The 263,246-nt window shown below is 38.2% G+C and overlaps 50 protein-coding genes, 1 long non-coding RNA gene, 1 other non-coding gene and 2 pseudogenes across 83 annotated transcripts; 28 read left to right on the top strand and 26 right to left on the bottom strand.

The window, feature by feature from the left end:
* The first annotated feature begins 1,236 nt into the window (after positions 1-1,236).
* On the top strand, positions 1,237-9,242 carry LOC140800980 (uncharacterized). Of its 4 annotated transcripts, none has more exons than XM_073155944.1 (7): positions 1,237-1,388; positions 2,856-2,981; positions 3,096-3,139; positions 3,853-7,015; positions 7,897-8,001; positions 8,128-8,302; positions 8,793-9,242. In XM_073155944.1, the coding sequence occupies exons 4-7, from the start codon at positions 4,005-4,007 to the stop codon at positions 9,003-9,005; spliced, it is 3,504 nt and encodes a 1,167-aa protein (XP_073012045.1). In that variant the 5' UTR covers positions 1,237-1,388; positions 2,856-2,981; positions 3,096-3,139; positions 3,853-4,004; the 3' UTR covers positions 9,006-9,242. The 4 variants fall into 4 exon arrangements, with proteins under 4 accessions (XP_073012045.1, XP_073012043.1, XP_073012046.1 ...); XM_073155942.1 differs by having other exon boundaries at positions 3,890-7,015; XM_073155945.1 differs by lacking the exon at positions 1,237-1,388 and having other exon boundaries at positions 2,897-2,981; positions 3,966-7,015.
* A 1,480-nt stretch (positions 9,243-10,722) lies between these two features.
* Positions 10,723-14,268, top strand: LOC140801105 (endoglucanase 13-like). Its single transcript, XM_073156106.1, has 8 exons — positions 10,723-10,932; positions 11,116-11,328; positions 11,427-11,627; positions 11,775-11,864; positions 11,945-12,109; positions 12,201-12,324; positions 12,407-12,570; positions 12,669-14,268. The coding sequence occupies exons 1-8, from the start codon at positions 10,723-10,725 to the stop codon at positions 13,044-13,046; spliced, it is 1,545 nt and encodes a 514-aa protein (XP_073012207.1). The 3' UTR covers positions 13,047-14,268.
* On the bottom strand, positions 14,093-17,793 carry LOC140801002 (probable metal-nicotianamine transporter YSL8). Its single transcript, XM_073155981.1, has 7 exons — positions 17,356-17,793; positions 16,672-16,835; positions 16,222-16,319; positions 15,976-16,110; positions 15,668-15,857; positions 14,833-15,510; positions 14,093-14,753 (listed from the first exon to the last, which is right to left on the bottom strand). The coding sequence occupies exons 1-7, from the start codon at positions 17,705-17,707 to the stop codon at positions 14,322-14,324; spliced, it is 2,049 nt and encodes a 682-aa protein (XP_073012082.1). The 5' UTR covers positions 17,708-17,793; the 3' UTR covers positions 14,093-14,321.
* Positions 17,794-18,095: 302 nt separating this feature from the next.
* On the bottom strand, positions 18,096-20,559 carry LOC140801003 (2-methylpropanoate--CoA ligase CCL4-like). Its single transcript, XM_073155982.1, has 3 exons — positions 20,289-20,559; positions 18,782-19,850; positions 18,096-18,680 (listed from the first exon to the last, which is right to left on the bottom strand). Exons 1-3 carry the CDS (start codon positions 20,484-20,486, stop codon positions 18,286-18,288), a joined length of 1,662 nt encoding a protein of 553 aa, XP_073012083.1. The 5' UTR covers positions 20,487-20,559; the 3' UTR covers positions 18,096-18,285.
* Positions 20,560-23,868: 3,309 nt separating this feature from the next.
* Positions 23,869-24,820, bottom strand: LOC140800848 (gibberellin-regulated protein 11-like). The gene is made up of 3 exons (XM_073155742.1): positions 24,559-24,820; positions 24,454-24,481; positions 23,869-24,197 (listed from the first exon to the last, which is right to left on the bottom strand). The coding sequence occupies exons 1-3, from the start codon at positions 24,658-24,660 to the stop codon at positions 24,016-24,018; spliced, it is 312 nt and encodes a 103-aa protein (XP_073011843.1). The 5' UTR covers positions 24,661-24,820; the 3' UTR covers positions 23,869-24,015.
* A 2,206-nt stretch (positions 24,821-27,026) lies between these two features.
* LOC140801447 (probable metal-nicotianamine transporter YSL10) lies at positions 27,027-30,073 on the top strand. The gene is made up of 6 exons (XM_073156571.1): positions 27,027-27,628; positions 27,732-27,895; positions 27,992-28,089; positions 28,164-28,298; positions 28,470-28,659; positions 28,735-30,073. Exons 1-6 carry the CDS (start codon positions 27,142-27,144, stop codon positions 29,842-29,844), a joined length of 2,184 nt encoding a protein of 727 aa, XP_073012672.1. The 5' UTR covers positions 27,027-27,141; the 3' UTR covers positions 29,845-30,073.
* A 333-nt stretch (positions 30,074-30,406) lies between these two features.
* Positions 30,407-31,514, bottom strand: LOC140801448 (uncharacterized). Its single transcript, XR_012111457.1, has 2 exons — positions 30,791-31,514; positions 30,407-30,653 (listed from the first exon to the last, which is right to left on the bottom strand). It is a non-coding gene; the product is annotated as an uncharacterized lncRNA (long non-coding RNA).
* A 2,244-nt stretch (positions 31,515-33,758) lies between these two features.
* Positions 33,759-35,481, bottom strand: LOC140800712 (UDP-glycosyltransferase 73D1-like). The gene has a single exon (XM_073155506.1). The coding sequence runs from the start codon at positions 35,404-35,406 to the stop codon at positions 33,916-33,918; it is 1,491 nt and encodes a 496-aa protein (XP_073011607.1). The 5' UTR covers positions 35,407-35,481; the 3' UTR covers positions 33,759-33,915.
* A 483-nt stretch (positions 35,482-35,964) lies between these two features.
* On the bottom strand, positions 35,965-37,653 carry LOC140801131 (UDP-glycosyltransferase 73C3-like; annotated as a pseudogene).
* A 2,329-nt stretch (positions 37,654-39,982) lies between these two features.
* Positions 39,983-41,790, bottom strand: LOC140801196 (UDP-glycosyltransferase 73C3-like). Its single transcript, XM_073156195.1, has one exon. It carries the CDS (start codon positions 41,726-41,728, stop codon positions 40,238-40,240), a length of 1,491 nt encoding a protein of 496 aa, XP_073012296.1. The 5' UTR covers positions 41,729-41,790; the 3' UTR covers positions 39,983-40,237.
* A 1,979-nt stretch (positions 41,791-43,769) lies between these two features.
* LOC140801308 (protein S-acyltransferase 11) lies at positions 43,770-47,517 on the bottom strand. 3 transcript variants are annotated; one of them, XM_073156338.1, is made up of 6 exons: positions 47,359-47,517; positions 46,643-46,877; positions 46,197-46,495; positions 45,146-45,371; positions 44,884-45,032; positions 43,770-44,052 (listed from the first exon to the last, which is right to left on the bottom strand). In XM_073156338.1, the coding sequence occupies exons 1-6, from the start codon at positions 47,377-47,379 to the stop codon at positions 44,020-44,022; spliced, it is 963 nt and encodes a 320-aa protein (XP_073012439.1). In that variant the 5' UTR covers positions 47,380-47,517; the 3' UTR covers positions 43,770-44,019. The 3 variants fall into 3 exon arrangements, 2 of the variants coding, with proteins under 2 accessions (XP_073012439.1, XP_073012438.1); XR_012111408.1 differs by having other exon boundaries at positions 44,832-45,371; XM_073156337.1 differs by having other exon boundaries at positions 44,884-45,371.
* Positions 47,518-48,503: 986 nt separating this feature from the next.
* LOC140800960 (protein COFACTOR ASSEMBLY OF COMPLEX C SUBUNIT B CCB3, chloroplastic) lies at positions 48,504-50,397 on the top strand. The gene is made up of 3 exons (XM_073155905.1): positions 48,504-48,635; positions 48,780-48,817; positions 49,758-50,397. The coding sequence occupies exons 1-3, from the start codon at positions 48,551-48,553 to the stop codon at positions 50,265-50,267; spliced, it is 633 nt and encodes a 210-aa protein (XP_073012006.1). The 5' UTR covers positions 48,504-48,550; the 3' UTR covers positions 50,268-50,397.
* Positions 50,368-53,030, bottom strand: LOC140800958 (anamorsin homolog). The gene is made up of 8 exons (XM_073155904.1): positions 52,493-53,030; positions 52,260-52,397; positions 51,659-51,822; positions 51,468-51,572; positions 51,233-51,392; positions 51,005-51,141; positions 50,808-50,882; positions 50,368-50,699 (listed from the first exon to the last, which is right to left on the bottom strand). Exons 2-8 carry the CDS (start codon positions 52,381-52,383, stop codon positions 50,661-50,663), a joined length of 804 nt encoding a protein of 267 aa, XP_073012005.1. The 5' UTR covers positions 52,384-52,397; positions 52,493-53,030; the 3' UTR covers positions 50,368-50,660.
* Positions 53,031-53,306: 276 nt separating this feature from the next.
* LOC140801251 (delta(24)-sterol reductase-like) lies at positions 53,307-58,143 on the bottom strand. Of its 2 annotated transcripts, none has more exons than XM_073156267.1 (3): positions 58,004-58,143; positions 54,314-55,561; positions 53,307-53,971 (listed from the first exon to the last, which is right to left on the bottom strand). In XM_073156267.1, exons 2-3 carry the CDS (start codon positions 55,550-55,552, stop codon positions 53,528-53,530), a joined length of 1,683 nt encoding a protein of 560 aa, XP_073012368.1. In that variant the 5' UTR covers positions 55,553-55,561; positions 58,004-58,143; the 3' UTR covers positions 53,307-53,527. The 2 variants fall into 2 exon arrangements, with proteins under 2 accessions (XP_073012368.1, XP_073012369.1); XM_073156268.1 differs by having other exon boundaries at positions 57,722-58,075.
* A 2,271-nt stretch (positions 58,144-60,414) lies between these two features.
* Positions 60,415-65,130, bottom strand: LOC140801020 (tricalbin-3-like). Its single transcript, XM_073155999.1, has 8 exons — positions 64,014-65,130; positions 63,238-63,479; positions 63,082-63,100; positions 62,440-62,645; positions 62,100-62,209; positions 61,875-61,973; positions 61,216-61,669; positions 60,415-61,112 (listed from the first exon to the last, which is right to left on the bottom strand). Exons 1-8 carry the CDS (start codon positions 64,778-64,780, stop codon positions 61,024-61,026), a joined length of 1,986 nt encoding a protein of 661 aa, XP_073012100.1. The 5' UTR covers positions 64,781-65,130; the 3' UTR covers positions 60,415-61,023.
* Positions 65,131-66,660: 1,530 nt separating this feature from the next.
* LOC140801106 (pentatricopeptide repeat-containing protein At2g18520, mitochondrial-like) lies at positions 66,661-67,881 on the top strand. The gene has a single exon (XM_073156107.1). It carries the CDS (start codon positions 66,661-66,663, stop codon positions 67,879-67,881), a length of 1,221 nt encoding a protein of 406 aa, XP_073012208.1.
* A 381-nt stretch (positions 67,882-68,262) lies between these two features.
* On the bottom strand, positions 68,263-70,987 carry LOC140801411 (BTB/POZ domain-containing protein At3g19850-like). The gene is made up of 3 exons (XM_073156518.1): positions 70,837-70,987; positions 69,643-70,737; positions 68,263-68,893 (listed from the first exon to the last, which is right to left on the bottom strand). Exons 1-3 carry the CDS (start codon positions 70,897-70,899, stop codon positions 68,462-68,464), a joined length of 1,590 nt encoding a protein of 529 aa, XP_073012619.1. The 5' UTR covers positions 70,900-70,987; the 3' UTR covers positions 68,263-68,461.
* Positions 70,988-72,166: 1,179 nt separating this feature from the next.
* LOC140801271 (uncharacterized) lies at positions 72,167-80,135 on the top strand. 2 transcript variants are annotated; one of them, XM_073156294.1, is made up of 9 exons: positions 72,167-72,288; positions 73,488-73,818; positions 75,331-75,456; positions 75,667-75,712; positions 75,807-75,889; positions 76,627-76,704; positions 76,802-76,855; positions 77,638-77,772; positions 77,861-80,135. In XM_073156294.1, the coding sequence occupies exons 2-9, from the start codon at positions 73,531-73,533 to the stop codon at positions 79,661-79,663; spliced, it is 2,613 nt and encodes an 870-aa protein (XP_073012395.1). In that variant the 5' UTR covers positions 72,167-72,288; positions 73,488-73,530; the 3' UTR covers positions 79,664-80,135. The 2 variants fall into 2 exon arrangements, with proteins under 2 accessions (XP_073012395.1, XP_073012397.1); XM_073156296.1 differs by having other exon boundaries at positions 72,228-72,288; positions 73,477-73,818.
* Positions 80,136-81,161: 1,026 nt separating this feature from the next.
* On the top strand, positions 81,162-89,419 carry LOC140800943 (vacuolar protein sorting-associated protein 41 homolog). The gene is made up of 19 exons (XM_073155880.1): positions 81,162-81,539; positions 82,068-82,337; positions 82,443-82,622; positions 82,722-82,982; positions 83,795-83,927; positions 84,047-84,137; positions 84,638-84,740; positions 85,161-85,264; positions 85,337-85,430; positions 85,537-85,692; positions 85,767-85,829; positions 85,973-86,038; positions 86,717-86,917; positions 87,610-87,687; positions 87,763-87,882; positions 88,037-88,117; positions 88,220-88,305; positions 88,576-88,657; positions 88,731-89,419. The coding sequence occupies exons 1-19, from the start codon at positions 81,279-81,281 to the stop codon at positions 89,133-89,135; spliced, it is 2,835 nt and encodes a 944-aa protein (XP_073011981.1). The 5' UTR covers positions 81,162-81,278; the 3' UTR covers positions 89,136-89,419.
* Positions 89,420-90,211: 792 nt separating this feature from the next.
* LOC140800899 (ubiquinone biosynthesis protein COQ4 homolog, mitochondrial) lies at positions 90,212-95,445 on the bottom strand. Of its 4 annotated transcripts, none has more exons than XM_073155815.1 (4): positions 95,244-95,433; positions 94,743-94,849; positions 91,051-91,251; positions 90,212-90,821 (listed from the first exon to the last, which is right to left on the bottom strand). In XM_073155815.1, the coding sequence occupies exons 3-4, from the start codon at positions 91,228-91,230 to the stop codon at positions 90,318-90,320; spliced, it is 684 nt and encodes a 227-aa protein (XP_073011916.1). In that variant the 5' UTR covers positions 91,231-91,251; positions 94,743-94,849; positions 95,244-95,433; the 3' UTR covers positions 90,212-90,317. The 4 variants fall into 4 exon arrangements, with proteins under 4 accessions (XP_073011916.1, XP_073011914.1, XP_073011918.1 ...); XM_073155813.1 differs by lacking the exon at positions 94,743-94,849 and adding an exon at positions 92,434-92,636 and having other exon boundaries at positions 95,244-95,422; XM_073155817.1 differs by lacking the exon at positions 94,743-94,849 and adding an exon at positions 93,605-93,701 and having other exon boundaries at positions 95,244-95,422.
* Positions 95,446-95,632: 187 nt separating this feature from the next.
* Positions 95,633-98,034, top strand: LOC140800898 (uncharacterized). 2 transcript variants are annotated; one of them, XM_073155811.1, is made up of 5 exons: positions 95,633-96,119; positions 96,207-96,256; positions 96,352-96,448; positions 97,482-97,598; positions 97,735-98,034. In XM_073155811.1, exons 1-5 carry the CDS (start codon positions 95,655-95,657, stop codon positions 97,789-97,791), a joined length of 786 nt encoding a protein of 261 aa, XP_073011912.1. In that variant the 5' UTR covers positions 95,633-95,654; the 3' UTR covers positions 97,792-98,034. The 2 variants fall into 2 exon arrangements, with proteins under 2 accessions (XP_073011912.1, XP_073011913.1); XM_073155812.1 differs by having other exon boundaries at positions 96,361-96,448.
* A 1,847-nt stretch (positions 98,035-99,881) lies between these two features.
* LOC140800695 (pentatricopeptide repeat-containing protein At1g50270-like) lies at positions 99,882-103,043 on the top strand. 3 transcript variants are annotated; one of them, XR_012111291.1, is made up of 2 exons: positions 99,882-101,841; positions 102,589-103,043. XR_012111291.1 is itself a non-coding variant. In XM_073155474.1 (2 exons), the coding sequence occupies exon 1, from the start codon at positions 100,018-100,020 to the stop codon at positions 101,707-101,709; it is 1,692 nt and encodes a 563-aa protein (XP_073011575.1). In that variant the 5' UTR covers positions 99,882-100,017; the 3' UTR covers positions 102,589-103,043. The 3 variants fall into 3 exon arrangements, 1 of the variants encoding a protein (XP_073011575.1); XR_012111292.1 differs by having other exon boundaries at positions 99,882-101,806; XM_073155474.1 differs by having other exon boundaries at positions 99,882-101,709.
* Positions 103,044-104,329: 1,286 nt separating this feature from the next.
* LOC140801379 (UPF0496 protein 4-like) lies at positions 104,330-105,528 on the top strand. Its single transcript, XM_073156467.1, has one exon. It carries the CDS (start codon positions 104,469-104,471, stop codon positions 105,384-105,386), a length of 918 nt encoding a protein of 305 aa, XP_073012568.1. The 5' UTR covers positions 104,330-104,468; the 3' UTR covers positions 105,387-105,528.
* A 1,489-nt stretch (positions 105,529-107,017) lies between these two features.
* Positions 107,018-109,631, bottom strand: LOC140800646 (uncharacterized). The gene is made up of 4 exons (XM_073155409.1): positions 109,493-109,631; positions 108,605-108,908; positions 107,916-108,149; positions 107,018-107,422 (listed from the first exon to the last, which is right to left on the bottom strand). Exons 2-4 carry the CDS (start codon positions 108,875-108,877, stop codon positions 107,165-107,167), a joined length of 765 nt encoding a protein of 254 aa, XP_073011510.1. The 5' UTR covers positions 108,878-108,908; positions 109,493-109,631; the 3' UTR covers positions 107,018-107,164.
* A 2,925-nt stretch (positions 109,632-112,556) lies between these two features.
* Positions 112,557-116,747, top strand: LOC140801407 (dehydrogenase/reductase SDR family member FEY-like). Its single transcript, XM_073156512.1, has 8 exons — positions 112,557-112,955; positions 113,416-113,536; positions 114,039-114,156; positions 114,406-114,542; positions 115,249-115,350; positions 115,496-115,588; positions 115,996-116,068; positions 116,185-116,747. Exons 1-8 carry the CDS (start codon positions 112,732-112,734, stop codon positions 116,466-116,468), a joined length of 1,152 nt encoding a protein of 383 aa, XP_073012613.1. The 5' UTR covers positions 112,557-112,731; the 3' UTR covers positions 116,469-116,747.
* A 750-nt stretch (positions 116,748-117,497) lies between these two features.
* Positions 117,498-120,059, bottom strand: LOC140801281 (transcription factor ILR3-like). Its single transcript, XM_073156312.1, has 5 exons — positions 119,749-120,059; positions 119,553-119,615; positions 118,681-118,758; positions 118,421-118,583; positions 117,498-118,111 (listed from the first exon to the last, which is right to left on the bottom strand). The coding sequence occupies exons 1-5, from the start codon at positions 119,856-119,858 to the stop codon at positions 117,827-117,829; spliced, it is 699 nt and encodes a 232-aa protein (XP_073012413.1). The 5' UTR covers positions 119,859-120,059; the 3' UTR covers positions 117,498-117,826.
* A 1,960-nt stretch (positions 120,060-122,019) lies between these two features.
* On the top strand, positions 122,020-122,654 carry LOC140801107 (early nodulin-like protein 21). Its single transcript, XM_073156108.1, has 2 exons — positions 122,020-122,206; positions 122,290-122,654. The coding sequence occupies exons 1-2, from the start codon at positions 122,020-122,022 to the stop codon at positions 122,652-122,654; spliced, it is 552 nt and encodes a 183-aa protein (XP_073012209.1).
* A 279-nt stretch (positions 122,655-122,933) lies between these two features.
* On the bottom strand, positions 122,934-124,731 carry LOC140800796 (protein BRICK 1). The gene is made up of 2 exons (XM_073155652.1): positions 124,497-124,731; positions 122,934-123,136 (listed from the first exon to the last, which is right to left on the bottom strand). Exons 1-2 carry the CDS (start codon positions 124,627-124,629, stop codon positions 123,015-123,017), a joined length of 255 nt encoding a protein of 84 aa, XP_073011753.1. The 5' UTR covers positions 124,630-124,731; the 3' UTR covers positions 122,934-123,014.
* Positions 124,732-125,315: 584 nt separating this feature from the next.
* LOC140800793 (uracil-DNA glycosylase, mitochondrial) lies at positions 125,316-128,921 on the top strand. Of its 2 annotated transcripts, none has more exons than XM_073155650.1 (7): positions 125,316-125,626; positions 125,697-125,917; positions 126,854-127,012; positions 127,203-127,233; positions 127,470-127,605; positions 127,956-128,039; positions 128,684-128,921. In XM_073155650.1, the coding sequence occupies exons 1-7, from the start codon at positions 125,365-125,367 to the stop codon at positions 128,694-128,696; spliced, it is 906 nt and encodes a 301-aa protein (XP_073011751.1). In that variant the 5' UTR covers positions 125,316-125,364; the 3' UTR covers positions 128,697-128,921. The 2 variants fall into 2 exon arrangements, with proteins under 2 accessions (XP_073011751.1, XP_073011750.1); XM_073155649.1 differs by lacking the exon at positions 128,684-128,921 and adding an exon at positions 128,233-128,626.
* LOC140800794 (ATP-dependent Clp protease adapter protein CLPS2, chloroplastic-like) lies at positions 128,860-130,377 on the bottom strand. Its single transcript, XM_073155651.1, has 4 exons — positions 129,948-130,377; positions 129,668-129,766; positions 129,313-129,422; positions 128,860-129,151 (listed from the first exon to the last, which is right to left on the bottom strand). Exons 1-4 carry the CDS (start codon positions 130,360-130,362, stop codon positions 129,071-129,073), a joined length of 705 nt encoding a protein of 234 aa, XP_073011752.1. The 5' UTR covers positions 130,363-130,377; the 3' UTR covers positions 128,860-129,070.
* A 658-nt stretch (positions 130,378-131,035) lies between these two features.
* LOC140800792 (coatomer subunit delta-2-like) lies at positions 131,036-137,934 on the bottom strand. 2 transcript variants are annotated; one of them, XM_073155647.1, is made up of 13 exons: positions 137,800-137,926; positions 137,414-137,473; positions 136,727-136,766; positions 136,254-136,477; positions 135,332-135,574; positions 134,290-134,455; positions 133,649-133,950; positions 133,104-133,290; positions 132,875-133,028; positions 132,346-132,408; positions 132,145-132,241; positions 131,900-131,946; positions 131,036-131,492 (listed from the first exon to the last, which is right to left on the bottom strand). In XM_073155647.1, exons 2-13 carry the CDS (start codon positions 137,414-137,416, stop codon positions 131,429-131,431), a joined length of 1,590 nt encoding a protein of 529 aa, XP_073011748.1. In that variant the 5' UTR covers positions 137,417-137,473; positions 137,800-137,926; the 3' UTR covers positions 131,036-131,428. The 2 variants fall into 2 exon arrangements, with proteins under 2 accessions (XP_073011748.1, XP_073011749.1); XM_073155648.1 differs by lacking the exon at positions 131,900-131,946 and having other exon boundaries at positions 137,800-137,934.
* Positions 137,935-138,903: 969 nt separating this feature from the next.
* Positions 138,904-139,985, bottom strand: LOC140800853 (two-component response regulator ORR6-like). The gene is made up of 4 exons (XM_073155747.1): positions 139,656-139,985; positions 139,513-139,559; positions 139,340-139,417; positions 138,904-139,251 (listed from the first exon to the last, which is right to left on the bottom strand). The coding sequence occupies exons 1-4, from the start codon at positions 139,783-139,785 to the stop codon at positions 139,093-139,095; spliced, it is 414 nt and encodes a 137-aa protein (XP_073011848.1). The 5' UTR covers positions 139,786-139,985; the 3' UTR covers positions 138,904-139,092.
* Positions 139,986-143,625: 3,640 nt separating this feature from the next.
* LOC140800851 (uncharacterized protein At2g24330-like) lies at positions 143,626-146,809 on the bottom strand. Its single transcript, XM_073155745.1, has 5 exons — positions 146,243-146,809; positions 145,586-145,730; positions 144,929-145,038; positions 144,354-144,771; positions 143,626-144,271 (listed from the first exon to the last, which is right to left on the bottom strand). Exons 1-5 carry the CDS (start codon positions 146,531-146,533, stop codon positions 143,994-143,996), a joined length of 1,242 nt encoding a protein of 413 aa, XP_073011846.1. The 5' UTR covers positions 146,534-146,809; the 3' UTR covers positions 143,626-143,993.
* A 266-nt stretch (positions 146,810-147,075) lies between these two features.
* On the bottom strand, positions 147,076-150,838 carry LOC140800852 (peroxisome biogenesis protein 22-like). The gene is made up of 8 exons (XM_073155746.1): positions 150,482-150,838; positions 150,194-150,397; positions 150,054-150,101; positions 149,550-149,606; positions 149,371-149,472; positions 148,594-148,659; positions 147,430-147,531; positions 147,076-147,340 (listed from the first exon to the last, which is right to left on the bottom strand). Exons 1-8 carry the CDS (start codon positions 150,584-150,586, stop codon positions 147,242-147,244), a joined length of 783 nt encoding a protein of 260 aa, XP_073011847.1. The 5' UTR covers positions 150,587-150,838; the 3' UTR covers positions 147,076-147,241.
* Positions 150,839-152,012: 1,174 nt separating this feature from the next.
* On the top strand, positions 152,013-154,722 carry LOC140801030 (pentatricopeptide repeat-containing protein At3g50420). Its single transcript, XM_073156016.1, has one exon. It carries the CDS (start codon positions 152,153-152,155, stop codon positions 154,310-154,312), a length of 2,160 nt encoding a protein of 719 aa, XP_073012117.1. The 5' UTR covers positions 152,013-152,152; the 3' UTR covers positions 154,313-154,722.
* A 381-nt stretch (positions 154,723-155,103) lies between these two features.
* LOC140800957 (eukaryotic initiation factor 4A-III homolog A-like) lies at positions 155,104-159,421 on the bottom strand. The gene is made up of 8 exons (XM_073155903.1): positions 158,992-159,421; positions 158,171-158,411; positions 158,004-158,084; positions 157,602-157,709; positions 157,402-157,521; positions 156,343-156,510; positions 156,011-156,097; positions 155,104-155,570 (listed from the first exon to the last, which is right to left on the bottom strand). Exons 1-8 carry the CDS (start codon positions 159,318-159,320, stop codon positions 155,457-155,459), a joined length of 1,248 nt encoding a protein of 415 aa, XP_073012004.1. The 5' UTR covers positions 159,321-159,421; the 3' UTR covers positions 155,104-155,456.
* A 2,048-nt stretch (positions 159,422-161,469) lies between these two features.
* On the top strand, positions 161,470-164,787 carry LOC140801439 (receptor-like protein EIX1). Its single transcript, XM_073156559.1, is given in 2 exon segments — positions 161,470-162,791; positions 162,793-164,787. Coding segments are annotated over 2 exon segments (3,102 nt in total). The 5' UTR covers positions 161,470-161,519; the 3' UTR covers positions 164,623-164,787.
* Positions 164,788-169,603: 4,816 nt separating this feature from the next.
* Positions 169,604-172,806, top strand: LOC140800572 (receptor-like protein EIX2). Its single transcript, XM_073155313.1, has one exon. It carries the CDS (start codon positions 169,679-169,681, stop codon positions 172,622-172,624), a length of 2,946 nt encoding a protein of 981 aa, XP_073011414.1. The 5' UTR covers positions 169,604-169,678; the 3' UTR covers positions 172,625-172,806.
* A 1,026-nt stretch (positions 172,807-173,832) lies between these two features.
* On the top strand, positions 173,833-176,995 carry LOC140800573 (uncharacterized; annotated as a pseudogene).
* A 990-nt stretch (positions 176,996-177,985) lies between these two features.
* LOC140800578 (receptor-like protein EIX2) lies at positions 177,986-181,080 on the top strand. Its single transcript, XM_073155325.1, is given in 2 exon segments — positions 177,986-178,940; positions 178,943-181,080. Coding segments are annotated over 2 exon segments (2,904 nt in total). The 5' UTR covers positions 177,986-177,999; the 3' UTR covers positions 180,906-181,080.
* Positions 181,081-181,168: 88 nt separating this feature from the next.
* LOC140800576 (inactive leucine-rich repeat receptor-like serine/threonine-protein kinase At1g60630) lies at positions 181,169-184,206 on the bottom strand. The gene is made up of 2 exons (XM_073155315.1): positions 182,580-184,206; positions 181,169-181,944 (listed from the first exon to the last, which is right to left on the bottom strand). Exons 1-2 carry the CDS (start codon positions 183,940-183,942, stop codon positions 181,319-181,321), a joined length of 1,989 nt encoding a protein of 662 aa, XP_073011416.1. The 5' UTR covers positions 183,943-184,206; the 3' UTR covers positions 181,169-181,318.
* Positions 184,207-187,293: 3,087 nt separating this feature from the next.
* On the top strand, positions 187,294-191,973 carry LOC140800577 (uncharacterized). Of its 8 annotated transcripts, none has more exons than XM_073155320.1 (7): positions 187,294-187,552; positions 188,211-188,306; positions 188,720-188,788; positions 189,447-189,548; positions 189,645-189,738; positions 190,327-190,504; positions 191,420-191,973. In XM_073155320.1, exons 3-7 carry the CDS (start codon positions 188,768-188,770, stop codon positions 191,484-191,486), a joined length of 462 nt encoding a protein of 153 aa, XP_073011421.1. In that variant the 5' UTR covers positions 187,294-187,552; positions 188,211-188,306; positions 188,720-188,767; the 3' UTR covers positions 191,487-191,973. The 8 variants fall into 8 exon arrangements, with proteins under 8 accessions (XP_073011421.1, XP_073011417.1, XP_073011424.1 ...); XM_073155316.1 differs by having other exon boundaries at positions 187,339-187,552; positions 188,720-188,806; XM_073155323.1 differs by having other exon boundaries at positions 187,358-187,552; positions 189,628-189,738.
* Positions 191,974-197,476: 5,503 nt separating this feature from the next.
* LOC140800575 (phytosulfokine receptor 1-like) lies at positions 197,477-201,388 on the top strand. Its single transcript, XM_073155314.1, has one exon. The coding sequence runs from the start codon at positions 197,893-197,895 to the stop codon at positions 201,028-201,030; it is 3,138 nt and encodes a 1,045-aa protein (XP_073011415.1). The 5' UTR covers positions 197,477-197,892; the 3' UTR covers positions 201,031-201,388.
* Positions 201,389-202,810: 1,422 nt separating this feature from the next.
* LOC140800666 (uncharacterized) lies at positions 202,811-206,789 on the top strand. Of its 2 annotated transcripts, none has more exons than XM_073155436.1 (6): positions 202,811-202,978; positions 203,142-203,265; positions 203,344-203,850; positions 204,358-204,867; positions 204,990-205,071; positions 206,457-206,789. In XM_073155436.1, the coding sequence occupies exons 1-6, from the start codon at positions 202,943-202,945 to the stop codon at positions 206,473-206,475; spliced, it is 1,278 nt and encodes a 425-aa protein (XP_073011537.1). In that variant the 5' UTR covers positions 202,811-202,942; the 3' UTR covers positions 206,476-206,789. The 2 variants fall into 2 exon arrangements, with proteins under 2 accessions (XP_073011537.1, XP_073011536.1); XM_073155435.1 differs by having other exon boundaries at positions 204,358-204,841.
* Positions 206,790-212,303: 5,514 nt separating this feature from the next.
* On the top strand, positions 212,304-220,412 carry LOC140800718 (auxin response factor 12-like). Of its 3 annotated transcripts, XM_073155520.1 has the most exons (16): positions 212,304-212,472; positions 212,600-212,767; positions 212,847-212,956; positions 213,036-213,134; positions 213,216-213,272; positions 213,356-213,511; positions 213,606-213,690; positions 214,502-214,592; positions 214,674-214,838; positions 214,916-215,038; positions 215,301-215,376; positions 215,686-215,833; positions 217,416-218,386; positions 218,478-218,668; positions 218,778-218,891; positions 220,004-220,412. In XM_073155520.1, the coding sequence occupies exons 2-15, from the start codon at positions 212,725-212,727 to the stop codon at positions 218,863-218,865; spliced, it is 2,403 nt and encodes an 800-aa protein (XP_073011621.1). In that variant the 5' UTR covers positions 212,304-212,472; positions 212,600-212,724; the 3' UTR covers positions 218,866-218,891; positions 220,004-220,412. The 3 variants fall into 3 exon arrangements, with proteins under 3 accessions (XP_073011621.1, XP_073011620.1, XP_073011622.1); XM_073155519.1 differs by lacking the exon at positions 212,304-212,472 and having other exon boundaries at positions 212,578-212,767; XM_073155521.1 differs by lacking the exons at positions 212,304-212,472; positions 212,600-212,767; positions 212,847-212,956 and having other exon boundaries at positions 213,051-213,134; positions 213,220-213,272.
* Positions 220,376-225,446, top strand: LOC140800719 (zinc finger CCCH domain-containing protein 32-like). Of its 3 annotated transcripts, none has more exons than XM_073155524.1 (4): positions 220,376-220,510; positions 220,597-220,683; positions 222,757-222,867; positions 223,035-225,446. In XM_073155524.1, the coding sequence occupies exons 1-4, from the start codon at positions 220,490-220,492 to the stop codon at positions 225,090-225,092; spliced, it is 2,277 nt and encodes a 758-aa protein (XP_073011625.1). In that variant the 5' UTR covers positions 220,376-220,489; the 3' UTR covers positions 225,093-225,446. The 3 variants fall into 3 exon arrangements, with proteins under 3 accessions (XP_073011625.1, XP_073011626.1, XP_073011624.1); XM_073155525.1 differs by having other exon boundaries at positions 220,597-220,674; XM_073155523.1 differs by lacking the exons at positions 220,376-220,510; positions 220,597-220,683 and adding an exon at positions 221,316-221,756.
* Positions 225,447-225,707: 261 nt separating this feature from the next.
* LOC140801044 (protein OXIDATIVE STRESS 3-like) lies at positions 225,708-228,551 on the bottom strand. Of its 2 annotated transcripts, XM_073156036.1 has the most exons (3): positions 228,168-228,551; positions 226,296-226,496; positions 225,708-226,212 (listed from the first exon to the last, which is right to left on the bottom strand). In XM_073156036.1, exons 2-3 carry the CDS (start codon positions 226,490-226,492, stop codon positions 225,879-225,881), a joined length of 531 nt encoding a protein of 176 aa, XP_073012137.1. In that variant the 5' UTR covers positions 226,493-226,496; positions 228,168-228,551; the 3' UTR covers positions 225,708-225,878. The 2 variants fall into 2 exon arrangements, with proteins under 2 accessions (XP_073012137.1, XP_073012136.1); XM_073156035.1 differs by lacking the exon at positions 228,168-228,551 and having other exon boundaries at positions 226,296-226,629.
* A 1,504-nt stretch (positions 228,552-230,055) lies between these two features.
* Positions 230,056-234,371, top strand: LOC140801489 (polyamine oxidase 5-like). Of its 2 annotated transcripts, none has more exons than XM_073156647.1 (10): positions 230,056-230,375; positions 231,056-231,171; positions 231,313-231,401; positions 231,500-231,613; positions 232,500-232,587; positions 232,678-232,763; positions 232,865-232,967; positions 233,149-233,246; positions 233,431-233,860; positions 234,012-234,371. In XM_073156647.1, exons 1-10 carry the CDS (start codon positions 230,348-230,350, stop codon positions 234,204-234,206), a joined length of 1,347 nt encoding a protein of 448 aa, XP_073012748.1. In that variant the 5' UTR covers positions 230,056-230,347; the 3' UTR covers positions 234,207-234,371. The 2 variants fall into 2 exon arrangements, with proteins under 2 accessions (XP_073012748.1, XP_073012746.1); XM_073156645.1 differs by having other exon boundaries at positions 230,057-230,375; positions 233,945-234,371.
* Positions 234,372-235,039: 668 nt separating this feature from the next.
* Positions 235,040-238,492, top strand: LOC140801490 (adenylate kinase 1, chloroplastic-like). Of its 2 annotated transcripts, XR_012111459.1 has the most exons (5): positions 235,192-235,783; positions 236,286-236,426; positions 237,357-237,629; positions 237,859-238,128; positions 238,296-238,492. XR_012111459.1 is itself a non-coding variant. In XM_073156648.1 (4 exons), the coding sequence occupies exons 1-4, from the start codon at positions 235,472-235,474 to the stop codon at positions 238,000-238,002; spliced, it is 870 nt and encodes a 289-aa protein (XP_073012749.1). In that variant the 5' UTR covers positions 235,040-235,471; the 3' UTR covers positions 238,003-238,226. The 2 variants fall into 2 exon arrangements, 1 of the variants encoding a protein (XP_073012749.1); XM_073156648.1 differs by lacking the exon at positions 238,296-238,492 and having other exon boundaries at positions 235,040-235,783; positions 237,859-238,226.
* A 270-nt stretch (positions 238,493-238,762) lies between these two features.
* On the bottom strand, positions 238,763-242,148 carry LOC140801491 (ras-related protein RHN1). 2 transcript variants are annotated; one of them, XM_073156649.1, is made up of 8 exons: positions 241,914-242,148; positions 241,761-241,838; positions 241,496-241,663; positions 241,355-241,403; positions 241,172-241,245; positions 240,053-240,146; positions 239,545-239,645; positions 238,763-239,081 (listed from the first exon to the last, which is right to left on the bottom strand). In XM_073156649.1, the coding sequence occupies exons 1-7, from the start codon at positions 241,950-241,952 to the stop codon at positions 239,545-239,547; spliced, it is 603 nt and encodes a 200-aa protein (XP_073012750.1). In that variant the 5' UTR covers positions 241,953-242,148; the 3' UTR covers positions 238,763-239,081. The 2 variants fall into 2 exon arrangements, with proteins under 2 accessions (XP_073012750.1, XP_073012751.1); XM_073156650.1 differs by having other exon boundaries at positions 239,530-239,645; positions 241,914-242,075.
* A 13-nt stretch (positions 242,149-242,161) lies between these two features.
* TRNAA-CGC (transfer RNA alanine (anticodon CGC)) lies at positions 242,162-242,234 on the top strand. The gene has a single exon. It is a non-coding gene; the product is annotated as a tRNA-Ala (tRNA).
* A 756-nt stretch (positions 242,235-242,990) lies between these two features.
* On the top strand, positions 242,991-245,092 carry LOC140800613 (uncharacterized). The gene is made up of 2 exons (XM_073155374.1): positions 242,991-243,844; positions 244,443-245,092. The coding sequence occupies exons 1-2, from the start codon at positions 243,160-243,162 to the stop codon at positions 244,760-244,762; spliced, it is 1,005 nt and encodes a 334-aa protein (XP_073011475.1). The 5' UTR covers positions 242,991-243,159; the 3' UTR covers positions 244,763-245,092.
* A 4,050-nt stretch (positions 245,093-249,142) lies between these two features.
* Positions 249,143-255,009, bottom strand: LOC140801397 (plant UBX domain-containing protein 7). The gene is made up of 10 exons (XM_073156502.1): positions 254,685-255,009; positions 254,463-254,569; positions 254,228-254,338; positions 252,826-252,997; positions 252,300-252,377; positions 252,134-252,202; positions 251,736-251,879; positions 251,473-251,575; positions 249,642-249,913; positions 249,143-249,564 (listed from the first exon to the last, which is right to left on the bottom strand). The coding sequence occupies exons 1-10, from the start codon at positions 254,784-254,786 to the stop codon at positions 249,400-249,402; spliced, it is 1,323 nt and encodes a 440-aa protein (XP_073012603.1). The 5' UTR covers positions 254,787-255,009; the 3' UTR covers positions 249,143-249,399.
* A 5,322-nt stretch (positions 255,010-260,331) lies between these two features.
* Positions 260,332-262,495, top strand: LOC140800686 (trans-cinnamate:CoA ligase, peroxisomal-like). Its single transcript, XM_073155459.1, has 2 exons — positions 260,332-260,663; positions 260,820-262,495. The coding sequence occupies exons 1-2, from the start codon at positions 260,466-260,468 to the stop codon at positions 262,311-262,313; spliced, it is 1,692 nt and encodes a 563-aa protein (XP_073011560.1). The 5' UTR covers positions 260,332-260,465; the 3' UTR covers positions 262,314-262,495.
* The last annotated feature ends 751 nt before the right edge of the window (positions 262,496-263,246 follow it).

Below are 263,246 nucleotides of genomic sequence, written 5' to 3' on the forward strand. Positions count from 1 at the left end.
ATTACTTGTCACCTATATACACTATGTACAAAATATGGACTTCAAATCAAACTAGTTTATTATAATAGTTTATTTTTCAACGCTAATGGCTTACCTTTTTACTAGTAGTCCTGATTTTAAATCCTAACAGTACTATTTTAATTGGGACTATTTTGTTGAGTAAATTACCATCCATATCTATTAGATGTTAATGCCGACAATATAATATATGATTAATCCTTATAAGATATAATTTATATGACATACATGAGCTTTTATCATATGCTACTTGCCTATTCATCACTATCATATTATAAATCCAACATGTTATTGTAAGAATGGAATGAACTCAAGGCAAGTCTTAAAAGAAGAGAAGAGAAAGAAGAGAAGTCTGAAGAGAAAAATAACCTCTACCTACCAATTTTTTTTCTCTCCAAGTAGAAACAAAGATAGAGAATGGAGGAGAAAAGAAAACATAAATCAATTTTATAATTTAATATTCTAAATATGCATATATTCTATTATATTATTTACTTAATTTTTTGGGTAAATTTTCTAAAAGGGAATCAAACACAAGTCATGAGATACTATTAACAACTCATGATCTTTTTATATTTTAACATTTCAAATATGCTCCTATTCTATTATATCATTTACTTACTTGATCCTTTAGGATTGTCATACTGAGAAATGTAAGAAATTCTTACAACAAATAATGTTTAATATTTAAAATATTAAATAACATCTATTTATATAACTTTAATTTATTAATATTATGGATATTAAATCAAACAAAATAAATTTATTTTTATTTAAATAAGACAGAGAGAAAGTTATTTTCTGTCATTTTCTCACTCATCTCTATCCAAAGAGTATTAAATAATGGCGATAAGAAATTTTCTAAGAATAAAAGAAGAAAGTACATTAAAATTTCCTTGTATACATGAACGAAAAGAACCAGCGCAGACCATCCCGCATAAAATAATTATGCGGAGCGTCCGCACCAGAATCGAACCCCAATAACTTCCCCAGCACACTACACCAGGGGTATTTCGCAGCTCCAGCAATGGCATCGCAGATTCACAGTTTCTATTTATTCTCGCCTCCATCGTTATCCGTCTTTCTTACTTTATTATCCGACTCGCTTTATTCCCATTCCCCAATGCCACCCACCAACCCGTTCCCAAATAGTCCTTTTTCCCCAGTGTTCGCGAATAGCCATCGTATAAATATCCAACCTCCCCGACTATTCAGTCTATTCTCCATCACTCCCTTGCGCTCTCTCTATCTCTCTCTCGGTTTTCCCGACTATTCGCCCGATCGCCGATAAGAATAATAAACTGGGATAAGATTATCCGGGAAGAGAATAGCGCAGTTTTCGGAGGGCCGCTCCTTCCTTTCGCTTCCAGGTCGCCTCCCTTTCTTCCCCCCCGGTAGATATATCTATCTATCTATATATTCGTGGGTTTATCCGAGACATCCGCGATCCAGAGCGGCCGCTATTCTTAGTGTGGGTTTTTGTTTGGCTTCCATCGGGTGGACTCCTCTCGTCTTCCAAGCTAACGAGTTCCGATCGATCATCGCTGCCGTTTTTAGTAAAATTCCTGGCCCCAATTAGGGGCGGTGTTTGTGTGGTTTTCTTCCGATTGGAATCGAAGCGTCTTTTGCTTGATTAGTATTTTTGTTCTAATTCTTAGTATATTTTGTTTCGCGTTAGAAGAGTTTGACTTGATTTCTATTAGTTAAAGAGAATTATGAGGTACGATCTTTAATTTGTTTTAGAAAAAAATTCCGCTGAATTGCTGTTCGGTCTGGTTCTTATTTTAATTTTTAAGACGATGGGGCTTCATCCGGTCAAAGGTCTGGTTAGAAAAATAGGCTTTAGACCGCATTTTTGATGTTATCTTGAATGCATGATGTGAATTTCAATCCGAGGAATAGTGCCTATCGACTTTTTTTCTTAATAGGTTGAATATTTCCTCTTGGGTTGTTTTATTTTATTTTATTTTTATCATCATCTAATCGATTCAAGTTATTCAAATTGTGGATGATGAATCTTACGATATTGCGGGTCTAGAAGTTGCTCGAATCTTGATTTGGTATGATGCCATGCCACTTTTGGAGTTTCCTGTTCTTATCGGGATTTCCTTATTATTAGTGGTTGATAGTTGCCAAAATGCTAAGAGATTCTGGAATTATGGTGTGTTTCTCATGTTACAATTTTTTCGCAGTCACGGTTGATGAGATCGTGTTGATAGAAAATTTCTTCATGATCCTCATATGTTACAAGATCATAAATTTGTCCTGTCGTGCAAAATCATCTTTTATAAAACAACTTTACCGGAAAAAGAAAAAGTGATGGACAATAATTCTTCTGTTCTTAACCATTATGAATTAGCAAAATGCAATTACATTACCATTTTAGGACACATTCCCATGCTGCCAGAATCAAAACTCTTAATATCGCAACTAGCGCATAAGCTATAACTTGCCTTGTGGAATGGGAAAATTAGTACTTGCAACAGTAAGAGTTTGTCAAGATGATGCTTCAGTACTTCTATAGTTTTACTTTTGGTATTTACTTTTAGAATTCCTAGAAAATCTCAAGTTATCCAATGAAGAAATATGCCCATGATGAAGGACAGTTAACTGTGGAGAAAATGAGGGATCTAAATGCAGCATTTTGAATAATCAGTTCCTTTTGGCACTTCGCTTCCTTGGAGTGAAGCAGGATGTCACACTTTGCTCTTTAGTGCTGATACTGCATAGAGATAAATAGAATAGCGTCCTGTTAATGTTAACTATTATAGCAACATCTTTAACATCCCTTTTCCCTCATCAATTTGTAAACATACTAATTGGCTTATTCTTAACAGGCTGTACATAAGATGCCGTGTGACCATGGAAGGACCGGTAGCAATGTTGAGATGGTTGCAGATAGGAGAAAGCGCTTAATGCTTAAAAGATCATTATATCAGAACAATAAACAATTCTTATCAAAGGTAATAGTTTTATATTTACTAGCCTCTTCTTTTCTTGCGTATTGGTGAATAATGGCCTTTCTGTTCTCCTTTTGCAAAAGTTACTAACTTTGTATGTATTTTTTTTTTAATCAGGGTAATCAAATACGTGAAATTGGCTCAAGGAATTCTGAACAGAGGTACTTCTGTTATAGGTTATTAGTTGCATTTTTCCTTAGACCTTTTCATTTTTTTTTTGGACAAAAGGCTATTGCCATGTTTCATTGAAACAATTACCATAATCACCATACTGGCGATTATAAAGCAACCAATGTACCAATCAAAACAAAGACATTCACAGCAACCCCAACTAAACCAAAAACACTTACTACCTACAGAATATTATCATATTAGGGGTTAAATCTATATCGGACACAAACAACTAGTAGCAGTTTAGAACTTAAGGTCTCGTTTGTTTTGAGTTAAGAGACCCTCAATGAATTGGTTCAGGGACTTCTAAACTGGTTCAGTAACTAATTTTTTTTTATTTATCATTTTCATATCTAATTAAGTTTACTCTCTAAAAAATCAAGACTAAGAAATGAGATAAACTAATCGAGTTCGGGGTTTAGCCTCGAACCAAACAAGGCCTAACATCTTTTCCTCGGACCATTAAATTGGTCTAGATGAGCAATTGTACTGCTTCTTATTCCATGCAGAAAATAGCCTATTATATATATGTGTTCCTTTCAGCTAATGCAATGCAACTGTGCTAAAGCTTTTTTCTTTGAGTAAATCAGATAGCATCTGCATATTGTCAGATTATTATGATTCTTTCTGCATGTAGCCCATTAGTGCAGGAGCCCATGTCTATGTTATTTTCCCTGCATGCATTTATTATTTCCTTCTTTAGGGAACCAGTCCATCAAAGATACCTACTTGTATGTCAGGTGTGTTATTTTCACATTCTTTGCCCTTGATCCTGATGCACGCTGGAAAGTGGTTCCCTTTTTACCACCACTGCAGGGGGCTAATGCAAGAAACTGTCTGACATCAGGAGGGGACATGGATGGTCTCGAGTCATTATCTCCACAATCAACTATCATTTTTCATTTTGATCTGCCTGATGAACAGAAAGCTACTCTATCCCAAAATACAGAGCCCGCCAAAATGTTTTTGAACTGCTGTTCTTTTGGAGGCGGGATAGGGCAATCTCAAGAAAGTAAAAACTGGACCAAACCTGTTAAGAGCTCCTCAAGTACGTCCATTTCTAGTTTCTTGGTAACAGACAATTCTTCAGCAGTTTGTGATAATTCGACTGCAGTTGGTTCAGATTTCCTAGTTAACAGTGTCCCCAAGGCAGGCAAGACTGTGAAACGGAGCCCAAGAAAGAAAGGGAAGAAGAAAGGGAAACAATACAGGAGAACTGCATTCAGAAAAGATTCTGCTGGACTAGAGACTCAATGTGAAGAGAGCACTGATGGTACTTCTACTTTTGAGATCTCTGACAGCAGTCATTTGACGTGTTCACCTGAGCATGCTATTAATAAATTCTCCGAGGAGGAATCTTCTCCTAGACCTTTAGTAAAAGATAGTTCTGTAGAAAAAGCTGATTGCCAAAATATTGGTGAACAAACTGATTCAAATATATTCTTCTCATGCACATCTTACAGTGATGAGATGGATGAGTCTGAACCAACTACTTCATCTCAGGGTGAACAATCCAGCTGTAACAATGCCCATTACTTGGATAATGCACTGCCTGCTATTCAAGCTCCAGAAATGGTTCTATCCACAGTCATTGACAATCTTGGAAACAACCGTTCAAGACGAAAAGATAGTCATGACAATTTGTCCAGCATCTCCTTAGATAATTGTAATGTAGATGATTGGAAAAGTGTCATCAGTGGAAGCTGTAGTGATGATACTGAGACACAGTTACTTGTCAGGAGTGATTCTGGAGATAATCCTTTAGAATGTGGGATGGTCACAGACTCGAAGAATTATCATACTCCAACCGTTAATATACATGATAGTCACACTGATGAGTCAAGTGACTGCTTTGTGGGCAGTACTCATTTGTCAAAGGATGTGTCCAACACCTATGATGGTCCTGAAAGAGCACAATGCAGCAATGAGGCTTGTAGCAGCAATGACTTCCATCCTGTTATTTCTGGAAAGAGAGGTAGACGAAATAGAAGAACATCAGGTAGTGGGAGTTCAAATGGATCAAATAGATTTAGTAGTGGAAGTATACATGGTCATACTGAAAAAGATAATGGCCATTCGTATTGGCAAAAGGTTCAAAAGGATGACGTTGAGGAGTGCATTCATAAGTCAAGGAATGTCAATGTTACATCTCCTCAGGATGATAATGCACTAAAAGAATCCAAAGCAAGAGTGAGATCCAATCCATCAGTAAGGTTGAAACAAAGTCAGAGTGGAAAAACATGCAAAATTTCCTCTTCAGATGAAGTGGTTAATTCAAGGAATGCAGCAAATAGTAAATTTGATTCATATGAAATTCCACCCAAATCCATTACTAGATGCCAAATAAATGATGTCAAAACGAAATCAAGTTCAGCTTCTAAGCAGGCTGCTCATCAGTCCAGAAAGGGATCTTATACTGCTAAAAACAACACAGCAAGAGCTTCCAAGAATCATGTTCTGCAAAAAGAAGCTTTGCAAATTTTGCCACCTGTGAGTCATACTAGATACCCCAGCAATGAATTGTTGTCACCTAGTTCTCAAAATTTTTTGTTCAAACCAACTAACAATGCTGACAATAATCAATCAGAGGTAAAGCACAAAGCACAAAATGACAGTCAGAAGACAGCAGATGATTTTTATGGTGTGGGATATGATTTAAGTACACATTCAGCATGCTATGAGCCAGGCAGATTGACAGCTGAACAGGATTCTTATGGTCATACAGATGTCAGAACAAAGTCTGCTTGCAGTAATTCTGAGGATGCAAATTATGGGCAGGGAGATATTTTCCTTACAGAAATTGAAGATAACCAATGCATGAAGTTGGAAACGAAAGCTCTTACAGAATGTAGTAGATTGGACTCTAGTGCTGGACCTAAAATGAAGAGATGGATCCCTGTAGGAAAGAAAGATTCATTAGTTTCTGATATGGGTCATTTTGATAGCTTGCAGTCTTCGATAGATCATTCTTTTCATGATAACCTTATTCCAAATAATGAGGAGTTGGAAGGTTTGGGATCGAACACTCCATATGTTTTTCCTTCTACTGGTAGTGGGTTGCTAATCTCAGGCCTTAGTTCTGAATTTGTACATATGTCACTTCCTGCAGATGCGGAATCAGACATTAATGTGAAAACACAAACTTTTCCAGCTAAACTGTTTGGTAGTGTGCCTGCTGTGTCCGAGAGCAGGACTGCTACTGTGAAAGATTATGACTCTATTGGATCTGAGACTGATTTAAATAAGATAACAGAAGCTGTTAATGATGCTTACAAAGTGCAAATCGAAGTAGAATGTATTAAGCTAGTCACTGGCTGTTGGATTGCTGACTTTGAGAGATTTCTTTATTCTGCATCTCCAGTTATTGGTCATTCTCTTTGCACTAAAAGTTGCAACATCTGCTTACCAGATGAACTAATTGGCGACTCACTATGTTCGCATCAGATTCCTAATATCTCCCTTAAGAGCATCTGGCAGTGGTATGAAGAACCTGGTTGCTACGGTTTGGAAGTAAAGGCACAGGATTACAGTAATCAGAAAAGGATGCAGAATAGGCGTTCTGAGTTCACTTCATATTTTGTACCTTATCTATCGGCAGTCCAATTATTTGGGCAATCCAAAAGTACAAGCTGTAACATCATCAATGGAGAGGTGGGGGTGGACAAGGCATCAAATTCTTCTCCTTTGCCTTCTCTTCCTATCTTGTCAATCCTACTGCCCAAGCCTTTCAAACAGAAAGATGCAAACTTGTTAGAACTCTCTTCCTCTGTAAGGGATGATAAATTGGTCAGAAGAGGTGATGGCGAACTCATTTTTGAGTATTTTGAAACTGAGCAACCTCCTTGGCGACGTCCACTATATGAAAAGTTAGTCCTTCTATTTATTTGTTGTTTTGGTTTCTTTGTTTTCTTTTGTTTTCTTGATATTTGTGAGCCTCTTTGGAGAACTTTGTTTTATGGTATTCTCTCCCAAGGATAATTTTTCTTTGCTTCTGGTTACCCTTCAGGAGACAGAATAGATACTCGACTACTTTTCTTTATGTGAGTTGCCCAGTATAATCTTTTCAAGTTATTAAGGTTGACAACATTCACCTAGCATACATGTTTAGCTAAAGTGGTCTGAAGGTGAACAAATAGTATTCGAAGTACATTTCACTTGGCATTTTTTAAGTGTGAACCGCTAGTGGTTCCTGGATGAGAGGTCTCCAGTTTATGTGTGCATCCAGTAAGTACAATATTATGTTCAAACCATTTTAGTGGTAAATAGAACAACTAGGAAGGAAAAGCTCAGCGTGAAAAGAATATACGGGATTCATTTCTGTACTATTTTCTTGCATTGTGCTCTTAAAACATGCTTAATGTTTTATAATTCCATTACATTTAGCCAAATGATTCTTAGATAACATTATTAGTTTCTACACCCTTTGAAAACCTTCTGTTAGCTATCTTACTGTCTGGTATGTTACAAGAATGCTGTAAAAACCTGTAAGGGATAACCAGTTAATTGATAATTTAATGGTTTATGAAAAGCGTCTTGCTTGACAAAGATAAGTAGGGGCCCTGTATGCTTTTCATTTGTTGCTTAAACATCTTTTTGTTCTGGTTGCCTGGCAGTTTTCTAGTAACGGATAATGCATGGAGTTCTCTTTTACTTAAACTTCTATCTGGGGACTAGTAGCACAATTTTCTTGATAAGATTACTTCTGATAACTTTTGCCTTATCATAATGTTTCTGTTATCTATCATAGGATAAAACAGCTGGTTAGCTGTGTGAAATCGTCTAACAGCCAAATATTTGGAGACCCGAACAACTTGGAAGCCAAGAACTTGCATGATCTTCATCCTGCTTCCTGGTTTGTTTGTATTCTATGAGTATTTGCTTTATTATCACCCCACACCTTTACACTTTTTATCTCCAAATTTTTGCTAGATGATTTTAGTTTGGTCATATGTAATGTATCATTTCTGCTTAATTCCAGGTTTTCTGTTGCATGGTATCCTATTTGTCGTATACCTGATGGCAATTTTCGTGCTGCATTTTTGACCTATCATTCTCTTGGCAATTTGGTTCATCGAGGTGGCTCGTCGGATATGGCTGGTGGGCTGGCTCCTATAGTTTCACCAGTTATAGGTCTACAGAGTTACAATGACAAGGTACTAGGATTTGCAGTTTTGTCAGAATGAATTCAACATAGCTTATTTTTTTGGACCATATAGTCATCACCTTTGTGCTTATATGAACAAACACAAGAATAATATGTCGCAACTGGTTAGTTCGGTCACTTTCTGCACTGGAGTTATGACTATATGTTGTAACCAGCTGCCAGCAGCATTCACATAGGTAGGTGTGTCTTTCTGTCTTCCAGTGTCAATCATCATGGACTTCATGCTTTGCTAAATTTACGGCAAAGAAAATTATTGCTAGATTGGAAACCAGCAAGGTGCAGTTAAGATTCCCATCTTTTCTCTTCCCAATTTTCTTGCATTGGTACATAATTTTTCTCACATAGAATAGACTATATTTTGTCTTCCAAGCTTTTTATTTCGAGTGAGGTTTCTTGGTAAAGTAATCTATATTTTGTCGTAATATCTTCTTGACAAATTGTTTTCTAGTACTAATTCCCAGATATGATCCTTTTTACAGGGAGAGTGGTGGTTTCACTTGAAGGACTCGTATTTTAAGTCAGTTCCATCAGAAGACACCCCATATTGCAATCCCTCTAAAATTCTTAAAGAGAGGTTGAGGACACTTCAGCGAACTGCATCGGTGATGTCTAGGGCTGTAATCTCCAAAGGCAATCAGAGGTCTGTGAACCAGCATGGAGATTATGAGTTCTTCCTTTCTCGAAGTCGCTAGAGGGTCTATTTCTGCACTTCAAATTTCCAGCAGGTGTTAGTTTTGGTAGCAACTCTAGAGTGAGAATAGACTAACCCAAGTTCCTAAGTTTTACCCTATTGAGAAAAAGAATTTAACCTGCATCAGGAAGTTTAAGTTCTTGACTTGCTTTCTTTGTTTGTATATTATCTGTACATGGATTATCTTCGTACATATCCGTCTTAATCTCTAATAACTGATGTGCAGGCTATTTGCATAGTTTATTGAGTAATTGTAAACCTCTACTTCTTGTTTTTGCTCCGCGTTCACTGACACAGGATAAGGATGATCACCCTCTTGGTATAAGCATTGCATTCATATATATTCTTAGTTGCAAAATAGTATTGAAGTTTCTCTTAGCCGTTCAAGTTCTAGGTGTCACCATGATCTCTGCGGTGAAGAAATAGGAACCAGGAGAGGAAGTTAGAGTAGAACTTAACTCATCATTCGATTTTTGATTGTAATACCTTGACCTAGTCGACGATCCCAGCTGAATAGACCTTTTCACCTTGTTTGAACCCCAAATCTGTGGAATTCGTTTCGTTTGGAATCATTTGGTTTGCGGGATTTTAATTAATTTGGGGTGAATTTGGATGGATTTCAATGAATGTAATAAAACTTTGAGGTCAGATTTGAGCTATTTGTACTAAATTTTTTTTAAAATTTTTGGTAATAATAAAATTAGGCTCTTAAAAGTTGAGGGGTTATTGGAGTTAATCTTACGACCCTTATCATAAAACACTAACTTTATAAGATTTACTTAACTTGAAATGAACAGCTGAACAGTTCAGCATTTATTTATTCAAACTTATGGCAGTAGCAACTTAGCAATCGAGCTTGCCAAAACAGGCTCTCCTACAGTAATAATTCCAATGGATACAACATAATGACAAATAATTTTTTAATGAGACTCATTTTGGTCAAAGACTCAATCAATAGCAGCTGAATGCTTAGATGTTACGCTTGGGCAATAATAACAATTACTTAAATTTGTTTTAAAGTAAAAAATCGTGTTAATTTTAAAGGAAATAAAGGTAAATTTATGGATTAATCACTACAGTTACTAAAAGCTCAGAGAATGAAAACCTGCACAACTCCCCTCTCTATGAGATAATCCTTATACACCTGAGAATCCTTTGCCTACCCGCATTAGTCAGCAATTTATAGTATAATTAGTTTCTCCATAAGCATGTGAGATTTTATATATTTTTGATTTTTATTAATGATTTTACTGATACATGGTACATTTGTTAGAGTACTATTTTTATAAATAATTTCTACGCTCAAAAGTTATACGGCAAATTACAATTGATTCCCTTGCTCGATTTTAAGTCTACCTCTTTGTATTTTAAATTTAAGTATTTAATCTTTAATATAGTCTAAATGTAACGGTTAGAAAATTACTACTAAAATAAAGCAAATTAAAGCCCCAGGTCGGTCGTTGACATATGTGATGCCCACCAACCATTAAAATTCGTGCATTCCTGATACTATATAAACATTCTATTAGATCATCCTACATATTCTTCTTATCCCCTTCTTTAATCCTCTCGACGTGCATGGCTCTAAATTTAACGACTACGAACGTGCCCGCCATCTTCCTCGTCTCTCTACACCTCATCGATCCCAGCTCTTATAAAAGACATCGGCCAAGCTTAGTTTCAGCATCGGATTCGGAGAAGCAAGTAAAGGTAGAGCCATGGCGAGGTCAACCAAGTCAGCCACCTTAGCAGCCGCACTGCTTCTCGTGCTCATCGGCTCGGCCATCGAGGCCGGCGCGTTCGACTACAAGGACGCCTTGGAGAAGAGTCTTCTGTTCTTTGAGGCCCAGAGATCCGGGAAGCTTCCCGACGATCAGCGCGTCAAATGGCGCGGCGATTCCGCTCTCACCGATGGTTTCGAGCAAAGGGTAAGGGTCTTTATCTTTCATGTACACCCTTCTTAAATCTATTATTTATGTATTTACCCCTCAAAAGTTACTAAGGGTATTCATATATATCTTTTTGTGTACCAAATTACTAAGGTTTAAATGTATACAAGTTAAAAGAGTAATCTGAAGGATATCAGCGGCATTAAAAATCTTCTCCTGCAGGTGAACTTGGTAGGAGGCTACTACGACGCCGGTGATCATGTCAAGTTCGGATTGCCGATGGCCTTCGCCGTGACGATGCTCTCATGGAGCGTAATCGAATTCGAGACGGAGCTTTCCACTTCCAACCAGCTCAAGTACACCTTGGACGCAATCCGCTGGGGAACTGACTACTTCATCAGAGCTCACAGAGAACCTAATGTCCTCTGGGTGCAGGTAATTATATAATCGAATTCATCAATGTTTTTTTCAATACTTTTCTTCTCCTATCTATCACCTCTTAGTTTGATACTTCTCATGGTCTTTGTTAAAAGGTTGGAGATGGGGATAGTGATCACCTATGCTGGGAGAGGGCAGAAGACATGACAACGCCGAGGACCGCCTTCAAGATTAGCCCCGACCAACCCGGCTCGGATGTCGCCGGAGAGACAGCTGCTGCTCTTGCTGCAGCTTCGAGAGCTTTTGGGCCTTATGATTCTTTCTACTCCAAGTTGCTCCTCTTGCACGCAAAACAGGTTAAGATTTTCATAACCTTAAGTTATACTAATAGTTGTAGATGTTGTTAGAACGGATTAAACTTTTAAGAGTAATCGGTGAGCTAACAGTAGCATTCACATATTGATATATGCATGCAAAGAGACTAAATTTAATGTTTGTTATAGTTGTTCACCTTCGCTGACACATTCCGGGGTCGGTACGACGAATCGCTGCATTGTGTTAAGAAGTTCTACCCTTCTGCAAGTGGCTATAATGTAAGAGAACTCAGACTGAGATTTCTTCGTCTTTTATAGCTTGATTTGTTGCACTTTTGTGATGAAATTTTTGTTTGTAGGATGAGTTGTTATGGGCTGCTGCTTGGTTGTTTCAAGCAACCAATGACCAGTACTACTTGAACTATGTAACTGAGAATGCTGCGTCCTTTGGTGGAACTGGGTGGGCTGTCACAGAGTTCTCCTGGGACAACAAATATGCAGGCTTGCAAGTCCTCCTCACAAAGGTAGTACATGTGAATTGCATAAATTAGTCCTTGAGTTTGTATTCCCTTTGCAACTTGATGACAGTTCTGAATTGGCACTGCTTGCCTTCAGGTACTTCTTCAGGGCGGAAGCGAATCCTACTCCGCGATTCTCAAGCAGTATCAGGCGAAAGCCGAGTTCTTCCTCTGCGCATGTCTTCAGAAGAACAGTGGCAACAACGTCAAGATGACTCCAGGTTACCAAATCTATGTCAAGCTTGCCTTTCTGTTTCCAAAACTTAAATTTGAAAGTTGATACTAATGCATGGTCGATCACAGGGGGTCTTTTGTATTTTGATGATTGGAACAACATGCAGTATGTGACCTCTGCTGCATTCCTTATGTCTGTCTACTCTGATTATTTAGCCCCATTAAATGGTCAGCTCAATTGCCCAGATGGCCAAGTTCAACCTTCAGATATCCTAAAATTCGCACAATCTCAGGTGTGCTACTTCAACAATTCAAAGTCCTCTGAATTCACATTGCATGAATGCTATTTACTTACTGGTTGTCTTTATAATTCTGAAAAAAAATAAATCAGGCTGACTACATTCTTGGCAACAATCCTAAGTCCATGAGCTACTTGGTTGGTTATGGAGGCAGCTTTCCTACTCGTGTACACCACAGAGGTGCTTCAATTCCATCCATTTCTAGCCTCCCTTCCAAGGTCGGATGCATCGAAGGATTCGAGAAGTGGTACGACAGTCCGAACGCCGACCCGAACGTCATCCTTGGAGCCCTCGTCGGAGGCCCAGACGCAAACGATGTGTTCGTCGACGACCGCCGGAACTATCAGCACACCGAGCCGACTCTGGTTGGGAATGCTCCTCTTGTGGGACTTTTCGCAAGATTGGGCTGCCTTGCAGAAGGTTCAGGTGAAGGATTTTTTCTGCATAACAGTCGGCGTTTTGTGTTCTAATTCAATCTTGTAATTGCTCAATAGAGTGTTAAAATTCTCTGCAGGCAATTCTCCTCCTCCCTCTTATCAGTCAACAAAATCTTCACCACCAAGTGGTGAGTGATGTCAAACTTGATCAAAGTCGTCTTTGATATATATATATATATATATATATATATGTCTATATAGTTATGCAACTGTTCTTTTCTGAAATACTTTTCAGATGAAGCTGTTGAATTCATCCACTCGATAAGCGACACGTGGAAGGCCAACGGCACGGAGTACTACCGCCACGTGGTGACCGGCAAGAACATCTGCGGCAAGCCAATTACATACCTTAAATTGAAAATTAAAGAGCTCTCAGGACCTCTATGGGGCCTTACTGCAGTAGAGAAGTATATGTATGTGTTCCCTCCATGGCTCAAAGTCTTGAATCCAGGCTCGCAGTTCACCTTTGTCTATATCCAGGGTGGACCTCAAGCTAAGGTTTCAGTTGTTACCTACCACTGAGTCAGTGAGCAACGGTGGAGATTGGATGTTTAAATATTGGAGATTTATTTCCTTCTCTTTTTTGATTTGTTATGAGAGCTTCCATATCAAGAGAGATTCTGTTTCACTTGGTATATTGGAACATATTTCCCTTGTATTCTGTAAGAAATATGATTTGGTTAAGTATCATCTTTTGAGTCTTTTTGAGTTTTGAGTTCTTGTGTGTTTGACTGTAATTTTATGAGTTAAATTTCTTCTTAAAGAAGAACTCATGGGTTAAAAGAGACTTTCTGTATATTATACAGACATTTTAAATTTGCACTCTATTTTATGTATTTATTTCAGTTTACATTATATTTTTTTTTTCTTTCTTTTTAGTTAAACCGTAAAATCACCTTGGTTGGGAATTAGGATGGCTTTTAAAAATCCAGTGATGACAATGGTACAGAGTATATCTCTCGGTGTTTATAGAAAATATAAGGGTTAAATTAAAAATAGTTAATTAATAATTGAGTATGTAGCCATGTAGTAGAATTATAAAGAGCAAATTATTATTTACTCTTTGAACATTTAAGAGAAAATTGTAACCGTATAAATTCGCAAAAAATAATTAAGTTTTTTTTTACAGTTCAATTAATAATTGATTAACAGTTACAATTTGGTAAGTGACAAAATATTTACATTATGATTTCTTTCCTTCAAAAACAAATCATCAAATCAATTATACATATATATATATATATATATATATATACTCCCATTGCAGCCACCCAGGTACTCCAGCAAAACCTAAACAGCCACGCTACTTCAGCCCCTCGAGTACGTGTCCAAATTAGCATCGTTAAGCCGGGGCAAGAACTTCATACAAATGGGCGGTTGCACCTTCCCCAACGCCAGCAGCGACGACGGTAGCGACCAGATGCCGTCCCCGCATATCATCCCCGACGCCACCGCCGGCGCGTAAAGGTCGGCTTGCCGCTTGTTCACCTTCTCCCACGCAAACAACACCAAGCTCCCCACGCACATATCGATGGCGAAGTAGGAGCCCGAGTAGAAGGGCACCGCCAAGCCCATTGCGCTCGGCACGTAGTTCTGAATCTGCCAGTCCTTGTACTTCGCTACCTCTCTCAGCGCACAGATGCTGAAGGCGGAGAGGAAGAAGACGAGGCAGAAGCTGAGGCAGTGCTTCGGGAGAGATGCGAAGCCTTCGACTCCTAGTAGCGCAATCCCTCGGTAGACCTGAAATATGGTATGCATTGTTAGTTAAATTATTTCAACTGTTAGTTAACGTTAAATATTTATAACGGGTGGATTTAACCTTGGCGTAGGGAGCGGGATACTCGGAATCGGCATCTCCGACGGGATACGCCTTGTAGAAGATCCAGAACACGACGGGGCTGATCACGCAACCCATGGCGGTGCCGATGATCTGGCTGACGAACATGGACCTCGGGGAGGCTAGGGTGAGGTACCCCGTCTTGAAGTCCTGCATAAGGTCCGACGCCGTCGACACGATGCCCATGGTGACCCCGCACGCGGCGAGTCCGGCGACGACGCCGCCACTGCCGATGCCGGCCCATGCGCCGAAGATGAAGATGGCGAGCTTGGCGTAGCTGCTGGCCAGGGACCAGTCGGTGAGGCCGCAGCCGTAGGAGTTGCAGAAGGCGAGGATAGGGGCGATGAGGTAGGCCACGACGATGTGGTAGAACCTGAGCTGGGGGAAGAAGAAGGGGACGACGATGATGGAGATGACGGCGAGAAGGATGTAACCGATGAAGGCTATCGAGTTCGGGATCTGATCCTTGAGGAAGACATTGGTGCGGCGGCGGTCGTCGAAGCTGATGGCGGGGTGGTCGGGAAAGCATTGTTCGGAGGAGAACGGCACGACAGTTTCACGCTGGCGACGCTTGTTGTACATGTCATAGGTGCTTCGGAAGAGGACTTCCAGGAAGTGGAAGAGGCCGTCGCCGAGGATCATCGATATGGATATGAACACCTGTTTCACATAAAAAATTATTATTAACAGATACATCTATTAGGACACAAACCGATGATCTCTTACTCTTATCTCACTAACTACCATCAAAACTTAATGGTAGCCTTATTTTTAGTGTTTTATTCTGAAAACAGTGAAGAATTAATGGGCAGGTTACCTTGTATCCTGTGAGGCCATGCAAGCTGCTGTCAGAGAGAGCAGCATCATACCAAACTCCTTTCTTGCTATTGATGTAAGGCCAGAGGATCCCCCAAGAGATGAGAGAACCAAGTAGCAGAGAAATGTTTATCATGTAAGGGCAGATCATTCCCATACCCACATATGTTGCTGAGAAATCGAAATAAAATCTGCAGGATATATTTTGGGTGGAAATCAATCAAAGATAATTTAGCAGAATGGATCTTTATTATTATATAAATTTCAAAAGTTACTTATATGGTGATGCATTGGTGCTCAAGCCCTTACTTGTTCTCATATGCATTGAGGCCAAAAGTGGGGAAGGCAGTGAACCCACAGTCCTTTCCTGCAGTGTAGAACCATTGGAAGAAAGACCATAGAAAGCTAGCAGTAAAGGATTTGAAAAGAAGAGAGACCTGTTGTCTAGAATTAACCACAGATAAAGAAAAGAAAAAAGGAAATTGTAGTTAAAAATCACAACTCTAAAATACTATTCAAAATTAACTACAAGAACAAAGTAAAAAGTCTTCTTGCTTTGCAAGGATGGCTCCCTGAGGAGTATGGAAGCTGTTGATCAGGTGAGCTGTAGCCGTCCCACTTGGATACGTTAACTTGTACCCAATGATCATGATCTAAGAAACAAAATAATCAGAATTGTTTCAGAATTCAGCAATCTAGCAGCCGGCAGGCTAAAATATAACAAAATGCACACAGATTTCACACGGTTCGACAAATTGGCTGTGTCCAGAAGAACCACGATACAATGTGCAAAATTGTGTTTCTACTTCTAAAACCCTACTCAGATGCATTGCAAAACTCTTGCAGAAAAATAGGCTCTTGGGTTCCCTAAACAGAATATTACTCATGATATTAAAACATATATAACCAAAAAGATACGGCGAAGACTAGGCCCATAGGAATTGGTATTTTGTAATTCTGGAACAGAGCAATGATACATAAAGTGAATTGATGATGTAAGTTTACCTTCCTCAAAGGCACAACAGAGCACAAGCCAAGAAAGCTGACTAGGAAAAGGAAAGCAATCATCCAACCTAGAGATGGCTCTTTGACATTAACTACATCATTGGCTTGGTCAAAATCAATGGCTACTTTCTTGCTCATCCCAAGTAGATAACTCCCAAAGCCACCTGATCATATAAGAATTCTGAGAAAAATTGAACTAAATATTTTCTTTTACAAGAAAAAGGTAAACTTAAATTTTGTTTACATGATATTATTAACTCCCTGACAACTATAAAAGTTTAAGTTTTAGAGCAATTGATGATTTGCCATGGTATCAGAATAGATATCCTCACTTCAAATTTTGCCAGAACCTATTTGCCGTTTAAAAGTACTATATTTTAACCTATCTAAGTCAAGTTCATATCAAAATATCTCTAAGCCCAAAAATGAGTGTTAGATATAAAACATAAAACTAAAATTCTCTAACAACTTAAGTTAAGCTTTAAAAACACATAAGTCGGTGAGTTATCAGATACCTCAATTCTCAATCAATGATATGGAATAAAAAAAATTCAATTTAACATGCAAATTTGAGCAAATTAGGCAACGTATATAAAAATTTAAAATTACCCGTTTGCTATTTAGTTCCGATTCATTAAACCCTACTTTAAATCTATAGCCAACCAAAAAGTATCAAAATTTTACCACTGAAAGCGATGCCGGAGCAGGCGACGACGCAGGTCTGGATGACGGTATTCTCCTGGCGTGTGAAGGGTTGCTTAAGCATCCCGGTCTTCTCCAGAACCTTCGTGTAGGTCTTGACCAAGAAGAAGCCGAGGAGGCCCGCGGAGACGTTGAGGGAGGGGATGATACCGGTGGTGAGATTAAGCTTCATGGCGATGAAGGTCAAGAAGAACCCGAGCGCGAGGCTGACGACGAATGACCGGACGGTGAGCTGCTCTCTCCATTTGGGCACCTCCTTGCTCTCGAAAAGCTGCTCCAAGGATGGCTCGTCGAGGCCCCGCTTCCTCCCCTCTCGTTCACCGGTGCTGTCCATACCCACCACCTCTCCCAACGGAGGCCAAGGAGGCAATGAGGCGATTCCTTTATTCAAATGGAGAGGGATAGAGAGAAAGAGACAGATGGGTCGGTTTACTTCGTTACAAGAGGAGGTTTTATTTAGTAGAGCTATGTTTTTGACGTGGGAGATTCATGTGATAGACGGTGATCCGTGATGCAGGGGTTGACTTGGTCTTCGGTCTTTGTTTTGTTTAATATTAGGGATTATATTTGTTGTTTATTTATTTATTTATGGAGGGTTTATCTCTGAATTTACTGTTGAAATGGGGGAAATTCTATAAAAGGTTCGTTTTGTAACTAATAATTAGTTAACGGAGAAGATGGTCGCCAGTGCCAGCCGAGATGCTATTTTCTCCAGACTCGTATAGAGATTGCCAAATGATGGTATTTCTTTCAAGTAGTAAAAAGAAAAAAAGAAACTAATATTACACCAGTTAAAACAAAGTTACCTCAGACGACAACTTTATTGAATATTAAAATCAACAAACGATGATGTGGCACTCCAACTCAAAAGAGGCACTTATGAACACATACATGCGCACGTGTTGCAATCCTTCACATCCGGCTCTTCATGGCCGGACCCATGTTCTTGGCCAAGTTCCGGAGCACGTACTTTTGTATCTTCCCCGTCGACGTCTTCGGCAATTCCGGCTTGAACACCACCGTCTTCGGCACCATGTAGTGCGGCATCCGCTCGCGGCACCACCCGATCACCTCCGCCTCCGTCGGCGCCTCCGCCACCCCTTCCTTTAAGCTCGCGAACGCGCACGGCGTCTCGCCCCAGTACTCGTCCGGCCGCGCCACCACCGCAGCCTCGTTCACCAACGGGTGCCCGTAGAGCACCGCCTCGACTTCCACGCTGCTGATGTTCTCGCCGCCGCTTATGATCACGTCCTTCGACCGGTCTCTGATCTCCAGGTACCCGTCAGGGTGCATCACTCCCACATCGCCTGTAAATGATTTACACCATATTCTCTATCAGTTTAAGAATTTTATCTAGATATGATACCACAGCGAGCTAAAAAATAGTCTTTTAATTTATTATTATTACCTGTGTAGAACCAGCCGTCGTCCCTGATCGCCGCCTTCGTCCCCTTCTCGTCATTAAGATAACCTAACATGATCGGCGCCCCACGGAGAACGATCTCCCCCATGGTGACACCATCCCTCTTAACTCCCTTCCCCGTTTCGCCGTCGACCACATCGATCTCCGTCATCAGCGGCGTCCGCACCCCCTGCCTCGCCTTAAGCCGGGCGCGCTCCGTCGCCGGCAACCGGTCCCACTCTCCCTTCCACGCGCAAGACGTCGATATTCCGCCGGTCTCCGTCAGCCCATACCCATGACTGACATCAAACCCGATCGCCTCGGTGCGGAAGAGCACCGCCGCAGGCGGCGGGGCGCCGGCGGTGAGAATACTCACCCGTCCCGGGAGAGGCTTCCTCACCGACTCCGGCGCGTTGGCGAGCATGTTGAGCACCACCGGCGCGCCGCACATGTGCGTGACCTTGTGTTGACTGATCGCCTCGAAAACGATGCCGGCGTCGATGCGGCGGAGGCAAACGTTGGTGCCGCCTACGGCGGCGACGCCCCAAGGGAAGCTCCAGCCGTTGGTATGGAACATGGGGAGCGTCCATAGATACACTGGCTTCTTCGGCATTGGCCAGTCGATGAGGGAGTCGACGGTGACGACGAATATGCCACGGTGGCAATGAACGACACCCTTGGGGGCTGACGTGGTGCCCGAGGTGTAGTTTAACACGATGGGGTCCCACTCGCTGATGGGTCGGATCCAGGTGAACGCCGGGTCGCCCGTTTGGAGGAGGTTCTCGTAAGTGAGGGAGGAGGAGGGGAGGGAGAGGTTGGGATTATCTAAAGAGGGGTCTTCGATGGGGATGACTCGGGGATGGGGGTGGGAGGCGGGGAGGAGGCGGAGGGCTTCTCGGAAGAGGGGGAGGAGTTGGACATCGACGAAGACGAGCTTGGAGCCGCCGTGGCGGAGGATGACGGAGACGGTGCGGGCGTCGAGGCGGGTGTTGATGGTGTTGAGGACGGCGCCGCTCATCGGCACGCCGAAGTGCATCTCGTACAGGGCCGGGACGTTCGGGGCCATCACTGACACCTGTATATTTTAACGTATTAGACCGTGGTTTGTTTTGCAAAATAATCACCCCCAAATCTTGATCTGCATATTTACAAATTAGCTCCTCCTCTTTCAGGTGTATTTATTTACATGTCACTATCTCTCATCAGCACTAGGCTACTAGCGTATAATCATTCTTTCAAACATATTCTATTATTCTCTATTATGTTTACTGTTAAAATTTTAAAAATTTTAGTTTTAATAGTAAACTATTTCCGTACTCAAATTCTTTTTATATATTTTAGTTAAAAAGGTCGGAGCGTGTTTAGAAAAAGCGAGAAGTAGAGTTCGAACTGTAAAAACCCCATAATATAGGGGTAGTTTTGCAAAAACAAATAATATCTAAAGTAGCTTTGTGCAATATGTCTAAAATGCAGATGGTCATCGACAAAATTGCGTTATGCATATATTAATTACCACATCGCGGCGGGAAATGCCGAGGGAGACAAGGGCCGATGCGAGGCGAAGGCAACGGCGGTAGGTTTCCGACCAGGTGAAGACGGTGCGGTTGTAGACTACCGAGGGACAGTCACCGTAGACGGCGGCGGTGCGCTCGAGGAAGGCGAGAGGAGTAAGAGGGCTGCTGTTGGCCGGGTTAGCTCCTAGCATATCCATAGTTTTCTCTTCTTCTTCTTCTTCTTCTTCTTCTTCTTCCCCCTCCCCTTTAATTCTCTTTGTTATTTGTGTACTCCTGGAGAAGAAAGAGGAGGATTGCATGGGCTTTATATAAGAGTTAGTACGTCGGACTTTGAACTTAGAAAGATAATCACCGGTAAAAGAGTTGGGAAAATAGTAATTAATCTGAGAACGAAGCTTCTCTCAAACGTGGTTTGCATATTAGTTTATTGCTATCTGTAGACATTTGGTCTCCAATGAGACCGTCGTTATGACGCCGGTGGTCTTCAACTACTATATTTAACTATATATGTAGACATTTTTTTAATCTTTATTGTCGTTGATATCCTATCAATAAATATTATTATTTAATCCATGCATTTTAATTTTAATTTAATTTTAGCTAATGGTGTTAAGATTATTGTGCACCTGTAGTTAATTTAATTTATTAACAGTTGGTTAAAAAAATTAACCTCTAGATTTAAATCTACATAGGATGTAAAAAATAGGTGGTCCTTTAGAATAGAAACTAATTTTGTTTTCTCGTAATTAACCCAAGATAAATTTATAATTGATTAAGAACGATATTTTTCAAGAGAAATCGTGATCCAGGTAGGCTCCTCCTCATCGATAAGGTTGATCAGAGATGTAATTATACTCCATTTTATATACTTTTCAACGCATGCGTTTCGACGTAAGACGACTTGGAAAAGAAACGTTAATTCTAATCGTATTATTAAGAGTTTACGATCAAACTAGCTCTGACTTTCTTTTTGTGTATGGAAATTGATCGATTCTATGCCTAATATTAAAGAGGTCTGTGTTTACTGTACCTATTAATAAAATTAATATTTTATTTTTATATAAAAAATACTAATAAGTTCAACGATTATATTCATAAGTTAATAAAATAAATTTTTTTAGATAAAATATTGATAGATTGTTAATGAGATCAATATTTTATGTATAAGAAGAAAATACTTAACTTGTTAGCATTTGAAACAGATAATGTTTAGCAATATATTCTAATTAATTTAGTTTAAAAAAATCTAATTATTAATTAATCATTAATAATAATAAAAATTGCAGTCACGACCAGACAAGTAAACAACGTAGGAAAGTCTCCAACAACAACCAGTATGCATACTTAGAAAAATAAGAATAAAAATAATGATAATAAATTCCATAGTTTCCGATAAAGAAATATTGGTCATTTTCTCCGATCAGCTGAGTTGGATTCAAAGGCATTTATACTCAAACCGGAAAACATGACAACATCTAGAGCACTGATACGATTGGATAAATAGATTAAATAGAAATTTATAAATTTTAAAAAGCATCTTATATTTTGCATTTATTATCTTTCATACTCTATAGACGATTTATTATTTAATACTTATATATTATTTTGAATAACCAAACAATTAATATTATTTTCTAAATAGGCAATTGCTATATAAATAAGTTAAACCTTTGAATAAATATTTTACGATTAAAGTGACCTAATTTTAAAGTTAAATGAGATGTATTTTACTCGGAAGGAATTTATTTTTATTTTATCAGCTGATGCTAGGTTAAAGTTATAGACGATTAAAATTTATAGTAAAAAAGAGAGAATAAATTACAAATAGCTTATTAGGGACGAGGTGCGAATAATAAAATTACTAATTTATAGGATGTCATTTAAAAATTTTATGAAATATAAATAGTCAAATGAGATCAACAATATATCATCATCAGTCAAAGAAAAGAAAACGAAAACGAAAGAATATCCATTGCTTTAAACGTGGCTATTGAAAGAGTGGAGCATTTTTCTTGCAATTGAGTCCCATTCTTTCGTCGTTGGTGGGCTTTTACCATGACTTATTCAAAAATCTCCAGTAAGAGGTAGTATAGATTTGCAAATAGATCCAAAGACACGAGTCTTTGCAACGAAAAGTAGTACATTTATGACTTGGGAAACTTAAGTTGTCTATCTCTAGTTACTCAGATTTGAGACTTTTCTTGCAAACTTTTAGTCACCTTTCTTGAATGGTCAACATCTCAATCTCAGTCTGGCTGTCTACTATGCTTAAGAGGTAATATTGTAGCACTTGTGCTTTTTGGTGCAATTGAAATGAGGAGTTGTCTAATTAGATAATATGGATAATTACATCTCATAACCTACTAACCATTATTCACACATTTTGAGGCCTTTTTCTTGGACCTTATTGTTTGGAAAAACACTGCAAACTAACTGGTACCAAAAGATAAATATTAGTCGAACTTGTTTTTAATTTAAAAATTAGCATCTTGTCTTCTATTTGTATTTTTTATTATTACACATATATAGTCTATTATTATATTTTTTTTATGAACACTTAGAACTTATGACCTATTATGAATTGAAACATTTTCTATCATTGCATTATAGTGTCGGTTATAATAGTGTCGGGTATAGTGCGGGTGCAATCAAGCCAAGCTTTGACAAGACTTAGTTCGAACTAAATGAGTCAATTACCTAATAATTTTTAGCCTAAATTGAGTCTGTTCAAGCTAAATGAAGTTTAAATCAAGTCTGGAATTAGGCTTTAGGTTCTAATTTTTAACTCCAAACCTTAGGAGCATTTAGATCTTAATCTAAAAGTACATATTAATCACAAGTTATATAATATTAATTATTTAGTTTTGAGTTTTATCGAGCCTGCTTAAGATGAAACTAAGTTTAAAATTAGTTACAAACTTATTCCTGTCTGCATAGTCTAGACATATGCGTCAGAACGTGCGCCAAGGTATTAATTTTGTACATCTAATTGTCTTAATTGCATTATTAATTTTGTAAATATAATTATCTTAATTGCATTATTAATTTTGTACATATAATTGTCTTAATTGCATTATAGTGTAATCAATTGACTGACACACGTCCAACATCACGGTGGGACATACTCTATTTCCATCTTTTTTTGGCCTAATTATGGGGAAAATATAGAGATAAGAGAGCTTGTTTAAATTCAACTATATATATATATATATATATATATATAAATATATACATATATTGCAATTCTAACATTATATTCACTTGTTCACGCACAAAGTTATCAACGGACACCAGTCTGGTGCTCGTTGCTTCCCTTACAAATCTGGCTTGATTGCTAAAGCCATTGCAATTAAGGAAGGATTGAGTAGCATTGCATGTCTGGATTAAAAGTAATTGTTTTGTGTTGGTTATTACCATCATTGAAGATATTAAAAATCTAATTAACAATTTTAAAAATTATAAAATTACTTAAATTTTTAGGTAAGCGAATGGAGCTGCAGATTGACTTAAGTGTAAAATAAGAGCTTAGACTTGGGATGTACTTCGTAACGAGAGTTACCCTTCTGCACTGCAATTCAATTCAGCTCTTAATATAGTCTTTTATTTTAAAAGAAAAACATACACGTGCATAACTTAGCACAGATCGTTCGTACTAAAGTAGTAGTAACAAGGCAAAGCAAAGCAAATATACACATGAACCTCTTTCTCAAAGTCTCTTTTTAAGTCTCAAGGGCATTTCCTTTGTCCTCCTCGTGTAGTAATGGCAGCATAGCAAGGGCACATCTCGTAGTTCCCATACGTGCCAGGTGGCACGCAGCTGCACTTTTTGCAGCAAGACCCACAAGCCCTCTTGCAAAGATTGGGCCTCGACGACAGCTTGCATCTTTCCGCGCAGGACCCTCCGCAATCTGATAATGACACAAACTTAGTTTGCCCTTTTTGCAATTCAACCCCTTAAACTTCCAAAAAATAGGAAAACACGTACAAAACAACCATTTATTTTAGTTATTACTATTATTATTAACACCCTACATTTTTATTTATTATCTATAGAACACACTAAGTTATATTAAATCTAACAACTGCTATTGGGTATTACGGTCATTACGATAATGTATTAATGATAATAATAATAAAAAACTAGGGTGAAGTGATCACGCTTACCCATATTGGCGGATCCTCCATCCATTAACTGCAAGTAATAAACTCCATTAGTTAGATCCTAAGAACAGAAACAAAGATTTTATAGCAAAGTGTTTGGCTAATTACCATTTGGGTATTGAACATCACTCGGCGAGATTCTACGAGGGAAATGGCGAGGAGGAGGAAGAGGAGGAGAGAAGTAAGAAGAACTCGAGAAGAAGAAGCCATGATTCTATCTATAGAGGAAGAAGGTGTGTGCGTTCTCTGTATATATAACGAAGAAGAAGGATCGATACTACTCGTGACTAGCTCGTGAGTAGAGCATTCAAGAAGAGGTAACGTTTTACGTTTTTATATACAACTCAAAAGGATCATGTAGATAAGCTTCATAGCTTTATTTTATATATATACATATATATAATCATCGCCATTGGAATGGGTTACAGCTAAGGACATAGCTGGTGGACTCACGAAGCTTCTTGCTTTGGAGTTGGGGCCTTGGGGGCTAGTAGAATAGTGCACACCTTTTGTATTGGTTGTGATATAAAGTTAGAAGTGGCACTTCTTTGGGTTTATAACTTTAGTCATGTTCAACTTTAGTAATAAATTTTTTTTTTAAATTTTAAAATACTATTCTTTATTCTAGAATAATAAGTAAATACCATAATAATTTTCTTATAAAATATAATTTTTTTAATCAAAATTATATGTAATATTATATACTAACTCAATGACTAATTTATCTTTAAAATCTATCTCATCAACCTATTTTATATCTAAGTATTTCTAATAATTTTATAAAAAATAAAGTATTTTCATCTTTTAATTTACTTTATATCATATTAAATATAATTATTATACCCTCATTTTAGAATATAAGTGAATATAAAAATAATTATTTTTAAAATAAATAACTTATTTTAATAATAATAAAGAAGAATATCTCTTTTATAATTAACCTTATTTCTAGAGTAGACTAAGCCTTATATAAAAATATGGGATGAACTTTATGCTCAACTCTAAACTAACCATTATATGGGGTTATGGGTATAAAACTATAAACTAATCCAACCAAAATCTGGGCCATTGTTAAAAACACTTAGGAATGGGTCTGGGCCCATATGTCATGGGCCAAGTGTATTAATGGACAATGTACTTGCAATAGGGACAAGCAATCAATTGAATAAAATGGCTCTCTTTCTTTTGAAAATGAAAGAGCTCTATACTTCACTCCTTTCAAATATTTCTCATTTCTAAAGTATGAAGATTTTAAACAACTACCTATCCTTCCAAACCTCTCTTGATCTAAGCATGTTGGGAAAACCTTTACCTTATTCATGTGTCTTCCAAAGATTAAAGTATATATTTTTCCTCTCTTGCCTGAGCATTGGGTAGTCTCTCCTCTGCCTGAATTGCAACATTTTTCCTGAACCGATCTCTCACCTGTTCTACCAATGCAATTAAAGCCTTGTTAGCGATAATTCACAGACAGATCTGAAATAATATCTTAAATCCATCCCATAAGCTATGGAAAATATCATTTAATTTAATTAAAAAATACTTTAGCTCTTAACCCGAGACCAATATGAATGCTAGGCTCTAGTAGACGAAATCTTGTTAACTCGGAATGACCTCCGAGTCATATTCAAATTTTTTTAATTTTTTTTTTAATTTTTAAATCTTCTAACTAACATCCTTCCTTGAAAGGCTCACTCTCTTGGGGTTCCAACGTTCCGCACCCCAATTTAACCGGAGTAATCGGACCCTCCAATACCTATTTTATAAGCACCCGGTATTTTTGACCCACATAAGAAGAGCACGAGTGGGACCCGGACGTCAAAGGGTTTCTTAGTACACACGTGGAGGAACTTCAAAAAATTTCTCTCTGTTTCTTTTATGTAGCAATCATTGTTATATTCTCACGTTGAATATAACGCCCCCTGATCATCCGTTTGGAAGAATATCTCTGCTGGTCTTGATAGAGGTACTTTTCAAAGTCCCCAAATAACTTATTAGCTCTGGAAATTAGTGTTATTGTAGTAGCACTTGGAATTATAAATGTATTTTAAATATTTTTTTTTTTGATAGTTTGTTAGTTAGTAAAATTAATATTTTCATAAAATTGATCTGTTAGGTCCCATTAGATTTCATCAATTTAATACCAATAAGACGATCATATTTTATTATAAAAATAGTTGTTATTTTTTTATTATACATTGTTCACAAAGTTTTAACAAAGTGATTTATTTATCTATTAGCGATTAAATTTTTTTATAGATATTTAAGAACAGTGTGATATATACACGAATAAGCTATAATCCATGAAAGATAGTCGATATAATTTATTTTGCTATATTCTGATTGATAAAAAAAAAATTGTACATATTCGAAGACCGTTGTATTAGTAGATGCAGGAAATATGAAAAATGGAGAAGAAAAGTAAAATGTGTATAGATTGAGTGGATTTCATAAATATATGACAAAGGGGACATTGTAGGGTGCCCAAGACTTTATTCTACAATCCATCCTATTTTATCCTACCCACGTAAATAGATATCGAGATTCCCAAGAAAGACCAGCCGATAGCTGTTGAGATTCCCGAGGATAGAGGAATAAGCAACCCCCCGCTTCCCCACTCTTCTCTCAACCTCCCCTTATTCCACCCCTCTTATTCTATCCCTACTTTCCCGGATAACATCATCACTCGCAATGGAGGACACCACCGAGAAGAAGGCAGCCGACGAGCAGGGCCGCCTCGTCCCCGACGACGAGAATCACAAGGCGGTCCCATTGGCGGAGGACCGCGGCGCCGATCTGCGGCGGAGATCGCCGAAGGACCGGGTACCGGACGGCGGAGATGGGCCGAGCGAGGAAAGGGGCGGCGAGGAGGCGCTTTCGATCGAGAGGGCGTTCGACGGGGAGAAGGTGCCGACGTGGAGGGAGCAGTTGACGATGCGGGCCTTTGCGGTGAGCTTACTCCTGGGGGCGATGTTTAGCGTCATCGTGATGAAGCTTAACCTCACCACCGGTATCATCCCCTCCCTCAACGTCTCTGCGGGCCTCCTCGGCTTCTTCTTCGTGCGCACCTGGACGAAGGTTCTCGAGAAGTGCGGTGCGCTTAAGCAACCTTTCACCCGCCAGGAGAACACCGTCATTCAGACCTGCGTCGTCGCCTGCTCCGGCATCGCCTTCAGCGGTAACCTCACTTCCTTCCTCTACATAATAACCTCTCCTTTTTAAATTTTTTTTTTCAAAAGAGCCCCTCGGGAAGCTAAATTTCCAACAACGATCTTCTTCAGGGGGTTTTGGAAGTTACCTTTTCGCCATGAGTGAGACCATTGCGAAGCAATCGACAGAAGCTAACGATGCACAAGACATCAAGGATCCAAAGTTAGGATGGATGATTGGTTTCCTCTTTGTTGTTAGTTTTCTTGGGTTGTTCTCCCTTGTACCCCTGAGAAAGGTATACAGATTTCCTACCAAGATACAATTGTTCATATATAGTAGTAATCTACAATGAGCTTATTTGATTTTTCTTTTTCTTTTTTGTTTTCTTCAGATCATGATCATTGACTACAAGTTAATATATCCCAGTGGCACTGCTACAGCTCACCTGATTAATAGCTTCCACACTCCCCAGGGTGCTAAATTAGCCAAGTAACATCAAATATTCTTAAAAGTCACAATTTTATTTGTTCGTTTACATTATATCTGATGCATTGTTATCTCAGGAAGCAAGTGAAAACATTGGGCAAGTTTTTCCTGCTAAGCTTTTTCTGGGGATTTTTCCAGTGGTTTTATACCGGCGGCGATGACTGTGGATTTCTAGCCTTTCCTTCATTAGGACTTGAAGCTTATCGAAACAAGTAATTACTACAAACCCCTCAATTTTATTGTGACTACCTTCTAATGCTATGTACAAGTAATTTCCTCTATGCAATTCCAATTGTATAGCAATTTATTTCTTAAATAGAAACGTAAGTATGTAACACTAAAGAATGAAACTTGAATTGCTGATCTGACTCACTTTGATGCAGGTTCTATTTTGATTTTTCAGCAACTTATGTAGGTGTTGGAATGATTTGTCCATACCTTGTTAACATCTCTGTTCTTTTGGGAGGCATAATCTCATGGGGAATCATGTGGCCTCTGATAGATGCAAAGAAAGGTCACTGGTACTCGGCAGATCTGCCTTCCACCAGTCTTCATGGTTTGCAAGGCTATCGGGTAATATGCAAAAAATATTGCATTTCTAGACTAAATTATGTTTTCTAAGCCATAGAATTTATTTGCTGAATTCAGGTCTTCATAGCCATTGCCTTGATCCTTGGTGATGGCCTCTACAACTTCTTCAAGGTCTTAGGCCGCACAATCTCTGCATTCATGTCCCATGTACGAGGCAAAGGCAGAGCAACTGTACCATTCTCAGAAGAAGGTAGCCTCATCAATGTCTCAATGTCATTCGATGACCGCCGTCGTACTGCGCTCTTTCTCAAGGATCAGATCCCAAATCCAGTTGCATTTGGGGGCTATGTCGCCATTGCTGCTGTCTCCATTATAACTCTCCCTCACATCTTCCCTCAACTGAAATGGTACTATGTCCTGATCACATACATCATTGCGCCAGTTCTAGCCTTCTGCAATGCATATGGTTGTGGTCTTACAGACTGGTCCCTTGCCTCAACTTATGGTAAGCTTGCGATCTTCACCATCGGTGCATGGGCTGGAGCTGCCCATGGTGGTGTTCTCGCTGGTCTAGCGGCATGCGGTGTCATGATGAGTATTGTGTCTACTGCTTCAGATCTTACTCAGGACTTCAAGACAGGGTATATGACATTGGCATCTCCAAAGTCTATGTTCATTAGCCAGGTGATTGGCACTGCCATGGGCTGTGTCATCGCCCCTTCAGTCTTCTGGTTATTCTTCAAGGCCTTCAAAGATATCGGCATTCCTGGAACAGAGTACCCATCACCGAACGCGCTTGTTTATCGTAACATGGCAATACTTGGAGTTGAAGGATTCTCCTCGTTGCCAAGGCACTGTCTTACACTTTGTTACATTTTCTTTGCTGCTGCTGTTCTCATTAACTTGATAAGAGATGCTGTGGGGAAGAAAGTGGCGAGGTTTATCCCTTTACCGATGGCGATGGCAATACCGTTCTATTTGGGAACTTATTTCGCAATTGATATGTGTATAGGAAGCTTAATCTTGTTCGTGTGGGAATGTGTGGACAAGGTGAATGCTGCTGCATTTGCACCTCCTGTGGCTTCTGGATTGATATGTGGTGATGGAATATGGACTTTGCCACAGTCAGTGCTTGCCCTTGCAAAGGTAAATCCACCGATTTGTATGAAGTTTTTGTCAAGGAGGATGAATAGCAAAGTCGATGATTTCCTCCAAACTTTGAATTAGCAGTTGAGCTGAAGAATAAATTGATATAGTTTGAATTAGCTATATCTTGATTTAGTGTTTAGAAGAATAAGCATAGAGTGAACCGTTCAAGTGGGAATTATTGTTCCTTGTATGCTGAATTTGTATTTAATCTTCCTGATGAATATTTTGTAATGAAATAGTTTTTTTCCTCTACCTACCAGAGATTCTACTTTCATTTGTCCAATCAAATGTTGGCGTTTGAACTGAATTGTTTAGAAGGATGAATTGCTATCTTAACCTTTCATTTTTCTCCCAAAATTTTAATTAACGAGCGTGCTATAAAATAAATTAAGAAAGTTATAAATTAGTATGCAGAAATCTTTGCGAGATTGTAACTAATTAGTAGGTAACAACTTAATGGCAATTGCAATTAAAAAAATATCTTCACAATTTTATTTCTGTTTTGTGGGAGGAAAAGGAAAGAGGGTATAATAAGCAAATTATTTAATAAAATCATTAGTTTTAATCTTACCAACTGTCCCTTCCTGTAACAAATTATATGAGGTATAATTTATACTTCCCAAATTCCTCTCAAGATCAATTAACGCAAAAAAAGCATTTTTCATATTTACAATATTCCAATTACAAGTGGAGCCACCAAAATTTAGCTCTCTCCTCATGCATAAATATAAATTTATTGAAACAAATATCCTTATACTTCTCGCATTTGATCACAAGATCTGTTCATGCTTTCCATGATCTTTTTTTTAATAACCAACAACAACAAGGCATGATTTTAAATTGACATGGAGGATTTTTAAGACTGTCCGAATCCATCTCAACGAGATCTGAAAGCAATCAATGATGCAGGTTGAAAGAAATCAGTTTTTTTTATAATTGAAAAGGTTACAATTAGAACTGGAGCCATTAAAATTCAGCTTTTAAATCTATCAAAATATCAAAAGAGAAAGGCAAACAAACATACCTATATTTCTTGAAATTGATAGCACGATCTGGCCATGTTTTCCATAGACTTTCTCAAACAATCAACAATAAGGCAATACTTCTTTCACCTCATCTTCCTTGAGATTTATCCAAGAAGGTTACAGTAAAAGAAGCAAAAACCATATAAGTTCACTGTTCAAGAAAGCCTGTGGAAAGCATATCCATAATCTTGTTCTTCTCCGCAACCAAAGTAGAGTGCGAAGATCTAAAACCTACCACTAAAAAAATAAAGGAAAGTAGAGAGAGATAGAAGAGGAGAGAGAAGGATAAAGTTTTAGTGTGAGGGTGAGAAGCAAGAGTTGGGCCGACCCCTCTTTAAATAGAGGAAGGGGGAAAAATAACCAACTGCACGAAACTGACGGTAACTGACCACTTTACCGGGGGTCGCGTACCCTAACTTCCCACACGTGTGGGCAGCCAATGACGAGACGCCGTGTTTCAATGTACCGGTTCGTACGTGATGAGACGCCCCATGGGAGGAGAAGTTTCGTGCAGCCGTGATTGGAGGCGGTTGTAAGAATGTGAGATTGGATTTGGTCAGGATTGGTTACCGGGTCCGAACCCGTTTGGCTAATTGCTGCATGTGCCAATTAGTAGTCCTCGGTTAAATTCTTTGTCCAGTTATTATACTCATTAGAAAATTACTATCTACTATTTTACATAAGATTTTGTATCATAAATACTTATTTAAAGTGTCGTACTTAATTGCTTTAAAATATGCTAATTTAAACTGGCTAATCAGTAGTTAAAACTCATCTGTCCATGACAGAGGTTTCATAAATTTTCCATAACAACGCTATATACTATTTGAGCTTGTTGGATTCATTTCTTAGAAGAATCATCCTAATTATCTAATCTATCCAAAAAAAAAAAGCGTACCATTTTTCTACTTGAGTCATAGTTTAGGGATCATAAAAAAAATAAAAATGTTCTAATGTCAATTTAAAGTAGATTTGATGAGCATCACACACACACACACACACACACACACACACATATATATATATATAACTAAATAAATAAAATAGGCCAAGGAGATGAAGATCTCAGTTATTTGTCGCAATTTGAGAAAGGCTTTCTTGTGGTCCTTTTGGCTTTCTTTCGCTCTCAACCCATGTGTTGGTTAAACTATCTCTAATCGATTCACTTTATTTTGTGCCTTTCCTACCTCTTTTCCAGCTCTTCTTGTCGGGCCATGCATGTGTTAGTTGCCCTAAACTCATCTACCATTATTCCATATTGTATATATTTTCTACGTTGAATAAATATTGCAACTTTAAGCTTAATTAGTGCTATACTAACTTTAAACTTTATTCTTATTCATACATATATTTGGCCGCAGTACTAGAATAGAGGAATAACAATCGGCGTTAAGTTAATAAAAAAAGATGCGGTAAACTTTCGTATTACAAGATGAGGTAACTGGGGATAGATGGATTAGTGGGCATCAATTAGTGTGGCAAAGAAGACAAAAAATAATTAAAAAAAATTCCTAGCATGGACCATTTGATTGTTCTTGAGCTGTAAAGGTGTCTCATTCCCTCTGTGAAAGATTCACATGAGCTTTCTCTGTCCTTTCTTCACATTCTCTCAGTTGTATCTTTCTAGTATCCCTGGCAACATTGCTCTTGCCGGTGCCATTGGAGGCAGCTAAAAGGAGCTCACATGCCCATTCCCCAAAAGAAACTATTCTTTTTCTTCCCCTCCCTTCGCCTTAATTTTATTGCAAAATTTAATCATCTACACTTGTAAATTAACAATCTTCTCTAGACTAAAGTAATTAACATGAGCATTAATGAGAATAAAGACTGTATATATATATATATATCTCCAAACCTTATTGCTTTGGTAGCTCTTGTTGAAGAAGATCTGTGATGTTTTCCAAGGACTTTCTTGAACTATCAACAGTCATGCACGTACAGAGTCCACAGTTCAAGAAAGCCTGTGGAGAACATGGCCATGATCTTGACATATTGGATAACTCAATCATAGGAGGAAGAACGAGAACAAGGAGAATAATAATAAGAAAAAGAATCACAAGGAATAGGAGGAGTTTGTCGCTATTTATATAGGGAGATGGGAGACGAGGCTAATTAACTACGAGGAGGAGGAGGAGGAAGAGGAGGAGGTGGGCGGTTCGGATACCGCTCGCCGTACATGCTCGACGGGAGTCTCCGAATGGGCGCGGGGCGCGTGTCCTTTCGTTTCCCATGAATTCGGGGAAGGGCGCTCGCGAGCACGTGACAGAGCGGTGGATCGGGTGGGCAGGGAGTTATGGTGGTGGGGGAGTTAGTGGACTGACGTCCAACGAAGTTCCCAGGGATGCCACCCAAGTAGTATTTAATGGCAACAGATAGAGAGAGAGAGAGAGAGAGAGAGGGGGGGGTACTACAATCGATCATAAATTATCAAACATGGTAGATTTAGGATTGGTTTAGAAACCAAATCCTAAATCTATAGTGATTACTCCTTTGGGCATTGAAAGATTATTATCCATATAATTATCAACCATCTTTACTAATCCATAGAATGAAGAAAACGTTTAAAAGGAAACTACAAAGACTAATTATACGATGAAAACGAGGACGAGTGTGAGAAAGATGTCAGGGATAAGGTTGGAGAGAGCCGAGCGAGGAGTCCGTAAGACGATTGATTCGTCGACACGTGTCGACCGTAGGATCGTATATATCGCCTGTGTGAGAACGGTTCGTTTGCTTTCCCGAAACCGCCGAGCTCCGGTCTCAGCCCTCCTCCATCACCGATTGGAATGACGGCCGCGATGTTCGCGGAAACGTCTCCGCGTAGCAAAAGCCGCTCTCCGGCTTTTCCGCGAACTTATTTCGTCGCCAAGGTTGCTGCGCGACGGTGGGACCCATTTCTTTCTCTCTTTTTTTCTTCCAAGTGGGCTCACTATACTGTGCGATAATTACAATTACATACTTTGAATATTTTTAATTTTGTTTCCTATATTTCATGGATTGCTTTTATTCAATAACAAATAAAAAAGATATATAAAATTGGTTACAAAGTAAAGAACATAACATCAATAATGATCAAATCCAACAACTTAAAACCAATAAAAAGTGTCAACCTTGTAATCCGCATCTAAGCATTTGTTCCAGCTTTGTAATTATCCACGAACTGCATCAAGTGTTTCATTTTCAAATAAGAAGAGCCACCCTTCTCAATAGCCGTCTTTGCTTTCTTTCTCAACTCCTCAGCTCTCTTCCTTCTCTCCTCTCCCTCCTCTCCTCCGTCCATCAGACTCTCCAAAGCTTTAGTCACATCCTCCCTCCACACCGCCACACTGTCATTCGCCAGACCCAACCATTCCACCGCCGTGTCGACGTCCCCGACCCGAACTCCGATGCGGAGGATGTCTAAAATTAACTTCTGATTCATGAATTGTTCCGCGAACAACGGCCAGGTCACCATTGGCACACCGGCTGCCACACTCTCCAGGGTGGAGTTCCACCCGCAGTGCGTCAGAAATCCGCCGACCGCCCGGTGCGACAAGATCATCACCTGCGGCCCCCATCCCCTTATCAGAAGGCACTTGCCGTCGGCCCGCGCCTCGAAATTCTCGTGCAGCCACCCCTCAAAGTCCGGCGAGAATAATTCACCATCCTTGACGACCCAAATGAACGACCACTTGCAAGCTAAGAGGCCCAGGCCCAATTCCGTCAGCTGCTTGGGTTGGAAGACGTCCGTGGTACTACCAAAGCTAACGTAGATCACGGAACGAGGTTTCTTGGAGTCGAGCCAAGTGATGCACTCGTTCGTGTCAACGGACGCCTTGTCGCCTCTCTCCTCTAAGTCCGATTTCGACGTGTTACAGAGAGAAACGGGTCCAACGGACCAAACCAACTTCCCGGACGCAATCCTCAACAATTCGGCGCAGCCTGGCTCGAGCTCTTCGAAGCTGTTAACTACCACTCCATCAGCAGCCAATTCGGCCTTTCTTTGCTCTTCCACAAGGTATGAAAATTGTGACAATTGGAACTGAGCTGGCAGCTGCTTCCTTGCAATCTTGAACTCAAAAGGTAAGTCTGGGATCACGAAGGGCTCAGTTGGGGAGGATGCAGCGTCGTGAACCTTGGAAGTGTAAAGATTATGGCAACACAAGAGTGAGAACGAGCAAAATCCCTGGAAGAAGAAGCAAGGGACTCCGAACTCGCGAGCGAGTTCGGGGGCCCAAGAATGGACCGTGCCACTAATGATGCAACTGGGCCTAGGCGCAATATCGCGAAGATATTGCGCCATGGGCCCACGAAGGAGCTTAGCTGCGTTGAGGAAATTGGAGAGTAGGGCCCTATTAGGGATGCTGTCCATGTTCTCGCAGCCGGCCGGCAAGCCAGCCTCGACGGCCGGGAAGCGGAGGGGGACGAATTTTATTGGGATGTTGTCGGCGGAGAGGCGGTCGATGGTCGGCTTGATACGGGCGGCGTTCACCGGTGTGGTGAAGAGGGTGACGGCAGCGCCATGGCTGGCGAGCACTCGACTGATATCGATCATCGGAATCATGTGGCCCGGGGCGAGCCATGGGATTAGAATGAAGTGAAGGTTGTGATGGTTGGGGCTGTTTGTGATCTCCATTTTCGTTTGGTTTGGACTTTGGAGTGTAGTTGAGCAAAGATTTGCACTAATTAACTAGTGATCAGGAGATCGAAAGATTAGTAGTTGGATACTTATATATATATGGAGAGAGAGATCCAGCTAAATGACAATTTCTTGGATTCTTCTTGCAAGGTTAATAAATTATGGATTTAATTAATGGGTTTGAGGACACTGTGGGAGAAACAGTGACGTACTGTTTACTATCTCTAGCTAGAATTACTCTTCAAATTAATCATATAATTTTAAGCTAAGCCTAAGGGCTTTCATCATCCAATTTAGACTAGACAATAAACCAAAATTTCTAAGAAATGAAATTGATACCGTATAAAATAATTAATCAAATCCTATTCGTTACACATCTGTACGTCATCGGTAGATATTAGATAACAACTATAATTTTAGAAGAGACTCACTCATGCATAGGATTAGAGTTATGATAACAACCTCGCATCTACCATAGCAGTACGACGACACTTGACAGTTCAGCCATTACTTGATGACTAATATATATTATAATATAATTTATCTGTTGGAAACTTGAAATAAGCACCATCGTTTTCAACTAATTTACGCATAAACTTTTGTATAAGTTACAAATGTTAAAATTTAAGACGATGTTATGCCTCTTATCTTAGAAAGTGTCAACCTTGTAGTCCACATCTAAGCATTTGCTCCAGCTTTGTAATTATCCACGAACTGCATCAAGAGTGTAATGTTCAAATAAGAAGAGCCACCCTTGTCAATAGCCGCCTTGGCTTTCATTCCCAACTCCCCAGCTCTCCTCCTCCTCTCCTCCCCCTCCTCTCCTCCGTCCATCAGACTCTCCAAAGCTTTAGTCACATCCTCCTTCCTCACCGCCACGCCGTCGCTCGTTGGCTCCAACAAGTCAATCGCAGTGTCGACGTCCCCGACCCCGACCGGAACTCCGATTCGGAGAACGTCTAAAATTAACCTCTGATTCATGAATTGCTCCCCGAACAACGGCCAGGTCACCATCGGCACGCCGGCTGCCACGCTCTCCAGCGTCGAGTTCCACCCGCAGTGCGTCAGAAACCCACCGACCGCCCGGTGCGATAAGATCATCACCTGCGGCGCCCATCCTCGTATCAAGAGGCACTTGCCGTCGGCCCGCGCCTCGAAATTCTCGCGCAGCCACGACTCAAAGGCCGGCGAGAATAATTCACCATCCTTGACGACCCAAATGAACGACCACTTGCAAGCTAAGAGGCCCAGGCCCAATTCCATCAGTTGCATGGGTTGCAAGACGTCGGTGATACTACCAAAGCTAACGTAGATCACGGAACGAGGTTTCTTGGAGTCGAGCCAAGTGATGCACTCGTTTATATCAACCGACGCCTTGTCGCCTCTCTCCTCTACGTCCGATTTCGACGTGTTACAGAGAGAAACGGGTCCAATGGGCCAAACCAACTTCCCGGACCAATCCTCAACAATTCGGCGAAGCCTGGCTCGAGCTCTTCGAAGCTGTTTACTACCACTCCATCAGCAGCCAGTTCCCTCTCTCTTTGCTCTTCCACCAGATATGCAAATTGTGACGATTGGAAGTGAATTGGCATCTGCTTCCTTGCAATCCTGAACTCAAAAGGCAAGTCTGGGATCGCGAAGGGCTCAGCTGGGGAGGATGCAGCCTCGTGAGCCTGGGAAGTATAAAGATTATGACAACATAACAGTGAGAACGAGCAATATCCCTGGAAGAAGAAGCAAGGGACTGCGAACTCACGAGCGAGTTCGGGGGCCCAAGAATGGGTCAGGCCACTAATGATGCAACTGGGCCGCAGCGCAATATCGCGAAGATATTGCGCCATCGGCCCACGAAGAAGCTTAGCTGCGTGGAGGAAGTTGGAGAGTAGGGCCCTATTAGGGACCATGTCCATGTTCTCGCAGCCGTCCGGCAAGCCGGTCTCGACGGCCGGGAAGCGGAGGGGAACGAATGTTATTTGGATGTCGTCGGCGGAGAGGCGGTCGATGGTCTGCTTCGTACGGGCGGCGTTCACCGGGGTGGTGAAGAGGGTGACGGCCGCCCCATGGCTGGCGAGCATCCGGCCGATGTCGATCATCGGAATCATGTGGCCCGGGCCGAGCCATGGGATTAGAATGAAGTGGAGGTTGTGATGGTTGGGGCTGTTTGTGATCTCCATTTTCGTTTGGTTTGGACTTTGGAGTGTAACTGAGAAAAGATTTGCACTAATTAAATAGTGATCAGGAGATTGGAAGATTATTAGTTGGATACTTATCTGTTCTCATATATATATATATATATATATATATATAGAGAGAGCTTCTTGGGTTCTTCTTGCAAGGTTAATAAATTATGCATCTAATTAATGGATATGAGGACATCTTGAAACAGTGAATTACTTTTGACTAATCTCTAGCCAGAATTACGTGTTCAAATGAATCATATAATATTATAACTATAAGAGCTACCGTAAGGGCTTTCGTCATCCAATTACTTAGCAAGTGTTACAGTTTAAATAAAAGACAAATAATTTAATAGTAATACTTAATGCTAGCCACCAGGATTTAATAAGAAGGTGAACTGACCTAGTATATTTTTTAGCATTAAAAAAATACTTTATGTTGACAAAAATGTTTTTTTTTTATCTTCTTGTTTTTGTCTTATCCTCTCCATTCCTCCTACCATTTTTTTTAACCCTTTCGATTATTTGTTATATTATCTCTTATCTTTATTAAGATACTAAATTTTTTATAAAGAAATTAGATAATTTTACTTTAAGTTTAGAGCTTCCGAGAAGTTATTATAAAGAAGAAAGAAACGGATGAGAGGAGGAATAAGAGAAAATGAAGTGAGAGAAAGATTCTAGAAATATGAATTTATTCAAATTTTTTAAGGAAATGAAAGTGATATCTAAGTAATAGTTGAGAGGATTAAGAAATTTCAACTATGTTTTTATACACATCTGTATATACTCATAGATATTAGATAACAACCTCGCACCTACCATAGCAGTATGATGCCACTTGACAATTGGCCACTAGTAGATGACTGATTTTATAAATATCATTGAAAATTTGAAATAAACAACCATATACTTTTAAGAAAATATAATCCCCCTAAGTAGGTACAATAAATATTACAAATTGCACCATGTGTGTTTAAGTTTCTAATTTTTAGACGAGTCGGGCAGACATCTTATCGATATAAAGTTTAGCATAATTGGTAAAGAAACAAATCCCTTTTCACTTCGGAACTACCATCATTTTTTACAATGACTCCTCAAAATATTTTGTAGTACACAATCCTTTGAACTATAAAAAATATTTTACTCCTTCAACAAAAATTTCTTTATTTGAGTTGCACATAATTTACACATGCATATGAGGGGTAAATATATCATATTTATATCATGTGACTATCACATGGTGACTTATAAATAAAAATAATTAATAAAAACTTATCGGAAGAGATGATGTAAGCTATTTTTGATAGTTTAGAGAATTATTATGTATTAAAAAAAATAGTTTAGGAGATCATTATAAAATAAAGGTGATAGCTCTGTCGGTGAAAAAAGAATTATCCTATTCGTAAATTAGCATAGTACCATAATAGAATTCTTAGTTTGCACTTCTTATCCCGTGCCTTTTAAGTGTTGCCTATTGACTCCCCGTGGTCCGTTTCGAAGATGTATATGATCTCTAGTATAGTTTCTATTATGATATATGATTAATGTAATAGTACTGTATACAGCACAAAGATGGTCACCACCAAAATCTTAACATCGATTCATGCATGGATGCTGCAAAGAAGCTCTTTCTTAATCTATTGATTATTACCAATTCCAGATTAGATGCATCAACTTTTGAGAAATATGAAAGTTGAAAGACATAGTGAGAGTAACTACAACGTAAGAGACAAAGTCAATCTAAGTCTTGGTTGACTTAGATTTAGTCATAATTTAGCTGTAGGTATCATAATGTCCTCATAATTTCACATTCTTAATGCCCGTAAGGAGACTCTTAATAATCTCTTGCAAGAATTATGACTACAAGTTAACCATAAACTCTTATATTAATCTCTTGCAAGAATTACGCGTTCAAGTTCGGAATATAAGTCAAGCTTGAGCGAGCTGGCTAGCTCCCCTCAGTTTGAGGCTGTTGGAGAGGTTCTTTTCAAGATGGGTGGTGTAGCTAATTGCATAACAGCTAGCGATGAGGGAGGAGAATGTTTACTTTAGTTTATAATTAAAAGAGTGAAATTGACTGAAGAGGTGAATCAAGAAGGTGTTTTGCTGCGATCTGAGGATGGGAATGGTGGAGTATGTCGACAAAGTAAACTCAATGACATGGTAACATACCAACCTGTTTATCCCCTGCCACAACACCATGGCTATGCTCCCATCGAGAGAGAAGTAATAATGGAAAAGCATAGGATTTTGGGGTGGCATTTCGGATCATCAACGTAAAGATGACAGTGTGACATGAACCTTTTGTCTTCATATGGTGGTGGGTCACAGGCCGTAAAAAACAATGCATTGTACTCATGGAACCACTGTACATTTTTTCAACTATCCCTTATATATATAACGGCCCAACTTTCATCATCAATCATCCAATTTAGAGGATACATGAAACCAATAGCTAAAATAGTTGTTTCTTTTGGGTCAAATACATTTTAAATTTCTATACTTCGGACATAAAGTAATTTACTCCGAAACATTTGTATGAGTTACAATTGTTAAAATTTTAGACGATGTTATGCCTCTTTTATCTTAGAAAGTGTTAAAGAGTGTTATCTTAGGAAGTGTCATTGTGTCAACCTTGAAATCCACATCTAAGCATTTGTTCCAGCTTTGTAATTATCCACGAACTGCATCAAGAGTGTCATGTTCAAATAAGAAGAGCCACCCTTCTCAATAGCCGCCTTCGCTTTCATTCCTAACTCCTCAGCTCTCCTCCTCCTCTCCTCTCCCTCCTCTCCTCCGTCCATCAGATTCTCCAAAGCTTTAGTCACATCCTCCCTCCACACCGCCACACTGTCATTCGCCGGACCCAACCATTCCACCGCCGTGTCGACGTCCCCGAGCCGAATTCCGATGCGGAGAATGTCTAAAATTAACTTCTGATTCATGAATTGCTCCGCGAACAACGGCCAGGTCACCATTGGCACGCCGGCTTCCACGCTCTCCAGGGTGGAGTTCCACCCGCAGTGCGTCAGAAATCCTCCGACCGCCCGGTGCGACAAGATCATCACCTGCGGCGCCCATCCCCGTATCAGAAGGCATTTGCCGTCGGCCCGCGCCTCGAAATTCTCGCGCAGCCACGCCTCAAAGTCCGGCGAGAATAATTCACCATCCTTGACGACCCAAATGAACGACCACTTGCAAGCTAAGAGGCCCAGGCCCAATTCCGTCAGCTGCTTGGGTTGGAAGACGTCCGTGGTACTACCAAAGCTAACGTAGATCACGGAACGAGGTTTCTTGGAGTCGAGCCAAGTGATGCACTCGTTCGTGTCAACGGACGCCTTGTCGCCTCTCTCCTCTAAGTCCGATTTCGACGTGTTACAGAGAGAAACGGGTCCAATGGACCAAACCAACTTCCCGGACGCGATCCTCAACAATTCGGCGCAGCCTGGTTCGAGCTCTTCGAAGCTGTTTACTACCACTCCATCAGCAGCCAGTTCGGCCTTTCTTTGGTCTTCCACCAGGTGTGCAAATTGTGACGATTGGAAGTGAGTTGGCAGCTGCTTCCTTGCAATCTTGAACTCAAAAGGCAAGTCTGGAATCACGAAAGGCTCAGTTGGGGAGGATGCAGCCTCGTGAGCCTTGGAAGTGCAAAGGTTATGGCAACACAAGAGTGAGAACGAGCAAAATCCCTGGAAGAAGAAGCAAGGGACTCCGAACTCGCGAGCGAGTTCGGGAGCCCAAAAATTGGCCGTGCCACTAATGATGCAACTGGGCGTAGGCGCAATATCGCGAAGATAGTGCACCATGGGCCCACGAAGGAGCTTAGCTGCGTTGATGAAGTTGGGTAGTAGGGCCCTATTAGGGACGCTGTCCATGTTCTCGCAGCCGGCCGGCAAGCCGACCTCGACGGCCGGGAAGCGGAGGGGGACGAATTTTATGGGGATGTCGGCGGCGGAGAGGCGGTCGATGGTCGGCTTGACACGGGCGGCGTTCACCGGTGTGGTGAAGAGGGTGACGGCCGCGCCATGTCTGGCGAGCATCCGGCCGATGTCGATCATCGGAATCATGTGGCCCGGGGCGAGCCATGGGATTAAAACGAAGTGGAGGCTGTGATGGTTGGGGCTGTTTGTGATCTCCATTTTCGTTTGGTTTGGACTTTGGAGTGTAGCTGAGCAAAGATTTGCACTAATTAAATAGTGATCAGGAGATCGGAAGATTAATAGTTGGATACTTATCTGTTCATATATATATATATATATAGAGAGAGAGAGAGAGAGAGAGAGAGAGAGAGAGAGAGAGGACCTCTTGGATTCTTCTGGCAAGTTGATAAATTATGCATCTAATTAATGGATATGAGGAGAAACAGCGACTAACTTTTGACTAATCTCTAGCTAGAATTACGTGTTCAAATGAATCATATCATTATAAGACAATTTAGACAGTAGACCAATTTTACATTGCCACTAGAATTTAATAAGAAGGTGCGTGCATTGACCTAGTATTTGGCGGCAGGATTGAACGAGGAAGCTTCCACTATACTCCAGAGGTAGCCATAAAAAATTAAATAATTATATTATCCTTCTTCCCTCTCTTCTTTCATACCATTTTTTCAGCCCTTCCATTATCCATTACATTATCTCCTCTTTTTTTAAGAGACAAAAGGAAAAAAAGATTTTAAAGAAATTAGAGAATGTTACTTTTAAGTTTAGAGTTTAGGAGAAATTACTAACGAAGAAAATTAAAGAAGATGCAAGGATGATGACATAAATATCATAGATTATATATCAATGCAAAAGAGGATACGACAAAAAAGATAAGAAGAAAAAAGAAGAAGAGAAAGATAATATATTTATTTTCTTTTTCTAAGAAATGAAAGTGATACTAGATAATAATTAATCAACCGTATTAATTACACATTTGTACGTACTCGTAGATATTAGATAATGACTTTAATTTTAGAGGAGACTCATGAGAATAGAGTTATGGCAACTAGCAATCTGATAACAACCTCACATCTACCGTAGCAGTAAGATGACACTTGATAGTTGGCCACTAGTAGATGACTGGTATTATAATATTATTCATATGTTCGACTCGAAATAAGCAACCATCCCTTTCTAAGAAAATATAATTCCCCTATTACAGTAAATATTACAAATTGCACCCAGTATGCTTAATGGATCAGATTTCCGAGCAAATATAAAAAGTTTAGGATAATTAGTGAATTAACATGGTATCATAGTAAAGTTCTTGATTTGCGCATCTTTATCTCCTGCTTTTCAGTGCTGTTTACTGAATTGTTGTCTATTCTTCCTCGAAAATATATATAATCTCTACTTTTATTTTTATTATGATATGTTGTTAATGTAATAGTACCATGTAACATAACACAAAGATGGTTACCACCAAAATCTTAACATATCATCTCTCTCATTAACCCCTAGGTCAACAATCTGATCACCTGGTGGCATCCCATTTTTATTCTTGTTGTAAAAATTGAAGCTCAAATGATCAGATGTGCTAAATTTGGACCAATTCTTACTGACTAATGGCCTGACAACAATCTATCTCCTTCGACAAGCCATTCGTGCAGCTATCATGGAAGAAGATGGATCAAATCTTAATACTGAAAAGAAGCTTTTGTTTTTTTAATCTTTTAATTTATTATGAATTTTAGATTAAATGCATCAACTTTTGAGGAATAGAGAAGTTGAAAAACGTCGCGGGAGTGACAACGACGTAGGAAACAAAGTCAATAGGTCTTGGTTGACTAGATTTAATCATAATTTAGCTGCTGTAGGTATCATAATGTCCTCATAATTTCACATGCTTAATGCCTTGAGGGGATTCTTACTAATCTCTTGCAAGAATTTGTCTTCAAGTTGTAAAAGCTAACGTATGGGCTTCCATCATCATCCAATCTAGAGGATACATGAAACCAGTAGCTAAGAAATAGAAATATATTTTAATTTTATATACTTTCGATAAAGACTAATTTACTCATGAACTTTTGTATAAGTTACAGGTGTTAAATTTTTCGACGATGTTATGCCTCTTTTATCTTAGAAAGTGTTACAAGTTTGAATAAAAATTACTTTACCTCAAATAAGCTTTACTTTTGTATCACAAAACCACCCTGAACTTTCTTTCCACATGCGTTTTTTTTTTTTGTCTAGCAAATTGTCTCATAAATATCACCAAATGGCATCAATGGAGAAAATAGAAACATTGCAAATTCCTTTACAAATAGTAAGATAAAACCCAGATGAACTGCAAGATTCAATGTTACAACCAAGGATCTTGGAACTGTAGGCAATAAACAGAGTTGAACAAAATCCTTCTGCATCCACTCTCCCCTTTTTTAAGTACTGCTGGCATACGGTTGTAATCTACGAGAAATTTTTTCACGTTATAGCTGAATACTGCCTGATCAGGTCAAAATTTGTGGCCGCGGCACCTTGTTCTGTCCAGTAAAATGAAAATCTGATCTCGTTAGTAAGACTAACATTTGATGATAAATATATATAACAAAAGGAGATACATCCATCACCTCGGGCGACTAATTTTATTGTGATATTAGACATGAATCAGCATTTTGTTACTGATAGGCCATGAGGCATATCCAACCCGATCAGTGTAAGAGTAACTCTGATTTTTACAGCAACCAAGCAAGCACACAATGGTTTCCAGACTTAATTCTATGAGTTAGTGCAACCACTTTATGTAAATTTAAATTTACAAAATGCCACATGCTTTATCTAAAAACAGAAAATATACAATTTACAGTGGCTTACTGTCAACCGCTTTCTGATCCTAGTGAATAACTGTATAATACAATAGTTAACATCTCATGAATATACATGCATATAGGATTATATTAGCGAGATCTGCAGAAAGTGCTGAAAAGACACATACATCATCCATGAAATAAAGATGTATAAAGTACGCCAGTCATTTACCTCGAGAACTTTATGTGCTCTAATTACTTCATGTGTTTCATTTGGAAAAAAAAAATTCAATGTAACTTTAAAAGTTTTAGAAAAGCATAAATTATCTCCATTGTAGCAAGCCATTGTAAGGTAATGAGAATTACCACAAATAAAATTATGCATCTACGATGACATAAATTACTATGGTTACAGAATAAGAAATTGAACTCACCATATATAATGAGTAAACTAAAACTTTTTGTCTACAAAGTACAACATAGTACCATATTTAATGTAAAACCAAAGAACGAACCTTGTTGGCATAGAGCTAAGAAAGGAGATTAATGCAGAAGAATTTCAGTTACCACTACAAGAGCTTGGAGCTTGAGTTTTCCTGCAACTTGCCACCATTTGCACGGCCTAGTAGTCCTCTGAGATATGAATATTGGCAGCCAAAGAATCGAAGAACATTTTGCCAGCCCCTTTCTCCATGGATCACATTTGTTGAGCTTATCTGATTAATATATGTGTTACCCTTGTAAATAAAAGAGAGTTGCTGCCACAGCAGCACACTAATACCAATTTCAACAGACAGACCCGCAAATGCCAGATATATAAGAATAAGACCTCTTGCAGACAACAAGAGTGCTGAGCTAGCAAAGGCAGCAACAATCTTCTTTAGTATTCTTATAGAACTCACAGTATTGAGGCCAGATGTTTCAAGCTGTAAAGGTGGCCATATATGAAAGCCAGAGTAAATTGCCATCAGGACAACGTAACTGCAACTAATGACTATAGAGATAAGGAAAGCAACAAAAAACCGGTGATTTGCTGCGCCAACACAGTTGCCAATCTGCAAAGAAGATAGACCAGTACGATGGATCTGTATCAGCTCCAGGTTCACCTTAACTTTCACAGATACTATTTTGCAGATTGGACGTCACTTACATTACTAGGTAGTCTTCAGAATAACAAATTTGCAGTTTAAACATTGTGTATGACTAAATCGTAGAAGCAAAGGACTGGCATATGACAATTAGCATATGTTTTCACATCACTATGTAATTCTTACCAAAATAAAGTTATAGGAACTTAGTTGCATCTTTCTCTTGTTAAAAAAAAATATGTAGCTTCTTTGTGTTATTTTTTTCATCCTGTTACAACTTCTGCTCACTTGATGTATCTAGGGAAAAGTGGAAAACCTTCCTTTCTCAAGAGAATTTTCTTTTTTGAAAGAAAAAACTTTCAGAGCTCATTTACTAAAGAATTAGAAAGATAATGCTCACAATATAATTTGCAAACAATCTGGTATATAAGATCTATTTTAGTCAATAAAGTACTTCAGCAGTTAAATTTGCCAATTTTTCACGAACAGGGAAAAGTAACTACACCTCAATTTTCATATCCACACTCCATTTATACATAACATTTTATCCTTTTTCTTTAAAAGGTCAACTCCAATTTAGGATTTTAGGTAAATCAATCCTTCTAATATTTAAATTTTCAGCCTAAATTCTCCACGTATTACTACTTGGTTATGTCATTAATAACAAATCTAAACAACACTGCTCAATCATGGTATGTTAATACACCATCCATTGTCCAAAGCATGGAATATTAAATCAATGGCTTCTAGAAAACAGAACTCAAAGAGATCATATGAATATACAAGACTTACAAATGGGCAATGATGATCCATGTCCATAATACAACTTCTACACGAACGACAGTGATGTGCTCTTGGGGGCTTTGGTTTTTCACAGTATGCACAAAATGTATAGTTTTCCAGGCCATTTTTCTCGACTATTGGATAGCTACCCCATAACGTCCTTGCTGGCATCCCAGCGGATGTAAATGCGGCCAAACAAAAACTAGAGATGGTAATTAAAGACAAAATAGCAGTGACTATGCAGTGGAAAACCCCACAAAAATAGCTTACTGAGAAAATAACTGGGTATACTGCCCACACGCCACTGCCTGTCAATAAAGAAACACTAAGTTGAAATACGACATAAAACAGTTTTTTGATGTGGTTTAATGCAGGATAATAGAGAATCTACGCGAGCCATCTACAATACAAGTATATCTACAGAAGAAAAATAGAATAAAAAATTTGCAACTTACCTATCACAAACAGCATGAAGAGGAGAACAATTGTCACAAAGAACCTATCTCGAACATTTCTCCAATGAGAAAAGCACACACTATCAGGTTTTCTTGAAGATTCATTTTGTTGTGTTATCGCTCCACACCAGCCACATTTAAAAATAGGTGAATAACCTGCGAGAAGAAGGCGCAACCCACAGCCCCAACACATAGCCTCATGATCCTCTGATATGGATGTAACACACTGCCTTACCTACATGAAATCCAAAGTTGGAAATCATGGTTAATATTAAGAGTTAAAATTAAATGACTTATGCTAAGAAATTTTATCCCAAAGATAATAAAAAAAATATTTCACGGAAACCAGCCCATGTGTAAATCAACTTTGGATAAAATTTAATGCTTTGTTCATGCCCTTAAGCTACTTCCATGTTTAATTACCATATTCAAAAGATTCATAACTCATGCATCGCTTATTCAAATTGTAGTTATCTACCCTAGTGAGATTTCCGATTCTCTAGTTGCCCCAATTACAAAAAAAAAAAAGTGACCTTTTCCTTCAAATCTCAAGCTCATTCTCGCGCCGAAGCCAAATTCAACAAACCCAACGAGGCGAAATGGACAAAGATCGCGGATTGCATCGTAAAAATTGAACCACCCACACAAGGGAAAACCCCCGGATAAAGAAAGGAAGATAAGAAGGCGAGAATAAAAGGTGGGATCGAATAAAGTACCTCGATAGCCTCTTCCTCCATGCCGTAATAATCCGTGGAAGTGCGAATAGGAGGGGCCGAGGAAGAGGAGACTCCCCCTTGGGACTTGAGAGATCTCCCCAAAGGAGCTTCCTTTCTTTCAAGGAAGAATCGAAAGACTTTTTCGAGTTTTAACTGCGACTAGAACATACAGGATGATCTTTCCTCGTGCTGCTTTTTGACCATTATACCCTAACAAAAGTATAGGAATTGGCCAAATTCGAACAGAAGAATAAGGTTATAATGGTCATTTGGACGGAAAAAGACAGGAAATTACAAAAAAATACCTTATATTTCAAGTCTATTATCATACTCCTTGACTTTTAAATAAATCACAGTACTTCCCTAACAAACTTTTGCCGCATTAAATTTTTAATGAAATTTACCAAAGAGCACCCTACATGTTAGTTTAATTATTATTCGCACCCAATAATATTCAGCATTCGGTTCTTACATCTACTTTTTAATTAGCTAAGTTAAATTAATTATAGGTGCTCATGCAAAATAACTTGGGGTTTTTAAAGGTGGTAAAAACAAGTGAAGAAATTTTCTATCTAAATCTTACAGGCTTGCAAGAAGTGGCCATCGGTTTATGTTTAAAGCTATTTTAATTGCCATCCGATTTTTATAACCTTCGTATTAAAATTGTGAAAAATTTATTAAATTATCCTACGTTTTGTCTTTATTATTATTTACCGTACCACACAGATATTTATTTATTAATCTCTAAATTTGTCTTTAAAAAATAATTTGCCTCTCTATTTCTTAACAAACAGTTACCGTCTAGAAGAATTTTATTCATTATAAATATAAAATTGAGTAAGTATGTTAACGTTAAAGTAAAAAATAAAAGAAATCAAAATTTAAAATCAACTGGAAGGTACTTTGGATTTTTTTAAAATTTTTTTTTATTTTATAAAATGACGAAATATTCTCTATTTCTTTAGATCGTGGCGTAAAGTTAAAGCGAGATACAGGCGTGGAACGACAAAATTATGGGAGGGAGTAAATGATAATTAAAAGTAAAATACATGGTGTTTTGAATAATTTCTTCTAAATCTTTTGCTAATTGGGCTTCTAAAGTATTGGGCTCAGCTCAGTGGGCCGTCTTGTGTGCGTAAAGTTCACAAGCGGATACAAGCGGAGACAAGACGAAGATAGAGATATCCACATAATGTCTCTCTCTCTCTCTATTCTTCCAACCATGGCTCTTCCATACACCTTATCCGCTCGATTTAATCCATTTCGCCTCCGATCAGGTAAAGACTATCTCCTCCCAAATCCCGATAACTATTCTTGTCGTGGTTTTGTTCCAGTTATTCCTTTATTTGTCTTCTCAGCAGTTGGTTTCTGCGCCTCTTTTTATTTGCTTATCCTAAGTGTTTGATTTGCTTTGCTCGTAGGACTCTCGCATGGAAGCATTAGGCCCATAAGAGTTTTGGTAAGTAATTCATTGATGGGTATTTTATAAAAGTAATGGAAGTATCAGTATTGTTCTTATATTTACTGTGGGAAATTAACCCACCTATGTTTTTTGGTGGGATTTGGATTTGTATTTGATGAGTTTGAGTTCCATATGCTACCTAATCATAACCCAACTCGGTCATGTTAAAGGGTCATGAGATATTCATTGTTATATGTGAAACGGCTTAAGCTTTTGGGTCTATTTTTTTAGTATCATATTGATCTTAAAGCCAATTTTCCTGGAAGTCGATCACTTTTATATTTAGTATCTATTCTGGTGCGCCGCGGCATGGTAAGCCGCTCATCTCATTATCTATCGCATGTCCACTCGTGGTATTATCAGCTACATATAAGGAGAAATGTTAAAAAGACATGATATTTATTGTTGATCTGTAACCTATCTTTGGGACAATTGGTTCTCTAACATACAGCAAGCATTAGATGCAACACAAAGTTATTCCATACGAAAACATATCAGGGTCTATGTAGTCTTCAGTAATTTCCCGTTATCTTATATTGGTTTATCTTGACGGCTTTGTGGTTCTTGTTAACTGAAGGGTTTTGTTTCGTAGGTCTTTCTTGTTCTCGGTATAGTAAGGTTGGCCAAGCACTCCAAGCACCTCTTTGTCTTCCTTGGAAGAACTAAATCTTGTCACAATTAGATGTGATCCTTTTTCACAATTAGGAAATGTATGCACAGAGTTAGAAAACGAGTTGGAATTGCATCAGACAAATGCACAAATGGATGTAGCTTTCTTCTCAAAAGCACTGGCATGAATCAGACAGATGTAGTGCAATATGAACTCTATGCTTGTCCAGATAGCTAATCTATGAATTGTCTGAGAACAGCCAAGTTTTGAGCTTTTCTTCTACATACAACAATATTTCATCAAATAGCTAACAGGAATGGCAAACAGGATATCATGAGAAGCCTCAGAAGAAGCAACCAACAGCAAGATTCACAGAAGATCAAAAGTTGCTGCTTGCTCGGAGTAGCATCAGCCTTCGCCGTTCAATCATTAGATTCTTTCACCGCCGCTGCACATGAGACATCATCGATACCACTCAAGCCACAAGAATTACATCAATCACTGCCCTACTATATGCAGAGCTTGATGATAGCAGATCTGGACCCTGCAACGGCAAAGACATTGATAGGTTTCACAGGTCCTTTCCTTTCTGCGTTCGGATTTCTGTTCATCGTAAGGATAGTTATGTCATGGTACCCCAAGCTTCCTGTTGACAAGTTCCCATACATAATTGCCTACGCACCTACTGAACCAATTCTTAGTGTAACGAGGAAGGTAATACCCCCACTTGGTGGAGTAGATGTAACACCTGTGGTCTGGTTTGGTCTGGTAAGCTTCTTGAACGAAATACTTGTTGGTCCTCAAGGGCTACTAGTACTTCTATCTCAGCAAGTTTAGCATCTGATTTCCTTGTTAAATCCTCATCATTTCGAATCCCAGAAACAAATATGAGCACTGTAAGAAAGCAGGAAAATTTTGAACATTTTGACTCATCAAATATGATAACCGCAGAAATTTCATTGCTTCAGCTGATTGCTTGTGAAACATTTTAAACTTGGAAGCAAGTTTACATCAAGAAGTTAAATCATTGGAAATGTATTTATCCTCAATGATCACACACACCCAGTCGCCAGAGTGCAGCATTACAAATAACCAGGATGTATCTCAAATGATTTTATTCACTTGAAGTCATTTGGATCTCCTTTAAAGTACTATTACAGTGCAACACTACCAATCACAATTCAATGAAAGAAAGAAAAAACCGATGTCTGATGCTGTTGTTCTTCATCATCATATGTCAGCCACAAGGAAATTGCTAGACAAGGAAACCTGTCAATATTCATCAGAAGTTTTAGATCTCTACAGCTGAGTTAATGGTAAGATAGGATAATAGAAACAAAACACCATGGGCATGGAAGCAAGTAATGCTCAGGCTACCTTTTCACCCAATTTGAATGGGGGAAGACCTCTGTAAGGGCATCCGGTGCACCGGAAAGCATCTCCAAGACCACACTGCAAGATTTATCATTTCCAGCAGAAAACAAATGTTAAGCTAATGGCTAGTAAAATGCAGGATCAACAGTTAGAAATTTATCTTTGCAGCTGGTAGCAATATATAGAGATAAATCACTTACACTACCACAAGCAGATTGAGGATTTTCTATCTGCTCTGCAGTTAGCTCAAGCTTCTCCACTTTTGCCTCCACCTCAGCCCGACCACAAGTACAGTTCTTGCAGGCCTTCCTTGCACTTCCAATTTCACAATCTCCAACTGTTGCAGTATGAACAAACTTTAAGATCAAGACGGACACCAGAAATCGGGAGAGTTACTGGATATGGTATCAGTGGTTAGGACCGCTCACCAATAGGCAAGTTTGGCTTTGCCAGATCATCTTCTGTCAGGAGACTGTCTTCATCTATCAGATCTGAATCATCATCCATCTGAATCTTGGGAACAGCCTTTATTGCTTTTTTAATAGGGAAAGATGACCCTACTGTCCAAGAAGCCTTTTTTCCCTTAATCTGAACAGCAAATTAAGCTATAATTAGGAAAGCGAACAGCAAACATATGAACTTAAAATCCAAGAATCCACTCACAGTAATGTGTTGAACATCTTCATATGTTAAGAGAGATTTTGCTTCGAGAGCTTGCACATCGACAAACCCTGACACGAGTAATTTGCGCTCTAAGGCAGAGCTTGGCTGTTCAGAAATATAACTTCCATGAATTATTAACATCTTACAATCAAGTATCAACCTTCTCTATCAAATAGGTACATGTAAACTACCTTGTCCTGCTCAATAGAAAGTAAAGAAGTCTGCAACAGGACTTTTCCCCCAGGTTTTAGAACCCTGCCAATCTCCTCGAGCCACTGATCCCCAAAATTACTGGGGTTTTTCCAAACAGCAATAACGAAGTCAACCGTTGCATTCCCAAATCCCAACTTCCCTCCTGCTTTCACAGGATTTCAAGCTTAGATTTGGAACAACATACAAATAATATTGCAACTAAGTTAATCTAAAACCTAATTATTCAATGTTTTCTTCAGATTTGACATATCTTCAATAACTAAGAATTGCATGCAATTAGAGCTAAACAGATCCAATGGAGGGTTAGCCTTGTAAAACCCAAGCCCAAATAAGAAAGTCCTTTCTCTTCCTCTTCCTCTCTCTCTCTCTCTCTCTCTCTCATTCTTGTTTCTTCGTTTTCTCCCTCCACTCCACTCCACCGCCCCCCACACCCATCTCCCTTTGGACTCGCGATGCCCTTGCCCTCCACTCTCTTAAGTTGTGCTCTCAGTATTTAAATAAACTACGCAGCTCCAAAATCACATATCGAATAGCTCTATAACATCCAAATCCCCCCCAAAAGAGAAGAGACCAGCTTACCTAACGAGCCGCATTGGGTAATCACGACAACATCATCCTCGGCGACTCCTTCGCTCCCAAGATCCCTAATCGCGCGAACTGGGAATCCAACCTCATCCGTGATAATAAGCGTGCCGCTCCCCATCACGATACGCAAATCTACAAAAACCAACAACTTCACAATAAAAATCCATAGCAATCCTTAAATCTAAGGTAAAATTCTGCAAAAATGGGCAAAGAAAAGTAGTACTCACGATTGAAACCTTAGAGGAGAACCGATGAAAACGAGAGAAGAAACCCTAGAAGGAAACCTTTCGAAACGTAATGGAGCCTTCTGTATTTATTAAAAGTCGGTGGCTTGGAACGGAATGGGGCCGACTAGCAGAGTCTTGAAACGGAGCGTACCAAGAAAAGAAGACCGCCTCCAAGGAGGAGGTCTCTTTATCTATTCTTATACTGGGATTTATCTAGCCATTTTTCTACTTATTAATGAAAAAGTATTTTAAAAACTAAATCCAACGGTGAGAAATATAGAAGTAGGTTGGCTATGATCTCATAGACGGTATGGATCCGGTTTGTCCGAAAGAGGTGAAAATTTTGAGTCGGTCGACACGTGGAAATGAGAGACACGTGTTGGACTGGCGATCTAACGTGGACTGGCGTGCCGTGACATGGGGGGAACGTGCGTGTGTTAGCCAATGGGAAGACGCCAAGTGGCACGGGATGAGGTGGATGCTACGTCATGTGAAATTTCAAAGCCCGGGTATTTTTATGTACCCAGGTGACGTGGTCAACGGTTGGTTGAGATCACATCGACCAAATTTGATTTTATTTATTATCTCAGCAATACATCTCCTTTACATTATATTTTATAATGATGAATTGGCAGGTTCAGAGAATTTCTTCTTTAACTCCTTTTTTTTTTAAATTAATAATACATCAGTAGCATTATCGAATTTATAAATATTGTGATTTGTGATAGATCTCATCCATAGGTTAATTATAGATTAAATATAAGGGAGACCTAATTATAAACTAAAGACCAATTCACAAAGCAAACAACACATCTAAATACTAACATCAGCATAACTGCATAGATAATAATAAAAATATCCGTTCAGATTCAAATACTAGAAAGAAAAAAAATACAAGGCTAATCATAATCAGCAAGTGGATAAGTCTCTCATATTACAAATCCAGCCATCAACCAAAGCAAAGGGCAAGTTCAGAGAATTCACCGGGATTGCAAAAATTCTACAGAATTTAAAGGTTAAACCATTGAAGTTGGATTAAACTTCTTCAGCATAGGCAGGTTCGAGGATAGCTGCCTCGGCTTCCTGCACCTCCTTCTCCGTCTTCCTCCCTTTCTTAGACTTGTAGTAGACACTCATGAAGGTCCCAATTGCCCCGTATTTCTTGCGGCAATGCTCGTAATGAGAGCAGTCGAACATCCTCCAGAAGTCCTTCTCGCTAAGTTCAGAGACTGCATATTGTGGTTGGAAACTCTGGTTCTGAATCAGCCACTGTTCCAAGTTGCGGACCGCTTGTGCGCCATCAAACACCTCACCCCTTAGGACAGGCCCAGGAGCGTAGTATACACCAATATCTGTGTACATTTGAGCATAGCTTGTGTCACCCTGCCTGTGGTGAAGCTCAAAACCTGGTTCTGGGTACACCATAGTCTTTACTGGAAGCTTGAAGAGACGATGGGGGCAAAGCCAAATGGGATAAATCTGAAAAGTAGAAAAAGAATAAACACCAACCTCGAGAGCAGGCCCAAAAGAATTGATGAAATATGATTGTGGTAACAGAGAAACAAAAGAAATAATAACAAAAAATTCCAGCCGAATCAAAAAGGCAATTATATCCACTATACGCACATTACTATTACAGTTGAGTTAAGAAACAGCAGCATGCTGAGTGCCAAAACTATGGTGTAAAGAGAAGTTATGCATACAGACAAACTTATAGTATCATGGTTTATCTTGATCAGTAGAAACATGTTAAGTATGAAGAATCAAGAGAAGCAATGTGTGAGAAGAAAATTACAGGACTATAATAGCATAGCAACATACCTCCATTTCTTGGTGAACAAATTCAAGAGCATCCCCAACTTTGTATAGAGGAACCAACATATCTTGGATCACATGCATTTCATGATAATAGTTTCTGATAGCTTCACCCTGGGTGGCCTTAAGTAGAGAAACCTTTGGTGGCATCAGCCACCCCAAAGTCCATCTGAACCACCATTGATCGGCAAATGGGAGGATCAGCTTCCCTTCCCAATAGAGACACCTCGTGTGCCTATGGTAATATTCTCTGGTGGGTATGTATTCCACAAATTCCCCTTTCTTTAGTGCTGTCTGTGCATGCTGATAGAACCAAGGCTTAAACCACCATCCTACACTATTGATGACATTGCCCTTCTTCTTTGCCTCCTCTGTGGAAGCGTACATCCCAGTCATCATAACACTCTCAGTTGGTGTATAAATCATTCCCTCGACAAAATCTGGGATCTTTGATGGATCCCCATCTCGAGGTGCAAAAGAATCTGCATAACCCTGTGCAATTTCCTGCAGATTTCCTTTCACTGGAGTGTATGTTAGTCTCATATATTCCTTGATGGGTATGAGTTTAATCTCTGCTGAAACCAGGAAACCCAGTGTTCCTTGAGACCATGGCATCCCATAGAAAAGGTCCGAGTACTCGTTGTCCTTAGTTGCCCTAACAACTTGCCCGTCCGCAAGGACAATTTCCATGGCAACTACTGTATCAGAGAAAAGGCCATAGATATGAGAACTTCCCTCAATGCCATAACCATTGATTAGACCTCCAACTGTGAGATCATCAAGCTCCGCAACGACTGCAAGGGCAAGATTCATAGGAACCGTTTCTCGAGTTATCTGACCCATATTAACAAGAGGCTCCACTTTTGCAATCATTCTCTCTTTGTCAATCTCAAGGATGTTCCTAAATGCAGAGAGATCAACCTCAAAATGCCTAGCACGTTTATAGTCAACATTACGCATGCCAACAGCGATGTATGGTTTCCTTGCTGTGCATACAAGACCATCTTTTTTTGGGTTTCTTTGCTTTAGGCGGTTCACTACTTTCTTGACGTTCTCATCGTGTTCCTTCTGACGACGTTTTTCTGATTTCATAGCAGATCTAACATCTCCCAGAAATAAGCTGAAGTAGATCAGGCAAGAAACAGGAAGGACAACAAAGATGACAAGTATCCATCGGAATTGGACAAAGTAGTCCACCAAAACTTTTTTCCTCTTTGGACGCAGAGGTACTTGGAGATCCGACATGTTTATAGACTGCATAAAAAAATAGAATAGTTAAGTTCACGTCAAGCACTTAAACAAATAGTGCTCGAAATATGAGATCCATAAAATATACATTTAAACTATGCTGGCTTTACTTTTTTATTTTCTTGATCTATGGATGAATCTACAACATGATAAGATGGAAAGCAATCAAAGAAAGTAGAAAGGTTCAAAAATCATGAGATGAAGCACTAGGAGAAGAAAGAAGCCCAGTCATTAATAGCAGGGCTTCTCTTTATGTTATTAGTTGTTGCAGAAGGACGATGGTTGATTGAGCTCATAGAAGACAAATAAGCACTAAAGAAGAAATCAGAGGTCAAACAACAAAGATGAATTCCTTGGAAATACCAAGCCAAATTGTAGTATTAACCAATTACACTTAGCTATCTCTCTATTGTGTATACCTGGCCACGCTACATCTGAGTTCTATATACAGATGCCCCTGTAAAAGAGATAAGCTCGATGGGTTAGCAATCAACTACAAGTGTGTACATCTGTACACAAGATCACAGGCTCCCCTTATACTTATTCCCGTCACCTTGAACGATATTCGAGTCACATTAAATAGTAGAACTAATGCAACTGATGATAGCATTATATTCACTCTCACTTATGGCACCTGCTATGAATGGTCCAATTTTTTCAGGTAAATACCTTCCTACATTAAGAAATTACCAGTTGTGAATTTTATCCCACTTTATCATCCAATAAAAGGCTATACCATAATGAAAGCAAACGAAGTAAATCAAAATACCACCAGCATAATGATCCAAGAGAGATAATTGCAACAGATGGAAGTGGTCTCACAGGTCTATGTGCATGAAAACAGCCTTGGAAAGATCCAAGGAGTCAATTCCTTATAAATGCATGAAAAAGCTTTTCTTCAAAATGTAAAACAGTCAATCTTTCATCTCCAAATTCTCATGATGATGTCTTGTAACAGATATTGAATTACTAGTGGTGCCCAACTAATGAATGAGTGACTAGAAAAGCAATGGCTGAAGATTCCAAAATTCGATTTACCTCATGGCTAGAAAAAGAAAGTATTTTCTTTATGAAAGAGAACAGAACAATCTCAGTCCAATCACTGACAAAATCTGAAAGTTTTTTCTAACAGCCTAGTCATGGTTCTATGATGATGACAATATCAAGACTATAACAGAAAGAAGGGAGGGGAACCTTTTCCTATTATAAGTTTTTAACCTTGGACAGACAGCGAAAATATTAGAGTCTACAATTTCCATGGCATAATTAATCTCTCAATACTGCACCTGGAACATTTGCAACGTCCATAGCTCAAGTCAAATAAATAACTAAAAAAGGAGAAACTGAATTCTTTCACTCAATACAAAAGCTTTTAAACATAAAAGGGAAGTGATGCCAGATGGCAGTTTTCCAAGGCAAGGAGAATTCACATTTATACATGACAATCCATTCTCCATACTTCTAAAATAATGTTCCACTCTCGTTTAGGAGCAACACTAACATAACATATTATAATCAAGTAGAGTATCTGGACAAGTCGGTCTACTCCACATCTATACTGTGGGACTTCATCAAAAGATAAGCACAGCATCAAAGAAGATATGAATCCAGCCAGAATCGGTCTATTCAAAGCAACCCAGGTAACTTGTGGAAATAATAGTTGCTTTGAAGGTATCAAAATAATAAAATCTAGAACTGAAAGGTATCAAAATCTGGAGCTTGGAAAATAGCTATTATACAGGATCTTGTACTTGGCAGCAAGTGGCAAAACTTAATGCCAAAAACTTGGAGATCTACTTAGATCTGGCAATTACTGTTTAGACGTCGTAATCAACCATAACCTAGTATAAACACTCAAGTCAATCGTCCGAAACAAAGGACTCTCAAAAGAGAAAGGACCACGGGTCTTTACCACCAATGAGAGCGGATCTCGCACTAAGACTAATCACCTAAACAAAGAGCTAGAAGAACCACAAGGGAAAGAAAAGGACAACCAAGAAGACTCCAGATAGTCAGTTAATATCAATGTGTCTAGAAAGGGAAACTTTAACCGCCCTAATCACAAGAAAGGAACACCAAAATCTAAAGTTTGGTCAATTCTGTAACGTACCACGAGACGAGAATGACAAATAGTTTGGAGGAAAATAAGGCACGAATCACGATTACCTCTCCAAATGTAGCTCAGATCCGAGCAAACAAAGCCAGAAATGGATCCGGCTACCCCTTCCCAAAGATCCTCAGAGGAAAAAGGTGGATCAGTGTGTTTATATTCACTCCGGGTTCAGATCTATAGCCCAGAGATTCCCCGGGGATCGGATCAAAGACCAGAGGAATCACATATAATGCGATTAATATAGGGTTTTACGGATGGAAACAAAATTCTAAACCTTGAAGACGCTATTACTGGAAGCAATAAAAGCACTGAGACGAGTTCGGCTTAGAGCTCACCAATGGAGAGACGGAGCTCTCGTCGCCTTCCTCCTATCCGGTGAACTCACCGTCTCCGCATTCAAAGTAGTGAGCGGACAAAGCGAAGGCGGGTTTATAAATAGCGACACCGATTTTGGGAAATATTCACTTCACACTCTACCTTTCAGTAATATTGCGATTAACACTATGAAAACTTCACCCATCTGTAAAAGTAGATTCGTAAGGTTCTAACTGTAACATCTTAAAACGAGGAGGGTGAAAATGAAAATCTTCATGTCGGGATTCAAAACAACTGCATGCAGTACATGCGCCTTTCCGAGTGGAAATTACGAGAACGCCCTCCCGCATGGGACCAGCCGTGGATTGGATCAGGCATCTCTGTCCTCCCGTGCCGGTTGGATCTCGCCCGAGACAACTGTCCGATGCGTCTTGTCTGCCACCACGTGGCGTGTGTCAGAACCATTTGCGCGCCAAAGCGTGTCGTTTCCCGTTCCTGGATCTAGAGGATTTTTATTTTGGGACGTGTGGCCGTTGGAGGGACGGAATCCAGCGGTCTTATATCCGTAACGGCCAAAAGAACAGTGGACGGTGGAAATTATATATAGATCATAACCTTAAAAAGTTTATGGCCGTCCGCAAAAATCGAATATAGTTTCATAGGTATAATTATCTTATAATATTATGAATATTACTAATAATTATATACATGGTGATATTTACTAGCGAATTTAACAAATTGGACTTTTAAAACTGAATTTATTTATTTTTATATTAAATATATATAATTTATATAAGATATGCACAGAAGAGCTCATTTTTTATTATTTTAGCTACACAGAGATATTTTTATCATTTGATTGCAGTCTGCATATTAAAAAATATGTCTAAATAGTTCGGAAATGTATATGTTAAGCTTGGCACTTGAAATGAATAAATAGTTGGGAAATTGTGATATTACTTAGGTAAGTTGTATATCTACCTTCACTTTAACATATTAAAAGTATTTTATTTTTAATTTGTAGATGTGTTCGTGCGCATATGTAGTGAGATAATAATTTAGGCAGAGAAAATATTCTGTTAAGAGGACGAATTAAGTATTATATGACTATTGGCTGTATATATTAATTTGAATTGGATGGATCACAAACAAAAGACAGGCCTGATGTAATTAATTTATCATTGTAAGAAGGCTGGATTTTGAGTAAGCATTTCTTTTCCCTCGTCAAGTTGTAGAAGAGAATTAGATCAGTTTTTAATGTGTCTAAAAATAATATCAATCAAATTTTATATTATAAAGATATGATAAATTTTATTATATATTTATCATCTGAAATATGATTAATATTTATTTTAGAAGCATCTAATTTTTTTTTTTAAAAAACTTTGTGTCTAACCACCGATTAAATTTGATGAAATAATATTAATTCTAATTTAAATATAATTATTAGAGAGTAAAGTCACACGCAAGTGAAACTGTAAGGAATTAAACATAGCGTAAAATATAATTTTCTTTCAAAAATAAACATCATCGTGACTTTAACCTAGGATAAGGTTTTCCTTGCTGTTTTATGAGCAATGTGTACTCGTGACGATTAAGCTATAATATATACTTTTTATATAAAAAAATTAAAAATAGGATTGCCCAATGTCATCTAGTGTAGCACAAGGATTAATTCTTATATCCCGTATTTTAATTTTGTTCATCTCTTGGGGGACCTATTAGAGTCACCACCACATAACTCTGGCTGTTGACGGGATTGGACCCAATTCCCCTGACCATAATAAAGAACCTACCCGACGTATTAAAGAACGACTATAAAATTGGATGGCACCTATCAAGTCCACTTGGTAAAGATGAGAGAAAAGGCACTAACAAGTGGAATGAACAATTCGATTTATTTTTGCACGTAACAAACTGTGATAAGAAATTATTTTGTTTTCATAGGCATATAGCATTCTAATAAAAAAAAAATCACTAAACATTAACTCTAATGTCTATAGGGGCTCGATAATAATCGTCAGTGACAAAAATATATTCACTAAATAATTTAAAATTTCACATTTTCCTGCAATAAGTTTTGGAAATAGACTTATTTTGCGCAATAGCCAAATTTATGCAGAGAATTTGAGAAAGAAGAGCACTGCTAGTCTGCTAAACGTCCGGCAAAATACAGTTACATCACATTGATTCACAGGGGTTAAAATGCATACTTGTACTCCTGCTGAGTTGGAATAAATAATAACAATTTAAAAGAAAGAGATAAAAGAAAAAGTAACGATACCTGGTGGCTGGTGCCTGCCTGCCTGGTCCAGACCACAGAAGAGCATCACTTGCACAAAAGTATTCATAAAAATACACAAAAACAATGTAGGTTCTTGTAGCTCATTCATGTGTCCAGTTAAAAACACACAATACATGGAACTTTGAATGACTTTGGGAAAAAAAATTCTTAATTGATTGCAGAGCTCGCAGATTATGTACGGCATGCAGAAAGTCAGATGGCAATTATACACATTTTGGGGATAAAAGAGAAAAGGGAAAGAAAAAGAAAGCCGCCACAAGCCATTTCTCTGCTAGAGTTTACATGATAATTATGAAAACCGAGTGGACCAAAAAATATGTATAGTTGACTTTTCACTTTATGTGTGGGACATTATATTGAAGAGCCCTGGCAAGAGAGAATATATCGGAAGACTGGATCTGAAAATATTGAGGGGGTTCAGGTGCATGTGGACCAGTTTGGATTGATCTAGGCACACCTCCAAGCCGCCATCTTATAGCCATGATCGTGCTTGAAATAGAATACAAAAGGCCCAATAGATTAGAGTGTGTGCAATCATAACTATTAGATTGACCACATTGATACGGTAGTGCACATTCGATAGCAAGACCGGGCAAGCCGGACAGCTCCGCTCGGTCTGAGTCCACATCTGACCTATTGGTGACTTGAGTCCACCAAAATCTCAGAAGAAAATGACAGAATTCTTGAAAATGGGTCAGGATGTAATTGGGTTGGCTTACGTCTATCTTATAGGTATCAGGGATTGAAGAAACTTGAACCGCCCATGTTCAAAGCAATAAGCACAGCTATACCTGTTAAGGCAGCAAACCACACTAACGCAAAGTCTGCAAAAGTGAGAGAAAGTATAAATAGTGAAACTTTATGAAGATGGGCAGCGGATAAAAATAAGTCATATAATGGTTAAAATCAGAAAAAGACAGATATTACCTATGGAGCCACCAGAAGCATTCTCAGAATCAAGACTTGGTGATCCAGCACCACCAGCTCGCACTTTTGACCTTGTAGATTTTGGATAATTGAAATCATCTGAGCCTTTGAAGTTTATAGTTTCAGATGCCACTATGCCTCGAAATTCCTCACTAACAAGCAATGCTGCCAGCACGTCCATAAAGGTCTCTCTTTCTTTTCCACTAGGGTAATCACTTATACTTTGCCAATCAATGCCATTTTCTTTTTCGTAGTCTAATGTTTCATCATCAGATGCATCGCTGTAGACAAATTCTGGTTCTCCACCATCATCTTCTTCATCTTCAACATATGCTTTGTATGTCAGGCGGAGTAAAATTTCCCCAGAAGATTGCCTCCTGAATAAGTTCCAACCTCCTCGTAAAGGTACAATTGTATCTCTTGGCACTGTATCTTGCAGCGAGCCTAGCTCAACCTAATGGGATATCCAGTAAGTATGATACGCAAGCAAGAGAGAGATATCAGACGTACAACATAGAAGTGAAAATAACATCAACACTAATGCATAAAGGGCCAGCAATATTGTCTTCATGGCACATAAATATCCAGCCCATGTGCAAAAACAATAAGATAGCATTATTGTGCTTTTATGCTAGTCAATGAAATAAAGAATTACAGACCTCTCCTGTGCCTACTGTGAAGTCAGTGAAACCAAAGGAGTCCTTTACTTGAATAAGTAACTTCTGCTTTCGAGGGTTTGCAACAAGCAGATGGAAATCCTGATCACATGCCAGAAATGCCCATTATTCTAAAAGTATGAAACAACCAAGCACTTGGACCAATGCATGAATGTTTAAATCCTCCTAAAGAAAGGAGCAATTGATGGTAGAACAAAGAAATCTCACTTGGTTCCAGATAGGTTCACCAGGTGGCCCAATGACAGTTGTTTGGCTATTCTTTTTGCTTCGAATTTCTTGATCATCGAGACTCAAGATAACGTATGGATCAGTCTTCGCTGTTCATGGACACATAGTTTACAAAATATTAGTACTTGTCGGACACATACTGATAAACACTCAGGACAAGACTGAAAGCCAGCGGATCCAAATTCCGAATTAAATCATAGATGATAAATCTAAAGTACCAACAAGGATTATAGTAATGAAAACACAGGAGGAAGCATTTTCTATTTGTCTAGAGTAAAACCAATAAACCGAAGCAAAAGAGAAGGTAGAGAGTGGATACCAAATATGGCATAGGAAAGTTTCCGAGCATCAACAAGGGTAACTGATAACTCCCCAACAGAGTCTTTATTTCCTTGATGAATTGCATCATCTTCAGAGTTTTCTGCAACAGGACCAAGTGCTTTCCCTTTCTGAAAATCAAGGACAATCTTTTTTGGACGCACAAAAAGTCGAGGCAGATCTTCAGTTAGAAGCTTTGTCAGGAACCTAGTACATATGAGGAAACAATTTTTCTCAGATTAGGGCAAACTAGTAAGATACCTCCTATCAAACAGTATGCATGAGAAACAATTTCAGGTCCTACCAAACAGTAAGCATGAGAAACAATTTTGGGATACAAACTAAATAAAGATCTGCAAAGAGAAGAGACCTATTATATTTGTATCATGAGAGAAAGAATAAAGTAGAAGGAATCATCAACTTGGCCAGCCTGATAGAGTATATATAATAGAATATCATATTTCTTTCTCAAATCAAAACCAAAAATGATAAATAAGATGATCACAGTACTCCCTCTAAATATAATGCTAGTTGGACATAAAAATATTATAGTAGCAAAATGTTTGTAACAGAAAGAAATGTCAGTTTTGAGTGGAAAAGCATCACAGAAATGAGAAGTTGAAATGGAAACAATTTTACTCACATTGATAGAACAGGAATTGCTGATGAAGCACAGGTGATTGCATGCAATAGACATTAAGCCACCATTAGTAAAGCATCAAAGTACACGTCTGAACGGAGTGAGACATTTTCACAAACTTTATTGAAGAAGAACCTTAACCATGGAAAAGACACGTACCCATGAGATTGAACAAACGGAATGGAGAGAGCTCAAACTTAATTTTTGGAAGCGAGACAAAAGCCCATGAAACTGCTCCCACCCAAGGTTCCGTTGGAATCAGACGCAATTTAACCCAAAGCTCCCCATCAATATCAAAATCACGGACACCAACAGGTACTACTATGGGGATAATACCAAATTTTAGTGACAGGGACAACAACATGCGAGCTCCACCTGTATAACGAAGACCAATCTGATACCTGAGATTAAAAAAATGCCACCAAATTTTAATATAAATTGTATACAAAAGTAAAATTAGCACATAAAACATTTGCTCCAATGACACAGATGCATTCATTTCAGCCATTTTATCCAAAAATACGACAATTCTTTTCCATACTGTGAGGTCCTTATAATATCGATAAGAGTTACCTAATTTTGGCAGATTAATCCAACATTGCTATTTCAGACTTGATGTAATTACCACAGCTCAGACAGATCAAAGGATGGGCCTCTAATAAGATATAACCAACCCAACATTATATCTCACAGGATAAAGGAAACCTTAAGTAATTAAATCAGCTTTTAAAACGGGTACAAAACTTAAGAGAGATTCTGCCATGAATTTCACTTCCTAGGTTGCTAAAAAGATATGTCAAAGCATTCTTTCACTATAGGAAGGATTGTTAACACTAAAATTAGCTTTTTAAGTTAAAATCAAACAAATAATGCAGGAACCAATTAAATGTTGTACCCACTCCCCCTACTGAAACAAAGCATGTTAGTAAACTTACTGCAGGTCATTAACACGACGAGAAGTTCTACGCTCAACATTCCTGACGGAAAGTGGCTCATCTCCCAAAGAGAACTGCTTGATTTCAACCCTCTGCACATAGTCAGGTTTCTTTAGGTTGTCAATAACAGGCTGAAGCAACCCAACGATCCAATTCTCGAGCCCAGACCTATAAACCTTCCATAATTTTCCCAAAACCATGTTGACCCATTCAACCGACTCTTTCCTCTGCAAGTCCTTCTCAAGAAACAAAGAGAAGCTCGTCGGCACCTGAGGCCAAGTGCCATTCTTAATCACATCCTCCGCCTTATTCCTCTTCCTCGACGTCCAAATCTTATCAAAAACAACCCCGACAAAGAAAAAGAACACAAAGAACCCAACAATATTCCGGTTGATCGGTGGCGAGGGGATCGGGTGGATCACGCCGAGCTGCGTCCGCAATTTATCCACCAAGGGATCTTCTTGGTAGTTGGTGAACTTGGACGCCAATTGCATCGTCTCTGGATCGTCGTAATCGAGCCGATCGGATAGCCGCTTGGCGATGAACACCTTCTGCGCCTTGGCGCCATTCTTCGTGGCGGCGCTCAAGAACCCAACGTCCAAGCTATCGTTCCCACCCTCACATCGCAATCTCCATCTACAACTACGGCGGCCTCTTAGAACAAATCCAAGACACAGCCTTTTACTTCTTATGCTTCCACACGGGCAAACGAGAGACGAAGCACAAGACGCCAGCCCAAATCCATCGATGGGCAGCGTCGATCGCATCGGAGCCGACTCGAATCATAGACTCCAACACCACCGGGACCAACGGCTTCCAAGCTTACAGAATCCGCAATCGGGAGAGCTTAGGGCTAGGGGCGGAGCAATCGAGCGCGACGATGGGGAAGAGCTCCATGGGGGAAAGGGTGGGAATCGGGGTTAGGGTTTGGTGGGGGTTTGGGAGAGGGAGGAGGAAAAGATATGGAGGGAGGAAGCGGGGGAGATTTGGGTGGGCGGGCGCGTGAAAGGAATGGGCGGCTGGGAGAAGCGCGATATCGTCGGGGTGGCCAATCTCGTGGCGACGTTTCGTTTCGCGTCTCTGACGCTCTCTCTGGCTTTGGAGACGCGTGTGGATCGGAGGAACTGAAACTCCACGTGGGACTGTGGGAAGGGAGTTTTCCAGGGTTCGGATCTTGTAATTGTAAAGTTGCATCCGGATCCGATTATATATATATAGTGCGATCCATTATTAGGTCAACTACATCTTAAAAATAAGAATATTATCAACAATATTGTCGAGTTAAACTCGCTCCTACTAGTGATGTGCCTAACGATAAGGTTGAAAATTCCTTGGACCATCCGGATCCTTATTGATGATATTAAAATACTAACTAATAATTTTTAAAATTATAAAATTATTTATATCCTTAAAACTTAAAAGAGGCTAATTATGCTACCGATTAACTTGCTAAATGAGGTAAAATTATAGGATATTGTTGTACTTGATTTAGGTTTTTTTTTGTCTGATCTTCTATAATTTTTGGTCTTCATGGAGTTTTTTCGTAAATCTTGAAAGTTAATAATTTTTTTATTTCTTCAAAATAAAAAAGAAAACTAGATATTGTGATCCATCTGTGATTCAATCACTATTATCAAGGTTCACCCATAATAGGGATGCGCAATGGCCTCGATATAAGTCAAAGAGACTTTCATAATTATTTATATTATAATATATATTGCCATCTAGGCTCTAGCTCATCATAACATCAATCTTCATCCCTACTTACAATTTACCCATAGTGGATACGTTCTGATTAGATGTATCGGATCCAAATCCGATAAGTAAAGGATCCGATGCCCACTCCTTTTTGGTCAGAGGTGTTGTCGGCTAACCAATTGACTAGAAAAGCGAGTTTCCGTGGTAGAAATTGGAAAATAACGTTCCGTTTTAGACGGACAGGTACTTAAAATTAATTAATTATCTAATAATTAAAACGTGTCAAATTTTGAAACTACTTGCATGCGCACTTGCGTTCACAAGTGGACGACGTAGCGTTAATTGAAGTATGGTTGAGCATAAGAGGTGGTTAACACTTAACACGGTTGTTGTTAGCTAATATTAATTATGAATCGCTTGCTCTTGGTGTACCGATAAGATTAGTCATTAATAAGAAGAAAGTGATATATGGTCCATTACAGGCTATAAACTAAATGGTCCGGATACAAAGCACTAAAATCAAATTGCATACATCAAAGTAGGCTATAAGCATTAAATTAACATGTAAAATGCCTGATTGCGTTTGAAAAATGTGATTTTAGCCATCGAATGTGAATAATTTATGTATTAATCTCTAAAAAAAATTAAGAAAAAGATTATAAAATTAGTAAGTGTTAATCGGACGCTCGATCAATTCAATCACACCAAATCTCAACTCACAAATTACCGTCTTGCCACTTGGGAGTTGGGACATATCATACGTAAGGATTTGAAGACGGCATAAGCTTCACAGCTATACTGCGGTCATGTTCCAGTACTCTAAAGTCGGCAGTCGTTTACAAAGCCGTCGCCTACTTCTGCATTCTCTTCCCAAATCCAGTGCTCACTCCACTCTCTCTCTCTAACTTGAACTAAAACCCTTCCACCCAAATCCTCTCCTCCACCTCCAATGGCGGCGTCGGTGGCACTACGTCGAAACCCTAGACTCCTCCTCCCTCGAATCCTCTCCTCCCCCTTCTTCTCCACTTCTTCCGCTAACCTTAACCCCGATCCTGTCTCCCGAACCAAATGGCTTATCCGCTCGGAGCCCGACCCGGACCACCTCACCGACCTCTTCCTCTCCGCCGTATCTTCTGCTTCTTTCCACGGGGATCGTCAGATCTACCGCCTCGCAGTCCGCCGCCTCGCCGCAGCCGGCCGCCCTGATCTCATCGAGCGCCTCCTCGAGCTTCCCAGCTCCAACTCCGATTCCTCCACTCCCTCCTCGGAAGGATTTCTTATCCGCCTCCTCACCCTCTACTCATCCGCCGGGATGCTTGACCACGCCGTTCGGGCCTTCGACCACATCGCCGCCGGTTCCCGCCCCGTATCCGACCGTTCGTTCTGTGCTCTCCTCTCCGCTTTCCACCAAAACCACCAACTTGACCGCCTTCGCGACGCCTTCGATAAAATCCCAAAAGAGCGTTGCATCTCTCCCGGAATCGCCTCCTATAACGTTTACTTAAAAGCCCTCTGTGCAAATGATGAAATTGAAACTGCTCGCGCTCTGCTCGATGAAATGCCCAGCAGAGGAGTGAAGCCCGATATTGTTTCTTACAACGAGGTCTTGAATGGGTATCTTAAGAAAGGGGAGGAAGTTGGCTTCCAAGAATTTCTAAAGGAGATTAGAAGGAAGGGTTTGAATCCGAATGTGACAACTTATAATTGTCGGATTTCGCTGCTGTGCGGGAAAGGAAGGAGTTTTGAGGCTGAGGAGTTGTTGGATGCGATGATTTCAAATGGGGTGTATCCGAATCGTGCTAGCTTCAACACTATCATTGATGGATTTTGTAAAGAAGGTGATGTAGGTTCTGCTATGAGGGTGTTCAAGAGGATGCAGGAAGTGAAGAGGCCGGATGGGACTGGGGTTTCACCGAATTTTGAGACATACATCGTGTTAACTCGCAGTTTGGTCAAGAAAGGAGAGTTCGATCCTGCACTAGATATCTGCAAGGAATGCTTGGGGAAGAAATGGGCACCGCCTTTTCAAGCTGTTAAAGGATTGGTTGATGGGTTGATCAAGAGTTCTCAGGTGGACAAAGCAAAGGAAATCTCTACAAAGGTGAGGAAAGCAGTCAGGGGTGATGCATTGGATGAATGGAAGAAAATTGAAGCTTCATTTTCTTGGTAAGGTGTCAAAGCAATGACCTTTGAGAGGGAGGGTGATGATGCAGCCCTAGTGATCTTAGGAATTTATACTTTGCCAATCAAATAAGTTTAGCTTTTGTAAGAACTGCACTTGTTGTTTTGATAATTTTGAAACTGAATAGTAACCATCAGTTGGCATTTGATCCACTGATTTCGAGTAAATGTTATGCTTGTGTGTTTATTTTGAATTCTTCAATGACAATGGGTACACCTTTGATGGAAATGGATTTCTTTGGGATCAGTGGACCCGACTACATTGAGCAAAACAAAAGTGAAACAGACACAGGAGTTTCAAAGCAGCCTTTCTGGCTTTCATCATGTGCAAAAGTTCAAAGAACAAAGCAAAATACCAGGAAAAAAAAAGTTCAGACAATTATCTATCAGTTTTGTAGTCAAAAGCTATACAAATTTTTTAACTCACTCCATTCTTGCCAATAGAACACAATACACAATTTAATCCAGTATCAAATGGCAGTTAGGCACACAAAAGAATACAAGTGAAGCAAGTAGCATCCTTCAATGTGCAGGTGAAAACAGAGGTAGTAAAACTAAACTTGGTGAGTCTAACAGAGTCTGGGCATTCCCTTACTACTGTGATGACAAGCGCTGTTGAAGGACTTAGTCTTCTCCATCTTAGACATTTTGCCCTTCATCTCCCTACATGTCTTCTCCAACTCAATCACCCTACTCTGCATTCTCTGTAGGTTGAGCCTTAGAACTTCTTTCTCATCTAACAACTCTGATGAAGCCGCCTTCTCGGATTTGGGGCTTGAACTGTGTGCTGTCCTTCCAGGCGTCTGCGCGGGATCGGGTCTATCCTTGATGTAAGTATTGACATGGTGCTTGGATTTTTGCGAGGCTAATGCTTGTACTGCAACTCCTGGTGGAATTCTTCGGTTCTTAGCGAAGTCTTTGCAGGCCTCGAGAGTGAGCTTCTCGTAGTTTAGGCATCGGCACATGCTCGTTCTATCCTCGGTCGATACTGTTGGATGTGACTGAGAGAAATTATCGCCATCCATTAGTGTTAAATGTACTCAAACACAGCGAAGGAAGCATCACACAGCAAAAGGTATATATATCTTTTTCTGCTCTGTAATATTTAGTAAATAAAGGATGAGATGTTGAGACTAGAATTTTAGCTACTCATGTTTGAGACGGAAAAAAAGGGCCCGAGAAGCAAAGAATCCTGAGCAAGAGAAAGATAGATGAATAAAGAAAACCCATCTTTCCTCCCTTGCACACAGGGTCAGCACAAAACACATGCACAATATGAAAAATTAGTTTATAGCTAAGAACTTTTCAATTTTGTTCTCCTTACAATTCAAATTTAATAAGTTTACTTAAGAAGATGAAAATTTTAAAATGAAGCAGAGGTTGAACAAAGCAATGAGAGGCTAGATGCATGAATCAACAAACATAATGGCCTACTTATAATGTTCTGATATGATGCAAGAAAAAGTGTACTTCAAATAACACACTATGCAATAAAAAGTGTACTTCAAACAACACACTATGCAATAAAAAGTGTACTTCAAATAACACACTATGCAATAAAAAGTGTACTTCAAATAACACACTATCTATATACCTACCCATCCATAATTTTGGGAAGAAGCATACGAAGGACTGCCTTTTAATTTGTCTAATGTTAAAATATTGGGATATGACCAATCTATCTGAGTTGCCAATTTGAGCATACCAATTATCAATTGAAATAATATTTGTATACTTTCAGCAATATTACCTCAAGATAGATGTCCAATGCTCTGTAGACTCCATCATAGCAGTCTCTGGCACAATCTGGTAGGCTCTCAGCCACCCAAAGGAACTTTGTGACCTTCAAACTTTGGACAGGGGAGATCTCCCCCAAGTACTTATCAATCAATTTGCCAACTTTCTTCATCCTTTGGGAGGCAATTCCACCCTTATATGAGCTTACAAAGACCCTCACCAATCTCAGCACTAGGTTCACATCATACACATCTCCATCATGCCCTGGAATTAAAAGATCATCCAACGAAGCTTGATCAAGCATCAGACCCATCAACCTCTCAAGCTTATCTCTGCATTCCTTCCTGATGCCAAGATTGGAGACTACTCTTGAGACCCAGAAGAGACCTCTGCATGAAAAAGATGCCTTTCCTATGATAACAATTCCATGAATAGCAGTGTCTGCAAGACCTCTATACTCTTCCTTATACTTAAGAACTCCATTAGCACCTAACCCTGGCTTATGGAATGCTACTTTGAGGTAATGCAGGAGGAACTTTGTGAGAATTAAGTTCTTGTTATCACTGCCATAAGCTCCAAGGGTCCTCATCATCTTTTCTATCACAGTCGGCGCGAGAACGGTTAGGTCGTCGAACCACCACTCTCTACTGAGGGATGAGGAAGACGACGAAGGCGAAGGTGCAGTTGCCACAAGTGGTGTCTCTGAATTGGCTGAGATCTTTGAGAAGAGAGCTGAGATGAGCTTCTCGAGTAGGCCCGACGACTCTGCGGTGGCGACGAAGGGCTCACAGCTTTTCAAGGCTACCAAGATGTCATTCCACGTCCAATAGAACAATCCATCCATGAAGGTCTCCGTCTGGCTCAAGAGGTTGCAAGTGTAGACCTCCTCACTCATGTCCAAGAAGATGGCAGAGCAATGGAGGAGCGAGAGGTTGGAAGGGGTGATCACTATGCTCCCATTCTTGTAGCAGAATCTTGCAACCGTCTCAAATCCATCTGAACCTCCCGGGAAATCCATGATCTTGAGCTCTAAATCCTTCACCGGTCTTCTTCTCCTCTCCTGCCTCACCATCTTCCTCAATCTCCCCGAGAACCTGCAGAGGATGCTCTGGGAATATAAAAAAAAAAAAAAAGACTCATTTTAGATTTCCTTGCACGAGCTAGTAGTTCAAGATTCAAGATGGGTTCTTGGGTCTGAAAAAAATACCTGGTGGAGGTGGAAGGTGAACTGCCCATTGACGCGCACCTTGAGATCACACAGCTCCTGCATGGTTCTTGGAGCAGAATGAATACAAAGCTAGGCAAAGAAAGTCATAATAAATGTAACAAATCTATGAAGCTGCTGCACTTCATATGTTGCTCTTCTGATCTCATTAATGAATGGATTTTGTCTGGAGCCAGTGACAGACAACTCCGGAAGTCAAGCATCCTTTTTGGTGTAATTTTTGCTTTTGTTTTTGTTTTTGTTTTCTCTTTCCTTGGAATGGATTTGGATTTACTTGAGCTGATTACATCTTACAACATGTGGGAGAAGGCGACGAGGGCTTTTAGGATCTAAAATAAATCCAAAGGCTTTTCAAAAAAAAGAAGAAGAAGGGACCATCTTTGGAAAATTATTAAGAGCACTTTACGCAAGTGAGAAAGAAACAAATAGGCAAAACAGTAGGCATGTTCTGATGCTAGAGGATGGGGTTGATACTTGATAGTAGAGTAGTGAGATGGAACAATACAAACCCCATGCAACAAGTTGAGGAGAATCCAAACATATCAACTCTTTTGGGGAAAATTTATTAAAAACATTCTACCATATAAATATTTTTCATCGGAACCGTAAATTTCACATAAACAAGTTATGTTTAACATAATAGCAATCGACGGAATAAAGATTATTCTATTACTTTTAAAAATAAAAACTAAAATACTCTTATTTGACTTTAAACTATGGTTTGGGTGTTAAGATTATTTTTGCATTTATAATTAATTTAATTATTTATATAGTAAATATCTACTAAGTAAAGCCTACGATTCAGGTAGGCTTGTCCTAAACCAAGAATATTGTGTTGGTACTTAATCCCTATAGTTAAGGCAGAATTAATTAGAGGATAAGCCTACTAATCCTTCCAAAGAAGTAGCTACTATTGGACAAATGTTTACAAGTGACATAAGATGCCTTGAGAGGTCTTCTTAATCTATATTTTGGCAACAAGATTACAATTAAAAACTACTACGTTTAGGGACAAGATGCAAGTTTGTTGGGAAAAAACCCTAATTGCCTTTGACTCTCGAACTTGGGGTCTAACAAAGGTCAAATTGACATGCAATTCTAATGCCATATACTCCTAAGAGATACTTAGCTTAATTCTAAAGGTGCAATTTGCAAAATACTGAAAATATAGGGATTGATACGCAAAGTTGCTTAAATAGTTTGCGGTTTGCAACAAGGTCCTTGTAGTTTAGAATATTTCTAGAACAACGTGAAATAATACCCGGTTAAATCCGCATCCGACCCGAGATAGGAAATTCCGATTATTACCAAGCCCGACCCGCTCGTAGCCCTAAGACCTACTCGTCCGTGCCCCCTCTCGTCTTCTCTGTTCTTCTCGCCTTGTCCCTCCTGTTCTAAGCGACTTCACTGCTCTTTTGGCGTCTTAAATCCGAGGTAAGTAAGCAGTGTTACCAATCCCTCTTATTTCTTTCCGATTTCGTCTTCTTTTTACATCGATTTGTTCCTTGTGTTGTTGCTCCACAGCCAAGAAATAGTATCGATTAGTCCGAATCATTTGTTTCTTTTATGCTTGGGATTAGCAATTTGGATGTAGCTTAAATTGTAAGACGATTGTCTCAAATGAATCAGTCTCGAGTTTTTGTTTGGTAGAGGAGATGGATCGAGAGAAATGCCTTACTTTTACGTGATGGGCACTCTCTTTTTACAAGATTGATTGAAGTTTTCTTGCTCAAGTTCAATTTTTTTGCTTGGTGGTGTAGTATATCTTGCCTACGTGGATTTTAGAGTCTAGCTACTGGGTATTAGTGGGAGTTCTAATTGCTGTCTTGCCTTGTGGAAATGAAATCTAGGATGAGAGCATTCTATAGTTTATACTTCACTGTCAGGTTGCAGTTACTCCAACTGTTGGTGGAGTTGTGTGAGATTGTTCTTGTAGATAATAGAATTTAAGAATCCTCCTTGGATAATGTTGCTTTGGGTGATGTGATCTTTTAAGGGCACTAATCCAAAATATAGGAAGGAAATATGGAAATAGGGAGAAAAGGGTGTTGGATAATGCTAAGAAAAGTATATACTCACATCACTGTTTCACTCTTTCTTTTGGTTACAACATCTTTCCTAACAAATACTAGCATCATAGTATGAGTCTTCTTCCATCATAATAACTGGAAAGGAGTGATATGAAGTTGGCGAGGCTTGGTCAGATATTCAGATTTTTATCGACTGTTAGTCTAATGTTATCATTAGGTGGTAATATGATACAATAATAAAGGCGAATTTAGACATGAGAGTTATTCTGAGGTTGCAACCACTAAGACAAATTGAGAACACCATTTCATCTTTAAAGCCATATGACACAAAAGAATCCTCGTCCCATTTCTCATTTCCAACAAAATTTGTTGTTAATTTTATTGAACGACATTAATCTACATCTTGATAAGTTAAACTCATTCAGTATATTTTAACATAATATATCAAATAACATTTCTTGTTTCTAATTTCAAGTACTTATTTCTTTTAATCTTAACGGATCTTCTTTTAAAGTCTTATTTAGTCAAATGCTATATGCGATCACAGTTGCAGGATATCTTTAATATTCTTTGAATTCTAATACTATGTCAGTGCCTTATTAGTTGTGTAGTATTAGCTACTGTAAAGGAAACCAAAAGTAAGGAGATGGAGACAAAGGCTGATCCAACACCTTCTGTTGAAAATCGCCGTCTGCAATCTACTGTTTCAGCAAGCAGCCCTAAAGTTGCCATATTTGGGGCAAAAGCTGGCTTCGTCATTCCAAAGAATAAATTGTCTGGTTCTTTAGTTCCTACCTTCCGTGGTGGTGGAAAGAAAGACACAGGGAATACTGTTAAGGAGGAGACTGCTAAGCAAGTGCAGAGGAAAACAAAGTGGGGCACTGATCTTACACAAGATGTTGCTGTGAGAAAGGGAAGGGCTTTAGCATATCAGGTATGTTATGTGGAATCTTAAGGCTTGCTTTTCTTCAAAGTACTTTATTTACATTGCTTTTTTCCAATATTACCAACATTTAGTTCTCCAGTGTTTTAATTACTGGAGTTTCACTAAATGAATGTGCATCAAGATTGAATTAACAAAATTATCATTTTTCAGAACATAATTTTCATTTGTCTCTTTATCTTATTATCTCTTTGCTCAATTTATTATAAAATCTTATGCATAATTATTTTTTGGCTTTTCCATCATTCTGTAGATAGAATCAATGTATTAAAAGACTACCATGGGTGGTGGGCGGTCACCCTATTGCCTAGCTCCTAGACAGAAGACGGGCGTCAAGACGGTCTAGTATTTTTAATATGCAAAAAATAAAAAAATAATTATAGATGATAGATAACATATATACATTTTTTTATTAGTAATTTGCAATCATAACAATAAAAAATGACAAATTAACTATATATGTGTATGTGTGTGACTGTGTGTATATATATGTAGAGTATAACAACTTATTCTACCATTTTTTTTCTCTATACTGGAAACCATAATGTTTTGAAAAGAGAAATAGTAGGTTCCCAAAGCAAAGAGAGAGAAAAGGAGAAATGAGTTCTCAAGGCAGAAAGAGATAAAAAAGGAGAAAAAGAAGAGAAGTAGAAGTGAAGAAAAAGAAGAAGAGGAGCAGGAACTTCTCTCTTGCCGTCAAAAGTATAAGGTAGGCCGCCAAACGACAAGGTAGCCCGCTAAATGACAAATGGCGGCCTATCCACCATTAGCAGGCTGCTTAGTTGCACTGCGGGGCAGCTAGCTTGCTGCCTCGCCATGGCCGCCTTTAAAAACAGTGGATAGGATGAAGAGTAAGTATTGCACCATCAGAGGAAAACATCTGTAGAGGCATAATCCTGCATTGGTGCCGTAGTGGTTATAATAATTCAATGTTCTTAAGTAGCTAATATGGTTGCTAAGTGTATACAACCTTGGTTTCATTTTCTTTGTATCCAAATTAATTATGCATGCAACAGGACATGTTTCATGTAGTGCTCAACTATAGATTTTGCCGTGCATCACATATGGTTTCATTCAATGCCACTATGATTAATGTTGCTATTCCAACTTATTTTATAACTTTCTAGTATTTTTTGCTAATTCTTATCCTCGATCTAGATTTTCCATATGTTATAATTTGGGCCACAGCCGTGTTATTACTTAGGAACACTAGAGCCATTTGCACATGTTCATTTTGTTGTTCATATGTGTGTAAGAACTCGTGCATACATATGAATATCTTCCCACATATGTGTTACAAAATCCCTCTGGCCTGCCTATTCTAGGCCTGAAACTATGTCAACAAACATAGTTGCATTTTCTTGAAGGAGGCCATCTCCTTCTTCTATGTCAGTGGGAGCTTCATTTTCCTCTGGACATGAAAATGCCTGCATTTCCTTGTGCATTCTCACATAGGAAGCTTCCATCTCCAGGTGTCATTAAGTGATATTAGTGCATGAGCAGACTCGAGTGGAGCAAATCACGAAGCAGCTGAAATCTGGAGCTCTGGAGACAGGAGATGGTCAAGGATTTCTCTCACCAAGACAGGCTTCAGATCCTTCTTCTTCTAACCACCAGATTGACAAGGAGGTATTGTTAATTTGACCAATATCTTCTACGGACATTTTCCCCTTATTTTCCCTGCCTGTAATGTTGGAGTTGATTTGGACCAATCTTTCAATAGTTAACATCTTTATAGTTCAGAGAAACAGTAAGGAAGTTCTTCTGTTGAGAAATTAAGTTCTATCCTCTTTCATATATTATGACTCCATTTATCAATCATTCGTCTTGAATTTGCAGTCCCAGAAGCTTGAATTCTTGGATCTTGAAAGACGAGAAATTATTGGTAATAATTTTCTCATTGTCTGAGAGTTTTGTTTCATTGCTGTAAAAGAATTGGGAATCATTAGTATACCCTGATTTTTTCCTTGGGATTACAGGTGAAATATTATGTCTAAATTCTGGCTACAAGGCTCCGGCAGATTACAAACCATTGCTTAAAGAGGCCAAAGTTCCTATTCCTGTATGTATGGTCATGTTTCAGAATTGTTTGATTCATATTCTCATCTTTAATTGCAACACCAATTTAAATTGTCAATTGAACTGTACTTTGAATACATATATGTTGTTTCTGTTGATGTATCACCATGAGTAGTAAGTAGACATTTTTTGTGTTGTAAATGTATTATCCGACACTTGCATTTCAGTTGGATATGAAGAGATTTACTGAGACACACAATTTGCTCCAGAATTTGCATACTAGATATGAATTATTGCTCTTTTATTCAACATCTACTTAAATTCTAAAGTTGATTTATAAGAAATGGTTGTAATTATGGTAAGTACAGGAAACCACAGTGTTAGGATAAGGTATTAGAAAATTGTTTTGAAATGTCGTCAGCATGCCCATTGGAGATATGCATAATGAGGACTTTATTTAATTAGAAAGTGCTACAGGAGGGAGGGGATGACTGTAATTGTCTTGGATAGAAACATGGTAGTCCTAACAGGATCAGGATCCATGGGAGCCAGCCTTAGCGTAAGGGTCTAGGTATAAAGGAAGATCCACGAGAGCTGCCTTAGATTGTGTATAGTGGCTGTTCTGTCTTTTAGTTTAATGAATCTTAGGTTTGTTTGATTCTAACTGTCTAAGCAATCTAACTACTATGCTTTCATGTTAAAAATTGCAAGAACATGATCGGATATTTCTCTTGGTAATCTGATTCTGATTTCAATTGTTGGTTCTTATTTTATTTGCAGATTAAAACATATCCAGGATATAATTTTATTGGAATATTGTTAGGGCCTGAAAGCAATACACAGAAGCGACTAGAAGAAGTATGAACCATCTACCAATGATATACTATTTTGTAACTTATAATTTTAGATATTAGTTCTACTGGGTGGTAACATTTTCTTCTTTTATCTAAGCCAGGAAACAGGATCAAAAGTACGAGTTCATGGAACCAAGAAAGCAACAGGAGAGAAGGTAAGTTGCATTGCTTAAAACAGTCCTACTTTGACTGTTTTGGATCTTTCATCTACTGGAAGATCTCCTTTTATATTTTACATGTAGAAATACGAATTGTTTAGTATTTCCTGATCACATATTTACCTTATCTTTGGATATTAGGAATTCTATGTTTACTGAGCTTTGATCCCTTTAGTCATCACGTTTATGAGCTTCTTTTGTGTCATTGGTTTCCTGATTTCCATCTGATACTCTGCCGTAATGGTTTTTCTATTATGTGAACGCCCCTTGCCTCTCTTTGTTTGAGACTTGCTTTCCAGACCCTTATTATGTTTGTCATCTTTATAGTCAGCATATGGTTGTGATTTTGGTTTTAATTTATTATTTGCGTTTCATTTTCTTATTTCCTTGTGTGTGTGTGTGTGTGTTTATCTATCTATCTATCTTTCTATATATATATATATTCAAAAGGGGTTTTCCTTCCATACTAATTTTCCTTTTTTTCTGTTTTATGGTAATCAACTAGAATTGATCTGCTGGCTTTTATAAGGTCTGCAAGTGCTTATTGTGTTTAACTATGCCTATTGCTAAGTTGGAGCTCCTTTTCCTTCAAATTCTTTTCTGAATCTTAGATGTGATAAATATTTCTATTTTCTTGAAAAATAAAGTTCCCTTCGGTTGATCGATGTCCAACCATTTAGTACAAGAAAGACCATTTTTCCTCTCCAATTTTCTTTTTCCAAAAGATGCACGTATACATGAACCAAAACACTATCTTTACAATTGCTATTGATGTTCAGCGAGAGATTACACACTCGGACATACATGAAGCTCAGGATGCCTATGAAGACCTATATATAATAGTCTCAGCTGACACATATGAGAAAGTTGATGCTGCTGTTGCATTGCTTGAGCTGCTACTTACTCCAGTATCTGTGAGTTTACTAATTTAAGAGATTTCGATGGAATCTGGTTTCCTTCGTGTTTCCTTCTAAATAGAAATATGCATTTCTATCCTATCAGGGAAGCTCAGCAGTTGCTACGGCTACTTCAGTTTCTGCAGCATTGCCCCCAGTTGATGTTAACAAAGCTGTTGCACAACCAGTGCTGGTAACTGCTCAGCCTGGTTTGCCTCAGTACCAACCCTTTCCCCCTCCTTGGTTTCCAAATGCCCCACCAAATGCTGCGTCAGCTGCATCCTCTGCACTTGTACCCCCTCCCTTGCCCAATAGTTCTTTCCAGTTTCAGTCAGCTGTTGGTTCTTTTAGTACACTACCATATAATGGGCCACCCCCTCCCTTCGGCATGATGTCAAGAACATCGCCAGATATGTCTAGACCTCAGCTACTCATGCCAGTCATGCAGCAGCCTTTGAACCAGGTCTCTCTACCTCAAAATTATCCTATGCAAAGTCCTCGGGCTCAAACTTATGTCAGACCATTCCTGCCTAGTTCCATTACGCCTTTTTCTACTTCTCAAACTCTTCATTCTGGAACTGCCCCTGCTTCAACACCACTTGTCCCAGTTGGTCCACAAGCAGGGCCTGTCGCCCCAACAGGGTTTTTGCCTAATAGGGCAACAACACCCATTCCTCTGGGAACTTCTGGATGGCCAATATCTCCAGTTGCTGCACCACACTCCTCGTTGCCTTCACCAATAAGGCCAAATCAAGTTGTTTCTCCAGCTGCCATTATTTCACCACCTTCTGCACTAAGGCCTCAACCTAGTATTCCTGTTGCTGCAGGTGGTCGGCCTTCAGCAGCAAATTTTGCCTCTCCAGATTCATTTCCTTCTCGGCCTTCTAGTGCTGTACCTTCTTTTCCTTCAATGTCTCCACATGTCCTTCCTACCACATCACCAGTAGTGGTTTCATCTTCTTTCGGAACAGCACAGAATGCACCTATGCGGATGCCATCAATGATCCCTCCGCGTATGCCTTCACCAGCACCATCACTGCTTGGTGCTCCTACTCCTGCTTTCCCACAAGCATCAACTCCTTCCTCACCTTTAGGTGCAGTAGCTGGACGATCACCTGCACCTCTCTCCCCATTTGCTCCTTCAGAAGCGCCAAGAATGATTCAGACAACAGTACCATCACCACAGCCACCACTTATGACAGCTGTTTCTAGTTCTGGAAGCATGCCTGGATTTTCTCCACTAACACCGAGAACAACTGCAGTCATTTCTCCATCCATTATACTACCAAGGCCTCCACGTCCAATCTCTGGTGATTTTACCTTTCAACCTCTCAGAGCACAGGTTCCAACTGCAACACCTCCTGGGCCCAACAATCAATTGGTATCTCAAATCAACATTCCAATTGGTGCCCCTCAAGCACCATCCTTCCGGCTAGCAACTCAAAACTCAGCCCAAGTCGGCAATCAGGATTTTAATCAAATGGGTCTGCCTCGAACCCCTGGTGTACCGCCTAGACTTCCAGCATTTTCAAGCTCAAATCCTGTTAGGCCTATGCCTCCAGCAGTTCAAATCGGTCCACCAAGCTTTGATTCGTCATCCCTACCAGCGAATCTGCTCAATACTTCACCTGCCCGGCCGGTTCAATTTGTGCAACCATATCAGAATCACTCATCTCTGATCAGATCCAACAACTTAATGATTCCCAACCAACAGCTAGGAGGTAACCCTCATGGGTATGTGGCTGGTAAAATCTCTTCTGGTCCTGGAGGAAATCAAATATATGATCCTTTCTCACCTACATCGATATCCATAGCACCAAGAAAGCAAGGAGATGATTCCCTCATTGTGAGGAAACCAGATGCAGACCCAGAGTATGAGGATCTAATGGCATCCGTAGGTTTGAAGTAACTTAGCCTGCAAATTTTAGGTTACTCCCAGGTTTTAAACACGGATGATTGCAAGGTGAGTGTGGATTTCTGGCCTCAGGAAGCTAACTGTTTGGCTAAAAGTTGGGAATCAATTGGATGGCTGCTAGATTTTGAAGGACTAGCGAGTAGCTGTCTCATTGGTTGGATACTGGACACTCTGTACACTCTGATCATTGATAGCTATTTGCCTCATGTTTTTTTGTTGAAATTTGATACTTCTCTGTCTTTAAAGTCGGCTGTATAGTTGTTTTGTATCCATTTTCAACAGCAGGAGAGTCCTCGTCCAGGTTATGGATAAACTTTGATACCATGACCTAAACAGCAGGTTCTTTTGCCTCTTTTTGTATTCATTCCTTGCAGTTGCCTGGAACTGGGATTGCATAGTTGAATGCTACTGTTATGACAATATATGATTCACTTTCGAAATTATTCTAATGTTTGGCTTTGTTGAATTGGTAATTCTCTGCTTATGCAAATCAAACCATATGAAGTCAAATTTCAGAAATGCTTGGGATTGCATAGTTGTTCTTTGACATTTAGTTTTCCTTGTAATTTTTCTTCTCATATTTTTGCTACTAGATGTGTATCAGATCAAGTATAGTTGACTTGTAAAAGGCAATATAGCTCTATTATTCCAAGTTGATAAGCTATGGCCCTATTAAATTTACTGTCTATTTCTTGTGGGTTCTCTAACATGCTAGTACAGCTGAGCTTTGGCTGGTTGTCCTAGGCTTCATGCCATCCTTGGGAATATTATTATTTTCTGGCTCAATCTTGCACCCTAGTTTTGTTAAACATGCTCCAAAAATGGCTAATGGATCATTAATAAGATTAGATCACGGCTTTAGAGACTTACCCCCTCTGCTCTAATTAATAATCTAAGCCTTAATAATTCCACGAATAGATTTAAGCCTTTCCAATTACATAGTGGGCGCCACCATACTAACTTTATGAACTGGATATATTAAGGGGACTTAGCACCTACCACCTAGGAAAGGATCTCAACTTGGCCCATTAGATTATCTCAAATAGGATTCTATGAGATTAATCACCACGGTTATCAAAAACTCCTCTAATATCAGGGGCAAAAATGCGAACAAATTGCACCAGGAAAGTACTTGGTTCTCAAAGTGCAATCAAAACACCCAAATCCGGACGCTAATTTGCAGGCTAATAAAAAGGTTTATAGAAAAAAATAATTATTTAATTAGGAATCCTAGTAAGCTATTTGAGAACTATTTTAAAATAAAGCAGATAAGAATAATTCTTTTTCGTTATTCGTGTCTAACATCACCGCGTTAAGGGCTCACATCGCGATTAAATAGAAAATTATAACATCATTTTGGCTAAACTTTATGTGGAGATTAATTAATTCGCAGGATTTTAATTATATGAGATAAGCGGGGTTATCGGCTCCGTAGTTTGCCACATCATCTCGTAATAATTCCTTTTTATTTCCTAACGACAAACAAACCGAAGAATGAGTAAGCAACTAAAAAAGAAAAGAAATCCAAGAGGGGAGTCGGAGAGTAGAGAGAGAAAGAGGAGAGAGAGGCCGCTTCGAGAACTCTTCGGTCGGATCTCGCTCGCGAATCATGGCGTCCGATCATCCCTCCGAGAACGGCGTCGATGGCGATGATGAGCGAGAGGAGGACGACGAAGACGAAGAGGAGGAGGAGGAGGAAGACGAAGTGGAAGAGGAGGAGGAGCCGAGGCTTAAGTACCAGAGGCTGGGAGGAAGCGTGCCTACCCTTCTCTCCAACGACGCCGCCGCATCCATCGCCGTCGCCGAAAGGATGATCGCGCTGGGAACCCACGACGGCACCGTTCACATCCTCGATTTCCAGGGCAATCAGGTCCGTCTGCCCTTTTCGATCGCGTTCAAATTATTTTACCTTTTCTTTTGTTACTTGGAAGTGGTTCTTGATTGGACTTAGGCTATGGGTGAAAATTGTGTTCTTGTACTGTTGTTAAAATGTTCCTTGATCATTTTAATCGGGTTGCAGTCGAGATAACTTTGGAATTGGAGATGTTTTACGCGCTGAGAAAGTTATCTATTCTTAATCCGCCAACATTATTTTGTGTACGAGAACTTCTCAAAACATATTATTTGGCTTAATATGAGGAAACTGCTAAAAATCTATCTTGAACATTAATTAAATGATTGTTCTATGGAACATGGAGATATTGATTATTCAGTTCAGAAGTGATGCAAGTTGGCTTTGAAGAAGATCAAATTAGTGCTTTATAAACATAGCAGCGGTTTATAAGAAATCAATTTCTTAGACAATTTGAAATTGAAGGCATAAAATGAATGTTTATTGCTACATATCATTAAAACCCTCTATGTTCTCCGATCATTTGATTTTTATTTTCTTTCACAGGTCAAAGAATTTGCTGCTCATACTGCTACAGTCAATGACCTTAGCTTTGACACTGAAGGAGAATATATTGGTAGCTGCTCTGATGATGGATCGATAGTTATAAACAGCCTCTTCACTGATGACAAGTTGAAGTTTGAGTATCATCGCCCTATGAAAACAATAGCTCTAGATCCCAATTATTCACGCAAGACTTCAAGAAGATTTGTTGCTGGTGGTTTAGCTGGTCAACTCTTTTTGAACATGAAGAACTGGCTAGGGTACAGTAAACAGGTTTGTCTTTTTTTTTTTTTGAAAAAAAAATCTGCAACAGATTATATGCAAGCTTGTACTCCAGCATTTTGAGTACTTAGTATTTGATACCCGGTATATTTTCAGGTTTTGCACGACGGTGAAGGACCAATTCATACCGTGAAGTGGAGAACAAGTCTCATTGCTTGGGCTAATGATGCAGGGGTGAAAGTTTATGACATGGCAAATAACCTTCGGATTACGTTTATTGAGAGGCCAAAGGGAAGCCCACGCCCTGAGCTTTTACTTCCTCATTTAGTGTGGCAGGCAAAGCCCACCTCATTACTTCCTAACTTTTCTTTCCTCTTCTTATGTTGAATCTTCAAAGTATAATAATACATACTAAATAGAAGTTGACGTATTTAGGATGACACTCTCTTGGTTATTGGATGGGGAACATACGTGAAGATTGCAGCAATAAGAGCAAATCCATCTCAGGGTGCAAATGGTGTACAAAAGAATATTTCTATATCAAGCACTAAATATGTGGATATTGTGGCATCTTTTCAGACTAGCTATTACATATCTGGTATTGCTCCCTATGGTGATGCTCTAGTAGTACTAGCCTACATTCCTGAAGAGGAAAATGGAGAAAAAGATTTTAGTAGTACTGTTCCATCACGGCAGGTAAGTTTCTTTATTGGTTGGAAGAGTTATTTTTTAGGTTGATTCATTCAGCCCCTCCATACTGCATATCATAAATTTCTCTACTTTTTATATAGTACTCTTCAATCTATTGTGGATTGAGGTGTTGTTTTGACAGGTTCCTGTTTGATGTATCTATTGATAGTTCTAATTGGATAGATGGCATAGTCCTACATCATTAACTTTTCGTTTTATTAATTTCTTATGATGGATTTTTCTCTCATTATGTTTCAGTTCTGCTAAGTGATTTGGTAACAAATCTAATTTCTAATAATAATGTAATTCGCGTTATCAAATAGCTGAGGAACTTTGCTGAGTTTTCATGTTTTAACTACTCGGTGGACATTTCGATATTCTATGCTTTAACAGCCTGAGACATATATTCAGTTAAGCTGCATTACTTATCTGGAGGACATGTTAGTATACTTAAAAGGTGGTTGCCCTGATGTTGGAATAAATTTGGAAAATTTATTCATGCTGATCTTGATCTGACGTATGAGATAGAGAGAAGGGCTGCTTCCATGTTTCACTAATTATAGGATGATGTTTTTGGTTGTCTGTTTTCCTCTTTTATATGACATAATATTCAGTTGAGCTGCATTGATTGTCTCCTGTTGGTATATTTTGTTTCTTGAAAAGTAGCAAAGTAGTTGATTGGTATTTACTTGTGGTTTTTAAAGCTCTTTCTTTTCTGTATAGTGTATACATGACATAATACGTCTACCCCTTGAGTCCTTGTAAATGTTGGCAATTTTGGGTTTAGTTATCCTTGATGTTGTGGGAATTTTACACAGGGAACAGCACAGCGGCCAGAAGTACGAATTGTCACATGGAAAAATGATGAACTTACAACAGATGCTCTACCTGTCCATGGTTTTGAACATTACAAGGCAAAGGATTATGCTCTTGCACATGCCCCGTTTACAGGTTTGTAACAACCTATATCAACAGTTGCAAGGAGTCTATCTCTTTTCATCAAAGAAATTGTAGTTGCAGTATATGGATTCTAGCATGCTGACTGTGACTGCTTTTGTATTCGAGTGTAGGGAGCAGCTATGCAGGTGGGCAGTGGGCAGCTGGAGACGAACCTTTGTATTATATCGTATCTCCTAAGGATGTAGTAATTGCAAGGCCTAGGTTTGTGATGATTTAGTATTTCACTCATTTGAAACACTTAGCTGCATTTCTGAACCAGTTTGTACTGATTTTAATGGTTGAAGTTGTTACTTGTGACCTTTGGTATATTAGGAAATACTGTTTCATATTCTTACTTGAAGCCAATAGTTCCTTGTTCTTTGTTCGTTTACACTAATTCAATTTATACTTATACTTCATATGCATGACATGACAACTTTTCTGTCATTGCATATAGTGATGACTAGGAAATTCTCGGCTAGGGAAAATGACAGTTTATTACAATATGGCATAGTTAATACCTCCCTTCACCACTTAAGGCAGACTGACATGCTATTTTACACACCTTGTAAGATCTTTGTTTTGTGGTACTACCAGTTTTTCGAATTCCCGCTCATGTTTTCTGCTTTAACCTATCTTCTGGCATGGTTTTGCATTTCTTTTAGCTTGTTAAAAATATAGATTTGAAGCTATTAGAAATCTAATATATGTTTTGTAATTAGAGATGCTGAAGATCATATTGCGTGGCTTCTTCAACATGGGTGGCATGAGAAAGCATTAGCTGCAGTTGAAGCAGGACAAGGACGGACTGAGCTTCTTGATGAGGTACACAAAATATTGAGTTCCTTTTCAAAATTTAGTTATCGTTTCCTGTTATTTCCCAAGATTATGTGGATAAATTTCAATGCTGTCATAAATTCAATATTCTCTTTCCATACTATGGCATATGATTGTTACTGAATTACCTGATTGATCAGTAACAATGTTGAGGGAAAGCACAGTTCTTTTCTTAATTTGAAGATCCAATCAAAGTTGTATTGTGTTAGCGAGGTGCAGGGATGATACACAAGAACCAGCACACTGCCAGACCATGATGCATACCATGTACTGGCATGGCAGTATGCCGGTTGACCACCTGCACTTAAAATTTTTGTTTTGTTCTCGTCTTATCGTTATTATGATCCTATGAGCATGTAATTTATTAAAAGGTTTTATTCATACTAGTTATGCTACTAAATATGTCAGGTGGGATCAAGATACCTTGATCATTTAATAGTTGAAAGAAAATATGCAGAAGCTGCATCTTTGTGTCCTAAGGTACTTCGAGGATCCGCTTCAGCATGGGAGAGGTATGTAAACCCCCATATATAAATCTGACATTTATAATATATTTCTTTTAACCAGATTGTGTGCCTTAATAGGTGGGTTTTCCATTTTGCTCATCTCCGCCAGCTTGCTGTGTTAGTTCCTTATATGCCTACAGAAGATCCACGTCTTAGTGATACTGCTTACGAGGTCTGTACTCTGTACATCAACTCATGAATTTGTATGCTTTGCTTGTTAGTTACTATTGGTTTCTAAAATCTTCCTGAATGCCCTTTTTTAATGCATCTATATGCAGGTAGCTCTTGTTGCTTTAGCTACTAACCCATCTTCCCACAAACTTCTCTTGTCAACTGTTAAATCATGGCCACATATGTTATATTCTTCTTTGCCCGTTATCTCCGCCATTGAACCACAGCTGGATACGTCCTCTATGACTGATTCACTCAAGGAGGTCAGTTTGGAAGTTTTCTTTGGTAGGCATAGTATCTGGCTTATTTCTATGATACACATTTTCTCCTTCTGTAGGCATTAGCTGAATTATACATGATGAACACACAATATGAGAAGGCCCTCACATTATATGCTGATGTAAGTACTTCATTCTATATAAGTAGTACAGAAATCTAAACCACATAAAAAGGTGAAAGTCTATCTATGCATTCTTCCATAGTCAAACTCGCAGAGTCGTCTAAAAGACATATTGATGCTCATTGTCCATTTTATCTTCTCAGCTTTTAAATCCCGGAATTTTTGACTTCATTGACAAACACAACTTACATGATGCCATCAATGATAAGGTATGCTATTTATCCTTCTCGCTCCAATTATAAGTTTTGTCATACATTTAAGTTTCATTTTCATAAAGAGTATATATATTACCTCTCTTAACCACATTCTATTATATTGCACATGTTCTGAAAGCTCAGTAGCCTGCATACTCTTAGTAATCAATCCGCTTATGCAGTCACATTACTTCTTGCTGACACCTTTTACTGATAATGTAGATGAATGTATCTTTTTGATTCCTTAATTTTTATAATTTCTAATCTATTCCTTTCCCTTTCCTTTACTGGTGAATATATAGTATACACCAGAAGGTAGAAACTCAAGAGCTTTGAGAGCAATTTACTTGTTATACCATTTACTGCATATGATTTTTTTTGTGCTAGCATGTCTGTTCCTTTTTATCAACTATCATCAGTTCAATATTCTGCAAAAGTTTTAAAACACCATTAATTTCTTAGTAGTGTTTTGGCTCATCAGTCATCAAGTTCCTTGTCATTTTGTGTTGTTGAATGTGACTTCTGCTGTTGCTATTTTACTCTTCAGTGAAGTAAGTTACTAGGAAATAATTTTCTTTATGGTTCAAGTAGGTGATTGTTATATCTTAAGGGGACTATGCTTTTGTTCCAGCAAGTTTTCATTTATTTTTCATTATTTATGCACCTTTATCTTACTCTCAGTTTATCCTACAGGTTGTCAATCTTATGATATTGGATAGTAAAAGAACAGTTGTCTTATTAATCCAACACCGTGATATCATTCCTCCTGCTGAAGTTGTAGGGCAGTTGTTGCGAGCCAGTAAAAAGTGTGATAACAGATATTTCTTGCATCTGTACTTGCATTCTTTGTTTGAAGTTGACATAAATGCAGGAAAAGAATTCCATGATTTGCAGGTATTTTCTTTTCTCATTGGTCATTTTCTGTGTTGCTACCAAGTTCACTGGTTCATCTGTTTCTAACTTGTGCTTGCAATTAATATTCATTTTTCTTGATGTATTTGATTTTCTGGAATAGGATGGGCATTTCTCTGTGATATGTGACATGATTGTGGAGTTATGACAACATTGACAATTATCTATGTCATGCAGTGTCACTACTATATGTATTGACAATTAAGACGAGACATTTGTCATGCATTTGTTTACTCCTTGGTTGTCATATCTTGATTTTATGAGATGAGCAAATCTGTCTTTCTATATATGAATCAAGTCAGAACTGATTCATATAATAGTTCTATATTGAGTTGCAAAAGTTTAGAAACTAGATGGAGCATTTGAGTATCAGGCTTCATGGCGGCGCTCCTTTGACGAGCTCATGATTTACTTTTACTGATAAATACTCTCCCCCTGGTTAATAAATTTATACTTGGTTTACCAGTGAATGAACTTATGAAGTACATTATGTAGAAAATTTGTTGATTTGCTTATGTTGGATCTGTTTTTACCTGTCCTGTATTTAGATTCTTATTACTTTACAAACTTTTGTTCAAAGTTTAAACTATGTGCTTCCAGTTAACCTTAATTCTTAGTTTTGTTTATTACTTCTTTTCTATGCATGGATGATATTTTATCATTTGCTGTTACAGGTAGAGCTTTATGCAGACTATGAACCACAGATGCTACTCCCCTTTCTCAGAAGTAGTCATTATTATAAACTAGACAAGGTTGGTATATTGACTTTCCTTTTGCATCATTTTCCTGATTTATTGGAAAATAAATAACCTATTTTTTCTTTTCAGGCATATGACATTTTTTCCAGAAAAGAACTTTTAAGAGAGCAAGTATTTGTACTTGGTAAGATGGGTAATGCCAAACAAGCTCTTGCCATTATCATAAATAAACTGGAGGACATAGAGGAGGTGCGCGCAACTAGTTGTCTTCATTTTCAGTGGATATTTTCTCATCAATAGCAAAGCATATTACTACTCTTTCAAGGGATTCATAGCCTAACATGAAGTTTTGGCTGATATTGTCTGGAGTATAAATAAATAAAGCATCACAAATTTTATGCAGGCAGTGGAATTTGTGACGGAACAGCATGATGATGAACTATGGGAGGAGTTGATCAGGCAATGTCTGCAGCAGCCTGAAATGGTATTACCCCAAAGGAACAAAACTATTGCAGTTCGGCAGTTTTCTTACCATCATCTTTTTGTAACTTACATGTACATTTGGCATATCTCGATTACTGAGCAGGTAGGGATGTTGTTGGAGCATACTGTTGGTAATCTTGACCCTCTATATATAGTCAGCATGGTTCCTAATGGATTAGAAATACCTAGGTGAGTACTGACTTTCATAATTTTTCTGATCAAAGTTTTTTGAATTTTTTAACATATCCTTCTGCTTTGTAAATGTATATTATTGATGAAAATGCCAGTGGCTTTGCTGGAATTTCTTGGAAAATTGGACCCTACTAGAGATTTTCTATTTCTTATTTCTGAAAAAGTTGGATCTGTATTTTTGCTCCAATAATTCACGGTTATTTTTAATTCCCAACTTTTTGTTAAGTTTCTTTCTGGAAGGCATGATTCTGCTCTTGATTTTGATAGGTTAAGAGATCGCCTTGTGAAAATTATAACAGATTATCGAACAGAAACTTCTCTTCGACTTGGATGCAATGATATCCTCAAGGTGCACCTTATCTTCTCTTTTCTTTAGGAAATTCTGATTTTTCATGTCTCTCAGCAAGTTAAATATTCTACAGGCCGACTGTGTCAACCTTCTGGTTAAATACTACAATGAGGCACGACATGGAGTCTACTTGGGTAGTATCGAAGAAGATACACAGGCAAAGGGGGAAGACGGTATATCTGCCCAAGAAACTGAAAGACCAACAAGTTTGAGAGTGATGGAAGTCAAATCCAGAACAAGGGGTGGTGGGAGATGTTGCCTGTGCTTTGATCCTTTCTCTATTCAGGGCCTCTCAGTTGTTGTATTCTTCTGTTGTCATGCTTACCATGTTAACTGTCTCATGGGTGGATTGGATTCTAGAAATGCAAGCGGTAATGCATCTAGTAGTGAAGATGATAACGAAGATGATGATAACCGATCTCAGGAATCTCGGATGCGTTGTGTCTTGTGCACTACAGCTTCTGCACGAGCAGTTTAGTATCTTTATGCAGTTGTGTTGTGGCAGAGCATTACCAGTGTTTTATGCGGTTGTGTTTGCGGCGAGTCTTGTGTAATTTTTGTGCCCAATTGGCATTACATATGTAATAGGTTTATTCTTGGTAGTCCATACCAGAATTAGTTTTCTTCCCTAGTTTGTTATTGTGCTAACTTTGGTGAGATACAATATATTGCGATGTAAAATAAATGGCATAAGGAGGAGATGAGTTCAAGAAAAATATGTGCAGCAATACGGAATTATAAATAGAATTCCTTTCGTCCTAAGATACTTTTCTCTATAGCTGTGAGTTCCAATATCAGTCTGTAGGTTTCGTTGATGCTCTTTCTATGGTTTTCTATACCTATAATGTCTAAAGCCTCGAGCTGGCTTGTGTTGGGCCTGCAGGACTTGCGACTTGGCGATCAAAATTCAACTAACACATTCTATGTAGTAGTTAATCAGATCACCCAAAATCCGCATTGCAATGCGATAAACATCATATTCTTTTCAAAATTTTGAAGGATTTTCTTAAAAATTTTTAAAAAGATATTATCATAGGGCCGGTAGATTTTTATCGAGGATTTACTTCGTAACGAGGACATGAAAGTTTACTTTCTACGTGCGAGGATTTTGATGAGAATTTTGAAGATTTTGGCCAGCAACTATGGTGCTTATCTTTATCCAGTTAGTCAATGATACTTCATGTCTTGAGCCAATTTTCTTTGATTTTCTATTGTGTTCATACTAAAGTTAACAACGGAAAAATTCCCCATTCAGCAGACGATTAGTTCTTGCTTGTTTTCAATGAGTTCCTACCAGCCTTGCCAACACATCATACAGGAAAGAGATAAAATAAGATGAAGAAAAGGAATCGTTGCCTAGCAATATAATATGCTAGGCAACCATGTTACATCACCAAGATGTACTCAAGGATACAGAACTAGAACACAACAATAAACGCATCAAGAGAGAGTCCCGTGCGCAATAGCTAATAAGAATCGCCACACAGGACAAATCAACAAGAAAAAGACAACATGCCACTGCATATCTACCTATAATCAGTTTGCAACAAGATATTCAATAGAACATCTGCCGTGCTAAAGGCATCTTTATTTATCTGGCAAGCAGTGAAAAAGTTTAGAAAAACAGTTTGCAATTATTTTGCATAAAAACTGGGATATTTCAAAGATTCCTCTTCTTCGGATCAGGACAAGTGATAATCCCCCAATTTTTACGCACTTGCTCTAAATCTTCATGAAAGTGCTTTTCATAGTACACACACATCAGATCTGTACATTTGAGACCAGCTAGTAATGCCCATGGAAAATAATGTTGGAAGAAAAGATTCCTTTGCTTCTCATTGAACCTTGCTGAACCTCCAACAACTGACAATCCACACATAGGAAGAAGCATTTGTTCGAACTCTACCACCTTGAGGGCAGACTCTCCTATTAAGTTTGTAGGAAGGCCAAATAGGACATGCCAGAAATCATGCACCTCGCGAGCACGAGTTGCGACATATGCAAGCTCTTCTGTCTCCATGAATCGAACGGGAGGGCGATCATCTGGTGAGAAGTTCCTTGATCCCATGAACTTTGCATACGCCGAACCAAATGTGTTCTCAGGCAAGTCCCAAGCATGTGATACTTTTGCAGATATAACACGAGGCCGCTCCAAAAGAACTTCCTGCTCAATACAATGTTTGGTTATTGTCCAAGTAATAATACTCTAGCAAGACAATGAAGCAACTGTTCTAAGATTTTGATAGAGGCCCTTGGAACAGTTCAATATAGTTGCTAACTTTATCTCAAACCAACCAGAAAACATCTTCATAGAAGATTCATAATCGATATAGATGAGTCACCTTCACTAATAACAGGTACATGATTTCATAAAAGAAGAAAGATCTACTCACTCTGCCTTCAGGGCTGTTCTTCATTCGCTCAAGCACACGATAAAATGCTGGCTTTCCAGTTGTCTCTCCAAGAGCAGCTATTAAATCAGCTCTCCTAGGATCCATTAGGGCCCCAAGAGCTGAACCAACAGCCACCATGGCCTGTTGCCATCCCTTCAAACTAACACGTGCTCCTTGCATTGTGTTCTAGTAAAATGAAACCTGTCAAATAAATAGTTACAGAATTAATTGCAAGCTTGGATTATATGGATATGGGATATAGGCAAAGGATTCAACATCAGTAAAAGAACCCCTGTAGGCACTCTAAACAATGATGGTTTCTCTAAGCAACTCAATATTTCCACATGGGATAAAAAGGATCATGAAGCATATTGGAATTAAAACATAGAAACTTCAATTTTTTAATACAATTTCACATATTTGATTCCTAACACTAAAAAGTATGCATGTGGCATTGGCACCTGATTGGAATTCTAGCTTTTCCAAATCCATTGTTTAGAATCTGAACTTATGAAATTTCAATTATTCAGTGGATTTGGCTGGATGCCAGTAAGTATAATCATATCCAATGATTTGAGATCAGATTTGGGTGAAATTCACTCCCGCACTTAGTTATGATTTCTAAATATTAGAACCAATCCTTGTCCCGTTACCTTCTTATTGATGTCTAAGAAAAAAAATGGGAAAGTGTAAACTATGAAATGAATTCCTACTTCCTTCCATTCAACAATAACCTTGATTTTTGTGCTAATTCTAAAACTGCATAAAAGCGTAGATCTAGATCAAGAGATAGATAAAAACTGAAACACTCACCTCCAAAATCACGTATCTTTCACGTGGAAAAATTCACAACTTTTCAGCACAATATTCTCATAAAGTATCTAAAAGAAGTCTAAAATATCATAACAATGCAAGCAAAATAATCTATAAATACAACTACCACAGGTCTCAACAAGCTTTCAGAAATACATGCCCATATACAAATTAATAACATAAAATTCCTTACAGAGGCTAAGTGCAACTAGGAAGTAATAGAACAAGCAACTCTAAATCTGTTACTCTTCAATATCCGTATCCTCCTCTAACTTTAAAATGTTTTCACTAAAACAGTGGTAAATACACAACTCATATAGTATAATTCAATAATAGTCTATGGATAATGTAATACATGATAAAATACTAATGCATACCTATAATTATCAACATATCAAGGTAAACATGTAGAATGTAATTTGCAAAATCATAGGAAACAGAAATGCATAATAACATTATAACTTAGAACAACTTCTCATATCATCAAGATAAGCTCACAGAGTATCATATCCATATAGCAAACATAACAATAAGAAGTAGTCATCTAGCAGTAATATCACTCATACATACCTGACAATGCTGCATATAACCAGTTGTTTATGACCATCAGACTAAAGATCCCAATCGTAGGCTCATATCGCAACATCATCATCATTACCGCTTTAGTAAATCATTACACATAGCATTATTATTACTTGTAGCCGAGTCATCGCACACAGTAGAATTATCGCATACAACGGGGAAAAACACATAGCTCAATAGACGCCTTGGCCCTGCGTCATTGAGTACCGCTAGAGTTATAACCCTACTTCACAATCATAATTTCAAATCACTTAGTGTCTAGTCTCCGTATTCAGCATTATTATGCCTGCTTAAATCAGTGTACGCGGTGCCTGATAGTCCCCTTCTGATCTCACAGCCTCAGGCATTGGCTGATAATAATATAAGTAATATATAATACACTCTTCTCCCCTTACCTTGGGCTGAGCAAGTAAACGAGCACTGCCGAGACAGGACTTAACTACGCGGTGATAATATAAGTGGTGCAATGTCTTCTATCATACAATTTATATCATAGTTATTAAGATTTAGACATATATCACAGATGGATGCATAAGAATATCATGCAAAAGATAAGCAATAATTAATAAGAAATAAGTAGTAAAATGCACGTACAAGTAATATGTTGTATAACGACATGAAAATCATATTATAAAACATCTACACTATCCATAAACTAATATAAGATCTAACTCGCCTGATATATATCTGAAAAACGAATAGCTCTCATCAACTATTAGGCTCATCCTATATCTTGAGATCCTCCTTATACAACATCAATCTATCAATATGGTAAAAATAATCACCAAATAAGTAAAGAAACCTAATAGAAGTTTAAGCAATAAGTTGGAATATACATTGGTGCTAGGGTTTTCAGATCACCTTGCTATGGGTTGACAAAAGACTTGTATGCTCTAATTAGAGTAAAATGATTTTTGATCTAAGGTCAATAAGTCTAATTCAACTCAATGATTTTTGGTTAATTAAGAAGTGAAGAACACCGAAAGATTGGTACACTAAATCTGAAGCACCAATATAGTGAATAAGAATAATTGAAAGGTCAAAATAAAGTTTTGAAGTAATAGGTTGTAAATTCTTCTTCAGTTGGTACACTCATTGCTTATAAGGTATTATAAGAGCACTAACATAACGAGGTTCAAGAGCTAGGTGAACATGTTACTTGAGTATCATCTTCAAACTCTTCCAAGAAAATTGACAAGGTAAACATGAGCTCTCTTTATGATCATAACAGTCGAGGTCCTTTGAAGCGTCAAACCCTATAAACGAGTATTGCATAAAGGTGACAAGCTAAAGGAAATCTTATGTATAGACAGTAAGTAAATCCATTTAAATTAAAAAATTATATGAGGCTTAGCATAGATCTCTAAGAATTTCTAGCAAAGTATTTTTTGTTGGGCATGAATTGTCAGGAAATAGAAATGAACCCCATGTCCCATGTGTCTATCTAGCATGCTCAATTATTATATAAACAAAGGCTAAGTTCTGAACTATACTGCACGTATTTAGTTGAAGACTGTTACCTACAAATCAGTACGTTTATAAGAAAGCAAAGTCTGACCAATCTACACCTTCTACTCAAGTCAATAATGAATAAGAACTAGACTGTTAAACATATCAAAATGGCAGAGAACAAAGGATGGTATGAAGAAGGAGGTATTTTCATGTGTGCGAAATGATCAGTTATCTTCTATATGGTAAAGACCTTGCCATGCAAATAAAATAAGATCATAAGAAGTGTTCTTCTCATTCCTAATACTTGTTATAAAGTTAAAAGAGCTGCGCAAAGATGCCTCTTCTATCTCTTAACTCAACTTGGCTCCTTCTACTTGCAATTTTCTGGTCCATTAATTCGGGAAGTCTAAGAAATATATATTTTATTGCTATGTGACACTACTTGTGCAAGTTAATCTTTCATGTTTGGTGCTTGGCCAGGGAGTTTACTGTAGAGGCAAGGTACCGTCAAGCTTGGGTGTTTGAAAGGCTTCTAGTGGGCCAAAGGGAGCACTAGAGCTCATCTACACTATAAGGAGAAAAACAAATTGGAGGAGTGATACCAAATTCACACTTTGATCTCTCTTTGACATATGACCAAACACTTAGTAGGCAGCATTCTAGGATGATGGTTGGTACCGCTCGACCCATCTTTTACATTAAAAAAATAATTACATCTTGGAATGAGAAAATAAAAGAGAAATTAATAGAAAGGGAAGTGAAGGGGAAAGAATAGATATCACCGACATTTACCGTTGACGGAGGTAAAAGAAAATAGAAATAGTTGTGAATTGAAAACTACTCACAAAACTGATATCCAATAGGAAATGTATATGTAGTGCATAACGGTGGATGCAATGATGTGTCCCACGAGATCTAGCAAAGCCACAACCATTCGCAATCTTCTCCGGCCCTTCACGAGTGAGAGAGAGAGAGTTGAGAGCAGAGAGGGAGAAGATGAATAGGTAGTAGATAATGAATAGTGAGGATCAGTTGTAAGATAATAAATTTTGTATATATAGGGGACGGTGAAGGTTTGATTTTGTTTGGGTGACTGGCACGTTCTTTTTTTTCTGGGTGTGTTACAAATACAAATCCCAAATTGCATCGAATAGGACTTCTAAATAGAGGAATAGGATACAGATCAAAGCCCTTTCTGGCAATGTTAAGAGATATCCACCCCAGGTAAACCTTCACCATACTGACCAAGCTCAATAAAGTTCAGTAGGCATTGCATTCAAAAGAGAACGAATCCAAGAGACCTAAAACTTCAGAGCTAAAAGATACCATTTTTAGGGTCATCTTACCGTACGAAGTAGAACTCGACGGCGATCAGCTAACAAAGGATTGTTGAGATTTCAGAGAAGTCGAAGGCTCCGGCCAATCCGAAAATATTGACTTGACCGGTGAGTGAGCAAGCGGCGAAGAGGTTGACGGCGAAGCCGCCTTCAGTTCTTCCACAGCCGCTCGATTGTTTGAAAAGCTCTAATTGGGAATTTGAGAGAATATGATAACCAAAGGATTTAACTGAGGTTATTTCTGCAATAAAATAAATGTAAGGGGGTGATATGAAAAATGAAAGAAGACTAAAGCAAATTTATAGTAAATATAAAAAATATAAGGATCAAATACTAAATATAGGGTGTTTTCTTCAAAATGCCCCCTCCCCCCCAACCACCACAAAAAAAAAAAAAAAAGAATAAATTAGGCGGTGAGTGATGACTGAGCACATGGAGGTAAGCTTAACCTCCTGCGGTCGCCGCACCGCGTCATCACCTCATCTTCTCGTCCCATTGCTAGGGAAGAAGACGAGTAAGAGGAGGAAGACGACGACAACAAGGGCGGAAAAGTTGGAGATTAGGGTCTGCGTGAACCGCACCTGCGCTCGCCAGGGCTCGCGCGAAACCCTTGCAGTGCTCTCCGGCATCGCGCCGCCGGCCGTCGCCGTCGCCTCCTGCGGATGCCTCGGCCGGTGTGGAGCCGGCCCCAATCTCGCTGTCCTCCCCCGCGGCGTCGTCGTGGGCCACTGCGGCACCGCGGCTCATGCGGCGCAGCTGCTCGCCGAGCTCGTTGGGGCGGGGTTCGACGCGATATCGAGTCTTGAGGCGCTCGCTCTTAGGAAGAAAGGGGAAGACGAGCTCGAGAAGGGGAACGCCGCCGAAGCCGAAGCTCTCCTCACCCAGGTCCTAAGAACTTTGACTTCAATAGCTTAATGTACATTTAGTGGGAAAAAGGAGTGAATTGGATAAGGATTTGTCTTTGGATTGCAGGCTATTGCGCTCAAACCTTGTGGAGGTCTGCAATTGATGTACAAGAGCAGGTCTTGTATTCAATTGAATAGGGAAAAGGGGATTCTAGGAAACTATTGATATATTTAGTTTGTGTTGTTTGGATTATTGTTTTATTCTTCATTAGTCTTCCCAGGTCTGTTGCAAGGTTGGGAATAGGCGACAATGCTGGTGCTCTTGCGGATGCCCTAGAAGCAGCTAGGATAGCTCCTGATTATCCTCAGGTATTACCCGAATTTAGTTATTTTTGCGCATATTATAGAGATGAAACCAAATTATGATTTAAGTTGCTTATAAGTTATGAGTGTTCTGATCTCCTACATTGCATTTAGTTTTGTTTTGTCCAAAAGAAGACCTAGAACTTTCATCCTTCATCACTCTCAAGTATTACATATCCATGTTTTGTGATACCGGAAAACTCGACCTTCCAGTACTAGTTAGTCTAGTTAGTCATCCAGGTAATGAATTCAACAATGATTTATAGTATTTTCATGAGAAAAGTATGTGTTTTAGTAAACATTACATGGAGAAAAGAAATGAAGGATGAAGTTAGAATTAAGTTAATATCTTGAAAGTGCCCCAGCACTATTTAATCCAATTGATGAGTTTAGCAATATGAATGAATTTAAGGTTGATTGCTCGCTTTGTTTTAGATAGAACATAAGATTTATCTGTGTATGAAAATAATTCCTCCAATCAGATTCATCTTTGATTGCTCGAAAATAGATCGTTAGTCATGAAAGCTCATTGTTTGCTATCGAGGATGTTTGTCCCTGGCGCCACATTTTTCTTCCTCAAATTTAAAACGTTGTTTCAACAAATTGCAAAACTCAGGTTATCTAATCAAATGAGGTTTTAATGCCTCTCCTTGAGTTCAAACACCCTTTTCTCATGAGTGGATTTAAGCTTATTCACATTTAGATTTTAGATAACTGAATTATGTAACTCTTTCCAAAGCTTTTCCTTTCACATGGTTTGCTGTTGGCCATTTCTTTGTGGACTGTGCAGCTAGAATGGCTACAATGGAAAATGCATTTAGATGTCCTTGATATTGTATCAACTCTAAACCTTAGTAAAGCAAGTTATAATTCTCTAAATGAAAAAAAAATTCTTGGTTGTAGTAGTTATTTGGAGATTGAGACATGACTTAACACATGAATAGATGTGAAAAAGAATCCTTCAGAATTACTTTCTTGGTTCCGCCTTTCTAACTCCATGAATTGATGTGATTGGTGCACCATTTGAATGATACCTTAGGCTTATATTTGGCAAGGAGATGCATACTTAGCAATGGAAGAATGGGATGCTGCGGAGAAGGCATATTCAACTGCTTTGGACCTTGATTCGTCACTTCGTCGATCCAAATCATTTAAGGTTGTATTATTTCTGCTCTTTTATTGCTAACCAGAAAATAAACAAACATATCCTAGTAGAAATTTTTGCACATTTCCGCATGTTTGTATGATTTGCTAATATTGTGGTGTCATGCTGACATGCTTCATTTCTTCAGGCTCGTGTTGCAAAATTACAAGAGAAGCTCATCACTTCCAATACTACTACTACATAATTTCTAGCTGTCAGATGGGATCTTTTTGAAGCCATCAAGTGTAGAACAAAAGCATGTTTAACTGTGACCATGACTCAGTTCTCCATTCCGATCGTTCATCTTGCTAAATGTTGTGTATTTTCTAAACGATTAATGAGGTGCTGAAAGCTTGTATCAATTTTGTGTTCAATTTCTCACCAATGCTGGCATGTAAACATTTAATAGATGTATTTATGCAATTTTATTGAACCGAAAATTCAGTCATATATAGGGTCTTAAATGAAAACTTTACCAAAAAAATAAAGAAATTTGTATTTAGCTTTATGCGATATTATTTGAACCGAAATTTCACATATATATAGGGTGCAAAATGAAAAGTTTGCCGAAATTACGAAAAAAAACAGCAATTATCACCCCGTATTTATGCATTGTTATTAAACCGGAAATTAAATTTAGATAGGGTGTAAATGAAAAGGTTACCAAAATTAAAGAAATTGACCGTTAGCATCCGTATCCATGCAGTATTACAATTTTAAAATATACAGGGCGTTAAATATGAAAACTTATCGGAAAACAAAGAATTTGTATTTAGCACTTCATATTTACGTGATATTATTTGAACCGAAATTTCACATATACATACTTAAATAGGGTGTTAAATGAAAAGTTTGCCAAAATTACAAATATTTGCATTTAGTACCCTGTATTATGCAATACTATTGAGCCGAAAATTCAATTGTATACAGGGTGTTAAATGAAAAGTTTTCAAATTACAAAATTTTGCATTTAGTACCCTGTATTATGCAAAACTATTGAACCGAAAATTCAATTGTATACAGGGAGTTAAATGAAAAGGTTACCCAAATTAAAGAAATTTACCGTTAGCACTCCGTATTTATGCAATATTATTGAACCAAAATTTCAATTATATATAGGGAGTTAAATGAAAACTTAATAAAAAAAAGAAAAAAATTGCATTTAGCACTCCATATTTAAGGGATATTATTTGAACCGAAATTTCACAAATATGTAGGGTATAAAATGAAAAGGTTGCCGAAATTACAAAAAATAATATTTAGCGCCCTATATTTATATTTATGCATTACTATTAAATCGAAGATTCGTATATAGGGTGTAAAATGAAAGGTTACCAAAATTAAAGAAATTTACGGTTAGCATCCGTATCTATTCAGTATTATCGAACCGAAGTTTCAATTATACATAGGGTGTTACATGAAAACTTACTAACAAATACAGAAATTTATTTTTGGCACCCCATATTTACGGGATTTTATTTTAACCAAAATTTTACATTTTCACAGGGTGTTAAATGAAAGTTTGCTGAAATTACAAATGTTTGCATTTAATACCCATATTTATGCAATATTAGTGAACCGAAAATTCAATTGTATATAAGGTGTTAAATGAAAAACTTACCAAAATTAAAGAAATTTACAGTTAGCACTCCGTGTTTATGCAATATTTTGAACCAAAATTTCATTTATATATAGGTGTTAAATGAAAAAGTTTGTCAAAATTATAGAAATTTGTATTTAGCACTCTCTGTTTATGCAATATTATTAAACCGAAAATTTAGTTATATATAGCCATATAGGGTGTTAAATGAAAATTTTGTAGTTAACGTCATGTATTTATGCAATGTTAGTTGAATAGAAAATTCACATAATATAAGGGTGTTCAAAGAAAACTCCATCTAACATTAAAGAAATTTGCACTTAGCTCCCCATATTCATCGAAATATTATTGAGCCAAATTCACTTATATATAGGGCGTTAAATAAAAACTTTACAGAAAAATAAAAGAATTTGCTTTTAGCATCCTGTATTTACGCAATATTATTTGAAACAACAATACACATATACATGGGGTGTTAAATAAAAACTTTACCAAAATTTTAGAAATTTGCATTTAGCTCCCCGTATTTATTCAATACTATATAGGCAAAAATTCACTTATATACAAGGTGTTAAATGAGAAGTTCACCAAAACTTAGAGAAATTTGCATGTAGCTCCCTATATTTGTGCAATATCATTTGGACCGGAATTTATTATGTATGTTAAATGAATGTTTTTATCTGTGAATCAAGCGAGGCGCGAACACCCACCAAGCTGGTGATTTTACGACCTCAACTCCTCTCCTTGCTCAACGAATGCATCTCGATACATCATCTGAAGCAAATCCATTCCCTTCTCGTCGCCTCTGGCCTTTCCCAGGATGTCTCCTCCATGGCCAAAATCCTCCGCTCTGCTTCCCTGTCTCTCCCCGGCGACATCTACTACGCTACCCTCATCCTTCATCAGATCAAATCACCCAATATTTCTCTATGGAACTCTATCTTACGAGGCTTCTGCATGCGATCCGACCACGAGAGAGCCGTTTCCATGTACACTCAAATGCTCGGATATGGGGCTATTCCTAATGAGCACACGTACCCAGTCGTCCTCAAAGCCCTTTCTAAATCAGAGAAAAGGAACTCAAATCAAATCCATGCTCAAATTTTGAAGCTTGGGTTTGATAAAGATGCATTTGTGCAGAACTCTTTGGTGTCGATTTATGCGAAAAGCGGCGACTTGGGTTCAGCTCGTGAAATGTTTGATGCAAGTTGTCACAGAGATCTCGTTTCTTGGACTGCCATGATTCATGGGTATGTGGAAAATAAGCAAGAAATGGAGGGACTTACTCTTTTTGCCAAGATGAGGTCTGCCGGTTTTGAGGTTGATGAGGTGGTTATTGTTAGTGTCCTTAAGGGAGCTGGACTGGTTGCAAATGTTTGGCTTGGGAGGTGCATTCATGGGTTTTACGTGGAATGTGGAAGGGTGAAGTGGGATGTGTATGTAGGAAGTGCTCTTATTGATATGTATGGCAAATGTGGTCATTGTGATGATGCAAGGAAAATATTCGAAAAAATGCCTTGCAGAAATGTTGTCTCTTGGAGTGCATTGATAGCTGGTTATGAGCAGTGTGGTTTGTTCAGAGACACGCTCTCTGCCTTCCAAGATATGCTTAGTGAAGGAATGAAGCCTAATCTAGTGACATTTACTAGTGTTCTAACTGCCTGTGCACAGCTAGGGGCATTGGATCAGGGGAGATGGATCCATGGCTACATTGATAGGAACAAATTGAAGTTGAACCCCATTGTTGGAACGGCGTTGGTGGACATGTATGCGAAATGTGGGTGTGTCGATGATGCATTTCGAATTTTTCACAAGTTGCCACAAAAGGATGTATACCCATGGACTGCATTGATCAATGGGTTGGCGATGCATGGACGTGGATTAGAATGTTTGGATCTCTTCAGTCTGATGTTAAAGGAAAGAGTAAGACCTAATGATGTCACTTTCTTAAGTGTCCTCTGTGCATGTTCTCACTGTGGACTAGTCGATCAAGGGCGAAGTTACTTTTATAATATGTTTAATGATTATGGAATCAAGCCTAAGTTAGAGCATTATGGTTGTATGGTGGATCTCCTAGGGCGAGCAGGGAGGCTTGAGGAAGCGTTGTCTATTGTAGAAAGCATGCCTATGGAGCCAAGTGGTGCTGTCTGGGGAGCTTTGCTAGGTGCCTGCATGATCCACAAAGATTTCATCTTGGGGGAGAGAATAGGGCGGCACCTAATAAAAATTCAACCACACCACAGTGGTAGATATGCAATCCTAGCTAACAATTATTCCCTTTCTGGGAAGTGGGAGGAAGCTGCTCATGTTAGGAAAACCATGAAGGGAAACAAGGTGGAGAAGACCAGTGGATGTAGTTGGATAGAAGTGGATGGCTTTGTACATGAATTCATTGCTTTGGATGAATCACATTCCCAATTCAAGGTTGTTTATGAAACCTTAGATTGTGTGACTGCAAATATGAAAATGGAAGGGTGTGCCCCAGACATCCATCTCTGTCTACTTGCTGTGGATGCAATATAAGTAAACTGTCTTCCTCTTGATTTCTCTGCTTAATGGAATGAATGGCTTTAATAGCATGACATGTATTAAATCAGGAACAGTGCTCCACATTGATGAGGTTTGAAGCAAATTTACATGAAATTGCTCCTCTTGGTACTAACTTTCTTAGTCTTGATTAACTTTTCTGATTTCCAGAAAGAGTCATGCAAGTGTTAATAATGTGTTGTTATACATGATCATTTCATGTTCATATACATATCAAATAGGTCTTATCTGAATTAAGGCTTTTATCTGACTTTCTTGGTCATGAGTAACTTTTCTGATTCCCAGAAAGAGTCATGAAAGTGTTAATAATGTGTTGTTATACATGATCATTTCATGTTCATATACATATTGAATAGGTCTTATCTGAATTAAAGACTTGTAAAATGTAAACTATTTCTTAGTATGATAAACTTCCTTGTACTCTTAACTACTTGATCTTTACTTAACATAGCATGATGTGTTGTTATACTGTTCTGATTATCTTTAGATTTTTTTTCCCATGGAAATAAAGAACCAAAACTTACTGGCAATTTTTAATATCAAGAAGAAAACATTATGCCACAATCACATCTTAGACTTTACAAAAAATTTGGTGCTGCCTTATTCAGGATCTTCTGTATGATTATAAGTTTCCCATATCAAAAGACTTGTTTTTATTTTCTCTAAGGTCATTGTCTATGGTTTGCTCTTCTAATGATAAGAGACATCTAACCTTCGTACACCAATATTAGATCATTTAAGTAACTTCATTCCTCATCTCTCTTCTGCATTGCTAACAAGATGTGTTCTACTCTTCTAATTTGGTAGTCCAACCACCTAGTTAAGATATTCTTTCAAATTGCTTGGATTAAACAGGGAATGCCTACAGATACATCATGGTGCGGGCGTCTCATGAATGCCACTGATTCCAAGATGTCGGATATCCAACCTGTCTGATTTCTGAAATTGGAAAAGGGGCAAGACAACTCATTCTATATCCTGATGCCTTGTCCAGAAGGAATCAAATTGGTATCTATCAGAACTAAATGAAGGTACGACTGTATCTCTGGTTGTCCTTGGAGCTTAGACATACATTTCAGATGTTCTTGGTCAGTAGTTGTACTTGTTAATAGTTCAAAGGCAATGGTTAGAAGATCAAGAGGGAATAAATCTTCTGGGTGGAGTTATTATTTCTTTATCTATTTGGTTTGTTCGTGTATATTGTGTTAAAAATTTTGCGGGTTCTGCTCAGAATTTTTCAGCTGAACATGAATATTCAATCTGTATGTTGATAAAGTAAAAGCTTTTCGATATTTTCTTGTTACCGAAAACAGAGAGGTATTTTCTTAGCATGATATGTACCTTTCTATGTGCCAATAAATATTATTTTTTCTTAGATCAATATAAGTTTCTGAGAATCAATTAAGTGCAATGAGGTAGGAATTGCAAGGCTAGCACTCAATCCTGATATAATAGATTAAGTCAATTAGTTGCTAGATTGCCCAATTACAGTTCACACCTGCCCTTTATTGATTCATTATTAGTGTATACATTACAAGTCAAGCTGCAATTAATTAATACCTAATCAACTTATCATAGGGAAATATACCTGACTCTATGCTTAGTTCATCCATTGCCACTAGTCCTATTATTTCCCTTGCTGCATATAGAAGCAAGAATAGACATTGGATAAGAGTTTTATTCGAATAATCTTATTTGAAGAGGTGGTAGATAACTGGTAAATTAGGTTACCATCTCGCACAAGAAAGAGAAAAGCGTGTGAAAGATATAATCGATTTTTGACCGTCGGATTGAAACCACTACGTGATTTCGATTTAACTCGGATCCTATATTTTGACCGTTAATTTTTTTTAATATTAGAATAATTCATATATTTTCCGTATGGTGTACCCCGTCCTTTCTGTGGTCCGAGTCAAAGCCCGCATAAAGGCGAACAATTTCCCATGTTTTACTCTCGCTGCTTTGGATTGCGTGCGAGATGGGTGATGGACTTTTGTCCTCTTTCGCTTTTCTTTCTGGAAGCGTTCCTTAACCGCTTTCCATGTATTTTTCTTGAGGACGATTTTTTCTCTTATGTATCATGATACTACTACTTCATCCAATTTTTGTGATAAAATGTCAGAAAACTCACAGCAGTTGATAACCTTAATCGCACTTGGAAATGAATAGAAATGACCACAGAATTATAGCTACATGTAATCCTAGTTGATCAAATAACTCAAAAGATAATAATACTATATTGTGAAGTGTTTATTAAAAAGAAAGAAAAAAAAAACGAAAAGACCACTGCGGCGCTACAGTAACAAGCAACGGACAGAAATGCCCAACCATGAACCGTCACACAAATGGCGTATTCGTCCCACTAAGAAACACAACAGCACTTTTTCCTCCTTACCCTCCTCCTTTAATAATATCACTGAAATGCCACTCGAGGTGTAAATACGAAAATAGAGTCTGAGGGCATTTCAGATATTAACAAGATAAAGAGAGGGTGCTTTCGTAAATCGATACGCGGGCGGGTCCCGCTTCTGGGAAATGCCATTGGAATGTTAGCATCGCGAGCTATCCTTCCTCCCACTTTCCTCCCTCCCTTTTCCTACCTACCAGACTCCGTCATATATGTATTTATATATATACGATTCCAAACTCTAACCTCCTCCATCTCCTTCGTCTTCTCCTTCTCCTTCTCCTTCTCCTTCTTCTTCAACCTCTACGCTCGAATCCGCTTCGGCTCGATGTTTCTGATCGAGAAGTACCGTTCCCCCTTCGTCGTAGCCAAGAAACCAAACCCTAGTCTACCTCTCGCCATTCCCTTCGAGAAAACCCTAGCCTTCCGCCTCCGCTCTCTCCTCCCCATCCTTTCCTCCCCCTCGTCTTCCATACCCCTCACCTGGCTCTCCCGCCTCGCGGATCTCCTCGCGCTCACCCTCACCGACTTCGCTGCCCTCGCCTCTGACCCCTCCTCCCCCGACCTCTCCGCCGTCGCCTCCTACCTCGACTCCGGCGTCGCCCTCCTCGACTCCTGCAACGCTATCGCAGCCGGCCTCGATAAGCTCCTGCGCCGCCGCCTCCACCTCCGCCTCGCGCTCCACCACCTCTCCCGCCCGGATCCCGGCCGCGCCCGCGACGCGATCGCCGAGTGGGATCGGTTCCCGCGCGGGGATATCGCGATCCGGGGCAACGCGCTGGAGGATCCGCTAAGAGGAAAGATCTCGGGCGTCCGACGGGCGATCTACGCCGTCGAGGCCGTCTCTCGCCTCGTCGCCACCGCAATCGTCGCCGTCCTTGGAGGAGGGAAGAAAGAAAGCTTCGCCGAGATCCGCGTCTCGGGAGAATTCACTTGGGCCGAGGAATTCAACAAAGTTGGCGAGGAGATCTCGAGCAAGCTCGGCGAGGGGTTCGTCAGCGAGGTCGAGAAGGTGGACCACGCCGTTAGGAGGCTAATGTCCGTTATAGACGTAGTAAACGGTGATGACGGAAAGAAGACGGAGAGGCTACGGAGCTCAACGGAGGAGGTGGAAAAAATGACGGAGGAAATGACAAAGGGATTGGAGCGCCTATCGGACGCCGTTAACGGGGTGTTCCGTTCGGCCCTATCCTCGAGGAACGCCGCGCTCCAGAGTTTCCGGGTTGGTCCACGGAAATGTAAATAGCTTTAGATTTCTAACGGTATAATTGTATTTTTTTTTTTTTATTTGTTGCGGCAGAAATTCAAATATCTGCACAATTGCTCAATCTTATCTCATTGCGAAATTTCTAGTTCTGTTTTATTCAAAAATGCAAAGTTGGGTGTAATTTGTCAAGGAAAAGGTCGAAAGTAGCTATTCTTTTATTTTTTGGTTAACAGAATAGTCTATCTGCCCACTGTAGAATTAATTTAGTGATATTTTTTATTAGAGAGACAGTTATCTAATTTATATATGGAGAATGACTAATTTTTTTGTCTAATTTATAATTAACTTTTGGGCTCACGATATATAGTTTTTTTATTTAATATTATAAGCTTCTATATCATTTCAAAACCACCCAGTCAAGTGTTTGAACCACAAGAACCAGTTCAATGTAACTTAGGCTCAAAGTTGTTCCTAGTTATTCTCTAAAACTTTTCACCATTTAGTTTGTTTGTGACCAGCTCTAGTTAGCTTATATATATATATACATTAATATGTATGATATATATTTGAGATAAATGAGAACTTAATGTATCATAATTAAATCAGTATTGTTAGGATTCAAATCCGAAAATATACAATATGAACCTCTTTAATTATATGAATTCAAAACAATTGACTATGGATTTATTATTATTATGATTAACATTATGTTAAAATGGTACAGTATATTTTTGAGAGAAATGAAAATTTAATAACATCCTAATTAAATTAATATTGTTGGGATTTGAATTTGAAATATGAGATTCTTTAATCATCTCAGCACTATTCTAGTAGAATATATTATTAGCTAACAACGAGATAAAAAAATTATATCCTGAAGAGATCTCATGGACGGTGGTATGCGAACATTATATTGTTGGCAGTGTTATATATATACACATGTTCGATGTGATTTAGCTAATAAAGGTCTTCTGAATTCTCACTCAAAATGTTTGTTCTTTGAGTAAACATTCACGCAAGGAGCAAACTTTATATGGGTGGTCGACAAAAATTTCGGCACCCAAATTGGCTGCATACCTGAATGAAGCCATTGTTGTCCACACACTTCAATAAGATGTGGAACAGTGGAAGACATGACATCAAGACTTTAACTCGATCAAATTAAACCAATTTCACTTTAAGCTAAACAAAAAACTATCTTCTCTTGCTAAGTAATCCAAACTTGCATGATGCAACCAAGATAGAAGAGACTTCCATATGACATTCTCCTTGCATCTGCTATAGAGGAAGTTGACAGAAATTGTTAGGGGATGACAACAAGGAGAAAATCTTTAACCACATATAATAAAGAGGTACATAATCGTTTACATTGAGATGGAAAAATCCAGTGCAAACCTTAGCCTGTGATCATTCCAACTTTCTAATGAATTGCACCCAAGAAAACTTGAGATCATAGTCAACTATGCATTGGATCATCGGTATATCGAAGCACTCATTATAATGCGTTGAGACATTAATTTTGCATATGTGAAGGTAATAGCCACCATCAATCAAGAAAACACAACTCAGCAGAAAAGTCAATAATTGAGTTTTCTCTGGCTTGTTTTCATCACATTATCTTAGAGAATCCTGATGATGCAGTCAAGTGCATAGAATAACACTATGTAAAATGAGCAAAAGATGATTCCTGATACTGTTCACAGTTCAATTTCACCATTTGAATATGCAGACAAAAATTTGTATTGAAATAACATATGCTACTTTCCTAGTCACACCATTAAGTCCATGAGATCTTTGAAGGCACAGAAGAAAGTAAATTACAATTCCTGGTTCTTGTAGTTCTCATAATAGTAATTAGCTAGTCGCCTAGGCTTGTGCCACCAAGTGGGTGTTACAACAATTGCCCGTTCCAACCAATTCTCCCTCACCACCTCTTTCTTTGTAATACTTTCATAAAACTTCTTCCATTTATACATTGCACGCTTCAATCGCATACTACTCCTAGCCCCAAAAAGATACTTGATGTAATCTCTAGCAAGACGTGTTAACTCCTCACCTCTGATCATGTAGATGTACTGCAATACAAGATACAAATAAGTGAGTTCCTCTAAATGATAGTTTATATATAAGGATGCACAATACAAGGACATTTTTGGTAGGGAACATAGAATTCATTCTTGAAGCACTTTTAGCCCTTCAAATTGTTGGTCACAAGCACCTTGTAAGACTCGTGATCAGACTAGCACTCACTCTATCCTTAGGAGATTGCATTCTTAGTTTGTCGCACAAGTGCTTTCGGTTCTCAGTGGTTAGTCTTTGATATACAGCACTAGTCTTCTTGAATGTCTAATTGATACCACGAAAAGTAAAGGGCCATACACAAAAACTTAGAAGATCAAGTCAACCTAAAAAATATACTAGTCACTAAACTTTGTGTCAATTATCATTGAAAGCTAAAAACGAGAGAGCAAATATATAGGATGATCCAAAAACATCAAAGATGGCTAAATCTGTTAATGTCTGCATAAGGAAAAGAGAAGCTGATTGAGAAAGTTATGGTACAATTACCACAAATATAAAGCCAATAGTTGCCAAAAGCACTTGCAGTAGCTCATCAAAGATTCCAGCAAGACCTTCATCTTCTGAATCACCAGAACCATCACCACCACTTCCTGGAGAATCTCCATTACCTCCATCTCCACCAAATTCCCTTTCTTGCATCTGCTCCCTCAGCAAATCTTGTACTGAGCGCTCTCCTTTCAGACCACCCATAGCTTTCTTTAATGACTCCCAGGAAAAAGGCTACATAAAGTAAGAACCATCTCTTCTAAGCAAGGGTATGAGTAATGAAGTAAGAGAGAACTCTAAACTCTAAAGTAAGCCTAGAAAATTTCCTTGCACCAAAAAAAAAAATCCTTACTCAAATTGAGAGAGCAATTTCAGTGTATGTAAATGATTCTTGCACTGACTTAGTAGATTAGGCACACAGGAATCTTCTCAAAAACTTATGATACTCACAGGCAGATCACAGGATGGAATTCACCCAGTCTTTGTGTTTAATTATATACTGCCTTATTTTTAAAACATTCATGGAGACAATGATACCCACCAATCCAGCATCAATCTCGTTAGAGAAAAAAATATGGAGACATTGTAATTACTGTTAGAGTCTAAAAGAACTTAAGTACTAAAGCAACAAGAAAAGAAACCCTGAAGAGAAGCATGTAAAATCCAAAGTCCATTACCGAAGCCATTACCTCATTGTCGCTTGCTGAGTTTCCTTTCCCACCAAATGCATATGCTGGAGCACACCTTTTATAATTAGGAGAACTATAAATAAGTCTTGGGTACACATCATATTGCCTGAGCTTATGGGTTGCAGAAACATATAAATATGAGGCATGAGAGTGAGAAGAAGGATATAGAAAAGAACAGGTTTTCCCAATCCTCTCCTTGGGGTTCGTCGCGACACATCCTGCACTGGGCCTGTAAATATTGCACTGGATGCAACTCATGCTTGTCAAAATCATGAAATCCTCGTGCCGTGCAATTAACCTAAATCTGTCAATTCAGCATCGGCAGAAATGCTCAGCTCCCAATATCAATATGATCGAGATAAAATTTATCTAAATAATATCTAAATGCAACTCTAAGCATTTAGAGATGCCATGATGCAAATGGAAATCTTGTTCTTTCCAGCATTTCCACAAACACTTAGTGCATCAACTGCTGCCGCTCTTGTACCTTGCCTCTTCTCCTAGGATGTGCATAACCTGTTTGTGAAAATGCCGGAGAGAATAATCTTCTAGCTACATCCACCGAGCCTTTCGATTGAAACATCCAAAGATTGAAACAATGGAAAGTAGGAAAACAGTTACACATTATGTTAATTGTTATGATAATAACCCGAAAGCCGCAAATCTTTTAAGAATTCTCTACAAGGGCTATCTTGGTTGGAGAAAATGATGTGCTAGAAGTCATAAATCGCCATTTTTCTTAATATCCACATCCCAGAAGGCATAAGGAAACCTGAATCTAGTCTTAAAAACCAAAAGGAGCACATACTTTTCTCACACGAACATAAAACTCATAAAGCATAGAAATGAGAGAGACTGCGAAACATAGAGAAATGGAGTGCGAAATACCTAGAAATCGGAAATTTTAAGAAGCATTAAAAGGGAGGGACACGGTCGAGAGAGCTCGGAAGGGGTGAGGGAGGGCCGGCGACCTGGTTCGAGTGTGTGCGCGGAGATAAGTTTTCGAGGCTTTGTAAATAAATCCCTGCATTTATGTATTTTATGTTTTAAGCCCTGTATCATCGGTATTTGCAAATAGCCTCCTGCCATTGAAGTTTTTTATCGTTTGAACTTGGAAATTTATGTCATCATAACAAAGAATAAAGTTAATTGCTAACATGCATGAAAAATAATAAACTTCTAGGACATAATCAGAAAAATAATAAAAGCCTATGTTTCTCAGTTTCTCAGAATCCTCTTCCAAAGATTGACGATTAAATCTATTAAAGTATCATGTAACCATAGTCGTTACCGAATTGGAATTTGATCAAATTCTAGTCTGTTCAGATACATTGTCGAATATATATGAGGATCATGATTGTAATCATTCTAATCATGTGATCCTTGTATTCCATTTTAGATGCGTCACAAAATTGTCATATATATGCTATGAGTGGAGTTAAACTAATATACTACTCGACTATACTAATTACCCTTATGTACCTTTTAAAAATTATTGTAAGTGTAAATAATAGTAGAAGAGAAAAAAGAGAAATAACTACGGGTAGCAAATGATCGTTGTTTAGGAATCAATTACAATCATGGATAATTCCGCTGAGGTTGGCTCTTCCTTCTCTCCAATCCCTACTAAAGTATTTATTTTTTAATTTTTTTTACTGTTTCTTCCTTCCATAGTCTCACTATTCATGTTCCACCCTTGTCATTGTTTGCCTTGTGACTTCCTAGTGTAGTTTTCCTCTCGATCTCCTCCATCTCCTCGCGATCCTTCTTTCCTCCACGGGCTTTGCCTTCTTTCTCCGCTTATTCGATGTAGGCTTCACCATCTTCTTAGTCGTCACAAGCTCTTAGTTGTCGGATTTTCTCTGCTAAGCCCCTTTCACCTCATTTTTGCTGGTCAATGTTTGCATCCCCATTCGTAAGAGTATAAACGAGTCAAGCCTAAGCGAGTTAGCTCAAGCTCGGCTCAAAATTACTTTCGAGTCTTATAATTCTGCTCAGGTTCGACTCAGCTCAACTCGAGCTGAGCTCGAGCTAAGCCTAACCAAGCCCGAGTAGAGCTCGAGCTCGATTTGAGGATGAGGAGGCGTTGGCGGTGTGGACAACGGCTTGCCAAAAGAGGAGTAGGAGACCGATGGAGGAGGAAGCCGATAGAGAGGATGAGGCAACGACATGCCGATAGAGGAGGAGGCTGACAGAGTGGAGGAAGAAAAGGATGTCGACGCTAAGCCCAATGTCGATGGAGGAGGCCGCCGAAAGAGACCGGAGGAGATTGTCGATGGAGGAGGAGAAGGAGGCCGACGAAGAGGGAGGAGGCGGCGGCGGCTTGTTGATGGAGGCCGACAGAGAGGAGGTGGCGGTGGCTTGTTGATGGAGGCCAACGAAGAGGAGGAGGCCGAATGGGTGAGGGTGGGCTGGTTGGCTAGAGTGAGGGCTATAGGTGGTAGTCTAGTGGATGAGGGTGAGGGTAGGGTGGGTGAGGGTGATGGCCTGATGGATGAGGGTGATGAGTCAGTCAATAATGCCTATCGAACCTATCAAGTCGAGTTTGAACGAGCTGGCTCTAGTTTAGGCTCGGCTCATTGAGCTCGAGTCGGTCGTCAAGCTTGACAACCTTACCTATTCGTGCTATGTTCTCCCTTGCGCCTGGCTAGCTTTAATGTCAATCCCTTCCCCTCGCCATGGCTCCTCCTTCAACTCTGATGGTGGTGGAGATGGAGTTGAGATCGATGTAATGGTGAAGGATGGATGTGTGCGCAATACTTTTCCCTAACAAACTCTCCTCTTATTTTCTGTGCAATCTTCATTATTGTGTTCACCTCCGCTACCGCTGCTGCCTCCTCATCTATCTCCTCTATTTGTTTCTTCGCTTAAGTGTTGATTTATTTATTATTAACTTGATAGTCATCTTTATTGTTATTCAGCTAAGTGTTAGACTTATTATAGGGAACTAACTTTATTCTATTGTACGAATAGTTTGCTTGAAATTTAATGAATTATTAGACAACGAACTTTCTTTTAATAAAAAAAGTTTAGCTACAGGCGATAGGAGAGAGAGTGAGAGGGAACATAGGCATATATTATTAGATAAGTAGATTATAGCAGTTGAGGTTACAGTTTCTAATGAACTAAAATATTATCCAAATTATGCACTACACTCCCAAATGTGCCTTATGAAAATTAATAGTTCTAAATAAAGGACTTCACTAATATTTAAAATGGATAAGGTATTGAGTTATAAGTGGCAAGATCCCTCTTTCTGGCCCACCCAAACTTAGACCCATGTTTTTGAATCAATGACGAAGGCAACACACACCAAAAATTGGACCAAATAATAAATCTACTTGGCTATTGTTATATAATGGTTAAGTGAATTAAATGCACTTAATATTTTTAATGCATCTCACCCATCTTCCTCTATTGGAAGAGTAGTTGTGGGATCAAGTTGATGATGATCATCCATGGGGGTTCACATTTATATTATCTTTTACAACTTAGGTAATATTAGTTATTTAATTTGGATAAAATATATGAAGTACATGCATGACTTGTGCCAATACGCCCATTAGTAACTAATACTTGTTCACTTGGCCTTCATCATAACATAGTTAACACTGATGGTTGCAAAAAGAAAAAGAAAGTTATATTGCATATCCAATATTTTGGAGGGTTATAAACACAAATATAAGATTTAGAGGGGTTATAACTTACAAAAAAAACACCAGTTAGGTGTATGGCCAACAAACCAATTAAGAGTCCCACATGCAATGAACCCATACTGTCCAGGTAGATTCTTGGAAAATTTGCATATGTAGGGTGTTTTATGTAAATTTCTGATCTGATAAAGAGAAAAAACGAAAGAAAAGAGATAGGGCGGCGTGATTTTAAAATCGTAAAATCTCTTAAATCTATGGTGTCATGTGCAAAATTCCTAGTACAACTGGATAGACTTCACCAGTGTTGAGTGCTTGTTAAAATTTAATCCCACGTACTACTAATCTATTTGTTACTTTTAAAGATTCGATTCGAGCAAGACAAACCCACTCGAAACCCCACCCGATCTGGAAACCTCTAGTGGAGTTCGAGCTTCAGAAATCAGAGAGAGAGAGAGAGAGAGAGAGAGAGAGATCATGAACTCCTCCTCCGGCAACGGCGGTGACGGTGGCGGTGGGACGAGGAAGAAGGAGTTGGGGTGGATCGAGTGGTTAAGGGGATGGTGCAGCATCGTAGGGGAGTTCTTGTTCCAGCGAATCACGGCGAGCCATTTGGAGAACCCTCTCCCTCTTCCTCCCCTCGATGGCATCACCTGCATTGTCACTGGCGCCACCAGCGGCATCGGCCTCGAGATCGCTAGGTTTCCTTCTCTTCTGTGCTCAGATTTGGTTACAGGCAATGCTTTCTTGATTACGTGGAGTAATCGATCGTTTCTTGTTTTACAAATCCCAAGTTTTTGGAGGAACTTGTTTTTGATTGAGATATGGATGTTTTTATCGTGGGATTTGTCTTACAAGAATGTGAACGGATTGTTCGGTTTTGATTGCAATTGAGCAAACTTGTATCGCATAGAGGCCTCCCAATGCTGTGCACTTATACTTAGATTCACCTCCCCTTGATACTGATAAGAGATGTTGTGACTGGAATTCCCTTTTATGATTCGACTACTGTATTGTGCTTGGCGGTTGGAAATCCGAGATGCCTTAATGGGATTCTTAATTTATTTATGAAATCCGAAATAAATGTTGTTGTAATAGAAGTGTATTCTGATTCTTTTCAGCTTGTTCCCAGTTAACCCCTAGTGTTGATGATCAAAACAGGCAACTTGCTGAGTCAGGAGCACACGTTGTAATGGCGGTTAGGAGACCAAGACTAGCCCATGACCTGATCCAAAAATGGCAGACTGAGAATTCAGAAAAAGGAATGCTACTCAATATTGAGGTATGTGATATACCCCGTATGTGCAGATACTCATTCTGGTTAATGGCTCATAGAAGCCAAGCAATATCAAGTAACAAGCATCATCTGTCAAAAAGCATTGATTCAGTATTTTCAGTTATCATCTGCTTTTTCTTGTTCTTGGTGTTTTTTTTCTTCTGAAAATTCCCACTTACTAGGAGTTTGTGTGATAACACATAGAACTTCAGTATTAGTTTGGGTATATTTTGTTCCATTTGATTGCTAACATGAATACTAGTTAATTTCTAGTCTAATTTCTGGATTTATTAAATAGCCCTACATCTAGGCCTATTCAAATTAAGTTGGCTATGTCATGTCGTATTTTGAAAAGACTAGTTACCTTTTAGACGTTGAATCTTTGTCCAACTTGAAAAAGAAAGTTATTCTGTTTCATCTATCCAGTTAAAGTTTTTCTTAGCATATACTTGGCTTGCTTATATGGCAGTTTTGATTGACATCTTTTAAAATTTTGACACTTGTTAAGGTGATGGAGCTTGACCTGCTATCGCTCAACTCAGTTGTAAAATTTGCTGAAGCGTGGAATGCTCGTCTAGGACCATTACATGTATTGATCAATAATGCCGGCATTTTCTCTATAGGAGGTTTGCATAGATCATTTTAATATCTAATTTGAAGTTTGTGTATGTATGCACTTTAATGTCTTTGAAATGCTAATTTAGAAAAATTAAGAATCCCAAAAGTTTGTTAAATTTCACTTATCTTGATCTCTTATTTGGCAATTCATGCCAAAGCACTTATATGTGGGATATCTTTGTATTAACTATTCTCATCTGAAGCACTTCTATATGCGATATCTTCGTATTAACTAGTCTCATCTTATCTTTCTATAGAGCCCCAACGTTTTTCCAAGGACGGATATGAAGAACACATGCAAGTGAACCATCTTGCCCCGGCATTACTAGCGATGTTGCTTATACCTTCACTTATACGAGGATCTCCAAGCAGAATTGTCAATGTTAATTCAATTGTAAGCTCTTCTTTTATAAGAGCTTCTCTATGTGATACATTCAAGTAAAAGATTCAATGACTATAAGGAGATCTATCTAAGCCTGTTTGAATCTTCCATCACTCCTAACCTGTGGAGTATAAATGTTTGTTTGCGAATAGCACTCTGCCTCATCTTTTCTGTGGGATAATGTATGATTAGATCTGTTACTTAAAATGATTTCTTTACAAATATGTCTATATGTATTATATGTATATCATTTTTGTGAGACATCTAGAACTAGTTGTTTGATATTTGAATTCTGCCAAACTTAAGTCCAAACCCTTCCTCCCTTTTCCTTTCTTTTGCACCATCAACAAAATTGTTATCCTCCATGCTCTGATCTCTCTGTATTTTTGCATCCTTCTCAACCTATCCGAACTGTAAAATTTTTGATAACAAGGCCATTCTAGCAACAAAAGCTGCAATATGTCTCTTGAGAATTTACCTTAATTCCATTTACTTTTAATGAGTTTATGTAAGTGTTCCTTAAGCTGATGAGAGACAGGATAGCCTTTGGCACCCAGCATTAATGCACTATCATAAACTTATTAATTGATACAGTAGTTAATTTGGTAATAGGTTGATAATTCAGGAATAAAGATTAATGGGGTAATTGAAGATGAAGAAATTTAAAAGTAATTCGAGAAGGTATTGTTTCGGTTATTGACTTGCCTTTAATCCTTAGATGCATCTTGTCGGTTTTGTTGAGACGGAAGATATGAACATTACATCTGGGAAAAGGAAATACACAAGCTTACTGGGATATTCAAATAGCAAGTTGGCACAGGTATTATAAAAAAATTCATTCATATTCTTTGTGTTGCAGTTTTGTTATCTTTTACCTTTTTGCGACATTATAAATAGCAAACTATTAGGTTTCTTGAGCTTTTCGTGCTGTCCCTGTGAGTGTAGTGACAATGTTCTTGCACCAGGTAAAATTTAGCAGCATACTTCATAAGAGAATTCCTGCTGAAGCTGGTGTCAATGTTCTCTGTGTATCTCCGGGAATTGTCCGCACAAATGTTGTGAGTTTCCTGTAACATATGATACTTTTGATTTTATGCATATAGTTAAGAATCATATACTAATTTGGATTAATCTATCTAATAAATCATAAGTATGCATTGATAGAATTATGGAAACCCAAGAAATTACTTGTAACTATTTGGGGAAAATCTATGTAGTATATGTCTGCATTCAGATATATTTGCACTGAAATAAAGAGCTTTGAAGGCCTCAATACTCCAGTTACAATGTCTGTAATTATAGAGAAACTGCTAAAGGCATCTAGTTAGGCTTTGGATTTCAAGATACTGTGCCTCTTAGCGGCTTTTGGACTCTGCCAACATATCCATGTGCACTTCCTATCCAGTTTTACATATATGATATAATTAAGTGGCTTGTAATTTTCTTTATCTTTCACAATGTCCAGGCCAGAGATCTACCTAAGATTATCGTAGCTGCTTATAAGCTGATCCCCTACTTCATATTCAATGCCCAGGAAGGTGAGTTGATATACCCTCTTTGCAGTAGCAGGCTCATCTACTCTTGCTCTTGTTTAATAGTTAGTGCCTATTGAATGTTGAAATATGGAAACAAACCGTCGTATGTTATATTGCAGGTGCGAGAAGCTCTCTCTTTGCAGCCACAGATCCACAGGTTCCGGAATACTGTGGGGTACTAAAGGCTGATGAATGGCCTGTCTGTGCTTGCATCTCACATGATTGTCGTCCAACAAATCCATCAGAAGAAGCCCATAATCTAGAGACCTCTCAGGAGGTGTGGGAGAAGACATTGGAAATGATTGGGCTCCCTTCCAATGCCTTGGAGAAGCTTATTGAAGGGGAGACAGTTCAATGTCGTTATGAATCGAACGCAGAACAGGATGATTCTTCCACCTCATAGTTCCAATTATTTGCTTCTTATTTGCTTCCTAGTGTGTGCTCCCCTCCTGGCACTATTTATTTTCAGCTTCAAAAGAAATGCTGAGAGAACATCAAAAGCAATCTACCTCAATTGAGGGCTGATAATTAAACTGGCACTTCCTTGTAGAAGGATGGGTTTTAACGAACTTTGGACTCCTACAATTCCAAAATGCATCTTAGTTTTGTACCTGAAAGGAACTCGATTCTATTTAAAATGCAAAGCTTAGTTGTTAATGCAGTAGTATATTATGTTTGGTCATTTGTGGTGTAGGTTTAGTTTCATGATGCTTATTATTTGGCTACTAAACTCCTAATCAGCACTATCCTTTGCAGGTTCAGGTTGTCAAGCATCGGCTTAGCTCATGTATTCTAATTCACTATATTTCGCCCTCCCTTGTGCTCGTTACGTTCCTATATCTACTTTGGCATTTGTTACTCGAAGAAATCTATGGCTAATAATGAGATAAACTCAAGCGGGTATTCAGCCATATATTACATTAGAGAGACAGCAATCTCATAATAAAGGAAATTGAAGGTAGTAGAGGTAGTAGATCGAGGAACCAGAGGCAGCATTTAGACCACGTTTTTAAAAGAGGGTAGGTTGTAGGCAGACAAGGGATTATGTAACTCCTCGGCGTTAGATGATTAAATAAATAAATAAATAAAATAATTAGAGAATAAAATCTAAGATGGTTAAAAAAAGTAAATAAATAAAAGAATAAATAGTTGGAGAAAAAGTTAAAATTATTATCTACAATCTATATAATATACTAATGTATTTATTATTAAGAACTATAATAAACTATTTGAATCCACTAAATCATCATCATGTACAATAACTTTAAATTTCAAAGACGATCTATATATTAAAATATAATATGAGAAATTAGGGCGGTCACCTAGGCGTTAAGCAGCAAGTTTTTAAAACAATGTTTAAGACTAGCATACTATGGAAATTTAGAATCAGCCAAACATGTGAGATTGCAGTATAAAAAGTACTCTTCTCTCAAAATCAAGAAAGTATTCTTCAGCAGATGAGATTCCATTCAGAGAGTTGTCTTTACAGTAAAGCTCTTGCTGCTATTGAAAAGCGAAAATGATAAGAAAGATATAGATAACACCATAAATATTGTGTTCAAATGGGTCATAATATGTCAGACTCGAACAAATAACATCCTTGCAATTCAATAAACGAGTTAACATGTCAGGTGACTTTTCACCAGCATCAGATTGACCATACTGAAATCAGACATGCATATTTCTCATCAAAGGCTAACACTAAAACTCAGCAGCAAAGAAGGCATGAGTCAGCAAACCAATGTTGTGGCAGGTACTGGCCTATGCATTGGGAGGCCAGAGCTTGGTGTCCTGAGTGGTGTCGAGGGCCACGGGAGGCAACCATTGCCACATAGCCATGCCAGGGAATGCATTAAAAGAGGCAGCTTTGCTTGCTGGGGCTTGACTGTGTGGTGCAAATGCAGCAGCAGCAGCAACCGGATGGAATGCAATTGGATGAGGCATGAATCCTGCCGGAGGCATACTCATGGCCTTGACTTGTTGTTCTAATCTCTCCTTATCGGCCTTCAACTTCATCTTTTCATCTCGTAGCTCATTCTTCTCCGCCTGTGATATCATGTGAGAAGTATGCAAGTATCACAGAGTAGGACATTTTCATCTGATCCGTTACATCGATGTACAACTAAAGCAAATCTATCAGTTAAACAGACTTGTTCAAAAACAAAGAATTGCTAGTGACAGAAACTATTGGTCATAAGTAAGTGATGCATGTACACTAGAGAGAATAGCAATAAAAACTAAAAAGTACTCAAAGAAAAACAAAGAAAACAAAACCTTCAAAGATTGTGTTAGATTTTGAAGCAGCAGGAAGTCATGTTAGTAGAAAGAAAACAAAGCATGACCAGAGAATGGAACCTTCAGATCGTTAATCGCTTCTTGAAGCTTTTCATTAGAATCCTTAAGCTGTTGAGCTTCAGTTCTAAGTTGTACCAACATACGAGTTGCATCGCTCAAAGTGCTCGCTTTATCAGATTTAGGCGGTCTACCAGGATCTAGGACGGAACTCAATTCCACAAACCTAGAAGCAAACAATAATCAGCTATGATGGTATCAAGTATTGTCCTATGTTATTAGCAGTATTTCCTAGTCATTCTGAAAAGAAAAACAAAGATTACTTATCATTTAGCCGATCTCGACGTATTTTCTCACGACAAGCTTTAGACTTGGGTCTCATGCAAGACTCATCTCTTGCCCTGCAAAGTCTTGCACTCAGATAATTTCATCTTTTATTATACTCTACAGGCTCACAAAACTGAAGAAAACATGGCATATAATGAATAGCAAAACAGTGTGATACAAAATTGAAAAATAACTTTGTATTGAACTGCTACAAATTTTCTGCATTTTCTTATAGAGTGGAGGGGGAAATTTAGAGTGGGACTGAATCAAACCATGCTTTCATTCAGATGAGAATTAAAACTAAATAAAAGTAGCGACTCAACTACAAATCCAGCAACCAATACAAGTCAAACCTTTTATGTTCTGACCTACATGTAGCATCAAAGTTCGCACCTTTCTTCCTATGATAAACTTTAATTTCTGAAAGTATGAAATGCATGACAAATCACCTCCTTATGGGAAGAAGCATCAGGCAACTAAAATATCTCCTATACAATACCCCCGATTGGGGGAAAGAAAAAGAACAGGGTTAGATTAAGAGGATTTCTGCTCCAAGAGGCACTCCTTAATCAATAATCAAGGGTTAATATGTCAAAAACTTAAATGACTGATGTTAACCTCGTTTAGTGATATATTGCCAATGGGAAATTCCTAGTACCTCCAGCGTCCGAGAAAGAGGCATAATTCTTTTCTTTGGGAATAACCTCCTCTCTCCAAGAAACATGCTCGAAATGAAATTATTTACACCAGATAGAGTATCTAACTAAGAAGCAAGACATGCACAAGGAAATAATCCCATTTTCAATGGTTCGGAAGCAATACAAATAGCAAACTGATTTAAAGTTAAAAAATCGAGAAAAACGCGTACCTTTTTCTCGATCCCATTTGATCAAGACAGCAAACACCCCCGTACGCCTCTTCGATCCCAACTCTGTCACCATTTTCACAAAGAACCACATCAAGATCATCGATACCACTTCCAGTAAGCTAGATTGAACTCAGAATCACAAACTTCTCGAATCCAATCTATCAAATTAACACAAAAAGGGCCGCGATCGCCATACCCGGCCGTCGCGGCAGGCGCCATATCGCAGAAGCTCTCAAGCGCGCATCGCAACTCACCGTCCGATCCTTCTCCGTCGATCCAGTAGTCGTCGATCGCGTCCGATCCCATCACAGATCGAGATCGGACGAGAGGATATCTCAGAAAATTAGGGCAAGGGATTGGAGAATGGGGGGAAAAGGAGCGGTTTTGGAAAGGGGATTGGATTCCTGTGGGCTATCGTCGTCGGGGGAAATAAAGCGAAGCACCAAAAGGAGAGCGGAAACGACGAACGGAAGCTCTTTCGCAGCCATATGCGAAGGCGCGAGTCGCAGATAGTATGCAACCTCGGTTGTACGAAATTTATGCAATCGACTTTGGAATTCCTTGAAAATTTTGCTAATTACTCCCTATCCTTTAGCACCCGAGCCCCTACGCGTTTCGTAAAATATACAGAAAACAACCTCCACTTTTATTTATTTCTTTTTACTACCAATGCTTTGGATTGACTATACTACAAGATTATATCTGTAGAAGTATAATTATTTATCATAGTATTTCTATGTATAATATTCATGTTACATAGGTTAAATAACTAAGTTAGCATTTTTATTACAGGATTAAACTTATGACCTCCGTCATATATTTTTGAAAACCACTTCTAGTGTCGTGTATTATATTCTACTTGTTATAAATTTGTTATTAGAACCTTAGTTACAAATATAACATGGATTAAGCTTTTGGTTGATTCTATATGAGTTCGTCTGAGATATCGTGCACCAAAGTATCGATCGCACAGTTAATAACTTTAATTCTGCTCATTTAAATTTTACGACCTCTTATATTATATTTTTTAAATATAATTAAAGTCATCAGATAGATACACACTGATACTGATTCATATACCAAAATGCACTTCGGTCATGAAACTTAAACATGATATTTTTTTGCTACTTCCACAGGAAAAGATACCATGCGGAATCACTTAAACCTGGGGTATTAGATGCAAATTTCCCGTAGCCTCTAATCCTCTATCCCAAGCGTAGCGAATTCGTGCATTCGGGACTGCGCCTGAGACGATCAGCGGCACGGGGGAAACGTGGACGGTTGAGGTGCTGCGATACGATCAGGCAGGTGGAATCGGAGCCGTTGACCTCCGTGCTCTGGGTCCCGGTATGGCGGAATAAATTTGTCGGTCTTTCTTCGTTGGGGAGATATATTTAAAGAGGGATCGAGTGGCCTCCTCGTGTGCTGAGGTCAGCCACTAAATATGGCAAAAAAAAATATTGTGGTGCCGTGGAAGGAAGGGGCCACGGCTACGTGGCATGGCAAGTGGCAGTCATTGTTGCCAAGTTTGAGCCATCCAATGTGTATCATGTTGTAATAATGATATTAATTCTTAAAAGTTAAGACTGGGGTGGGGTTGTTTCGTCATCTATGTACGTATTAAAAAAATACATGCATCTATGGGTGGTGTATTTAAGACTCTAAATCACTGTCTAGTTAGTTTAGTTATATATGTTATAACGCTATATATATATATATATATATATATATATATATATATTAAATATTATTTATATGAACTGGGATTTGATGTGAACTGATCGAATCGACCTAAGAATATAGCTTAGTGAAAGAAGGTGAGGCTTGAGAGTGGCTCTTTTAACGAGGATGACGTGTAGTTCTTACAATGATCTAAATTAATTATGCTTCTAAGTATGTTGTATCTCAATGATTATGAATAGATATTCTGATATCTAACATGTGATTTAGCATTACGCTAAATCTTTTAATTCAATATTGCATTCGTATTCGATTATGAATCCGATCCAATTAGACTTTTTTTTAATCTAAATTCAGGGCCAGGCCCAAAATAATCTATGCTCCGAGTCCAAAATATACGAATTAGATAAACTGGGCCAGGGCCGAAACTAAATAAGGATAAAGTTTTATCCATTAATCCACTATCGGCTTGGTACGCAATTGGTGGTGAGTTGTAACTACTTAATCCGCGCATAAGGTGGGAAGTGGGAATAGCGCGGGAACTTATCCCGGGTATAAACGTTCACTTCCTCCACGTTCCGAAGCTCAGATAACAACTTTATACCAAGTCAAATAAATTTCACTCAGCCGAATTCGCTCCCACGCCCACCATTATCTCCACTATTCTCTCTCCTTCACTGTAACTAACACTACTCCCCCTCTACTTATTCCATTTCACTCCTCTCATTTCATCTTCCTCTTTACTTGCTAAGAAACATTTCCAAACCATTGAGCTTGGGCTAAAAGGATGGCCTATCAGAACTCTACTAAGCTCCTCCTTCTCCTTCTCCTTTTCTATGCAACTTTCCTAACTCTCCATGCTTTCAAATTCGAGGTTGGCGACGAGGAAGGTTGGGGTGTCCCTCCTTCTAAGCACACCCAAATTTACAACCACTGGGCCTCCAAAAACCGGTTTCAGATCGGCGACACCATCCGTGAGTTGCAAACTGAGCTCACCGTCGTTATGGTCTAACAATGTAGTAATATGCTTGTTTTTCCATGTATCTTTCTGTGACAGATTTCAAGTACAAGAAGGATTCGGTAATGGAGGTGAATGAAGAAGACTATGATAAGTGCCGGTCATCTCACCCTACTTTCTTCTCCAACAGCGGCGAGACAGAGGTCAAACTCGACCGGTCAGGGTTGTACTACTTCATCAGTGGAGTTGCAGGGCACTGTGAGCGCGGGCAGAAGATGATCATCAAGGTGATAAGCCATGGCGAAGGACCAGGCAGCTCGCCGGGCAGCGGCAACCAGACTGGAACACCAACTCCTCCTGGCTCGGATGATGACTGGAGTGATGCAGCTCTGGCTACACCACAGTTTCTCGCTATGGCTTCTGTGCAGCTGCTTCTAGTTCTGGTTAGCTCTCTCTTCTTTTAGGTGTTGGTAGGAGTATGAGACTTTGTTCTCAGTCAGGTATTCCAGAACAAGTTTTAGTGCTAGTGTGTGCCAGTTAAGTATCCTTCTTCTCATAATAGTGTTGTCATAGGCTTTATTCTGGTATTTATTGTAAGACATTGTGTTTCCAATTGCCCTATTGTGTGAATGATTTTTGAGCTAGATCTGTTGGAAAACATTAATCCAAGGCTCAAACTTGACAGGGTAAGATTCAAATATGGCAAAAGACAAATTAGTTTCCGAAACAGCATTCCAGGAAGATAATTAAAATGGCCGTCATGTTATTTCATGCTGGCAAACATTTTAAGATTCAATTACAACATCATACAGAATTAGTATTTCTTACGTGAAAAGAGAGGGATTAGTTGTTGCGCTGCTCACTTGGACTTCAAGCACCTCCAGCCGGCGCTCTAAAATGTCGAGCTTTTCATTTAGTGTTGCCAGTTTACTCTTTGTTGTAGCCTCTGAAGAACAATTACCAATCAAGAAGATTGATCTAGTCAGAGAGTAAATTGTAGTATTTAAATAAAGGGAAATAATTGTCAATTGTCATTTGTCTTCACTCAAGCATAATATGGTGTAAGCTCTGCTTTAGATGTGACCCAAGTGCATACCCAAAACAATGGCTCACATGCATCAGTAAGTGACATAATCTTCCTATGGCTTAGTATTGATTGGAATATAAGAGAATCTATTAAGTTTTTTTGAACAAGTGCACCTTAGAACCTAGTCTACACACAGGAGAAAATGACTATCGAAGTGTTTTTTAATGAGATACGAGATACATATGTGATATCATCCCTGTCTGAAGAATGAGTAGGTAGATAGACCTCCACAAAGAAGGAAGAGTTGTTGAAGTGAGCTACTATATGATGCATTTGAAGAATAAATAGAAGAACACAAGAGATGATGGAAGATCAAGGGATATTTCAGTGAGCATCATTGAGTTGGCACAAAAAGCTGTTAGGTATAAGGGTTATTAATAAATCATAACATCAAAAGTCAAAACAGTCTGATACATATTTAACTTTACTAGGAGTCCAGAAATAGAAGAGAAGTATGCTTCACATTTTAGTGCGTAGTTTTCAGATAATAAACCAAAATTCATGTTAAGAAACAACAAAACAGACTACTGCAATGACTCTAAACCTCAGGAAGAAGATAACGAGAATTTGGAAAGGCATGATCGACTTAAACACTAACTTCCAAAAAAAGGGAATGAATCACTAAGTTCAGACACTATTTGACAGTTGATATACCTCATCACCAAAAGAAAAAAAAAAATTGATGAACGAAATATCCCCTATGGAAGTGAGAGTTTCAAAAATTGCACAAGAGACACCACTGGTAGTTTTACCTTTCTCTTAGGACCTTTTTGCTAGGAGTTCACATGATCATATAAATTATCTCTTTAGTATGAGCTTTACTGCTAACAATCTTGACCAATTAGTTGCCGTAGGAATTGGTAGCTATCATATTGCCTGTTAGTCAGGTCTAGGAATCAAAAAGTTAATTTATAGTTTTCTTCTCTTTCTCAATTATACTTTCTCTATGCGCACAAGAGATCTGGACCAAAGAATGTAATCACAACGAGCTCATCCTCAGTAGCCTTGAGACATTTTGGTGATGTTTCTCAGAGTGTCCTAGTTTCTAGTTCATCCACTAATACCGAAAAACCCATCTTTTTTTTTCGAGATCTCATGCGTTTTTCAAGTTCAAGGAATTAACAGAGATCTAATCAAATAGCGATACTTTTTTTTTCCAAAGAAGCAACACCCAACTTATCGATTAGATCATTATTGGAGAAGAAAAAGGGAAATTTACCGAATTGGAGGAGGAACTCAAAGAGGCGGCGGACGTTGAGGGAGATGTTGGAGATGAACTCGCGGTTCTCCCAGTCGGCTTGGACGGCGATCCCGACATTGACAGGGTTCGTGATCCCGCCGGCTCGAGCCATTCCACCCTTCGTTCTCCTTCCTCGCTTCACCTCCCGGCTCCAATCTCCAAAGGTTATAACCTAGCGAAAGAAAGAGGAACAGGAGACAGTTGACTGCTAGAAGCCAGTTAATGGTTGCTACTAATTATTTGTTACTTTTGTTTTGCTTTCAAGGAAAGCAAAATTAGTGCAAATATTAATTATGAGGTTTTGGCGTATCCATTTATATAGTAAGATTTTAAATGTTAAATAAAAAGTATAAAAAATAAAATATAGAGTAATTTGTACGAAATATCTAGTAAGCTTTAGATTTACGATTCTCTGTATCCATAATAGAACTATTGTTTTATAATTTAATACGGAGAATAAATAAATGGTTGTCCTTTTCCAAATACTTTTTTATTAATTTAATAAAAAAGTTAATCATGTAATTTGAAACAGTAAAATATAGGGTGTAAAAGAAAAGAAAAGAAAACTTATCATGTACGGTGTGAAATGAAAAATTCCCGATAAATCTGTTGGCCGAGGTAATTTCTATCATTTACAGGGTGTAAAGTGAAATAAAAATATAATGACAGTGTAAGGTGTGAAATGAAAAAAATCCTAAATCTTTTGGCCGAGGTCATGTTCGTCATTTTACAGCCTCCCGCCAAAAATCCGTTCCCCGGTGTATATAACTCCGCCGTCTCCTATCAGCCTCTACGGAAGCCAAACCCGTTCGACTCCGAAAGCAAAAAATTTAAGAGGAAAAAGAAAATGGCGTCCTCCCCCAAAACCCTAGCCGAGCTCTTCCACCCCGCGAAGCGTCTTCGATCCCTCTCCGCCTCCTCTCCCGAAACCCTAATCCCCAAATCCTCCATATCCGCCTTCCCCACCCCTCCTCCCTCCTCCTCCTCCTCCTCCTCCGACGCCGGAAATCTCTTGCCGAAGCAGAAGAAGCGGATCGAGATCAACAAGTCAATAGCAAGGTCGAGGAGGAATCTGAAGCTCTGCGCCGAGAGAGTCGAAAAAGCTAAAGGTACTTGTTTGTTTCTTGGGGTGTTTACTGGGGAATGGTAGTGATCAGTGGTGGGGGTGATGTGATGTAGGTGAAGGAATGGATTACGTGAAGCTGGAGGATCTTTTGGTGGAAGAGACGTGGTTGGAAGCGCTGCCTGGTGAGCTCCAGAAGCCGTATTCTAAGAATCTGTGCAGGTTCTTGGAGCGAGAAATGCGAGGAAACGTTCCGATCTATCCGCCTCCGCAGCTTATGTTTAATGCGTTGCATTCAACGCCCTTTGATCAAGTAAAGGCGGTGATCATTGGGCAGGTATTATTCTCTTTCTCCCTTGTTATATTTATGGATTTTTCTTAGATTCTTTAAAGGTGCTACTTTTCTATAGTGGCTACTACCGGGAAGATGAGTGTCTCAACTTTGTGACTTGTTTATTTAGGCAACATACAAGACGGGGATTTCATGTTTAATATTTGAGAGGGCGGGTGAATTTTATCTGCAAATTCATCTATGCTGGCCTTTTTAAAATATGTTGAACATTGATGCTAATCAATATTTCTGAAACATCTTAATGAATGCATAAAGTCACGTTGTCCAAAGTGCAATTCAATTGCAAGAACTTCTCGAAGAAACAAATTATCAGGCCAAAAAGAAAAAAAAAGGAAAACTAAATGGTCCCCAAGTTAATTAAGACGAGTTTTAACCATTAGGTTTGAGCCTTCCACTTAACAGTGGAAATCATGTCATGTTATGCTGTTTTTGTTTGCAAAGACTAAAGGAATTTCCTTATGTCTTTGATTGTCATCGCTTCAAAGTTATTATAAGTCTAGATATCTTATTTCAGAAATATCATTTATGTGGCCTCACTTTTACAAGTTCATCAAGGTGTTGTGTTCTATTTACAAGTTACTCATCTTAGACCTAGTTGATTCTAGAAAATTATTGGCTGTAATTCTTTGTGTAAAAGGCTCCCTTCACGGCAAGTCCCGATACCCACAGTAAAAGATGCTAGGAAGCTAAGTCCTTATAACTTCTAGTTTTCCTTTATGCTAGATTGTTTTAATTTTTTGTTTATTGAAATCAAACTCTCATACTTTTCACTTAAGTTTCTATGCGGTGCTTCCTTTTTCTTTCTTACTATCTCCCTACCAACTAGACATGATCTGCTGCAAGCAAACACTACTATGCTATTGTTAATATTTTTGGATAATTTGTTAAAATATATAACTTCATTAATCATCGTCTCATTAGGATCCATATCATGGCCCTGGTCAAGCCATGGGCCTTGCTTTCTCCGTACCAGAGGGGATAAAGATTCCAACCAGCTTGGTAAATATATTTAAGGAACTTCAAAAGGATGTTGGTTGTTCTGTGCCATCACATGGAAATCTTGAAAGATGGGCTGTGCAGGTAATGTCATATTTTGCCACAGTTGTGGTCCTTTTGCATCAATTATGCCTCTTTCATTATTACGGTACAGTATGAATTATAGTTCTCCAGTGATCTTTCCATCTTTTAAAAGTGATCTTAGTTAATATCTTTCTAGGATTTCAATATACAGTTGCTTCTTCTACAGAACTGACTTGAGATGTTTATGTAGGGCGTTCTTCTGCTCAATGCTGTACTCACTGGTATGATATTTGTCCCTTACACGGACATTCACAATCACTGATTCCATCTTCTTAGTGTTGCTGAATATGGTTATTGGCTTTTGCTCAGAATCATTTGTGTGTTATTATTCCCTTGTCATTTTGTGTGATAATATGTGACCTTATTAATTTTACAATGGTTTCATGAAAAAATAGCATAGTTGCTATTTATCATTTGTTCCTAGTACTGAATCACTATTTTCACTTTCTTTTATCAGTGAGAAACCATCAAGCAAATTCTCATGCTAAGAAAGGATGGGAGCCATTTACTGATGCTGTAATTCGTACAATTTCACAGAAAAAATCAGGAGTGGTCTTTCTTCTCTGGGGAAATTCTGCTCAAGAAAAGACAAGGTAGTGTTTTTTTTTTTAAAAAAAGAATCTCTTTTCGTTCTGTTTGCATGTGGAATAGTTGATGTCCACTGAATTAGAACGGAGACCTTGCCTCTTACATGTACCCTTCCCACAAAAGAAGGGCAACTATTTGTCATCACAACCTTTTGGCATTTGCATCTGTTCATATATACTATCACTTATCTGCAGTGGCTTTGTATTATTCTGGCCACATCTGTAAAGTTTAATATCCTGATTATTGCCATTCTTAATATTTTGTTTGAATCATGCTGATTCATTTTCTTCTTAAATCTTAATTTCTCCCAGCACAGATTTAGTTGTTTGCTTATGCACATGCGCTGATTTCGCAGACTGATCGATGAATCAAAACACCACATTCTTAGGGCTGCTCATCCATCCGGCTTATCTGCCAACAGGGGCTTCTTTGGTTGCAGGTCTGTTTCTTATCTCATCTATTCATCCTAATATCCTATCATGAAAGCTAACATATATGAAGCTACTATAGTTGTTCCATCAGAACCTCTGACTGCAATTATGGTTCTTACTGAAGTGGTGTTGCCTACCTTCTGATTCATGTATTATTTAACTGAAGTACAAATTTTCTAATATTTACCTCTACTGCAACAGGCACTTTTCTCAGACAAATCAAATATTGGAGAGACTGGGATTTTCTCCCATTGATTGGCAACTTTAGATCACTCTAAGAACATTCTATATACTTTTTGCCCGCTGGATCATCAACAATGATCCTTGCAATATCCATGAAGAGGACCAACTAATCTGGCCATATTTTGTGGACTAAATGGTGTATTATGACATTACTACTGTAGGTGTGATGCTCCTTTTTACAGCAGGGTTTCCACCTGCAAATTTTGTTTCTTGACTGACCTCAGTCATCAATCTAGTTTACATATCTATAGCCAACCTTTTAGTCTTAGGTTGGAGATTGCCTGATATCAAACATACTATATATATGTATATTGACCTACTTTTCTAGTTAAATATCTCAAGTCTTTCGCTATGGAGAACATGCGTGTTTGCCTTGTTACGATGAATTTACTACTGTTTGTGATGACAGGAGCTTAACATGATGCCTTTGACATCTATACCTTGCTCCCTTTTGAATGTTGGCTGAAGAAATAGAAGAACATGCTGCTACGACAAATATACAGCTTGTAAACATAGTCTATCTAGTCCAGGGCTCATTGTTGTTTCTCCTTATCATATTTGATCCATGCTTTGCCTACTGAGACATGACAAGAAAAGCGAGATGTAATATCTCATAATTCTTATTATTCAAATTCTGGTTTTGTTCTTAACATGGCTGTGCACCAAACTAAGGAAATCCTCTCAGCATCAAAATTGAAGATAGTCTTAATCCCTCATTTTTCTTTTCTATACTAAATTACTAACCAATCTTGCATAAAAGTGCACGAAGATTGCTTCAAAGATGCTGCCACTCCCCTTAAACCGAGTTCGAATCCGGTTCTATGGCCGATCGCAACCCCTGTCGGACCATCATTTGTGCATAGAACTCGGCATGCTCCTGTTCATGAATAGAAGCAGACAAGTCCAAGATTATGCCTCAAAACAAGTCCATGGTCTTTGAACAATAACGTTATAGATTCTCCAATATTCTCACTTCAGTGGAGATGAAAGATTAATTCGAGCTCAATTCTGTGTGTTATATGTTGAATGTGATCGTACCTTTACTGTAACAATAACAACTGCAACACCTTTGTCCCTAGATTCATAGAAGAGCTTTCTCGCCTCATCAACAGTGACGGATGGCACAACCTGTGGTAAAGCCTTCTCCACTGCAGAGAAGCAAAAGAAAGGTTCGCATTTACTCAGCAAAAGCAATAGTTTTTATTTGTTTATTATTCCTTTTTATTAGAAATATAAAAATTAAAACCACCCGTCACCTTAAGTTTTTTAGAGTAATTGGTGAATTAAAAATGATACTCGATTAATTAAACCACCTTCGCTTACTAGCCTAAGCTATTAGAGTAATTAGTAAATCAAGTATAACTTAGAGAAAAAAAGTATAGCTTTTTCATACCCAATTTCTCAGTGTGGCGTGGATCATCGATCAGCAAGACTTTGAAGCTATCTCCACTCCCCAAACCTTTCTTATCACTCAGTCTCCCTATATCTCCTCCTGCAAAATTCCGAAAGGAAATCGTTCTTTATTAGATCGTAAAGAGAAATTATTTAAACAAAAATCTTTTTTAGACCCTTCTACTTCACACGGGGAAACTAATCCACAGTTAATTTAGTGTAAAAGAAATTAAAATTATACATTAACAGCATAAGATATAGAAAGATGAAGAAGCCACTACCTTCTTCGAGAAGGGGAAGGGCATCGAACTGGGTCTGATCGAAGGTGGGTCTTTCCAATAGAGCTCCTCCTCCTCTCAGGGATCCGAATCTCCCAACAGCGGAGGCCAAGAACACCATTTCCCTGTGTTGGGTCTTCTCTGGTCTAGTGCTGCTCTTCTTGGAAGGCATGGAGACGCTAGAAAATGGGGTTGGAGAAGGAGGAAGAGAATTGGTGAACTGGAGGACAGAGTACGTGGCTGCTCTACTGCTAATCGCCATTAGAAGTATAGAAGTAGATGTGTTATTTCCAAGACCGCAGGTTCCAAGACCGTAGGAAGGAAGATTAATTGCTTTGGGAGGCTTAGGATAAGGGTCAGGGGAAAAGAAGGAAGCCAGAGCGAGATTTATCGAGGGTTCCAGGCGGAGCGGGAGCATTTTTCATTTCACACCCTATCATATGGTTATTTCAGTTTACTCCTTATCTTTTATCATTTTTAATTAGGCCCTCATATTTCGCTAAATCATAGTTTGAAATCCACCGTCAAATATAGTAGTGGTTTAGGATGCTTTTTATGTGTTTTTGTTAAAGAACAGGGTCAACCAAAATAGGGTGCGAAATGCAAAATCCCATAAAATTAACACGACTATCTCAATTTGAAACGTGGAAGTTGATCCCACTCAAAATTTTCCTTCTTTTATTTCTGGCTAAGATAAAATAGTGTTTGCTGTGATCTCGTCAAGCTTTTGGCTATGACTCCACTGCACCAAGTAGACATTTATCATCAACGATGTCAAGTTTGGAATTGTCACTATATGGTCATGGCTGGTTTATTACAAGGCGTTACGCATGGAAACACCATTCATGGGAAGCTAGCTACCAATACAATTTCTATGGTCGTGATGGACCAATAGATAATTTTCAGAAAATAAATTGTATGGCAACTATTAATGCTCAATTAACAACCACAAATAATCTTGCTCCAAATTTGTGGGTATTATATTTCTCTATGGTCCACAGGACTCTTGGAAAAGAAAGATATTTCTGGGAACTCCAGGACCGAAGATTCCAGATCTTTGCCTGTTAAGTTCCAGAAACAACTTACAAGCATACAGAACACCATAATATATTAATATCTGGATGTCTGTTAAATAGTAATTTAACTGATCTGCCACAATTTTCTGGACCAACCAAGCATGTCGCATAGTACACGAAAATACAATGTTGGAAAAGGGAACACTTAAGTACATAAAAATAATTCTTTAAGAAAAAAAGTTAAAACTCTTGCTGTGAGAAAATAGAACTAGATGTCAGCCCCAGATAGATCTTCATATTTTCTCAGAAAAAGAAAGAAAGAAGAGAAAAGAATGATCTTTCATAGGAAGTCTACGGGAAGACACGAACAAAAATGATGGAAGGGTTGTATTCTGCTCAAATCACTGACCGAATTACATATGTAGGGCATTTCTCCCAGAAACTAGACCACTTGGTAAGTATCTGTGATCAGCTGAGTCCTTTGTGAAAATTTTGTAGAAGCATCACCTTTAAGCGGCGTGATGCTAACAACCTGAAACAAAATTTGTCTATAGGGTAAAACAGCAACCATAGCTTTTTCTCATAATCACTGATTAGCAGTAAATCAAGTTTACTAGAGTTGAGAAGGATAATGAAGAAAAAATTACTATGAAGCATATTATAGAAGAACATAGAGAAACAATCAAGAAAGAAACAAGACTACGAAATGCGCTGCTTCCCTTAATGGGTTCAAAATGTAGTTCAAGACATTGGAAAATGCATAAATGCCTCATTATCTATATAAGTATGACAGACGAAGTGAAATGTATGTGAGCAAGCACAATATGCTCGTAAACTTACGATGTCAAGAAACATCTATATGGGGAATATATATAATGTGTGATCAGGAACCTTTGTTGCTACAAAGTATTATCCATTCACTCAGAAACAATAACCTACCAGCTCTCAAGTAACAGTAATAATCCCAGAAGAACAGTTGGCAAGACCTACATTCCATACAAATTCCTTCAGAATTGGAAAGAGTCTAGATGAAGGAACAAGATCAAGGAACTTTACCAATGTCTGAACAAAATCAAACTTCCCACAAGAATCGAATAGAAATATTGTCCAGCAATCCGTAATTAAAATTTAATCAGCACTTTCTCTAGAAAAATGGGAAAGCTTGAGAAACATATTTGTCTAACCTTCACATCACTAAAAGTGTTGGCAGCAGCAAATCTGATAGCTATGGGGAAAAATGATGATGGATCAGCAGGAGGCACAACAAACTCCATAGATCCACTAAAAAGAAATAAGAGCAATAATCAGCCAAATGCGAGTGCTTATGCTTGTTAGCATAAAAAGAAAGTGGTTCTGCAGATGAATAGATAAACACTACTATGTACCTGCGATTTGATTGGTCGATAAGAAGAATAGACCACTCCAATGTGGAGTTTCTTGTGTCATACCTGGAACATAGGGGGCAGGAAAAAAATATTAAAGATCTGGTAATCACAGTAACTGGAAGCTTTTCAGAAGTGATATTGCAGCCCAAGAATGAAGGAAGATAATTTGTAGTACCAGATGTAATGTAAAATAACAAATGTTGCGGCAATAAAGCAAGATTCTGAGAGCAGATAATGGCATAAAAGTTCAAATGGATGTTTGGAAAATATTAAAATAATATGTGATAATTGATGAAAGGAAAATTTGCTGAGTTCCCCTAGATATTTTCTTTCTGGAGAAAGAAAGAACCTTAAACTAGGTAGGACAATTGAAGCTTGTAATTACTTCTGTTAAGCATAACATTTCAAGTATTTTCATTACAGAATGAGAAGGCTCATCCTGCTATCTTCTTAATCCATACAAATATGCAAAGCTTCATCATTGGAGACATCTAGCTGTTCAAATTGAATAAGAATTTCCAAAGCGTACCTCCATTCTCCATCTATTTGTCTGACATTAGGTGTCTCCCTAAGTGCAGGAAGAGGTATTGATATCACAACATTTCTCAGGTCAAACATATCTGAAGCCTCATATTCAATGTTCACAAAAGTTTCATTCCGAGAAACTGAGGGCCAGCAGTTGACTGCAAAACAGATACAATTAAGATAATAGAATATCAAACAAATAAAATCCTTTGATAATTCAACACAGTACACACCAGTCAATGGAAGAGAGGCTTCATCCATGCCCTGAACTCTCCATTTCATGAGACCAACATCATTTTGACCAGTAGGAAAAGGCCTGTTAGGATCTTTCAACCCTATGATATGCTGGGTATTAAACAATTCTTTGTTGATATTAGGATGTGTCTTGAAGCTAAGGCCTGGTACATCTTGGTTCTCAATCTGTAAAATAAGAGCAGATCAGCAGAGTTACCAAAAATTCACAAGTCCACATCTATAGATTCATGAAATTTGTTAGATTAATCATTTGCTACAACTTAGTAGCAGACTTCTCAGCGCAACATCATTGAAAGAAAACCCTTGTCTACAGTTAAAAGTTGTGACGACCCTTTCTTACAAGTCCTATTGTCAGATCAAGCAGCACTCCCAGTTGCATGTCTTGGCAAGGGTAATTACCTTAACCGAAACCTATATATTCAAGTGTTCTTGAAATAGACAAGAGAATAAATGCATTTAATTCTTAATACTTCCAACAATATGTTGAGACACAGTGAAAAACAAAATTTCCACAAGAGAGAACCTGAAATTGGATGAACCCATCCTCCTCATTAAGAATCTGAAGAAAAAGAGTTCCTTGAACATCAAAATTACTAACTCCCCCATCTCGCTTAATTGTGACGTTAAGCCTCTCTTCGATGGTCAATGTAACAGGATCACTTGGTGGGAGAGATGATTTTGACTGAATAACACTTGGTTGCACATCCTCAAGAATCACTTCTCCTTCAGCTTTCAGTGATTCCAAAAACTGATTTGTTCTCTGCGTCTTTCCTAGTTTCATACCAAGCCCTTTAGGTGGAGCCGCAGCAGAAGCAGATGAACGACCTGCACATGAACAGAGCCGTCATAATAGAATTACAGGATGTCTATAAGTTTGAGCAATGTGCTTCAACACTGGTTACATTGTAATTTGAAACACTGAGATTGTCCATGACAGTTTAAAGAAGTGATAATTCTAAGAAAAATCAGGTCACCAAAGTGTTTTAAATTTTTTTTTTAAATTTTTTTTATTTATTTTCCTGAAAAAAGATTATGCACTCCCTTGTTCTTTACAAATGATTAAATCAACTAAGGAATGATGGAATATAGAAGAGAACACTGCTAATATAGATAATCTCATCACTCAAAAAGTAGAAACAACATGATTCGATACTGGGAACAAACCTTTGGGCTTGCTGGAGGAGTCCAAATCAGTAGTCAATCCAAAACCAGAGCCACTTCCAAAACCAGTTCCACTGCTGGAAATACTCATGTCACTAAAACTACTTTCAATTCTTCGAGGACCAGACATAGACATGAATCCTCCTTTATCACCTCTGCCTTTTTCAATCTGTAAAGTTTCACAGAATCCTATAGTACAACTAACATAAAAGAGAGGAGAAAACGATAGTAATCTAAACGCACACTGAACAAGTTAAACTTCCAAAGAGTATTGACGTGAGCTATAGAAGTGAATCATTGACAACCATGCAAATAGCATCTATAAAGCAAAACATAGCATTGTCAATATCATCCAGAAGAGAAAAGAAAATCAAATTCCCAAAGTCAACCTTATTGTTTCTGTAGTCTGTTAGATCAAGGATTAAGCATTTTCAGATGTGAAAATGAGAAAACCAACATAGTTCCTTGCAGATACTTGAACAGAGAGTATTCAGTTCAACTAAGCCTTGGGCTACACTAGGACATGAATTGATGTTAGAACTGAAGTTTAGACCAATAAACCCATTAACCTTTGCTTTATAGTTTATACACCTATAAGGCTATAACCATTCGTGCAATGGAAATGTTGTTGTCAATTCCTCGTTAAAATTCATGTCAAATACACGATCTCTAGTAAAATAAATCAAGAGATTTTCACTATCAACAGATGCACAAAAACACAAAACTCAGGCACATTGGTCTCCCCTCATGTTCAATAACTAATGGGAATTCCAGTGCACGCAATGTTCTAAAAAAAACTTTTGGAGATGAACAGGACTGAATTCAATTCAAGGATCTTCTACATGATTTCAAGCACCAAAAGTACGAACTAAACGACAAACTAGGATCACAAAAGTTCTGAAATCTAGGCTTTGAAAATCAAAAGTTTCTACAACTAAATAAATCATCCACTGAAAGTAATGATGCAATAGCTGTTACATTCCATAATTTCAAGACTAAAGTACTTTAATATTAAAAGCATAGATAGAAACATCAAATGAGGTACCTTGCTTTTGTCGATTTCACTAGCTTTTCGCTTCATGACATCTTTTGTGTCATTAATTTTGCTTTGCATGACCATCTTATGCAGTCTCTCTTCCTGGCTCTCCATCTCACAGTATTGTTTGACTTGTGTAACAGTCACATTTTCTTTCTGGCCCAGAGAGATGGCTTCATCAAAAGCAAAAATCAGCTCAAAAGCCATTTTGCAGATGCCCTCTTCATCTAAAGAGGGGGAGTATTCAGGTACCTTTATTCAATATAAGGAAATCATTAACTGGTAAGTCTGATATTTAGCACATTAAAGATATGCCAAAAGGCCATAGTCAATGATAAAATTCATGAAAGTGTGATGTTTCAAGCAATAAAACTACTCATTCCCTAGGGAACTAATGCTGGGCAGTCTTGAATGATTTGAGTGGTTTGAAAATGAGTATGGGAAACCTACAGTAGCCAGCACTTGAATCTCAGCCTGATTTAGGTCAGTTTCTTAATCCTGAACAATATGGTAGAGGCTCAGTCTTAGTTTGTGGTCACAGAAGGATCTCTGCCTGGTTTTGCCCAAACCAACTGAAAAATAACCAAAGTGGATCTCAGGCACAATTCAGATATAGCTGGACCCCTACTGGCATTCCTTGATCATCAATTCCAACAGGTTTCATATAATGAAAGTAGCTTAATTGCTGAAGTTGACTTTTATGATGGGTAATAAAAGAAAAAAAAAAAGTGTGTGTGAGTGCGGGGGGGAGGGGGGGGGGGGAGCTGCATGCAATCACCATTAATATTGACAGAATGTTCAAACAATTGCCTTGGAAGAGAAAAAGAAAAGGGCATATTAATGTGAATCAGCCACATGTGGCAGGATTCTAACAAAGATCTCAAAATATTAGCTGCCCCTATACTAAAACATGTAATATAAGAAAGGATACCAGTTTTGATAAGAGCCTCAGTGTTTCCAGATCTTCAAGAATGTTGCTCTGTTTGTTAGTAACAAGTAGCAAATAAAGAGCCTCAATAGGCTGGTACACATAGCGCACTGTATCAGTCTCAATGTAGGTATGCTGCTTTCCAGTTCCAACGAGTTTTGGAAAAGCTGCCAGTAGTCCTTCTATTCTTATTCGTGACATTTGAGCATACTGCCTTGAAACAAGTGCTGCAAGTAAGTTCAATAAGACAATTGTTATAGCCATCTTGCCAATATACTGAGGTATCCAACAATAAAGGATGTACTGAGCCTGTTTACAATGGTAAATTGTAAAAAGTTTCTAATAGCTACTTAGGTCAATGGCAACCTGAAACCAATCCAAATTCTCTTAACACTATAACTACAAAATAAAGAGTGTCTCGATTAAAAAGCTGAAAAAGTGTCGTGATTAATGAGCATAAAGAGTACCAAATTCACCTTTTCCAGATTTTGTTATGATAGATGCTGCAAGAACCACCTGTTAACACAAGCACAGAAAATGGTCAATAGTTTTTCAAAGTTGACAGGAAATTATCTTTCAGATAACAAATATGGACTGCAGGAACCTTTATCCAATTGATCCATGTCAAATCTCTGCAACTGTCAATAAAAAGTGTCCTTTTTTATGAGGAAATGATAAAGCGGTAACAACCATTTATTTACTACGCCAGTGGATCTTGGTCATATAGCCGTGCAATAAAATCATGAAATCATCATTTTGATACCAAGATCACTGTAGCATAACTCATTGTTTCCATAATTGAGTTCTTTTGCAAATTGCAATTTGGAATGCTTAATACAGATATCCTTTTATCTCATGTGGCACTAAAGGACTCCTATAAAAAGGTGAAAAGCGCATGTAACTTTTAAGTGTAAATATCATAAAATTGAGCAAAACTGACCATCCAAAAATGTAAACACAAAACTGCAGAACACAACAAAAAAATGTTTCTTAGATTGGAAACCGTAAAGAAGCAGGGAAACATTAGTAATTATTCCAAGGACATATTGCTAATCAAATAACAAGATGTTCCAGCACGTTTCCAACCTCCGAAGTAAAAGATCAGATCATAATAAGAAACATAAGATATAGAGAGTACGAAAAGTCCGAAACTTTCATTGTACCATTTTCAACAAAATTCCACGCCCAGAGAGGTATCACAAATTCTCTCGCCGAACGACCACCTGTAAAGCAAAAACACAGTTCAATTCCCATGTGAAGGTAGCAGATTATCTGACTAAATCATCAATTTGCATGAAAAGTAATTACAAACAGCAAAAAGAAAAGAGATATAGTATCAACTTTAGATTAAAAACAGGCAGAAAGAATTCATACGTTCTACATTCGGTACAGATCTGCAAGAACGAGATTAATATAACACCACTTATTACAATTTCGATACGAATTACAAGTACACAGCGTCCTACCTATGGTTTGACATCAAGATCGGAGTGGTGAACACAGAGACACATAGATCACGAGAGAATGGAAGGAACAGAGGAGAGCTTACCTGAGATCGAGATCGAGACCTCGGGTTAGCAAACGGAGGAGCGCGCGGGAGAGAGGTAAGGTTGACGAGGAGGACGGGGTCGGAGAAATGGAGCAGAGGAACGAGGTCTTCTTTGATCCGAGAAGGGGTTTCGAGATCGAGGAAGAAGGGTACATAGGTCTTTTTGCACAGCCATGGTGCGATGGGTCCCGCAGGTCAGTAAATCACAGCCGTCTGATCGTGGCCGGATGTTAAATTCAGATGCTTGGGTTACAGACGTCGGATTTCGATCGAATAGTTGGGCTAAAGAAAGACACAGCCCAAATAAATTTGGGCTTAAATAAAAGATATTGATATATGGGCTCGGGTCAGCATTAGCCTTTAGGTCAAGTATTAAATTTAAGAACTTTTAATTTTCTATTTTTCCAATTTAATCGTTGAATGATTTGCAAAATAATTCCAATTTATAGTCATATTAGTAAACACAAGTAGAACCGATGTTGTTTGCAAACAAAACATACTCTTTGTAATTGTACGATGTACTGTGTATAAACATAAAGTGTGTCGTATTGCATACAAAAATTAACACGTTACACATAAAAAACTTATTACTTATACGACACATTATATATAATATGTGAGGACTAGAATATATAGCAATGTTGGATATAATATTTTTAAGCCTAGACCACCTACATAAAGGTTCAAAACCATCCACGATTATTTCAATCGGGTCAAGCCTTAGTTAACCCAAATCAAACTTCAACTTTCCCAATTCGCTCAATTACCAGCAAAGAAGCCAATGGTTTTCCAGTCACAGGCTCACAGCTATCTAACAGCCGTTTGTCACGTACTATTTACATTAATATTTATAATTCCCAGCTTAACAATAGCCACATATCAACCGCATTTAATACACGTGGCTGGCAAGTTTGGCCCGCAAAAGGACAACCTACACCCCCAGCACAAAATCTTCTTCGATTTGGTTATCAAATCCAACATGCCTAGAAAACACTTGTCCCCTTCTAGCTGGAATCAAAGTTGTTACAGATCATATTATACTCGTGGCACCGTTTTACTTGAGTCTTTAAAGATTTTTTAATGATATTAGCTAGAAAAGATATATAAAAAAACAAATCAAAAGTTCGCCTCTTCCATTTCTAACATCAATAAAACAACATCGTCTAACATTTCCTCTCATTTGATCTCTCTAACCTACCGCTAAAAAAACAACGGAAAACAAAATAATATCTTACAGGGAATAAAACATTAAGAAAAGAAAAAGAAAAAGGGCGAGATCGGACGGCCACGATCTCATCTCATCATGCGGCTGCAAACACGAGACACATCGGACGGCCGAACGGGCTTGAGCAAGAAATCCTCCGCGCCCTCCTCCAAACACCGGGATATACGATTCGGCACGTTTTCCGAGGACATGATCACCACCGGAATCCCCCTCAGCTTCGAGGATTCCTGTTTCATTAAACCGTAATTAATACAAAAAAAATTGCATATTAATGGGTTCATTTTTTGTCGTTAATTTGGGAATTTAGAAGCTAACCTTGACCCTCTTGAGAAGATCGTAGCCGGTCATCTCCGGCATCCAGTAATCGGTAATTATCATACTAACATTGGGCTCCTGCAATACATCCCAAATTTTTACAAATTAGCCCCCATTCTCTACGAAAATTATATAAAAAATCAAGTACCAGATAGAATAACTAATCGACTCACCAAGCCGAGCAACTCCAACGCCCTCTTAGCACTATCAACAGTCGTCACTGCAAAAATTAGAGGAAAAGGAAAACCTCTATCAACTCGAGTAAATCGAAAAATTTCTGGAGAGAGAAAGAGGAGGGGCAAAACTGCAAAAGTACCTCTATATTTGGAGCTGCGGAGTAGCTTGGCGATCACGGCGCGGTCGACGGAGCTATCGTCCACCGCGAGTACGTGGATCTCCTGGGCCGCCTCTCCGCCGGTAGCCTTAGCACCTCTGAACGACGACATTGTCAGCGAGGGAACTTATCCGCAATCCTTCGCGCAGGAATAAATAGAGGAAGAATAAGATCGGGGTGGAGAGAGAGCAAACAGTGGATAGGAATGGGGTTATTCAGCCCCCTACGGGTTATATAACCCCGGGGAGAGGGAATAAGGAGCAGGAAATCCCACGGAATCCCAAGAATCCCAGGGGTAGGGGTGAGCGGACCGAGACGCACCAAATCTATGATATCTATATCCTTGATTCGGATCCGGATCCGCCAGGGAGGAGGGGCCTCTGCCCTTCCACAATCTTTGGGGCCCACCGCCCGATTCGATTGAGATTTTCTTCTCCCAATTTGGACCCCCCAAAAGTTTCTTATTATCTTCTCGCCCTCCTTTCCTCGCATCTTCTCGACGCGGACTTGGAACTTGAAAGTTAGACCGACGTGTCGGAGATTGGAGTCGTAAATTGGGGGTTTTTCAGGGGTCTGGAAGGAAAAAGTCCACGGTTTGACCGACTCGCTGCTACTGACAGTGGAAAAATCTACTCTCATGAGTCGTCGCTTTTAATTCCCTTGTACTAATCCCTGTTCTTTTTCCGTCACCGTATCTATCCGGATCCTTCCTTCTCATGTCATCAATGTATTAGTCATAATAAAGAAAATTTATCCCACTTTATTTGAAAATTACGTCTATTATTTGGATATTTTTCCAGTCTATTACTTTTAACGAATTAAAATTTCAATCAATCAAATCTACCACACAACTCGTAAGTCGGTCAGCCTGACTTACTCCGCTCACAAACAACCTCAGAAAAAATAAAAGTAAAAAAAAAAAATTAAAAAAGTAATTAGTAAATTGGAATTATTTAAAAGAGGTGGAAGGGAAGGTGGGAAATCTTTTATCAGTACCGAGGGAGATCTCCGTCCCCCTCAAGACCCAATCCCCGAGGAAAAGAATAATTATTACGCCATATTCTAATAATAAAGCGGTTGGTATAAATTTATTCGCGTTAACTTAGAATAAGTCCGTGCTATTCCTAGGTGAGATGAAACTTTAGGAAGGAACAAAATATTCTTCGGGAAGCGTATCGTTTCGCAGTGGCAGCGATATCTTTTAAACAAACAAGGAAAGATTCTTCTCTCGCAAGCCGATCAAATCAAATGTTTTCCAGCGAAAAAGGCAACAGAATCAGGATAAAAGGTTTTCTCTCTCTCTCTCTCTCTCTATTTATTTTTTTCATGTATATCCTTTAAAACCTCTAAATTACGTATATACCCTCGGAAGATTTATATTTGCTAATATACTTGCGTATATACCCCTCCAAAGTTTATATTTAAACAAACAGGCAAAGATTCTTCTCTGCAAGCCGATCAAATCATATGTTGTCCAGCGAAAAAAGGTTGGAGGATCAGGATAAAAAGTTTTTTTTTAATGTATATCCTTTAAAATCTCTAATTTACGTATATACCCTTTAAAGTTTAATATATACTCCTTTAAAATTTATATTTAAACAAAGAAGAAAAGGTTATTCTTGCAAGTCCTGATCAAATCAGATTTTGTCCGGATAGAAAAAGTAGGAGCATCAGGATAAAAGGTTATTCTTTTTCATGTATATCCTTCTAAAAATTCTAATATATATATATATATATATAAATATATATATCCGAAATTTATATTTAGTTATATATCTCTCAAAATAATTTATTTTAGTATAAATATTTTAAAAATCTTATTGTTTATATGAATATCTCTTCAACATGATTAAATATTAATAAATGTTGAAAGTAATCTGCATACAAATAAGAAAGTTTGGAGGGGTAACTTAAAAAAAAAAAAAAAAAAAACAACGACCATGTTAGATTTTTTATTATTATTTATGAGCTCGAAGGCTATATATGAATTAGACAAAGGGCTAACTCTTTTTGGATGCAGAGATATTTAAACCTCATCGAATTTTTAGTTGTTTAGTCTATGTATTAAGATATATGCGTACAATTGCTTTGAACCAAACGTTACTGAGATATACTTCAAACCGTTGCACTATCGAGCTGCTTCTTCAAGCTAACAGCACTACTGAATCATCAACCAAATCAAACTAAGTCGTTAAATTACTAACAATTTTTTCGTAATATTATTTAGAGTTGAATTAGAATTCATTACCTCTTTGCTCCCAGAAAAGATTACCAACTCTCCGCAGGTCGGTGCATCTTATAAATTAGGATGGGCCAGGGATTCGGGTTTCTGACACCTACTATTCTGTCTGGGAGGAGGATCTTGTGCAAGGACAGGTGGAGAAAACGTGGTGCGTCTTGTCTGGCGGTATTTCGACAAGCGGAGTAAATGAACACTGTAGGGTCTGTACTTCCTCCACGTGTCGTGTGCCCTGATCCGATGCTTGAGATCCGCTGAGTGGCAGGGTACCCTGTGACAGTGGGATAGCTCTGTCTTATTGTCTTGCGTGTAGGACAAAAAAACTTGAGGGCAATTCATAAAAATCACCCTACTTTTACTTTTATTATCATTTAAACAATATAAAAGTTTATCCAACTCCTACATTTCACTTTTATTAATTAAAAAAATTAAATTAACTCTAAAGACATACTTTACAAATTGAACATATTCGTAAAAGTAACAGAATATACTTATAATGTTAAATATTTTAATTTTAACTGGTTTAGCTGCTTATTAATTTTTGCCAAAACAACCTTGCTAAAGTGGGTGCAAGTGTAATGCATTTTGTCATCTTTTAAAGGTTTCTTTTGTACTAGAAAGTCCTTTTCTCATTACATTCTCAACTAATTTTAGGTATAAAATGTCCTAAGCGATCTGCCTCAGATCTCAGCTGACCCACAAGGAAGTATAATTGCACAATATAGGAAAAGATCTTACTAATTATTGTCTCTTGGAGGCAAGAAAATTATTAGGTGGACCATATCTTATTCAATGCATCAAATGAGCAGCAAATCTTGTGGCCAAATGTGATACTTGTTGGATATTCTTGACCACTAGATTTATACTTGAAAGGTCAAAATGATGGAACATGGAATGCAACATATTTTGTTGCCTTTTAGTCCATTAAAGTGCTTGGTTACCTAATGATATTAATATAACCCAACTACTTCAAGATTCTTTAAGTTCATCATATCTATGTGCATTTGTTTATATCATTGAGCTTATCACTCAGGCACATCTCACTTATGTCACATTATTTAAAATGAACCCCGAAAAAATAAATTATTCTAATTTCTTTATGGATTTAGCCCTATTTGAAGACCAAGAAGAGCATACATATACATGTTGCCAGCTATTGAACTACTAATTTAGAGAAAAAAGAATGTCAAATGCATTGTTTGATGGATTAACCAAAGCTATAAAATTTAAAAGTCGCTTAATCTTAACAAACTCAATTGCTAACAGAATTGTGTTAGCCTTGGGCATGGCAAATTTTTTGACATTTTTCTTGATGATTATCTCATTGTCATTCCATTTGAGTAAGCATCTTAGTGGTCGTATCTTTTTTTATACAGGTCAATTACTAGGAGAGAAGATAAAACTTTTAGCACTCGGATAGGGTATTAAAGAAAGGAACTAGAATTTGAGGTATTAAAGAAAGGAACTAGAATTTGACCCGTGTTGGATATGCCACCTTAAGATGCTTTGAAGAATTAAATAAAAAGAGGTATTATATATTCAATCTATGGAGTTACACTACATTAAGAAGAAGCTCAAGTAGCAAAACTGCTTGAAATGTTCCCTTGACGACAAGTAGCAAATCTGCCACATAAATATGATGAACATATTAATTGATTTACGAGGCCCAGGAAGGATCTAGTGAGCACAAAAACAAGCCATTGCACTGGGAAGTAATAAATGCATGCAATGAATTATATTACAGCAATCATGTACCTCCAGTTCATCTCAATATATACACAGAACTGGTAAATATTGTGATCTCTCTCAAGAAAAAAAAAACAAAAAAACAAAAGAAAACTGCACACTTAAGAAATATGCATAATTATTTTGCACAAAAACATATCACACATGAACACAAAATCGCCTGGAATGCATACTTCTCATGCCTACCACCAGAAGCACATCAATCTACATGCGACAAGCACAAAAAAATTGGACTGGTGATCCAAAGCTTTGCAATGTAATGGTTCTTCATCCAGATAAGGCCAATCATGATTAACTTATAGCAGTACTTAGTAGTTGTACACTAATACAAAGGTTCACGTTGTATGTGCAGCCTCACTTTCAATTTCGTCCGTGCCTTCTGCAGGCAGTTCTTGAATAGTTGATGTTGTGTTTGCAACCGGGCTGCCTGCATCAACAGAGCTTATGTTGCTTCCATGGTTATGGACACTATTAGCATCAGTTAAAGAGATGAGAGTCTCTTTGCCAGATGCAGAAGTCACTTCATGCTCATATGATTGTTGGGACCCATTCAATGCATGACAGTGAGGACAGTAATATGTTATGTATGAGAAATCCTCCTTCCTGGCAAGCCCTACATATAGAGTTGACAAGTGAGCTAACTCTTCGCATTTATTTCAGTGAAGTTGACTAAAGATAAGAGTCATAAGACCCACCATTATGCATATGGCAGTTGCCACATATTAGTGCGTAGCACTGAGTTGGATCCTCTCCGACAAGGAGAGCAGCAATGCGAGCAAGCCATCCCCCATCATTAGTGATCGAACCCTTATAGTGATCAACGATACTCTGATTTGGAATAGCAGTCTCTTGGGCATCAGCACCATAATCGGTTAAGGAATCATCAGCAAATTGAGATAAAGAGCTGCTTCCAGTATTATTACTTTTTGCATTCACTGGTTTTCTGTGCCGAAGATTAGTAGAATGCACTAACTCAACATCATTGCTTCTACCTGATGGGGAATCAAAATTTGACTCATCCCCTACATAAACTTTCAATCCAGAATCTGCCCCGAGCTTAGATGCCAGAACAGTCGCTGCTGCAGCCTTAGCAGCAGGATCAAGGTCATATCTCTGGGTAAACCAACAAGCGGAGTTAGTAACCTATGAAGCTGTATACAATTCAAAATGTCATCTTTGAATGAGATTAAATGTGCACAAGAAACACAGTTCAAGATCCAGATGATATAATAGATAAATAGAGACTGAGGAAAGCAAACATAGAACCCACCTGGATGAGCTGTTGAGTAGTGTAGTAATTTGTTCTCTCCTTGAGCTCATCTATCTTAGCCTGCCTTTCAGCACGGAGCCTTTCAAGGGTTTTCTGGTCCTTACGGTCGACTGCAGAACAAAACAACCAATAAGGTTTTCCCACCCATTCTTCCAGCAACCTATCAAACTGCGCAGATAATAGGCTAGATGGAAAGATCCTGGTTTTTGCTCAAATCAAAGTAACATGATTCTAATGCATATATGTACACACACAAATACACAACCACTGTGGCCAGACTTCAGTTGTGTATTAGTATACTGTTATGATGAATGCCTGGAATAGAAAAGACAGACACACTATACAAAGAAATTGCACTTTGCAGATACGGCACAAGCACATAAAATATTATAAACTTTCCTGTTGCTTACTACTTCCAATATACGGATGTCAACCAATGGTTGCAATCAATCATAACAACTGATCAGTTCTTCAACGGCAATTCAGGCCTCTTCAGAAATGTCAAACAACTATTTACTGTAATTTCAAAAAGCATGACTAAGCTCACTACTACAAAATGCAACAAGAAGATACAAGGCTCAATAAACAAAGTCAAAGTTAAATGTAAAACTTTACATCAGGAAAATCTAAATAGGAGTAGAGTTTCATGATAATTACGCATTCTTGTGAGGCTTACAAATGTTGAATAGACAACAGCAGCTAAAGCGGGCAGCACAAACATAGGCAGCACTCTAACTGCTCTCATCTGCCAGTTCAAATCCAATGATCTTGTAGCCAAGATAGCATAGGACACTGCAACGACCTGGCAAATTGATTAACACAACAAGAGCCCGGTTCAGGAAAGAAAAAAGTACTTCAATCCAGTGCATTTTGTTAATATTTTTATACGCAATACTTGGTTGCAGAAAAATAATAATAAATCATTAACATACATCTTAAACATTAATCAGGAAGTATTCATGATTAGATAAATGCAAACTCAACCGTAAGTGCATGCTACCAGTTGAATCATCTAGAAAATTTCCAGAATGTATAGATGTTTATATTGATCAGTAAAGGCGTATAATAAATTGACCAATTTAAGATGCACCTATTATAAGTCAAAGGATTATTACTATGCAAAGTTCAAGTATAACAATCTGAGATACTATTATGTTCACAATTATACATGACTGCGTGCAATAGATAAACAGATACTCTTATCCATCATTAGAACTTAAATAACACAAACTTATCAATAGTACGACAGCGCTAAATACTTCACAAAATTCCTCAACTATGCGAGCAGTTCAAATCGGTTGAAGAACAACACACCTCGAGAACCACTGACACAAAGATGACGTTGCGAGCCGTCTGCCGCGAAGTCCTCGCCCTCCTCTTGAGTCTGGCCTGGACGGAGGCCTCCTCCTTGGAGAGATACTGCAGCCTCTTCTCGAAGTCCTCGGGACCTCGAAAGATTCCCTTCCACATGCGGGAGACGAATCCACAGCCAGTTCGCTTCTTCTCTCTCTTCGCCGCCGGATCCGGCGAAGTCTCCGACGTGGAATCAACCTTGGGCTTCCCCGGATCGTCCAACCCCGCCGTCGGAGTAGCGTCGTCTGCCATTTCTGGGGATCAAAATTGATGGTAAGATTGGATCCGATTAGTAGGAGAGGGAAGAGAGGGAAGAGAGGGAAGAGAAAAGATCGAAGAAAGGAGGGACGGAGCGGAAAAAGGGGAAAGGTCTCGTTTCGTTTCGATGAGGGGATTCTTTGGGCGGTGGATTCAACTTCTCAGGATGTTGGAAGTTCGTACAATTTGTTACGTGGCAACTAAACAATTATTTTGATAGCTTATTGATTCTTTTTAATTAATTTCAATCTCTGTCCTTTTTATTAGTATCTCATACTTTAGAAGTGAGCAGAATTGTGTTACTTAATTGTCACTTCGTGCAAGGAAAGATATCATGGAATATATATGCTTCCATCTTATTGAAATAATCTTTTATCCCAGTAAAATATGGCCAAGAGCTTTTATAATGTTTTTTTTTTCAAATTTCTAAATATGTCCATCTATTATTTAAGCCATGTAAGCATGGAAATGAAGAAAATATTCCCGTAACACTACCACAGAACTTAAATAATGAGCATGGAGGGATAAAAATCAAATAAACTGGAATTATGACGGCATTATATAGATTGATCATATCTTGTATCAACGATCACCTTAATTTATACATATATGGAAAAAAAAAATGGAGTCAAAAGAACTGGCGTAATTGAAGGATCACGCCATTGCAGGGGCACTGAAGTGGCTTCTCGCATTTCATCAACGTCAAGAGAAGTACTGCTCCAAGCTTGAAGAGGTGAAAACATTTGGTGCAATTTGACCAGGTTCCATTGGAGAAATATATAGTTGGTTTCTAATGAATCGCTGATCGAGAAGAAATATCCAATAAAATATCAGTTAGCAACAGTGAAAAAAAATGATTGAAAAGTAGATAAAGATGGGAAATAACATACAGATAGTTGAGAGATTATTTCAATATCAGAATCGATGTGCCAGTCCGCCTCCAACTGTCGAACAAAAGAGGTTCGCCCACTTACAGTGCTACAGAAGAGAACCTGGAGAACATTGATACTATTTGAAGTCCAATGAAAAAATTACAATAGATAAAACTGCTGAATGAAAGCTTCTGCCATGATCACATTGAAATACTGATTGGAGTATTTTTCAGTTTTACTTGTTTACAAAATACAAATGGATCGGAAAATAAACAGTGTTCTCTTCACATTTTAACTCAATTACAAATAGAGGGGTTCAAGGTATGGGCCATTTCCAAATGACATGAACCCATGTCGTTGCCACATGTATCTGAAATTTCAAATCATGCCATCTGTATCTTTGCATCTTAGTTCAAAGAAGCATGCATGCACTAATTTTTACAAGTAATTATGATTAACCAGTTTACTTTCCAGAATTCAAATTGATTTCTATCCTCAACCTTCTTCCGTATCACCATTTTCTTTTACATTCTTTAACAAAGGTTTATAAACCTCTCATCAGCCAAATGTGTTACATTCTCTAAATCGTCTTCTTAGATACACTTATAATTGATCAAAGTCTGATCAGCTATTATATGACCTCTTTCAATTAAACAAACCTCTAAATCAAATGGTTATAATACTAGTCTTGACATCGAATGTTTTCTCATCAGGCCAGTCCAAAATTTAATGAGAATTCATCAGTGGTCTCAATAGGAAGTCTTTGTTAGTGATCTTCTCTATCAGAGATCTACCAAAATTGGTTTTTAACCCCATAAATAATACTTGGAACCTTTTGACACTATAATAACCCCCAACTGTTGCTACTCTCTAGCATTCTATGCAAGCATTACTCCCACAATCAGATTCCATAACCAACGCTGCCTTCACAATGAATAAAGTTAAAGAGAAACACCCTCCAAATCCAAATGACAAAGCCCTAAAAGAGGCCACTGAAAAAGGTTCAGCTATCATTTTATCAAATCCCTAGTACCTCTTTATTCGGACTTGCTAAATTTTTTCCGGCATCAAATCGCTAGTATTTCATCTTAAGCACCCAAAATTAATGAGAAAACAGTTCATGAGGGAGGATGACATAGTGTAGGTAATGTAACATAGATGAATCTCAGTGATTCCATGTACCTTCTCCTTCATCAAGCCACCAGTCTGAAAAAGTCCAGCGTTCTCCAAGGCTGAGATAACTCTTTCCTGCAACCATTGATCTCTTAAAGTTACATTATAGAACAAGCAAATTAAAGAAATGAAGAAACGAAAACAACTGATCATATTTGATCATTGACGTTTGACCATTCTCATATCATCTCCTTATGACTATATTAGCAGTAAAATGCAATTCTGGAGTGACTTCAGTAAGACAACTAAAATAAATTGTGTCATGCCAATTGCACCAGGAACCCTTATTGTTAGTCAGTAACATGATGACTTCTAATAGGTAAGAAGAGGACAATGAAAGACTTTTATTGAATCTTGAGATTCATATCTAGTAGCTTCATAATCTGACCCAGTATAGGCTAATCAAGTGCTTTGCCATATATTTGGCAAGCTGAGAATCATTAACTTTACATCACTTGCTTCTAATCCTCGCTATAAATGGTATTGGCTGTGATGCATTCAACAGATTGTTCAAAAGAAAGCTACTTATTGAACTTATATTAAATGATGCTGACGAAGGCCATGACCTGACTAAAAGCTTGATTAGCAAAGCAGAAATTGAAATAGACGATATTATTATTTTGAAGACCTAGTTTTTATAGACAATATCTTGTAAATAAACATAGAAATATGTGCAGCACAGTAGGTGCCAACATGTAAAATGAAAACGTTTTGTCACAGCCTACGTGAGCCAGAACACATACATGATTCAAATGGATGAAATAGAAAAGTAATAATAATTCACACCTCACTCTCATCATCTAGAATTGTTTCCATCAAATACAGATCACAATGTTTTGCTATCTCAAGAAGTAATTCCACAACTGAAAGCCTAACTGTCACATGTTTCTGCAGAAAACATGTAGCCAATTTAGCCAACCAATATAAGGATTATCAGTAAATCACTAGGACGCATTCAAATAAACCTGAAGCTCCTCAGCACTTTTCTCCTCCAGAATCACACCAAGCAGCTGGCATGTCATCTGCGCAGACATATTAAAACAAATAAGATAAGAGGTCGAATATTTGGCTCAGTAAGCAACTTAAAGATACTAAAATTTATAGCAGCAGGCACCATTACACATGGACAAAAAGAAACTCAAATTTATCCAAATCATCATGTCAAGTCTACTCTAATTTAAAAACAGAATAGTTTCTCAGTTTGTGATATCTAAGAAATCAATAGTTGCACAACGTATGTGCCAATCAAAGCACATTAGCAATTGAAATAACTTGGTGGCTCCCTCAGTTTCAATATTTAGTATAACTTCTCGTCATGGCCACATGAAGAAATGCCAGCCAAAAAAAAAGTTGCCCATGATCACACTATGCTAATCTCCAAATTTCAACAAAAAACGCAGAAAAAAAATTTGGAGATTGCAAATTTCAACAAAAAACGCAGAAAAAAAATACCGGATAAACCTAATTACCTTCCTGCACCCAGCCAATTTCTTCCTCACAATTTGCCGAACTGTGAGCTACAAAAATACCAACCAAAAATCGAAATTTATCAGCATCAACTAACACAGATCTCCAAATTCATCAAAAAGAACCACCAATCCACCTTTACCTGCGGCGGTGAATCGATCGCCCCACCAGCATCGGACTCTTTCAGCATCTGAACCGCCCCAAATCCGCCTCCATCCGCCGCTTGGATAGGCGCCCTTCGCTTCGGCGGGCTCCTTCTCTGCCTCGCAGGCGGTGATCTCAAGAATCTCCAGACGAAGACCACCGCGATGGCGAAGCCAGCGACGGCGCCGAGCGAGCCGGCACTCTAGGATTCGTCGATACGAAGCAAGAGAAAGGATTAGGGTTAGGGTCTGCAAGAGGAGGAGGAGGAGGAGGAAAAGGAGGTCACCTTGTGGTTGAAGAGGAGGGTGAGAACATCGGAGAGCTTGCGGTTGAGATGGCGAGCGAGACGCCTCACGAGGGAGGTCACGTGATCCGCGACGCGATCGGACATCGGCGATGGTGGTGATGGTCGCCGGGAAGGGCCGAGGGGGGCGAGAAGAAGATCCTTGGGTTTGGGGGAAGAAGGGAAAGAGAAGCGAAGAATTAATACAAATTTATACTGTGAAATTAAAGTTGATTTCAAACTGGAAGCAAAGGTAAAGCAAGAATAATCGATTTGACTTAGGTTAGTTGAATTAGAAATGTAATGGTACTCTCTCGTTTGCTCGCTCAGTTAAAAGTAGGTCAACTTATTTATTCGCTTGTATACTCCTCAAAATTTGTTATTTATATGTATACATTTTAAACTTTATATTATTTATTCTCAAAAATTAACTAACAGTAAATAATAATAATAAAACTCTTACTCTTCTTTCCATTATATTCCTTTCAAACTATTAGTAAACCGGAGAAATTTATATTTGGAAATATACAAACTGCACTTATCTTAAATCTTCACTCTCTGATCTTTGTCTTTTGTTTTTATTACTTAAAACACCTGATTAAATTTTAACCTAACATTAGCTAACTTAATATTATAAAGATATTTTTAATAAAGTGCAAATACTTTAATTAATAAATTTTTTTAAAGAAATAATGGGCGTGGCCGAGATATAAATTAAGGAAGGGGGGAGAATTTATAAAGTTATAAATCACAAAGGAGGAGGAATAAAAGGACTCATTTCCTCCAAAGACCCAAGGTTCAAGCTAATGCAGTTAACAATCGTGGGCAATGGAACCTATAATAACTCTCCATTATGCATACTAAGGTAGAGCATAAATAATAATAAAAGCATAAAATATTTTTATTTTTCTATCTCTTAAAAGTGAATTTTTATATGAAATGTACATAAGATGATGGATAGTATCAACCCTGAAGATAATTTTTATGAAAATAATTGAAATAGATTGTGCATGCCCACATTCTTTGACTATCTATTTATTGTTGCTTATTGATTTTCTGAGAGAATTGACTCATATGTCCGACATATATATATTAGGGAGAACTAACTCTTATATTTACTATATAATTAGCCTACTATATATATTTTTCAGCATAAATAAATTATAGTTTATTTATATGGTTTGGCCTGATTTTATATTTTTGTATATCAGATTTAAGAATTTAAACGTTCCTATGGTTCACACCAAGTTATAATAGTTAAATTTTTTATTTAAAACTAATAATATAAATGAGAAATGCTATAACCAATATATTTATTAGTGCCAATATTTTCTGCCATTAGAAAGTTACTAGTACTTCTATTATTCTCAAATCAGACAATATTACTACGGGGATAGTTAAATTTTTTACACCTAAGTAGTTAACTTAGGTGTAAAATATGAAAGGGTTAAACGTTTAAATTTGCCAAACAATAGGAGGTAAACTGAAACTTACCCTTCCACCGTATAAATATGTAATACTATGAACAGGGAACACGGACATGCGCGGCTTCTATACGTCTCTCCTCCTTACCGTTAAAATAGTTTGAAAATCTCCTCCTTCTCCTCCTCCTCCTCCTCCTCCTCCTCCTCCTCCTCCTCCTCGTAATGCAGAACTCCCGCCTTCTCCTTCCTCATGTCTTCGCCAACCTCTCGTCTCCTCTATCACAACTACGAGCTCCCCTTATCCATAGTAGCCTCCTCCCTCCTCCACCGCTCCACTTCTTCTCACAACACCCTCCTCAAAGCTCGCCAACTCCACGCCTTGATCTTAATCTCCACTCCTCCTTCCATCTCCCCTTTCCTTTACAACAACCTCCTCTCCCTCTACTTCAAATGCGGCTCTCTAGCGGACGCCCGGAAGCTGTTCGACAAAATGCCCACGAGGAATCTCATCTCCTACAACGCCATGATCGCCGCGTATTCGAGAGATTTCCATCATGCCGCTTATGCGTTAAGGATTTTTTGCCACATGGGTCATGTTGGTTTGCGCCCGAATGCATCTACCTTTTCTAGTCTTGTTCGGGCTTCGACATCGCTCCGGGATGCACGGATTGGAGCTGCCGTCCAGACACAAGTCGTAAGGTTGGGTTTTCTAAATAGTATTTGTGTCAAAACAGCATTGGTTGGGATGTATGCAGAGTGTGGGAGTGTGGATGCTGCTAACCTTGTGTTTAGTGAGATGGGTGAGAGAGATGTTATTTCTTGGAATACTATAATTCACTGCAGTGTGAGGAATGGAAGTGTAGCAAGAGGTTTGGAGCAGTTTGGACAGATGATAATGGAGGGTTTGGTTCCAACACAGAGCACATTTTCGATAGTTCTGAGCGGCTGTGGGAGAATGGACGATTTGAATAAAGGGCGAATTATCCATTCTTGGATTGTTAAATCTGAATTGGAGCCTGATGTGCCTCTGCAAAATGCGCTGCTTGATATGTATTCCAGCTGTGGGGATCTGGGCACAGCGCTGTGTGTTTTTGAGAGGATCGAGATGCCGGACTTGGTCTCGTGGAATTCAGTGATAGCTGGTTATTCTGGTATTGGTTGTGGAGAGAAGGCAATGAATGCCTTTATTCAATTAAGAAATATAAATCAATCTGGAGGGCTAGACCCAGATGAGTATACATTTGCTGCTGTAGTTTCTGCTACTGCTACTTTACCCGCCATGTACTATGGGAAACCTCTTCATTCCCTGGTGATTAGGGTAGGGATTGAGTCTAACATATATGTAGGGAATACATTGATAAATATGTACTTTATGAATGGCGAACCAGATTCTTCTCGGATGGTATTTAATTTCTTACCCGAGAAAGATGCCATTATCTGGACTGAAATGGTTGTTGGTCATTCAACTTTGGGCGAGGGTGAACTGGCCATGAGTTACTTCCACACCATGCAAGAGGAGGGGCATCAAGTTGACAGCTTCTCACTCAGCGGTGCTTTGAATTCATCAGCTGATCTTGCAGTGCTGAAACAAGGCGAGATGCTCCATGGTCAGGTGGTGAAAGCAGGATATGAAGAGAACATGTGTGTGTCTGGGAGTCTAATTGACATGTATGCTAAAAATGGTTACCTTGAAGGAGCTCATTCAGTGTTTTCTAGGATAGAAAAGCCTGATTTGAAGTGTTGGAATTCAATGATTGGAGGTTATGGCAATCATGGTAACACAGAAGAGGCTTTTAAGCTGTTCAGCGAGATGGTCAGTCAAGGGCTACAGCCTGATCGTGTCACTTATGTCTCACTTCTTTCTGCGTGTAGCCACTGCGGACTAGTTGAGAGAGGAAGGTTTTATTGGTTTTGTATTTTGACTGATGGTATTATGCCAGGGTTTAAGCACTACACTTGCATGGTAAGTTTGTTAAGTAGAGCAGGACTGCTGCAGGAAGCCGAGGAGTTGATTATCAGGTCATCCTTTGCCAACAATTCCCCTGAATTATGGAGAATTCTGCTTAGCTCTTGTGTTACGTTTAAAGATGCACCCCTGGGTGTCCATGCAGCAGAACAGATCCTAAAACTGGACCCAGAAGATAGTTCAACTTATATATTGCTATCAAATCTTTATGCTTCTGTTGGAAGATGGGACTGTGTTGCTGAAATGAGGAAACGGATCAGAGGATTGATGGTTGAAAAGGAACCAGGATTAAGCTGGATCGAAATAAAAAATTCGGTGCACATATTTTCTGCGAATGATGAATATCACATACATATAGAGGATTGCCGAAATGAGTTGCTTAGACTTCAGGGAAACTTGAAATTATCAAAAACAACTGAACCTGAGTTGCTATGTGGCCTCTAAGTTGCTACAACGGACGTGAAATTAGATCTCATCGAGGCGTTGCCAGGCTTAGATTGCAAGAGTTTGCCTTTGCCTGCAGAACACTCAGACCGGATGTGGTTCTCATAGTTGAAGCTCGGTATAAAGAATTACCTTTGGTGATACTTCAATAACAATCGACAATACTCCTCTACCTCCCCTATCAGCACATATTTTTTATTCGCTAATTTATACAGGAAGATTATTCCGGGAGGTTCTGACACTGTAGAGAGCTGTAATGTGCACAGATTGAGAGGCAGGAATCTTTTCTTTGGACTTTCTTTTTGACAAGATTCATTGTTAGATATGTGATCCAATTAGTCATTAGTGTCTCCACTCTTTTATATTATTTTGAAATTCTTGGTCCATGATTTACTGGGTACCTGCAACAAGTCAGATGGATTTTCTTTAACAACAAATTATAACCAGAATTTATGAAGAAATATGTTCAGTTATTTATTAGTTTCTTTCATTATGACATCCAAAATCTCACTTAATGAACAGTGTGTTTTCTAAGTTTTATAGGGTAATTAAATTCAAAGATAAAACAACTTATACGAAAACTATTAAAACCCTAACACACAAGGTTATAACCCATAAAAATATTATAATTTCATTACATCTAGATCTTTCCAAATCTGATTCATAACGACATCTACATCTACTTCTCATCTCTCCTGTTTGTCATGAACAGGATCTTCCTAACTAGTTAAATTTCAGATATCAAATGAAAGGAAAACCGTGACCCATGAATAGTGAGCAAGACATTTGGATGCATCCCAACGCTGCTGCATACAATATACTGAAACTATTTTTGTCTACAAAGAGAATCATGGTATTGTGCTTAAATTAATAGCAACTTTTACAAAGATCAATAATTCCACAGTTACTTTGCAACGAACGAACTCAAAATTCTAGCTACTCTCTGTTCACCAACAATTAGCAAGCCATACTTTACAGTAAAAAGCACACCAGACTCGACATCATCATCAGTCATCAGAAGTCAGAAGACCTTCACACGACAGAACACACCACTCGAATGACATGAGATGGAATATATCCCAGAGTAACTTCTCTTCAACATGGTCTGCTTCTGCAGCAAATTGCCTTTAACCCAGCTGAACTTTCAGATAAGGTCAGCAACATTCATGGGCATTTCATCAATTTGAGTACTGTAATACTGCTCAATATCTCTTAGTATCCTGATGTCATCCTTGCGCACAAAGTTTATGGCTACACCCTGCAAAATCCCAGATGACAAGTTCAAAACTAATTCAAGCAACATCCAATTTGTGGAGAAGAGCTTAAATGTCTAATATGCAGCAAGAAAAAAAAAAGGCAGGATAAACATTGAGGAAAGGATATTCAAGTGCCTAAGTGCTCAACCTAAACAGAAATCAGGAGCTAACAATTTTCCTATATCTTCAATTAAGGACATTGAAGGTGATCACATCAGCTTCAATCAGAAAAAAGAACGAATATTCTAGGAGTGATTGCAATTGCCAACAGAATACTTTTTTGGAGAACTCCATGGATGGGAAGCTGGAATAGCATAAAAAATACAAATAGTTCTAATGCAGAATACAGATCACTAATATAGACACCTCAAGGTGAGTTGGACCAAATAATTTCAAACAGAATTAATATCAGATTCCTTGTCAGATAACCATAAATTAATACCTTACGCCCAAAACGTCCTGAGCGACCAATTCTATGTATATAAAGTTCTCGATTGTTTGGAAGATCATAATTTATCACAAGAGAAACCTGCAAAATGGAAATAAAATACATGGTCAAATCTGTTGTAAAGGCAACTCATTATAAATGTAAGATAGATACAAACAATCATAGACAGCAACACTATCTTAGGACAGCCACAAAAGGATATTTACTGCAAACATTCACCGAGGAGCTGGATGTATCAGATTAGCACAAAATTTGCAAGTTAAAAAAACTAACTAAAAGCATATTCATGCCAATATGCCTACCAACAAGAGTTCAATGTAACTTGCCTGTTGAACATCAAGCCCTCGAGCCCACACATCTGTTGTAATCAAAACACGTGTTGCTCCTGACCTGAACTCTGCCATTATTGCATCCCTTTCCTTCTGAGGCATGTCTCCATGCATTGAAGAGACTGTAAAGTTATTACTGCGCATTTTCTCAGTCAGCCAATCGACCTGCCAAAAGACCAAAAGATGATCTATTACATTGTAAGACCATCTTTATCTGATTACATCACTGTAACAAAGAATTTGACAACAGAATAACTTCATATATCATCCCTTCAACTAAAGAACATAATACTGGTCATTAGTTACTAAGAGACATAATCTTCTTATATTCTAGTTTAGAATAATTTATTTTGTTGACCAAGAAAAAGGGTCATACTCAGAGAGGAGCATTTGGATTGACAATTGTTTTCGAGTTCCAGTCAATTGGTTTAGTTCCTAGTGGAGAGAGAAAGCAGGGTCCTGTTTGACATTTAAAGGGATATGTCTCGAGAATAACTTATACAGACATATCACATTTGAACTCCCGGATGGAGGAAAGAGAATAGGATCTCCTATATGATGACAATCTCTTTAGGTTATACATGTAGAATTACATTTGTATAGCAAGAGAATAGCCAGAGTTCATCGGAGATAATAATCCTGCAAATTGCAACAAAAGGTCACGATTTGCTACAACAAGAAGATATATCATCCAAAGACAGGACAAATACTTCCTCTTATAGCCCCAATAGTGACTCCTGTTTACCCTGTTATATGCGGTTCACATTGCCAAGATGCATTAGTCTCTTCTTCTATAAAGAAAACTACGCACAAGCTCCACATGTTGGTTACCTTTTGGATGTCAAATTAGTGTTGCCAATTAAAAAACAAGAAACAACTGAAAAGAGAATATCATATTGATTCAAAAGCAGCATCCCACTCTGTTACAATCAAAATTATTTGTAAATATTTCTTCAAATTTGTATGTCAAGGAAGTTCCACAAATTTTGGCAATTATATTCAAAACTTACAAAACAAATCAGAAAGTAACTAGTTCAATTGCTGATATGGCATTACCTTTCTCTTGGTGTTGCAGAAAATAACAGCTTGCGTGATAGTGAGGGTGTCATACAGATCACACAATGTATCAAACTTCCACTCTTCCCTCTCAACAGCAACGAAAAATTGTTTGATGCCCTGCATATACAAAACAAAACATTGTAGAAGCCTATACCAAGAACATTAGACCTAAGAATTGTTGCTAAAAAAAATTTTACCTCTAGTGTCAATTCATCACGCTTTACAAGTATCCTAACAGGATCTGTCATAAATTTGCCTGTCATCTCCAGTATTTCATGGGGAAGGGTTGCAGATATTAAAACAACCTACAAAAAATATGTACAAATTATTAACACATGAGACTACAAAAGCAAGTACATCATGATTCATCTATATTTTACAGATCTGATATATTTACATATGTTACGTTTTATAAACATAAATAAACTAATCAGATAATACCTATACAACATCAAAGGCAATTTGATTCTTTCAGGGAATAATGAGCTTAGAGAAGCTAGAATAGTAAAATGTACAAGCCACATTGAACATATGCACAAAGTAGAAAGAATAAAACAGAGCAGTGCAAGGACATGAATTTTTTTATCTCCCAGTCATACCTGAAGATCTGGGGGAAGATATCTGTACACATCATAAATCTGATCCTTAAAGCCTCTGCTCAACATCTCATCAGATTCATCCTATTCCAATATCATAAAATTAGTCCCAGCAGATTTAGAAAGATGTTGATCATCAGTGAGAGGGAAAAAAATGATAGCAGACTAACAAGGATTAGAAGCTTTAAAGCTCTTGTACGTAAGGTTCTTCTTTTGATCATATCACAGACTCTGCCTGGTGTTCCTGAGACAACGTGAACTCCATATTCTAGTTTCCTGATATCCTCACCTATACTCTTCCCACCGATACATGCATGCACTTGTACATTTATGAAATCGCCTATAGCCAATATCACTTTTTCAGTTTGTGCAGCAAGTTCTCTAGTGGGTGATAGAATCAATGCCTGGACCCTGGTGGAAAAGAAAAAAGAAGTAAATAGCAGCTCTGAACGGCCTATGTTTACTTTCTTCCAAAGTTGAAAATGGAATGTATAACAAGGAAATGAATAAGGAGTCAGCAGATAGAGAACTGATGGAGTCAAAATGTTCACAATCAAGAACCAACTATAGAATTTCTTTCACATTGGGCTTTTATCACACTCTACAGGGAAAAAAACGTGGTTTACACTAAAATTGCTGCCAAGAATCTCAGTCGACTATCAGGAGAAAAAAAACAACAAACCTCAAATAAAACAGAGATGTGAATAGAGAAACCCTAACTGATCCTTTAGGGTTTTATATCAAACATCAAAATCATGAACGAATTCTAGGGTTTATACCAATCATTATCATTTAGGGTGAATAGAGAAACCCTAACTGATCCTTTAGGGTTTTATATCAAACATCAAAATCATGAACGAATTTTACATAAATAACTAGGATTTACACCAACTATCGCCTTCGAGAATACAAAATTAAAAAAAAAATGCTAAAACTATCAAAATTAATCAAAATGCGTTAGTATAAGGCCAAAATAAGAAAGGAATCGTACTCTCGGCTGGAAGTGTCAACCATTTGGCAAACGGAGAGCGCGATCATGGAGGTCTTCCCTGTCCCGGACTGGGCTTGGGCAATCACGTCGCGGCCTTGGATGATGGGGATGACGGCCCTCTGCTGGATCGCGGAGGGCTTCTCAAACCCGTAGGCATAGATCCCCCGTAGGAGATCATCGCGTATCCCCATCTGGTCGAAGCTCGTGATCACCTCCACCCCAGGGGTCGTCTCGAAGACCAGGGCCTCGTCATCCACGCCCCCGCGCCCCTGCTGTTGCCGAGCTCGAGGAGGCGCTGCCATCGCCGTCGCCGTCGCCGCTGCCGCCATGGATGCAAGGGGTTTGGAGCTTGAGAGAGAAACGAAACCCTAGAATGGAGAAGCGAGAGAAGATGGTTTTAGAGGTTTCGGCGACGTAAGGTTTAATCATTAATGTGCTAATGAGGATCGGGTCCAGTAGTTAACGGGTCGGATCTGGGCCTAATAAAAAAAGTTTATGAGACAATCAGGCCTGAGCCTTGAGAGATGTGACTCAGTGATTGTATGGTGCGACGGTATGTAACTCAACGAGAAGTATTAATTTCTTTCTCCTAATCCAACTATTGAGCATAAGTAATAACAAATAAAATTAATTCAAAGTATCGATTACTTTTCTAAATTGTAAGAATAAATTAGTCATATTTTATTTTTCTCTTAGTTATCTATTTTTTTTAAAAAAAATAAAAATAATAATAAATTGGTAGAAGTTTACAGTCCTATTATTAAGAAAATAATTATAAAAATAAATAATAAGAAAATATTTAAATTCTAATTTTATCCCTTTTTTATATAGAATTTTACAAATAACACCCTGTATTTCCCAATTTCTGATTAGCACAGGATTTTATAATTTGACCTTTTTTTTACTGTAATTTTTATATAACCTGATTTTTTTTTTTTGACTAGCTGACATTAATCTTACTGTATATTTTATATAACTCTACTAATGAATTACTAAAATACACTTAAATAGTTTTGATAGTTAAATTGAGATTATATTCTCGAAAATAAAACCTATCTTACTAAATCTAATCATCTTCCTCAAACTAAATTTTACCTCACTAAATCTAAATCTTTTTCTCCAAAGCTAAACAGTACCCTCCAAATCATAATTTCCAAAACTAAATCTTACCTTATTAAATATAATTTTTTTTCTCTAAAAATAAATCTTACCTCACAAAATTAAAATCCCATTCTACAAACTAAATCCTCTTTCCTAAATAATAATCTAGGTATTTTCTAAATTACTAAGTATATTTTTAATGGAATATTTTCTTACAGATACTCTTCTATTCGGTTATAGTTAGATTAAATTAATTCTAGGTATTATATAAAAGTTTTAAAAAAATGAGGGTCAAATTATCAAATTTGCAAAGACATGTTACCTAAAAAATATGAAAAAAAAAGGTTTGATTTATAAAATTTCTTCATTTTCTTATCTTAGTATTCCGATGTCTGCAATCGTCATGCCACCTTCACCGAGTTCTTAAATAGAAGGGAGGAGTTCAACCTGTATAGTCGGTGCTACGAGGAGTTTCGCCACCGTTTTTCGTTCGTTCTTCTATGCCGATTTTTTGTTTTTCGTACTCTCCTCTTCTTCGCTCCAAGCGACTTATTTCATAATAATGATTTGATAATTATCTAAATTATTCAGCTTTCACACGTGTAGACTTTAAATATACAGATCAGACTCAATTTTACTACCATATCAATCTGCAGCAACATTTTATGATGGTGTTAACACCCAGAATTCCAAGTTTTTTTGTCGACTTTTTGAAAAATCAAATGTCATGTCCATTCAAGTCTTTCCCCCATCTCATTTTCAAGAATAATCAACATTCAGGGAAAAGATGGACACCTAGTTTACGAGACTTCTGTGTATTTAATTTAATTCTAAGTGACTTCTATGTATTTAACTTTCGGACGTTAGTGCTGGACTAACATCCTACGGTCATAGTTGCACTCACTCTAATTCTACGAGACTTCTGTGTATTTAACTTTAGACACTAGCGCATGACTAACATCCTATGGTTATTATTACACTCACTCTAGTTCTATGAGATTTTTGTGTATTTAATTTCGGACGAATTCATAATCCTTTCTCTGGCGTACATTCGACGTTATGATTGCACTTAGTTTAAACATGTGAGGTGATCAGATATATGTTCCGGACCGATCAAGATAATAGGATAGTAGTCAAGGTTTAATTTTTGAGCTTTCAAACATCGCTATATATATACTGGAATTTATCGGGAAGCCCTCCAGAAGTCGTGATAGTGTTAAAAGATAGGATGATTTTTCTATGTTAGGAAGAGTTTCTTACACATTGGACATATAACTACTAATCAAGAGAGCTATGTCTATGTCCATTTGTATAATTTGGCCATTATTATGGAAGTCAAGAGCTTGACCAAGACACCGCTGCCTATAAAAAAAAATGCAATTGGGACTATTCAAACCATCAGAAACTGAATACTGAAGTCACATACAATGGTGGCTCACCATCACTTGCTTCTTCTTCACCTTACTCTCATGCTCTCTGTTATAGCAATCCAAACTTTGGCAGCATATGCTTGTATTGCTGTTGAAAGAGAGGCACTCCTCACCTTCAAAGCCGGCATCTCCGATGGCATCCGGCACAGCTTGTCTTCTTGGGATGAACATCAAGACTGCTGTAGATGGAGGGGAGTCGTGTGTGATAATACCACCACCCGAAATATTTTGGAGCTCAACCTTGGCAACCCATATCAAGATTGGGATAACTGGACCGATTATGCACTGTCCGGTGAGATCAATCCATCTTTGCTTGCCTTAAATCATTTGAGTCGCCTTGATCTTAGTAATAACAATTTCTTTGGAGTCAGTATCCCTGAATTCATTGCTTCATTTCACAACTTGACGTATCTTAATCTGTCAAATTCTAAATTTGGGGGTAAAATACCTCGTCAATTTGGAAATCTCTCTAAACTTCACTCTCTTGATCTCTCTGGGTCAGTTTTCATCGGAACAATACCTCCTTATCTTGGGAATCTTTCTAGTCTACAATATCTTAGTTTAAATGATGCATTCAATGATACTAGTATTCCTAATGCTGACAACCTTGAGTGGGTTTCCCAATTAGCTTCTCTCGAGTATCTTAACTTTGGAGAAATAAACCTAACAAATGCTGTAAATTGGCTGCACATAATTAACAGACTACAATTTATAAAAGTGTTGCTTTTATCATATACTAGTGTTCCTAGTATCCCAAACTCTCTGTCCTATGTAAACTTCACAGGTCTCACAACCCTTGATCTTTCATACAATTGGCAGCTCAATACTACCTTACCAAGTTGGTTGTGGAATCTTACCAACCTCTCATATCTCAATCTTGAAGACTGTCAATTTCACGGGAAGATTCCTAATGCTCTAGGTAACTTCACTTCCCTCACTTACCTAGACTTGGGATACAATAATTTGGAGGGTCCTTTACCAAGTTGGTTGTGGAACCTTACCAACCTCTCATATCTCAATCTTGAAGGGTGTCTATTTCATGGGAAGATTCCTAATGCTGTAGGTAACTTGACTTCTCTCACTTACCTAGACTTGGGATACAATAATTTGGAGGGTCCTTTACCTAGATCAATTATAAAACTATGTAACTTGAGAGGTATAGACTTGACATACCTTGGCATCGGTGGAAATATTCAGAGAGTTGGTGGGGATGTTGGGTTGCACATGGAACAACATGGAGGAGATCATTTTGTCAAGCAACAATCTTCAAGGAAATTTATCGAACTGGCTAGAGCAGATGCCGAATCTAAAACATCTTGACCTCAGTAATAATTCCCTTGTTGGGCCAGTACCTCTTGAGATTGGTAGTCTTCAGAATCTTAATTTCTTGGATCTTTCTTCTAATTCTTTGCATGGTGTCCTATCTGAAGCTCATTTTGTCAACCTGACAAAATTGAATCAATTGCTATTATCCTCCAATTCCCTAATAATATCAGTGGGCCATAATTGGATTCCTCCATTTCAACTTACCGCCCTTGCTTTAGGCTCCTGTCGAGTGGGACCTCAATTTCCAGCATGGCTTAGATGGCAGAGACAAATTTATAAAGTAAATCTATACAACACAAACATCACAAGCACTTTGCCACATTGGTTATGGAGTTTACCTATACATGAGCTAGATCTCTCTTACAATAATATTTCAGGCAAATTGCCTCCATATTTGAAATCCACAAATTTTTTTGCTCTAGATTTGAAATCTAACAATTTGGAAGGTCCATTACCCCCGTTACCGGATGGACTCGAGTGGTTGGATCTCTCCAACAATTTTATATCCGAACCTTTACCAAAGTTGTTGCCGACATCAATAAATTATTTGTCGCTCTCAAATAATTCGATCAGCGGCAATATCCCGTCTTCCATATGTGGACGAACAAATCTAGAGGTCCTAGATTTATCAGCTAATCATTTGTCAGGAGAACTCCCACGGTGCTGGCTGCAGGGTTCAAGGTTATTCATGATGGACTTGTCTAACAATAATATCACAGGAGAAATTCCACCGTCCATTGGTTCGCTAACTTCACTCAAATCTTTAGACCTCAACAGTAACAACCTTTATGGAGAGCTTCCCTCGGAGTTGCAACATTGCAAGTATTTATTTCTTCTAGACCTTGGCAACAACAACTTCTCAAGAAAGATACCGATATGGATAGGAGAAAAGCTGTTGAATTTAAGATATCTCCAGCTTCGTTCAAATATGTTTGATGGCAACATTCCTCCGCAGCTTGCACAATTTACATTCCTCCGAGTCTTGGATATTTCAGATAACAAGTTGTCGGGGTCAATACCACGTTCCTTTGGTAATTTCACTACGATGATGATCTATTCAGTAGAGAAGGACAATGATGAATTTTATTTTGGGAATGATTTTTATACTTTCACCTACATTGGTAGTCTTGTTCTAGTTATGAAAGGAAATACTTATACATATTCTAAAATCCTTGGTGAAGTCACGACAATGGACCTTTCAAGGAATAATCTGAGTGGGGTAATTCCTGAAGAAATAGGAGATCTTCGGCAGCTGAGAAATTTAAACTTCTCCAGAAATCATCTAGTTGGAATGATCCCAGAAAAGATAGGTGACATGTTATCTTTGGAATCTCTCGATCTTTCATCAAATAAGCTTTCAGGTGCTATACCGCAAAGCATAACAAAATTAACATTTTTGGATCACCTGAATTTATCTTATAACAACTTGTCCGGGAGGATTCCATCCGGGAATCAATTGGACGGACTTGATGACCCATCAATCTATATCGGCAATGCTTATCTTTGTGGGCCACCAACTAGCAAAAATTGTTCCGGAGATACTGCAGCTCCTAACAGTACGTCAAACTATGCTAATGAATCAGAGACGTCAATGTGGTGGTTATATCTTGGAATGGGAGTTGGATTTGTGGTTGGGTTTTGGGGTGTGTGCGTTGTTCTATTGTTCTATGGGACTTGGAGGTATGCTTATTTTCAGATGATTGATAATTTATTTGACAACATATATGTGACAGTGGTGGTGACTATGAATAGGTTGAAAATTAAATATGGATGAAAGACAAGTTCAAGTTCCTCAACGAGTAAGATATGAGACTGGGGTACCTCAAGTTTCAATTTATTAAATATATCATCAAAATATGTGCTTGCTTACTATTTTGTTTCCTTGTCGCTAGTGTGTACTATCTTACATTCTAAATACATGCAATAGATACTTATGACATACTGTTAAGTTCCTAATTTGTGATTTACAAGTTCTATAATTAGACTTGATGGTTTTATTTCTACCATTGAGATTCTTTGAGTAACTTTCGATTGATTTACAACAATGTCTGGAAACCATGAAACTATATAAATAGTACTACAGAACAAGCACTTCAGGAAATTATGCCCTTTCAATTTAAATTACCATGAGCAAAAGTAATCCACCATTTTTCTTTTTTGGCAGAACGATGCCATTTTCTAGTGCCAACCTAGTTCGGATACTCGGCAAAAGAAAACGCCACGGTCACCGAGTTCATAGACCAAAAGGATCGGCTTCCATCCAATAAAATTATTAAATGAGAAAAAAAATTAGAGATAACACCCGATCGAGAGCCACGTATACTTTTCCCTTCAATCCATGACGAATTTAACTCAATATAATTTAGTACTAATCTACGACCACATCTCATCTTGGTTAATACCCGGGAATTCCAAGTCTTTCATCTGTCAGTCAATTAGTCTACCACATCCTACTGCTTCCAGGCTAAGTTTTAGCACCAATTAATCTACCACTAAATGCCATCGATTAGGATTACCACTTCCCTCCTTTTGTTTGTTTGTTTGTTTGTTTTTGTAAGGAGGGAAGACTTCCAAGTCCGTCCGTCAACTTCCCAAAGAACACGTTCACGCGTCAGAACGAATTTATTACTGGGAAGTCCTCCAAAAAGGTTAAGAGGAGATAGTCTAAACGGAGAGTGTTATTTATGTATGTAAAGTAAGGAAGAGCCTCTTACACGTTACAATTAATTAATACACTCCTCCGAAGGAATATATTTCACTAATAAACATCGAGACTTTATTTTTTTTAAATTTTTATAAATTACACGTATGATAATTCATATCTCATTTTTAAGATTTTATAACATGACCATTACTTTTTTTTATTATAATTCTCATTTAACACCCTTCGTTAATTTAAAAGGTATTAGCAAAGAAATATTCAATTATAATATATAAAATAATATATAAATACCTAAATTATTTTATTATAATATATAAAATAATGTATAAATATCTAAATTACTCATTCTTTCTTAGAGGAAGGGTATAGAGGAAGAAAAATAGTAGTGAGAATATTTTAATAATTTGGTCGATATTTATTAGTCAAAATAACGTCAGAGTGTTAATACAAGAATTATAGAGAAAAATGAAGGGTCGAGTTATAAAATCATTAAAAACGTTGAGAATCACAAAATAAATAAAATATAGTGTACGATTTATAAATACATTTTTTTTATTATTAGAATGTTTATTTTATGTGTACTTTTGCCTTGGTTTAATGTTTAATCTTAAAGTTGGTAGCATTTTTACAGTAGTATTCCGTGTTTTAAAAGAATATATTAGCTCTTATTAGTAGATAATTACTTTTGGTTTATGACTCCTACCATTAGGCTTTGTATTTTTATTTCTATCAATGATATCCTTGTGGATTCCATTAACTTGATAATTTCATATTTATCGATTTGCAACCTTCCTAAATTAATGTCTTCTTTCTTCTGTGAGTAAAATATGACAAATTTTTATGGTTTATAATTTGTATAAATATATATGCTTTTGTTTCTATTTCTATATATCATTGAAATTGTTGTGGTTCTAAACTTTATAATTCCATTTTTTTTATGCAACACAGACACTAATACTATATTAGAAAAATGAGAAACTAAAAAGAAATTGAAAAGAAAATGAGAAACTAGATTAGAAGCTTAATAGCCTTTGCATGTACATAATACCCATTTTAGTGGTGTTCTTTTTGTTGACAGAAATATGTGTCATTTTTGTGTTCCACACCGGTTTTCTTTCTATACTCGGCAAACATTAAACTAGGTCGCCGAGTTCTTAACCCTCAAATCCTCAAAGAATCTGCTTCTATTAATGTATCACTAAATAAAAAACTTATATATAACATCCTCCATTTTGACTATATTAAAGTCATCTCAAAATAGAGCCTCATATTTGCTAAAAAATGGTGAGAGAATACTCTGAGTTATGTTTAATTTAACACTTACATAAGAGAAAGAATATTTCTTAATTTTAAATAATATTTCAAACAATATTAAGAGACAATTATAAATAATATCTCTCCTTCGTTATTTACTAATAGAATCTTTTATTTGCTAAATTCGCACCATATTTCTCTTTTTTTTTCTATTACATCTAGTGCTTATTAAATAAAATTTAGCGTAGAATATTGCTTGGTACTTTTTTTTCTCCTACAAATAGAAAAATAATAATAACAAAGGCTTTATTTATAGTAAAATCAGAATGCGGACTGCTATTCATACTTTCGTCTACTTCTTCCGGGCTAAATTTTACTCTCAATTAGTTTACCACCAAACGAAAAGATTAATAAAATGTTGTTTGTGTGAGTGGAAGACTTGCGAAAGACTTCCTTTTGTTCCATTCAATTTTCCATTTTGTTTGTTTGTGTGAGTGGAAGATTTCCTTCCAAATCCGTCCGTCAACTTTGGAAATAAAACAAAACTGAAAAAAAATGAAGAAAAACTTGTGAAAAGAAATGTGATCACCTAATATTCTAATCGACTATTCTAGAGTAACTTTAGAAAGTTATAAATATGATCACCTAATATTTTGATTATATTACAAATAAGCATCTATCTTTTCAATTACATATATATTATTCTATATTATCATAAGAGACTCTATTTATAAATAATGAAAAAGGAGAGTTTTATTTAGAATATAGTGTGTTATATGAGTTGTCTCTAATGTTACATCAACTGCGGTAGGACTAAATTTTAGCCCCAAATTAGTCTACAACCAAATCCGACAGGTTAGGCTACCATTTCCAAGCAAATATATATATATATATATATATATATATATATATTGTCTTTTCTATTCTTCTGAGAAAAAGACTTGAAAGTCAATCCGTGCAACACGAGCGTGTTAATTACACTTAAGCGTCAAAAGCAAGAAAAAGAAAGCTACATTTACATGTCTTCCAGTGTGAGATGTCTTTCTCTCATAGGATAGTGCGCTAATGAAAAAGACTTATCTTAGGCTAATTAATTTATTTAGCAGCGAAGACATTCCATTCATTTCTACAATGGAATTTACTGTCAAGTCCTCCAAAATGTTAGAGCAGATAGTCTTAAAGATAAGGGGTATTTATGTAAAGTAAGGGAAGAGCTTGTTACACGTTATAATTAAATTAACATAGTGGCCTTAGGCGCATAATTTATCGATTTGTTTGCATTCTGCTGTTCTCCCTCTCCAAGTGAGAATTATCTAGACTCAATTTTACTACCAATCTGCAGCCACATTTAATGATTACCCCGAATTCCAAGTCTTTTAGAAACATCTAACGTCATGTCCATTCAAGACTCCAAAACTAAATCTCCTTCTCTAAACTAAATTCTCTTTTCCAAATAGTAATCTAGTTAATTTTTAAATTACTAAGTGTATTTTTAACGAAATTTTTTTTTATTAATACTCTTCTATTTAGGTTAAATTAAGTTAACTATAGGTATTATATAAAAGTTTAAAAAAAAGTGAGGAGTTGGATTATCAAATCTGCAAAAAGAGGATGTGTTAATTAGAAAATATGAAAAAAAAATAAATAGGGTTGGATTTATAAAATTTCTCTTTTTTAAATCTTAGTATTCCGGTGCTGATGTCGTTTCCTTAGGTACTCGGCATTTCGGCAAGCGTCAAGCCACCTTCAACGAGTTCTTAAATAGAAGGGAGGAGTTCAATCTATATAGTCGGTGCTACGAGGAGTTTCGCCACCGATTTTCGTTCGTTCTTCTATGCCGATTTTTTTTTTTTTTTTTTTTTTTTTTTTTGCACTCTCCTCATCTTCGCTCCAAGTGACTTATTTCATAGTAATTATTTGACAATTATCTAAATTATTCAGCTTTCACACGTGTAGACTTTAAATATACAGATCAGACTCAATTTTACTATCATATCAATCTGCAGCAACATTTTATGATGGTGTTAACACCCAGAATTCCAAGTTTTTTTGTCTGACTTTTTGAAAAATCAAATGTCATGTCCATTCAAGACTTTCCCCATCTCATTTTCAAGAATAATCAACACTCAGGGAAAAGATCGACACCTAGTTTACGAAAAGTGTGCATCTTCACCCATAGGTGCAGGGATTTCAACTACAAGTGCTGGCGGTCTAGTTGCACTCACTCTAATTCTACGAGGCTTCTACGCACTTAAATCCTATGGTCAATAGTTGCACTCACTCTGATTCTTCGAGACTTCTTTGTATTTAACTTTAGACACTAGCACATGAATAACATCCTATAGTGATGGTTGCACTCACTCTAATTCTACGAGACTTCTATGTATTTAACTTTAGACGTCAGTGCATGACTAACATCCTATGGTTATTATTACACTCACTCTAGTTCTATGAGATTTTTGTGTATTAAATTTCGGACAAATTCATATTCCTTTCTTTGGCGTACATCTGACGTTATGATTGCACTTAGTTTAATCATGTGAGGTGATCAGGTATATGTTCCGGACTGATCAAGATAATAGGATAGTAGTGGGTTAACCAAGGAGGCTTCAATAGTCAAGGTTTAATTTTTGAGCCTTCAAACATCGCTATATATATACTGGAATTTATCGGGATGCCCTCCAGAATTTGTGATAGTGTTAAAGGATAGGATGATTTTTCTACATTAGGAAGAGTTTCTTACACATGGGACATATAACTACTGATCAAGAGAGCTATTTCTCTGTCGATTTCTATAATTTGGTTTTCATTATTATGGAAGTCAAGAGATTGACGAAGACTCCACCACCTATAAAAAAACACAATTGGGACTACTCAAGCCATCTGACGTTGAATAGTACTGAAATCACATACAATGGCTATTCATCATCACTTGCTTCTTCTTCACCTCATTCTCATGCTCTCTATTATAGCAATCCAAACTTTGGCAGCATATGCTTGTATTGCTGTTGAAAGAGAGGCACTCCTCACCTTCAAAGCCGACATCTCTGATGGCATCCGGCACAGCTTGTCTTCTTGGGATGAAGCTCAAGACTGCTGTAGATGGAGAGGAGTCGTGTGTGATAATACCACCACTCGCAATATTTTGGAGCTAAACCTTGGCAACCCATTTGATTGGTGGACTGGTTATGCACTGTCCGGTGAGATCAATCCATCTTTGCTTGCCTTAAATCATTTGAGTCGCCTTGATCTTAGTAATAACAATTTCTCTGGCATCATCCCTGAATTCATTTCTTCTTTCTACAACTTGGCGCACCTTAATCTATCAAATTCTGGATTTGAGGGTAAAATACCTTGTCAACTTGGAAATCTCTCTAAACTTCACTCTCTTGATCTCTCTAGGTCATACTTCATTGGAACAGTACCTCCTCATCTTGGGAATCTTTCTAGTCTACGGTATCTTAGTTTAAATTATGCATTCAATGACATTAATACGACTAATGCTGACCACCTTGGGTGGGTTTCCCAATTAGCTTCTCTCGACTATCTTGATTTGGGAGGATTAAACCTAATAAATATTGTTGATTGGCTGCACATAATTAACAAGTTACAATCCATAAAAGTGTTGCTTTTATCATGTACTAGTCTTCCTAGTATCCCAAACTCTCTATCTTATGTAAACTTTACAGGTCTCACAACCCTTGATCTGTCAGACAATGGGCAGTTTAGTACTACCTTACCACATTGGTTGTGGAATCTTACCAACCTCTCATATCTCAATCTTGCTGACTGTCAATTTCAAGGGAAGATTCCTAATGCTCTAGGTAACTTGACTTCTCTCACTTACCTAAGCTTACGAGACAATAATTTAGAGGGTCATTTACCTAGATCGATTGGAAAACTATGTAACTTGAGAGGTATAGACTTGAGTTATCTTGGCATCGGTGGAGATATTCGAGAGTTGGTGGAAATGTTGGATTGCACATGGAACAACATGGAGGTGATCATTTTGTCAAACAACAATCTTCAAGGAAATTTATCAAACTGGCTACAGCAAATGACGAATCTGAAATATATTGACCTCAGTAATAATTCCCTTGTTGGGCCAGTACCTCTTGGGATTAGCAGTCTTCAGAATCTTAATTTTTTAGATCTTTCTTCTAATTCTTTGTATGGTGTCATATCTGAAGCTCATTTTGCCAACTTGTCAAAATTGAATCAATTGCTATTATCCTCCAATTCCCTAATAATATCGGTGGGCCGTAGTTGGAATCCTCCATTTCAACTTACCGCCCTTGCTTTAGGCTCCTGTCGAGTGGGACCTCAATTTCCAGCATGGCTCAGATGGCAGAGACAAATAAAAGAAGTAGATTTATACAACACAAGCATCACAAGCACTTTGCCACATTGGTTATGGAGTTTACCTATAAGAATGCTAAATCTCTCTTACAATAGCATTTCAGGCAAATTGCCTCCACATTTGAAATCCACAAATTTTTTTGCTCTAGATTTGAGATCTAACAATTTGGAAGGTCCATTACTCCCGTTACCAGATGGACTCGAGTTTTTGGATCTCTCAAACAATTTTATATCCGGACCTCTACCAAAGTTGTTGCCGACATCAATAATTTATTTGTTGCTCTCAAATAATTCGATCAGCGGCAGCATATCTTCTATATGTGAAAGAACAAATCTATGGATCCTAGATTTAGCAACTAATCATTTGTCAGGAGAACTCCCACGGTGCTGGCTGAAGGGTTCATTCTTACTCAAGATGGCCTTGTCTAACAATAATATCACAGGAGAAATTCCACTATCTATGGGTTCACTAATTTCGCTCCAATATTTAGACCTCAACAGTAACAACCTTTATGGAGAGCTTCCCTCGGAGTTGCAACATTGCAAGAATTTATTGTTTCTAGACCTTGGCAACAATAACTTCTCAAGAAAGATACCGACATGGATAGGAGAAAAGTTGTTGAATTTAAGATATCTTCAGCTTCGCTCAAATATGTTTGATGGCAACATTCCTCCTCAGCTTGCACAACTTACATTCCTCCAAGTCTTGGATCTTTCAGATAATAAGTTGTCGGGGTCAATACCACGTTCTTTTGGTAATTTCACTGGGATGACGATCTATTCAGTACAGAATGATGATGATGATTCTTTTTCTTGGGGGTTTGGTACTGATATTGTCACCTACATTGGTAGTCTTGTTCTAGTTATGAAAGGAAATACTTATACATATTCTAAACTCCTTGGTCAAGTCACGACAATGGACCTTTCAGGGAATAATCTGAGTGGGGTAATTCCTGAAGAAATAGGAGCTCTTCGGCACCTGAGAAATTTAAACTTCGCTGGAAATCATCTAGTTGGAATGATCCCAGAAAAGATAGGTGACATGTTATCCTTGGAATCTCTCGATCTTTCATCAAATAAGCTTTCAGGTGCTATACCGCAGAGCTTATCAAAATTAACATTTTTGGATTACCTGAATTTATCTTATAACAACTTGTCCGGGAGGATTCCATCCGGGAGTCAGTTGGACAGACTTGATGACCCATCAATCTATATCGGCAATGCTTATCTTTGTGGGCGACCAACTAGCAAGAATTGCTCTGGAGATACTGCATCTCCTAACAATACGTCAAACTATGCTAATGGATCAGAGACGTCAATGTGGTGGTTATATCTTGGAATGGGAGTTGGATTTGTGGCTGGATTTTGGGGTGTGTATGCTGTTTTGTTGTTCCATACGACTTGGAGGTGTGCTTATTTTCGGATGATTGACAATTTCTTTGACAACATATATGTTACAGTGGCAGTGAGAATGAATAGGATGAAAAATAAATATGGATGAATGACTACGTTCTTCTACGAGTAAGATATTAGATATGAGACTGTGGTACCTCAAGTCTCACTTTGTTAAATATATCATCAAAATATGTGCTTTTGTAATATTGTTTCCTTGTCACTAGTGTGTACTATCTTACCGTCTAAATACATGTAATAGATACTTATGCCATATTGTTAAGTTCCTAATTTGTGATTTACAAGTTCTATAATTAGACTTGATGGTTTTATTTCTACCATTGAGATTCTTTGAGTAACTTACGATTGATTTGCAGCAATGTTTGGAAACCATGAAACTATATAAATAGTACTACAGAACAAGCACTTCAGGAAATTATGCCCTTTCAATTTAAATTACAATGAAAAGAAAAAAAATAATCCACCCTGCCTGATATTTACACTAGCACAATGGTAACTAAGAAAAAAGAATGACAAGAAAAGAGAGACAACGTAGGTTAAGACTCATTCCAATGATTTCAATCCCTCTTGATCTGCGAAGCCCTCCAAAGCCATGCTCTCTCGGCAAACTCTGCATCGTGTCTGATTACCTACCGGGAGAGTGATCGCTGCTATTGCTACAGTAGACCACCATCGTCTATATGATGCCATTTTCTAGTGCCAACCTAGTTTGGATACTCGGCAAAAGAAAACGCTACGGTCACCGAGTTCATAGAGACAAATTTAACTCAATATAATTTACTACCAATCTACGACCACATCTCATCTTGGTTAATATACCCGGAATTCCAAGTCTTTCATCTGTCAGTCAATTAGTCTACCACATCTTACTGCTTCTAGGCTAAATTTTAGCACCAATTAGTCTACCACTAAATGCCATCGATTAGGATTACCACTTCCCTCTTTTTGTTTGTTTGTTTCTTTGTTTGTTTGTTTTTCTAAGGAGGGAAGACTTCCAAGTCCGTCCGTCAACTTCCCAAAGAACACGTTCACGCGTCAAAACGAATTTATTTCTGGGAAGTGTCCTCCAAATAGGATAATAGGAGATAGACTAAATGGAGAGTGTTATTTATGAAAAAAAGCAAGGAAGAGCCTCTTATACGTTACAATTAATTAAACGCACTCCTTCAAAGGAATATATATACACTAATTAACATCAAGACTTCAAGAAGTATGTCTCTGTGTAAGTCAAAAGTTTAGCGAAGACTCCAGCGCATGTATATATATAATGCAATTGCTATTTCTCAAGCTGTGAAAATTAACGAACAGATAATGGCTACTCATCACTTTCTTCTTCACCTCATTCTCATGCTCTGTCTTATTGTAATCCAAGCTATCGCAACATATGCTTGTATTGATGTTGAAAGGGAAGCACTTCTCACCTTCAGAGCCGGCATCGTCGATGGGGTCGGGCATAGCTTGTCTTCTTGGGATGAAGGTCAAGACTGTTGTGGATGGAGAGGAGTGGTCTGTGACAGTAACACCCACCATATTTTGGAGCTCAACCTTTTCAACCCGTATCATTGGGATTTATATTCAACCAACTGGTCTGCTTATGCATTGTCCGGTGAGATCAATCCATCTATTCTTGCTTTAAATCATTTGACTCGCCTTGACCTTAGTAGTAACAATTTATCTGGCATCAGTATCCCTGAATTCATTGCGTCTTTCAACAACTTGACGCACCTTAATCTATCAAATTCTAAATTTGGGGGTAAAATACCTCATCAGCTTGGAAATCTCTCTAAACTCCACTCCCTTGATCTCTCTTCGTCATCCTTCATTGGAACAATATCTCACTTGGAAATATTTCTAGCCTACGGTATCTTAGTTTGAATTCGGCATTCGCTGTTACTAGTACGGCTAATGCTGACAATCTTGAGTGGATTTCGCAGTTAGCTTTTCTCAAGTATCTTGATTTGGGATGGATGAACCTAACAAATGCAGCAGATTGGCTGCACATAGTTAACAAGTTGCAATCCATAAAAGTGTTGCTTATGAAAGATACTAGTCTTCCTAGAATCCCAAACTCTGTCTTATGTAAATTTTACCGGTCTAACAACACTTGATCTTTCAGGCAATAGCCAGTTCAATACTACCTTACCAATTTGGTTGTGGAATCTTACAAACCTCTCATATCTCAATCTTGCATCCGCTGGATTCTACGGGAAGATTCCTAATGATCTTGCTAAATTGACTTCTCTCACGTACCTGTATTTAGGAGGGAATAATTTCGTGCCTACACTACCAAGAGCAGTTGGAAAAATATGCAGCTTGAGAGGTATAGACCTGAGTTCTTTCGGCATCGGTGGAGATGTTCGAGAGTTGATAGGGATGTTGGGTTGCTCATGGAGAAACTTAGAGATGATCATTTTGTCAAGTAACAATCTTCAAGGGAATATATCTAACTGGCTAGAGAGTACGACCAATCTAAAACATCTTGATCTCAGTAATAATTCACTTGTTGGGCCAGTACCTCTTGGGATTGGAAATCTTTATAATTTAGAAGTGTTGGATCTTTCTTCAAATTCCTTACATGGTGTCATATCTGAAGCTCATTTTGCCAATTTAACAAAACTGGTGGAGTTGCGATTGTCTTATAATTCCTTAATAATATCGGTGGATCAAAGTTGGGTTCCTTCATTTCAACTTAGAGTCATTTCTTTACAGTCGTGTAGAATGGGGCCTCAATTTCCAGCATGGCTCAAATGGCAATTGCCAATGAATGAACTAAATCTATGCAACACAAGCATTGCAGACACTTTGCCGGACTGGCTATGGAGTTTACCTTTAACCTTGCTTGATCTCTCTAATAATCAGATTGCAGGGAGGTTGCCGGCATCTTTGCAATCCAATAAGTTAGACATACTAGCTTTGGGATCTAACAATTTGGAAGGTCCATTGCCCCGGTTGCCGGAAAGACTTCAACTGTTGGATCTCTCCCACAACGCCATATCAGGACCCTTGCCACAGTTGCCAACATCAATAAATTGTTTGATGCTTTCAAATAACGCAATAAACGGCAGCATCCCATCTTCTATATGTGACCATGCATCTCTACAGATCCTGGATTTATCAAGAAATTATTTATCAGGAGAACTCCCACGATGCTGGCGGCAGGGTTCCAGTTTAGAAATTATAGACTTATGTCAAAATAATATCACCGGGGTAATTCCACCTTCCGTGAGTTCACTGACTTCACTCTTATCTTTAGACCTCAACAATAACAATCTATATGGAGAGCTTCCCTCAAAGTTGCAACATTGCAAATATTTAGTTCTTTTAGACCTTGGCAATAACAAATTCTCAGGAAAATACCGATATGGATAGGTGAAAAGCTGCGGAATCTAGTATATCTTCAACTTCCCTCAAATATGTTTGATGGCAACATTCCTTCACAACTAGCAAAACTTGCATCTCTCCATGTTTTGCATCTTGCAGACAACAAGCTGTCAGGATCAATACCATGTTCATTTGGTCATTTCACGGCGATGGTTTATTCAGAACTGACTTACTATGGTCATCTTGGTAATGGTTCTTTTTCCAGCAGTGTCTACAATAGTACCATGGAATTAGTAATGAAAGGAAGAGAATCTACATATTCTGAAATCCTCTATCTAGTGAGGACAATGGACCTTTCAGGGAATAATCTGAGTGGAGAAATTCCTGAAGAAATAGGAGCTCTTCGGCACATTAGCAATTTAAACTTCGCAAGAAATCATCTAGTTGAAAAAATCCGTGAAAAGATAGGTGACATGTTATCTTTGGAATCTCTTGATCTTTCATCAAATGAACTTTCAGGTGATATTCCATTAAGTTTATCAATGCTAACATTTTTAGACCACCTGAACCTATCTTACAATAATTTATCGGGAAGGATTCCATCCGGAAATCAATTGGACACGCTTGATGATCCATCAATCTATATCGGCAATGCTTATCTCTGCGGGCCTCTAATTGGCAAGAATTGTTCTGGAGATCAAGCAATACCTACTGGTACTCGAAACTATGTGAATAGATCTGAGATGGTGTGGTTATACCTTGGCATGGGACCTGGATTTGTCTTCGGATTTTGGACTGTGTGTGGTACTCTATTATTCTGTACGACTTGGAGGAATACTTCTTTCCAGATGATTGACAATCTATTTGACAAAATATATGTGACAGTTGCAATGACTATAAATAGGTTGAAGAGGAAATGGAGATAAAAGGCCAAGTTCTTCAAGACATGACAGAGGAGGATCTCAAGTTTCAATTTAGGATTTCTTTGTAATGTGGTCCGTTGAGTTGGTTTACTTGTTATTGTTGGAATGTATGTTTAATTTCAAAGCTGATAGCATCTGTAATGTACTATCCTGTGTTTTAAAAGAATGTAATAGCTCTTATTATGCAATACTAGTAAGTAATTACTTTTGGTTTATGACTCCTACCATTAAGTTTTGTATGTTTATTTCAATCAATGATAACTGGATGATTTCATATTTATCAATTTGCAACTTTCTTAAATTAATTTTAACACTTCCCTATGAATAAATAGATCAAGCACATGAGAAAATGACATTCCAAGTTAATTTTAACACTTACCGAGTTGGCACTTGAATTCCACCATACTGATCGAATTGATTGCGGAACCTTATTGGCCTCTCGTTTCTAGATCTTCAATCCTCTCTATTACTTTTTCTTTCATTTTGTCGAATGCTTGTTAAAGTAAACTATATTAAAACTAAACTAAACTAAACTACATCGTGTGGAATTGCTCGGTTGTTTTTGACAGTACGTAAGAGACTCTATTTATAAATAATGAAGGAAATCTTTTTATTTATTTATTTATAACGTAGTTAAAATATAGTGTGTTATTTGTAATTGGCTCTATTTATACTACCAATTAGTCTACAATCAAATTCTATCGGTTAAACAGGCTACTACTTCCAATCAAATCTTCTTGGTTTTTTATTCCTTTTTCTCCGTCCAATACGTGATATTCATCAAACACATAATTGTTTAAATTTAGGCGTCAAAAGAAAAATAAGGAAGCTACATTGACACTTCCTCCCATGAGAGGAGATGTCTTCTCTCAGAGGATAGATAGTACACTAATAAATCTAAACACTTATCTTAGGCTAATTAATTCGTTTAGCGGTCAAGGGTTTCAAATATTCCATTCATTCCTACACTGTAATTTACTGTGTGAAGTCCTCCAAAAGGTTGGATGAGATAGTCTAAATGAATAGGGTTATTTATATAAAGTAAGGGAAGAGCATGTTACACGTTACAATTAATTAGCATAGTGGCCTTGGACGCGTAGTTTACCTTTTTCCTTCTTAAGAAGAAGAGAGCTTATTAGCGAATACTCCAGCAACTATAAATTAAGAACGTAACTGGGACTACTCAAGCCGTTTCAAATAGTCTATAAAGTCACAAACAATGGCGACTCATCATCACTTGCTTCTTCTTCTTCTTCACCTCATTCTCGTGCTCTCAATTATAGCAATCCAAACTTTCACAGCATATGCTTGTATTGCTACGGAAAGGGAGGCACTCCTCACCTTCAAAGCCGGCATCTCCGATGGCATCCGACACAGTTTGTCTTCTTGGGATGAAGGTCAAGGCTGCTGTAGATGGAGGGGAGTCGTGTGTGATAATACCACCACCCGTAATATTTTGGAGCTCAACCTTGGCAACCCATTTGATTCGGGTTCGCAGTTGACCAACTGGTCTACTTATGCACTGTTCGGTGAGATCAATCCATCTTTGCTTGCCTTAAGTCATTTGACTCGCTTTGATCTTAGTAATAACAATTTCTCTGGCATCAGCATCCCTGAATTCATTGCTTCTTTCCACAACTTGACGCATCTTAATCTATCATATTCTTATTTTGGGGGTAAAATACCTCGTCATCTTGGAAATCTCTCTAAACTCCGCTCACTTGATCTAAGTAGCTCATTCTTCATTGGAACAGTACCGCCTCAACTTGGAAATATTTCTAGCTTACAGTATCTTAGTTTAAATTGGGCATTCAGTGATACTAGTACGCCTAATGCTGACAACCTTGAATGGCTTTCCCAATTAGCTTCTCTCAACTATCTCAATTTGGGGAAGATAAACCTAACAAATGTTGCACATTGGTTGCACATAATTAATAGGCTACAATCCATAAGAGTGTTGCGTATGGCATCTGCTAGTCTTTCTAGTATCCTGGACTCTCTATTCTACGTAAACTTTACAGGTGTAACAACACTTGACCTTTCAGGCAATAGCCAATTCAATACTACTTTACCAAGTTGGTTATGGAATCTTACTAGCCTCTCATATCTCAATCTTCAATCTTGTCAATTCATGGGAAGATCCCTGATGATCTTGCTAAATTGACTTCTCTTACTTCCCTGTACTTGGGAGAGAACAATTTTGAGCCTACTCTACCTAGATCAGTTGGAAAACTTTGCAGCTTGAGAGGTATAAACTTGAGTTCCTTCGGCATAGGTGGAGATATCAAAGATTTGGTGGTTATGTTGGGTTGCAAATGGAACGACATGGAGGAGATCATTTTGTCAGGTAACAATATCCAAGGGAATTTATCTAACTGGCTAGAACAGATGACGAATCTAAAACATCTTGACCTCAGAAATAATTCCCTTGTTGAGTCAGTACCTCTTGAGATTGGCAATCTTCATAATCTAAATAGATTGGATCTTTCTTTTAATTCTTTCCATGGTGTCATATGTGAAGCTCATCTTGCCAACTTGACAAGATTGAATGACTTGCAATTATCCTCCAGTTCGCTAATAATATCGTTGGACCGCAATTGGATTCCTACATTTCAACTTACCAACCTTTATTTAGGCTCCTCCAAAGTGGGACCTCAATTTCCAACGTGGCTCAGATGGCAGACGCAATTAAATGAACTAGATCTACACAACACAAGCATCACAGGCACTTTGCCAGATTGGTTATGGAGTTTACCTATAAGCATGCTATGTCTCGCTTATAATAACATTACAGGAAGGTTGCCAACATCTCTGCATGATGAATTATGGTTTCTGGATCTCTCCAACAATTCTATATCTGGACCTTTACCGGAGTTGTTGTCAGCATCAATATCTTATTTGTCGCTCTCAAATAATTTGATCAACGGCAGCATCCCGTCTTCTATATGTGAACAAACAAATCTAGAGATCATGGATTTATCAAGGAATAATTTATCAGAACTCCCACAATGCTGGCAAGAGGGTTCACAGTTGCTAATTATGGATTTTTCTAATAATAATATCATCGGAGAAATTCCACCTTCTGTTGGTTCACTTACTTCACTCAAAATTTTAGACCTAAATGATAACGATCTTTATGGCGAGCTTCCCTCAGAGTTGCAACATTGTGACAGATTAGTTCTTCTAGACCTTGGAGACAACAAATTATCAGGAAAACTACCGATATGGATAGGAGAAAAGTTGTTGAAATTAAGATATCTTCAGCTTAGTTCAAATATGTTTGATGGCAACATTCCTCCACAACTTGCACAACTTACTGCCCTCAAAATCTTGGATCTTTCACATAACAAGTTGTCAGGGTCGATTCCATATTCTTTTGGTAATTTCACTTCTATGATATATTCAACATGGAATACAGATGGTGACTATGGTGAAATTACTTTCCTATATAATTTTGAAATATTTAGCTATGTGTATAAACTTTTTCTAGTAATGAAAGGGCAAAGTTATATATATTCCAAAATCCTCAATCAAGTCAAGACACTGGATCCTTCTGGGAATAATCTAAGTGGGGTAATTCCTGAAGAAATAGGAGATCTTCGGCAACTAAGAAGTTTAAACTTGGCTGGAAATCATCTAGTTGGAATGATCCCGGAAAAGATAGGTGACATGTTATCTTTGGAAACTCTTGATCTTTCATCAAATAAGCTTTCAGGTGCTATACCGCAAAGTATATCAAAATTAATGTTTTTGGATCACCTGAATTTATCTTATAACAGCTTGTCAGGAAAGATTCCATCCGGGCCTCAATTAGACACGCTTAATGACCCATCAATCTATTTTGGCAATGCTTATCTTTGTGGGTTAGCAACTAGCAAAATTTGCTCCGGAGACAGTGCAGCTCCTGCTAGTACTTCAAACTATGCTAATGGATCAGAGACGTCAATGTGGTTGTATCTTGGAATGGCTCTTGGATTTGTGGTTGGATTTTGGGGTGTGTATGCTGTTTTGTTGTTCCATGAAACTTGGAGGTATGCTTATTTTCAGATGATTGACAATTTGTTTGACAACATATATGTGATGGTGGCAGTGAGTATAAATAGGTTGAAAAGAAAATGGAGATGAAAGGCCAAGCTCTTCTACAACTAAGATATAAGACTGGAGAACCTCAAGTCTCAAATTTCTGATATATGTCATAAAAATCTGTGTTTTTGTATTGTTTCCTTGTATACTATCTTACATTCTAAATACATGTGAGAGCACTCATGCAATATTACTGTTATAAGTTCTTTGTGATTTACAAGTTATATATTTAGGCTTCATAGTTTTATTAATTTCCTCCATTGAGAGATTCTTGTGATTCTTTCATGAAGCTATCATAGATAGTATTCCAGAACAAGCACGTTATGCCATTTCAATTTAAATTACCATGAAAAAATATTCCACTCTGCCTGAGATTTACACTACCAGAATATAAACTAAGAAAGAAGAATGATAAGAAAAGAGAGACAACGTACGTTAAGACTCATTCCAATGATTCAATCCCTCTCTGCGAAGCCCTCCAAGCCATGCTCTCTCGGCAAGCTCTGCACCGTGTCAGACCACCTACCGGGAGAATGATCGCTGCTGTTGTTAGAGGATACTACCATCGTCTCCGCCCTCGCCTCCCTTATCATCCTCACCACTTCCTTCGTCTCCGGCCGCTTCCCCTCTTCCGCCGCGACGCACGCCATTGCGATGCTGACCAGCGCGCCAAGCTTCTCCCCCACCGACTCGGGCTCGTCGCCAGACTCAGTCTCCTCCTCCCGCACCGACTTGACCCACTTGGGGATGTCGGCGCCGAGCTGGTGGTCGATGAGGTCGGGGAAGGGGGTCTTCCCGGTTAGGAGCTCGAGGAGGAGGATGCCGAAGTTGTAGGCGTCGTAGGAGGGGGTGAAGGTGGAGGAATTTGAGGTGGAGGTGGAGGAGGGGAGGAGGGAGGGAAGGAGGGAGAAGTCCGTCAGGCAGGACTCGAAGTCGGCGCCGAGGAGGACGTTGGAGGATTTGAGGTTGCCGTGTACGAGGCCGGACTGGTGGAGGTAGAGGAGCCCGGTCGCGACGTCCTCCGCGATCTTGAGGCACGACGTCCAATGGAGGGGCTTCCCGCTGCCTGACGGCCGCGATCCTGCCACGTAGAAATATCGAAGCCTTCATCAGCTTTAACATTAATTACTAATCTTAAAATCATAAATAAGGGGGAAAAAATTCTTATGGATATGGATGGAAAGCAAAAAATTCCAAGTGAGAAGAAGCCAAAAGAAATATATAATAGAGTTGTTCATGGATTCCAATGCATAGTGTCAAGAAGCAGATCAGGGAACAGCATGGTCTCATTAAAATGCCTATCATTAAACGACACGATCTCAATGCATCACTCTTGAACACGAACCTAGTGTAAAGTTGGGATCAAACACTACAATCCAAGCTCTCCTTTCTTTACCACTACCACTGCTGCAGGCTAAAGACGATCTCAATCCGATAGTGGACAGAGATGAGCAGTGTTTCTAAATTCCCACCCTGCTTTTTGACCGCGCCAATCGAGTCAAAATTGGAGAGGAGTATAATCAAATAGTGGCCTGGTTGGTTTACAATTGCGTCAAGTTGTCGGGTGAGATTGTTATTCTACCGTACGGCTGGAAGAATTGGACCCTTTTGCAAATGACCTCTTCTTCATATTTAAAATACGTAGAACAGTCCTCTGAAAAGCTTAATAAAGAAAAATCGAGGGGCTTATATGAAAAGGAAATGAGGAACCGATACCGTGGATGAGGGAGAAGAGGCTGCCGTTGGGGAAGTAGTCGTAGACGAGAAGCCTCTCCTCCTTCGCTTGGAAGTATGCCCGGAGAGGCACCAAGTTTGGGTGGCGCAGCCTACCGAGCTCCTCCATCCTTCGCCGGAACTCCTCGGCCCCTGGTCGCGCCGCCTCCTTCAACCTCTTCACCGTCACGATGAATCCCGATTCCATCACCGCCTTGTACGTGCTTCCCACCGTTCCCCTCCCAAGTGTCTCCGCCGAGGCTTTCAGTAGGTCTTCCAAGCTGTACATTTCGCCAACTCCCCCGCAAAATATCAACTTTCCGATCCCATCTCCTTCCCACGAGAACCCGGATTTCCCATCTCCTCCTCGTTCTCCCCTTTCTTCTTCCAGGGTCTTATTGCTTCGAGTTGGGTCGAGTCCGACTTCTCGAGATTGATTGCTAGGTACCATCTTCTTCTTTTTGCGAAATACCAACACGAGGATTGCAATTATAAAGAGGGATAGAACCAGGACACCGGCGATGGAGCCGGCGACGATGGCGATGAGCCTTCTTTTGTTTCTCGACTTGTGGGTGGAAGGAACTAGTGGAGGGAATGCATTGATGGAGGATGAAACAGAGTAATCTGGACTTGGAGAAGGGGGATAGGTAGGATTTTTCGAACATGGTCGTTCGATTTGGGCGCCGCAGAGATTTGAGTTGTTGAGGAAAGAGGAGAGATTGAACTGGATAAGAGTCCTAGTTGCTGGGATTCTACCGGAGAGATTGTTACTTGAAACATTAAAAAATCGAAGACTAGTCTGGGTAAACGCTGGGATTCCACCAATAAGGTGGTTGTTTTCGAGTAGAAGGGCGTATAGCCTGGGGATAGAAGCGAAGGCCAGGGGAATGGGGCCCGAAAGGAGATTATTAGACAAAGCCACGACCTTTAACCGGTGGAGAACGGCAATGCTCGATGGAATCTCGCCGGAGAAGAGGTTGTCGTTGAGGTAGAGAGACTTGAGATTGGAGAGAGGAGAGAGGTCAGGAATGGAGCCGGAGAGGGAGTTGGACTTGAGACTTAGAACTCGGAGCTCATCGAGAGGAGCGAGGAAATCTGACTGAACCGCCCCTGTGAGGTTGGCGAACTCAAGGACGAGTTTGGTGACTCTTCCACTGGGAGAGCACTCCTTTACCCCCTTCCACGAAGTGCAAAGCAAGTGGGACTCTTCCTTCCTCCATGGAAGGGAGTTGTAGACGTCCACGGAGGACTTCAACGCCAAAAGGGCATCAACATCGCTGGATTTGGAGTCGATGGAAGGAATGCGAAGGACCAAGAAGCAGAGGAAGAGAAAGAAGTACCTCGGCGAGTTGGGTTCGGCTTCCATGGAGATTGGTCGTAGCAAACTAGCACAAAAATGGCTAAACAACCTCCTCCTTCCTTAATTCACATTGTTGGCAATGGAAAAGGAAATGCCTCAACTCCCCAAACCATCGAATCCGTCGAGCTCTGCGCATGGGGATGAATGAATGAATGAATGGCTTCACGTGAAATGGGGGCAGAGAGGAAAGAGAGAAGAAGATGCCCCTGTGGAGTTGTTTCTTTACTTTTCCCCCCTTGCTCTCCGTGAAAATTTTACTCTTTCCCTTGGTACGTATCTCTCTCGGGTTCATAAAACTCCCTATTTCTTTCTGTTCTCCCCTCGGTCTTCGCAAGTCCTTTCTTGGGAGATCCAATGGAGCTTCAAAACCTCCATGAGCGTGAGATGCTTCAAGTCTTTAACTGTAGACCAAGTGAAGGAGAGGAGGAAGAAGAAGAGAGAACTAGCGCAAATATTGGAAATCAGGTAATTTAGAGAGAGAGTGAGAGAGAGAGAGAGGGACGTAAATGTAAAGAAGAAAACTCTCAAGAAGCAGGTGATATAATTTAAAGCTCTTTAACTACCTACTGCTCAACAAATAAATGGGATCTCTTTAAACGAGGAGGCAAAGCCTCCCACGTGGGAACCACTTAAAAAAAACAGCAGTCTTTGTAAAATTAAATAAAATTCTAATTTTATTTTTTGCATGTACCAATTTTATAAATATGTCATTATATATCGAAAAGTATAATCTTATCGCCAATGGGAATATAAGGTGGAATTATTTCTTAAACGATGGTGATATTAGCAAAAATCTAACAAAAAGAAACGAACCGAAAAAGAAAATATGGTCTCATTTTTGGGTCCGGCATTTAGGTACCCTTTGCACAGGATCCAATTGGGGTGGCACCAAATCCCTACATCTTTCGTACAGGGGGGTGCCAGCTGGCGTTGGATCTGGACCGATGGCGCTGTTGAGGATTGTACGGTCCACGTGGCCACAGATTTGGGCTCTACGGCCGCACCACTTCGCATGTTTACCAAAACATCGAAACGAAAGTATGACGTGGGGCCCGAGTTTATTATTTCACACACAGGAATTAGTCATAATAAAAGGAGGCTTCGTAACTCGTAATTTCTAATTCGTTTTTTTCTTCTTTTATTTTTGAGCGTGCATCTAACAATCTATGGCCTGAATCTAATACTCTAAATCAATAGAAATTTAGAAATAAAACAGTGAACATTTGATGTTATTTTCTGGTCTAAATTAGTTTATATTTTTCAGTAGTGTGCATCTGATAGCTCACCCGAATCTACCCTCAATTTTATATTTGTGATTGGCCTTACATTATTATATTAAAAAAAGTACACGCTAATTATATTATGGTCCTATTCTCGCCGTTATAACCTAAAATAGGTTTAAAAGGCGACCTACTTAAACCCATTCTTCTCCCCTTCTCGTCGTCAATAGAATTTGTTTGCACTTATTAGCAAATTTCATACTATATTTTACTCTGAAAAATACACCACTTTTAAGTAACTATCATTTAATTATTCTCTCTCTCTTCTCATTATTCATTCAATATTTTAATTCACTACCTTTCTTGTATCACATAAAAGGTAATAATGGCACCATTAATCTAGTTTACAACTAAAACACCTAATTTTCTAAGTTCATTTAATGTATCTTATTTAGGATTAGAAAAGTAAGAGGCAAAGGACCAATCCATGCGGGCCATGGGCCATCTTTTTCAAGTTTTGGGCTCAATTTGGATTCTTATGGGCTTGATCTAGACCAGGATCAATGGCAACTCAAGCTTAGACTAATTGGGATGCATAATCACAAGGAAAAATGAAGTTAACATCTTAATACGAGGACCAATTTACTGTCATTGAAATAAATTAATCACAAACGGCATATAAGCCCTTCTCAATGCTAATGAGATAACAAATATAACAATCTTTTCTAATAGACCTTCTTAACTATATAAAACATCCCAATAACTCCTTCCATTAGTTGTCCATCTGATGCTATTAAATTTAGGCACTTCAAGAGCTAAGGAAGATAAATGAGCCAAGGATAAAGTGGCTCTTTAATTTCATGTACATTACTGGAGCTGAATAATTTCTTCTTAGGAGGTGGCAAAATTTTTTATGAAAATAAACAATAGTTCATATAATTAACTTTAAAATTAAACAAAAAAGGACCCACTTTACAAACAGCTATACAGAGAGTGGTAGAGTGGTAGACCACAGACTTTGTCTTTCTCATGTCTAACCCGTGAACTTTGATCTAATACCCAAAGAGCTTGAGATTGCCAATCACCACCAAAAGCCATTCACTTCTCACATGTGCCCAAATGGCTGCCAGAGAAAGTAGTACCATTAGTGAGGCCCCACTCAAATGCTAATAAACCTCCTGATATATATGTATATAGCTAACATTCGTCTCCTCTACTGTCTCTTCTCTTTCACAAACCATGGGTGATGCATGTCACTGTCTCAATGCAAAAGGTTTTGCTAGCTTCTCCTAAAACCTTTTGTTAATCTCTTGCCTATAAGTTGGATGGCATTAAAGAATGGCACTCCCAGTGAGCTGATGCTTTGCATCTGGAAGAGCAGACAAGTCACAGGACGTCATCGTCATCGTCGTCGTCGTCTTTAGGTGGTCTTCGTTTCAATCGTGTTTCTTGCTAGCTTTAAGTGGTAGAAATAGTAAGAGTTGTACAAGTTTAGCTCTCTGGAGATTAGAATAGAAGGTTGTGTTATTATAACCAAAAAAAAAAAAAAATTACTGTGATTTAGCTGACATTCTACAGAGGAGTGCCTTTGTGGGAACTTAATAGTGTCTTAATATTTAAATTTGAGTCAGAATTATCCTATCAGCCATTTTTTAATCCATCTAAGTTCCCTATTACATTTGGACGTATGTTGTATATTAAAAGTTCATGGGTTTGAGTTGTTCTTTTGACATTTATTATGATCCAAATTAGATAAATCAAACTAGTTTACTACTACTAGGTTATAAGAAAATTTATAAAAGAACAACACCTATTTTTTTTTCCTTTTTTATTATCATTAATTGACATCTTGTATAGGGGTCCAATAATAAATACTTATATGATAGGATCTTTTGATGATAATAGATGCAAAAGTTTGGATGTTTTTTATAATTTTTTATTTTAAAATTATGATGATAGATACGGGCATGAATGAGACCAAGCATAACACGGGTGCCCAATGTAAAAGTTCAAGCTGTATCCAGATCACACACATTCAACCTCTCCCTAATTTGGATTTTGCAAGGTTGCACCCTTGTTTCCGCAATATTCCGAATAAGCCCCTCAATTATTTATTTCTAGAGAGAGAAAGAGAGATAGAGGGGCTTCTTTATAAAAAGAACACCATCAACAAGAGGGACACAGACAAAGCAATGACACCTGACCTCTCTCGTCTGCTGTGCTTCCAGTCCGGAGTCTGAAGCCAAAGCCTGTGATTCTGCCCATCCCTCTTTCTCTCTCTCTCTCTCTCTAGCATTTCCCCAATCCAAGAGAACCCGAGAGGCATTGATAGGATCGAAGGAGGGGGGAGAAGAGAAGGGAGCCCAAGATCGAATAAGACGAAGAGAGAGAGAGAGGTATGTCCCTTTGTCTTCAACTCTCCAACGGCTAGTTACTTCTTCTCCTATCCTTCTCTTTTCTTCCATCTTTGCATCCGTTTGCCGTTGGCATTGTCGCGCTAGGAAAGAATGGGAGGTATGGAGGTTGGTTCTTGGTCAATGGATCTGTTCTTTGCCCTTCCCACATTGGAATTTTTGTTGGGTTTCATGATAGGATTTAACGTCGAATTAAAGAAAAAGAAGGGTTCTTGGGGAATGGGCGTCTTTATTTCCTTAGATAAAGAACTATAAAGGTTTCGGTTTCTGTGGAGCTTTTAATGGCCATTTGGTTTAAGCCTCTCTTCGCTCTGTCTCTCGTCTTTCTTCTTCTTTGCCAACATCGAACAGGAATTCATACTGTGCGGTTGTCTCAATCTCTCGGTTTTCAATTCGTCTTTCTATTAATTGTGTGAAATCCTCAGTAAAAACAGGCGTTTTTTTCCCCGTCGCATTGTGTAGATTTTTTACCAAAAATTTAAGCGATTTCCGTTGTGGTTAAAATATTCTTTTCTTGGCTTTATATAAACTTCTTGTCCATTTAGAATCTAAGTGATTGACGTATAAAGGAATGTGGTTATGGTTGGTTGGATTTTGTTAGCTATTTCAGGAAAATAGATATTTTTATTCTCTGTTGCAGGATTTTGATGCCATAGTTGGGACTCGGACGTTGGAGGAAATGCAACAATTTATGTCTAAAAATCCATAAAATTGGAGGAGAAAAGGACGTTTAAAGGTACTCCAGATCTGATCCTTTTCAATTCAACTCCTTTTTGGAGGTACCATCATTATCCAACAGAATTGTCCCAAAAAGGGATAACATTTTAGTTAATTTGAGGAAGCCCACGTCCTCTAAAGATCCGGTTGTAATGTCGCTGGATATCATGTCAGCAGATGAGCCCATAGTATTTAGTTCATCATTTATCCCTCTATTTGCCTTTATCGGATAGTATTAGAAAAGCAAGTTGGGTTACATCAAACAAGAGGAACTTCGCCCCCAGTGGTAATGATACATTTCTCCATACATTTGTTTCATTAATCTTGTTTAGCCTTCTAAGTTTATTTAGTAATGAATGGCATATTGCCAAAAATTTCTTTACATGAGCTATTTCTTGGGTCAAGAATTTTAATCAGATGTTCTTATGGCAGTTGATGTAGAGTTCGTTGGTGGAATCCTTTACGTGATAACATTTGATAATGGAGGAGGCTTTGATGCAGGTAAGCAGATATTATATGGTAGGAACCTGTTCTTTTAATGTTCTCGTTGTCCTTTGAATCTATCTATCTCCTTTTAAGATTGATAATTAAAACTGCAATGGAACTGACTCTCTCTTCAGAAGTAAATGAGAGATGTCCATCACAATGCTGGGAAATGTACTTGTAGTCAGATAATGAAGTTAGCGAGGTTACAGAAGATATGTGTTTGTCCATATGCAATGAGTTAAAGAATGGTTTGACGTTATGAGATTGAATATTAGACAGAATAATTCCAGAATTATCGAATTGGCTGCATCAAATGGCATGGAAAATGTTTGCGCTACATAACATGTGAATTTAGATTCAAAGATGGGGAATTATATTTATGATGTCTAGGAAGGGTGACTATTAGATGACTAGAGTTGTTTTGCTTCATGGTCCATGCTATAAATGGTTGGGCACAGCGGTTGTTGAAGTTTATATTATTTCATGGCCTGTAGATGGGAAAGCTTGGACAGTATGTAGGTAAAAGAGAAGCTGCTGTTATGACTTTGATTCATTGGAAATTTTTCTGGGTCAGCTGAAGTTAGTGTGCTGGTTTTGTTCTTTCTTCTTCTTAAGATTTGACCTTACCCTGGTATTGGAGTTCATCATCTCATTGCTGAATTGCTCCTTGCAGAGCCAGATCAGGGACATGGACAAAGCAGGTAATGTGATTTTGGATATTGAAGGTCTGACACAGCAACCCGATAAATGCTGCTCTGGAAGTCCAAAAATGACTGTGAGTCTAATTTTATCCTTTTAAGAGTATATTTTGTATGTCCCTTTTCTCAATTTTGGTCTACTGAACAGATATTTAGATGATTGTTATTTGCAGAGAGCTCTTTCTCGTAAAGGCTCAAACCGCATGGAAAGACGAAGTTGCGAGGACCAAGAAATAGATGATGCATCTAAAAAACTAATAGTTAAAGGTATGGCTTATCACTTTTTTCCTTGAACTGTATATCCTAGACAAGGTCAACTCTGGTTTCACCTAGCTGACAAAATTAAAGTGAAGTTTCTGATCCATGGGTTGAAATTCTCATCTTTTGGTGATAACCTCTATGTTCTGGCGCGAAAACACAAGCATTCCTCTTTTGCCTTACTGCACCTCTCTTAATGCTTAACAGTTTCATATCAAATTTGTGACTCTAGCTTCCCTTAGCTACCCTAGGTGCAAATTTACATTCAAAAGTACATTAATTGAAAATTTAGAGTTGAGGGTGTAAAGTCAAAATTTAGGATGCTGAATTTTACCAAAAGCATCTAAACTACCTAAATTCAGAAATTAATATACAATCCCCATTTCCATTTCCAATGGACAGTACAGTTCTAAATCTGCATATTATCGCCTACCAGGACTTTTTAGCATGATATAATGCGTCTTGTTAGATTCAGATGGTTTAATGCATGGAAATAGGACCTTAAGGCAATACTCATGGCATGGATTAGAGATTGCTACCATAGGTTCTTTCTTTACCTACAATCTTTCTTTTTTTCCTTTTTTCTTTTTTTGGCAGTGATACCATCTCAGCTGGAGCAGCTTAAGCTACCTTTGGTGCCGAACAAATCTCTCGTGGCAGCCCAATCTGCAAATAACAGCCCTGTTCTCACTGATTCTGGAGAAGGAAGAAGTAAAAGATTTGGTCGCTTAACAACATTCCATCCACGGAAAATACTTCTCTTCTTTGCAACTGTGTAAGTGCCATGAAATTTTCTTCCTTTTGTATTTATCAACTCACCATAAAAGGCTTACTAGTAGTTGCAGCAGACCCATCAAGTTATTATAGCCATAATGGTTAGGGTGAGGTTTTCTAGTATAATTATTCATCTCCAGCATGCACCAAAGTGCTTCTGCAGTCCACTTTAGTTGTCTCCCTGGGCCTACAGTTTCATTTCAAGGTCCACAGATACTCTGATCTAGATTTGGTGAACCGGGCAGATCTTAAAAGTTTTAATAGACCGTATAAGTAAGTGGGAAGAAGGAAAGTAAAAATATCACAACAGGGAGACATTAAACAAATTGGTATGGAAGCCTGTCAGTGTATGTCCAACAACTTGACCTTTTTAAGTTGGTGGATCCATCTGCAGCTCATCCTTTTTACCTGGAATTACCATGCTTCTGTCTTCTGAATCGCCAGTAGCAAAAAATAATTCTATTTGTTTTAACACTTATGGTTGGCATCATTTGCACTGGACCATTTATTACTGGTCCTTCAGTGTGTATAAGAAGCCTGCTGTAGTTCTGGCCCACCATGCCTTCAATAAGATCACCAGATGCTACAGGCTAAGGGGCATTTTTCTAAACAAAGGGAGCATTTATTTCAATCTTTTGCATTTCACTAGTAATTTTCTTCCGAGTGGTCAGGATTTGAGTTGTAAGACAAACTTTGGTCCATTATGCTCCACCCAAGTCTTGTCAAAGCTATTGCCAATTTGGCTTTAACGGAATGGAATCTCATGTTACAATTTCGTGCTAATATTTCTTCCCATCAATTTTGCTTTCTATAATGCTAGTAAAATGCAATCAAAAATATATCACTTGATATTCTTTTGACAGTCATATCACACTATTCTGTCAAATAGATTGATCCTTTTTATAAATTTGGGCAGGTCAAGCATGGGGACAATGATTCTCATATATTTCACGCTCGCTATCAACCGAAGAGGTGGAGCCTAATTGCGGCACATGTTGGGTGGGGAGCATGTTCTCCTTAGTGTTGAGGAAACAATGCTGCAGTTACACCTATTTCCTAACTGCAAAGTTTCTTATGATCTACAGCACAATGAACATTGATGGTAGAGAAAAAGAAAATGAAATTTTTTTTTGCAGTGCTCTGTAATGGGTCAGCTGATCTTTAGATCCATCTGCTAGATCCCAACTGTAAAAGCTTGTGATTTGTGTACCGTGGAGCAGCGAGTGTCTTGATTTCACTTAAATTCTTCTTCACCTACTCGAGCGGCGATGATTTTCTATTCATTCGTCTTGTAATAGGCTGTACTTTAGAATCCTCTTCCAGCATTCAGCATTCAATTGTTCTCTTTTTTTCTCATGCTTTCCTTGGTGGATATTTTTCTTTGTTAGGTTGGAGTGAGTATTTCCTATGAATGCTTTGGTATATATGGTTGATTGGTTGAGAATTTGAATGGTATTGTGGAGTTGTATATGAGCATCTCTAGTGGACTGAGGTTCGACTGTCTGGAGACTGGAGGGAGAATTACACTTTATACCCTGCAATTTTACAAATTTGCAATTCACCGCCTTCTTTTCAGTATTTATAATCAAACTTTATTTTAAATAGATAGGAGAGGATATTTTTTTAAAGGGTCTTTTACAAATCACACCCTATATTTTACTTATTTGTGATTTACACTTTGTTTTGACGATTTTATAATTGGATATTTTTTTTATAATTCTCGTTTAATAACATGTTATTTTAACTAACTGATATAGACTAAATTATTAAAATATTTTTACTAGTTTTTCACCTCTCTGCTCCTCCCCTCCTATTAAGAAAACATAGATAATTTAGGTATTTATAATTTATTTTATATATTATAATAAAATATTTTGTACTGGTAATGTTTAAATTAACAGTGGTGTTAAATAAGAGTTAAATAAAAATTATAAAAAAAAAGGTGTCGGACGGTTGTAAATTGTGAAATAGATAAAATATAGGGTGTTATTTGTAAAACTTCTTTTTTTTTTAAAAAAATCCAACAAAATTTTCTTCCATTAATACTAAAAAGTAGGATGTGAATCAAAGATTTGTAAAATTACAGAGCTTGAAATGTTAATTTGTAAAAATCTTCCAAAAAAATAAATAAAATGGATTTTTATCTGGACCGAATTCAGCCCAAGTATTTTGTGCCACCCAAACTTGGCTCACTTATAACAATTATAGCCCTAATATTTGCAGATCGGCCCTCCTCTTTCCAACTACATATTGGTGATTTATTTTTAGTTTAAATTACTTTGCCACTTAAACTTTGTTTTGTATCGTTTTAATTGTTAGATTCTTTGAATTGCCTTTTAAGTTTAAAATAATTAATCTGTTTAAATAAAAATTATTTTATCTTCTTATACTTTTAATTTTATATCACTAAGTCACTTTAAATTTTCTCTTTGAATATATACTTATTTACCAGAAGCGAGACTATTTAAGTTATTTGTATATGCAATTTAGTCCAAAGATGAAATAAGTAAATAAAAATTATGAGGGTAAAGAGTGTCATGTTGACACCTACTCACTCAATTTTCAAATAATTCGCAGTCAAAGAAATTAAGATCTAGAATGCAGTTTAGTTGATTGATCAATTTCTTGCCATGTAGATTTAGGAAACTTAGCAAGCCAAATATGAAAAAGAAATTTAATTAAATCAGTGGCTGTGAGATAAGTCCACCTTGGCTACTACATAAACTCATTTGATAAGTTAATTAGTCCCACATAAAAATTAGTGGTTTAATTAGGATTAAAATAGAACGTCTAATCAAAGGGTTGTCAACCACTACAGGAGATGCCTGGATTTGTAAACTATTCATCCATTAAAGCACTTACCACTGTCCTAATGGAGTTCTGTAATTAAGGCTATTATTAAGTTGATAAAAAGGCAAGCATTTTGCCTATGAGTGGGACTCCATAATCCCTCATTATGTTATCCTCCACTTAACCACCCTAGATTTTCTATCTACAAAGCTTAACAACAACACCCAAAAGGATTCCATTATCAATTACAAATAGTTCAAAGACAGAATGTTAATCAGAAAATCATTCAAAAAAAAATGAGGGTAATCTAAATATTCTCTTATTAATATAAACACCACTTCTTCTCCCTCTGCAAAAGAGGGATGGAATATAACTTTCCAAGATCCACTACCATCATCAAGTGGAGGTCACCGCCTCCAATCTCAAATACTTTTTTTTTCCTGTGTACTTAAATTGGTTGACATCTTTGATCCTTCTGAGAGCCACCACTTCAAATTGAGGTCCTCTCATTGGATTAAAGAAGGCAAATGGAGGCCAAGAAAGGCTATACACCACCACAATCTCCACTACACCCCCATGCCCAATTGATCTCAGCTGCAGTGATATGTCTGACTGCAATGAGATTTTGTTAATGATATCTTGAAAACTTTTCAGGGGCAATCCACTTCTCTCCTTTCTCCCATCCCAATCACTTTCAAACCACACAAAGACCATCAGATTGAAGCATCTTTCTGATAGCCTCCAAGTGAGAAGAACAATTGGGATCTATGGGCTAAATGAGTGCATTTTATAGTGGGTTATCACTTAGCACTCATGGATTTGGCTTTTGATTGCCCACTAATATACCTATTTTTAAGTTTGATTAGAATTCAGTTAGTGGATAAGCATGGCCATGACAGTCAATGACATGCTGATTAATCAATGGCATTATGGCACCATATTTCAAAACAAATATCAAGATTTAATTTGTCCTCTAACTCAGGACCTTCTACTCTAATACTCTATCAAAATTATTAATAGAATTATACAATGTTTTTTTGTCTCATCACATCAAAGCCAACATGACATTGCTCAAGGGAACATCATCATGTAATCACTAGCTAGAAATGTCACCTCTTTGTCTGGCTCAACACTATGAAATAAAACACCCATGCATAGTAGGATCTCTGTTTTTTTCTTCTTTTTATATTTCAAAACAAGCAATCAAACTCTCCTACTATGGAGATTATTTTTCTCTTTGTATTTGCTTAACTTCTCCATCAAAATCATCGGATATGTACTATCAATACATTAGTATGTGAGTCAACCTGCCCTGAATCACTACAATGGAAATAAAATAAAATCAAGCAACCGAATTATAATGTTCAAATATAAGCTTATGGAAAATATTTTTATTTATTTGCTATTGAGGGACAATTGCTTTTTGGCAATGGTGCAACATCCAAATCCCACTAGGTTATATCATATATCACAAGTGGGATGTTACCTTTAGTCACAAGAGATGTATAAATAAAGTCTGACACTTAAAAAAGAAATTGATGAAGAGAATGTACTTTCTCAGTGGAACATTACTTATAAACATAAATGAACATTTTAGTGGGCCTGCAATTGATTCTATAGAGTGGCAAACATCTCACTGTGAAATGAGAGACATCATTAAGTTTAATAGTTAAATTAATCATCTCCTTAGACATATATGCAAGTAGTTGGATTGGATCACTGCTTAGCTAAGAAGAAAGAGTTGACTTGCATGCATGGTGGGTATCACAAGACTTTGGATCAATCATAATACATAGAATAGACTAGAGTTGTTGGCCAATTAATTAAGTATATAAATACTATTTAATTCTCCAAAGCCTTGTTGCTTGATCAAGTTTCCTTTCTTTTGATATTTATTTAGTGTTATTTCATACGAAAATACATCCAACTACCAGAGTCTCCAGTGTATTTGTTTAGAGGTCAACAATCTTTAAATACTTAAAACCTAAGTTGTGGCAATAATGCCAGGAAATAATTATTTGTTTTCTTTAAAACATACATAATCCATATCAATGGAAGGGTGTGATAAAACTGTTAGACTCATCAGCTGCTCGATATGTACAGTAAATAAATCTCTTATTCTTAAGATAATGCAAAGAATGAGATGAGTTTTAACTCGCTAATATATTCCTCCATTTATTACTAAGAGAACAATAGAAAGAAGTTGCAAAGCTTGCCGTTGTAATCACGGCTTTAGCTCCGAATAAAATTAATTAGAAATCTAGAGACTTTTGACCAGAGGAAGCAAACTGTTGGTGTTGATCAAACACTACCATGTTTCTAAAGTCAAATCTTCTACCCTTCACCCTTGAGATAGATGCCAAATTTTCTTGCCATTGTCTCACATGGTAGTTGGCTTTTTCTTAATTAAAGTATATTCCCAAGAAATTAGTCGTAGCATTAAATCTTAAATAAAGGGTTTCTTGCAAATAACCACCTGCATTTCCACATCACCAAAATTTACAAATTGGTCCTTTTCGCTGTAAATTTGAAACTCAGGTGGTTATTTGCAAAATAAAATAAGGCAGGACTTGTCCTTTTTTTCAGCAAAGTAAACGCTAATGTGTGAACATTGGTTGGCAACAACTTTGGTCGCAATTTCTGGTAGGTGTTTGTAATAAATTTTATGAGAATAAAAGAGGAAGTTTTTTTTAGAGGGAGAGAGAGAAAGTTGGCTTAAATAAACAAAAGTCTGACCAAATATAAATATTAAGAAATTGGAGGTTTTAACGGAAAATTAAAATAAAAATCTCGGGCAATTATTTTATATAAATTTCATTTATGTCACACGGTTGGTGGATTCCTATACGTATTAATGGCTTATGTACTACAATCTACTCTCTTTTAGGGAAGTTTGATGATGGCTGAGATTAATAATCCTCGTTAGCGTGATAAATGGTGAGCATAAATTTCTTGACTCACTTCTTACGTTAGAGGAGAGATCCAACGGATCAGATTTGATATCAACTAACTACCTCTTTGATCAAACGCATTAAAATGAATAAAGAAAAAAAACACAAGTGTTCTACTTCTAATGCACACAAGGCTAGAGTCATATATGTATGTCTTCTCCTGTGTATCGGATCATGTGTATTCTACGATCAAGATTATGCTCGCGATGCAGAAGCTCTAGTAGAGAGTGACTTGATTATGATCGGCAAATAAATGCGATAGCCAAGCCAGCAAGAATTCGATACTATTTATATAGGATTTAAAGAGAGTAGTCTTGTATGTATTTATCTTTGTCGTATGAAAGCAAGAGTTTTTTACAAACTAGCTATCTTTTATATTTTATTTATCGAAATATACTATCCTTCAAACTTAATATTAAAATGGATTCATAGCATACTAAGTAAAATGTTGATAAGCTTTAAATAAAAATATCAAAAAGTTCATATAAAACGCTAAATTTTTTAGCATTTTATGTTTAAAAAATATTAAAGAGATAAATATTTTATCTGAAAGCACCAAAGAAAATTAAAAATAAATTTGGAGGAGTTAATTGGATTAGAAGAATCACTGTGTTATTCTAACTTATAAAATTCTTTTGTATCTTAATAATAATATATTTTATGACTAAAATAAATAGCCGAGTATAAAGTTACGATATTATAAATTTTTTTCTATATTTTTATTTTATTTTTGTTGTCAGTATTTTTAAAAATAAAATACTTAACTTTTTAGTATTTTATGTGTAGTTTTTAAAGTAAAATGCTGAAATATTTGGTATATTTTTTTTAATAGAAACACGATCAGATGAGCATTTTACTTCGGATCATATTTGGGCCAGGTAAAATATTTAATAGTTTTATTTACGACTAAAATGAAATATATCCTTTTTTAGTATTAAGATTGGGCGTAAGCCATCTAATTTGGTCAAAAACTCGACAAAACACCCAAAAGTTCCTAAAATAGAAAGACCACCGGACCAAAACCTCTGTCACAATCCCACCCATACGCTGGGTGACGTTTGGATACCTTTTTTGTACATCCCCGCGGAAAAAGAAGCCGTGCGAAGCAAACTCGGCCCTCCCCACTCAGACGTGTCGACATCTTCTGACCGTTGACTTGCCTTTCGTCCACTCACCCTTACCGCCTATCGCCCGTTACATCTCCGTTCCCCTCTTTCAACGGCCAAATGGCGAGCTATCTCTGACCTCCTCCCTCCCCCCTTCTCTTCTTCTCTCGTTTCAGACCTTTTGCGAACTACCCCTCCTGAGAAATCAATAAAAAAGATGGATTTTTTAGCTATAATGAGGGCCAATTAAATAAGAAAGACGCACGAGAAGGGAGGAGTAGAAGAGAGGGGTCGAAGCGTAGAACGTGGACGAGTCAAAACCAAACTCTCCATTAATTTCTCTCCTCCAGTCAGTCCTCCTCGATTTCCCAGGACTATCTTCTCCTTTGATGGTTTCCTCCACTTTGTTGCTCAGAACTCCCAACCCAGTTCGATTCTGCTAGAAATCTCAAGTGGGTTTCGCTAATCGTAGATGCGTTGCCGGAAAGGTGCCTCCTTTACCCACTTCGTCTCTTCTCCCCTTCTGGGCGTTCTCTAAAAAAATGGGAAACAGGGTAGTACGGCTATGGTGCTTGTACTACTACTTCTTCTTCTTCCTCTTGTTGCTCGGGGCTCGGCAAAGCTACTCCTTGAACCAGAGCTGCGATCCAAATGATCTGAATGCGTTGCAGGGGTTCATGAAGGTGTTAGAGAAGGGAATTCTTGGGTGGAGCTTTAATGGGTCTTCATCAGATTGCTGCAACTGGCCAGGGGTGTCGTGTGATTCTCGAACTGTCTCTGGGAGAAAGGTGATTGGGTTGGATCTTGCGGATAAGAAGTTGAAGGGCTCTATCTCGGATTCTTTAGTCAATTTGGATCAGCTGAAGCAGCTCAATCTCTCTTGCAATTCCCTTCAAGGGCCAGTTCCTTCGCAACTCTTCCATCTTTCTCAGCTGGAGTTTCTTGATCTGAGTATGAATCTGCTCTCCGGATTGATCCCGATAGATTTGAAACTTCCTGCAATCCAGGTGTTCAATCTTTCCTTCAATTCCTTCAATGGCCGGCACCCAATTCTCGCATCTTTGAGCAGTCTCTCAATCTTCGACATCAGCGCGAATGGATTCTCAGGTGCCATTGATGCAGGTATCTGTAATTCCTCAGCTTCAATTCGAATCCTTCGGTTTTCGATGAACAATTTCTCCAACCAATTTCCAGCCGGTTTTGGGAATTGCAGCTCCCTCACTGAGCTTTCTCTAGATATGAATTACCTCACTGGAAGTTTGCCCAATGATTTGTTCAAGCTCTCGACTTTAAAACTATTAAATTTGCAGGAGAATTTGCTCTCCGGGGCGATGAGCACAAGCATTAGTAATCTTTCCAACCTTGTTCATATTGATCTTTCTCTTAATTACTTCTCAGGACTTGTCCCTGATATCTTTGGCAGCCTAAACAAACTAGAATACTTTTCCGCTGCATCCAATAAGCTCTATGGTGTATTGCCTGCTTCCTTGTCTAATTGTTCAACACTCACCGTGCTTAGCTTGAGAAATAATTCTCTTAGCGGCGAGATCAATCTGAATTGCACGTCCCTAGCGAGGTTAAACAACCTCGATCTTGGTACCAATATCTTTACTGGTCCTATCCCTTCCAATCTTCCTCAGTGTGTGGGAATGAGTACCTTAAATCTTGCTAGGAACAATCTTGCCGGTGAAATCCCGGGTAGCTTCAAGAACTTCACCTCCATATCCTCCCTGTCACTTACGGGTAATGGCTTCTCTAACATATTGTCGGCGCTCCAAATCCTACAGCACTTGCCGAATCTTACAAGTTTGGTCCTCACTAAGAACTTCCGTGGTGGTGAAATGATGCCATCAGAACATATTGATGGATTTCAGAAGATGGAGGTTCTTGTCATCGCAAACTGTGCTCTTACAGGTTCAATTCCGCCATGGTTGGCGCATTTGACGCACTTGAAGGTCTTGGACATATCATGGAATCGGTTGGGTGGGCCGATTCCTTCGTGGCTGGGAAATCTTGATGAGCTCTTTTACCTGGATCTGTCAAATAACTCGCTTACTGGAGAGATTCCTAACAGCTTGACACTGATGAAGAGTCTTTCATCCATTAATACAACAAAGCAAAGGACATCGATGCCGGACTTTCCGTTCTTCATCAAACGGAATTCAACTGGAAAGGGTCTACAATATAATCAGGTCAGCAGCTTCCCATCGTCATTAATTCTGAGCCATAACATGCTTGTTGGGCCAATCTTGCCAGGGTTTGGAAACCTTGTGAGCCTCCATGTTTTGTGCTTGAGTTGGAACAATCTATCGGGGACCATACCAGAAGAGTTATCAGGCATGATAAGTTTGGAATCATTGGATTTGTCACGAAATAATCTCACGGGACCCATACCATCCTCTCTGACGAGATTGAGTTTTCTCTCTAGCTTTGATGTGGCTTACAATAATTTAGTTGGAGAGATCCCATCAGGAGGCCAGTTCTCAACTTTCTCAAGTAGTGACTTTGAGGGGAATCCTGGTCTATGTGGCATTCATTATTCTTCTTGTCCACCCACAGTGTCTTCAGAGTTAGAGAGAAGACAACACAAGAACAAAGGTGTCATCGCAGGATGTGCAATTGGAATTGGATTAGGCACTGCCTCTCTTCTCACAATTACATACTTTGTCGTGTTGAGAATTCGATCTAGAAGACAGGAAGATAACGCAAAGGTTGTTGCAGATGCCGATGATAGCTTAGAATCTGCTGGGTCACGAGTGGTGCTTCTATTTCAAAACAAGGACAATAAGGAACTAAGCATAGGTGATATTTTGAAATCTACCAACAATTTCGATCAAGCTTATATCATTGGGTGTGGTGGTTTTGGTCTAGTATATAAAGCAGCTCTGCCAGATGGGAAAAAGGTTGCTATCAAAAGGCTCTCTGGTGACTACTTTCAAATGGAGAGGGAATTCCATGCTGAGGTAGAAACCCTTTCCAGAGCTCAACATAAAAATCTCGTGTTGCTGCAAGGATACTGCAAGATTGGCAGTGACAGACTCCTAATCTATTCATTCATGGAAAATGGGAGTTTGGACTACTGGCTTCATGAGAAGGTCGAAGGGGGCTCAATGCTAGATTGGAACAAGAGGCTCCAGATAGCTCAAGGTGCTGCTAAGGGGCTGGCATATTTGCATCAGTCATGTGATCCTCATATACTACACCGTGATATCAAGTCAAGTAATATCCTCCTAGATGAGAATTTTGAAGCTCATTTGGCTGATTTTGGACTGGCGAGGCTGATTCTACCGTACGATACTCATGTGACTACTGATCTCGTCGGTACCTTGGGCTACATTCCTCCTGAATACGGACAGTCTGCAGTTGCAACATTCAAAGGAGATGTGTACAGTTTTGGTGTTGTTCTCCTTGAGCTACTCACCGGCCGGAGACCTGTCGATATGTGCAAACCTAAAAGCTGCAGAGACGTTGTCTCATGGGTGCTTCAGATGAAAAAGGCGAAGAAGGAAGCTGAGATATTTGATCAGAACATATATGATAAAGAGAATGACAGTCAGGTGATGAGAATGCTTGAAATTGCTTGCCTCTGTGTAAGTGAGTCTCCTAAATTGAGGCCTTCCTCCCAACAATTGGTCTCATGGCTCGAAGACATTGGTCTCAGCGTCCAATTAACAAAGTGAGGCAGCACAGTGATCTGTGGCGTAGCAAAAGGATAAAGCCTTGAGTAGATTCTACAAAACTTCTCATCTCTAACAGTCGGCGGATGAAGGACTTTCAGATCTTTTGCCAGTTTGAAAGGTCCTCGGCCACTTCTTCACTTAAAAATGAGCCACAGATATATGGAGATTCATATGTATATAGCATTTGCATATCCTCAAGTATCAGTAATCTCTATCTTTTTCCATCTTTAAGCTTTTCTTTTCTTTTCTTGTTTAAAATCTCTGTAAGGTGGAGTTGAGATGACTCGCAGGATATCAGTATACATGTAAAGTTGTAAGTCAATATTACCTATGAATATAACTATGTTTCACTTGATCATATTTCGTTACTGATTATGATTGATGCCTATCTACGTTGTCAAAAAGATCTTATCCTTTGCTTTCACATCCAAGGAGAAATTTTATTGAGCTATTATCAGTAGTTTCCTTTGTAAGCTTTCACACTTCAGACTCTTTATCACCTCTAATTCCTGTTGCTATTTGACTTAATCATCCAGAAATATTAGATGATCGTCCTATCCAAAGCCATCAGAACAGTCATGAGGAATCCTTTTTCAAGGAGTGGAAGTTTCCGAGAAGACGATCTCTGACATTCAGCGACGAAAACTCTCAAAATCCTTATTTTCCTTTTTCCTCCATTGGACTTCTTGTGATTCTACGTATAAAACCAAAATTAAATAGTTTCTCTGTTCATTTCTCAATCATGCTCCTCAAATTCTACACCATATCGATCGATGTGAACAGGCTCATGCTAAATTCCTGCTCGTTAATATCAGCTGAAGAATTCTTTCTTTTCAGGTTGAAGAATGATCGAGTTGGTTAAGTTCGTAAAAGATTTCTGCACATCTTTATAGAGAGTTAGTTCTGACGTGGCACATACAGGCACTATTTTGATTGTTTGAGGAAAAACTAGGCAATAACAATGTGTTGTCACGAGTCCAAGAGAAGAAAACAGTGGCAAAAGCGTAAATACCGTGCTTTGACTGACACAAATTCCGATGCTGTAAGCCGGATTTTTGGCGGGATCAAGTTTAAATAGCCTCGAGATCACGGAATATATCGGAAATACCCCTCCTGTTGTTTATTTACCTCCTTGCTTAATAAAGTGACTAGGATTCGGCGCAGATTATTAACGTGAAGAAGATTTGGAAATATAAAACCAAGGCGTTGTTTTTTAACTTTTTTTTTCAGCACTATTTTCATTGACACTACGTTTATTTTAAAAGAATATTTCATTGGATACTTTTGACCAATATTTGGTAGAAAGTATCAAATTTTAAAATCTAAAATATGTATGTTGATAAAAATATATCACTTTCTGACATTTTAATTGTGTTCATGTGCCTTTAAAGTGTCCGTATACTTAAAATACTCTAATAAAATTGAGTTCTCATTGTGCAAACTATGACTCTGTATTATGTACATTTTTTTGCCATAAGAGTATAGACTATTTTTTTTAATATATTAGACCGTCAAAATTTATTTAAGTAATAGTCTAATTAAATAAATTTATTTTCACACTTCCTTCCACTTAGGATGCCATCAAGATTGAGAAGGATCTACTGGGAGGCATCTCAATAATATAAATATCATGATCAGAAGCTAAGTAGGCCCTACCCATGTTTTCTCCTTGACCAGTCAAAAGTTCTGAGATTATGAGAGTATGATGGCATTTCCAAAAAGGGTAACTACTGTGGCAAAAGTGTAATAAAATCCAACTACAGATCCTTTCCTATTAACCGCCAAACCCGATTAAAACGAGCAACTACCGTTTTGGCACCCAACTCTCCCCGGTTTCTTCCTGCTCTCCGGCGGCGCCGCCGCCATCGACCACCGCCACATCGGATTAGGTGAGATGAACTAGACTCTCACCATGGAATATGAACGAATCGAGAAACCCTTCTCCCAGGTAATCATCAATCCAAAGAACCCTTCGTCTCTTCCTCGATTTCCCCGCAATCTATCTTGGATTTCGCCATGGCTTCGATTGAGGCGCTTTTTGAAGGACTCGATGCGTTTTGGATCTTCGTCCCGTTTTGATTCTTAATGGTGATCACTAGTTTTGGTTTTAGGGGGGAGGGTTTTCTCCCAAGAAGCTTCGAACGATGCTATTGAGAGTGGAGAAGAGGAGGAAAGAAGAGGAAGAGGTGGAGTCCAAGTTCTCTTTAAGTTCTGAACCCGAAACTGACGAAAGGGGTAAGTGTTTCCCTCTCGAATGCTTTGCATTTGGTGACATTTGTAGAAAAGAGTTGATCTTTGATGCTCGTTTGATAGGTGGTAGCGTTTTCGACGAATGCAAGGATGTGGAGTGCTCCACTTCGTCGGAGACTGCGAGAGGTCAGAGGTCGAAGGATTTGAACATAGCAAACATGCAGGATTCCTTTGATTCGGAGAGTGTAGGATCCACCTTTGAGTTCCACAAGGAGCGAGGCCCGAATCGGTCGGCTATCATGCCGCCTTTCTTGAAGCAGGCGCCGTCGAAATGGGATGATGCCCAGAAGTGGATTGCCAGTCCAACTCCAAGTTGGAGTAGCAAAGGAAGCGGAGCGCAATCGAAGAAGATGGATAAGGTTGTGGTCGGGGGCGGTAGCCGGCAGCCTGCGGCGAAGGTTGTGATGGAGGTTATGGAGGAGGCTGATACTAAGAGGATAGATCCTAACTTAGCTAGGAGCGAAATTGGTGGACAAAAGACTGCAAATTGGGTGTCTGATCCCCGGCCGGAAGTGGATTCATATGCTAAGAATGCACTAGTAGTGGATAATGTGGCTGCTGATTCTGCAAGTAAGCTATATTGGATTTTTCAATGAATGAAGATTGTGTTTTTTTTCCAATACATATTGATTATTGAGTAGGCAAGATTCAAGTGCAATTTTTACTGCCATCTGTTATCATTTCTTGAATATCCTCGTAGTATTCGATCTTAAATCTTGCAGAGTTTGGTAACTTTTACGGAAGGGGAACATCTTAAGGATATACTTTAACTCTACTTTCACAGTTTCACTATATAGAAGTTCTCTGAGTTTGAAAGTTCTTATATGATAACTATTCCTTATAAGGAACACAATTTCATTAGTGGATTTGCTAGGTCAGTGTACTTAAAATACTTTTCTACCTTCAGAAGGCCGTTTTCATTCATATCCTGATTTTGGGTTCCATGCTAATGTTTCTCGGCATGCACATACTTGTAGAACTACTTTTGTTATGAATTAAAGTGAAAATATATACTATTCTGAGGATTCTCTAGTATCAAAGTTTACATAATCTGTTGTAATGTTAATTATTTTGCAGTTACTCTTAGTTGTCACGATTTATCTACCTCACATCGGAATGCCACAACAGTTGTGAATCCCGTATCAATAGTCAGATCAGTATCCATGAGAGATATGGGAACGGAAATGACTCCTGTTGCTAGCCAAGAACCTTCTCGGACAGGAACTCCCATGGGAGCTACAACACCAACAAGAAGCCCAAATTCCTCTAGACCATCAACTCCGCAAAGAATGCCACCAAGCTCTAGCATAGCTGCTGAGAACTATGGTGATTCTAGTAAAACAGAGTTAAGTTTAAAGGAATTACAGATAAAAACTAGAAGAGAAATAATGATTCTTGGCACTCAGCTAGGCAAGACCAACATTGCAGCATGGGCATGCAAAGAAGAGGATGATCCACCTGCTTCTCTCAAGACTTTGCCAGAAGACCAACCTGCCATAAGTATTATCGAAGCCCGTGCAATTGCATGGGAGGAAGCAGAGAAAGCAAAATACTTGGCCAGGTTCTTGCCTCTTCTTTTTTCTCTCTGTAAGCATGATGAGTAGCTCAATACTTCTAATTGCTTAGCATATTTTTTGCCTTTTCAATTTCCTGTATATAGGTGATTCTACAGATACAAGTTCCGATAATCATTGTGTTTCTTCTTTCAGATTTAAACAGGAAGAGATCAAGATCGAGGCATGGGAAAATCATCAGAAAGCAAAAACTGAAGCTGAAATCAGAAAAGTTGAGGTAATAATTTTGTCTGCTAAAGCATGAATAAGAATCCTTTATTACTTAAAATTTGTTGCAGTGTATTGTCGATTATAATATTTTGAAGGGCTTGCGATTGGCAAAATGAATTTATATTTTTATTCAAGTTTATTATAAGGCAGTAAAAAATCTTTGAAGGGAACTAAGGCATGCTACATTCAGAAGAAAATAGCCTCTGGCAAATGAAAGAGAAGTAATATGTAGTCTAAACCAAGATGACCAAAATGAAAAGTAGGGATTTCACATTGACAATTTGATGAGCTTTTCACTCGTCTTAGCATCAAAGACAAAAGATCAATGGACTTTCATTCGAGTCTGTTCTCTAAATTTTTCAAAGGGTCAAGGTTAGTTGAAAGGTACATGGGTTAGACTGTGAGGTCAAAGAAGGTTAGAGTTTTAGGCAATGGATGTTTAGTTGTTTGAAAGAAAAAAAAATGAAAGAGGGATAGGTTCAGAGGGGCAAGAAGAAAACATATGAATCTTGAAATCACTTCATCTGCTCCAAACTCACTATAAGGGAGAATATTCAAAGTCAAGTTGAATAGATGTATTAATTGAAAAGAAAGATCTTTTAGACATACTTCATTTTTTTAGGCTAATACATGAATGAAATGAGAGTATAATTTTTTTTTTTTGAGGGAAAGAAATCACACAACAGATATGTTGGTAAGATCATTAGAGGTTTGAGCGTTTATGTGTTGGATCTGTGAACTAAAAACCTCTAAACTGTTTGTTCCTTGGTATATGTGATATGAATATGATGATGACAAATTCATATATGTGCAGATTCTGGACTTGCAACTTACATGTAGAGTTGTATATATAATTGTCAAATTATAGAATATTTTAAAAATTCAAATTATTGTGAAAAAAGAGTGGGTTGAAGTTTGGTTTTATACATCTGCTCTCGAAACAGTCAGATGATTCATCCAGAGGTTCATATGATACATAATCCCTATATTTGAGTGATTAAGTTTCTTCTTCTCTTCTCTTATAAAGATCTCTACTCTTGTTTCGATCATTTTTCTTGTGATAATTTTATGAGGATTTTGAAAGGCGATCGATACGCATGTCATTTTTGTCTTCAGCATGTGTTAATAAATCAAGGTCAGAAATCCATGGCTATGTTCATCTTGTCCTCCGCTAGCGCTTCGTAGGCAAGGAGTCTATGCACTAGGAATCCTCTCTTTCAACCAAGGCTTTGAAATTAGGAAGCCACTAAGTGAAACTAAATTTAGTTCCTATACCTTCTTCTGAAGTCAGAAGATCAGCATGTGTACCTACTTGTTATTTACATAAATTATCAGAACTCTTGCATTTGTTTTAAAACAATCCAATCTAATAACCTGGCTATGTTTGTCCAGATTGAGGTGGAGAGGATGAGATCTGATGCTCATGACAAGCTTATGAACAAGCTAGCATCCGCGAGGCAAAAAGCCGAAGAAAAGCGTGCAGCAGCAGAAGCCAAAAGAAACCAACAAGCTGCGAAAACAGCGAAGCAAGCTGACTACATCAGAAGAACTGGGCGTTTCCCTTCGTTCTCTTGTTGGAATTATTGCTCTTAGTTTTATCTCAGTGGAGGAGGATCATCCTTTTGATTCACTAATTCTGTTTCTGTTAACTTGAACCACCCAACCCCCCCCCCCCCCCGCCCCCCTGTAATCAACGTAAGTAAATGAAATTTTTTCTAGTGCAAATCATTTTGTTCTGCTATTATATTCTTAGTGCCATTTGGAAAGGAGCTAATAAATTTTTTTCTTCTGTGCGTCGGATCGAACCATGAACACAATCACAATCTCAATCTCACATTTAAAGATGTGAAAGGAAAGGGACAAGAAAGTGGTGGTAGTGATGGAGTAAAAGTACATCTGTCATCCACTTTATCTTTTTCTTCTATGGTTGTTTTGTCCTCGTCACCTTCTCCACTGTTTTTAACATCAGTACCCAATAAAAAGCGTTGCAGCGCTGAGAAGTCTGCACGAGAAAGTCTTGGCTTAGGATGAAAAGTTTGAAGAGTTGCCGAGGGAAATTTTACAATTTACACCCTACCTTTTTTTATTACAGTTAACACCCTATTATATAGATTATTTATCATTCGGATCCCTATAAATTTAACTATACCGAAGTTTAATTTTACTTTTTAGGTATTTTTGAGACAGTGAAAACAAAACTAAAGGATCAAATGATATAATATTATGAGTACATATAATGCATATACCACCTCGAAAAATCACAATCAGTGCTTGTAAGTGTAATTTTTTGTGTGGCAGAGATTAAAATAAAATACGACTGATATTTTTAACCTCCCGACAATATTAATAGAGAGCACCAAATGACCATTCTAACCTCCACTTTTTTACTCATTTCTCAAAATAAAGGTAAATAATCCCTACGTCGCCTATCTAAGGAAGCGTTTTCAGATATTTTACATAGTTAAAAAAAATTAATACACCATAATAAATAAATAAATATAAAAATAAGATGATCTTATATTAAAAAAAATGGAATAGTTCAGAACTTTAGTGTTGTACCGGAGGGTGTGGGATGTGAATAATAATAACGGGGAATAATAATATAAGATGTTTTTGATAACTCTTCTTATTATATAACCATCACTTTGGTGTGCTAAGATGATACACGGAGGGTACGAGGACCCAAAAATAAAATAAAATAAATAAATAAATAAAAACAGGAAAAAAAAAAAAAAAAAAAGAGGACAGCAATCGACATGATCTTTTGATGCCTACACGCACGGCTCAAGTACACATCTTTCATATAACAACTGATGATGTCGCGTGTATATAGCTTCTACGTGTCCGGTTTTTATTGGCGTCGCAAGATGAATCCTTGCACCATGTTGCATGAACTAAATTTTTTTTCTTCCCTAAACAGTCTCTTCTGCAGTCTGCCCCCTCTTAATTTGTCTACTAGTTACCAACCTAACTCTAGTCAAGTCAGTATCTCTGCTGTGACTAACAAAGATTGCATAATGGACTCTAATCCTAATTAATTATTATAAAAGTATTTATTTAATAGTTTGATGTCTTGATTTAATGACTTGGTTTTATTGAAGGCTTAGCGGTACTGTGTCTAATGCTTAAAATAATTAGTAATTGATGCTTTTTTTTGGAAACGTTTCGGTTTGCCCCTTCTATTTTCCTTTATTTTTGGTTTAGCCCTCTTGCTGTTTTTTTTTAGCTAGGCAATTCTACCGTCCCTTTTTCGATCTAAATTAGAAACAATAAAAACAGAAATTTCCCAATGTTTTTTTTGTAAAAATTATAAATTTTGAGTATATTATAAATAGATCCTCCGCTTTGTTTAAATAATATTAAACTCACGCTCTCAATTAAAGTTTAATTTAATTATATGATTAAATTAACATAATAGTTGGATTCGATTATATCCTATCTACCAAACATAGTATCTGGTTTGGTGAAAACATTTGCTGGTATAACATAAGCCATTACCGAGTTCCATTATTACTAAAGCACGAGAAAGGTGACTAATATTTAGCTCAGCTCAAGCTTCAGATGAGCCTAATAATATAGGCTTGGCTCTGCTTTCAAAGCTTTTCTTGTATATTTACTTTTTTAACTATAATAGTATAATATTTTGAGAGTTAGGTACATGTAAAATAATTTCCAACTTTTTATTTCCTAATGTGAAATTAAATATCATCTAACTAATTTAAAAGATTAATTTTTTACATTAATTACTAACTATGCTATAATATTATTACTATAAATTTTTAAACAAATAATATCTAGCTTGGCTCGACTGATCTAAAGCCAGAGCTGCATTGGGGCGGCAAGCTTTTCTGACGGCTCTACATGTAGTAATCCAATGGATAGTACTCCTGCCCTCCTGTTTTTTTTTTCCCCCCCATTGGTGGGAGCCATGGGGCTCCAATTTGTAGGAGTTATAATTACTCCTACATGGACTTAAAAAGCTCAAAAGACAGCAACTCAAAAATTGTACGCCAATCTCTCGTCCAAGAAACCAAGAGATCTTAAAAGACCTCTGCTTTAACTGACCCCCACCAATCCATTAAAATGTGGCTCCCCCCGCCCCCTCTTCAACCTTTCTTGTATTCGTTCCACTTTGCCACACTTTTTGGTTGAGGGGGAGAGTGGGGGACCAAGTGGAAATTTGCATCAAACCATGGCCTTGGGAAGAGAAGAGATGCCTGTAAGGGGCATAAGAAGTAGGTGGGGGTGGGGGTGGGGAGGATGATGGACAGATGGAGGAATGATTTGTAAGAGGATTAGGATTCAAATTATACGGGCTCTTAATTGTGTTATCTGATTCTCGCATGCAAGTCGATCTAGACACGGTCTACAGTGCGTTGTTTGTAGATCTGACGGTGTCCGTGCATTTGGTGGTCAATCAAAGAGAGAGAGAGAGAGAAGAGAGAAGGGTTAGGCATCTTTCATGGATATATAGTAGGAGGCTACAAACACATATATATGTCTTGAAGCATTTGGGATTACTTAGTGGAGGGGTCATGTGATGTGAAGGGTAACATGTTAAGGACCACACAGCTAGCCCACATGAACACGACCACTGTGTCCTTGTGTTTGCTTTCTTTCTTTGACCTGAAAAGAAAAGAAAAAATTTCTTGCATTCTATGTGTATATATATATATATATATGTATGCCTTCTCTTCTCTTCTCTTCTCGTCTCTCTCTCTCTCACATGGTGCTCCCCTACGCTCACTGTACTATTGTCTCCGTGGACCCACTCACTAAATTTTCTTCCAAGAGTTTCAGTGGGTGGTCTCTTCTGGGTGGGCCATGGTGGACTGTCATGGTCACACGGGAGGGCGACGGGCCAATGGGTGCCAACTTTTTAGTGCAACAGTGGCCCTGTCTCTGTACCTCTTATACATTGATGTCTTCTCTGATAAATATGTATATTAAGTGGACAGAGCATAAGTTATTGAAGCCAAAACTAAGTTTATATGATTTAAACTTGGAGCTAGCTCCATACATCCATTGCTCTGCACTTTGGGCCCTCAAAAATGTGGAAATATGAATCTATACATATTCGAGCGAAAGAAAATCTCAAAGGCAGGCAGCCAGGCAGGCAGGCAGGCTGCAGGCAGGCAGCCAGGCACTTTGAGAGCTAGCCGAAAGGAATAATATCATGAGCTTTGCATGCATGGCTAAGGATCAGCAAGGACTCGTCCTCCTTTCGAGACCAAGTGAGACAGCACTTCAAGCAACCTGATAAACTCCAAAGATATTTTGCCAGCCGCTTGCTTCTCTCTTATATCTTGCGGTCGTGGCAAAATTTTGAAACTGCAGCCTAGAGATTTATATACGCAACTGCTAGTTTTTCGCCAAAAACTAAGGAGATCGATTAAGTGACGCATAAAAGTTTCAGAGGAAACTGATTGATATCAATATGTGGGCATAGTTGGTGTAATATTGTGTAGGTCCGAAGGGCCCTTTTCCCGAACTATCTACCGGTGGTCAGGATGGTCACATGCCATCTCTAAGTGAGAGAGCCTGAGATATTTGAAGTATGTGGGAGGGAGACAACGAGATTTAATTAGTATTATGTCCCACACATCATACATCTTATATGATATATGGCTGCCACAATCAAAGTTTTGGCCAGTGTCTTCTGACACCCAACCCCTCTCTATTTCCCCCATTTCTCTCTCTAGCTCACACACACATTAGACCCACCAGCGGATTGGAATCTTAAAGAGTTTCAAAGTGAAAAGGATAATTTGTTATCGTTGATACGCTTCTTGTTGCTGTGTGAACTGTACTATTCATCTGAAAAACGAGTTCTTTCTCTTGGAATTAATGTATTAATAGACATTTAACCGAGAGTAGTCTGGAGATTATATATTAGAGAGGTTGAACTTAAATCAGAGATTTTTCAGCTTCACTAGTTCAAGATGTTGTGAATGAAAAGCATCATCATGCACCAAACTCTTTGGAACTATGAGTTTCTAAAATGGCAGCCCTTCGAGATGAAGGATTTTTTTTATTTTTTCTTTTGATTTAGAAAAGATGGAAGGATGTTAATTAGGTATCATGATCAGATGTTAGGTTAAACAAGCCATTGTAAAGATGGTCAGTCAATTCGCATATAGGTCAATTTATTTGCATGCCAGATATATCACATCACCATAAGAGCTCTGAAGCATACGGCCATTTTTGATGTGACAATTGGAACTGCATCCTATTCCTCCATCATCTGTGCTTATATAAACTAAAAATGCCATTTAACCTAACAGTATTTTGCATGTACAGAGATGGTAGAGTACCAAGCCATTGGCCCATGAAATGTACCGGGCTTCGATGTGGGCCCATTGACCTGTGGATGTTGGGTAGAGCACGTCGTTATCGTCAGATATATACTAATATATTAAATTTTATGTATTTAATGACTTCAATTATATTTGCCTCTAATATTTACATTTGGCCAACTTTCCTTGTGTATACTTTATAAATCAATTTATCGAAACATCCATTCCAACTATTTGACATAAAATATCTCATTAATTCACTAATTTTTCGTATTATATCAAATAAAATAAATATATAATTTTTATAAACCTATTTAAAATACTTGAATTAGTTCAATCTTGTACAAGTTTAGTTGCGTATATTGTCGGATATACACTAATGCATTAATTTAAATATATTTAATAACTTTGATTGTAGTAGATAAAATTTTACTATATTATATATATATATTTTTATAATTAAACCTAATGAAATATTTTATTTAAAGATTCTGATTGTATATGTTTAAATTTTATAGCTCTCCATGTGTATTCTTTTAAATGACATCCAAATTATTTTAGATACTGGCACTAACACGCATCTAATGGATGCGACGGAAACGAGCCACCCATAATGTGACATAGTAGGACAAGACTATTATTTATAGAGTAAATCTCATAAACATAAGATTTAAGTCTAGGTATGTCAGAATAGTTAAGTTTTAAGAGCAATAGGAAAGAGCACTAGTAATGGGGGGGGGATAATAGCAGGACAATCCGAGGATAAGACATTCTTATCCGAGGATAAGACATTCTTATCCGAGGATAAATCCGGTCAACACCCAGTCTTCTGTTAAGAGGCCGTAGTCGTCATCGTCGTCCCCTCACGGCTACTGCTAATTTATAGCCCCCTCGTACTCGACCGTAGGCGGTACTTAAAACCCATCAAAATTAACTCACCAGTGTTCCTAAGCCCCCAACTTAAATGCCCTTGACCTAATTTTCGCAGGTCCCCCCCCCCTCTCTCTCTCTCTGTCTCTGGCTCTCTCTCTCTCCACACTTGCTCTCCGAAGAGTCCTCTCATGGCGATCTGGAGCTTCTCGGAGCTCGGTTGAGGTTTACGTCCAAGCGAGGTGTGTAAGCTCGAGTGTGTTGTCTCCTCCTTAGCTATTTACCGATATTTTAGAGTTTCTGTTCTTGCTTGTTCCTTGAAATGGGATGTGGAATGCTGACGAGGGGTTCTCTCTCCGATTATGCAAGAATGCCGTTGCTTTGAGGAGCGGGAGTGTGAATTTTTGGGGAATGGGCTTTTGGGAGCTCGGTTGGCTTCGAGAAGCGATCAAGGAGCGTTTCTGCGAGGTGCTGTGAGGATTAGGGTTTTGGAGATGAACTCCCCAGGAGGCAGCCTTGGCCAGCAGCCGGAAGAAGGTGACCTTGTCTTTTTGTTTTTTCTTTTGTTTCTTCTCGATTTTCAGTTTGGGGGGGGAGAGTGACACTGGGTTTGCAGAGAAGAAATGCTTGGATTCGGAGCTGTGGCACGCGTGCGCCGGCCCTCTAGTTTGCCTGCCGACGGTGGGGACCCGTGTCGTCTACCTCCCGCAGGGGCACAGCGAGCAGGTGAGATTTCTATCCTTTTGGTAGCCAAAGCTGAATGCTTTTCTTGTTTGTTGATCTTTTCTTGGTATTGGAACTCAAGGTCGCCGCGTCCACGAACAAGGAGGTTGAAGGCCATATCCCAAATTATCCAAACTTGCCTCCCCAGTTGATCTGCCATTTGCATGATGTTACAATGCATGTGAGTTATTGATAGCGTTTAGAGTCAATTAGGTCCGAAAATATGACATTTTGGGATTGCTGATTGGTTGTAATTCTTCAGGCAGATGTTGAAACAGATGAAGTATATGCGCAGATGACCTTGCAGCCCTTGAACCCGGTAAACCTAATTTTGAGGTTGTGGTTCTAACTATTAGGGAACATTTTGAATAAAAGTATTGGATAAACTTGGTATTTTTGCAGCAAGAACAGAATGATGCTTATCTTCCAGCTGAGATGGGCATTATGAGCAAGCAACCGACGAATTATTTCTGTAAGACTTTGACTGCAAGTGATACAAGTACTCATGGAGGGTTTTCTGTTCCTCGCCGCGCAGCCGAGAGAGTGTTCCCTCCTCTGGTGTGATAAGTGTCTAAATGCCTTGCGTGTGCTTTGTCATCTAACTTATTGGCATCGTCACTATGAATAACCAGTGAAATAGTGCTGTTTGTAGGACTTCTCGCAGCAACCTCCAACTCAGGAGCTTATTGCTCGGGACATTCATGATGTTGAGTGGAAGTTCAGGCACATTTTCCGAGGTAAGTGAGTTCTCACTTTTTCTTTTTTCTGTGTGCATTGCATGCTTAGGGATATCTTTGCTATGCACTAAATTACATCTTGATTTGGAAGTCATATATTCAGTAGGAATTCTGAATTCCAAGCTACACTATGATGATAGACAGTCCAGAAGCTTTTCTGCTAAGTCTGGGCCCACTTGATGAATAACTGCTTAATTTACCACCTCTAATCTAATACAGATTGCTGGACCTAGACTTCAAACCTAATCACGATGCACGAGAAAAGGTCTACAGTGCAACCACAATATGACATGAATAGAAGATTCCAGTTCGATCTAAAAACTTAATCGTTTGAGCTGTGGACCATCTAAGATGTGGACTCAACTTATATAGATATTTCTGACAAGGAGTAAATGTTACATGTGACTTCAAACACGGTCAATCTAATCAGCTTCATTTTCTTCAGCTTTACAGTTGTAGATCGTTTGTTTTGACTGTTTGATTCTGTAAGGACACAGGTCCATAGTCCAAAATGTACAAAAACTGAATTAATTTTACTAGTTTCACAAATTTATGATATACCATAGCGGTGATTAATTTGCAAATAAATGGCAGAAACATTTGACGATATCTCATAAGGTGTATCAATCACTGATATTTAAATTTTAGGGTGTGGCTGAGTTTTAAAGAAATATTTTGATTATTTTATTCTTGAATACACTATTCATTTATAGCCTAGAAGTGAAACTTTATGCAGCAAATAAGGTTAGCAAAAAGTTTTGTTGAAAATTATTTTTGTTTTTTATGCATTCATACATTATTATTATTGCAGGACAGCCCAAAAGGCATCTATTAACTACTGGCTGGAGTGTGTTTGTCAGTGCCAAGAGACTTGTAGCTGGCGATTCGGTTCTTTTTATATGGTTAGTTTTACCATTTTCCTCTCGATCCATTTAAAATTTGGTATGATTTACTCTATTTTGTTATGTATTTATGTGGTTTAGGAACGAAAAGAACCAGCTTTTGTTGGGAATAAGACGTGCTAATAGACCACAAACTGTAATGCCTTCATCTGTTCTGTCAAGCGACAGTATGCACATAGGGCTCCTTGCAGCAGCAGCTCATGCTGCAGCCACAAACAGCCGTTTCACCATTTTCTATAACCCAAGGTAGCTTGAACAATCAAGATTGTTCTTTGTTTGTATTGTGTCCTACTAAATCTGTTGTTGCTGGTGCAATTTTTCAGGGCAAGTCCATCTGAGTTTGTGATATCACTTTCAAAGTATGTTAAAGCTGTTTTTCACACTCGAATATCAGTTGGGATGCGTTTTCGAATGCTATTTGAGACTGAAGAGTCGAGTGTACGTAGGTGAGGTAGCAGTGTTTAATCATGATCATACTATAGCTAACATTTGTTCCGTGTGTAAGGATTTTCTGAATTTTGTTGGTCATAGAATGTATATGAATATGCTGTCCATAGGATTACTAAGATTTCTCCGCACTCTGTGGTCATCTTGAAGTTCATTTCATCACAGATGAAGAGTATCTATAGCTTGTTGCTCCAAGTCCAAATAAATTTTAGTTTAAGTCTCAATATTCTAGAAAAATGACAAATGCAATGCCAAATCCAGGTACATGGGGACGATAACAGAAATAAGTGACATGGATCAAATACGCTGGCCAAATTCTCACTGGAGATCAGTCAAGGTAACAGTGAACTGTCTAAAAGATCAACTACTTTCTGTATTGGATTACAGTGTTTAAAACTTTAAATTGTCTTGCAACACTTTTTGGCTATTATCAGAATCTGTGGTTGATAGGTACTTCCTATAATAAATACCTATCAATGAAGATCAACTGCTTTCTATAATAATGACCTATCACCAACATTTTTTTTTTTTGACTTTCTTATTTGTGTTTTATATTGTATTTATTTCAGCCTTTTTAGTCTAATCAAATCCTGAGATTACAAGGCCTAAATTTTATTGTGGAACTGTTCAATTTTGACAATGACAGGTGGGTTGGGATGAATCAACAGCAGGTGAGAGACCACCTAGAGTTTCATTATGGGAAATTGAGCCTTTGACAACATTTCCCATGTATCCGTCTTTGTTCCCACTCAGGCTGAAACGTCCTTGGTATCCTGGGGCACCTGCTCTTAATGGTATATATTCTCAGCTTCATTGCATGGTGCTAGTCTGTCAATTTCTTTACTCTATTAAATACACTTGTGGCGAAGTTTCTTTTCCACTTGTATTATTACATACTGCAAGAGAAAGTGTAAACTAGATCACCCAACTATTGGCATGCAAGTTCTGAAATCTGAAGTATAATATTCCATGAAAGGAGAACAGAAGGAATAAATCATTGTAAGGAAGGAAGGATTTGGAAAAACTACAGGTGCCCAGCAATATAATAAGAAAAGCAACTGACAAATGATTTCATTTGACATTCTTCTTATCATCGTCTTTCTAAGAGTTACCACTGTACCTAAAAAGGTAAAATCAAGTAATACCCTCCTCACTACATGATTGAATTTCTGGTGTTATATATGAATTACAGTGAGGTTATTAAGTACTTTAAGTGAAGCATCATGTGGTCATTGGTTGTGGGGATTTAGTAAATTAATCACAAAATTCAGAATGGATAAAGCATGGGTGCTAATAAACTAACTCCATTTATTCTTAAGGAAGAGTCTGCCTTTTGCCTAGGTTAGTTATTGATCAGGATGAGATAAATGCACTTGCAGGCCTGAGGTACAGTATCACCCTTAGCATGAATTCTGGAGCAGAGATCTGCAGATCTGCAGATCTGCAAGAAATTAATCATTTTAATAGATAATAGCTATAAGCTGTTTTGTTTCTATTTTAGACAGTCAATATGCCCAATTTGATGTTCATTACTTAGTTTGAGGTTCTATTATCATCCAACTCTATTGTTGCCATTTGCCATTGCCACTGTTTCTGTTATAGATAGAGTCCTGGCGCATGATGCTATCAAGGGCCATATTTATTTATCAACGCTCAATAGGACAGAGTACTTGGAAGTTGGAACTATTTGATGTTACTGTGAGTGGCACTAAACTGGTATATGAGTAGTATGATGAGTAGAACTCTTGCAACTCTTTACATACATGCAGTCTGCTATATTACATAAAACAAAACGAGGCCTAAGTTCATGTATTCCTTGAAGCTTTTCAGTGCTTAGAAAGCATTCCTTTGCACCTTTAATCAATTTGAAGGTATGAAGCTTAAAAAAGTAGCTCGGGTGGTCCAGTTATTTTTCACAAGAAGTCAATGTTAGTCTCTTCAAGTGCAAGGAATTTGTGTGACGTCAACCTGGATGAATTTATTTTATTTCAAATGCTTTCTTCTGCTTCTGAATCCTCTGTGTGCTCTTGGTCACCTCTTACTTTATAAAACCCGACAACCATGAGCCATTGTAAATGTGTGAAATGATACATCAATTGACATTTTGGTATTCTCATTTAGTACTGTGTTTGACAACCTGTCATTGGCTTTATTATGCTTCTTTTTGTTGATAACTTGACATGGCTCTCTAAATGAGAGTGATGGAGTATTCTTTTTCGTTGTTCATGCACAGTTTCATTTTCATTATTGATAACATTATGCATCTTATTTTGAATGTAGAAATTGATTGTTGCATAAAAAGATCTGCTATAAAAGTAAACCTTGGAATCTAGCCTTTCTCATACTAAATTCTTCTTTAATTTTATTATTAACAAGATGACAGCAATGCTTTGATGTGGCTGAGAGGGGTCACTGGAGTAGGAGACTTTCAATCTTTGAACTTTCAGGCACCTGGTATGGGCTCCTGGGGCCAACAGAGAGTCCAGTCTGCCTTGCTGGGAAATGATCATGACCAGTACCAAGCGATGGCAGCTGCTGCCTTACCAAGCAGCAGTTATATGAGACAACAATTTCTACCCATCCAGCAACCTATGCAGTCTCCTCAGGAATCCTGCAATATAAACCCATTACTGCAGCAGCAAATAGCCCACCAAACCAATCAGCAGCAAATACTAGGTCCTCAGTCCCAAAATTTCCCAGATATCTTCACATCTAATGTTCTCCATCAGCAATTGCAGCTACTGCAGCAACCACAGCAACTGCTCAATGATCCGAAGCAGAAGAGCTTACAGACGCAAACTTATCAGGTCCCCAATAATTCAATGTTCCAGAAGCAGTCTCCTTTACCCTCACATTTGTGCCAGAAATTTGGCCTGCCTGATCCAAGCATGAACTTTTCAACAAACCTCACTTCCAACAGTGCTCAAAGCGTGTTAGAATCTAGTTTTCCTGAAGGAAGTTCAAATGTTATGGACTTCTCAAGAAACAGTCGACTTATGATAAGTGAGCAGCAGCAACCAGCATGGGAACCAAAGTTAATGGTGTCACATACGACATCTTTTGGGAGCTCTGTTTTGCTTCCATCACTTGCTGGAAAGGATGGTTCTGTTGAACCAGGAAATGGTCGTGGTGGTATTCAGAATCATCTGCTTGCAGCTAATATGGACTCTTCTTCGCTCTATAATGTGGTGCCTGGTCTGACTTCAAATTTTTCTGATAATGATGTATCTGGAGTACCATACGGATCCTCATGTCTTCAGAACCCAATGTACAGTTGTCTGGATGAGTCATCTGGTTTGCTGCAAAACGCAGGAGAGAGTGATTCATCGACCAAAACGTTTGTAAAGGTAAGAGCAACATATAATTATAAACTCTTCACACACTTTGAATAAAAAGTCTCTTTCTTCATGGATATATTTCTTAATTATATATATGCAGGTGTACAAGTCAGGATCAGTAGGAAGGTCATTGGATATTACCCGGTTCAACAACTATGATGAACTACGTGAAGAGCTGGGTCAGATGTTTAGTATTAAGGGTCAGTTGGAAGACCCGCATAGATCAGGCTGGCAGCTTGTATTTGTCGACAGGGAGAACGATGTGCTTCTCCTTGGAGACGACCCATGGGAGTAAGAAATAATTAAAGGGCATTTGTTTCTGTTCGACCCATGTGCTTTTCCTACTTGTTTCTTGCTTGCATAATGATCTTGCAACTGAGCATTTTCCCCATAATTACAGGTCATTCGTGAATAGTGTGTGGTATATTAAGATACTTTCACCTGAGGATGTTCAGAAAATGGGAAAGCAAGGAAATGATCCCCTGTAATTGTCTCAGAATCAGAACAGTTCATGGTATGTCATAGATGCCCTTTTATGTGAGTGCAATATTCTAGATTACCTTGTTGAGCGAGTTCTCTCTTTGATATATGGTAAACTCTATCCCTTGTAAATAGTAATTTTTCTCATCTCATCTATGTCTACATAGTCACAAACTTACAATGCATATTTTGCTGAACCTATGAAATCTTGAAACCTATTTTATTGTTTATATGCATTAGGGTAGATAGCTTGCTTAATTGCAGCCTTCACTGGGGAAATAGAACGAGGTTGAAGTTTAAACTTGAGTTGATGTCAAATTTTAGTACTTTTAAAAGTTTAAATTGTGTACTTGTAATGTTTTGGTTAGGGGAAATTATAGTTTACCCCTTTATGGTTAGGCTCAAATTCACTTTTTTATTCCTATGGTTACATTCAAATTAAAACCGTTATCTTTTTCATCATATTTGATCAAACTACATGTCAAATTTGAAGATTATCGTTAGACAAAGTTATAGATGATTTAATAAGTTTTTCAACACATCTAAAATAATACCGATTAAATTTCAGATGACAAATATATGATGCAAATATATCTGTTCTATATATTTGTCATATTTTTATTATTTAAAATTCGATAGGTATTATTTTAAATGTGTTGAAAAGTTTATACAATCTTTTACAACTTTATTTTGTACGGACTATCTTCAAATTCGATTTTTAGTTTAATCAAATATGTTGGGAAAATTAACAATGCACTTTAGTTTAAACCTTAAGAGGATAAATTGATATAAACGAAACTATAGAGAGGATGAAGTGAATTTAGGACTAATAATATGAGAGTAAAATATAATTTCCCTTTATTATTATATGCATAACAATTTTGTTCAATACCTTATTAGTATATTGCATCATGGCCTACTAGCTTTACTTATAATCTCTCAAAATTCTTACTTGTAAAATTAGGACTGTTGGTTTGAAGATGGTTGCCCAAATTAAATATATTTATAAGCTAGATGTATCCTTTGAATCTTATACATAAATCATCTTTCTGTCTTTATGAGTAATAAATATACTCTATGCCAGGCCAATATACTTTTCAAATATCCATTTTAAGATTCTTAGGTTGGCTGGTTCTGATATTGCAGGTTTCACTTGGAACATTCAGCAGTGAATTTTTGCTAGGTTGCTCTCGGTCATGCTTCTTCGAAGGGGTGCGGTAGTTTCGTAAAACATGCATCTCTCTGCTGTCCTGTATGGATATCACAAACATCAGTCTGTTATAAAGCTCCCTTGTTTTTCTTGTGGTTGCTACAATGTGCCTCTATTCAACCACTTGTAGTTTATTGTATCCTCCTTAGGGATTATAATTCCCTCATACTTAGAGCCGCTCGTATCATGTTACAAGTGTCATCAGGCGTTTCTCTAAGCTCAGAATTTTGGAGATGATTTTCTTTGCTATTTGGTAGAATTTTCCATTCAGGCAATTCATGAACTTTGTGCCTCAAAAGCAAAACTTTTATAACTTGGAGGAAAAATTGCTTGGATAGTGTGCTACTTTTGTGAGTTGTTGCTATACTTACATATTTGAGTTAATGGATGTTTAACTGTTCTTTTCCAACAGCCAGACAAATATGGAGACATGTATCAGCAGGGTGGTGCCGACCTATTCTTTTGTCTCTTACTACCATTTTATTGAGGCAAACTGGAGTTTCCTTATTTTATGTGGTTTTCTTTCCAGGTGGGGATAGTCGACCAAGTTGAAGGTTTAAAATTCACACAAGCAGTTCATGGACATTTCAGTTGGATGCTCATCAGTGTAAGAAAAGTGAGAAAAATCCAACCATTGCCACTTCAAAGACTATCAAATGATTGATATCACTAACAACAGACCTGCATAATAGTAACGATTGTCCAAGGAGTAGGAATATCATAGTAAGGTGTTTAGCCTTAGAACATTGCTTGATGCGCCCCAGCTATTAGTTATGTGGAAAATCATAATCATACTTGTATTTCTTTTTAGGTGCGATTGTGATTGTGCTGGTTTGCATCTAATAATAATTATAGATAATGTACCAACTAAATAGCTACGATTTAAATTTGACAAATTTCTTTTAGCAGAATTATACCTTAACTAGTGGTCTAATCAGCAAAATAGCCGACAACAACAATCATTCCAAGGACAAGCAAATGGCTTAAAAGGAAAAGATTTAGTTTAACTCGTTGTATGATTTACCTGCCAAAGTAATCATTTTATATTACTGCGATAAATTATGTTCGGCATGCTATATGTGACGAACTCTATACATATAATAGGATTGCTCCTGAGACTAATGATGAAATTTACGAAAAAAAATTCAGATTACAGAAATTAATAATATATACAGAATGAAATTTTATAAATTTATAGAGTTTTTTTTTAAATGTTTATAAATAAACGATTCCAGTCAATAAATCGGCAAATAGAACTGTATGGTAGCTTTTCTCTCTTCTCGCTCGGTCGCTCGCTAGCTATTTGTTTTATCCCCATCGTCGACCCCAGTCCCTCTTTCTCTCTCATCTGATGCCTCGATCACCTCCTCCTTAGATCCTTTCGCTCTCTCTCAATTGCCGTCGCCTCTATCTCTGCTTCCTTTTTTTCGCCGCCATCGTTGCCCTAAAAACTCGGATCTTTTTCGAGTCGAGCTCCTAATTCTTGGATCTCGTTGGAGGAGATAGATTGATCTAGGACTTTGGGATTTTATTTTGTGTTGTGAGGAGGAAAGGAGAGATTTTGGGAGGAGAGGGATGGAAACCGGCGGTGGGCAGGAGGAGATCCGCCCGTTGACGGCGGAGGAGGAGGCGCAAAAGAGGAACACCGACTGCGTTTACTTCCTCGCATCACCGTTGACCTGCAAGAAGGTGCCCTTCTTGTCTCTTCTTCCTTTTTTTATGGTTGGTTCTGGTTCTTATTTTTTCTTTCCCTGATGTTATCTTGTTCGTTGTTGATTTTACTTGATTTGAGCTGGAAAGGACTCCTTACATAGGTGCTCCGACAGATTTTATGTTCTAGTTACTTAGTTTCTTGGAGGACCTTGGAAGTATAGGGTTAGGGTTCTGGTGGTGGAAATGCAGGAAAGCTAGGACTTTGAGATGTATTGATACTTTGATAGTTTTCGGTGGTTCGTTGAGATTGATTTGATCAGGATATCAGCAATTGATATGGGAAAATTATTGGACAGTGTCTTATTACTCATGCGATTTGTTAAATTAATTTTCTCAAAGAGGCTCCTGATGGGAAGTCATGTTTCTTTTCCTCTGGCTTTACGTGAATAGTAGATCTTTTGGTACGAAGTAGTGATTATATACACTTACCTTTTGGATGGTTCAAAGTCAGCATGGTGCAGCACTAAATTCCTTGTTCTTTGACTACTTTATTGTTGATTCATTTTTGCAAGGGTCTAATAATCTGCACCTCATTTTTTCGGTCAGTTTCTCATCAATTTTCTGGTAGCTCATGTATCTATGTGGAATTGTAAATGCTGTAGAAAATATCCAATTCCGGTATTTGATTGGTGAGAGCATGTGTTTCAGTTCATTCTTGAATAAGGATATAGCATCATGCACTCTTGACCTCGGTAATCCCTTCATTATTGGTATGAGATTTTTGTGATATGATATTATAGGCTGCTTTATTGCTAATTTAAATCTGAGATTCTTTTGACCCAATTAGTGAGAATCTCATAAATATCTGTTTCAAATGTCGCATCCTGTAGGTATCACATTGTTCCCCTTTTGGTCAGATTGTGTTCGCTGCATGTTTATTTGCTGCTTGATAGATACAATCTGCGTTGGTGACATTTCTGTTTGATATTATGTTTCCCTTTCTGATCGATCTTTTCATTTTACCATTTTTATGCAGGGCTCTGAATGTGAGTATCGCCACAGTGAGGGGGCAAGGGTCAATCCAAGGGATTGTTGGTATTGGTTGAATGGCAACTGCTTGAATCCAAAATGTTCATTCCGGCATCCGGTGAGATTCTAATTCTACAGTTTATATACTTGCACTCAGCTTATTTCAGTTGAAGCTTATATCACTATTAATGTAGTTCACTTTTTTTCTTAATGCTTAATTATGAAAATGATTTTTCCCTTCCAAATTACCATTTTAGAAGCCTAATGCTGTTGTTCTTTCTTCAGCCACTGGATGGTCTGTTTGGGGTCCCAACAACTTCAGGACCAGTTCCACCTCCTCCATCGCACACTTCACTGTCTCCACAAGTACCTGCATCGGTTGTTCCCGCATATAACACGAGCAAACAGATTGTTCCATGTTATTACTTTCAGAAAGGCAACTGCTTGAAAGGTGATAAATGCCCTTTCATGCATGGGACACAGGCAGCTGGCAATCCTATCTCGCACCAAGTGCCAAAGGTTTCTACCTCTTTTGTTGAGCCACCTATGACCCAAAAGAAGGATTTGTGGGGTATCAAGGAGTGTAGGCAGCAACACATACTTACTCAACAGAACAACCACATAATTGGTGCTGATAAGCCAAAAGCGTCTGTTGATAAGCCAACAGCATGTGTTGCTAAGCCCAGAGTCACTGTTGATAAGCCCATTGAAGCAACTCCAACATCTGCAAAATCTTTCACCAAAGCTGCAAGTGCACCAAAGGATATTCAGTTGCTAAAGAAAAGTTTGCCAACTAATTCATCAGATGATGACCATAGATTCCATCAGAGTCATCTTCCTGTCGCCAGTGGGTATGTGCAAAACATGGACCAATATTACGAAGTTCAGCCTTCAGATGGCCGTGCTCTTAATGGTAAGGAGTCTGATGAGTTCTTAAGGGAGTCTTCTCCAGGCTTTGATGTCCTTGTGGACAACGATGATGATGACACTGGTTACCTACACAACGAAGATGAGTATGCAAGAGCACTACAAGATGGAAGGAACTTGAACCCCGGGGATGATTATGAGTACTATCATGATCATGAACTTGTGCACAAATATGAACGAGACCAATACAATGAACTGGCTGAGTATGATCAGCTTGGACAGCCTCATGATAGTTATGAACGGGAACAACGTAAGACTTCACCTGAGAGGGTCTTGGACGGATCATCGCTGTCCAAAAGAAGGGTCTCCCAGAGAGGGATCAACCATCATGAAATTGACAGTTCAGATTTACGCCATCGACTAAAGCAAAGAAGACTTGACGGTTCAAGATCTGATGGCCGTGCTGAACGCTACCGGAGGGATGGTCACTACTTAGAGGAGAGACAGCGTGGGCACCATACTCGTAGGGACCAACAACATGTTTCTCGTGTAAGCTCCATAAGCACCCGACTCAAAGGTAGAATAAGACTTCCTGGGAGATCTTCACCAGATAAAGTTGATTTGCAAACTGAGAAAGAAGGGGACAGAGGAAGGCCTCATGGCAGATTGTCTCCAGTCAGGTCATTGGACTTCCCAAGGAGACATGGGGAAAGAGTAAGACAAAGATCAAGTGAGGAGTTTGCTGCAGGTGCAAGGAGCCTTGGAGGTAAGCTGACTAAAGGAGATGATATAGAGTCATTGAACTTTGCTGGTCCAAAAAGACTTGCAGAGCTGAAAGGTACTAAATCCACAGAGAGCTCTCGAGAGCAGTCAACCAAGAGTATGGGTTTTACTTCTATGGATCTGGGTCTCAAGAACTCTACAAAAGCAGGAGAGTCTGAAGGTTCTCTTCCTTTCGATGGTCCAATGCCCCTGAGTGTCATTCTGAAAAGGAAAAGGGAAGCAACATCTGGCAATAGGACATTTTCCAGTATTGGAGGAGGCAGTGAAAGATACGCTGAAGATGTGGTTGGTAGTTCTGTCTTAGTATCAGCCTCAGAGGTGGAATCCATGCCTCCAGTAGAAGCAGCGGAGAAAGGAAATGAGGATAATGCCAGTAGACTTGAAGGACACACAGTTGAAATAACTGATGACGAGGAAGAGGAGGGTCTGATCCATGCAGAGGGCGAGGCTATAAATTATAATGATCAATCTTCCTCTAAAGAAGACATGATTGAAACTACGGATGCTGTCAACATGGACAATGTGGAGGATCAAGAGATGGAACATTATGATCAGAGAGCTGGAGAGTCTGATTATGACACGATAGAGGATGGAGACTATAGAACAGAAGAGGAGCATGCATATCAAGATGATGAAGATGAGTTTGACGAGGAGGACGATTTCACAAGGAAAGTTGGTGTCATGTTCTCTTGAGATATATGTAGAGAGAGACTGTTGTTGCATATGTTGCTTTGCTCGAAGTGGAAGGCCTCACTGTTGCTTCTTGAGTATCTTGGAGAATCATGGTGGCGCTTTATGTTTTTTTAAATTAATAGTGCCAAATCCTGTTCTTCTATAAGCCTGGTGAAGCAGGTCAGATATGAAATGCGAGAATCTAGTGAGAATTTAAAGGTTGACCCCATTAAGAGTTGTGATTTTGTTCCTTGTTCTCTAAACCTTGTACTAGTGACATAAACAGATTGCTGGCTATTTCTGTTGCCTATTTTATTAATGCAGCAAATTTATAACATAATGAATCACCAATGAGGGTGTATTTTGACTTCTTAACATGGTGCTGTGTTTTTCTGGAACTCAAGTGTGCTGTCTGGATACAATCCATGAGGTCTATCTGTTACATTTTATATTCACTGCCTGTTTCCTAATTTAATAAAATTTGTAGACCTATTAGATTAGTCTGTTTTGGTTTCAATTCCTACGCAAATACAGACTTCTTTGTAGAGAAACCCAACTATATACACGGATGGTTCAGGAGGCCATTCATTAGAAGTTGATCCAAAAATTATGCAATTAAATAGTGACATGGAGATCTTTGCCTTCTAAAACTCGGTAAAAATTCTCGATCCACTAGAAAATAGTGGTAGAAAAGTACTCCTGAATACTGTGAACAACTTATCTCCACAAATCAAAGAAATTATTATTATGAGAACCAAAAAGGATTTGATCAGTCGGCCCCCCTTCATCCCTACACTGCAGACTTCCTCAAGCAAACAAGAGGGCATGGTTACAAAGATTGCTAGATCTTTGTTGAGATTGAGAGATGGGATGTCTACCAGCTACATAGTTATGCCTCTTTGCAAGAAGTGAAGACAAGGAACCCTTTGGTGCTTTCTTTGCTATAGTCTTTGAACAACCTTTGGGGCTAAGTGACTTGTGCTTATCTAAACCCCCTCCATAACTTTCAGATGACTTGAGCTTCTTCTTCTTCTTCTTCTTGCATGGTCTCTCAGGCTTGGGAAGGTCCTCCGAGCTCCTCACAGTTGACAAGGATGTGAAAGACTGAGACTTCCCTTGGTAAAACTTTGATATCCCTCTCCTAACAAAGTTCCAAAAATTAAAAATATTACAAGGTTTATACTAACATACTACAAGACATGTACATACAAAGAGCTAGCTTACTTGAAAGGCAACTGAGCTATGAGGTTGGACATCTCATAGAGAGGACCATCATCATTATCATCATCATCATCGTCGTCGTCACTAAAAGTAGAGGATGAATCCATCGAAAAGCTCCCTAATGAAGAAGACATGGATTCAACACTATCCTCCTCCTCCTCAGACATGATTCCATGCATGTCCATAGAAGCATGATCCATGAACCTGAACTCAGAAGGATAAAAACCCAGATAGATAATAACAGTGTATATAGCCTGAATAAATCTCCACTTGTGAATAAGTACTATAACATGTGTATCTCATGAAGTTTCGTATAAAGATGTCGTAAGACCTTCAAGTGGGGCTCAAAGATGGGCTATTTATATATATATGCATATAAAATAAGAGGGAGAGGAAGTCGTGAGGATAAGGATTGGTGGGCTTGCACGAAATTTGACGGCAGATTCGGAGTTATCCACATAATATTATCCATGCCCCCCTCTTTCTTGGTATACTAGGAAGAGGGGAACACTGGATAAGAACACCATTGTACACACATGTGTTACTTCACATAGCCATCCATTGCTCATAAATCATAATAAAACCACCCAACGCCTTTGTCTGCGGCATTATTTTAAATCCATTATTTAGAATAAAAGCTTTGGAAGGGCCCACAAGGAGATCTGGACCTAAAAGGTGCAAGATTGTGCTGGTGTTAATGTCTTCTTATCTGGAGAGCTTTACCTAATTTGTCCTCAATTAGGGTCTCCAATGCTTATCTAACTAAATGTATCTTTTTTGTCAATGGGCCGTTTCCATTGCGTAATTAGACTAATGGAGCTTGGATAAGTGGTGAGTTTGTTGTTACTCATATTAGTTCTAAGTTTTAAAGATATAGCAAATTGGAGTGGGTTTACCTACTAACCTTTTTCACTAATAACAAAATTAGGGTCCAGGCTTTCCAATTAATTCCACCATACTTTTTCTTATAAAAGATGGAGTATTACTAATGAATGAATTATGCCCATGGATAAATGCTCTGAATGGATAATAGTAAAAATAATTTGGTCATTTAGCAACTTATCTATACAAACTGGTAAGTTAAAATTGAGTCAAATCATTAAGGTAAATTGTAATTTGTCCTATATTAACAGTCATTACGATTATAAAAAGCTCCAAGATTTGAGAAATGATCCTTTCCAAGTACAGCCAAAAAACCATAGTCGACATATAAAATTGACTAATTAATCAGCTAATTTATTTTATTGGCTTCATGATAAGAGTACGTAGGTGACTTTACATAGTGTCACCATGCTTAATTATTGGTCTTCTTAACATTATATGAGATAATAGGAGCATTAAAGTAATCATGTCTAGCTTTTAGGAAATGGTTATACTTGTATCACATATCATCACCTCTCATTCCATCGATTCCCATTCCTTAATTATAGAAGAATAGAGATAGAGTTAGTTGTGAAGGGGAATTAACCGACAAGAGCTTACAAAGCAAATTTGGCCACCAAAAGTTTTGCCTCGTAAAGAGGAGGGAAGTAAAGCTGTGCACTTCCAAGCTGGGAATCAAGCAATACTGCTATTAAGAACCACGATAAGTAGAGGTTTATCCACGAATAAAACACTTATCTGCGACCTGATGGCTCGAATATATTCTACTTAAACAAAAGTTTTATCCAAGATTCCTGGAGAAATCTCTCTTTTGTAAAGACCCCCCTTTTCGCTTTACACCTTCAAGGTTGCAGGCTTTTTTATCCTTTGTTGGGCCTGAAAGCCATGGTGATGGGTCCAAGCATTTTTTTTTATCTCTAGTCTTAGACATCTAACTAAAGTTCCCTACAAATTAATAGATCTGGTGCTTTTTTTCCTCAGGGTTGGCCTCACCTTCGTTTGCTGCCTTCTTCCCCTCACGAGAGGGGTAGGGTTTTCCCCCTTCTCTTCTCCTCTTCCTCGTTGGTCTCGAGATTTGTCGACCCCTTGTGCGGTTGGATTCATGGGTGGTGGAGACGAGCTGCTTAGGCCAAGCCTAGTCACCGCTTACACCTATGACTCATGCCCTCTTTGGTCTCCGTCTTAGTTGGCATCTTGCTCTGCCTCCTTCTTCATCGGAATCCTTCTCCTTCCTCTCAGTGGCATAGTCTCCAACTTGGCTGTCCATCTTCGCTCATCATCTCTAGTAACACTTGAGCTCATGTTCATTCTTTCCAGCTTTGCTCCTCTTTAAAGAATATTTATGTGTCGGCATTTAAAATTTAGGATTTAGAGTTTCCGGTTCACAACTCTCGTCCCTCCTTTTTATCCTTCTAACAACAGTGAAGGGTATATGTATAATTTGAGGCTCGATTCATCCGACTTGACCTAATTGCTTACCTAACCCGTGAGTGAGCAGTAACAAATCTCTCATCTTCCAATCTAGTCCGACTCGACCAAGTTGACCCGTGAAAGGACCTTGCTCTGAGAAATAACCTAGGGTTCGACATGAGCTAGTCTTCAAAAACTCAAACCTAACTCGACTCGCTCGGTGGTCATTCTTAACCTAATCAACTGAACTGAATCCATCAGTATTATGCAGCCCCTCATAAATGTCCAAGAACATAAATCATAAAAAAAAATTTGTTTTTGCCATCAATCCATATTCAAAATCATAAGAACTATGAATGAATTGCTCGACCACACAATAACACAGACTTTGCAGCGTGTGAAAACTCACACTCAACCTAAACCTATTCATTGCCGACCAAACAATCCACCCAATCTCTCGATCCACCTCACACTAACACCGTTAAAAGAAAGAAAAACGGAGAAGCTCTTGTGGACCCCACTGCCCCCACCAAAATATCTAATTCTCTCTCCATGTGTTCTTGTCCCCTTATTTTTAATTCAAAAAGTTTTCCACTTTCCACGTCTCTCTAATTCTTATTACAGATATTTTTACATGTGTACCCTTCAAAAATTACTTATTTACTTATATGCCTCAATATTTTATATATATATATATATATTTTATTACCAACTCTACTAGACTTGTTGGGTGCATGCATACTTTTCAAACACATTGGCTAATTAAGTAGATACCTTTAGAGTTAAATGTCAATAATTTATTAGACTAAAACATATATATATATATATATATATATAAGTAATTGTTTGATTGTAAAAGTAAATAAGTACGTTATAACGCTATTTTAGAGTCTAAAATATTTATCTCTTATTAATTTTGTCACAGAAAAAAAAACTCTTTTATTAAACTATGATATCAAATTATTAGAAGAGTAAAATGCTCTATTATTCAATTAAATTTAGTTTTAACAGTAATTAATTAAATTTTAAAAGAAAATAGCTCAATAATTTTGAACAATAGTTTCCGGAGACAATTACGTGGCGGATTCACGGAGAACGATGCAGCGTCCAAATCGGCGTCTTCCTCGTCGCTTCCCATCAAAACATCTCAACCGCAAGATAGTCCGCGGTCCCGCTCACGAGGAGAATCCGCGAACCGTCCTTTTACAAGACAAATCTACCCTCATTAAACTAAACTAATTCACCGTACAAAGCCTATTTCGATTGGGAAAATTCTAAAATATCTGGGGAGTTTTCCGTCTTCCTATCCCGGGATAGACTTTCTCAAATTACGAAACTAACACCGTCTCAGATCCCAGTATCTATCGGAAACTAAAAGGGTATCTTCGTCCGTAGGGAAAAAAAAACAGCCGTCTTCCTCTCTCCTACCGCTCTCGTCTATTTAAAGCTGGAAGCTTCGTCTCCTCTCTTCTTGTGGAGATCTAAGAAGGGAAGGGAAGGGAAGAGAAGGGTTCTTAGATCTCTCCTTCTGTGTCCTCTGGATCGCATTATTGCCGGTTTGAGGGTTTTTTTTTTGGGAAAAGTTTCACGCATGAGCTGTTTTGACAAGCTTCGTCGCCTCTCGGATGCGAGCCGCTTCATGGACGGCCTACTGATCTTTATTCTGTACCATTCGATTCCTATACGTAGTAGTAATCTCCCCTTTAATCGCAATCTCGTGCAATATTAAGCGTTTTTGTGATTCGATCTCCGGGCCAGAGTTGATGGATCAGAAGGGTCTCGCCATCGGAGGTATTCGCATCTCCTCTTCCTGTGATCTGGCTGGATTTGTGATCTTTTACGTCTCGGGTGGCGAATGGGTGGTGGATTTTGGATGGTTTTGTTGATTGATTGATTGATTGATTGATTTGTCCTGTTGGGTACTTTTATTATGCTGTTTGGTTGTTTAATAGGACCTGTGAGGTCCTCTTTTGTTATTTTTGACGTGACGTGGATTATGGTCGAGTAAGGCATTGAAAATTTACGAATATTTTGGTTGCTGGATGTCGCTGTCGTAAGCAATTGTTATTTTGATCCTTTTTTTTAAAACAAGTGCATGTTAATGCGTGGAATATTCTATAATCCTAGCTATTTTGGGCGAGGAGGAACAGATCAAACAGCAATTATGTAAGGAGATGAGGAAAGTTTGGAAATTGAACTTCTTTTGTGCAAGATATTATATCCGCAATTAATTCCTCTTGAAATAGAGTTATATTTTACTAGAAAATGTCATCGTATTGCTCATGTGTAGTTGTTATTAGGATGGATTAATTGGTGGATTAGTAATACTTCTATTTCAGGGAAAATTGTAGCTGCTAATGCATAATTGGTTGGTGTCTAGTTTGTAGCATTATTTATTGTCAATGATGTGATTTGTTTTATCTATATTTACACTTTATATTATTGCTGATTTTGTGATATTCCTGAATCAGGTCTTCTTTTTTCGCACTTTGAGAGGATTCAAACTTCTCCGCCTTCTGTCATTGTGATTGGTGGAGGGATTTCTGGTGTTGCTGCTGCACGAGCATTACATAATGCTTCAATTAAGGTGATTTTTTACCAATATATTTTATAGCAAGGTAGTCCCAGATCATTTTTGCAGCTGTTGGTTTGTTGTTTAGCTCTTGCCATTTGATGGGTCTGTTTATTTACATACTTGTCCTGAACTTATCATCCTGTTATGTTACAGGTTACTTTGTTAGAGTCTCGGGATCGACTTGGTGGTCGGGTGCACACCGACTATTCGTTTGGCTGTCCAATTGATATGGGAGCATCATGGTGAGCATACTCTTAAAGAAAGGACTACACTTGCTTTCCCTGATTGAATTGAAATGAAGTTTGGTCACATGGAAATTTTGTTTTCTCCTACTGTACAGGTTACATGGCGCATGCAATGAAAATTCTCTGGCACCATTGATTCGTTGTCTAGGACTAAAATTATATCGCACCAGTGGGGACAACTCTGTCCTGTATGACCATGATCTCGAAAGGTACTTCTGTATAGTCTATATGATGCTTTCCTCTAGTTTCATTTTGCTTTGAATATGTGTGTGTGTGTGTTGTCTGTTCAATCTTAAAGTTCATGTGTTTACTACTGATGCAAGGGCCTAAATTTAGTTATTCAGACTTCGCAGGAAGTAATTTGTGTTCTAAATTTCTTTTTAAATATAAGATGATGCCAATGAGACTAAAATATTATGCAGATAAAAGCTCCAATAACTAATCTATTGAAATGGTGATAACTCATACATGCAGGTTTTAACATCTCGTTTGAGTTTGTGTAGAAATTATCTTGGTGATATGACATATATATGTTTTGCTTATTATGTTGTTCTGAGTCTTTTGATCCCTCGCCTGACATATGGAATACAACTTAAGCTTGATATGTTATGTTTCATGTTGTTACAGAAGTATGATTTAGTACCTAAATTGGTTGGACAGAACCAGTAAATTTTTCAGGACATGTGGCTTGATATTGACATAAAGATTTCTAATTAGTTTTACAAGTTTACCTGAAATTGATCAGAGGATGGTTCTACTGAAACACTCAATTGGCGAACATTTTTCTGTTTAGTTTGGAAGATCATTTTCTAACTAATGTGTCCTATTAATTTGACCCTGGTGCCATAGTGATTATTAAGAAATGAGCTATAACAAAATCACCATTATTATTTGCTTGTGAAAGAGAATTTCATTGTTTTGCTGTCAATATGTTGTATCAGGGTATAACTCCCCTTTAAATATAAAGCAGAATTCAGTGGATACTGCATATATCTTTTAGGTTTATTAATTGTTGGTTTTCTTCTTCTGAGTTATCTTGATTGCCGAAATTGATTTTTTTTTTCATCGAAACACTGAATATTTGCGGTTGTGTAGCTATGCTTTGTTTGATAAGGATGGTCATCAAGTGCCTCAACAACTAGTTATTGAAGTGGGAGAAATATTTGAGAGAATTCTTAAGGAGGTATTTTGCTCACTTGCATTTTTTTTCCATTCTGCTATATGCTTCCTTTTCTAATTAAATGTTGGAGGCTAAACTTGTTAATTATTTCAGACAGTGAAAATACGAGATGAACATGCCAACGATATGTCCCTCCTGGAAGCTATCTCCATTGTTCTTGATAGGCATCCAAATCTGAGGTGGGCTCTAGTAGAAAATCATACAGATCAAAAAGAAAGAATTATTCTTATTGGCTGAATGGAAGATTAGAATTATTTGATGTGCTGTCCTCATGTTGCAGGCAAGAGGGTTTACAGTATGAAGTATTGCAATGGTACATTTGCAGAATGGAGGCATGGTTTGCTGCAGATGTGGATACTATCTCTCTGAAAAACTGGGACCAGGTAAGCTAGTTATCATATCTTTCATTGAGGACCCTTATGTGCTCTAAATATTCGATAACACAGCATATGGAATAGATTTGAAACCTGTGTTTTAGTAGGAAACTGAGAATGACCTTTGTCAATCAGCCAGAAGAGTTTGCTTGTAATAGTTCAACTATTTCTAATTTTTGTAAATATACAGGAGCATGTTCTTTCTGGTGGTCATGGACTTATGGTGCAAGGATATGATCCTGTTATAAAAGCTCTTGCTAAAGATCTTGATATACGATTGAACCACAGGTATGTTATTGCTTGTGTGAGGCATGTTTAACCTTGTAACGGACCATAAACTACCTTTTAGCACCTCAAATCTCATCTATCTCCCAAGTTTGTTTACGCTAAGTTGCTATATAACCATGACAATCAGTGTAAGATTCCCTGTTCACGAGCTTCTTACTATCCTTTTTATGATGATCACAATTAGGGTTATCAAAATTCTCCAGCGTCACAATAAAGTCATTGTCACTGTGGAGGATGGAACAAATATTGTAGCTGATGCTGCCATTGTCACTGTGCCTCTTGGGGTTCTCAAAGCAAACCTGATCAAGTTTGAGCCTGAGCTACCAGAGTGGAAGGCCTCAGCCATCTCCGATATGGGTGTTGGCTATGAGAACAAGATAGCTCTTCGGTTTAGTACTGTTTATTGGCCTAATGTAGAAGTATTAGGAATTGCAGCCCCGAAATCTGATGCCTGTGGCTATTTCCTTAATCTTCACAAGGCTACAGGACATCCTGTCCTTGTATACATGGCTGCTGGGAGGTTTGCATATGATATAGAGAAGCTATCAGATGAAGAAACTGTTAACTTAGTAATGTTGCAGCTGAAGAAAATGCTACCAGATGCCACTGATCCGGTAAAATTCAATCTCGTAATTATTATTATTTTTTCTTTATTTAGTTTCAGAAAAATATTAACAAAGTTGCATGATCCACTGCAGATTCAGTATTTAGTTTCCCGTTGGGGTACAGATCCTAACTCTCTCGGGTCTTATTCATGTGATTTAGTTGGAAAACCAGCTGACACCTACGAGAGATTCTGCGCTCCTGTCGATAATCTATACTTTGCTGGTGAAGCCGCCAGTATTGATCATTCTGGATCTGTTCACGGAGCTTATTCATCAGGTATCGCAGCTGCTGAGGACTGCCGAAGGCATCTATCAGTGCAGCATGGTATCTCAGATCTCTTTCAAATCGCGTTAAGGGAGGAGATGACTGAGGTCATGGTTCCCCTCCAGATTTCTAGGATGTAGTGGACTATTTTGCCTGCTAAACATCAGCATGCTGAACAATCTATGATTTCATTTGTTCTGTTGCTCAATTGCCATCTTTCAATAAATAGTTCTCAAATTTTCTTGAGATATCAAATTTTATAGCCTCAGATACTTTTTTTGCATTTCTTTATGATGTTTGACCCGGCTTGATCTTATATCTCTAAAATATTTGTTCAAGCTTGGACTTTATCAGCCAATTTTGACCTGAACCTCTTCGCGTCGCAGATGAATACAACCTATACCTAACATATTAAAGTTCTATATCATTTGCTAACGAAAATTTTATCAGGAATACCCATAATCCTGATGATAGCTGCCAAGATTAGCTCGGCAATCAACAGGTTTGTTGGCTTGTGTAAATTTGTAGGACTGGTAGTTCTATAAATCAGTGATCCAAGTGGTGTAGATGTTCCCATTCAGCAGCAGAGAGTGAGCTTCAATCCAGATCCAAAGTTGACTCGTATTTGGCATATCGAGCACCTGCAATCCCAGTTGAATGACCCTATCAAAGGACTTAATTTTTTTTAAAAGTATATTCCATCAATAAAATCATATGAACTATTATTTAAACAATTCTCCAGCTAATTTATTTGTCTCTATCACGCATGCACCTTGTTCCGTGTTTTATTCAATAAATTTAGTTAGAAAGAAAACCACTTTGACGTGGGTGTGATAAATACTTTGACATCTTCATTAATGCTTATTTGCTTGTGGTCCAACTCTCTCAAATTGGATTAATTTACTAATTAAAATACCTTCATTAAGAGAAAATAATATTATAATTTAAGAATTTTATTTTTGAGAAATTTCGATTAAATTTTATTTATGTGGGCCATACATACATACTACTTTGGCCCGGTCCGGAATCTTTCTTAGATTCTTATAAATATCCTCCTCACCCGTAGTAGACTAGTAGACTAGTAGACTTAGTAGTCAATTTTGCAAAAAGATCTCTATTTTTCTTCCTATTCTATTCGCCAATCACCACCAGCACAATAGTTGAATCATTGTTCTCGTTATTTCTATTCCGTCACGCTATTATCCAGGTTTCGCCTTATTCTCCCCCTTTATTCTCCTTTTTATCCCAATCCTCCTTCCTCCTCCCCAATCCCCGCTACTTCTCCGATCTCCACTATTCCACCAAATCATCTTCCTCTCTCTTATTCCTCTCGTCTATTCCTCCTCTTCTCCGCCATGGCGGTGGCTCTAAACCGCCTGATGCGCTCCGCGGCCGTCGCCGCCGTTGCTTATTCGCCGGTGAGTAGGAGTCTGTCCACGCTGGAGAAGAAGACTGACGTTATCTTCCCGGCGAGCTTGGCCCACATGGGGTCGCCGGCGAGGAGGGATCCAGGGAGTAGGAACGTGCAGTGGGTGTTCTTGGGGTGCCCTGGGGTTGGGAAGGGCACCTACGCGAGCCGCCTCTCGCAGCTCATCGGCGTCCCCCACATCGCCACCGGAGACCTCGTCCGCGAGGAGCTCGCCTCCTCTGGGCCGCTGGCTAAAGAGGTAAAAATTTTAAAAGTACCTTATTTGTGTGTTTAGGGTTGATGGATGCTTTTTACCTGTCACTGTGGTAAAATTTGATGTAGGTTTGACTTCATTAGGAGATAGATATTGAATTGAGATGGAATAGCCGGATATATAACTCTTGGAGATATCTTTATAGATCGTAGAAGAAAAGTTAAGGTCATCTATATGAAGAAGTTAAATTAATTAATGGCTTTCTTAACGTAGCTTTTACTCACAGGTAGGGATCTATTTGTTCCTTTACTTGGCAAATCTAATTAAAGTTCAATGTATACTTCCTTGGAAAAAAGAAAATACTTGATTATTAGTTCTAACCTATTTTTGTCTTAGTTGTTGCAATTTAGTTAAGTACTTCCTTTTCATCTGTTATGGGACCTTGCAAATTTTTCTACTTCGCTCCCGTTGCTTATGTGGATGTGCTCTATAATGATCTTTTGAAGATGGAATGGATCTAATTGATTTATCTTGTTTTATATTTTAGCTGAATGAGATTGTGAATCAAGGGAAACTGGTGTCTGATGAGATCATCATAAGTTTGTTATCCAAGCGTCTTGAGAATGCAGAAGCTAAAGGTGAATCGGGATTCATTCTCGATGGCTTTCCTCGGACAATAAGACAAGCGGTGAGCTAGTTATTCATAATAACTGTAAGTATGCAAAACAATGTTGGCTTCATGTTTTTATTAATTTCTGCCCCATGTATCTGTGTTTGTTGTACTAGAGGCCCTCCGCATAGGATAAAGCTGGGTTTGCACTTTGTTTGCTGTGTAATTGATATCATTATACTTTATATTGCTTGCCAAAGAAGAGGCATTTTTGGCCCAATACTCTGCTCCAGGATGTTTATCTCCTCTGCCTTCTTCTCCGCAGATCTCAACTCTAATTAGTTGGCTGGGAATTTAGATTTGAACCATTCTGTAGACCTAAATTCACTAGGTTTACGTCACTTTCCAGTTGCACAGCATATGGCACATTTAAATTGAAAAGTTATGCTTGTAGCTGGAATCTCTGTTTTACTTATTTTTAGCCTCGTCCTTCTTTCTTGAACAAAATGAACTGATGCTAAGACCACAGGTGAAGCAAACTGCTATGGAGAAAAAACAGTAATATAGTTAGACAGCCTAAAAGTTCATTTAGGCCTGAGAATGTACAAAATTGTCACCAACTCAGAAGATAACTGATTACATTCTTGATTTTGGTGTAACAGAAAGACGCAATAGTTGAATGAGAAGAATAGAGTAGTGGGAGGGCAAAAACGATAGGGCCTTTAGTCCCGTAGAGTTCCAATTTTTGCTGCAAATTTCTTGCTTAACTAGCTGTGATCGGTCAAGTCATAACTTGATTAGTCTGGTGCTTGATAGCCTTAGGATGATTACTAACAAAATCCCATCTTTCAGCTTACCTGTCTTTTCGTTCTTATTGTTTGGTAGTAGTCCCAAAAAAAAACATAATTTAGTCCCTTTTTTTTACTACTATTCAGCAGGCAAGTTTTTAGATTTATTGCTTCTAAAAAATATTAGTTTCATGCTAATTCTGGGTGTCTAAATTGTTAGGAAATACTGGAGGAAGTGACTGATATCGACCTGGTGATCAACCTTAAGCTGCGAGAAGATATTCTACTTGCGAAGTGCCTTGGGAGAAGGATTTGCAGCAAGTGCGGAGGAAATTTCAATGTGGCCTCCATTGACATCAAGGGTGAGAATGGAAGGCCTGGTATTTACATGGCTCCACTTCTTCCTCCTGAGCAATGTGCTTCAAAGCTAGTTACTCGATCAGATGATACTGAAAAGGTGGTAAAAGAACGATTACGTGTATATCATGATCAGGTATGTTCAAATTCTTTTATCTTATTTCAGGAAAGTGTTACTCAATTTCATAACTCGTTGAAAAATGATTCGCTACGTCCATTGGTCCGTATGGTACATCATTGTACAAGGTTTAGCAGCATTCTAATATTTTCAACTACTTCCAAGTAATATCGAGGTATTTCAGATGCTTGAGTTCCAGCCTTGCTTATATCCATGTTCTTAGTAGAAAAATGATTTGCTTCTGCAGAGCCAGCCAGTGGAGGAGTTCTATCGGAGCCGAGGAAAGCTCTTAGAGTTTGATCTACCGGGTGGAATCCCTGAATCTTGGCCAAAGCTGTTGCAAGCACTGAATCTAGAAGACCCTGACGGCAAGCGATCAGCGGCAGCTTAGCTTAATATTGTGATTAGTGATTATTCTACACAGGCTTGTAATGTAGGACAATTCTTTCAATAAGATCTCAATCTCAGCCAACCGCTTAAAGGTTGTTTCAATGGCTGGGCCTGATTAACATCAAAGGTAAATTGTCAGTATAGGGTTGATTGAGTTGTGATTGTCAAAGTTGTGAGCTAATTTTATGGGATATGTTAACGTCTGCTGGTCAACATTTGATTGCCCTTTACCTTGCCAATTTCTTTTTTCTTTTTTTCTTTCTGGACTGACACAAACAACTCATTCACTGGCAGGATACGGCAAGAGTTAAAAGAGCTGCATCATCTGATTCCTAGAATATTCCAGTTTCCTTTACTTTGTTGCCAGATTCTCTGAGGTGAATGATGAATGTAAAAGGCCTTGAAACTTTCGTTGCCAAGAGTTTTTTCACAAAGAACTTCTTTGTGATGATGCAATGCCAATGAAAAGGAAAAGAAGCATTTTATTATTACCATCGTTCTGTGTAGTGCTGCTCTTTAGGAGCATCAAACTACTTAATTTGCAAGGGGACAGACAACTAAAGTATTACTGTCAACAAGAAACTGGGCGTCTCAATCCTCTGAAAATATAGAGAAGCGATTATTTATTTGAATAGTTACCTTGGTTACGAAGATCTTGTACTACTTTCTTGAGAATTATACGCAGAAGAATAGACCGACAGATTTTAGCGACTACTGCTCATCTACTCAGATTGGCATTTTGAAGTGTAAAATACGAAAAGTGAAGTCGATAAAATGGTGAAACACTTTATTGACAATGCATAATACAATGCTTAATTATCAAATAGTAGAACAATAGTGTCATTCACAAATGTACATCAATAAATTGTTGAATAATGCCATTGACCCCATGCATTTAAGAAAGAAAACCAACAAGAGGAAAACCATTGAATTATTATGCAAATTGTACTGGACTTTCGACTGATACATATACTACGGTCATCATTTACAACATCCATCCACAGGTGTCAGAAAAAGATATAATGCATTTCTGCACATTGAAGCACCTCAAACAGTTATTAACATCAGCTTGACGGAGTCCTGCATACCCAGTACAAATCAAGGAGTCAATAACCCAGAAAATCAAAGATAGTGTTGGAGGAAATTGATTGAACTAAGTAGTTTTGAAAAGGAATGGACTATTAGAAAAACAAATCAAGCAGTAGTGGTTATACATAGTGAAGGAAAAACCAGCTTCCATTTTAAGTTTTGGTTATAATAGGCAATTTGTACAATTTGTGATTCCGGACTGCTCATCTCAACCTTTTATATACAATTTAGATGCTTATCTTCACGAAATGAACGAAAGTACATAATTCTTTGATGTTTTTGCAATGAGAAAAGTTTCATACTTGGATTTCATTCAATAAAATTGCTCAGACACCATGCAGCATTTATACAACCAGCTAACCTTTTTTTATATTCATCTAATATAATAGGCATCCTAGAGGCCTGTCTTTTGATAGCAATTTGATGATATCATGCTTACCAAGATTAATCATACCTAAGAACAGCATGACGATGACTGCAACCTCTCAGCAGGTCTGTCTGCAAGAACCATCCCAGTGGGATTCTGAGCTGGCTGAGCACGGGGTAACCTTCTTGCTGTGTTCACCAAAACATACTCTAGTTCAGCGCTATCAGACTTAAGAGGAATGAACTAATGTTAATAGAAGACAATTCAACTATAATGGCCAAAAACAAGGAAAAATAGTAGGAAAACAGAGGAAGACCTGGTCCCCACAAAAAAATTTAGTAGGTTAATTTGTCCCAACTTCATAACAAGTGATAGAATAACTTGGATTTCCACTGATTAGTTTATTAGTTTATTAATATGTGCAACACCAAACCAAATCTGGCTTTATTGGATACAGCTCTAGAACTGTTATTTCATCTTATTAAAATGGTAGGAGAGGACTAATGATACTCAGCAACTTAAGCATAAATAGTTCAATATTCACAATAAACCAAGAACTTCACCATTGCTTAGCAAATGGAAATATTATTCTCACCTATCTCGTAAAATATATCATTCACATTGATAGCAGTTTTTGCAGAGGTTTCCATGAAGAAAAGGCCATTCTCCTCAGCATATTTGCGGGCTTCCTGTGTTATAAAACATTGTTAACTAACACAAATGAACACCCAATTATATTTTGAATTAATCAATAAGGAAATCTAAACCATGTCATACTAGAATTACCATGTCATCCGGTCCATAATCAAATCTATTAAAGCACAACACTACATAGATGAGTAAGACAAAATAGGATGCAATGTACCATTTTAGGAATATTTGTTTGCCATTATATCACAAGGACGCTCCATAATTATGGAGTACAAAAGGCAACAGAGAACCTCATGATGTTGTCAAATAAGGAACCAGATAAATGTTCAGACTTTTGATGTGGCACTTCGATGACAATGTCCAAAAGCGAACAGTAATTCTTGAATGTCCTAACTAACAATAATCATCCAGACAAACTTCCAGTTGTTTGCTGTCCAATAAAGTGCAAGGCCACCTGCTAACTCCATCATGGGAGGTTTACAAAGCAAGCAAAATTTATTTATCACCCCTGCGTGTAAGTACTATATACTACGTTTCTCTCAGTAATTTTCATGCATGAGAATGAATAAGATATCAAAATCAAATAAAATACTGAAGATGCAAACAATTAATATAAACCAGAGCTGTTCATGTTTCCAATGTATTAAAGAAAGTTTATGGTTAAGAACATACAAAAACTATCACGATGAGATAAACATTTAAGAGGCATCTAAAAGAAGATAAGAAGCAAGATTAACCAGTCTGCAAAGTAGGAAAATAAAAAACCAAACGGATGATAAAATAAGAGACAATACGCTTTATGTGCTAAGTAATTTCCAAAACTTAATCATCCTCCTATTCGTCTACAGTGGATTCTCATAGAGATAAATCTGACAAAGATGGTCTGGGCACTTCTATAGCATTTAAATAAGGTGATTCAATGAAACCTGCTTTAATATAAGGGAATTTATGTCCGAGATTCAAAACTTACTAGGATTTTGGGAAGCATGCAAGGTAAATTTCTTACATGAAGACCATCAATAGTGTTGTATGCAATTCAAAGCAATTAATTCATAATACTTGCCTCAGTAGTGACCTTCCTTTTATCTTCCAAATCAGCTTTATTACCCGCTAAAGCCGTCACCATGTTTGGATTACCTATACTCCGAGCACCCATAAAAGAAATTAAACCCTTCTACTCTAATATAAAACAATTTATATACAAAAGCGAAGAAGAAATTAAGACACGGATTTTCTTTTTGCTAACCTTGATTCTTTAATTCTTGTACCCACTTCTTAGCTCGCTCAAACGAATCCTAAATCACAAATTCCAAAATCAGAAAAGCAGATAAAAACACATAAACCCAAAATTAAGATCAAATCCAAGTAAATCCATCTACAATCGGACCGTGCTTGTAATGTCGAACACGATGATGGCCGCGGCGGCTCCCCTATAGTACATGGGAGCGAGGCTATGGTACCTCTCCTGTCCCGCCGTGTCCCAAATCTCAAATTTTACCGTGGCATCGTTCAAAGCCAACGTCTGTGAGAAGAACGCCGCCCCGATCGTGGACTCCTGAGATAAAAAAAACGACAAAACCCCAATTTACAAACCCTAGCTACAGATCGGTGCAGGATCGGAACCCTAGGTACTCAAGAGAAGGAGATCTTACCTGGAATTCGAGGAACTGTCCCTTGACAAAGCGGAGGACGAGGCTGGATTTTCCGGCTCCCATGTCTCCGAGTAACACCTGAAACAAACGGGTCAGAGATCGGCGAACGGAGATGTGGAAGAAGAGAATGGACATAGAGAGGGATCGACTTACGAGCTTGGCGTTGATGTTGTTGTTTTTAGCGGACGCCATGGAAGAGGTAAGGGAGAGAGGAAGAAGACGAGACAGAGATGAGGTTGGGAGAATAAGGAAGAGAAGATGTGAAGCTTTTGGGGTAGTTGACGCCTCTTCTTCCCTGTGAAGTATTCGACTAGGACTAGTATTGGGGAAGATTGGATTCTCAACGACTCCCAAATGCTAATCGTAGAGATTAATTTCTTTCACATATTTCGTTCATATCCGGGGGTGTAGCTCATATGGTAGAGCGCTCGCTTCGCATGCGAGAGGCACGGGGTTCGATTCCCCGCACCTCCATTTTTTTTTATTTTATATTATTACACCTTTTTTTTTTGGAAATTTTTATCAGAATCCGTACGTCTTATTTATGTTTTAATCATTTTTCTGATTTTAACATTTCAAGAATCTCTAAGTACCTAAATTTAATATTTCTCAATTAATTTAAAAAATATTCAAAGGTATTAAAATTATTTTATAACTATAGTTTGTTTAACTCGTCTGCACACAATAATTGTCTATTGAGAAAAACAAACAACAATGTAGTAATTTTGAGACATTAACAAAAAGAAAAAGGTGGTAAAATGAGATAATAAATTGATTCGAATAATATATTTGGGTCATGTGGGCTTTCAATGTTCTAACAACCCAGCATGCAAATTGGATCTGGAACTGGATGAGGTCGCATCCAAACTAAACTCAAAGCCTTATTACATTTTACAGGTACGAATTCGACACAATTATAATAACTTCTCCCGATCACGAGATGCATACGACCACACCACACAAAACGCTCAGCAAACAACGCGTGAAGCGCGGTAACAACATCCACAATAATATTTTCGGATTCCTTCTTATTAATGTTACATCGTTTAAACCTTTAACGTCCATGCCAAAACCTCAACCATTAACTTATTATTATTATTATTCAATCCCGTAACGCTCGGTTGTAACTCCTTGTTAGAACTTAGAAGAAAGAGCACACTGTAATTTGAGATAATTGTACTTTGAATCTGCTACGTCCCTATAGCAGTTAGCACTAAGCAGGAAGGAGGCATTACTGAAGGGGTGACACAAATTCGGGAGTTCTAAAGGGCTTATCTGCAAAATAAGCAAGAACAGCAACAAAGCTATAACCTTTTCTACCCCTCTACTTTGCTACACCGTTCCAATACTACACCAATCCTCTATATTCCATTCCCCATTTCCCAATGCCCAAAACGCCATGTCCGATCCCTCCCCCTTAACCCCTCTCGACCACCACCACCACCACCATCACCACCACAGCCCTCTTCCTCCTCCTCCTCCGCCGCCGCCGCCACCGCCGCCGTCCCCCTCCTCTTCCACCGCCTCCCTCCTCCGCGACTACCGCAAGGGGAACTGGACCCTCCAAGAGACACTCGTCCTCATCACCGCAAAGCGCCTCGACGACGACCGCCGTGCCGGGAACTGCGCTTCCTCCTCCTCCTCCGCCTCCGGCGGCGGCGCCACCACCCCCCGGTCGGCGGAGCAGCGGTGGAAGTGGGTGGAGAACTACTGCTGGAAGCATGGCTGCCTCCGCAGCCAGAACCAGTGCAACGACAAGTGGGACAACCTACTCCGCGACTACAAAAAAGTCCGCGACTTCGAGTCCCGCGCCACCGCAGCCGCCGCAGAAGGCGGCGGCCCCGCCGTCTCCTACTGGGCGATGGAGCGGCACGAGAGGAAGGAGCGGAACCTCCCCACTAACCTCGCCTTGGAAGTCTTCGATGCCCTCACCGACGTCCTCGGCCGCCGCGCCGCCAGACGCGGCTCCGCTACACCGCCCGTCTCCATCCGTCATCCGCCGCCGACAACCCCACCGCCTCCTCTCCTGGCAGCGCCGCCGCTTTCCCTTCCGCCTCCTCCGCCTCCTCAGCCATCCGTTTCCGGTACGATCTAATTAATTGGAGTCACTAAGTCACGTAATTAATCATGATAACCATCTTTTTTAATGGAATTAATCATCATAACCTTCATTTTTAATTGATTTCATCTGAATATTATATTGTTTAAGATAGCAACGGTTGGCGTTATCATTGCCAAAATCGCAATCTTTCAACTGTTGCATCGTCTACCAATCTTATGGAAAGAACTATTTTTTTGTTCCATTAAAGCTGCTACTGCATGCATAAGAGGATCTTTATACTTTTAACCCCCTATCTAATTGTTTATTCTGAAATGCTACGCGTTACTCATATAAAGGTCAGGGAAAGTAATATGTATAAAGCGTTGCTTTTTAAGCTCTTTAGCTTAAACTATGAAGCTTTGCCACGAACCCATTCCTCTAATCCTTATGTTTCCTCTCTTCTTTACGTGCTGGTATGATAGTCTGTGTCCTTATTTTTTCTTCTTGACAATATATATATATATATACATATATATGTATATATAGTATACATGCAAATACGTATTTTAGTGGGCTATTATGAAAATAAGAGATTTAGAGGGTTATATATGCAAAAATTTAGCTAAGATAATATCTCGCAGTGGAGATGACGGAGTCGGAGGAATCGGAGGAGAACGAGGGGGATCAGGAGCCGGAGGCTAAGAGGCGCCGGCTTAGGCGGCTCGGCTCGAGCGTGGTCCGGAGCGCGAGCGTTCTGGCGCGGACGCTGCTGACCTGCGAGGAGAAGCGAGAGCGGCGCCACCGCGAGCTGCTCGAGCTGGAGGAGCGGCGGCTCAGACTAGAGGAGGACCGCACCGAGATGCGCCGCCAAGGCTTTGCTGGGCTCATCTCAGCCGTCAACAACTTATCCGGCGCCATCTACGCCCTCGTCTCCGACCACCGAAACGGGGACTCCAGGTAAGATGATTAAGTTTTCTTGGGTGTCAGATGTAAATAAACGGGTAGGAATGGCGGAGGAGGAGGGGGATTGATTTTACTAATTTTTTTCGGGGGTGATTTTAATTTTAATTTTAATTTTAATTTTAATTGTTTTCTATCCCAATATTTTTTTTTAATCATCCTGTTCGATTTCACTGTTTTGGGGATGTTGTGATCATGTGCGGCACAAACATCACCGTTTCGTGTCCTTGTAAGTGGGTCCTACCTCCTCCATACTTGGATGTGGTAGTTGCAAAGACTAAATTGCCCTTGGCCCTTTTTTTTTTTTAATTGACTTGCGTAATTCATCGAACACGTACAGCTAACGTTGTAGAAATTATGATCCCATACAATTATAATCGAGAAGGAAGTCATCATAGAAGTTTTTGAGTCTCTAAAGTCCACATTTTATAGTAGGGCAATAATGTAATTCCACATTTTGTATATAATCATCTGTATACGTGTCTAAAAAGTAGCAGTATGAAAGCACATCTCATGTAATCATGCATGCATGGACTGATGTAACTATCTTTGGTATCATCTCCCATAATTGCAAAAAAAATAAAATGATAATAATAATAAAGAAAACGAGGAAAGTGAACCCAAAGGGTGACCCTAGTCAACAAAACCGTACCATGAACCACTTAAGGGCCCTCGGAACCATCAGATGGACGGTTCCAGATGGTGGGCCCACCGCATCGTACGGTCGCGCTCGATTGGTCTCCAGGCCCCACTTCCACGCCCACTGAGGGGCAAAAGGTTAAAAGGGTAAATAGGTCTCTTGGACGACGCTGCAGTCAAAGCGGATAGGACCGTGGTGCAGCTTTTTCTTATGACAAAGTTGCCCCTCATCAAATAAGGTAATATAAGCTTGGCGACGACCGCTCTCTTGTCGGTTTCCGCCGGTCACCCTACGTCTTGTCATTATCTGCGACAGAGGGGCATTCCGGTCATCGGATAAAATTGAAAGGACGATCGGTGATTGGGTGGTGCATCTTGTTCCATTCCTTTGAATTGATTAAAAGGCCAGGGAATATTACACTTCACACCCTGCATCTTTCCAAAATTTATACTTGTGTCAATCGCTTTAGCTAACAAATGGTATCAATCGCAAAGTTATTTGTTGATTTTAATACCCTCTATATCTCTTTAAAAAAATACTTCTTTGAAGGAGGTTTATTTTTTGAAATAAAATATTGAGTTAGAAAATATATGAGAATTTATCATGAGATAAATGATAGACTGATAGTACTATCCTTAATTTCTACTTTAATAGTTGATTAAACTACAAATTATAAAATGTAATGGTTTATATAAATAAAATCGTGATAAGAAAATTGAATTATCAGGGGTTTTTTTGTCATAACTCTTGTTCCAGAGTAAAGGAGCATTTTACACACGCCCCCCTGTAAATTTTAACGCTACATCTTTTCTTAACATATTTTATTTTAACATAAAAAAGGAGCTAAATTTATTTTATCTTTCTATACTTTAACATCAAATTACTTTCTAGGGAGTGAAATGTAATTTTCCCCCTTAAAGAGTTAGAGTACAGAGAAGAGCGACCTAGTTGGTGGGTCCCCGCCCTTTCTACTTCTTAGGTAAGATATGATTGGGCGAGGTAAATTTTTGGGTGTGAAATAGTGGGGGGTTTATTTATTTTGGAAGTGCAGGTAAGGTGAAGGACTCTGACAATCTCGGCTGTCATCGCGAGCAGGGCCGTAAGTAGTCAAAGACGTTTGACTAGCGTGAGATGCCAATGGCAATGGTTTTCCTTTTCTCTTTTCTTTTCCCAGATTACCCCCCGTGAAATGGTTGAAATGACGGATCTGTCCTCCCCGCCGCCCTCCCACCGACACGCTCTTTGGCGACTACTATTTGGGAAATGAGGTGGTTTCTTGAACAAATTAATTAGAGAAAATAGGTGAGTGATATTGTTCGTCAGTTTGGCGTGTAGCTGAAGACTATTAATTTGGTTAGCATTAAGTTTTTTTTATTTTTTTATTATCGTTTTAAAGACTGAAGGTTAGACTTTGGTTAGCATTAAGTCAATCATACTAAGCCGCCTCATGTTTAGGATTTAAATCATTAATTGCCTATTATTTTTATTTTTTAATCGTCGCGCTCCTTTAAACTATTGCATCGTTGTACTATCAAATTGAACATAATCGAGAGTTATAGTTGAGCCTATGGATCTGCTATTAATATTATGAAGGATTATTAAAATTTATTTCAATGTTGATTCCTAAGATTCAGAGTTTTGTTAGTTACTATGGGTTATGGAATTGCGGATTGCTGGCTAAAGTTTAAGTTTAGGTGTCTTATAAATCTAAGATGACAATTGGGAAAGTGAACATAGTTCATTTTAAGAGTTATAACAGTTTTCTTTTAAGAGAAAGATCGTACTTTAGAACAATTCATTAGTTTCAATAGTACAGTAAAGTAGTATAACACCTAGAAGAAAGGGGAGTAGAGCGATAATCCTTTGACACAAATCCCTTACTCGGCATATTAGGTAGTACTATCAATAGCCCGCAGGCACAAGGAAATGTAAAGAAATATAAGAATAAAGCATAGCCTAAACAAACTCACAAGACGGAGAATCCTAAGTTAGCTTGTACACTATGTCGAGCAATAGTCTAAGACATTGCCTTGAGAATCCCTTAAAGTAGGAGGATTCGAAATCAATTTACCCCCCAACTAAAAAGCACTTCACAAAAACCTAGCAACACAACCAAGAAGAGACTACGGTGGCTACAACATAGGGCAGTAATATGGCAAGTGATGGCGCAAGACGGTGGCGAAGTGATGGGTGGGTCATAAAAAAGAGAGGGACCTAGGCAGAGGAGGTAGCCCTGTAAGAGGATGAGAACGAATGGAGGTCTAAAGGAAAGGAAAACCAAGATAACTATTATAAGAGGGAAGAGGGGACACCATCTAAGAAAACCCAGAGTCACCGACGACCATTGTGGCTCAAGCTACAACTAGGGAGAAGGGTGAAAGAAGAGAAATAAAATAGAAATAAAGATTAGAGAAACGAGAGGAGCAGAGTGGAGCGAAAAGACCATAAGGGAGGAGACCACCTTTCTTTCCCTAGCCACTAGGCTAGAAAAGGAGAAGGGGGAGAGGAAGATGTCGACGACAAGGAAGAAGGGGCAACATTATAGTTGGGTTAGCGAAGTTCGGGTTGGATTATGATAATGCAAATACAAACACGACCATAAATAAGTCATAATTTTTAAATACTAACACGACCAATTTATTTTGATGTAGGCAAGTGTCAATTATATGTGTTTATGGATTATATATGTAGTTAAATATATTTTAATCTCCTCAATTATCACTCTATATATCAGGGTTCACGTTTTCAAGGAAAAAGGGACACATACACACAGTGAATTATTTAATTATATTACTAAGGCTTCTCTATTAAAAATTTTGTTAAAAATATTAAAAAAATAATTAACTAATTAGATAAGTAAAATTGCCCTTATTTTTTCTTACCTCCTTTTGTTAGAAATATATTTTAAAAGAATTAGAGAAAATAAATTTAGAGTTTAATATTTAGATAACTTGTCGTGGAGGTTAGAGTAACAAAAGAGAAGTTGGGGATACTATATTCCATCTATTAGACTGATCGAACTTTTAAAATTATTTCTATCAAAAGTTCTAACGAAATGTGGGCTCAGTAATATATTGAAATAGTTTAGGAAGTATATCTACTCTTTTTTTTCTTTTCTTAAAGGGCTGAAAGTGATGCTGTGTGATGAGTTAGGGAGGTTCGAATATAATTAACCACACACACACACACACACACATATATATATATATATATATATATATATATATATATATATATATATATATATATATAAAGTGTATTGAGTGAAATAATTGGGTAGGTGTGCTGCTACATGAGGAACTGATTGGGATTGGGCCCTTTGGGAACAACCTTCGCTGCCCTTCGCTGCTGCCTCTCAGGGAGGTGTCAGATAAATTTGCAGCAGGAAGCAGTCTCACCCTGACAACACTGTCACCAGCTACAGCAACAAATGATGGGTGTCCCTCGTCAAACTTCTAACCTATATGCCAGTCAAACTTCTTAATCATGCAACCAACCATTCCTTCCCACCCCAAAATAACTATATCACACTCACTCTTTCTTTACAATCAAAAACCCTGACATTTCCCATGTGACAGGAATCAAAGACCCCAAACATTGCCATCTTACTCTCATGATCATTGAATACAAATTTAACCTTCGGTGTTAAACAACTGTCTTCAAGTGACCTGACTCTTAGCTATGTTATAAAAATCCATCAACATTTGGTGTTTTTTTACAAGCCCTTCGGTTTTCAGGAAATTTTTGGACAAGGAAGATCACTGTACAGTATAATTTATAAAACTGTACATAAATATGTTCCAAAATAACAAGTCTGTGTGCTACTATAATGTACGAATTCGCCGGTGGCGATTCCAAGTTCCTGTGCACATGAAGTCCTGAATTACATCAGAGAAGAAAAAAGAAGGAAAAGAAGGGGGGCGAAAGAAGAATTTTTGCACCCACACCAAGCCCCCAACAAGCTTTGTGCAGTGTTACTTGAACTATCCAGTTAAGTTTCAGTCCCATGCCAGAGAAACCATTGAATTTGACAAGCCTGCTTCCTCAAAAGTTAGACTGCTCTCATACTCCAGTTTCTTTGGCGCACCAGGAATCGCCTGTGTGAAGTGGAAAGACCTTTTCTCACAATCCTCCAATTTGGAGCAGCAGAAAGACCACAAAAGCTGCAGAGACAATATGATGTTATGTAGAATTTGTAATAAGACTTGGCGAAAGCTTATATGAGAGTCATTTGTTCAACCTTTGTAGAGTCCGCGCGAAGAAATTTCCTTTGGAGCCTCTGACCGTTGGGTAGCCGAACTCCAACCCGACATAGAAGATCCCTGCTTCCTTGAGGTTCTTCAGGGAGAGGAGGATATTCAATGGGCGGTTTTCCATTCGAACTGGACTCCACATCTTTCTCAGGTTCAGCCTTGTCATCAATGGCATGTGTTCTTAGAAGGCCCTTCGATTCCTCCAGAGAAGCTGCCACTGCCCTCAAAAGCTCTTCATCATCTTCTACAGCTGCTTTGCCTAAAGAGGAAAAGCACAAGCCACGGCAATGAACTGAGTGATTTGCAGCACCAACAAGAATAAATGAAATATTATGTTGTAGGTAACTCATAATGAGGTAGAAGTTTAAAGATATCATGCAAACAAAAACAATTATCAAACCGCAGACCCATTTGTAAAGAACCATCAAACGAGAAGCAAATTTGCTAGATCAATACTGAGCCCTCAGATCAGATAATTGAAACCTCCACAATGCATTATGAGCAACGCAGATGGATGAAGTTACAAGAACATGAACCCCCAGATTTCCATGAAAATTTTGCTTCTGCTTCATCAAGTGTAACTTGAAAGAGTTGCTATTGATGGATGTCAAAAATTACCATCACAAATATCAGTAAATGAAACCCGAAAGATTGTCTAATAATATCATGCTTTCTGGACAAGTCACTAATAAAAAATTAGCCAAGTAATAGATTACCATGAACTTAAAATACTAGGTGTGTGTAGAACTAGAAATTCCGATAAGTCTAATATTCATTGACAAAGCATATGCAGATAAAAATAATGCTCTTATAAGCTGAATTCTAAATATAAAGCAGTCATCCTTGATAAGTTGAAATATCTAATAGACTTGTTTGGTTGTTCCTTTATTAAGTATCAACTGACCAGATAGTAAGAGCCAAGCTGCATGTCAAAAGCAAGAAGCTCCATTTATGTGTAAATCACATTGTCAACAACAGTAAGTTAAAGAAAAACGAGGTTAAAACAGAAAAATAAATCCAATAGAGAGGTGAAGGACAATTTCTTGTTAAATGATGAGTTTGGAGAAAGAAATAGAAAATGTCGGTATTCATTTGATCGAAAACAAGTACAATTTTGAATTGCAATAAAGGAAAACCGAGGGTGAATTACAGAGTGAAGAGGAGTGCAGAATGATGAAAAACAAATGCAAGATATCAGCCAAATTACAGACCTGAAAAAGTGCTTGTCCCCCTAAAATCTGAATTTTAATATTAAGGACCAGCTTTGGGAACATTGATAGGAGTTCTTGTGGGAGATACAAATAAAATCATACTGTAGCATTGAAAAGACAGAAAGGACATAAAGTGCCTAGTCCGAGCACAGATAATCATTTAGGACCCAACTGAATGGACAAACCAACCTTTTTCCTTTCCAGTTCACACAGTTGTCGTCATTTGCACACATCTTACACAGATATTACTGTGTAATAATTATTAGTATGTAAGAAAAGTTGCCTCAGTTTCAAAGTTCTAGTTCTGTTACGCTCAGTTGCTGTAAGTAAACCACCCTGAACTTAATACTAACTGCTTCCATTTCTCAAACTAGATACTAGTCCCATAAAATTGGTTTGAAAAATTAAGTCCCTAGGGAATTCTGCACCAGTCTCTCAACAATCTAGTGGAAGGGGTTCAGGGCATCAAAAGAGGAACTGCTGATATAAACTTAATAAAAGTTAAAGCTGGAAACAATATGCTTGCAGAAGATCATAGCTTAATATTTGCAAAAGACATTAATCATGATCATGGCAAATTATTGTGTAGTAAACCAAACTGTCATACCTTGCATACTAGGTTTAGAATTCTGAGCAATATCTCTTGGACGTTTCTGAGGTAGAACATTATGGTGCTCCTTTGGACCTTTATCAAGGTATGGAAGCAAATCCTAAATTTAAAAATTAAATATGAAAGTCAAGGACTTCAAAATTTACATTATACAAGATTGTATCCTCTAACCATTTTCAATCCTTCTCAATTGGAGCAATGTTGTGAGGCCAGATTTTAAGTAAAAGACAACAATATCACAAGCATAGCAAAATTGATACCTCCAACAAACGTTCTGGCTGTACCATGCCACTCCAGGCCCGCATCTTTTGTCCCGTAATGGGGTCAATTACAAGAATTGCAGGAATAGAAACCAAATTGTAATAGGTGCAAACCTTCTTTCCCTCACTACTGTCATGATACACCTGAAATCCTCATGGAGCAGTGCAATCAGAAAGAGTTTAGTGATTCATGAGAGAAATGCTCAATCACATGGGAAAAGCATCCAACAGAAAAACATATGACAGCACCACACCAAAGAGCTTAAAGATAGAGGGATATTGAAAGATTGAAATTAATACATCATCTATGCATACAATATAGCAAGTGAATCATACTAGCATTCAGGAAAAAAGAGAGAACTGAATATATGTAAACCAAGATACAGAATCACACTAACCTGCCAGAAGATGAAATTAGTACGAATTGTCTGTGCTACGGTTTCATTTGCCCATGTATCTCGGTTTAGCTTTGGAACATGACAGACAAATTCTTAAGTTAGAACTTAGAAGTATCTTACAAATAAATCAGTCGTCAATATAAGCTTGCAGAAAAAAAAAGTTTACCATGTGAGAGCTGAACTCTTCTGTGGACTGCAAGTTGATTAATAACCACTTACCCTGAATGGCAGCATCTATCTTTGCCTGCACATGCAAAACCAAAAGTACAGTGAGCAGCTAAGTAGAAGATAGACCAAGTGCACTGTTTTTTGCTTGATACCAAGACATGGGTTATTGCTCTAAAAAATTGACTGAACTTACCATTAGGATTTTCCATCAGTTCAATAATTAAAATATGAGAGAAGGCAAAATGAGATAATTTTGGCAGCTCATTTCACTTCATGAATGTGATTTTCTGAGGGTCAACCTCCTTAAAAAGCTTTGAAGATCCGCACTAGTGAAGGCTGATGGAAGGAAGGTACTTTAACTAAATGCTATCTTCTTGAGTGTAATTTGAGAGTAAAGAAATGTAAGGCTCAGAAAATGATATGCATGGTGCATAGTCCATAGTCCATAGAGGAACTACTTAAACAACACTACAATCCATCATTTAACAGATGAATCAAAGAATAATGAAGAATGTAGAATCTACCTTGTCAAAGGGTCCATTGTACATTAAGGACAAAGGAGGACGATATAAAGAAGCAAGATTATCGCGAGAGCCATTTTCTGTTGACACAGCATTTTGATCAGATTGCCAGAAAGCAGATTGTCTTGATTCTTCCTCAAAATTGCGGAATGCAACCACTGCAGAAGGCTGTACTCTGAGAACAGAAGAGCAAGAGAGACTTTGCAATAAAAAAATGTGCTATATGGAATAAATGGTACTGTTATTTTGAAGAAAATATAATGGAAGTCATGATACAGTAAAATAAAGAACATGAATTCATCCGAACAACAACCTAAACAAATGCAGATCAATGTTAAGAGAATGAAAAATAACCCGTGAAAATCTCTCGTGTTGCATATTAATCAATAATTAAGCTCTTATGACTAAAAAAGGAGTAACTACAACATGTTTACAAAAATTCTTATTTGGAGTACTATTCTAATATGGCCTTTTCTGGTGATACATCTTTAAAATTTTATCCAAAATATCATTAACAACACCCTTATAACTTAGCATTTGTTCGTACATATGTCATTATCACTTTTACCATCAAAATAGTTCTTTTTTTTACAGATTTCTTCAGATTTTTCACGGTAATTTCCTTGGTAGATCTGGCACTTTGTATGACAGAAAGAGACATTGGAAGTTTCCATTGCTGATTTTTTTTTTGTAAGTCACTCTACTCTCTTCGTTCTATTGGACACATGGACGATAATAATATTTTGGACAATCACTCTTATTCCTAATACATAATCTGATTATTGGGCTGTAAAGAGATCATCGGTATGAGATCATTATACCAATGTACGAGAAAAGTGAGAAGTTGCTGAGTCACTCCTTAAACTGATGGCTTTAAGGTCTACCATTCTGCCCAATATTGTAGAGTGCTTACACTATCGTGCCAGTTTGTGTTTATATCATACCAATAGTCAATATAAATTCTATTTCTATATTATCAGGATTTTCTCCAACTCTTTAACCACAAGTTCCAAAGGCCTAAGATAGGCCACTAAGATATCAGGGGCAGAATGAAGGTGTGAATTGCAAATACTCGTCCTAGCACTTACAGCGATGAGTTATTCTTGGCCCATTTGCTGACCAGTGATGCATATTTTAGACAAGATTTTTCTTTTGTTCTTTGCTTCTATTTCCAATAGAAAATAGAGTGAACTTTCAAAGTCCTCCCACCAAACCCACAATAGGTAAGTAATTAGGAAGTACTTGCCAAAAGAGGTGTTGCCTCTTACGTCATCTCCATGATTTCCATAGTAAATAAACTGATACATATTAATAACAATGCAAAACCACAGCAGCTGATCAATTGGGCACTGAATAAATATATCAACTGTAATAAATCATTGATATCTTACGTGATTTAGCTTACCTCGTAAAGGAGACATCACCATATAAAGTATCCCTCTTCACCGGCAACGGAGCACGCACTTCATCTTCTCCAAAATCTTGCACTACACTCTCATTCGCAACAGCATCAGCCCTTTTCAAGCCAAACATTACAATTAGCTCAACTAAGAAGGAAAGAAAAACCATCAAATGACCGATCATTTATAACACATTCATTCTACAAACCCTAAAAACTTGCTCCACCATATAAAACTCACCTAGGACCTTCATCAACCACTGGCGGCAATGGATTTAACGCCACCCCACCGCCATCACCGCCAACGAAGAATAGCTGAAGAGCTTCATCAAGCTTCCAACTCGTCGCCTATCAATACAAACAGCAGAATCGACATCCACCATTACAAAACCCTAGAGTCCGATCAAATCCTATAGAACCATATCAGCGGAAAGCTCGAGAAGAAATCCGAAACGGATCTAACCTGGAGGAATTGCGTGGCCGTCTCCGTCGTCTGGCCGACGGCGATCTCGAGGAACGACGAGACGAGGTGCTGCTTCTCCGCCGCCGATGGGAGGATATCCATGAGAGTTATCCAGATCGAGCAGGATTTCGCGGATAACTAACTGGAATAAGGATTAGATTGCGAGAATAAGAGATGGGATCGAGGGGTGATAAGACTCGGATAGGAGAAAGAGATCTTTCTCGAGTTTTATTTTTTTTTCTTCCTCTCTCTCTCTCTCTCTCTCTCTCTCTCTCTCTCTCTTTTACAGCTCGGAGACGTACTCAAGTAAAAAGGAGAAGAGGACGAGACGGATTAGGCTCCGGTTAGACGATCTAAATTCGCTAAGGGTTCCGATTACACGATCCAGATCCGAGCGAAACTAACGGATCGGATTAACGGGTTTTACAAGATGGAGTTGGAAATAGAGCCAAGCAATTATGGGATCGGGATCAACTCCAAGCTCGATTGGGTTTAGTAAGGCCCAGGCCTGGTCGTGGACCCGAACACCCCCCACCCCTGGAAATATTCTTATATATAGGGTCTTAACGGCAACTTCACCAAAAAATCAAAACAATTTGCTGTTAGCGCCCTGTCTTACACGATATTATCTGAAACGAAATATACATATAGATAGGATTGTAAATGAAAATTACCGAATCTAATAAATATACATTTTAGACCCGTATTAATCAATAACCGAAAATTCACTTATATGGAGGGTGATAAATGGAAACTTCACAAAAAGATAAAGAAGTTTTGCCCCTTTGCACATTTATTATGCAATATTATTTGAATACAAAATTTACATTTATATAGGGTTTAAAATAATAATAAAAATTCACCGAATCAAAGAGATTTGTATTTAGCACCCCATATTTATGCAATATTATTGGACCCAAAATTCATATATAGATAGGGTGTTAAATGGAAACTTCACGACAAAATTATGACATTTGCAGTTAGAACCCTTCGTTTATGCAATATTATGTGAGTCTAAAATTCACACATATAGGGTGTTAAATGAAAAATTCACATAATATAAGAAACTTTGCTCTTAAAACCCTTTATTTTTATGCAATATTATTGAACTGATAATTCACATATATAGGGGTATTAAAGTAAAAAAAAATCACAGAAAAAAAAATTGAGTTTAGCACCCCAATTTATGCAATATTATTTTGAACCAAAGATTCAAATATATATAAGAGTGTTAAATGAAAACTTCAAAACATCATATAAATTTGCATTTAAAACCCCGTATCTAGGCAATATTATTGAAACAAAATTTCATTTATATATAAGGTGACAAATGGAAACTTCACGAAATTTGAAGTTAGAACCCTCTATTTATTTAATATTATGTGAACATAAAATCACACATATATAGGGTGTTAAATAAAAATTTCACATAAATTGAAGGAGTTTGCATTTAGCCCTTTTACTTAAGCAATATTATGGAACCGATATTTCACATATATGCAGGAATATACAGGGTGTTAGCGCAAAACTTCAATCAAATTTAAAGAAATTTACGTTTAGCACCTCATCTCTACGCGATATTATTTAACATATATAGGGCGTCTAATGCAAATTTCACAAAGAGCTAGAGAACTTTGCAATTTGAACCCTTTATTTATGTAATATTATTTGAATAAAAAAATTCATATATAATTATATATAGGGTGTTTAAATGTGAACTTCACCAAACTTAAAAGAAGCTTACGTTTAAAACCCCATATTTATATGATATTATTAAACCAAAAATTAACTTATATACAGGGTGAAAAATGAAAGTTTGTAAATTTAAAAAAAAAATCTGCAGTTAGAGCCATTTATTTATGCAATATTATTTCAACTCAAAATAAACATACATAGGTGTTAAATTAAAATTTCACTAAAAAGTTACGAAAAATTACATTTAGACCCCATATTTATGTAATATTGTTGAACAAAAAATTAACTTATATTTATAGCGTTAAATGAAAACTTCAAAAAACTAAAGAAATTTGTAGTTACCAACCTTTATTTATGTAATATTATTGAACCGAAAATTCACTTTTATACGTAGGCTGAAACTTGACCAAAATAGAGAAACTTGCATCTAATGCCGTGTATTTCCGTAATATTATTTAAATCCTGCCCTCTCTTTTCGTTATTTAAATATAGAGCCTTCCATTTGCTAACAAATGCCAAATCACACCTTAAAATTTAATATAATTATAGTTTGAATAAAACTAAGTGTCCGGAATAGTTTTGAGACAAACCAAATAGACCAACATGGAATCTATTACATATAAAATATTAGAGGAATTACATTTTACTTCAACTCAGTTAAGTCTAAATTCACTTTATTTCTATAGTTTTATAAATTAACATTATTATTATTTTAATTATATTTGACGATGTCAAATTTGAAGATATTTATTAAAGATAATATTATAAAATAATTAGGCTTTTAATATATATATATATATATATATAAATATATTTATTATATTTTTATCAACTGAAATATGAAAAAAAAAAAACTTAAAAAAATGGCAAGTAGTCCAATATCATGTGGGCTTAGCCCACGCGAATAACTAGTGGGCTTTTATTATGTACCAGCCAATAGTATTCAGCGAAAACGCATTGGAAATCGTGGCCCAAAGCCTAATTAGAATCTAACGAAGAGGATATGTATGAACTTTTTACTAAGTGGTCCTTCAAGTTTGTTAAAGAATATTGATCATGGTCTTTAAAAGTATTGTCGTATCAAAATAGCCAAAGATGGGGAGAGATGCATGTTTGGAATTCATATGTCTAAACCATTCTCTTTTGTACAAAAACCCAAAAAAAAAAAGATTCATTACCAGATTGGAAAGCTAAGTTTTAGCTAATGTTTGTTTGTGGAGCCTTTAGTGATTTTGTTTTTGGGAATATTAGAACTGGGCCCTATGAAATATTTCTCTTTTTTTTTCTTTCTATTGGCATCTTCTTTATTGTATTTTTATTACACATTGGCCTCCTTATTTATGTAAAACTATAGAAATACTTCTTTTTTTCCAGAGGGGAAAAAATGGAGAGAAGTTGAGAATAAGATTAATAGTTAATAATTTGTTCTCATTAAATTCATGTTAATGAGGACCTACCCCACTTGCCATAAAGTTTTAGTATCAATCGAGTATCACATTTAACCAAAGCATCCAAACCAACTGCAGTAGGGTGAAGAAGGAAGAATGAAATATAGCTAATGGCATGCAAACACGTTACAGTTATTGCCCTTTTTTTTTCCTTATTTTTTGATAAAAATACTTGTAGTTTGTACTTAATTGTTGGGGGGCTTCAACCTTCAATTCATGCATGTATCGTGCTTGTGATGGGAGAAAGACGAGAGGAATGTATCACGTTTTACGTGTCTGAAGATCTAATACGTGACTTTATCTTAAGCCTTGTCACATTGCATTAAAGACTTGACGTGTTTATTTTTATTTTATTTTTCCCCATTTGCCAGCTTTAATTTATGCACACCACTAGCTGCTGTCTGCGTTTGGGTACCTTTGAGGGTGGGAGACAGACATTATTTCATGCACATCTAAATATCTCATGCACAGTGACATATGAACAATTGTCAACAATCAAGTGAAGAAAATAGAAAACAATCTCTATCTTTTACTTTTATTCTCCCAAAGTGGGTTTCCCGTTGGGCTGGCGACCCTTTTAGCTCTCCTGAGTGGCCAGAAGGGCCAAAGTTTTCTTTCTCTGTGCTTTCAGATCCATTTTCTTTTGTTTCCTACTTCTCTGAGTTCTTTCTTCTTCCCTCACTAAAGCTTTCTGTCAGTCTTTATCCATCCCCATTCTCTCCTTCACACCTCCCAGCAGCTCTAGAGTTGTCAAAAGAAGCTTAACTTGAACTCTAAATAAGCCGAGTCGTGATAGATGACCTGTGCTAATCTTAACTCACTCTAAATCGAGTTGAATTAGCTCGATATATATTTATATTAATTTTACAGTGCTCATTTACACCTTGCTAACTCGCCTTCATATTCTCCGCCTCCGCTACAATTTTCTCAAAAATGAGATATAAATCACAAAATAAGTGTGATTTATAAAATTTCTTTTTGATTATGCTAACTGAAATTTTAGGGGATTATCTTTGTGATAACTTTTGATATTTTACTTGCAATTGGCTCATTTGCTCGTACTAATGCTTTCTCCATCTCTTCACTGTTCGAGAATACGTATTATTTTTCTCTTTCAGCATCTCACATATTTTTCACAAGGCCAATCAATCACTATAAAAATACTTATCCTGTCCGCTGTTGATGTATTTTTCTTCTGTCGTTGTGTGTGATGTTTGCCACGCATTTCATGTGTGGCATTATAATTGATACATTCTTTTTTCTTATTAAAAATATTATCCCCCCAAAATAATTTCAATATCACTGTATTTAATATTACAGATGATCACTCCGGACTTCCCATAGCCCACCATACGTCCCAAGAAAATAGTATGTGACCATGAAAAAGGACGTAGGAAAATATTTTATCTGTCACATTACTGTACAAGGTACTTGTCTTTCTTTAATCTGACTTACTACCCTAATCCTTTCTAGAATACCGCTTAATTAAAAAAATTTTGAAAATTTTGAAAATTGAAATTATATTTTAGAACACCGTAATTTTTTTTTCTATGTCAAATAATTCAATAAGAACTATTAATTTCTCTCTCCTAAATTATAAAAATAAATTAGTCATATTTTATTTCTCTCTTAGCTATCTATTTTTTTAATAAATTAGTAGAATTTGACACTCCTATTGTTAAGGAAACAATTATATTTGTATCAATTAATCTAGTCACATATATAAAATATCTTATATACCCTTTAATTTATCAAATAATAAAAATGATTTTTAGTAACTAATAGGTTAGTACGGAATCATTGCTCTTTTTCTATTTAGATACTTAAATTAACCTACAATAATAAGGGTTCGAAATATAAATAGCTTAAAAGACTGGGTTAATTTGAAACTGTTGTCCTCTGCTTTGAATTCCTGTATTCAAATTTATAAATGTTGGTAAACCTGAGAGAAAGTGCCTCGTGAAGTGTGTGTTAATCTAATCCAAAGGAAGTGAGAAGCAAAGTTCGTTGAAAAGTTTTAGTAGTTTCATCACAAGGCCCCACTTGGCACTCCCAAAAAGATATTTCGTCTTCTGGTCCGTGGATCAACCACCAGACGATTTGACGAACATTTTGGTCCTCCACTTTGAGTACACGAATATTCATTCCAACAGCCTAAGTTTTCAAATTCCTTAATGGACATGAAATTTCTCGAGTCTTGCTTCGTCATTCCCACTCAAGTATGTACATAGAAGACCTCACCGCAATAAAGTTTACATCAATACAAAGGAAAAGATGTGTATATTTATATAATGTTATTGTACAACTTCGTAACATGTTGCAGTTTTCAAAGACTATTTGGGGGGTCAATATTCCATGTTCAAACTGCTCAAACTGTTAACATTTGTGACAATTTCCTCTCTAGGATAATCCAACATACGTCCCAAATCACATGGGCATGAGCGTCAAGCCTTGCGGTCTCCTCGTCAGCTATATATATATATATATAAGCAAATACCCCCTCTATGCCTTCTAAACTCAGTTGTTGCTTCTCCCCCTCTCTCTCTCTCTCTCTCTCTCTCTCTCGCCATTTTTGCTCTTCTCTTGCTAGCAATCCGTCCCCTTTCTTTCTCTCAATTTAATTACAAGAATTAAGGCAATGGATAAATTACCCAAGTGCCAAGCTAATTATGCCCCGCTTAGTCCCGTCACCTTCTTGGAGAGGGCTGCCGCCGTCTACGCCGACCAACCGTCGGTCTTATACGAGGGAACCGCCTACACTTGGAAGCAGACGTATGAGAGGTGCCGTCGTCTCGCCTCCTCTCTTCGAGCTCTTAATGTTTCTAAGAATGATGTGGTAAGTCTAGGAAGGAGTAATAGAAGCTTGTCTTGTTTACTTATATTGTTACTTTTAATGGAAACAGGGCTCTTGCCTTTTCTCAAAAAAAAAATAAAAATAAATTATTATTATTACTTCCCGTATTTAAATTAATTTGTCGAATTTTATTTATAGGTGTCCGTCCTGGCGCCTAATGTTCCGGCGTTGTATGAGATGCACTTTGCCGTGCCGATGGCCGGCGCGGTGCTCAACACGATCAACACCCGTCTCGACGCGCCGAAGGTCGCTTCCATTTTGAAGCACGCGGAGGCGAAGGCGTTCTTCGTCGACTACCAGTACGTTCCTCTCGCCGATGCCGCCCTGGAGATTCTCGCCGCAGAGTCTATACGGCCACCATTGCTCTTCTCAATCGACGACGTTGATTCTCCGAAAGGGGTGAAATTCGGGAAGGCCGACTACGAGCATCTCGTCGCGCGCGGCGACCCGTCGCAACCGCCGGCGGCCGTTACCGACGAGTGGGACTCGATCGCATTGAACTACACTTCTGGGACCACGTCGGAGCCGAAGGGGGTGGTGTACAGCCACCGCGGCGCGTATCTGAGTACTCTAAGCCTTCTTCTCCAATGGGAGGTGAAGATGTCGCCCGTATACCTCTGGACCCTCCCCATGTTCCACTGCAACGGCTGGACATTCACGTGGGGCGTCGCCGCCCGCGGTGGGGCCAACGTCTGCCTCCGCTCCCCAGCCGCCGCAGACATATACGCCGCCATCGCCGCCCACGGCGTCACCCACATGTGTTGCGCCCCTATCATCTTCAACATCCTCCTCGAGGCCCCTCGAAAGCTCCCCCACCCCGTCCACGTCCTCACCGGCGGCGCGCCGCCCCCGGCAGCCCTCCTCGAGAAGGTCGAGTGGCTCAACTTCCGCGTCACGCACGCCTACGGCCTCACGGAGGCCACCGGGCCAGCATTAGTCTGCGAATGGCACGCCAAGTGGGACCTGTTGCCGAGCCACGAGAAGGCTCGGCTGAAAGCCAGACAAGGTGTCGGCGTGGTGTCGCTCGCCGACGCCGACGTCAAGGACCCCAAGACCATGGCCAGCGTCCCCCGCGATGGCGCCTCCGTCGGAGAGATCGTCCTCCGGGGGAGCAGCATCATGAAAGGATACTACAAAAACACCTCCGACACCGCCGCCGCCTTCAGGGACGGGTGGTTCCTCACCGGCGACGTCGGCGTCATCCATAGGGACGGGTACATCGAGATTAAGGACCGGGCCAAGGACGTGATCATATCGGGGGGTGAGAACATCAGCAGCGTGGAGGTGGAGGCAGTGCTCTACAAGCACCCGATGGTGGTGGAGGCGGCGGTGGTTGCGATGCCGCACCCGAAGTGGGGAGAGTCGCCATGCGCGTTCGTCGTGCTGAAGAAAGAGTACTACAGAGAAGAGGGGGGTTTCGCGATAAGGGAGGAGGATATCATATCGTACTGCAGGAACAACCTATCCGGGTTCATGGTGCCCAAGAAGGTGGTCTTCATGGAGGAGCTGCCCAAGACTTCGACCGGAAAAATCCAAAAGTTTTTGCTCAGGGAGTTGGCTCGTGGGACTTGCGACGGCTCGAGCCGAGTTGAGACCCAAGTCGAGCAAGTGTTAGCCATGTCTCGCCTTTGACATGACTCAATTCCTATTACATAAATATTTATATATGCAAATATATCACTATACATATATATATATATATTGCAAGTATGTGATCGAGGGAGTTTATTTATAGTATTCGCAGTCTGACGAATTTATCGTACTAAAAAGTGTCATACAGTAATGAATATTTTTTTTGTAATTTTGTTCCGAAATACCCTTTGCAATCTTTCTAAATTCTAAGAATGGAGTCGTGATATTTCTTGTTTGACTTGATTAAGGTGGGGTGTTTTCTGGGAATAAAGTGAGAAATTGGAGAGTGCATTTATATGTGAATATTAGAATTGTAGCTTTGTAGGTCGTAGGGAGTTACCTTGAAATTTTGAAGAAAAAATTATTTTAATCTTTTATAATTTTGCTAAATTTTAACAGACCTCTCTTTATGATTTTATTTGGCGCCACTTGAACCCTTAGTAATTTTAATCTATACGTAACCATTAATTATTTCATTCAAAGGAACGATGAAAATAATTGTTTTTATTAAAGCCCTTTATACCTAGACCTAGTTGTTGTGATTGTATGTTTCCTTTCTCTAAAAATAATTGTATCTGTATAAATAGCTTTTAGAGAAAGCGATTTCTAGATAAAATTATTTTTAGAGAAAGTGATTTATTTATATAAATCGATTTCAGAGAAAATGATTTTGTCTGTATAAATTAATTTCTCTCAAAGCGATTGATATAGAGGAAATGACAAACATTGATTTCACCGTAGTACTAGGTTAGTAAATAGTTTAAAGAAAATATTTTGTACTGTAATAATATTTTGGTCAATAACTCAGGTAAACAAACCAAACGAACATTTAGTAGTACTTTTAACTATCTTCCTAATCATAAAAATATTTGAAATATAATAACTCCACGGTCTATAAAAGATAAATAGTGCTGATGATTGGCTAACTAACTA

Source organism: Typha latifolia, chromosome 14, assembly GCF_019914945.1.
Source record: "Typha latifolia isolate L0001 chromosome 14, TyphaL0001v2, whole genome shotgun sequence".
Taxonomy (NCBI): Eukaryota; Viridiplantae; Streptophyta; class Magnoliopsida; order Poales; family Typhaceae; genus Typha; species Typha latifolia.

What these genes read in the sequence shown, in the direction of transcription:
- LOC140800980 (XM_073155942.1), top strand. Translation starts at nt 2,868, where the DNA reads ATGCCGTGTGACCATGGAAGGACCGGTAGCAATGTTGAGATGGTTGCA. An exon ending in CGACGTCCACTATATGAAAA is followed by an intron (nt 7,016 to 7,896) that starts GTTAGTCCTTCT and finishes TATCTATCATAG; the next exon opens with GATAAAACAGCTGGTTAGCT. An exon ending in TACAGAGTTACAATGACAAG is followed by an intron (nt 8,303 to 8,792) that starts GTACTAGGATTT and finishes TCCTTTTTACAG; the next exon opens with GGAGAGTGGTGGTTTCACTT.
- LOC140801105 (XM_073156106.1), top strand. Translation starts at nt 10,723, where the DNA reads ATGGCGAGGTCAACCAAGTCAGCCACCTTAGCAGCCGCACTGCTTCTC. An exon ending in CCGATGGTTTCGAGCAAAGG is followed by an intron (nt 10,933 to 11,115) that starts GTAAGGGTCTTT and finishes CTTCTCCTGCAG; the next exon opens with GTGAACTTGGTAGGAGGCTA. An exon ending in TAAAATTCGCACAATCTCAG is followed by an intron (nt 12,571 to 12,668) that starts GTGTGCTACTTC and finishes AAAATAAATCAG; the next exon opens with GCTGACTACATTCTTGGCAA.
- LOC140801002 (XM_073155981.1), bottom strand. Translation starts at nt 17,707, where the DNA reads ATGGACAGCACCGGTGAACGAGAGGGGAGGAAGCGGGGCCTCGACGAG. An exon ending in CTCAATGCATATGAGAACAA is followed by an intron (nt 15,858 to 15,975) that starts GTAAGGGCTTGA and finishes TATATCCTGCAG; the next exon opens with ATTTTATTTCGATTTCTCAG. An exon ending in ATGGCCTCACAGGATACAAG is followed by an intron (nt 15,511 to 15,667) that starts GTAACCTGCCCA and finishes TATGTGAAACAG; the next exon opens with GTGTTCATATCCATATCGAT.
- LOC140801003 (XM_073155982.1), bottom strand. Translation starts at nt 20,486, where the DNA reads ATGGATATGCTAGGAGCTAACCCGGCCAACAGCAGCCCTCTTACTCCT. An exon ending in GCATTTCCCGCCGCGATGTG is followed by an intron (nt 19,851 to 20,288) that starts GTAATTAATATA and finishes TAAAATATACAG; the next exon opens with GTGTCAGTGATGGCCCCGAA. An exon ending in CGACGGCTGGTTCTACACAG is followed by an intron (nt 18,681 to 18,781) that starts GTAATAATAATA and finishes AATCATTTACAG; the next exon opens with GCGATGTGGGAGTGATGCAC.
- LOC140800848 (XM_073155742.1), bottom strand. Translation starts at nt 24,660, where the DNA reads ATGGCTTCTTCTTCTCGAGTTCTTCTTACTTCTCTCCTCCTCTTCCTC. An exon ending in TGATGTTCAATACCCAAATG is followed by an intron (nt 24,482 to 24,558) that starts GTAATTAGCCAA and finishes TATTACTTGCAG; the next exon opens with TTAATGGATGGAGGATCCGC. An exon ending in TGGAGGATCCGCCAATATGG is followed by an intron (nt 24,198 to 24,453) that starts GTAAGCGTGATC and finishes TGTCATTATCAG; the next exon opens with ATTGCGGAGGGTCCTGCGCG.
- LOC140801447 (XM_073156571.1), top strand. Translation starts at nt 27,142, where the DNA reads ATGGAGGACACCACCGAGAAGAAGGCAGCCGACGAGCAGGGCCGCCTC. An exon ending in CAGGGTGCTAAATTAGCCAA is followed by an intron (nt 28,090 to 28,163) that starts GTAACATCAAAT and finishes TTGTTATCTCAG; the next exon opens with GAAGCAAGTGAAAACATTGG. An exon ending in CTTGAAGCTTATCGAAACAA is followed by an intron (nt 28,299 to 28,469) that starts GTAATTACTACA and finishes ACTTTGATGCAG; the next exon opens with GTTCTATTTTGATTTTTCAG.
- LOC140800712 (XM_073155506.1), bottom strand. Translation starts at nt 35,406, where the DNA reads ATGGAGATCACAAACAGCCCCAACCATCACAACCTTCACTTCATTCTA.
- LOC140801196 (XM_073156195.1), bottom strand. Translation starts at nt 41,728, where the DNA reads ATGGAGATCACAAACAGCCCCAACCATCACAGCCTCCACTTCGTTTTA.
- LOC140801308 (XM_073156337.1), bottom strand. Translation starts at nt 47,379, where the DNA reads ATGGAGGAAGAGGCTATCGAG. An exon ending in TGGAGGAAGAGGCTATCGAG is followed by an intron (nt 46,878 to 47,358) that starts GTACTTTATTCG and finishes GATTTCATGTAG; the next exon opens with GTAAGGCAGTGTGTTACATC. An exon ending in TGGATCATCATTGCCCATTT is followed by an intron (nt 45,372 to 46,196) that starts GTAAGTCTTGTA and finishes TCTTCTTTGCAG; the next exon opens with ATTGGCAACTGTGTTGGCGC.
- LOC140800960 (XM_073155905.1), top strand. Translation starts at nt 48,551, where the DNA reads ATGTCTCTCTCTCTCTCTATTCTTCCAACCATGGCTCTTCCATACACC. An exon ending in TCCATTTCGCCTCCGATCAG is followed by an intron (nt 48,636 to 48,779) that starts GTAAAGACTATC and finishes CTTTGCTCGTAG; the next exon opens with GACTCTCGCATGGAAGCATT. An exon ending in TTAGGCCCATAAGAGTTTTG is followed by an intron (nt 48,818 to 49,757) that starts GTAAGTAATTCA and finishes AATGGCAAACAG; the next exon opens with GATATCATGAGAAGCCTCAG.
- LOC140800958 (XM_073155904.1), bottom strand. Translation starts at nt 52,383, where the DNA reads ATGGGGAGCGGCACGCTTATTATCACGGATGAGGTTGGATTCCCAGTT. An exon ending in TTTCTATTGAGCAGGACAAG is followed by an intron (nt 51,573 to 51,658) that starts GTAGTTTACATG and finishes ATTTCTGAACAG; the next exon opens with CCAAGCTCTGCCTTAGAGCG. An exon ending in CTCAATCTGCTTGTGGTAGT is followed by an intron (nt 50,883 to 51,004) that starts GTAAGTGATTTA and finishes TAAATCTTGCAG; the next exon opens with TGTGGTCTTGGAGATGCTTT.
- LOC140801251 (XM_073156267.1), bottom strand. Translation starts at nt 55,552, where the DNA reads ATGTCGGATCTCCAAGTACCTCTGCGTCCAAAGAGGAAAAAAGTTTTG. An exon ending in TTGTTCACCAAGAAATGGAG is followed by an intron (nt 53,972 to 54,313) that starts GTATGTTGCTAT and finishes TCTACTTTTCAG; the next exon opens with ATTTATCCCATTTGGCTTTG.
- LOC140801020 (XM_073155999.1), bottom strand. Translation starts at nt 64,780, where the DNA reads ATGCGATCGACGCTGCCCATCGATGGATTTGGGCTGGCGTCTTGTGCT. An exon ending in ACTTTCCTATGCCATATTTG is followed by an intron (nt 62,210 to 62,439) that starts GTATCCACTCTC and finishes GTCCATGAACAG; the next exon opens with CGAAGACTGATCCATACGTT. An exon ending in GTGAACCTATCTGGAACCAA is followed by an intron (nt 61,974 to 62,099) that starts GTGAGATTTCTT and finishes GCATGTGATCAG; the next exon opens with GATTTCCATCTGCTTGTTGC.
- LOC140801106 (XM_073156107.1), top strand. Translation starts at nt 66,661, where the DNA reads ATGGCGGCGTCGGTGGCACTACGTCGAAACCCTAGACTCCTCCTCCCT.
- LOC140801411 (XM_073156518.1), bottom strand. Translation starts at nt 70,899, where the DNA reads ATGCAGGAGCTGTGTGATCTCAAGGTGCGCGTCAATGGGCAGTTCACC. An exon ending in TCACCTTCCACCTCCACCAG is followed by an intron (nt 70,738 to 70,836) that starts GTATTTTTTTCA and finishes TTATATTCCCAG; the next exon opens with AGCATCCTCTGCAGGTTCTC. An exon ending in CATTGGACATCTATCTTGAG is followed by an intron (nt 68,894 to 69,642) that starts GTAATATTGCTG and finishes AATTTCTCTCAG; the next exon opens with TCACATCCAACAGTATCGAC.
- LOC140801271 (XM_073156294.1), top strand. Translation starts at nt 73,531, where the DNA reads ATGGAGACAAAGGCTGATCCAACACCTTCTGTTGAAAATCGCCGTCTG. An exon ending in CACAGAAGCGACTAGAAGAA is followed by an intron (nt 76,705 to 76,801) that starts GTATGAACCATC and finishes TATCTAAGCCAG; the next exon opens with GAAACAGGATCAAAAGTACG. An exon ending in TGCTACTTACTCCAGTATCT is followed by an intron (nt 77,773 to 77,860) that starts GTGAGTTTACTA and finishes CTATCCTATCAG; the next exon opens with GGAAGCTCAGCAGTTGCTAC.
- LOC140800943 (XM_073155880.1), top strand. Translation starts at nt 81,279, where the DNA reads ATGGCGTCCGATCATCCCTCCGAGAACGGCGTCGATGGCGATGATGAG. An exon ending in CCCTCACATTATATGCTGAT is followed by an intron (nt 85,830 to 85,972) that starts GTAAGTACTTCA and finishes TTATCTTCTCAG; the next exon opens with CTTTTAAATCCCGGAATTTT. An exon ending in AATGGATTAGAAATACCTAG is followed by an intron (nt 88,306 to 88,575) that starts GTGAGTACTGAC and finishes TGATTTTGATAG; the next exon opens with GTTAAGAGATCGCCTTGTGA.
- LOC140800899 (XM_073155816.1), bottom strand. Translation starts at nt 91,230, where the DNA reads ATGCAAGGAGCACGTGTTAGTTTGAAGGGATGGCAACAGGCCATGGTG. An exon ending in AGAACAGCCCTGAAGGCAGA is followed by an intron (nt 90,822 to 91,050) that starts GTGAGTAGATCT and finishes TGTATTGAGCAG; the next exon opens with GAAGTTCTTTTGGAGCGGCC.
- LOC140800898 (XM_073155811.1), top strand. Translation starts at nt 95,655, where the DNA reads ATGACTGAGCACATGGAGGTAAGCTTAACCTCCTGCGGTCGCCGCACC. An exon ending in CAATTGATGTACAAGAGCAG is followed by an intron (nt 96,257 to 96,351) that starts GTCTTGTATTCA and finishes ATTCTTCATTAG; the next exon opens with TCTTCCCAGGTCTGTTGCAA. An exon ending in GTCGATCCAAATCATTTAAG is followed by an intron (nt 97,599 to 97,734) that starts GTTGTATTATTT and finishes TCATTTCTTCAG; the next exon opens with GCTCGTGTTGCAAAATTACA.
- LOC140800695 (XM_073155474.1), top strand. Translation starts at nt 100,018, where the DNA reads ATGGCCAAAATCCTCCGCTCTGCTTCCCTGTCTCTCCCCGGCGACATC.
- LOC140801379 (XM_073156467.1), top strand. Translation starts at nt 104,469, where the DNA reads ATGTTTCTGATCGAGAAGTACCGTTCCCCCTTCGTCGTAGCCAAGAAA.
- LOC140800646 (XM_073155409.1), bottom strand. Translation starts at nt 108,877, where the DNA reads ATGATTTTGACAAGCATGAGTTGCATCCAGTGCAATATTTACAGGCCC. An exon ending in ACTCAGCAAGCGACAATGAG is followed by an intron (nt 108,150 to 108,604) that starts GTAATGGCTTCG and finishes TACTTTATGTAG; the next exon opens with CCTTTTTCCTGGGAGTCATT. An exon ending in CTATTGGCTTTATATTTGTG is followed by an intron (nt 107,423 to 107,915) that starts GTAATTGTACCA and finishes CTTGTATTGCAG; the next exon opens with TACATCTACATGATCAGAGG.
- LOC140801407 (XM_073156512.1), top strand. Translation starts at nt 112,732, where the DNA reads ATGAACTCCTCCTCCGGCAACGGCGGTGACGGTGGCGGTGGGACGAGG. An exon ending in ATCGGCCTCGAGATCGCTAG is followed by an intron (nt 112,956 to 113,415) that starts GTTTCCTTCTCT and finishes TGATCAAAACAG; the next exon opens with GCAACTTGCTGAGTCAGGAG. An exon ending in CGGCATTTTCTCTATAGGAG is followed by an intron (nt 114,157 to 114,405) that starts GTTTGCATAGAT and finishes ATCTTTCTATAG; the next exon opens with AGCCCCAACGTTTTTCCAAG.
- LOC140801281 (XM_073156312.1), bottom strand. Translation starts at nt 119,858, where the DNA reads ATGGGATCGGACGCGATCGACGACTACTGGATCGACGGAGAAGGATCG. An exon ending in GCGCCTGCCGCGACGGCCGG is followed by an intron (nt 119,616 to 119,748) that starts GTATGGCGATCG and finishes AAATGGTGACAG; the next exon opens with AGTTGGGATCGAAGAGGCGT. An exon ending in CGAGATCGGCTAAATGATAA is followed by an intron (nt 118,584 to 118,680) that starts GTAATCTTTGTT and finishes GTTTGCTTCTAG; the next exon opens with GTTTGTGGAATTGAGTTCCG.
- LOC140801107 (XM_073156108.1), top strand. Translation starts at nt 122,020, where the DNA reads ATGGCCTATCAGAACTCTACTAAGCTCCTCCTTCTCCTTCTCCTTTTC. An exon ending in TCAGATCGGCGACACCATCC is followed by an intron (nt 122,207 to 122,289) that starts GTGAGTTGCAAA and finishes TTTCTGTGACAG; the next exon opens with ATTTCAAGTACAAGAAGGAT.
- LOC140800796 (XM_073155652.1), bottom strand. Translation starts at nt 124,629, where the DNA reads ATGGCTCGAGCCGGCGGGATCACGAACCCTGTCAATGTCGGGATCGCC. An exon ending in TGAGTTCCTCCTCCAATTCG is followed by an intron (nt 123,137 to 124,496) that starts GTAAATTTCCCT and finishes ATTGTTCTTCAG; the next exon opens with AGGCTACAACAAAGAGTAAA.
- LOC140800793 (XM_073155649.1), top strand. Translation starts at nt 125,365, where the DNA reads ATGGCGTCCTCCCCCAAAACCCTAGCCGAGCTCTTCCACCCCGCGAAG. An exon ending in GAGAGTCGAAAAAGCTAAAG is followed by an intron (nt 125,627 to 125,696) that starts GTACTTGTTTGT and finishes GATGTGATGTAG; the next exon opens with GTGAAGGAATGGATTACGTG. An exon ending in AGGGGCTTCTTTGGTTGCAG is followed by an intron (nt 128,040 to 128,232) that starts GTCTGTTTCTTA and finishes CTACTGCAACAG; the next exon opens with GCACTTTTCTCAGACAAATC.
- LOC140800794 (XM_073155651.1), bottom strand. Translation starts at nt 130,362, where the DNA reads ATGCTCCCGCTCCGCCTGGAACCCTCGATAAATCTCGCTCTGGCTTCC. An exon ending in CCTTCCCCTTCTCGAAGAAG is followed by an intron (nt 129,767 to 129,947) that starts GTAGTGGCTTCT and finishes GGAATTTTGCAG; the next exon opens with GAGGAGATATAGGGAGACTG. An exon ending in TTGTTATTGTTACAGTAAAG is followed by an intron (nt 129,152 to 129,312) that starts GTACGATCACAT and finishes ATTCATGAACAG; the next exon opens with GAGCATGCCGAGTTCTATGC.
- LOC140800792 (XM_073155647.1), bottom strand. An exon ending in TGAGGCTCTTATCAAAACTG is followed by an intron (nt 135,575 to 136,253) that starts GTATCCTTTCTT and finishes TATTGAATAAAG; the next exon opens with GTACCTGAATACTCCCCCTC. An exon ending in AGCCTCTCTTCCATTGACTG is followed by an intron (nt 133,029 to 133,103) that starts GTGTGTACTGTG and finishes TCTGTTTTGCAG; the next exon opens with TCAACTGCTGGCCCTCAGTT.
- LOC140800853 (XM_073155747.1), bottom strand. Translation starts at nt 139,785, where the DNA reads ATGTCGTCGTTCAGAGGTGCTAAGGCTACCGGCGGAGAGGCGGCCCAG. An exon ending in CGTTGGAGTTGCTCGGCTTG is followed by an intron (nt 139,418 to 139,512) that starts GTGAGTCGATTA and finishes GATGTATTGCAG; the next exon opens with GAGCCCAATGTTAGTATGAT. An exon ending in ATCTTCTCAAGAGGGTCAAG is followed by an intron (nt 139,252 to 139,339) that starts GTTAGCTTCTAA and finishes TTAATGAAACAG; the next exon opens with GAATCCTCGAAGCTGAGGGG.
- LOC140800851 (XM_073155745.1), bottom strand. Translation starts at nt 146,533, where the DNA reads ATGGCAGACGACGCTACTCCGACGGCGGGGTTGGACGATCCGGGGAAG. An exon ending in TTGTGTCAGTGGTTCTCGAG is followed by an intron (nt 145,731 to 146,242) that starts GTGTGTTGTTCT and finishes TCAATTTGCCAG; the next exon opens with GTCGTTGCAGTGTCCTATGC. An exon ending in CTACTCAACAGCTCATCCAG is followed by an intron (nt 144,772 to 144,928) that starts GTGGGTTCTATG and finishes TGGTTTACCCAG; the next exon opens with AGATATGACCTTGATCCTGC.
- LOC140800852 (XM_073155746.1), bottom strand. Translation starts at nt 150,586, where the DNA reads ATGTCCGATCGCGTCGCGGATCACGTGACCTCCCTCGTGAGGCGTCTC. An exon ending in CCCTCCTCTTCAACCACAAG is followed by an intron (nt 150,398 to 150,481) that starts GTGACCTCCTTT and finishes GACGAATCCTAG; the next exon opens with AGTGCCGGCTCGCTCGGCGC. An exon ending in TTCTAGATGATGAGAGTGAG is followed by an intron (nt 148,660 to 149,370) that starts GTGTGAATTATT and finishes CAATGGTTGCAG; the next exon opens with GAAAGAGTTATCTCAGCCTT.
- LOC140801030 (XM_073156016.1), top strand. Translation starts at nt 152,153, where the DNA reads ATGTCTTCGCCAACCTCTCGTCTCCTCTATCACAACTACGAGCTCCCC.
- LOC140800957 (XM_073155903.1), bottom strand. Translation starts at nt 159,320, where the DNA reads ATGGCGGCAGCGGCGACGGCGACGGCGATGGCAGCGCCTCCTCGAGCT. An exon ending in CTTTAAAGCTTCTAATCCTT is followed by an intron (nt 158,085 to 158,170) that starts GTTAGTCTGCTA and finishes ATATTGGAATAG; the next exon opens with GATGAATCTGATGAGATGTT. An exon ending in GAGGGCTTGATGTTCAACAG is followed by an intron (nt 156,098 to 156,342) that starts GCAAGTTACATT and finishes TCCATTTTGCAG; the next exon opens with GTTTCTCTTGTGATAAATTA.
- LOC140800572 (XM_073155313.1), top strand. Translation starts at nt 169,679, where the DNA reads ATGGCTATTCATCATCACTTGCTTCTTCTTCACCTCATTCTCATGCTC.
- LOC140800576 (XM_073155315.1), bottom strand. Translation starts at nt 183,942, where the DNA reads ATGGAAGCCGAACCCAACTCGCCGAGGTACTTCTTTCTCTTCCTCTGC. An exon ending in CCTCTTCTCCCTCATCCACG is followed by an intron (nt 181,945 to 182,579) that starts GTATCGGTTCCT and finishes TCTACGTGGCAG; the next exon opens with GATCGCGGCCGTCAGGCAGC.
- LOC140800577 (XM_073155316.1), top strand. Translation starts at nt 188,768, where the DNA reads ATGGAGGAGGCTTTGATGCAGGTAAGCAGATATTATATG. An exon ending in AGGTAAGCAGATATTATATG is followed by an intron (nt 188,807 to 189,446) that starts GTAGGAACCTGT and finishes TGCTCCTTGCAG; the next exon opens with AGCCAGATCAGGGACATGGA. An exon ending in TAAAAAACTAATAGTTAAAG is followed by an intron (nt 189,739 to 190,326) that starts GTATGGCTTATC and finishes TTTTTTTGGCAG; the next exon opens with TGATACCATCTCAGCTGGAG.
- LOC140800575 (XM_073155314.1), top strand. Translation starts at nt 197,893, where the DNA reads ATGGGAAACAGGGTAGTACGGCTATGGTGCTTGTACTACTACTTCTTC.
- LOC140800666 (XM_073155435.1), top strand. Translation starts at nt 202,943, where the DNA reads ATGGAATATGAACGAATCGAGAAACCCTTCTCCCAG. An exon ending in ACCCGAAACTGACGAAAGGG is followed by an intron (nt 203,266 to 203,343) that starts GTAAGTGTTTCC and finishes CTCGTTTGATAG; the next exon opens with GTGGTAGCGTTTTCGACGAA. An exon ending in TGTGGCTGCTGATTCTGCAA is followed by an intron (nt 203,851 to 204,357) that starts GTAAGCTATATT and finishes ATTATTTTGCAG; the next exon opens with TTACTCTTAGTTGTCACGAT.
- LOC140800718 (XM_073155519.1), top strand. Translation starts at nt 212,593, where the DNA reads ATGCAAGAATGCCGTTGCTTTGAGGAGCGGGAGTGTGAATTTTTGGGG. An exon ending in GATTCGGTTCTTTTTATATG is followed by an intron (nt 214,593 to 214,673) that starts GTTAGTTTTACC and finishes TATGTGGTTTAG; the next exon opens with GAACGAAAAGAACCAGCTTT. An exon ending in TGGGGCACCTGCTCTTAATG is followed by an intron (nt 215,834 to 217,415) that starts GTATATATTCTC and finishes ATTATTAACAAG; the next exon opens with ATGACAGCAATGCTTTGATG.
- LOC140800719 (XM_073155523.1), top strand. Translation starts at nt 221,643, where the DNA reads ATGGAAACCGGCGGTGGGCAGGAGGAGATCCGCCCGTTGACGGCGGAG. An exon ending in CACCGTTGACCTGCAAGAAG is followed by an intron (nt 221,757 to 222,756) that starts GTGCCCTTCTTG and finishes ATTTTTATGCAG; the next exon opens with GGCTCTGAATGTGAGTATCG. An exon ending in AATGTTCATTCCGGCATCCG is followed by an intron (nt 222,868 to 223,034) that starts GTGAGATTCTAA and finishes TTCTTTCTTCAG; the next exon opens with CCACTGGATGGTCTGTTTGG.
- LOC140801044 (XM_073156036.1), bottom strand. Translation starts at nt 226,492, where the DNA reads ATGGATCATGCTTCTATGGACATGCATGGAATCATGTCTGAGGAGGAG. An exon ending in ATAGCTCAGTTGCCTTTCAA is followed by an intron (nt 226,213 to 226,295) that starts GTAAGCTAGCTC and finishes GAACTTTGTTAG; the next exon opens with GAGAGGGATATCAAAGTTTT.
- LOC140801489 (XM_073156645.1), top strand. Translation starts at nt 230,348, where the DNA reads ATGGATCAGAAGGGTCTCGCCATCGGAG. An exon ending in ATTGATATGGGAGCATCATG is followed by an intron (nt 231,402 to 231,499) that starts GTGAGCATACTC and finishes CCTACTGTACAG; the next exon opens with GTTACATGGCGCATGCAATG. An exon ending in TACCAGATGCCACTGATCCG is followed by an intron (nt 233,861 to 233,944) that starts GTAAAATTCAAT and finishes GATCCACTGCAG; the next exon opens with ATTCAGTATTTAGTTTCCCG.
- LOC140801490 (XM_073156648.1), top strand. Translation starts at nt 235,472, where the DNA reads ATGGCGGTGGCTCTAAACCGCCTGATGCGCTCCGCGGCCGTCGCCGCC. An exon ending in CTGGGCCGCTGGCTAAAGAG is followed by an intron (nt 235,784 to 236,285) that starts GTAAAAATTTTA and finishes TTTATATTTTAG; the next exon opens with CTGAATGAGATTGTGAATCA. An exon ending in CTCGGACAATAAGACAAGCG is followed by an intron (nt 236,427 to 237,356) that starts GTGAGCTAGTTA and finishes CTAAATTGTTAG; the next exon opens with GAAATACTGGAGGAAGTGAC.
- LOC140801491 (XM_073156649.1), bottom strand. Translation starts at nt 241,952, where the DNA reads ATGGCGTCCGCTAAAAACAACAACATCAACGCCAAGCTC. An exon ending in AAAGGAAGGTCACTACTGAG is followed by an intron (nt 240,147 to 241,171) that starts GCAAGTATTATG and finishes TTTATAACACAG; the next exon opens with GAAGCCCGCAAATATGCTGA. An exon ending in TGATATATTTTACGAGATAG is followed by an intron (nt 239,646 to 240,052) that starts GTGAGAATAATA and finishes TGGTGAACACAG; the next exon opens with CAAGAAGGTTACCCCGTGCT.
- LOC140800613 (XM_073155374.1), top strand. Translation starts at nt 243,160, where the DNA reads ATGTCCGATCCCTCCCCCTTAACCCCTCTCGACCACCACCACCACCAC. An exon ending in TCCTCAGCCATCCGTTTCCG is followed by an intron (nt 243,845 to 244,442) that starts GTACGATCTAAT and finishes AATATCTCGCAG; the next exon opens with TGGAGATGACGGAGTCGGAG.
- LOC140801397 (XM_073156502.1), bottom strand. Translation starts at nt 254,786, where the DNA reads ATGGATATCCTCCCATCGGCGGCGGAGAAGCAGCACCTCGTCTCGTCG. An exon ending in ACAATGGACCCTTTGACAAG is followed by an intron (nt 252,378 to 252,825) that starts GTAGATTCTACA and finishes TTGCATGTGCAG; the next exon opens with GCAAAGATAGATGCTGCCAT. An exon ending in TTCTAAACCTAGTATGCAAG is followed by an intron (nt 249,914 to 251,472) that starts GTATGACAGTTT and finishes TTTCCTCTTTAG; the next exon opens with GCAAAGCAGCTGTAGAAGAT.
- LOC140800686 (XM_073155459.1), top strand. Translation starts at nt 260,466, where the DNA reads ATGGATAAATTACCCAAGTGCCAAGCTAATTATGCCCCGCTTAGTCCC. An exon ending in ATGTTTCTAAGAATGATGTG is followed by an intron (nt 260,664 to 260,819) that starts GTAAGTCTAGGA and finishes TTTTATTTATAG; the next exon opens with GTGTCCGTCCTGGCGCCTAA.